Raw genomic sequence first — 288,358 nt, 5'->3', positions numbered from 1 at the left:
AATTCTACAGAAAACGAGGAGAAAAAAAATCTGCAAAATTTTATTTGCAGTATGTGCAAATCAAATAATTTACTCTATACGATACAATTAATTGCACATTTTAAAATGACCAACAACCAACCAAACCAAACCAATTTTTACAACACTCTGGACAACATGATATACTGTAGGTTGTCTGATTTAGAAAAAAAAAACTAATTAGAAACTATAAATGAAAACAAAAAGTGTTAATCAATGCAATTTGCATGTGTCATGGTACTTAAATGACTAAATACAATAAAACAAACATATTTTTGTATAAACTATTTCACAAAATGCCAAGCCAGATTCTTCCATGCTGGTTGTCAAGCAGCAAATATTATATTGCAGTTGCAACAGGTACAGCCACTTCTGACATTGTGGATGCCTGACTGTACAGATTTGCGCATGATAGATGATCATAGGGCTGGTAGTTGCAAACTATATCAGCAGTGGAATGAAATAATACAGATCGTGTCTAACTAACCTGCTTGACTTTTCTGAGGATGCAGCATCGACAATGGATAACTGTAAAGCATATGACATGGTTTATTTAGATTTCCAGAAAGCTTCTGGCAAAATCCCGCATAAAAGATTAATTCTCAAACTGAACGCAGTGGGGATTCAAGGAAATGCATGCACATGGATTAGAAGAGTGGTTAACATTTAGAAAACAGAAAGAACTGATTAGAGGAGAAATCTCAAAATGGAGTGAGGTAACCAGTGGAGTACCACAGGGATCAATATTAGGTCCTCTGCTTTTCCTAATCTACATTAATAACAGATTCTGGTATAGTTAGCAAACTTGTTAAATTTGCAGACGACACAAAAACAGGAGGAGTGGCAAACACTGTTGCAGCAACAAAGGTCATTCAAAATTATCTTGACAACATTCAGAACTGGGCAGTCACATAGCAATAGCAACATTTAATAGAGAGAAGTGTACGGTACTGCACACAGGTAATACAAATGTGCATTATAAATATCAGATGGAAGATACTGAAATTGAAGAAGGAATCTATGAAAAAGACCTAGGAGTTTGTGTTGACTCAGAAATGTCTTCATCTGGACAATGTGGGGAAGCTATAAAAAAGGCCAACAAAATGCTGGGATATATAGTGAAAAGTGTTGAATTTAAATCAAGGGAAGTAATGTTAAAACAATGCTAGCAAGACCTCATCTTGAATATTGTGTTCAGTTCTGGTCACCTCATTGTAAAAAGGATATTGCTGTTCTATAAAGAGTGCAAAGAAGAGCGACCAGAGTTATCCCGGGTTTAAAAGACATGTCATATGCAGAAAGGCTTAAAGAATCGAATCTATTCAGATTTGAACAACGAAGACTATGCGGCGATCTGATTCAATCATTCAGAATTCTAAAAGGTATTGACAATGTTGACCCAAGGGACTTTTTCGACCTGAAAAAGGAAACAAGGACCAGGGGTCACAAATGGAGAGTAGATAAAGGGGCATTCAGAACAGAAAATAGGAGGCGCTTTTTCACACAGAGAATTGTGATGGTCTGGAACCAGCTCCCTTGTAATGTTATTGAAGCTGACACCCTGGGATCCTTCAAGAAGCTGCTTGATGAGATTCTGGGATCAGTAAGCTACTAACAACCAAACGAGCAAGATGGGCCAAATGACCTCTCGTTTGTAAACTTTCTTATGTTCTTATGATAAATATACAGTCTGGTGCCCTATACAATATAAAAAAAAAAAAAAAAAAAAAGTGTGACATTGCAGCTGACAGCAGCAGCATGAATAGTGTTGAATTCCCTACTTGCAAAGCTTTTATGAGGGCAGATTTCATATAAATTCACATATATTTGATATACTGTATTTCCTTTAATTACAGATGTGTTTCGTTTCAAATGTACACACCATATGGTAAAAATTGTGAATACCTGACTATGAATCTTCAGGCATTCTTTGGAATTCTGTTTGGAACCGTGACTTTCATCTTTGTCGTGGTGGTATTGCTATCACTGCTGTTTTATTGCTATTGCGTAAAATGCGTTGCTCACCTAATTTAAATGAAAGGTATGTTTATTCTACTCATGAAAACATTACTGAAAACAATACTGGAACTACTTTACTGAAAACAATACTGGAACTACATTATTGAAAACAATACTTTTTAACTACAAGGAATACCAAACTGTATAATGTAAATATTTAATAACAAGCCCTTTATTTCTTAATGACCAGCTTGGTACAGATCTAATATACTACTGTTACCTTAACCATACTTGGAGAGTACCGGTATCCATGTTTGAAGATGCCTTGAATGACGACTTATACAAAGAATGATACAGTACAGTGAAAGAATACAAGAAGAATACATTAGTTAAGACAACTGTGCTATTTCAGACACATGCCGTCTTTAAATCACTGTTAATGTAATGCATTTAATAAAACAGTTGTCGCATTATTTCATAATTTAAAATTAATATTCCACATACTGTAGTATAGTTTAAAATATTGAATAATCATTCACATTACAATGGTAATTGATTGCAGGAAAATAGATTACAGCAGATTTTTTGGGGAAAATATTAGAAATGTACTAAATGTACAATTAGTACTTTTTTCTTTTTACAGTGAAGAGCCTGGTTTCTACTGGGGTTATGGGCCTTTTAATTGTAAGTAAAAACATTGATATTTAAAAAGCGATAAAGAAGGGTTATAGCTAATGAAATAATTAAAAATATCCTGTGGCCTTAAAGCATGGTTATAATGTACTTATTGTATTAATTGAACTTGTCATTTTACCTCCCTTTCTGCAGCATTGAGTCGAATGAAAGAGGATTCATTGAAATCTCCAGACAATCAACCACTTGTACAGTGGAAATCTAAACCTGAAAGGTAATACTGTATATAAAGGGAATTTGTTGTCAACCAATTATTACAAGGCAGAAGATGGTAACTTTCTCTGTGTCTTTAACACACCATGCCATAAAAATCACACTCCAGTCATATTTTCAGATTTACAGCAAGTAGCTAAATATGAAATTGCACATTCCTAAGAGGGATAAATAAATATGGAATGGTGCCAAACAGCTGATCTGATTTGTACAAGTTAATGTCTTGCAGGGTCTTATTGTACAGGATAAAAATGTAATCTGTTGCAGTTTAAGCAAGAGTTTCTGGCAGCTCAGATTGTGAGAAATGTTACATGGCATGTCGATGGTGTGGATACAATTTTTAAACTTCCCAGTGTTTCTCCATTTTTTTTTTTTTTTTTTTTTTTTTTTTTTTTTTTTTTTTAATTTCGAAATCCCATTTATGGAAAACTTGGTTGTATTTCTAGAAGGAAAATCCGTCCGCTAATCAACACGTCATATCGAAGCGTCTTAAAGCTTTCATTCATGTCACTTCTTTTTGTTTGGCCTCGGGGGGTGAGGGGCCTCCCCACCCCCACTCCCCCCTGCCCCCCCCCCCCTCCCCTGCCACCTGACTGCACTGACGTCGCAATGTTTTGACGGAACAAATTACTTTTGTATTCATGGAAACTGTTCTAGGAAAGTGTTGCCTTATTTAACCACAGTGTAAAATGTACACTTTCCATCAAAATAGGCTATACAATTGAAATAACTAGGCTCAAGTTTGTGAAGAGGGCCCTCTGCACTGTTTTTTTTCTATCAAACAAATGTGAAGAGTCTTATGTTTATATTTGTTCTTATTCAGTAATGTTATTTGGGGAAATGTGTTTCATATTTTAAAACAGAATCTATTATAGAAAGCATTATTTTTTTCATTATGTGTAAAAACATTAAATAAACTATACATTATCAATATTTGTTTCAAGTCTTTTTTCTACATACTCTTCAAAGATGTGAAGCCATTGAAAAAGACCAGTCAAAACATTTGTCATTGAACTTACACTGAACTTAATTTACACAAATACAATTTTCTGGTATTAGCTGTTTGTTTGCCCTTCATATGCTGGTAAGTTTGAATCTACTGGCTGAAGGTTCTGTGCATTTTTAGTTCAAGTTACGATGAACAAGCTATAGCTATTTGTGTTCATGAATTTTGTTTATGTTTTGTAAGCAACATTTAAAAAAAAAATGATTCAGATACAGTGCCTATATAAATTCTACACCCACTTGAACTTTTTACACATTTTGTTGTGTCAGTGCCTCAGCGTTTCATGCTTATCTACACACCATACTCCACACTGTTAAGGGGAAAAAAGTTATATATTAAAAATACAAAACTGAAAGATCATAATTGGATAAGTCTCCACCCACCATGAGTTAATACTTGGTGGAAGCACCTTTGGCAGAAATTACAGCTGTGAGTCTGTTGGGATAGGTCTCTACCAACTTTGCACACCTAGATTTGGCAATATTTGATCATTCTTCTTTACAAAACTGTTCAAGCTCTGTCAAGTTCCTTGGGGAGCATTGATGGACATCAATCTTCAAGTCGTGACATGAATTTTCGATTGGATTTAAGTCGGGGCTCTGACTGGGCCACTCAAGGATATTTACCTTTTTGTTCCTTAGCCACTCCATTGTAGCTTAGGAAGTGTGCTTTGGGTTGTCATGTTGAAAGGTGAACTTCCATCCCAGTTTGAGCTTTCTTGCAGACGGCAGCAGGTTTTCCTCAATGACTTCTCTGTACTTTGCTCCATTCATTTTCCCTTCTATCCTAATGGCTTCCTTCTTGCCACCATACCATACAGGCCAGATTTGTGGAGTGTTTGGGATATTGTTGCCACATGCACACTTTCATCAGTCTTGGCCATAAGAGCCTGTAGCTCTTGCAAAGTTACAATTGGCCTCTTGGTAGTCTCTCTGATCAGTCACCTTCTTGCTCGGTTATCCAGTTTGGAGGGATGGCATACACCTTCCACTTCTTAATAATCGTCTTGTAATGCTCCAAGGGACATTTAAGGTCTTTGATATTTTTTTTATATCCATCCCCTGATCTGTGCCTTTCAACAACTTTGTCCCGGAGTTCTTTTAAAAGTGCCTTGGTGCTAATGGTTGAGTCTTTGCTTTAAAATGCACTACCCAGCAGTGGGAACCTGGGCAGGAACTGCTGAATTTATTCTGAAATCATGTGAAGCACTACAATTTAACACAGGTGGAGGCCATTTAACTTGGTGTGTGATTTTGAAGGCGACTGGTTACACCTGAACTAATTTAGGATTGCTATTACAAGGGGGGTGGACACTTATCCAACCAAGCAATAAGTTTTTATTTTTAATTAATTTTCCACAAATTTCTAGAATATTTTTTTCACTTGGAAGTTGTGGGGAAAAAAAAAAATATTTCAATGTGTTTTAATTCCAGGCTATAAGGCAATAAAAGATGAACATTTTGAAAGGGGGTGTAGACTTTCTATAGGCATTGTATCTTAATAGTTTTTAAAATCTTTAGTTACCGTAAACATTATGGCTAACATCCCTAATGCCTCTTAATAAAACATGCGTTTAACAGTAAATAGTACATTAAATGTTTTGTCAGATGCTTTAAATTCCAAAGTACAGCTTAAAAAGTGTTATTTCAATATGTTTTATGTTCCTGTGTGTTTTTACCTATTTGTTTGGTGTATGTTCTGTGTACCCTCCCTTCCACTGCTCTCCAAGGAGAGTGAAATGTTTGTTCAGAGATATTAAATATTAAGACCCTGATTCAAAACAGATCAAGAACTACACTGATGTATCTTTCTTTATTATTTTTATTTTGTTTCTCTTGTAATGAGGTCTTCTCGCCACTTAGGGGAGCATCTCTCCTTCGTTACAGACTTGACAGCAACTTCATAAGTAAACAGAAAAACTCACAAGTTATTTTGTTTGTCTCGCAGGCCAATTTATTAGGTGTATGTCACCAGCACAGATTGCTAAACCCCCAAATTAAACTGCTGGATTAACTGGTGATAACTGACCTCCTTTTTTTGCCAAATGCTGACCATATTTTACCATGACTACCCACTGCATGTTACATTATACAGTATGCTTGCATGTGCTTTACGGTGATTTTTAACACTTTACTATGCTTTTACAATAGTATATGTGGATCTTGAGCATATGTAAGAATTGAGAGAGATTTTTATTCCTAACACAACATTACTTGTCAACCCTTCTGAAAATACTGGAAGTTTACTAATTGAAGATCAAAGTCTATCAAATATGTTTGGCCCATTGCAACTGAAGCCAACACACAACATGGAGATGCATATATACATCATAGTACATTACTATTATTATTCAAATAAAAAAAGTATTAAAAATTCAAGTTACTGTATTATCTACTGCAGCTACCCCAGTGGGTGTTTGTTCAGGGGATACTGTAAAGGTAAACTGTTAAAAACATGTTGGACAATACAGTAACACTGTTTAAGGTTTTAGTTTTAATACATTATTTGTGATTTGGATTTTTAAAGTTTTGGATTAACAGTATGCATTGTTAGTTTGATGCCAGGAGAAAATGTTCTATTGATGCTGAAAAATTGAGAACAGCACAACACATACAGTGCCATACAAAAGTATTTGCACCCTGTATGATTTTCTGCATTTTTGCATATTTGACACTGAATGTTATCAGATCTTCAACCAAAATCTAATATTAGATAAAAGGGACCCTGAGTGAACAAATAACACAAAATTGATACTTATTTCATTTATTTATCTGACAGAGCAGAATTCATGGTTCCTTCAATGATGGCAAGTTGTCCAGGTCCTGATGAAGCAAAGCATACCCAAATCATGACACTACCACCACCATGCTTGACCATTTGTATGAGGTTCTTACTGTGGAATGCAGTGTTTGGTTTTCGCCAGATACAATGGGGCCCATGTTGGCCAAAAATTTCCACTTTTGACTCATCTGTCCATAGAACATTGTTCCAGAACTCTTGAGGATCATCCAGGTGCTTTTTGGTAAACTTGAGACAAGCATTCATGTTCTTAGTGAGCAGTTGTTTCCACCTTGCTACTCTGCCATGAATTCCATTTTTGCCCAGTGTCTTTCTGATGGTGGAGTCACGAACACTGACCTTAGCCAAGGCGGGAGAGACCTGCAGATACCTGAATGTTGTTCTAGGGTTCTTTGTGACTTCCTGGACCATTTTACGCCTTCCTCTGGAGAGATTTTGGCAGGACGGCCACTCCTGGGAAGACTCACTACTGTCCCAAACTTTTTCTATTTGGACAATATGGCTCTGTAGGTTGGTCGAGCCCCAGATCCTTAGAAATGGCTTTGTAACCCTTTCCAGACTGATAGACATCAACAACTCTTGTCCGGAGGTCTTCAGGAATTTCTTTTGATCGTGGCATGATGTGCCTCTAGAACTTATGTGCTGACAACTTCAATCTGATGGTAAGGGCCAAAGTTAGTCAGATTTATATTGGGTAGGGCTGGCCCAAATCAGGCCTGGTTGTTAACCAAAGTATTCAAACAGCTGCAAATCTATTAATGAATCTGATTTTAAATTGTAAACTGAAGCAGAGAACTTTAACAGGTTGCGCAGATATAGTGGTGTTTTCCAAATCAGGGTTTTATAAACTAACCTAACCCAATGATCCAATTGCCTAGTATGCAATGAAGGCCATTTAACAAAAATATAAATATCCACTGATGTGTAAGATAAGAAGCACTAGTTATAAATCTTATAACAGAATGGTATAAAGCATCAAGCTTCCCCAAAGCCGCTTTCAAGGCCATTTTGTAGACAACATCACCATAATCCAGTATTGGAAGAACAGACATTTGGACTAGAGTATACCTAGCGGAATGTGTAAAACATGATTTATTGTGAAAGAGAAAACCAATTCAGGATTTAACTTTAGATAGAACTTCATCAATATGGGTTTTAAAAGGCAAAGCACTGTCCAGCCAAATACTTAAATATTTATAAACTGCTACTAGCTCTAAAAGTAAAAAAAAAAATGCAACATTAAGAGAACCTGTCGTATTTCTTTCTATTAAAATGCATAACTTTAGTTTTATCATTGTTCAGCAAGAGACACAAGTCACATGAGTTGGGCAGGAAATACTTACAGGTTAAAGGTCAAGACGTGCATTCGCTGCGGACGGTATTAGTCAGGTTGTCAATGATTTAAAACATAAATCCATCTAGATATTATTTTACATTTGTTTCATGCTGTACATATACCTCTGACAGCCAAGGTGACCATATGGCTTTGTGTTCAGAGGGACAGTTTGGAACATTTCGACCAGTCTACAATTAGTTTCTACTGTACATGTATTTTTGTACACCTGCCAATTTACTTTATAATCCCCCTTGCAGAATCCAAAAATCATTGAAAATAATAATAATAATAATAATAATAATAATAATAATAATAATAATAATAATAATATAATGACAATATTCGTTCACTAAACTGTGCATTTAAATTACTAAGACCAAGGTTATAAAACTCATTATTCAAAAGAATACTTTAATGGTATGATAAAATTATCAGGCGGCCCAGAGCTTTAGAGTCTAGACGATGCTTCTGGCATGGAATTACATTTGGTTCAGACAATTATGAAAGTCTGTAATCCTTTATCGGATTAGCAAAATGTCATCTTTATAGTTGTAATAATGTGTTCCCTGTCTTAAACTGATTATGTGGAGCAGGAATGCATTGTTGCTTAGAAAAGAAAATCAAGTTCATTCCATTCAAGTTCAACTGTGGATTACTACATCTGCCAGGTTATTGGTTCTTAAGCAATGTGGCTGTGAAAATTTAGTTTTTAAAAACTGGTCACCAACACACCCCATGTCTGGACAAGCAATGTTGAAACCTAGGTATTAATGTATCACAGTTAGCATTTGCTGTCTTGTTTGAAAACTGAGAAACACAGTGTCATAAATGCAGTGGGCTGTGTTATGGTGCTGCATATCCATTGATATAAATACAGTCATAGACAGGTTTTTGGTCTAGTGCTACCTTTATACTTGGCATCAGATTTCAGCACCCTGGACAGCGCTATGAGGAATCCCCTTAACCGAGATAGTCATAGGAAATTATCTGGATGATTAAGTAAGTGCTTTTTTTAAAAAAAAAAAAAAATAATAGATATTGTTAACTTTTGTGAAAGTTTGGGTGGGGGCATGAACCAGGTGTGACACCCTATTTAAACCCTCCTCATTTTTTTTTTTTATATGACGCATACTTCTGTGTCAGTCCCCTCTGGGGGGGATAGTGATTCTCACTTCCCCTGTCTTCCCATAACTCCACAGGTTCTTAATGTGGTCGGAAGCGACCACCGGCCACACTATTCTTTCACAGCTCACATGCTATATCTTGCCTCAAGAAAGCAGGCCCTTTCTTACTTCCTCTTTTATCCTCCTGGGACGTGGCCCTCATACTCTTAGTGCTAGAGTCCCATAACTAATGATTATTTGTGTTCTTTCAGATTCTCTTTCTTTCTTGGTCAAGGCCTCGTATGAGCCATACACTCCTCTGAGGGTCGAACCTGGAACGCTAACTGGGACCCAGTTGCGAGGCAACGCCTGTAACGACTCTCCAAGAAGTCAGAGGACTCTATATTTTCAACCCGGAGGCCGATAGGGCCAGCCTCGACTACATAGGGAAGGCTCTCTTGATTGGAGACCAACCCGTCCTTTTCTCTATCTCCACTGCTCTAGAGGCCAAGCTTCAAATCCTAAATTGCAAAACACCCCCTTCCTCTCGCAGCCCTATTTCCCACCCCTTGAATTTATTTAAAGCAACGCAATTACTACATTAAGTAAATTACAGCAGCAACGTTTTATATAATTAAAATAAAGATTTTAGTGTTCCAGTCTAAGTGACCTTGTCTGTGTGCCTACTTTTATTTATCATGTCGTCTGCCAGAGTATAAAAAAAGGAATTGGCATCACATTACACTACATCAACTTAACAACCATAAAACCAACAGCCATGATGGTTATGTTGCCAATGCAATGTTAGATCATCCATTACTAAAATTACACTAAAGGTAATTTAGGCAGTTAATGGTTATGTAGTTGCTATTTTTCAACCCTGCAGACCCATATTACGGGTCTAGAAAAGATTCCTTCACAAACCCAAAGATCGCGTTATAGAAAGGATAATTTCACTGAAACCAGCAGAAAATGAATCTAATACACCAAAACGTATTTCTATTTTTATTTATTTTCATTATGACACTGAAACTATGTTGGCTAAATAGCTGTACTAAAGTATTATTTCTGCAGCTTAGTGCTGAAGATTGAAGGGTGCTGAGGTATATGTCGCTCACAATATTTAGTTATTATTATTATTATTATTATTATTATTATTATTATTATTATTATTATTATTATTATTATTATTATGTGTGCTATACTTGCATACTTTGTTTTTTTTAGTAAGTCTGCTATCTCCTAAGTTGACTGTCTCTTTCCAGCGTTCATGTGGATAAAACATTCTAGTCTTTTTGTTCTTTTTTTCATCTCACTGCAATTGGCGAATGTGCTTCTATGTCATAGTACGCATGCGTCCCCGTTAGTTTAACTTTATGCAAACCACCGTGCTGTAGTGGTGAAGGCACTTGACAGAGTGGCAGTAAAACCAGGCACTTCACTATAAAAACGTTCGTTTTCTTTTTATTGAATTTGCTTATTAGTGGATTACATCAAGTCAGGAGTCAGACGAGTCATACAGTTTTTGTTCTCTTTGTTTTCAACTTCTTTCGATTTCTTGTCTTTTTTATGAATGAGAACAAAATGTAGAATTTACCGTGTTCAGTGTGCATTTACTTTTCTGGCTCAAACACATATAGTAGTGTTTTTTTTTTTTTTTTTTTTTTTCAGACTTTGCAAGTCAGCAGAGATTTTCTTGTTTTTTTTTTTTTTTTTTTTTTTTTTTTTTTTTTTTTTTTTTTTCTTTTTTTTTTTAAAGGAAAGTATGGAATACATTTTGTGTATTATGTTCCAAAATACTTATAACAACTCACCCACAATTAGCGAGAGACATTAGAACTTTTCAGTTAACATGCAGAATCGTTTAGCATTTTTAAGGAATTGTATTTATTGCCAACATGGTTAATCCAATCTTTTTATCCTAACCCTTCACCGTTCCAGAATATAAATTAATCATGTGTGTTAACTCTTAGTTTTAAAGCAAAGGTTCATGTTTTTTCCTCCCATTCCGGAATGCGAAGTCACCGACTCGGCTACTATCAGCACTCCATTGAAGTACTGTGCTGGGCTTAGGATCTGTATACCTCGAGTACAGAGTTTGAAACTCAGGATGTCAAACGAGACGGCAAATGTTAACTGCTCGCACAACTGCAGCTGGTCTGATATGGACAATTGGGACAACTTATCATACTGGGATACTGACTACCCAATCAATCTTTTTCCTATCCCAGTTTTGACAGGAATAACGGCTACCTGCATCTGTCTCTTCATTGTTGGAACTGCAGGGAATTTAATGACAATGTTGATCGTCTCCAAATTCAAGGACATGAGGACAACTACCAATCTCTACCTATCCAGCATGGCCTTTTCAGACCTCCTTATATTCCTCTGCATGCCTTTGGACCTTTACAGAATCTGGCGTTATAGACCTTGGAATTTTGGGGACGTGCTTTGCAAGGTATTCCAGTTCACCAGCGAAAGTTGCACGTACTCCACAATCCTCAATATAACAGCTCTTAGCGTGGAGAGATACTTTGCAATATGTTTCCCACTCCGGGCAAAAGTGTTTGTGACTAAGGGTCGAGTGAAAGGTGTAATATTGATTATCTGGATATTGGCATTTGTCAGCGCTGGTCCCATATTCGTTTTGGTTGGAGTCGAACACGAGAACGGTACTGATCCGTGGGAGACAAACGAGTGTAAGGCGACAGACTACGCTATCCGGTCTGGCCTCCTTACTATAATGGTGTGGGTTTCCAGCATCTTTTTCTTCTTGCCGGTTTTTTGCTTGACTGTACTCTATAGCCTTATTGGAAGAAAGTTGTGGAAGAGAAAAAGAGAGACCATAGGACCCAGCATGTCATCCAGAGATAAGAGCAGCAAGCAAACTGTGAAAATGCTGGGTAAGAAAACATTGCAGAAGCTTCAAACGTTTTTTTTTTTGTTTTCCTATAACGCTAAATGGGATAGCTTTTACGATTACAATTTACACATTTAGGAATATTAAAGTATCGGACGATTATTCATTTTAAATATAGCTATATAACGTGTATTCTGCAGTATATTAAACAACCATGTACATTATATGGGACGAATATACTTAGGTTATTCATGTATATATATAATATTATATATATAATATATATATAATATATATATAATATATGATATATATATATATACTATTATATATATACGTATTGCATTGCAGTACGCATATTTAGTAGTTGCACTTACCTATACATTAGCAATATATACGTCATTTCTCCGATCATATAATTATGTTGTAAGTAAATGTATGTAATGTAACAAAAGTACTTTGTTGCTACAGGCAGCACTGTTAATGCACCCGTGTTTTGTGTATCCAGAAATGCTGGTTTCATCTGCTGTACTGTCTGTGTAACAAAGGGAGGTGAATACATGTCAGATCCATGAATTGCATTAGAGATACAACACTATTTTAAAGTCTTACTAGCCAAATGTCATATTTGAGACAGGTTGATTAGTGGGCAGATTCTTTTTTCTAGAAATACAACCAAGTTTTCCATAAATGGGATTTGGGAATTTGTTTTGCTTTCTGAAAGAAATAAATAAAAAAAGAAACCCAGGGAAGTTTTAAATTGTATCCACCATGCCATGTAGCATTTCTCAAACTTTGAGCTGACAGAAACTCTTGCCTCAACTGCAACAAATTACATTTTTATCCTGTACAATAAGACCCTGCAAGACATATTAACTTGTATAAATCAGATCAGCTGTTTGGCACCATTCCATATTTATTTATCTCACTTAGGAATGTGCAATTTCATATTTAGCTACTTGCTGTAAATCTGAAAATATGATTCTGACTGGAGTGTGATTTTTATGGTATGGCGTGTTGAATACATAGAAACTGAACCATGGTAACTTTTTCTGTCTTGGAATAATGGGTTGACACATATTCCCTTTATACACAGTATTACCTTTCAGCTCTTTAAGGGTTAAATTTCCACTGTACAAGTTGTGGTTGATTGCCTGGAGATTTCAATGAATCATCTCTCATTCGACAAAAAGGGAGGTAAAATGACAAGTTCAATGAATATAAAAAGTACAGTATAACCCTGCTTTAAGGCCACAATATAAATAACACTAATGATAAAGGCCACATTTTTACAGTCCTGATATGGTCTTACTAGTCCTACATGTAATATTAAGGCAGTCATTTTCAGTCTCAAGCATACCTAATCATAAGGAGCATAATAATGTAAAAGAAAAAGGTAATGTAGGTACATATGCAAATTTGAATAATTGATTAAAAAATAAATAAATAAAAATAAAAAGTTTTTTATATCAGGATGTTTCAGACTGCAAGTCTTTCTTCAGCTGGATGGAAAAGGCAGTGCTGTCTGTTTAAAACAACAACCTGTTTACAACACTGTTTTTTCCATCTAGCTGAAGAAAGGCTTGTTGTCTTTTTCATATGTACCTACATTACCTTTTTCTTTTACATTATGCTCCTTTTGGTACACAGCAGTTTTCCTTTTTTCAAATTATATATATGCTCAGTTAACTATCTATTTAGTTGCTCTAAACTGTTGAATATTTGGTTGTCATAACATTGGTCTCTTCTATTTATTATTTTAAAAATGCCACTCTTTATATCAATTGCAAATACCCTCCAGATGTTATACCCTTTTCCCTGAATCATTACTTACGTCACTTTGTGAGTTTTATTGTAATTAATACATGTGTCTTAATAATAATAATAATAATAATAATAATAATAATAATAATAATAATAATAATAATAATAATAATATAAACTATATTCAACTAAATTCTGTTGACAGTATATGGTTCAGGACCTTCTTATGTTTAAGAATGGTCTAATTGTGCCAACATGTAGAATCAGTGGCTATGTTTACAATGACTTCTCGAATGGAGCATTATTTTTCTAGAATTTTCATGTCATCATACTGTCATCTTACAACACTTTTCTAGATTTTGGAAATGCAGGTTCCAAGTGTGGACTTGTTGGAGAGGGCAGGTCAGTCTAAGTCTCATGCCAAAAATTGAAAATATTACCACTATGGTAAAATAGGTAGCAATAGCTGACGTTGCGCTTTCATTGCCCATTAGTAAATAACCATTACCATAGTGGTGCTCCATTGTTACAAATAATTTATTGTTTTATTATATATGTATTTCTATATCATATTGCTGGGTAGTTATGAAAGAAAAAAGTGCAAGTGCATATAGTGTTGTATTCAATTTAGCTGGGCTTTGTTGTTGGTGAAAGTTGGGTTGACTCCAATGGTTTTGTGACTTCACCATTCCTTCAAATACCTCTCCTTTTGTACTCACAGTGTTTGATCACTGATCAGCCCACCAGCTCCCCTGGTGCCATTCCCAGCAAGTTAACTCAGGGGGAAGTGTGGTCTTGAGTTTGGCCACCTGTTCAGTCGACTGGTATGATCCAGTATGCACTTCATCCGCTAGCTTTAAAAGATGGTCCTGGAGCAATGAGTGTTTGAAATGTTTGATGAGAAAGTATTTACCTTTTTATGACATCTAAAATGAATCATACTGAAATTTATTAAAATACTGAGTTGTCTTTACCTGAGTTCAGGAATTGCTTTTGTAAATCGCTCCTGAATTGAAAAACACAGAAAATATCACACAAAATAATACTTGAGTAGTTTCAGTTTGAACCACTTGTATTTGCAAAGTAAAAAAAAAGAGAAAAATAAATGTTTAGCTGCTTACACATAAACTACATCAAGGCAAGTTGAATGTGAGGAGCAAATATATTTAAGCCATCATTGCTTGTAGTTGATAGTCAACAACATAACTTCCTTTTGAAACCAATAAAATACTATTTGAACTTCCTGCTAAGCTATGGTTGTACAGATACTTCTCACATGTGTCTTCTTTACACGTGGTCCTATGCTTACTGTTTTAAGCCACTTTTATATGATTTTTGTATACTGGAATCTAAATAAATGCCATTCTTTGCGATTGTTGGTGGGTTTTTCAATTCTGAAATATAATTTCATGCAATAAACAGAACAGATTGAGAATCAACTCTGATTTCTATTTCAACAACCAACCAAAATATTTCAGATTCATTCCTTTAAAAATTAGCATTAGTCTCGATTCAGCTCATTTCCCATTGTAATGTGGTATCTTTCTGTGCTTTCTTTGCAGCTGTGGTGGTGTTCGCCTTTGTACTCTGTTGGCTCCCTTTTCACGTTGGACGGTATCTCTTCTCTAAATCTTCAGAGGCTGGCTCTTTGTTAATGTCTCAGATCAGTCAGTATTGCAACTTAGTCTCCTTCGTCCTCTTCTACTTAAGCGCAGCCATCAACCCAATTCTTTACAATATCATGTCCAAGAAGTACCGGGTGGCTGCTTGCAAACTCTTTGGCCTTAAACAAGCACCAAGAGGGACAGCTTCTACCGTGAAGGATGAAAGCACTCCTGTTTGGACAGAGTCGAGTGTCAGCACATGACCACCTCGTAATGGAGCTCCTCCAAGCGACTCATGGGCTAATGATACTGACATCAGCTTAAGACACGTACTTGCCTCTCAAGTACAGAAATATTCATCTTTGAAACATATGACTGGATGTTCACGTCCAGCCCTTGCCTTTCCATTCAATTCAGTGGGCCAAGATACTAATTAATGACAACCTGATTGAACAGCTTTTTTGCAAGAAGATTTGATTTTGTGTGCAAGAAAAAGCCATATAAATTGGAGACCAATTAAGTTTTGACTCTTTAAAGTTACATTTTAGGCTTTAAGATATTGTGCTGTAAGTATGAGAGATGTCAGTGAAACATATTTTGAAAATGTCCATCAGTAAAACAAACAGTAACTTGTTGCACCACTACTGACAGTAGGTACATGTGCCAAGTGATTTTCATCCTCGCTTTGATGTGCCTGAAAATTGCCAAAATCATGCATCCTTTTGGAACTCTGGGGGAATGAAAATCATTTAGCAAGAATGTGCGAAACATTATTGATTTGCAAGTACAGATTTGTATTTTTTGTGTAGGAATTGTGATAGACCTTTTTTAAAAAAAATATAGATGACATACAAGACCTTGTTGAAGCAGGCAGTGCAAGTAATCGAGTAGTCTCACTATTTTGAAAACATAGACAAATCATTGGAAGCTTCTGATAGGCTTTAATTACATAATCCATCACTGAAAAATGCTCAGTAGAGGTAAATTTAGAAATACTGAAATAAACTTTGTAAGTATAGTAGTTAACAGATATTTGCCTTGACTTAGTACCACAGAATCCACCTACTTACAAGACTTGAACTGCATTTTCTTGCACTGATGGCTTCAAGCCGAAATGATGGTCAAGTCAGCAATATACTTCTGTCTTTATACACTGGGTTGGTACACTTTATATATTAAAACAAAGTCACAGTGTACTCTATGATGTGTACACATATCAATAAGCAGAGAACTATGTGTGTGTGTGCTCAAAAAGTGGTGCAAGTTGCTTCTTAAAATATGTGTGGGCTTTAATTACCACCCATGCCAATTTGACTATTATTAAGAATGAAAGCTGGTCATGCAAAACGTAAACTAGATGAATATACAATAACAGTCCACAATACAATACCTCCCTTACAACCCCCATCCTTCTGATCACTGTCTTAACAGCACCTGGGGGAGGGGGGTTCAACACAATGCAAAGCAAGTCATTGTTTACATTGTATAACCATATCTCAACAGATCGCTACTTGCATGGTGAGACTAGTCCTGAATACATCTTTCTCCTCACCGCAGTCCCCACACAGCACATACGTTTTGAGGACGTGTGAACATCCTCCGATCTCACAAGCGTAAAGCCAGAATCACTTTTGTGCCAAGCAGTCCTGAGAAGAAGTGGGTGGGCTACCGATCCTGGAGAACAGAGACCAGCCCCGCCTCTTATCCATTCTGAATTTGCTCTGTGTCTGGCCAGTAAGGTTCACTGTTGCGCAATGAAGAGACACAATCCCTATCGGTTTTCCGTCACCTAGAGCGTCAGAGTCAATGTCACGCCACCCTCTGTGTCCCCAGCAAAGTTCGTCCTCTTTGCACAGCCTGGACATGAACTGGCGCTGTCCATGCTGTGACTCATCCTGTATGTGTGTTTTTAAGATTTTATCCAAATATAAGCACATCTTGGCCAGTTTTTAAATGTATTTATTCATATATTTCAGATTTAACAACTCCTGTACTGAAGAGAATATGGAAACATCATGAACATAGAAAGGGGCAACCAGCAGTAAATTGCAGTGTAACCAGTGGTTTAGTCCACTCCAACCTGAGTAATTTCAGGACAAATAAATTAACAATGAACTGAACAAAATGAACTCCAATTGCAGTATCCTCATCAGAAGATTCGGTTAATTAGTTTCTAAAGGTGAAATAATATTACCTCCCCCCCCCCCCACACACACACACACACTCTACTGCGGGAAACACAAGGATCAAAAATATAAGTGCAAGTTTTAAAAAAAATGTAACAGTAGGGCCATATTTTAACACAGTTCATTACTTCTGTTAACGAGATACATTGAGTTTGACTTTAAATTAATTAAGAAAAACAGTAATGCTGTAATTATATTCTATTTTTGTAGTATTGAATCTTGGCGAAACTTGTGCACTTTGTGGTTTAAAATCATAATATATATATATATATATATATATATATATATATATATATATATATATATATATATATATATATATACTATATATATTTTAAGGAGCGTATCCTTTTTGTATCCTTTTGATAATGAATAATAATCATAATAGATTGTAATAGATATTATTAATAATATTTGCAACGGGGTTGCAAGGCTGTACTAGAAGTTTAAAACACTTATTGCAATATACACATTCAATGTGATAGAATAACTTGGTTTATGAAATACGGACATGAAGGACATACAGAACAAAGTCTTCATGTGTCTAACACACACTAAACAGATTTGTAAGCAACTATTAAGAAAAAGGCGACAAAGCTGAACAAACAGACTAGCTTAGTCTCTAACTTCACACGACTAACTTGGTTTCACAGACCCCAATTAGCACTAATCTTAGACTACCAAATATTACACATATTAGTCCAAGATTAATGCTAATGCTTATGCTAATGGTAACTGTTAAAGTGAAACCAGCTATTTATGTGGATCTTATTTGTGAGCTCAAATGTCTGGCTGTTTTTTTTTTTTTTTAATCCCAATGAGCTAATCAATTTTAGGTGCGATTCAGTCCATTGAGTTATCAATGGTAGCCTACTAACGTTAATCCCCATGTCTGGTGCATCAAGTAGACTACATCTGGTTTGCTGCAATTTACCCCACATGTTTTATATGATATTGCACAGATTTTATTCTATTTTTTCATATTTAAATATGGATTTATCTTTAACAAAATGTATATTCAAGAATTGGTTAGAAGTGATGAAAAATAAAAGTGTTAGAACGTTGTTAAAAGTGATTTTCAACATAGACTCTGTATGCACTTACATTCTATTGCTGAAAGATTTGTAATTTAGTTTTTACCAAGCTGCAAATTTCTTGTTCCACCAATATGGAGCCATTTTTTAGTTTACAAATTGTTTGTTTAACTACCCACACCAAATATGAATCTTTTATAATATAAATGCAAAATCTAAATAATCTTGAATCAATGTATTTGAAGTCTAAAAATATCTTTGATATTGGTAAAGGTAAGGAAACAAAAATGCTTCATTTGAACTTGTACTGTTAGGACATTTATGTGAATCTGTATTCCTGCAAATACAGTCCTGCATTGTATAGTACTTATAGCCTTACTAAACAGAAAGGACTGTGGTGTTGAAAATATGATGGCAATTGCCTACAAAAGATTGTGAAAATGTCTTGTTTGTTTCTGTTGTAGTACGAAGTTAAGAGGTTGATAAACCTGGCCTTTGCAAACAACAACGTAATCATGCAGTTTGATTACCTATTTTAAAGTGTGACCTACTGTTGACTTTTAATGCATGTAAAACTTGTATAGGCACATGGCATTGCTTAATTGCACAGAGACATCGGTCAGATGCTAGATAGTTAGAAAGTTTGACAAAACGTTATGCTCTAAACTACTATCAAAATCCAGCTACAAAAAAGGTATTATCATATTTAATATTAATATACTGCACGTTGGAAAGTCATATGGTCATAGGTCAGCTTAAATACAATAAATATAGTACTGTTTAAATACATGTTTACAGTTGCAGTATAATTGTCTTGTTGGGCATGCACATCTTGAAACACTTCTGCAAATGAGTTCCTTTTACAGGACTTGCGACATTGTACAGACAATACGAAAACACTGTGCACTATACCCTCTTCAATAAATGTAAAAAAAAAGTATTAATTGATGTAATTTATGTGTCTTTGTCTTTATCTGGTATAGGTATTTGTAATAAATGAGAGCTGAATGTATTATTTTATGAATCAAGTAATTTCTTGCTTAATCAAATTGTACCCCCTGTTTTTGGGCTGTTTGAAAAATGCCGCTCTGTGGGCCGTGGTGGTGGGCTTATTTTAGTTTATAAGCTAGAATTTAGCCTGAGCCCTATTCTTATTCCCAACTACACTTCATTCGAGTGCCTGGTTTTAAAAGTCTCTGCTCCCCAGCCCTTGGTTGTTATTACTGTCTACAGACCTCCTAAACACAATGCTGCCTTTCTAGATGAATTTTCTGATCTGTTATCTTTGTTGTGCTTTAAGTTTGACAAGATTGTAATTCTAGGTGATTTTAATATTCACACTGACTCTGATCACTGTAACCTAGCAGAGGACTTTCTAGCTCTCTTGGACTGTTTTGCAGACAGTCCACGCTCCAACTCACAACAAAGGCCACATACTGGATTTAATTATCACTAACTGTCCTTCGGCTACTTACAATTTAGGAATATCTGATCCTCTGGCCGTTTTATTTGAATTAGAATTCACTGTCGCTCTTTGTACGTTTTGGAGTAGAGTCCACTTTCGAAACTGGTGCTCTGTTGATCATGTTAAGTTCTCTGAATCTGTTCTTTCTTCACTCTTTGTCTTTCCTATTCCTAATACATTAGATGAGAAGGTGCAGTCTTTCAACAGCTCCTTAGTTAATACCTTAGACTCCCTGGCCCCAGTCAAGACTAGGTACGTCTCCTACACCCGCCGTGCGCCATGGTATACCATGGAGCTGCGCTCTCTTAAGGCTGGCTGTAATAAAATTGAGCATAGATGGTGGGATTCTGCTCTTACTGTCCATCTACACTCCTGGAAGGAATCTCTGGTTGAATACAGGGCTGCTTTGGCAGCTGCCAGATCAAGCTATTTTTTAAATATTATTTCTAATAATCAAGATAATCCTAGACACTTGTTCTCTACTATTCATAGATTGTTAAAGCCTAACTGTCCCTCCACATTACCGGCTTCACATCAGCTATGCATTAGTTTCTTAGAGTTTTTTAAGTCTAAGATTGACAATATCTGCCTACACATTAGTACCTCTTCTCAGACTCCTCCTGCACAGTCTCTCAGTCTGTCTGGCTTGGTAGGGTCCACTCTTTCCTGTTTTACTCCTCTCACTCTTAATTCTCTTACAAACCTGGCCCTTCGTATGAAAGCCATTTGTTGTCTGTTGGATCCTATCCCCTCTGTTTTTCAGTCCTGTTTTGAGATGCTCTGTCCCTTGGTGTTAATTATTATAAATGAGTCCCTGAGTTCTGGTGTGGTTCCAGTTGCTTTTAAAACTGCTGCAGTCACGCCTATGCCTAAAAAAACTCATATGGCCTTGGATAATCTTAATAATTTTCACCCCATTTCAAATTTGCCCTTTCTAGCTAAGCTTCTAGAGCGAGCTGTCTCTAGGCAATTATACCGGCATCTCATTGCTAACAATCTTTCTGAACCCTTTCAATCTGGCTTCCAGCATCGTCGTAGCACTGAGACTGCCCTGGTCAAAGTCACTAATGATCTGTTAATGGCTGCTGACTCAGGTGCTTTAACAATTTGAATCCTCTTCGATCTTAGTGCGGCATTTGAGACTGTAAATCACGAGATCCTACTTGATAGATTAGAGAGTTTATTTGGTCTCTCTGGCACTGCCCTTAACTGTTTTAGATCATATCTAACAGGATGTAAACAATTTATCTCCCTGGGTAAGTTTAGTTCTGAGGTTGGGCCAGTGATTTCTGGTGTCCCGCAAGGTTCTATTCTTGGCCCCTTGTTATTTAGTATTTATATGTTTCCCCTTGGCCACAATTTAAGGTCTCATGGCATACACTATCATTTCTACCAGACGATACTCAAATCTATATTAATTCTAAACCTGATATCAATGTTGTTGTCTCTGCACTAACTGCCTGTATCTCTGATATAAAAAGTTGGATGTCACAAATTCTTTTACACCTTAACTGTGACAAGACTGAGGCAATGCTGTTAGGTGCTCCCCGCCAGCTAAGTAAAACCAATGCTTTAAATCTGTCTGTTGATGGAACCATGCTTGAGGTCAGATCTAAGATGAAAAATTTGTGTGATTTTTGATCCTGGGTTAACTTTTGAATCGCATGTGCTGAATGCTGTCAAGGTTTCTTTTCTTCACCATAGACATTGCCAGATTGCATCCCATGCTTTCACTTCCTGCAGCTGAAAAACTGGTTCATGCTTTTGTTTTCTCCAGGATCGATTACTGTAACGCCCTGCTCGCTGGGGTGTCTAATAGCATCCTCTCTAAAATCCAATTTGTTTAAAATTCTGCAGCTAGAATTTTGTCTCTGTCCCGATCAAAAGATCACATCACTCCTGGCTTGGAGGCCTTGCACTGGCTGCCTATCAGATTTAGAATTGATTTTAAAATTTTATGGCTGACATATAAGGCTCTTCATGGGCTAGCTCTGACTTAACTGTCAGATCTATTACCTTTTTACACTCCCACTCGCAACCTCCGCTCTGCCGACCTCAGACTGCTGTGTCCCACCTGCTCGCCTGTACTCTATGGGCGACGGGGCCTTCTGTTGCTATGCCCCCAAATTATGGAACTCTATTCCACTAGAGATAAATGACTTCACGTCTTTGAGTGTTTTTAAAGTTCATTTAAAGACTTACATTTTTAGAAAGGCGTTTTTATGATTTTTATGATTGTTTTATCTCATTGTGTTTCTTTTATGCATAATCTGTTTATTTATTGCAATACTATTAATTGTGAAGTGCTCTGAGATGACTGCTTTTAAGGGCGCTATACATCATTTACAAAATAAAGTTTATTATTATTATTATTATTATTATTATTATTATTATTATTATTATTATTATAATAATAATAATAATAATAATAATAATAATAATAATAATAAAATAAATTATGCAAACAAATTTGTTGTTTTGTTAACAAAGTAATGAGTTGTCAATTAAAATGTCATTTCATGAGGTGTGAGCTGGAGGTGTAAGGATAGGGCAGAAGAAGCAGAAGGGAGTGGTTAGTAGGACAGTGCTGGCTAGAAAGGACTGGACCTAGGATAGAAGAGCGGGCGAGGCCCACTCTAGAAGCAGACCAGTGGAGCTGGACATGGAAGCTAGGATAGAAGGTGGTCACTGACTGAAGGTGGCGATGCCGACACGTCCCAGGGGCAGAGGACCCAGCAACCGAAACAGGATAGAAAGATGGTCACTGACTGAGGGCGGCGATGCAGACACAACTCAGGGGCAAATGAACCAGCAAACGATGACAGGATACAGAAAGTGGTCACTGACTGAGGGTGGCAATACCGACATAACCCAGGGGCAAAGGACCCAGCAACCGAAAACACGTACGAGGGTTATGACTTGGGGAGCCTCCCCTTGGGAGGCGCCCCCTGGGAGGAAGATGGTCCCGATAGACTGGGACACGAAAGGAGATAGAGACTTCGAAAGGAGATAGAGACCCAACACCTGAGACTTCTGTAAAGGGGCGCTGTTAGACCCCCAATTGGCCGAGACTTCATGCTGCCTGGGACCTGAAATAAGGATGAGGAATAGAGGTTAGTATGGGACTTAAGCACGGAGTAGCCACGTCCCGAATAGAAGTATAGAACAGAGCCTCGAGCGAGGTAAGATAAGCGCAGGAGCTGCGAAAGGACAGAGTGTGTCCGGGGGTCCGTTTTGACTCACATGGTGAGAACCACCCTGGAGGTAAGGGAGGTGGATGCCTAGCCCTGAGGTCGGGAAAGTGAGACTCACTTGCACCCCAAAAGGATGGACCCCCGGCTCCTCGTGAAATCTCCCACACCATGAGACCAACAAAAGACATCACATGCCAGCACATAACAAACAAAAGACCAGAAGAACAAACGAGACAAACAGGAGAATGATTAGTAATTTAGTAGTATGTGACTATGTGTATACCTGCTGCTCAACGAAGAGGAAAAAACCTCTTGAGGCTGATTAAGGGAAAACCTCTGGTGGCCCCGGCAGAGAGACCCCCCCCCCCCCCCCCCCCCCCCCCCCCCCCACTCCGGGCATACTAACAATTTTAAAAGGAGCAGCAACTATATCAGAGAAGGATGAATGAATGTAGGAATCCACTGCAGAGGAGGACCAGCTCCCCAACATTCATGATCAGGCTGGGGTAGGGAGGGTGGCCTGCTCTGGAGGCGGAGGCGGAGAGGAGGGTTGAGAACCAGTGACGAGTGATGATAGGAGTGAGAGGAATCAATGAACAGAGGGTCTGAGGGGGGGGTTTCCTGCTGGGGAGATGCCTTGAAAAAGGAAGATAAGGGACTTGATACTTGACGGATGAATGGACCGTCTGCACTGAAATTGATCTGTCTTGGAGGTATGCAGCCAAGTGATGGAGCAAGCATCGAAGGCGGCCGAGAGGCCGCTGATCTCCACAGGTAGATCCTTGTAGGGGGAAGCGGCTTTTCCGAAGAGTGGAAATTAGCAAAAAGAGAATGTACTTTGACAGAAAGACAGGAAGATGAGGCAGGGTGAAAGCTCTTAAGAATCCCACGGAGGGTCAGGCGAACTGCTGGTATAGAAAGACTGGAGGGAGATGGAGAGAATCCCTAGCATGGACGATGAGAGCCAGGATCCAATTTTAATTGAAGGAATATGATTATTCGATTCTGGGCACAGAAGGGTCAAGACACTGAGCAGGCTGTAGAATAGGAGCTTTTGAACAAGGGGCGAGGGCTGCAGACATGTAATGCTGAGCAGATTGAAGGAGGTTATTGAGAGTAGTATTTAGTCAAATAGCAGCTGGAGAAGCTGGGGATTCTGGATGGGGGTTATGGAAGCAGATGGGACCAGCTGACGGAACTTGGATACCGAAAGTAGAGGCAGAAGGAGAGCTGGAACTGAGGGCTGAGGTGGCAGCTGGACTGAACGAACATATGAATCAGCTGCTGGGGAAGCTTGGCGCCTTTGCGCCCCATATTCTAGAAACAAGGGCAGAGAGATGAGATGCCACAATTCTATATGTTAGCTATACTGCCATCTCGTGGTTATGATTGGAATTAACCATTGGCTTGAGTGAAGCAGGGTAGAATTTATTTGAAATCCTTGTCAATGTAGAACAACAATTGCTTATTCTTTTACATTTGAATATATTCCTCACATGTTTTAGGACAGTTAGTCATGTGTATGAATACGTTAACGCAGTATTTAGATGTCAGAATTCGACGAGTTTAACGAGACCTTGCAGGTTGTGAAAGCAAAGCAACAGGAATCCAGAAGATTGCAGTACGAGGCAAGGAGCTCGCAGCGCCGGAAGAAGATGACTGACCACTCCCCCACAGTCACTCATTGAGGGCGTTGCCATAGTAACCATGGTCTGAGAGACGCCGACGGAAGAGGTGCAGTACAGCAGTGTCGTTGAAGCATGTTGTGACCAGTCAAAAGCGCAAGCCACCACAGGTTGAAATAGAATATGAAATGAGCTGGATAGGTCTTTAAAACATTGAACTTAAAAATCCAGGGCAGGATCTTCTGAAGGAACGATAAATTGTGCTGGCTCTGGGAGTGGGGGAGGGGTGCTTGATTGCAAGTGAGGAGTAAAGAAAGACTCAGTTGACAGAGCCTTGTGGTGGATTAAAAAGAGGAATTATGGCAAGGCAATCACTAACGATGGGAAGGTCGATGTCTTATTGAAGGAGCTTTTAAAGTTTTAGTGGAGGGCCAGTCTATCTAATAAAGACGTAGGCAAGTTGAGTAATGAAGCTGCAGTTTGGACGGTGCTGTTGCTGGGCGCTATACTTAATAAAGTTGCTGGCAGCTGGATGGAGCAGGAAAGACGTTGGAGCTCCTGCAGCCGAATAGAGAATTGAATGATGAGAAGAATCACCGGAGCAGGTAGGAAAATAATTGATAATATCTTGGGAACACTGCGGAGAGAATTGACTTCCAGTGAAAGGCAACTAAGTGTAGATTAGAGATGAAACATGAAATGACGGCGTCTGAGCGTTTGTAACAAAAACGAAAGACTACAGCGAAGGTGCAAGTGTTAAGGGCTTAAATAGAGAATAGGTACTAACTGACAGGAAATTGGAAGCCCCCAGCTGCACGCCCCCCCTGAACTATGCTGGCTAACATTTAAAGGTACTGTATATGGATTGTATTGGGCGTCGACGGTCCCACTGTCGTGGAACTCACGCACGCCCCTACATTTGTGAAACTTGGTGAGTTAATTGACAGTGATATGCAGGTGTTGAACAACATGGGCTATTGTCATTGAACAGTACTACCAGCCGCCCCGAAGCTAGAAACAGAATTGAGCAGAGCATAGTACTATCTTAAAAGGTAAAGAGAATTGTGAGGGTCTGGAATCAACTCCCCAGTAATGTTGTTGAAGCTGACACCCTGGGATCCTTCAAGAAGCTGCTTGATGAGATTTTGGGATCAATAAGCTACTAACAACCAAACGAGCAAGATGGGCCGAATGGCCTCCTCTCGTTTGTAAACTTTCTTATGTTCTTATGTTCTTAAAGGGTTATATTTGTCCAGCTGTATTTGTTGAGGGTATGCTGACAGGTCTACAGGTTAGCTGTATAAAGCTACTTTGTAAAAAGGCGGTTTAAAGGTTCATGGAATAAAAAAAAAACTTGCATAAGGCTTTGTTTCTTTATATTAATTGCACACTGTTCTAAAACAGTTGTTATCCAAACAGACTAGTACTGGAACTCAGAAGTTACTCAAATATAGTCAATTATTCGGAAAGTTGGAGACTTTGCACCACCCATGACCAACAATTCTAATAATAGCCAGCACAATTGTTTGCCCTTGCTGTAGTCAGAGCTGATGTACTTGATTTAAACTCTTAGCAATGATTCAAGATATTCGAAATGCTGTTTGAAGAGCAAACAATGTATCTGGCTTTTCTGACAAAATCCAGTCAATGATGGAAGTTAAAGCTGCAAGAAGGCAATGCTTTAAAATTTTATGTTTACAGGTGTGTATAAATTCCTTTATTTCCTGTTGTACTGCAGGTTGTTGTAATGTGTGTCTAGGTCAAGGCTGAAACAAAATGTTTTATTCAGCCTAGAGGTACAGCAGTTCCTTAAAGACAATTATATTTATGTCATTCTTCAGTTGATAAGACTGCAGAGGTCAGGAAGAGAAAATTCTAAGATAAGAAAAACAATGTGGCAGATTGTTCTCTATGTGCTCTCAATTTGAATGTAATTAAGTGATACATGGTCTGCATTGAAGGTCGTTTTGCTTGAATGGTTGAATTACGGTACATGCCATCAGCGATCTTCATCAGAATATCACATGTGAAATCCTACAAATTTCCACTGGAAGCCCCTACCACATGTAACATACACAGCATGTTGTGTCAAGAAGTGTCCTTTCATTGGACTGTATTATTTTTTATTGTCATATTATGAAATGAAACCCAGTGTACTTGCTTTGTTAATTTACTTTTAAAGTAGACATACTAGTCAAGATAGTGGATGTTAATATGGAATATATTAAAGCCTGTATACAAAAAGGTAAAGAAAGCAACGAGAGTCAACCTGACATATGGAAGAAAGGGCAGGCCATGAAGAAGAAATGCTGGGGAAGCTTACAAATTTATTTCAGGTCAAGAAATGCTAAAAAAACAGTTGGTCCAGAATGTAACTATGCATTTTATAATGTGGTACAGTTCAACAAGGGCCCTCAACAATATTTTTCGCTAAGAATTTCAAGCTGTTTCAGGAAGGAGCTCCTCAGAACAATAATTTAACTAATCCTTCAACTATAAACAGTGTTGTTTCAGTGTTGTTTATATGGTTTATATATATATATTATCAATATATATATATATATATATATATATGTGTTTATTTATATAATATTATATATATATATAATTATAATATATAGAGTTTTGTTTTTTTATATTATTTTTATTATTTTCTCAAAACAAAACCCATGAGGGATATAGACCATGTGTTTAAATTGAAAGAGCCTTAAACCGGGTTTACACTGCATGATTATTGCAATCGGGAGATGCAGCGCCACTCACACTTACCAGCTGAAGTATGATTTCTCACTATAGATCGGGGATTGCAAGCTACACACACCTCACAAGATATCTTGTCGCGGACTGCGCCTATTTTCATTGCAGAATCGTAGACATCGTTCGGGAGAATCGTGAACTCAAGCGAGGAGGCGATCGCTGTTGTCTGTGTATTGTTTTGCACAGAAAAAAAAAAGAAAATGCGGAGAAGATCCATTTGGACGCGGAATTTGCTTAATAGAGTGACCAGTATGGACTGCAACTCGAGTCGAGGTGCATCCAAAATAATAAAATCTAATCTGTTCAAAAAGCGCAACACTCGCTCGTAGTACAAAATATTTATTAGATTAAAAGATTGCCGTGGGAGATTGGCCATCAGCGATCTTCATCAGAATATCAAATTCAGATGAATAATTTGAAGACGTTTAAACTAATAAATATTTTGTACTACGAGCGAGTGTTGCGCTTTTGAACACACTAGAATACAACTTTAATAGTAGGTTAGTACAAGTTTGTTATAGGTTTAAATATGCAACAACGTAATTTACATTCTCTCTATTTCTTACACACACAGACGCGCACCCCTCCTCCTTGTAATTTGAATAAATTAGCAATACAAGCATACAGTAGGGGTTTGAAAGGGATCTTGAATACCAGTGACTGTAGCGACTGATTGCCATGAGGGCACACATTACCGCACACTGCTTCGCCGTTAACAAATTATAAAAGTTATGTACTTGCCAGGTACCTTCAATGAGCGATCATGATAGGAAATGTCACTTATGTCAAAGAGGCCTACTGTACAGATTTATATGTTTACATAATGTAATGTGTAGCTTACCCAAAACACATTGTTGTTATACGAGCACAACGATTATGCCAGTGAGAAATCTGCAACTGATTATTTATTTATTTAAACCAAAACCTCTATGTGATAATTAATTATGTGCATAATTTCACCCTGACATTTCTGTAGGGTTTCATCTCCAAAATAGATATGTCTAGAGCATGTAACAGTCAGCCCATGTGCAAAAGGGCATTGCATTCAGTTATTAAAAGAGTTCAGTATCAGAGAGTATCAGAGTTATTAAAAATTGCATGCTTAATGGGGTATCGTGACAGGGTGACTGCCCTTCTTAGCTACTTTAAGAACAGGGATAAAAATACGACTCCCATTGCATAGCAGTCTGATGGTTTTACTATGAGTTTAATAGAACACAGATGTATGGGCTTGTTATACACTGTGGCTAATCAAGCTTGTAATAAAACCTGTGATATGTGAAACTGCTATGCACTAGGAAGGAGCCTTCTTTCTGTCCCTGAAGAATATGTATGCTCGTTCATTCATTCATATTCCATTGTTTACAGTTTCATTGCATGTAATTATCCACAAAAAACAATGACATTTATTTTACTTATGTATTCATTTTTATATGTGTTTGTAAACGCTGTGTGGAAAAAAAAAAATGTAATGTGTACTTGAAGTTGATTTAAACTCAAACAGTTGTTATATGTTCATTTTTAAAAGTGAAGGGGCATTATACAGTATAAATAAAATAAAATAACAAAAAAAAGCCTTGGTCATATATCACATGTTTTTACCACCTGTGCTATCAGGAAAATAAGCATTTAAATGCACTAAATAACAGAATCAGGATTATAGTTCTTGTTAATGACTTGATTTATGAAGTTGGGATTAGGTGACACATTTACCTTTCTGTGTTGTATTTTGATAGACATTCTACACATGCAGGAGTGATCTAGAAGCTGGCTTTACAGTGGATTGCACTTTTCAGTGCCCATGACTTCTGTCTTGCAATACACTAATTACAAAAGTTGTCAACGTGAAGGCTGTAGATTCAGGAATGAATAATTCATAGTACAAAATTTGGTTTTGATGCATGTCACAATATAGAGGTTGCTCTTAGCCACGGATATCTGCATGGCCCGACTAATTAAGGAATAGGGGGGTTAGATAAGGGGGGTTTAAACTGTTAGTCCAACTTCATGCTGCTTGGACAAGGATCTAGGTTCCTCTCCCAGAGGGAGAGTGGAGAGCTGACAGTTGGAGTTAATACAATTTGTGTTTTCTACTGGGAACGTATTGCAAGAGGTAGTAAAACATATTGGAGGGATAACTAAACCTTTAGCATGGTAAATTATATTTAAGAGTGTTAAAGTGTTTTAAAGCCCTGGTTAACCATGGTAAAGAAAGGAAGTTGTATAACAAGCATGGGATAAGTGTGGCAAACTGTAAAATTATTGTCCAAATTTACCTTTGTAAAGGTTTATACTGGGCGCAACATGTGGAAGGTGACAGAACTGGTAAACAGGTGATTTTACCATCAGTAAAAAGTTACACTGATTGAATCTTCATTATGTAATGCCTTTTTGGTAGTATCTGTCTGAGTCAAAAGTGTGTTTATTTGATTGCTTGAACATTTAAGCAAATAAAAAACTTCAAGAAAAACAAATAGAAGGTATAACGTAATCTATTTTTGCTTTATTCTGTCTTCTTTTCTCATCATCAGAAGGAATCAGTTGTTTTGATTTAGCATCTCCAGCAAGGCACACTAAAACTATTAATTCTGGATTGCTGTCACACTGCAGGAATGCATCCTCAATATCTAGTTTTACCACACAATAAATCTTTATCCATTGCAGAACTCACTTCTATTATTCAATTACAATCTGACATAATATCTGTCTTTGTGCCTGTAGCAGGATAGCTTTGCAGGGGTGACGTCAGACCAGAAACAGACTCCAAACAATGAATTGCGGATGATAATTGAGCCATGGTGCGCAGTGCCAGGCCGACTATACACAGGCCTTTTTCTCCGGCCAAGGTAATCCTGGTTGCCGCCCAGGCTGTCTGTGAGGGTGGTCTCGTGACCTTCTCCCCCTTCTCTGTAGCCAGCAGCTCCCCCTTGTGGGGCTCCAGCCACCAAATTCCCTGCATCGAAAGTGCTGCGGGGGGAGGTGGTCTCCTGACCATTGCCCCCGTCTTCATAGCCAGCAACTCCAACCCTTGTTGGGCTCCGGCCACAGTATTTCCTGCGGAAAAACAGGGCTGACAGCAACCCCAAGTGAAGCAGAGCCGGTGACCCCAGGTGACGGTAGCAGCAGTGTACCCTCAGGAGGCAACGGCAGCAGCAGCGGACCCTCGGTAGGTGAACATGGGAGGGGAGCCCCTGGCCATAGAGGCGGCAGCGGGAGCTCTACTTCTCCCTTGTACCCTGTAAACCGATAGCTCCCCAGGCGATGCGGAGCAGCAGGCAACCCTAGAAAATGCAGAGCAGCAGGTAACCCCAGGCAATGCATGGCAGGCATCCTTGGGAGGAGCGAGGCAGGCATCCTTGGGCGATAGAGAGGGAACCAGCAGGTACTCATCCTCTGCTGGTGGAGGTGGGAGCTGCAAGCAGTCCTCCCATGGAGATGGAGGCGGAACCAGCAGTAATTCATCCTCTGCTGGTGGAGGTGGGAAGAGCAGGCCCTTTTCCTCCAATGTTCTCATCCTGGGCTGTGGACCTGGGGGCTTCCCTTTCTTTGGCTGTGGACACTCAGCATCCTCCCTCTTGGGATGTGGATGTTCGTGCTCCTGCCCCTCAGGTTGTGGAGATGAAACCTGCAGGCATTCTCCCTCTGCTGCTGGAGATGGCAGTGATGGCTCCTCTCCCTTTGGCACTGGGGATAGCGGGGCTTCCACCTCTTGTACTGGAGATAGCGATGGCTCTTCTCCCTCTTGCACTGGAGTTAGCGGGGTTTCTCCCTCTAGTGCTGGAAACAGTAACAGGGCCCCTCCCATATCCGCAACCAGGTACTTGAGCACCATGTCGGCGATGTCTGGAAGGAATGCTGGGTGATGTTGCTGTTTCTAAGCCTCCCAGCATTCCCTATCTCGGGTCCACAGGAGGTTGATCACAGCAGGGAGGGCCTTCTCGATATCCCTCTCAGGCTCCATCAGCCAGTCCCAAATCCCCTCAGAGGAGAGTGGACCAGTCCACCTTGGAGGACGTAGAGGCAGCTCCTGCTCCTCTCCTTTGGCTGATGGTGTTGGAGGTGAAACCAGCAGGCATTCTCCCTCTGCCAGTGGAAATGGGAACAGCAAGGGCTCCTCCCACGGCAGTGGAGGCGGAACCAGCAGGCATTCTCCCTAGGCTGCTGGAGACTTGGGCTGCGGACGTGAGGACTTCCCCTTCTTGGGCTGTGGACGCTTGGTCTCCCTCTTGGGCTGTGGATGCACCGTCTCCTCACCCTTTCTCCGCACCTTTCTACCTCTCTGCCTCTGTCTGCTCACCTTCCTCTCCTGGGCCTCTAGGTGCTCTGGCTCCAATCAATGGCGTGGAGACTGCCCCTCTTCTGTATCCAGGAGAGGGCAGTCATCCACTCCATGCCTGTAGCGCTTGCACAGGAGGCACCATCCCCCCTGGCTCTCCCAAGAGCTCCACAAATGCATCCAGATCCTTGTCTCGAATTTCCCTGGATGCAGTCATCTCTTAATTATTAATACAATATATAATCTATTGCAAAAGCATTTCCATGGAACATGAACAAAGCTCAATGATCCTTGTGCTGTGCAGTAATTGTTTATTATTCATAAATCAACCTGTCTCAACATCAAGTATATTCATATACATCATCATTTGTTGCAAATGTTCTCTTTCCTTTTCTAGAAAAAATAACTTTTTTAAATTGTTTTTCACACATTGTGATTACAATCATTAAAAAGATGTCCAAATGATATGTATATGATCACAAAGTCCCCAGAGCCTTTGCGTGAAAATGTTTTTGACAAGCTAGAATAGTTAGACTCAGAACACTAGATGTGTTTACACTAGCATTCCGGAATATTTACGATAAGATTCCGGAACGATGTGTTTACACTTGCTTGAAACAGCGGGGAGTACTTCTCACAGACTCTGAGCATGTGTACTTTGAGGGGGAAAGAAAAAGTAGCTGACGCCCAGCTGTAGTGATGACATAAATGAGTGCCATTATTTGAAAATATCTCCAGTTTAAGCAGTGGACCTTGAAGACTGATTAAAGAACTTTGGAAAGGTGAGCGATAATTAATCTGATCAATACTTAAATATAAAAAATATAGAAATGCATTACACTTACTTTTTTAAATGCTACTAGTTGGAATTGTAGTTTAAATTTGCTTGTGTTCCCGCTGTCAGTTCCAGTACTTAAATGAAAAGGCAACACTATGATGACATTGGTGATTTGCGTGCAGTGCCCGCTGGGTATTTTCTGCAATCTTTCCAGAATACATCCTCGGCACATTTACACTGAAAAAAAGTGACTGGAATCCGTCCTCTTGTCTGTCCTCTTATCCTCTTGATCCAGAATATTTGTATGGAGCGCCATTTGAGCCAAAACTATCCAGCCATTAATTTGCCAATTAATTTGTAAATTCATGAATTGTTCCATTTATCCAGCAATTTGTCCATAAATTAATCAATTCATACATTAATTCAGAAACTATATGTTAATTCATCTAATAATTCATTAATTATTTGTCAATTCATTAACACGAAAGGAGCTTGACCTGCAAATTTCCAGTCAACCAGACAAACTTCCCTGCAAACTTCCCAACAAACAGCCAAACTTCCAACTGTCAATCTTGTACTGTGCCGAAAACACTGCAACCTTTCTAGCTAATGGGAGCACACACTAATATTTTAATCAAATAGTTTGCAGTGTTTTTGGCACAGTACGAGATTGACAGTTGGAAGTTTGTTTGTTGGTGTTTGCAGGGAAGTTCGTCTGGTTGATTGGAAATTTGCAGGTCAAGCGATGAGCAAGAGCTTCAAACTAAAGTCCGTACAGCTTTTCGTATTATTGAGTTGGCAAATTAATAAATGAATTATTAGATGAATTAACAAATACTTTTATTGATTACTGTATGAATTGACAAATTTTTGGACAAATGGACCAATTCATGAATTGACAAACAAATTGACAAATTAATTGACAAATTAATGGCTGAATAGTTTTGGCACAAATGGCATGCCATATATTGGTGCCAGTGTAAACGCTGTGGCAGAGCAAAGCTCTGCCCTTTAAATTGGCAGGGATGGGGTTAACTTCCCCTACCTGCCTGGGTTTATTATGTTCAGGTGGCTGGGGTTGATTAGTTGATTAGGTTGATTAACGATCAATCAGCGCCCAGCCACCTGATATAAAAGGAGGCCTCTGCTTCTCATTTGGGGGAGAGGGAGCTGAGGAAGCAGGTTGGTGTTTGTTTTGTGGTTTTTGAATTTTCTAAATCCAGTGAAGGCATTGCCCAGCCTGGAAACTTTATTTTTTGTGAGTTTTGTTTTTGCTTTATTTGTGTTTGAGTATCTGTTATTTTGCCCTTGTGCACTTTATTTTTGTTTATTTATAATAAAATAGTTATTTTTTTGAACTGCAGTCTGTCTCTGGGCCTCTATCCACTCGCCAGCCTGCCACAACGCACCTAATGTTTGCTTACTGATGCAAACGTCTTTTGGATTGTTTTAAGGGTAGGAGACACTTTTTACACAGAAATTGGTGGGTATATGGAATGGGTTACCAATCCACATTGTTCCTGCTGATGCTGATCCATTCACAATAATAAATATATTATTAAACGTTAAGTTTTTAACAGTGTAACCTTGTGACGGGGTATCTGTCACTTGCATAGATATGCCTATGAGTGAGTGAAGAGACACGCAGGATTGATGCATTTGTCCCGCTCCACAGATGCACAGGATTTATTAACATATAACAGAATGAAAATAAACAAACAGGTCATGTAACATTACCAGCGATGGTAATGCACAGAGGACACATACAGCAAGCTTCACAAAGGAAAAATAAAACACAGTGCAAAAAACTACACTGAACAAAAATATAAACGCAACATGTAAATGTCTCATGATCTGAAATAAAAGATCCCAAAAATGTTCCATATGCACAAAAAGCTTTCTCTCAAATTTTGTGCGCAAATTTGTTTGCATCCCTGTTAGTGAGCATTTCTCCTTTGTCAAGATAATCCATAATAATTAAACAGCATGATCATTACACAGGTGCACCTTGTGCTGGAGACAATAAAAAGCCACTCTAAAATGTGCAATTTTTGTCACACAACACAATGCCACAGATGTCTCAAGTTATGAGGGAGCATGCAATTGGCATGCTGACTGCAGGAATGTCCACCAGAGCTGTTGCCAGAGAATTTAATGTTTATTTCTCTACCATAAGCCTCCTCCAACGTCATTATAGAGAATTTGGCAGTACATCCAACCGGCCTCACAACCGCAGACCACGTGTAACCACGCCAGCCTAGGACCTCCACATCCAGCTTCTTCTCCTGCGGGATCGTCTGAGACCAGCCACCCGGACAGCTGATGAAACTATGGGTTTGCACAACCGAAGAATTTCTGCACAAACTGTCAGAAACCATCCCAGGGAAGCTCATCTGCATGCTCGTCATCCTCACCAGGATCTTGACCTGACTGCAGTTCGGCGTCATAACTGACTTCAGTGGGCAAATGCTCACCTTCGATGGCCACTGGAACGCTGGAGAAGTGTGCTCTTCACGGATGAATCCTGGTTTCAACTGTACCGGGCAGATGGCAGACAGCGTGTATGGCATCATGTGGGCGAGCGGTTTGCTGATGTCGACGTTGTGAACAGAGTGCCCCGTGGTGGCGGTGGGGTTATGTTATGGGCTGGCATAAGCTATGGAAAACAACGAACACAATTGTATTTTATTGATGGCAATTTGAATGCACAGAGATACCGTGACGAGATCCTGAGGCCCAATGTTGTGCCATTCATCCGCCGCCATCACCTCATGTTTCAGCATGATAATGCACGGCCCCATGTCGCAAGGATCTGTACACAATTCCTGGAAACTGAAAATGTCCCATTTCTTCCATGGCCTGCATACTCACCAGACATGTCACCCATTGAGCATGTTTGGGATGCTCTGGATCGACGTGTATGACAGCGTGTTGCAGTTCCCGCCAATATCCAGCAATTTCGCACAGCCATTAAAGAGTAGTGGGACATCATTCCACAGGCCACAATCAACAGCCTGATCAACTTTATGCGAATGAGATGTGTCATGCTGCATGAGGCAAATGGTGGTCACACCAGATACTGACTGGTTTTCTGATCCATGCCCCTACCTTTTTTTTAAGGTATCTCTGACCAACGGATGTATATCTGTATTCCCAGTCATGTGAAATCCATAGATTAGGGCCTATTTCAATTGACTGATTTTCTTATATGAACTGTAACTCAGTAAAATCTTTGAAATTGTTGCATGTTGTGTTTATATTTTTGTTCAGTGTAAAAATAAAAGGTGCCGTACAAACTGCTAGCACTACTCTGCTAAAAAGGAGGTCCCGCTGGAACACACTTCTCTCTATACTGCCTGCTTTTGTTGCCTGAAACTAAGCTCCATTCCTACCCACCCCAGTATACACATGACCACCGGCGGTTGCAGTTTCTTCTTGTGTGAATGCTTGAACCCTGTCTGGTTAACCCATGCAGTCATCAGCAGTCTCCAGTTTTCTCCAGTGGGATTCCAGACCTCCGTAGCGTAGTCTCATGGCCTTGCAGCAGTCTCGACCAATCTTAAGGAAGCGGACACTCAGTTGGGACACGCCCACCTACTGGTCAGGGATTAGCAGAACCAATCGCTTACCACCTTTCCCCTCACACAAACATAGCAGGCAGCAAGTCCCAACCAAGCGCACGCTAGCAAACAATTACTTAAATAATTAAACAATTACAAAAACATACAAAAAAACACACTTTCACATATAGGGGTCCCCTGCCCTGCTACAAACCTACACACAAATAAGTGTGGTCTCTTTAAAATACACGCTGCTTCTATTGGTCTAGTTTACTGCTGGGAAGTTTAAATCTCTTGAGAGGGTTTAATGAAGGGTTTAAAATGCTCAAGGTAACTGCAATGGCTCATTTGGGGGTTATTTTCCAGCGAACTACTTAAATGCATAAGTTTAAGTGATTGGAATGTTCATACTCCCAAGTTGCAATATGTTCAGATTATGTTAACAATTTGGTGTAAAAAGATTTAACCAAGATTTTAATAGAATGAATACAAATGGCAATTTTTACAGAGCAGTAACACAGCAGTTCTGTATTAAGGTATCTAATTCTATGCTTATTTTACTTTTTGGAACCCTTGTATAGGTCTCCAGAAACACAATATATATATATATATATAGATATATATATATATCAATATATATTATATATATATATATATATATATACAGAACATGGGAATAAATAAATAAACAAATAAATAAAAAGAAAATGTAACATAAATACACTTATTAACTGAATATATTTCAATAAGTTCGTAAAAATATAACCAAGACACCGTGCAATGCAGATTCCACGAGTCATTATCAGTTTGTTAAAATTAATAACCCCACTCCTTTTAACGTGCATGCCTTTTAAATTAAGATTAGAAGCTGCTTGTGATTCAGATTTTGTTAGCTTGCCAACGTTTGCCTTTGGAGTCTTTTTGTTTTTTTTGTCAGCTTTACAGAAAATCGAGGCTATCCCTCATCTAGAGATACTAAGAGGATGAACCTCACAATAAACCTAGTATAATGTCACCTCATAAAAATGTAAATTATGTTGTATGTGTTTAGAAAGCCCTTTTAAATGATTTTACTTAATTTCCTAACTTGCTCTGTAATGTCTTATTAAATAACTATACACACTCTATTAAGCATATGCTATATCACATCTGAAACAACATTTTATTTTATTTATTGTTTAAGCACTGCATTTTCCAAATGTGCCTTTGTTTAGCTATAAACAGCATTTTACTTAGAAGCATATGGTATTGACAGAAGCATATTGTATTGACAGCTGAAAATAATTGTAATTTCGGCATTGCAATGTAAAATTTAACCTAAGGAGTGCACGATTTAATCCACTGCCATTTCTTTATTCTTGAATGCTAAGAAACAAACAATGGTAAATGAAATGTTTTGCTGTATACACTATACTTTGTTTGGTATCCCTTGGTTACCATCATAAGACCCCAGTGGAATTGTCAATGCAACAATGAAAATTCTAAATGCCAGCAGCAATTAATGATACAAACCATATTTGTCCTATTGTAAACTATATGCATTTGTTTAAATGTAAAGAACTACTAAATTTACAATATTAAAATATTGCTCTTTAATGCACTGTTACTTTTTTCTCAAGCTCATAATGTGCTGTCTTAGGCAAACATGAAACTCAGTTTATATCATGACCAGCTTTATATCACAAATTATGCCTGTACAGCAATCATAATGTAAAGTGGGTTCATTTGTATTACACTGTGTATAGTGGCAATAAAAAGACATTTAGAAATGCACTTAGAAAAATCTTAGCGATGTCTTTATGTTACAATGCTCTGTCATTAGTTGGGAGAAAAGAGGAAAATGATCAAGCAAACTCTGAGTGTCTCATCACAGTGTTTAAAAAAGACCTAGTAGATATAACGTGTAAGGTGGCAGGGGGAGGGTCAGATTCGTCACTGCCTAAAAAAGATGTGAAAATGCACATTTTGTTTAATTTAATTGCTTTTGATTAATTTAATTGTATTTGTTATTTGGTAATTCCCTGCACCTGGAGGTAATTGTAAATTAGAACCAGGTGCAGGGTATTTAAAGAGTGCAGCCAGTTTGTTCAGGAGAGTGTGGCTGTAGAGTGGATAGCTTGTTTGCAATGGCATGCAAATACAAAGGTAAATCTACGTTTGGTTTAAAAGGGTGTTAAGTTTTGTTTCTGGCAGGTAAACAGCTTAGCTGCCCTGTGCGTTAGTCAGGGACCTACATACGTTTAGTTAGTGCTCTGAGAGAGCTAGGGTTTTGTTTGTTTGTTTGCTTGCTTTGTATTTTGAATTAAAGTGTGTGTACAGTAATTAAAGACAAGACTATGAAAATGTGATTTAGATTTATTTCTAAAAACTAGGCTAAATATCAATTTCCTATTCTATTTTCTTGAATTTTAATACAAATGATTTGGCTTTTTTCTATATTCAGCAGTCTGAAGCAAATGCTATGGTTAACTACTAGCTGTGTTCACTGTGGGAGACTAGACACCACATTCTCCTTGCTCCAAATTGAAACCCGTAATAATTCCTTAGCTATCTTTTTTTCACCTACAGAACCTAATTAATGAATGTTACCAACCTACCAAACCCAAGAGACAAGTCCTTGCCTGGAAAGCTTCACCTGAACTTGTCTGATGGCTGATCATTTTGCATATTTTTATTGAAGAGATGAGCTAAACTATTCCAAGCTGTTTTTCCCTAAGCCCTCTGGAGCTCAAAGGCCAATGCATTGCTTCCTATCAAGATTGGCTGAAATTTGAAACTCTAGCTGGGCTTACCCTGTATTGCATTACAATGCTTTTGAGAGCCAATGGGCACTGCATACGCTATAAACATCTAATGACACATTTGAAAGTTATGTTCAGCCCAGTGATTGTGTGAGTTTGTGCTTGCAAAATTGAAAAGTAGTTTCTTGACATCTTGATAAAAACTTTGAAATGGTAGATGAGCAGGTTAATGAAAATCTCCTCTGAAGGCTTGTTTAATCTTGGTTTTAATTCATTTAAGAGTTATTTATTTCATTAATCCTGTCAGGCAACACCCTCCAAATGTTTAGAAGAAATTAGTTTTGTATATCACACAGCTTGAACCAATGGCTTGGAAATTCCTTTTCTTCATGCTTCAGGGAATATCAGTTACCTAAACCTGGCATTTGTTAAGAAGGCACACCCTTGCATTGTTTTCTCTAATGCTGATAAATCAAAATACCCCTTTGCACAAGGTTATGTACTATTTTTAAATACCAGTTTTCTAAATAATAACAAATACATGCTTAAGATGTTCCCCTCGAGGATTAATTACTGTTTTAACATAAAAAAAGCATGCATTGTCTAAACCCTACAATGTGACCCCTCAATACATAAACTAATTACATGTATGCATGCAAACTCACAGTTTTATAACTTTTTACCACCCACAATTAGCTTGAGTACCTTATATACTACCCTTAATGTTGTTTAATGCAACAAATTGTTTTCTAGAAAACTCTATTCTCCATGTTTATTATGGGCATTAGAACGCATTTGGTACACTGTGCTGGGCAGTGACCCTTTCAAAATATAAAATTCTGTCCTTCAATTTCAGTAAAATAGAATGCCACAGCCTTCCAGTAAGAAAAATGATCTGTCTATGCAGAAAAGGAAGCATGGGGGGCCCTAATTGGTGCGGACCAACGTGACCGAGACAGATGTCCTATAATACCATCCTTTGAAAAGTCATTCTTTCAAAGTAGAAACACAAGCAGTGAAGATGGCAGCACTACTGCCATTATGTTTAGTACAGCAACTCTGCTAGTGATGTGGTTGTGTTTTGCAACTTCTCTGAAACCTTTCTGTTAACCCCACCTGCACTGGTGTAATTAATATTCATTTAAGAAAGGGGCATTGGATGTGATAATCTATTCCTTCCATTAATATTACTTGCAATCTGTTACCTCTTAATTATAGTTTAACCTTGGCGCCTTTGGCCCAGCTAGTGTTGTTTAATTTGGAAAGAAGTGTGTTTCGAGAAAGTGTTATAGCAGTAGTCATAGCTTCCTCTTTCCTTGAAACCTACTTTCCACTAAACATATGTGAACCTGACAGGTACTGTACGGTCCTATTGCCACGGTCATCGCATGAAAATGCAACAACTGTTAGATTGGAGAAGTCAGCAATGTCAGAATACAGGGCAGAGACATGTGCTTGTCATTAGACTGATATCAGTGATTTATCAGTGCAGTGTTGTCATGGAAATGGGCCTACTGCAGGTCAGAGTTGATCATAAAGACCACTACAGGGACTGTATAATAGGGTTCGTTTTTTACAGCACATTTAACATTGGAACTAGAAGGGATCAGTCACTACCTCAGGGCCACAGACAGTACCATCATTTCATGATTCTGTGTGCTTGCTTCAATAGTAGTTTATACTGTACAAGGTTAAAGCATTTTTTGGTGGAGGACACATTAGTTAGATTTCCTGAAGCAGATTAAAGCTTTTACAATGTTATACTTTTATACCCCTGAAAAAAGCAAATGTGAATAACACAAAGAGATGTTGTTATACAAGTTGAAGATCTGCTATTCATGTTAGTTTTTTATACAACTTTAAATGTAGAGACTGATACTATCTGATAATAGCAGCTGCAGATAATGGCCTGGTGCCATCGTGGAGATTCAGAAGTGATTGAAGACTTCCACTGGTCACTGGTTGATTTACAGGTTGATTACAGCACAGAGGGTTGAGAACTGATTGAAATTAGTTCTGCTGGTCTCAGCCCATTTTAGTGTTCTGTTTAATGAAAATGAGTGACTGTGTGGATTTCAAGCAGTTTCTATTGTGTGTGTGTGTGTGTGTATATATATATATATAGGCACACACACATACAGGATTTTACATTACAGTAGATTATAAATTGCGCAGAGAATACAATTACAGTAATCACATTTCAGAAATTGTATAAATTTTATGAAATTATATGTGGGAAAGATCAGGAAGAGTTTATTATTTGTATCAAAGTATGTAAAGGGGCGAATTTATATTACAAGTGACTATGAAAGTTTCAATCAGTTTCTTAGCTGAAAGGACAGCAGTCCCAGGTTATCTTTACTTGCAGAAATCTATTGATTAAAACCCCCAGCCGTAGTGTTGACATTGACAGACACTTGCACAGCTGCTTTAGATAGCATGGTGTGGACCCGGTTTTGCTTTCAGTTAAAACTAATCATTTTTAAATAGGCCTACTAAGTATAAGTCTGGTTAGTGTCAGTCTTTTGTTTATTGTTATAATGTTCAGCAGACTCAGATTGTGATCCATTATAAGGCAGTCTGACAGTGTGGCCCCATCACCTCTATACGTACTACACTTCTTGGAAATGTACCTGTTCAAGCAGAAGCCATTCAATTCTTGTCATTACTCCCACCACTAATGATTACAATCCCATTTATATCCTTGGGGGGTGCAGATATGGAAGGTTCCAGTGCTTTCAGTGTCTGAGCAGGGCTCTTCATTTTAAAGAAAATTAATCCATAGCACCCTATTGTCCCCTCTGGTTCTTTTCATTCAAGACAAACCCGGTGATTTATGTTTGTGTTTCAATTCCCTGACTGCCTTTACCAAACGATCTTCAATTGCAATGCATGAATCTTTACTCAAGGGCAATGGTAGCACAATGGCATAAAATAAAGCACTTCTAAAAGTCTTTGCTGCAGAATAACAAATGTGTGCAATATTTGTTCTAATTATGTGCCAAAGTTAAGAATGATGAAAATATGTTTCTACAACCACTTTAATCAAAATAATTATAACATAGGATGTTCATACAATTTTAAATATTTATTTAACCTAATCTTCTGAATTGCTAATATAACTACCTGTTTCCATTCTCTAAAGTGTCTCGATGGTCGAGTGGACTTCGACACTGTATATAAGATGCATTCTCCAATGAAGTTATATAATATAACATAACATATATTCCAGCGCATCTGACACATTTGTATGAAAATGATCAAGTTTAAGGGATCCATCTACTTAAAAGCGTGATATCAGATTAAGAAGGCCAACATTTAAAACACAGGATCGGTGATCATTATGAAATACTGGATAACAATTGACAATTAAACAAGTTCAGTGTATTCTTAAGAGGCTTTAGAAGACCTGTTTGAGAGGTTAAATCGATAGAAAACAGTGCTTGGCTAAGTGATTCATTGGCTGTTTCAATCAGCAAACTCGTCTGTTCATCTCCAAACCTAATTGAGGAAGAAACAGCAGGCCTACACTTTGGTGTTTGTTTTGTTTTTGGACAATGTAAGAATGTCTTGACATCCTCCTTTCTGAATCTGAGAGAAACTCACATGGGATTAAAGTATATTTGTTAGTATTAGAGCAGCCTATTTGGAAGTGAAGTACTGCCGTGGATTTGAGCAGGAGACTGACCAACAAATAAAGGTACTGTGAATGGCTCCTGAGAGCTGATAACTTATAAACTCATATCACAACAGATTGAAACTCCTTAAAGCTGACCATATTTAATGGCAAGAACAAGGACCTGGTTGCTTTGGTTTTTATTGTATGCATTTATTGGTGTCAGTTTATTTGAATTTAAGGTACTTGATTGAAACTTAAGGTATTTGACTGAAACTAAAAACTTTGCCAAGTTAATTTTGCTTCTACTAATGGTTGAGAACTCTGGAATTCATTGTGTTGGGCATTATTTAATTTTGGCATTGGAAATGCTGAACTGTGATAAACAACTTTTAGATTGTTGCATACTTTACATTTCTAATTACACCAGTCTCAATCATAATTGTCCTGGAACAGTGTTTGTTGATTTATTAGGGATTGTGTAAATAATAGCAATTTGCGTTCAGAGGACCATTCCACTGTAGGTTAAAATGTATAATTAACTAATGTGGTCATGGCTGGAAATTCTAAACTACACAGACAATGTACTTTTCATATTGTATAAAACTGTGGTGAATCCCAGTGCAAACATCACACATCTTTATTTATCCATTACCTAATGGTCTGTGGAGAACTGCATATTCTTTCGGACAGCCTTTTCTCAGCATTTGATTAGAAGGTGCATTTATTTATCACAATCCCATTAAAGCTAATGTACCAAACCTAATGAAAAAAATGTGATCAAATTCTGTGTCAGAACCTTAAGCCAAGGTCTTGTGATCTAGTGCATCTGCAGATGTCCTGAATAATGGTCTGTTTTTTTTTAATTATTTTAAAAACAGCTACAGTAAAATAGCATTCTTGGGGAAGGGGACAGGTTAAAAAATAAATTGAATTGACTTCAGAAAAAAATGAACATTTATTGGGCATAAATATATTACATATACGCTACAGATACAGTTTAGTCTTACATACATAGGGTAGTATTTGCAAAATCTATACATTTAAAATTGATATGGCAGTTTTTATATAATGCATATGAAATTCTCTAAAAATGTACACAACACAAATGTCTGATTTTTGTATTTTGAAAAAGCTTGGAATGTTTGTCTATCTGTGAGATAAAAAATAAAAATAAAAAAAAATCACTTTTATTTTTCAGTTTAAAGATAATATCGAAAGAGTTCTGCTAAACATTTCACTGGGAATACATACAAATCAGCACTGTACAGTAACCAGGCTTGTTGCTGTTATGGTTTTGTAACATAGCCTGGTCCAAAATAAAGAAACAAACATGATTTCAGCATTTTTGTGAACAGTGTTTTCAAAAGTAACTCAAGGGTACATGTTTTCACTTTAGTATAACATTTGTGTTTTTTTTTTAATATATAAAAAGAAATCTTTAGAACTATATATTAAATTAGAAAATTGACATATAATTCGTAATGTCTTTATACAGATACTTAATATATATATATATATATATATATATATATATATATATATATATATATATATATATATATATATATTGTATTATATTATTACACACCACACATATGAATGACTGTCACAAGACAATTCTTTTGTTAAAAAAAGTGCTTAATTTTGCTTAGTTTCAAAGTTACCATCACTAACTCTACACTGTGTGTGTGTGTGTGTGTGTGTGTGTGTGTATGTATATATATATATATATATATATATATATATATAAGTATATTATATAATTATATAACATATATAAATATCTGCACAGGGTTGTTGGTTGTCTCAGTATAATTATTTTGCTTTTTTTCATACCTATTTTTTAAACTCATCTCAGAGTTATTAATAATGGCACTTTATAAGAATTACTTAATCGCAGAAATAACATAGTGTCACAAAACATCTCATCATATGTAACGTTTTAAATTAAAGAAGAAATACAAAAAAGTAGCTAAATAAATTGGACAAGCCTTAGCTTTGGCAAAATGCATGAGTTTATAAGCTTAACATAATAATACTATCTTGCACTGCCAATTCAGCAAGTTATATCCCAAAAAAACCACTATATGTTGTCTAGCATTGGCTACATCTACACAGGCACAGAAAATGTGGTATGTTCAGCACTTTCTTTTTTTTTTTAAAAGAGATGACTAAGTGTTTGGAAAATATGTAAACCTTTCTGTTGCTGATATTGGCATTAAATGCATTGTGTTCCCAATTATTATACACAAATAATAAAACATAAAAAGGATAATTGAATATTAGGAATCGTGGCCTGTAATTATAAATCTAAAATACAACAATACAAAACAGAAAAACAAATATATAACATGCTACAAGGAAACAAAAAAATAGTACATAACTACACTTAATTTTTAAAATAAATAAATGAAGATTGCACTGTAATTGGCATTAAAGTACTGTATGCAATATATAGTATAAATAAACCTAAAATAAAAGAATTATACCTTGGTTTCCCGTTAACTTTGGTTAAGGTATTTGCTTTGAGCTAATAAATGACCTTGCTTATGGACAGAACAAGGCGCAGCTTAGGCAATGGAGAAAAAAAATAGATTAACAAAGTAAGATATTAAAAGTATACACACTGCTAGTGTTTGCAGCACCATCCTGGAAACCATTTAATACGTACTGCTTTACAGGTCATGTCCCTGAGGTACAATTTTACAGGCTTTCGTATTGGGGCTAGAATATGACCCCCCTGCTTACGTTCTTAATACTGCACAAGAGGCCTTCAGTTTAATGGAATGGAATTATTTGGATCAGTACATATTTTATTTTTAGAAAGACTACTACCATTGCCTTCAAATAAGTTTGGTTTATGCATTTTTTCTGGTATATAAAGATTGTAAATGAGAAGACTGTTTGGCCTGGTTAGCACACCATTACTGTACCTCTAGGGTAATTCTAGACAAACAGCATATACAGTAGGTAACTACATAGATCAGCAATGTCTTTATTCCAAAGTTAACATTGTCATGCCAGTCTTAAGGCCAGTTTAGGTAAGGCATGGTCCCACAGGGATTAGGAGCAAGAATAATTGATTACAAGGAATTATAATGGAACTTTAGCAGGATTTGGAGGGACTGGGTGGGCTGGGTATTCTTTAGGTTTCGATACAATGGGTTCAGCTCAAAGTTTCCATATGAAAATTACTAAAAATTACTAAATCACTGTAGTGTGACAAATTTGTATTGTAGCTGCTCTTCTTTTTAATGACAAAGTATTGCTTTAAAAATATACCGTATTACTTCAATTAGAAGCAAAAGCGTTTGTTTTAAATTGATCAAAATGATTGTGGTGCTTGAAGGGCAGCCAAAATGGAAGGTCAGGGGAGTACTGTACCATCGAATCAGGAGTGTGTATTGGTTGTTAAGGGGCGGGGCAATGCTGATGTGGCAGTTAAATCCAAGAGTGTGACACAGATGTTTTTCTGCACCAAAAATTACCTCAGAATAACAGAACAAAAATAAAACAGAATAAAAACTACAATATATCCTACTTGTTTTTTTTTTTCTCACTGTAACTTGCTTGTTTGTAATTTCTCTGCAAGAGAAACCAAAACTAAATCGTCTCATAGATAGTAAGCACATTTGTTTTTATTTGTATGGGAATTACAATTGAACTAAAAACAAAAGCACCTATAAGAACTTCAGGACTGCTGTTCTGTAAGTAGTTTATCTTGGATTTTCTTTCAGAACTGTACTACCAGAAAATAAAACATGCTTAGTATGTGTGTGTACATTAGTTTGTAATTTACTTGCTAGATTGAGGCTCCCGTCTCTTCGGGGGAGTTACATGTATAGTCAGTTTTGCTCATTTATTTGTTTGTGTGAGTGGTTTTTTTTTTTAGTAGGAGGAGAAAAAAACACCTTAATGTTTCTTTATTGATTGAAGCGTTTATTCGAGGGCGGCCTCTATTGTGAAGCTGATGTACGACTGTGCTGTCAATACGAGGGCGTCTTTAATTCAAGAGAAGTGCCAAATTGAAATAATACGTTACTTGCATACGGATATCTCAGAAATGTACCAGATTACACTGTGAAGGCTTTAGCCTCCTACATTTAGAGTTGCAGTGGATTATCGTAAATTCAGACGAAGTCAACTGACCTCTAAGCTTAAGCACCAATTAATTATAAAATGCACTGAATTCTGTTTAAATTGATGATTTTTTTGTGCTAACATATAACTTTTGTTGCTTTGTGTGTGTGTAATATATATAATTAGATAACAAATGAGAACATACAAATAGTGTGATTTGATTTTCCTCTTTTTAAATAGAGGATAGCAGCGTTCATTAAAACATGACCACTGCATGGATTGTAGTTGACTTTGATACTGTGATTTCAATTACCCTGATAGAAATCTTTATAACTGTATACATTTTGGATAACATTATTTGACAACTATCACAAGGTATTATGGTATAAGGTATAGGTATTGTTCCTACATGTACAGTATATATCGCTGAAAAAAAACACACACACACACACAAAAAGTTAATCCTTATAAACAGTGAACAAAGAATAAGGCCATAAAGTTTTGTTTTTTTTCTCATTGCTTTAAAAAATATCATGCACATGATTTTAATCTGTTGTGGTTTTAAAATAATTCTTTCCCAAACAAGGTGCAGCAAAACATAAGGCTGATAAAACTTCTTAGAAAAAAATAAAATAAATAAGTGAAGGACAAAAACTAGAGAGGGAGGAAATAAGAAGAAAAGTCTGAATACATATTGGGACTACAATGCGTAGCATTAGTTAAAATGTGTGTGGTTTTACTTCATAATGAAGTATTGTAAAATAAAGGCAATCAAAATGGACAGAGTTGCGAAGCCAACTACAATGATGGCTGCAAACTGTTCATCAGTGGGCATCATGCTCTTTGATTTGGTGTTGTCTGTTGCCCCCAGCTCTCCAGCCAGCGTCAGCTCGTTACGTCTCAGTGTGAAGAGGGTGGAGGGGCTGAATGCTCCAGTCAGTTCCTGCGTGGTGTCTGTACAGCGGCGGCACACGCACACACGAAAACGGTAATCCATGTGGAATTGAAGGCCTGAGATCTGGAATGCGGTGTCCTCCCCCTTAAAAACCTGACAAGGAGATGAAACAATAAACAAACACACACAACCCCCTTTCTCCTGTAAAAAAAAATTCTTAATTGAATATTACCATATTAAACCATTGTTTTAGTTTTTTCACTGATGACAAACTGCATAAACCAGGCCCTCTTTATTACCTATCAATTAAGCAAACACTGAATGTTTTACAATTGGTAAGACTCTGAGACTGTATTGAAACAAAATAAATGGTTCAAACTCTAAACTTTGTGTTTTTATATAAATGTACCAAAAACACCTGTATGCCTGGACTAGCACTTGCACTTGGAAAGCGTCTTTCATGCACACAAGATTGGAAAGCATTTTAAAAAGACTGTAAATCTGAATTGGTGTGCAAGCACTGAACTGCACACCTTCTGGGTTGTGGTCTAATACTGTTATTACTAAAGATGTTTTCCTCAACTAATGGCAGTAGAGTGAGACAGCTAGAAAATAGTCCACACAGCTGTCTTGAACCAGGGTGGTGTTGGTAAAATAATAACATTGCTTAAATATCCACTTTATTAAGAACCCCACGTCACATTTAAATAAACACATACATCGGCAGGTAAATTCGAAGTTTATGGAAATTCCTCTATCTGTTATTCAAATCCCAGATGCTTTTTTGTCTCTTGTGCTCTTCCCTGTTTATTTCAACAATGCTTGCTTTGTCAGAAGGGGTTGTACAAAGACCATCCTACCCACACAATGGCTAGATAAGTGCTCCACGTGATCAAGGCTTTTATTGCAGCACTCTGTTCTCAACTGTAAGCATGCATCATTTGGGAGGAAAGTACTTTTCATTTGAAACACGAGAGCAGAAGAAAATAAAGACAATGTTTTTTAATTTGTTGTTTTGTTTGCCTCTATAGTTTTCTAATGTTCAGGTTTGCAGGCTTTTTGAATTATTTAGACTGTAGGTTACCCACTGTCACTTTCTAATTCTACATGGTAAAAAGACAAGAGGTTATAGGATAGAGAAATGGCCTGTGAAAAATGTAATACTTTATGAATATTAAATAACTATTATTGCCATGATCAATGATTACTGCATAGAGCAGTGCACTACAGTACACTATGTAAACTTGCTAATGCTGTTCTAATTGGTATTAGGGCCAACTGTATTCTACAAATGTTTATATATATATATATATATATATATATATATATATATATATATATATATATACATATACAACACACACACACACACACACACACACACACACACAATATATAACATTTGTACAATGTGTGGTAGAATACAGTTTCATAGATAAACCATGTTATTTGTGCTTGGCACAAAATAACACATGCTATGGCTGTCAGTGGATTCGTCACAATAGAAAAATGTTTTGCTCCTAGGTTGGATCGAATTTTACTGTGTTTTTTTTTAAATTTTTAAATCACATGATACAAGTTACATATTCCATAGCAAAATGCTTAATATTTATCTTTCACCACAAACATTTTCAACCCAATCTGTATTTTAGTTTAACAAAAGTGAAACACTTATAACGATGTATCATTCACTTCAAAAACGTTAAGCCCGTCTGAGACCATTACAATAACAAAGTATAAATAGAAACCATCAGAATGAAAATAAGGGAGTAACTGTGTCAATTATTTTGAAAATGACACCAAACTAATTAACAAGGAACAGGAACCAGTGGAACTCTGAAAGCAGACAGCACATGTAACAATCATAGTGAGGCAGAGCAACTAGACTAGGCTTGGGAGAGCAAATCCCTCAATTTGACAAGACATGTTGCCTCCTCCGCCACTACCGCAGCTCAACTGAGCATCAAACAGATGCCATTGACACAATCTCCGCCCTCTGGAAACAAATAAGACACTGACGTACCAATAGATCACTGCAGACTCAGGAAGGACACCATAGTCCCAGTTTAAACTGAAGAAATAATGAAAAAATACATGAAGTAACTGTACAGGAGCATTGTAGAAATATTATATACCATGGCCATACTGAGAATATCACATGTATTAACCTCTTTGACCTCACTTGTGGCTCAACTAAGAGGCCAAACTAGATTCCATAAATTAGATTCAATATTTTCAGTTGGGCCATGGTGGGTGTGTGTGTGTGTGTGTGTGTGTGTGTGTGTGTCTATATATATATATATATATATATATATATATATATATATTATATATATATAAAGTGTCTTCACCTTTTTCTGCCTTATAGCCTGAATTAAAATGCATAATTTTTTTTTTCATTTATCTACACATCCTACCCCACAACTTCCTAGTGAAAAATATATTCTAGAAATTTGTAGAAAATTAATAAAAAATAAAAACTGTAATAGCTTGGTTGGGTAAGTATTCACCCCCCTTGTAATAGCAATCCTAAATTAGCTCAGGTGCAACCAATCGCCTTCAAAATCACACACCAAGTTAAGTGGCCTCCACCTGTGTTAAATTGTAGAGATTCACATGATTTCAAGATAGTGCATTTCAAAGCAAAGACTCAACCATGAGCACCAAGGTGTTTACAAAAGAACTCCGGGACAAAGTTGTTAAAGGCCCTTGGAGCACGGTCAAGACGATTATTAAGAAGTGGAAGGCGTATGGCACCACCAAGACCCTGCCTCGATCAGGCCGTCACTCCAAACTGGATGACCGAGCAAGAAGAACACTGATCAGAGGGGCTACCAAGAGGCCAATGGCAACTTTACAATACCCCACTACTCAAGAAAGCCCACCTTGAATCCGGTTTGAAGTATAAAAAAAACAATCAGGAGATTCAGTAGCCAAGTGGCAAAAAGTTTTGTGGTCTGACGAAACTAAAATGGAACTTTTTGGCCTAAATGCAAAGCGTTATGTTCGGCGCGAACCCAACACAGTGCATCACCCAAAGAACACCATCCCTACTGTGAAGCATGGTGGTGGCAGCATCATGTTTTGGGGATGTTTCTCATCGGTAGGGACTGGGGCACATGTCAGGATAGAAGGGAAAATGAATGGAGCAAAGTATGGAGAAGTCCTTGAGGAAAGACTTGGAGAATTATCCAATTATGATCTTTCAGTTTTGTATTTTTAATATATACTTTTTTTTCTCAATAAAGACTTTTTTTTCCCTTGACAGTGTGAAGTATGATGGGTAGATAAGTGGAAAAAATCCTCATTTAAATGCATGAAACTCTGAGGCATTGACACAACAAAATGTAGAAAAAGTTCAAGGGGGTGTAGACTTTATATAGGCACTGTATATAATATATAAATAATCAGGGCTGCTCCAGTTTAATTTAATGGTTTGAGACGAGTAAATGTATTTTACTAGTGTCACAAGCTGCCACTAAAACATTTTGTTTTATTGATTTTAGTACTGTTAATGTTACATTACTGTTCAAGTTGTTTATGTATCCCGATTTTTACTAGCTTATATTGTGGAACATGGGTAGAAAAGTTGTTTAACCAATGTTTACCTGTTTCATGGTCGAGATAATTTATTTTTTTAAATGCAGAAAAAAAAAATTGTTCATAAGAAGCTGTAAGTGTTATACTTAAGCTATAGAGCCTGTCGATGTGGGCTGTACCGTGAGAGGGCTCTATCGCTATTACATTGAGAGGGCTCTATCGCTATTAGAAAACAATTTCTTTGTTTTCTCTTTAAAAAAAAAGAAATAAAAATAATTATTTGAAATCCTCTATTTACCTTGAACTTCTGATATTTCAGAGGTAGCATTCCGCTGAGGAAAATAATCCCTAACATAATTCAAATAGAAAAACAGCATATGTATGAGAAAATTTTATATTATTATTATTATTATTATTATTATTCTAGTCTAACATGTTTATTTATTTGGGTCTTAATCTTTCTTATTGGAATTTATCTGAACATGTACAATTGGTGAGTCGGACTCGTAACTTCTTGTTGGAGGTGGGGCATCATTCAAGCAGGCAGGGAGTGGATTGGCTCGTGCGGAAAGAACTGAAACAGGGTTGGCATTTTGACTGGCTGGTTTTGAGGGAGGGTGTTGTTTGGATCCAGCCGATGACAGAATTGTGGACCAATCGTGTCTTCCCTGTTGATTTGCTGTCCAGTAGCTGTGAATTGAGCCTTCATTATGGTGTCCTGTCACAGACAGGACTGGTTGCTTCTAGACCGGCATCAGAAAGTATCAATGTTTAAGTGGCTTTTTATGTTGTCAGATTAATTGTAGATTAAAATGTTAAGGGAAAAAGCTGGTTTGTCTGCGAGGATTGATTGAAAATTTAATTCACAGTTAAGCACTTCAATGTTCCAGCGGGCATCTATGCAAAATAGAAGCTGTTCGCACTCAATCATTTTCTATTGTTTATGTTTGCATGAAAGACAAAAAAAAAAAGAAAATCCATTCCCAGTTAGATTTGGATATAGATAAGATAACTCTTTCAAGGATTGACTGTTCTGTGAATATGTGTTACATTTACTGAAATAAAAATGGTTTTAAAACAACCAAATTTCCATTGGGCTTATTTTTTATTTTTATTTTATATTCAATTGATTTTTTTTATGTATTACTTTGCAAGGCAGCCACTATAAGATTGTTACCGTTAAAATGTGCAGTGAAGAATCTACGGATTAAAACAACTAATGCCCATAAATGAACTGATCAAAAATTTTTCTTAAAAATATTTCCCAACATAAAACCAATGTCACCTTACAATAATTGATTTTGAGTTTCAGCGTTTAAAAAAAAAATATATATCGAACGAAATTTCAATGTACCATTTGTAATTCAGTAATATGAGAGAATTGGTCAGGGGTCTGACCTTTGCAAGGCACTGTGTGTGTGTGTGTGTGTGTGTATATATATATGAGAGAGCATAGTAGAGGGGCTTGAGTGAGTTACAGGAAAATAATCAGGGTTTATGACATCATAAACTACGAGACTGTTAGGTGCAGTAGTTTATAAACTGTCACAGAAACCTGAGATGGAATTATTTTTCTTTTACCCCATGAAACCCATTTATTTATTTATTTTTTATAATACATGGATATTATCTGTGATAAAAAAAGACAAATGGGTGTTAAGATTCAAATTGATAATGAATTTAATGAATAATGACAAATTACGTCAGTATTACATAATCTTAAATATAATTATTTTTTGATAATTCAGGAATGGCAAATTAAACTGGGTAGATAATGAACTGCAAAAAATAACTTCGTTTTAAGGAAAAGATGTTTTAATGGGGTATGCTTTTTGTTTTATTTTTTTAATCGCTGTCAGGGTCGAAGATTGTCTCGTTCGCTTGGGTGGTGTGCCGGTGGTGGAGGATGATTATCAGTCTTCAGAGACAGATTTGTTAAGTGCCTAAAAAACACAAATTGTGGGTGTTGAGTGATTTAAAATGAGACATTTTGTTTGAAGGTGGTTGGGGTGCACAGGAGTCAAATGGGTGTCTAATATATATACACACACACACACACACACACACACACAGTACCAGTCCAAAGTTTGAGTCCACCTGCTTAAAACTAGGTTTTTCATGATTATCCATGCTTTTAACTGTATAAACTTGTCTATAAGCACTTAATATTTCATTTTATGATATGTGTACTTATATAAGCTGATAATCATAAGTGAATTGCATTCAAAAATTTCATTTTTAAATGAAAATGTAAATCTTGTCAATTTCAATGAAATAGTCACCCAAAGCAAGGGATTTCAGTCTGAAGCCCAAGTCAATTAAAAGTCTGAAATGTGTATAACACGGTGTTAGAACACTGGCCTAAGTATAAAAGTTGTAACTAGCATGTTACCTAATTAACCTTTTGTCACCAATTATTGTTAACAGGTATTGGTCCATGATTACTATAAATATAGGTAACATAGGCACAGGTTTGTCATTACTGAATGTAAGGGAGCAGAAAATGACAAAATACGCTCAGTTAAGCAAAGAAAAAAGAATCGAAGGTGAATCTTTAAGACAAATCGCAAGAACTTTGCAAGTGTCTGTAACTGCTGTGGCTGAGACCATCAAACGATTTGAAGAAACTGGCACTCATGAGGACCAAACAAGGTCAGGCAGGCCAATGGTGACATCAGAATCAGAGAACAAGTTCACTTGAGTCACAAGTCTGCGAAACCAGCGATTAACTGCCCCTGAAATACAAGCTCAGCTAAATGCTACTAGAAGTACAGTTGTTTCAACATCAACTGTTCAGAGGAGATTGCATGAAGCTGGTCTAACTGGAAGAATTGCTGCAAAGAAACCATTATTAAGAGTGCAGAGTAAGAGGAAGAGACTTGCCTGGGCCAAAAAACACAAACTGGACGTTTGAGGAGTGGAAGTCAGTTTTATGGACCGATGAGTCAAAATTTGAAATATTTGGGTCCAACCGTAAGACGGTTGTAAGACGCAGAGAGGGTGAGCGCATGAGTTCTGCATGTGTGGTTCCCACTGTCAAGCATGGAGGAGGCAATACCATGGTCTGGGGTTCCTTTGCTGGTGACAGAATTGGTGATCTTTACCAAGTCCATGGCAAGCTCAACCAGCATGGCTATCATAGCATACTTAAGAGGCATACCATTCCATCAGGATTATGGCCAGTTGGGCAGTCCTTCATTCTTCAGTAAGATAATGACCTGAAACACATCTCAAAGTTTTGTGCAAGAACTACCTGGCAAAGGAGGAAAGTGAAGGACAACTCAATCTAATGACCTGGCCTGCCCAGCCTCCAGACCTCAATTCCATAGAACTTGTATGGGACGAACTGGACAGATGAGTCAAAGCAAAGCTACCCACAAGTGCCCTACATCTCTGGAAATTACTGCAGAAGAACTGGAAAGACATGTCGTGTGATTTCCTCCTGAAACTTGTTAACCGAATGCCTTGTGTTTGTGAGGCTGTTATTAAGGCAAAGGGTGGCTATTTTGAGGAATCCAAGATTTAGCGACAACTATCAACTTTCTTAAACATTGCTTTGATACTCCTTATGTTTTGTATATTGTAACATGTGTTTTCATTTTCAAGTATTTACAGAAATGTATACAATGTAAAACATTGTCAATTATGAAAAAAACCTAGTTTCCAGCAAGTGTACTCAAACTTTTGACTGGTACTGTATATAGGGACCAAAATGCACAGTGTAAAGATGTGGTGGGTGGTGGGGTGGGGTGGGGTGGGGGGTGGGGTGATGAGGGTTGGTTGTTGAAAATAAATTTAATGTAGTTCATGGTACAATATATGTAGTGTTCCGCATTTTCGGTTTTTATCTTCACACCTTCATGTGTTTTTAATTGAAACATCGGAAACAATCTGAAAAAAAAACAAATCTCAGTATAAACACTTTACATGTGGAATATGATACGTAGCAGTCCTGGTTTCTGATTAAGTTTAATGTCCCAGGCATGTACGATGAAGCAAAATCTGTGCAAGTCGAGGCCACATTTTCCCATGTTAGCTGGTACTTTGCAAACATTTGAGCTGACAGACATTTTGCTGACAGACCTAGTATCTGCAGAAGATACGAATGTGACATCAGCACAAAACAAACCACATTTATTTGCCTTGAAATCACACACAAAAAATGAATTGACAGAACTGGACAGTCCAAGGCATTTGGAGACATGTCAAAAATCACACCGGACATTTCCATCACTGCGTTCCATAAGTTTACCAACTAAAGCACTATCATTTTCTGTCAAATATTTACGATTAAGATTGTCGGTGTTAGGCAGCGCTTGGCTGACGGACAGTCCTGTCGCACAAACTCACCAATACATACCCCCTCTGTAATGAACAGTGGCTGCCCAGCAAAGCACAGTGCTCTGACAAACTCATTAACTCAGTCATTCTGCGCTCTCTTTTATTAAAGAGGGTGTAAAAGCTGAAATGGATTGCTTGTCTCTCAGTTCATTTTCTTATATTAGTTTAATGTGTTGCTTAGTTTCAGTATGCTCTTTTATTCTGTTGGGCACAAACATGTACCTCAATGCAACAGTATTTGCAATGGAAGGCATTCTCTGCTTTAGCTGGTCCACTTCTGCTTTTTGTACACTTCGAAACATTTGTTTTCTTTTTAATATTCATCAGCTGATTTACATCTACCCATTCCACATCCACTCAAAATATATTTGTGTATTTCAATTTAGTTTTTGATCAAGCTAGTTGCTCCACCCAGCACGTGCCACAATAATCAGTCAGCCAACAGAATCAGGTTGAAGCAACAGAGACCCTGTCACTTACTCAGTAAAAACAAAGGTTCAGTTAAAAAAATAAATAAATAAATAAATAAATAAATCCTGTATTTTTTTGGTAAAATTTGGAACAGCGGAACACTAAATATGTTAAAATTGGGTGTCCTTTTGTATCACTTCTATGGGAAAGCAGTAGCTTTAAGGAATACTAGATTTAACTTGCAGCGAGGCACAGATATGTATTCAACATGTATGTTGTGGGTTGTCAACACATGTAACATATTTTCAATAAACTGTCAAGTTTTACTTTCACAGATTAAAGAAAGACTTCATATACAGCCTTACTTTTAAAATTATACATGTTTCTGGAGAGATTTAATTTCCCAGCATTTCATTAGTATTGAAATGTCAAATGTCTCTCTTTCTGGCACAGTAGTTCTTTTGCAAATTGTTTCTGCTTGATTGCTGCACTTCACTTAATGTATGCTTTATGAAAATGCTATTTAGAGATTATTAACGGATATTAAACTTTTAACATTTCCAAAACTACTTCAGTTTAAAAGAGACCATGTTCTTTTCCATGAACTCTTGCCAGTGGAGAAGTAGAGTCTATAAAATGTATCTGTTTACCAGAATACTAAATCGGATTTCTGGAAGTGCCTACCATTCAATATAAATAAAAACTGAACACTGGATTTTCACTAAATAACTGCTTTACATTGGTACACCAACACACATCTGTTCTTTTTTTCTTACAACCTTAATAGAGTATTTCATTTCAGTGATTCATCTTGTTATGGCTTGTTTTCCTTTAGAGGTAGTAACAAAGATTATAGACATTCCATTTAGCTGGAACATTCTAGCCTAGGGGGAAGCCTACAAGCAACAGTTTTAATAGGAACACCAGATACCAGCATTTAATATGTTTACACACAAACCACAAAGTTTGAATTCTGCTAAAAAGATGACATATGTTGTACCTTGTAAAAGGTTAAACAGCTGGTAAAAGCATCAGCAATTAGAATCTATCAAAAACGATTCCATACATAAGAGAGGTGTTGCTGATTTCTCCTGTAGCAGGTGTAAACGAAATACCCTCTCCGCAGTTTGTTGCCCCTTTAAAACCAAACCCAGGACACGGAGAGTTGATGTTTCAAAGCGCTGACGTGCTAATTTTTAATAAACACAGAAAATAAACAAAACGAAGTAAACAAAAACAAACAAAAGCCTTCCACTTCGGAGCGCTAACTAAAACTTTGATGCAGGCCGGCTAAGTCATTTATCTGGCATAAAACAAAGTAAACAAAACCTCACAGATTAAACACAAAATACACAACAAAACAAAAGCTTCACACAGTACCCTTTGAGGACTACGATACACAGTCGGACTCTTCACACAGCAGCCCAGAGCAGACGGACTGCACCCTTTTTAAACTCTAATTTGCAATACTTACCAGGTAAGTAAGGCAAGTATTGTAAGGTAAACAAATAATCGGTTAATTGGGGGGTACAGGACTTGAAATTAGCATTTACATGCACCCTAAACAAACGGTGCCTACGTATGTTTTTTTAGGCAGGGAGGAATCTGACCCTCTCCCTATCTACCTGTGTGCTAAGTGCCACGCTAAATTCAGATTTTACCCTGCGATTTAACCTTTCCTAAATGGATATCTTGCAGTCATTCAAATGTATGGTCCGCCCATGTGGGCAAGTCTTACTGTATTTAATAAACTTTTACAGCCATTGTCCCAGCATTATACCAGTAGCTTGTGTATCAAGGTACACTTTCTTGGCTTTTGAATGTGTGCTCATCCTAATGTAGTCTGTCAAAGTAATCATATAGTACTGTACCTATACGAGGACTAGGCAATCTAGTTTCATACAGTCTACAGCAGGATTTACTTTCTTTGTTAATGGAAGCAAAATATCATGGCACTGTCGAGAAACGTAATGGCCTTCATACCCATATATATATGGTATATATATATATATATATATATATATATATATATATATATATATATATATATATATATTATATATATATATATATTATATTTTATTCTTAATACAAGGGCGGTAAAACACGACTGACTTGTATCTGAGTGTTGCATATCTGAAGGCTGACTGTAGGAGGTTTTCAATTAAAGACGACTTTCAATGCAAAAAGAGAATGAGGTGATTTGTTGTACAGCAGCATATATATTCCAAATGGAAACACTGGGGCAATTTTCAAGAAAAACTGAAAAGCGTGACAACAGATCACTCGCGCTTTTATGGTCATGACAGTTCTGCTTCCACTTTACATGAGAGTTTATTTTAGAGAGAGAATTTAGTCATCCAAATGCAAACAACCTCATTAATAATAAAACAATGGGAGGGTTTATTTAAATATCACCAAACGCACTGAAAAAAGAGATGCTGCGCGATAATGGATATCGTTCAAATAATGCATATGGGTTTACATGAGGGTTTACACGCTAGTCAGAGATGAAGAGAAGGTTACCCCCCCCCCCCGGTCTGGAATGCAAAGGGCTTTCAGTTATAACAGTTCATGCTGCCAAGAAGAAGAAAATAATAATATAGATTTCTGTGTTTTACAATTGCAGCATATGTTAGTTTAGAAAAGTAAATGATGGCTGGCGCAATTAATGGGGCTGGTATTTCACAGGAAGTCTGGGAGGATGAGGATTCCAGCAAATGGTCTGATGCCACTGGCCGGTCACCCATTAACCGGTGCATTTCCTCCCAGAACAGAAATTGGGACCTCGACCTTTGACCAGAGGGCTGCAGGCGTTCTCTCCTGCAGGTACAGATATTTCAGTTTCTTGAATTTAGCAAGTACGGTTTTGGAGCTTGTTCAAAATATGTAATTATTTATTCGAATTAATAAACGATAGGTGCATCGTTTTTAAATGTGAAATTTAATGTTAATGAGAAAAACTTTCCAATAAAAACTAACATCCCGGCAAGTCACGCACATCAGCAAACATCGTGGACACTAGCAAAAGACACGGAATCCGTGACACCCGCAACCACCGTGACTAAATCCCAGCGCTGTTCATAATACACTGAATGAATGTTATAAACTGCTGACATCGTTGTATTGGTATAAATCAGCACCTGTATATACAATTTATATATAATTTAGCAGCAACCCTCACCAGGAGAAGCGGACTGATAATAATGGATGGATGGATATTTAACTGATTTGTATTAGTAAGATTGGGCTAAGGAAAATCTTACGCTAGTCTAGAGGAGGACAACAGGGTGGAAAGAACATTCCCAGAGAAGAGCGTTCTTTTATATAGGGTCAGTGGAGGAGGTATCGTGGTATTTCATGAAAGTCTATCGAAGTATACACATCTGTCGAGTTTGTTGCTATGGGACTAATTAGGCCAATTAGCGTGCACTTTACAGTACTTTACTAAAGTGTAATGACACTTAAGTCGCGAGCTTTTTTTTGCTTGTTTACTTTTGGAATGAGCACAATCATTCCTCATTTGTGCGTGACACGTCATGAATGCACTTTAGTAGCACGATTAAAACTTGCATGTAAACCCCACCACTGTTATCAGTAATACAATCTATCAGATCTCATTGGGATTCTAGTCAGGCCCTTATACAGGAAATTACCATGTTCAGAAGAGGGGGAGTAATGTATTCAGTTCTGCAACAGTTACAGATGTTTCCAAGTACTGTAAGTACAAGTTAAACACTTGAAAACTGGTTGAAGAATCGCTTTACATCCAGAAATTCCCAGAGAAGTTTAAACTTGATGCTCAAAACATCGTTACATCGTTACGACTCCCCTGATGCTTCGCTCGAACCCCTCCAGACATATTTCTATCACTTTTCAAGCAGCTAAGCAAATACTTTCCCTATAAAGAAAATCTCTTAACAGCCTAGCTGATACACAGACCAAATACACTGCTTACTTAAGGATTTGATTAAAAAAAAAATGCATTTGGATTAATTGTCCTAATGCTACTATTATTTATCCATGGATGGACCCATTTATATCCCAGAACTTTACTATGTTTTACCGCCCTTGTATTAAGAATAAGATCAATCCCCATTATATATAACAAATTAATGCAGTTACCCGTCACACGCAATTTCCAACTCCGTCACCAGTTTTCTGACACAAAGCCCATGTCTTCAATGTTCCAATTTATCTGAATATCCGTCACAGCCTTGTTTTTGTGATGTGTGTGTGTGTGTGTGTGTATATATATATATATATATATATATATATATATATATATATATATATATATATATATATATATATATATATTTGTTATTGTGCATTTACAAGTGAACTGTGACATTAGGCCCTTATTGAGTACTATATTCTGCAATTTTTAATACTGACTTGGGATACTGTTAATTCTGGAAACTATTATATTTTTTTTTTTTTTTTTTATCTTTTGGTTTTGCTAAATTGCATTGCCTTTTACGTTTTACGCAGTTCTGTGCATGGATAACATTTAGATTAAATTCTTCTTTCGGGTCGTTAATGGGAAATTTTACATACCACTACCATACATACTGTGTTGTCTCTTTAGTTTTGGCAAGTGATATTTTCAGAATCATACCTTTCTGAATTAAAATACTACTTATGCTGAAAGTGTAGTACTGTACCAACAAAACCAATACAGCACCTCTAAATGGAAGCCTACTTATTTTAAAACACAAAATCGTATAGTGTCGGATATGTGAGTGCTGAATGTATTGTGTGTTGCAGTTTTTATTTTTCACTATTAGTGATGGCTGTAAACAACTCATCCATTTGGGCATTATTCAACCATTCTCATTTGTTCACAGTACTTCATGAAGTTTGGTAGAGTATCCTCTGTGTAATTTAAAATGAATGCACCATTTGAAACAAATAATATAAATATAACTCAAAGGCATAATTTAGTACTAAAGTCATGGCAATGGCTATTGACACAAAAGGATTAAAACACGTACAGCCTCAGTTTAAATAAGAGCATCTTTTTGTTTTAAATGAGTGATAACCAGAACTTCAAAATCCACTGCAGACATTGTATATCTGATCTCAGTAATGAGCATCCCCAGCTATACATTTAAAAAGTTACTGATCATGACATCAATATTATGTACAGAATAGTATAGAGTATAGAATAATAATAATTAGCAATGAACTGTTCATGCACAAAATAAGCATTTCTCTGGATTTGACACATGGTACAGAAGGGTTGTATGTGTTTCCATGCATTTTATTTTATTTTTTTTGCCAAATGCAAATAACCTAATTAATATTAAAATCTAGGAGGGTATATTTAAATGTTTGTGTCGGACTTCCAATACACATTATTATGTATTATTGTCAATGTCATTTAGTAGATGTGACAGAGACTAGGGGTGATCTGTGCAAGTCGCATGTCTCGTCCACGACTTTTTTGCCACCCATATTACATGGTACTTAAGCTAGTGCATAATGAATTGCACTTTATTGCTAAGGGGAACCAAACAATATAGTCCTACAATGTTTTAGATGCGCGTTTCCAATAGCACAATTTGATAACCAGTACATGTATTATTACTGGACCACTTTATTTGTCAGCTGTATTCAGTTTTTTTTTTTTTTATACTATGCATACATTTGAAATAAGGCTCTGTAGAATAAAGCTGTGGTTGAAACCTGGTACCTAATCACATTCTCTATTTCAAAAGGCAGCAGTGTGATTAGTTAGAATTTTTTATTTGATCTGCATTTTAATAAACAATATCCAATACAACAGCAAGACCAGGTTGCTTGCTCGAATAGGATTTTAAATCTTTGGTTAGCATTCATTTAAACCCTCCTAATCTACCCAAGTTATTTTCTTCCAAACCACATGGAAAGGTCTTGTCTGGAACATAATTTTACATAAATATCCCATCTCATTAACTTTAAGTATATGCTCTATTGCAGTATATTATCTAAAACGAAACACTTACAAGCCTAAATTAGTTCTCCAGTGGTCAATACTACAGACTGCACCTATCTTGAGTGTGCCCTTTCTATTATTGTCTCATTCAAGGTCAGACATCAAGTAAATCATTCCTGACCACTGTCTGCCACTGCAATTATTTATGAATTTAAAAGCAAGCTTGTCAGTCATGATTTCACTAATGTTTGAGAAATCCTTTGTCCTTTCTGGCAAAAATGTCTAACTTTATTCCCTTTATGATCCTAGGCATTACACTGATAAATGTATGCAATGTGTGCTTTAGCTTTGCACTAAATCTGCCAAAAAATTGTCCAACAAACATAACGCACAGACTGTCTGGTGTGCCAGTCTGTTCCACGGCTCTTTAGGCTGCTATAAGTGGAAAATAACAGCTGGTAATAACATATTTGGCAATGTTGGGAACATTTGCTTAAAGGCAAAGTGGTCTCCAGAGTTTTGAAATAACACTAAGAAGACTAGAATTAAAATAAAGGGTTATTTTGCATCAAATGACATTTGAAGGGGTCTCATTTGTGATTGTGCTTGTTGCCATGAATAAGTAATGCTTGCTTCCAGAATCCTGCAAAATGATAAACTGGTGTTCACATCTTAATAGATGCGCAATTCAAATTCAACAGAGGGGTGCTAAACTAGATGAAACTAGATTGAGTTTCGGTGCCCCCTGCATCTGTGAGATATAAAAATAAAGGTTCGTCCCATTGGGTATAATTTCTCTTAAACTCCTGACATATCTGCTACAAAAACATAAAAAATTCCAGGCTCAATTCATGAGAAGGTACTAAATTAGACTAAACAAGTTAGTACGGTAAGTTTAAGGGCCCACACAGGTTTCAGGAATGAAATAAAAAAAAAATCTTTGTGCTTGATTTCTTCTGCAGTCTTCCTGGTTTCTACTGCTCTATTACAGTACATCGTGAAGTGCTGAAAGGTACAACAGTAGGTTGGATACTTGCAGTAAAGCCGTCAGAACATGCAAATGCTGGCAAGCACACATTTTATGTATTCATAATTGAAACCGGATATGTTGTACAGTAATAATTGATTTTAATATCCATTCTTTAATATCCCTGTTTCTGTATCCCTGTTTTCTGTATCCGATACAGCTGACCAAAAAGTTGCATACAAACTAGAGTACACAACCTCGTTGGGTAGTACTAGATCCAAATGCCCTTGAAACTTCTGATGTTTAAAGTAGCCTACGTCATAGCACATTTTCTGGGTTGTCAGTGTGAAACATTTAATCTACTGATAAACAAATTGTTCGGTCCAAAAACTTTCTCTCTTTGAATTTAGAGGCTCGATTTAAAAATCAGTTCACTTCATTTTTGAAAGGCTTGGTGTCTTTTCTGTACAAGTTGGAAGCAATAAAACTGAAAAGCAATAAATGCCAACTGAATTTATGCTTTTGGAGCTGCTAATTTCTAGGAGCTATACCCAAGAAGGCTTGGCAGTTTTATTAATACATCATGACAAACTGCTGCAGCCATAATTTTTGCACTTGTTAAGTATTAATTAAAAGCCAAGGATACAATACAATGTAATTAAACCTTAAACTCCTTCTCAGATTACTTGCAATTAGATGTAACATTCAGAGTATCAAAGCAACAATTACAACTGACCATAAAGCTCCATTCAGATATTATCAGCAACAGATATTAATAACCAATACATCGTATAAGTGCAGAGGCACCCCTGAATATTCTCCATTTACTATCCATGCATATCCATTCTGAAGGGGTGACTGCCAAGACTGGTATCATATGCAATGCTGTATTAGTCTAGCTAGTCATGCTATACAAATAATGTGGTTTTATATGGTATTGTAAGGATACTGACAAAGAGTTTTAATTCAAATAGGTTCAGTGGCTTCATGACAACAGCTAAGATTATGATGCTAACAAACCTCTACTTAATGAAGATTAGTTTCCCTTTACATCATGGGACATATAGTTGTCTCCTGACCCACGCACCTGTTTGTACTCTGATTCTCTCCCGACCAAGACCTGTAGAGTATAGCTGACTGGGTCGCCTCTCATTGGTGGAATAGCCTCCCACGTGACTTCACATGTGTTTCCTTCTAACTGGGTCACCCGGGGAGCTGAAAGCAAGTAACGTCCAACTATTAGACTACAGCTATCTAAAAAGTGTAGATGAAAAATGATCAGTAACATCAGATCTGCCAGTAAGGAATCTGCATTGACAGGCACTTCTTGTGTAGTTGACTAGTAGAAACTTACTGCAAAAGAGAGTTCACGTTGTCGATGTGCTCCCATATTGACTCACTACCAGTTCTCAATAAAGTATGAGGGGAAAAAACTGACTCAAAGTTCATTAAACAAAAAAAGTGATCTAAGCCCATATACCACATTGACAACCATAGTTTAATGAACCAGTGTATACCAGCCTCTCAGCACTGCACAGTGGCCTATCACTACCAAGCCACCCTGTAATTGTATGCTATTTATAAACCGCTTGTTTTAAAAAATATTACTGAGGTTGTGTGGTTGACAAACCATTAAAAAAAGGAATAAAACAAAAAAAGTCCTGCAGTTAACTGTATGCTGTCTGTATCTTAAAGGAACTATCAAGAACAATCTCCTGAGACAATCATACATAATTATGAATGTATTGCAGGTAATGTGCTATATTTCCTGGGATTCATACAGTGTTTGTATTTACCTTTGACAGCCGGCGGGACTGATTTGGTTGTGCTGAAGGTGTACACTTCGGAGAACGGGCCCTCTCCTGCTTCGCTGATTGCTTGCATTCGGAAGCTGTAGCTGGTGGATTCTGTCAACCTCTGTACCTTGTAAGTACGACTTGGTCCTCTGTAGATGGTAATGAACCTAAAAAGGATAGTGTTTTAGTTTATTACATTGAAAGTTTTTAAACTTTACTTAAGATGGTTGTTGCTAACAAAAAAATTCCACAAATTGTGCCTGTTGTGCAGTTTTTCTACTTCTAGGTCTCAAATGTGCAGTTTTGAATGTATAATAACATGTACTTGCATTTCAAAACATAATTTCGCAGTGCTACACTAGGGCAAACATGTTTTTGCTTGCCTGTTACTGTTTCACTTCCTAGGTCAATTCACCTTGTCAGTGTCTTTGAGGTCAAAGCATGTCACTGCTTGCAAGCAAAGCAGACACTCAATAGGGAAGTGGGGGGGTGGGCTATATTAAAGTAAGGCTTGGGAACAGATTTCTTTATCCTAGTATAGCATCTGTTTCCTAAAAAGAAGCATTTATTAAAGTATTTACTGTTTAACAATGTAAATGTTTTAAAAATAGGAAACAAACCTATTTTTATTTTTAGCATTGCTGCTGTCTCCTAACAAGGAGAAGCGGTACAGATAGTCAACCTTGTGTCATTTTAAAAGAAAGAGAAAAACAAAACGCATCTACTGTATGGCAATTGAAAACACTGTGTAACAAAAACATTTTTTTTTTTTTTTGTTCCTGGGTAGTAAGTGTTATTTCCTAATTGCTTATGCCTCAAAAGTATAGAACATGGCTATTATTCCCCACAAACTTTGCTTTTGTGACCAGGACAGTGATATTTCAAAATATCACTATTTCCAATGGGAAAATGGGCAAATGTGCGTCTTTTCGTTCACATAAAGTCAGAAAAAAACAACATATGAATCCAAATTAACATGTATTTATACTAAAGTAATACAAAAATGACTACAAAAGATTTTACAGTATAATAGTAAATCTCGAAAAACTACTCACTTCTAAATCTTTTGTAGTCATCTTTGTATTACTTTAGTATAAATACATGTTAATTTGGATTCATATGTTGTTTTTTTCTGACTTTATGTGAACGAAAAGACACACATTTGCCCATTTTCCCATTGGAAATAGTGATATTTTGAAATATCACTGTCCTGGTCACAAAAGCAAAGTTTGTGGGGAATAATAGCCATTTTCTATACTTTTGAGGCATAAGCAATTAGGAAATAACACTTACTACTCAGGAACAAAAATTGTGTTACACAGTGAAATCTATGACATGCTTCACTTGGAAAGCTTGGGCAAAAAGGCCACAAGGTTAGAATTTGGTGCAAGGTGTTATATAACTAGTCTATGAAACAGCTCGAATTTAACATGCGTTTGGTTTTTGGTCACAAAAAATCCCCAGCCCATTCAGTACATGTTATAAACACTTTCATATTGAAAAAAGAGATTAATCTCTGTAAGAGATTCATTTCCAACTTAAGAATATATTCATCTCAGACCTTGACTGAACCTGCACTGCTCGCATTGCCTGATTGAACTGTTCCTTGAGCAATGTTCTATATTACTTATTTAAAAAAAAAAGACTAATGTATCTTTTGTTCAGAAGTACATTTTATAGTGATAAATGCAGCCTACTGTATGTACCATCCAAACACTTCAGCCTACAGTAACTACAGGAAGAGTTCAACACTTAAAAGCAGAATTTCAATTTAAAGTAGACTGCATAACAAAAAACACATTTTAGTTAAAGCACTAGCTGAATAGTGTTACTCGTTCCTTTTGTAATTTAAATGTCAGCACTTCACAAGCACTCTTTTTTTTTTTTTTTAATTAAAGTGAAAGGAAAATATTATTGACCCTCAATTAATTTGACTGGGCAAGTAACAAAGTCAGGTTGTTAAAGAGACAGTAATTTTAGACTGCGAAACTTTAAGAAAATCTAAATCTTTTTAAAACACTTTTTTTTTCTTTGTACTGTTGTTTGCATTAAAAGTGCCTAGTACTGAATCTTTTATTCCTTCATGTATTTCTCTTAACTGCAACCCCGTTTGTCACAATGGGCAAGACAGCAGATCAAACACTCTTTTATAGACGGCAGAGGGTTGGCTCTTGGTTGACAGTAAAGTTTGCAGGACTGCAAAAATGACAGATGTTTCCTTGGATATCTGCCTCATTAAAACATTTCCAGGTATAAATCTGCACTACTGAATGAGATTGGCACTTATGTGGTTCAAATAAAAAAATATTTAAACCACTTTATATCAATGTTCTGGATAACGTGCACCTCTAAATTTCACACATTAGCAGCCAGCTGAGCTTAGCAGTTTATGGTATGTTTTTATTTCCTCAACCTTCTCTGTGAAAAAAGTTGCATCCTTCCAAGCGCGAGATTGGAACCTAAAATCGAATTGCCCCTCTTGATTTGAATTTGAACCACAGCCTGATAGGTTATATAGGTTACTGCAGCCACTGAACATACTCCTGCTTGCTTATTTGTTATTAGTGCTACATTTACTTATCAAGTGTTTCTTTTTAAAGGAACAGAACTGTCGCTGACCTTTCAAACACCTTCTTGAGCATTTCAGATCCACCAGGCATTAATCTTTATTGAAGGCATAATCTATAGATTGGATATTGCATCAAATGCAGCATGGCTTATATTGCACCATTCTTTATAGTGGGCGTCTTTTCTACATCACACGGCACCTTCTGAAGAAAATTGGTTTACAAAAGCTGTTGCTGCTTGCCTCCATAACTTTAAGAACCAAGGTTGTCTTTGTCAAACGGAAAGCACTTTCCCGTCATGTTTTCAATTTCAAAGCTGAAGGGAAAAACAATCTTGTACCAGGTTATGATTGCTCCTTTATCTCAACTTACCAGAGGACCTTCTTATTTAGACTTTGTCAAGTGCTTTAATTGTAAACTGTAAAACTCTAAGGCAATTCGCCTGTGTCGCAAGAATAAGAGGACCAGAAAGTTAAACTTCACTGCTCTGTGAATAATGATGAAGTGCTTACAAGAATAGGAGATATAACTGAAGGAGACTAATACTGAACATACAAAATAAGAAATAAATACTGCGGTGTTGCACCTACAGTCGATGAGGAGGTGAAATATGGGTCAAGCAGATGTTTCTGGCTGTATGTTGAATGTCAGTGTCAAGGTGTATTAAAATATCAAGATTTATGGTATTCTTATTGAAGCAGGCTGGTTATATTCGATTTCCTTCAGATTGAAAAAAAATCACCTGGGAGCCAAATATCAAATCTTTGAATCTTCTACTTCCAGTTTTAATATCTATGTCTGCAACAAACCATATCCTCGAAAAAGTTAATTACCACAAGCTTCATCCACGGCATGTCCTGATGCAAACTTATCAAACCACTGGGTTTGAAATGATATATTACAAAGTCAATTCTCCATTAACAGCTTTTCTTGTTTTTTGGTAAACCGATCAATCGCATTCTGTGTCGCTAAATAGCAGTGCAAGGTTTGCTCTAATTTCAATCTAACTGTAATTTGATTGGCTGGTCAAATTAATTCCCTTCCCCTTAAACCGCAATGCTCTCACCTCGCCTTGTCCTTGTTATGTTTTACAAATTCTTATTGCTATGAAGAAAATGAATCTTAGAAAATCAAAGTACAATCCATATCTTTACCATGTAGGTCAGCACTGCATTGTATTTTCACACTGTAAGAAGTGAGCTGACAGAGGGTATGGAAAAACACCAAGTGAAAGCAGTACTGAGAGGCTATGAGCCTGCAATGCATCATTATCTATGTGTGCTGCACCATTAAGCTTTATCTTGCCTACTTATAGCCTATAACCTGGGCATGTCATATAAACATGTGTCTCTAAAAGCAGTTTTTACAACAACTTTAATACTTTATACTGTTTATATAGATGGGTAGTATGCTCAAAGTCTTTTAGTTTTAATGAGAGGTGGGTGGATGAGTAATGTGTTTGTATTACTATAAATGAGCCATACCACTGGCATTAGGATATATGAAACCTGTTCAAGCCTAGTTAATTAAGCACAAATCTATCTAAAGCTGAATCTACCCTTTAAGCCACATTCAAATTTACCCTAAACTATAATTCATGTGATTGTTTTCTATAGGGTGCCATAAACATTCTGTACTTTCTGCTTTTTCAGACCTTAGGAGTTTAAGCTGTTGGTACCCTAGATTTCTTCCCCACTGAAACTTGCTTGTCCCTGCAACACTTACTGTGTGTTATTCACTGCGACTCAAATAGGCATATACTGCGACTGTCCATTGTGGTTTATAAACTACACTTAGTTTGTCATAGCTCAGGAACCAAAACTGAAAAAAGAAATGATAGATGTGCTTAATGTATGGAGGAATATCGTCTGCAGCAAGTAACAGAAATCAAATGTCAGTCTGCTTTTTAAATTGCCATCAGTCGCTGGTGCAACCACTGGCTCCGTGGCAATTACGCTGCAGTATATGTTGACTTTTTTAAGAGTTTTTCTTTTTGACTTTAACTTGAGAGTGCACTGAAATGCAACGTGTTCCATTAAGCTTGATTTTATTGATTTGCGTTTCTCTTTTAGAATTAACTGGCACTCAGAATTTTTTTGAGAAAACTGAGTTAACAACTATTGTAAATTGTTTTAGGTCAGTTTACTTTCAGTAAAAAAAGATGTATGTTTTCCCACTGTGGGCAAATTGTCCATGCAATATAATATGAAGGGGGGCATTTGCCAGCAATTTGGTTGGGGAGGGGGGGGGGGCAACTGATCATGTACCAGTGAATGGGGAAACTTCCTTTACAATAAGTGGTTAATACAATGCCTAGCAACCCACTCCCTAGTATGCTTTATTGCTTAAATGCATTGTTTTCAATGCAAAGCATTGTTAAAAAGTCACCTGATGTACTAGACTTCCTAAGCACTGGTTGCCGGCTCACTTTAGCTCCCCAAGAGGGGACTTCAGTGTTGTTGTTTTTTTTTCTGTCACTTATTTACAACATGTGCCTCTGTAATGTATTAATATAATACACAGCATTAAATAAAACCACAAGCACACAACTCTGTTTGCCTCTCACCCTCTGTTTTTGTCCTCGATTTGAAGCGCGTACACCATGTCATCCGTGATAAGCACTTTGGTGGTGGTGTTGTCTCCCCACTTGAGTTTGAGGCTCTGGGGTCCGGCTGCAGCACACTCGAGCCGGGGGGGTGTGGGAGGCAGTGGTCTGGTCGTGCCATGCACTGTCTGGCTGAAGGGACCTGCTCCGATCCCATTCACAGCCTGGATCCTGAAGCTGCAAACACAAAAACTTTTAAAGACATTCAAAAAGACTTCTAGTTTCAATGTTAGTCATCAAACGTAATCATCTCTTTGCAATTCTTATTTCAGTACTGTGTAGTATTTTACTGATTATGGATGAAATATAAACTTTGAGTATATGTCTTTAAATGATATTCTGTATTCATCTTTTACATTTCCCTTGCTATTTTATGACAATCATTGCAATCATCTGAAAACAGCCCAAAACTGCTTAGAATAAAAAAAAAATCCATTAAATATTAAGGGTAACGTAACAATTGAATATTGTTTTTTAAATATATCTTTCCTACATTTCAAGCCCATGTCACAGTTTATGTCACAAGGCCATTTCTAACGAACTTCTAATAAAAATAATCCAATATGTCAGTTTGGCCATAACATATTCCTTATGTTATTAAACACTGAAAAACCATGAGCAGTACTGCTGTACAATTTAATATGAAATGGACCATACTGCTACATCCAGGATGTTATATGTTGTCCTTTTGATGCAATTAGTTTTATTTATTTATCTTTTCAAAGAAATTTAATTTATAATAGGCATAGGAAGGAGACTCCACAGGGCTGCTTTTAAAAACACTCGCTGTAGCAATCAAATATTCAATTTTAAACCTCAGGATCAAAAGGATGTTTTCTTCCTCTTAGCATTTTGAATATTGCTCTTAAAATTGGTATGTTAGGGGGTTCACGAGTGTCGCATCCAGTAAAGGTGCTCCGCGTGGACTGCAGGATGCGCCCTATAGACTGGAGACTGCAGGTTTGAATCCAGGCTATGTCATTGCCGACAGTGACCGAGGGTTCCTAGGGGGCGGCGTGCAATTGGCCCAGAGCCGCCCGAGTAGGGAGGGATTAGGTCGGCAGGGCAATCCGCGGTTCACCGCACACCAGTGACCCCTGTGACTGATCGGGTGCCTGCGGGTCTGCAGTGGAGCCATTCAGATCTGTGTTGTCCTCTGGCACTATAGGTCTCATGGCTTTGCTGTGGATCCGCAGTACGGAAAATGACAGATTGGCAGGAACACGTTTCGGAGGACGTGTCTTTCAGCCTCTGGGGGGTTGCAGCGGTGAACCGGGATAAAAATAATAATTGGGCATTCCAAATTCCTTTTTTTTTCCAAAAACAGGGGTAAAACCTATGGATACGACTACACACATATATATATATATTATATTATATATTATATATATATATATATATATATATATATTATATAGGCTATATATATATATATAGATATATATATATATATAGATATATATATATATATATATATATTAAGAGCTATGTTATACAATTTGCTTTACATTCACTGCTATTTTAATGACAAAGAATATGTAACTATGCCCTTTTTTATAAGCTCCTAAAGACTGAATTGATGTCACTTATTATAAATGTATTACCACACTCAATACTTATATGTTCACAATTCAACTAATCCTGTTTACATTTACTGACTGGGACACGTTGGATGATTTTTACCTCACTTGGGGTTTGTTAGGGGACCAAGACTTACTGCTTCCTAAATATCTTTGTATCCCTGTCTCCGTATTTCGAATAACTAATTTTAATGCACAGCTGAGTGGGGCATTTGTTTGCTGTTCATCTATATAAAACTGCTTTGAAGAATTAAAAAGATAATTGCACTGCTTTAAGTGATGTAGTGAAAGATGTGAAGCTGGAATCAAGCCATTTTGATACAAAGGGAATTTATAAAAATGGCATTACTATTATAGGTTTTGCTGTATTTGATAGTGATGTGTGTTTAGAATACGTACTTTAAAACGAAGGAACCAAGAGCGTGGCGCTCCCATGTGTTTATTTTAAACTGAGCATTTGATTAAGAGTCAGCTGGACCTATGAGGTATTGTATTTCCACAAAGGGCTGCCAGATTCAAGCACAAGCGCTTGTCAAATACTCATCTGTCTACTCGATTTGTGTCATGTAATTTTGTTTTGTGAATCTGGCTATTGTTTCATAGACTTGCTGTTTTAAGCATTCTGTAAAGTGCAACTCCCATATTCATTGCTTTCAATCTACATCTATGTGTTGTTGTGCATTCAGGAAGCCGAATTGTTTTGATCCTAAAATATGATTTTAAAGTTGTAAAGTTTAAGAACATAAGAACATAAGAAAGTTTACAAACGAGAGGAGGCCATTCGGCCCATCTTGCTCGTTTGGTTGTTAGTAGCTTATTGATCCCAAAATCTCATCAAGCAGCTTCTTGAAGGATCCCAGGGTGTCAGCTTCAACAACATTACTGGGGAGTTGATTCCAGACCCTCACAATTCTCTGTGTAAAAAAGTGTCTCCTATTTTCTGTTCTGAATGCCCCTTTTTCTAAACTCCATTTGTGACCCCTGGTCCTTGTTTCTTTTTTCAGGCTGAAAAAGTCCCTTGCGTCGACACTGTCAATACCTTTTAGAATTTTGAATGCTTGAATTAGGTCGCCACGTAGTCTTCTTTGTTCAAGACTGAACAGATTCAATTCTTTTAGCCTGTCTGCATATGACATGCCTTTTAAGCCCGGAATAATTCTGGTCGCTCTTCTTTGCACTCTTTCTAGAGCAGCAATATCTTTTTTATAGCGAGGTGACCAGAACTGAACACAATATTCAAGATGAGGTCTTACTAGTGCATTGTACAGTTTTAACATTACTTCCCTTGATTTAAATTCAACACTTTTCACAATGTATCCGAGCATCTTGTTAGCCTTTTTTATAGCTTCCCCACAAGGGTTGTTCTAAGAGAAAAGAAAGATGAAAGACCGTTACTTTACGATTATCTTTCGGATCACTTTAGCAAGCCCAAGTTACAGTAGTTTCTTTGCATTCTTTCTATAGCAGCAATATCTGTATAACGCTCCACTTAGGCTTAGAACATGTTCCTTATAAGAAAACACAAAAAACCATGACAGTAACTGCTGTCACAATTTTTTTATGAAGGGAAATGGGACCTACTGCACATCCAGATGTTTATAGCTGCCCATTGTTGGCCTTTTGAATGATCCCCCTACATGTGTTTAGATGAAGACAACAGCTGAGTTTGCCAAATAACTCCTGCGGGACTTTGTCATATTGTCTTTCTCCAAATCTAAACAATCAATATTCAATTTTTTTAAATACAGGTCCAAAACTCCTAATCCATTTGTCACTTTGATTTTCGCCTTTTATTCTTAAAACTGTATGGTAAGGAAGGGGATTCACGTTAGACGGTCACCCCACTCCCAGTAAAAAATGTAAATTTCTGGAGATTTAAATAAACCATGTTATCTGCTTCGCAATTACATTATCGATGTATACATCCTCCTAAAAATCAAGCAGGTTTGTTAGGCAGTGATCTCCCTTTCCTAAAGCCATGTACGACGGGGCGGAACGCACATCTAAAGCCCAGAGATCCGGTCGGAGGATTATCGGATAGGGTAACAAGTTATTCCCAACCGGCGACCTTGACTTGGTGTGAGGTGATGAAGCCTGCGGAAAAGGCGATAGTTCGCCTTAAAGACAAATACGTCTCAAACTTTGGCTGTGGTCCCAGGGGATTCGGGACATGTCACCCCTTTCGGACACAATACCCCGCGTAGGTGTTGCACCGGGTGGAACTGCATATCAAACGGATGGGCATTCAAATTTGGGGGAAAACCAGGTAAACGCTACTGCTACAGTTTTACGATTACGACCAATGTGCACAGCGTTTTTTACCAGATATATACGAAAGATCAATAATATTTGAAGCAAAAGTAGAGAACAAAACAAAAAAAAATTTCATTTTTTTAATTCATTCAAACATTTTCAATGACAAATCTAGTTGAAATGAACAGTTTAGCTCATCTGTCCACTTATAACGTATTACCTCATCTCATTTAGTTGTCACCAATCGCCCGGGTTGTGAACACCGGTTTGGGACTGACTGGGACACGTTTTAAAAGGTCGGACCAAGACTTGAAAGGTGTGTTAGGGACAAGGTCTAATGACCATTATAGACGGCTATCGTATTCGAATAACTAATTTTTATGTTCACAGCTGAGTGGGGCATTGTGTTTTGCAACATCCTATATAAGACAACTGCTGTGTTGAAGATTTTAAAAGACATAAAGAACATGGTGAACTTATTGATGTTATTTAAACTGGAATCAACCCTTTTTGATACAGGTAGGGAAGATTTATAAAAAATGGACGGTTTACGGGTATAGGTCGTCCTATTTGACAAAGAAGTGTGTTTTAAAACGTAGCTTTATACGAGAAACAAGGACTTTAGCCGGCGCGAACTCACCGGGGGGGGTGTGTTTTTATGTTCACTGAGCATTTTGAGCGCGGATTGAGGTCAGGTGGAACTATTAGTATTTGATTTCCAGAAATACCGGGCCCTAACCGTATTGAAGGCCGGACCTTGACCTGGCCACATTAAGTCCATGTATTTGTTGTTTTTGTGATTGGCAAATTGAATCACAGCTGGAACCAAGCATACTAACTCGGAATAATAAGAACAAAATATTCATTGACGTTGAAAAGTCTATATTACACACAGGAAGCCGCGAATTGGCTTGGGATACCTATAATATGAAATTATATAGTTTAGATATGTGAGAACATGCAACCACCCAAAAGGGACGACAACCGGCGCAATGTCTAGATGAAGACATTTCTGAGTCAACAAAAACTCCTAGGTCTTTTTCATAGATTCCTTCTCCAATTTCAATATCTCCCATATGATATTTATAATGTACATTTTTATTTCCTGCATGCAGTACCTTACACTTTTCTCTATTAAATGTCATTTGCCATGTGTCTGCCCAGTTCTGAATCTTGTCTAGATCATTTTGAATGACCTTTGCTGCTGCAACAGTGTTTGCCACTCCTCCTACTTTTGTGTCGTCTGCAAATTTAACAAGTTTGCTTACTATACCAGAATCTAAATCATTAATGTAGATTAGGAATAGCAGAGGACCTAATACTGATCCCTGTGGTACACCGCTGGTTACCACACTCCATTCTGAGGTTTTTCCTCTAATCAGTACTTTCTGTTTTCTACATGTTAACCACTCCCTAATCCATGTACATGTGTTTCCTTGAATCCCAACTGCGTTCAGTTTGAGAATTAATCTTTTGTGCGTGACTTTGTCAAAAGCTTTCTGGAAATCTAAATAAACCATGTCATATGCTTTGTAATTATCCATTATGGATGTTGCATCCTCAAAAAAATCAAGCAAGTTAGTAAGGCACGATCTCCCTTTCCTAAAACCATGTTGACTGTCTCCCAGTACCCTGTTACCATATAGGTAATTTTCCATTTTGGATCTTATTATAGTTTCCATAAGTTTGCATATAATAGAAGTCAGGCTTACTGGTCTGTAGTTACCTGGTTCAGTTTTGTTTCCCTTTTTGTGGATCGGTATTACGTTTGCAATTTTCCAGCCTGTCGGTACCACCCCTGTGTCAAGAGACTGCTGCATGATCTTGGTTAGCAGTTTGTAAATTACTTCTTTCATTTCTTTGTACCACAAATACAAAACTTTTCATGGGAAATACCCTGTTCCATAGTTCTCAATCTCAATCTCCTTTCCATAGGAATAAATTGTTCTGTTTTGGGGAATGATTTGAGGAATAGCAATGTTATTGTGGAAACAATGTCATAAATGAAAGTACATCTGTAATAAAAAATCCTATATGTAGTTGTATAATATTACTGAGAACTTTTTTTAATTGAAATGTGTTTTTATATTCATATATTAACAGATGACATTTTAGGGTTTTTTTTATTATTTTTTTATATATTCTACCATAAATTATGCAGCCGTATGTTCTACTGTTTTGTGGAACTTGCTCATTTCAGCAATGGACCCTAACGCACTAAACCTTGATATTTATTTGATGACAAAACATGAACACACATGGAACCATGCTGATGACCAATATATATATATATATATATATATATATATATATATATATATATATATATATATATATATAAAAATATATATAATAATTTAGAAAACGATTGAGTGTGAACAGCCAATGAGCTTCCAGATCTAGCGAGCTTCTTTTTTGCATAGATACCAGCTGGAACGTTGAAATGCTTAACTGTGTATTAAATTTGAAATCAATCCGCGCATACATAGCAGCTTTTTCCCTTAACATTGTAATCTACAACTAATCTGATAACATAAAAAGCTACTTAAACATACTTTCTGATGCTGGTCTAGAGACAAGGGAAATCATGTCTGTGACAGCACACCATAAAGAACGCTCAATTCGCAGCTACTGGACAGCAAATCAACAGGGAAGACACATTGGTTCACATTCTGTCCTTGGCTGGATCCAAACAACACCCTCCCTCAAATCCAGCCAGTCAAACTGCCAACCCTGTTTCAGTTCTTTCTGCAACAGCTAATCAACTCCCTGCCTGCTTGAATGACGCCCCGCCTCCAACAACAAGTTTCAAGTCCGACTCAGTACTACACAGACTATTCAACAATTGCACATGTCCAAATCAATTATAGTAAGCAAGAGTAAGACCCCCATAAATAAATAAATGTGTTAGCAATAATACTACTACTACTACTACTACTATATAATAATAATAATAATAATAATAATAATAATAATAATAATAATAATAATAATAATAATATTTCTCTACGTGTATGTCGATTTTCTGTTTTAATTATGTTAGGGACTATTTTCCTCAATGGAATGTTACCTGGCGAAATATCAGAAGTTCAAGGTAGTATATCCAAATTAAATAAAAAAACAGGTTTTTTTTTTTTTTTCTAAAGAGAAATAAAGATTAATTGTTATCTAATACGGGAAAGCCCTCTCGAGGTGGGCACCCCCCATGTGGTAACTGACCTTGACCACTTCCGTTGGTGCCGAGCCCTACGGCTCGGGATGCATCACTACCAGTAGTCATGGTCATCTACTAGGGTGTAGATCCCCGAGATACGGGCTCTATCACTTAAATATATATATATATATATATATATATATAATATATATATATATAGTATATATATATATATATATATATATATATATATATATTATTTTTTTAGCGATAGTGCCCATAGATGCTCAATATTTTTTTTTACTCTACATTTTAATGCTGTTTTAGATCCAGATATCTTTTCCAAAATAATGCATTGAGTATACATGCAAGGCACACCATATGGTCATGATGTCATCATATGCATATGACACACTCCCACATTTGTTAAAGCTGTGAAGAAACTATTTTGGTTTGCAGCAATTAACCATCCTTGGGAGCTTTTATGTAAGGCCAATGTCACATCAGAGCAAAATGAAGTGAAATGGATTTGTTTAACAGATATGCGTCAATGATATAGGCTAAAACAATGTGGAAGCAGAACTTAGCAGAAATGATTATAGAACGTAACTGCATACGAAATATGAAGATAATGGTGTGCACAACAGCAGTTGGTGGTCATCCTCTGTGCTAAAATTGTTTTCCTTTTTACAAAAATAAAAAGCTGCATTTAGTGGTCCTATTTTTCAATTCCAACTCCATTTCCAATTCCTTTTTAAAATCAATTCCCAATTTCAATTCCAATTCCTTTGAAGCGAGTGGAATGGGAATTGCTATTTTAGAGACCTATTAATTGTTGTGATCTGCTTAACTGCTTTCATTTAAAGACAATTTAATTGACTAACAGTGACTTCAATTTCTGTCATTTGATGCCACTGTGAGAAGTTCATTTTAACAGAATACTGCTTATTGCAATTCTGAGCAATGATGTGTTGGAATTGATTAAAAGAGAATCGTGGTTGCGGGGTTCATGTGTAACATTGGCTGCAGGGGGTACATAATTCATCAGGTCTAAGCTGCCTTTACTAGTCAGGTGTCCCGACACATTTCCCAGACTGGTGGTAGCCTGAAAACCAGTGTAGTGCTTGGGTAGAGCAGTTTAAACAATGTTATCAATTCAAAGGTTTTGGTATCTTAAAAAATAATTGTACATACTCTATGGTATTTAACCACTACATTTCTTTTGCACATACCGTATAAACCATAATGATCTACTCTGTTGAGACTCTTTTTTTCCCTCATTTTTAAAAATGAGCAATTATAACTAAAAAGCATCTGCTGCAGATCAAGACATGTGCCAATTCATTTCAGAACAATAAAAATCAAACCCCAGAGGTGTCATTAGTGTAACTCAGGCAGGCTCACATTAATCTATTTTCAGCAAGAGGGATAGTTACATTCTAATTAAGCAACTGATGCACTATGAAGTAAAAACAACAACAAAACGTTTTAATGTCTAAGTAAAGGGTGAAATCCGTATTGCCCCAAAAAAGGGTTTGAAACAGCTTTTACATATTCATCAAGGCAACACTAAGAGCTCTCATTGAAAATGTGATTTGTCATTATCAGTATAACGGACAGAACTTTGAAAGAATAGTGGTTTTCGGAGCAAACCAAGCTTTTGTCTAAAGCAGGATCATTCCAATTGGGATGACAGAAATTTAGTTTAGAAACAGCTGATGATTCATGAACATCAAGTCTTACTTCAACACATTTCATAAAGGATAATGTTTTGATAAAATGTAAACATAATTATAGTTGAAGGCTTGTTGCCATAACTAAAATGCACACATATGTTTACAAATGTGCTAGCGGATGGTACAATTATTTCATTAACTCTGTTCTGTATTCTTGCTTTATAACATAATCATTAAGAACTAATACAATATCCAACTGCTACGGAAGCAATATTTTATCAGCTGCATTTTACCAGTTACACATGTATTGTCATATTGCTTTGGTTTTTAATCAGAAATGCACTTTGATAAACAAACTTATTTCCTAACTGGGTATTGGTTTGGGAATTATCTTTTGAATAAATTCCAAATTCCAGTTCAGCCAAAATATCTTTAGGTAGTCATGTGTGCTGTAGCAGGATTCATTACAATTGAATAAGCAGTTATACTGCAGATAAATGTGTTAGTGTGATGTTCAAATGTCTCCAAGAAATTAATCTGCAATTTTGATTATTAATGATAATAAATAATACAAACAATATAGGCATTTCTTACTAGTTTTTATATTTGACCACTGAAGACACTAGAAAAAGTCTATTTATAACGTCCCTCAATAAATGTGTTTCTTTTCATATTATAATTAGACTAAATGATTAAAGGCTCACACAAATAATAAATGACAAATGCTGCAGAGTTGTGTAGTCTGGTGAGTACATTTCCAAACCCTCTACAGTATGAACCCAGTAGTGGATTTAAGACAAGTGACGAAAAATATATACAAATGATCTTGTCTGTTGTTTTTTACGTTACTCTGAAATATGTTTTTTTTTTTAGATCAGCAATCATCCATACCCTCAAAACACACAACCCTTAAGATTCTAAAGTAAAACTATATAAACATTTTGCTTCATGCCTTAATTGGTCTTATTCCTCTTGTATATTTTAAATGTTCAGTCAAATGTCTATATTGAAAAAATAAAAAGTTGACCAACCTTTCCAACAATGGAATGGTTTTAATTTCCAACAAGCACATACACCCTGAACATGCCACCACGCTTGCCTAAGATATTTAACCAGGTCAATATAAACAAAACCGTGAACTGTTTAAAACTTGCATCTCAATTTAAGTGTCCACTGGAGTCTCTGAGCACTCAGGGTTTAATGCTGAGACTCTCTAATCAATCATGTGGAGGCTGACGTGAGATGTGTTCAACAAGTAAGTTCCCATACTATATCACTGAAAGTCATGTCCCACAGTGGGAATGCTAAAGGAGATGTTTAATAGCTTAGGCAGACGGACTCCATATATTCCAACAGTCTGATACTTATTTTGTTTGTTTTGTTTTGCATATATATATATATATATATATATATATATATATATATATATATATATATATATATATATATATATATAAATAAATTTGCCTTGTACCAATTTCTTGAAATTAAAAGAAAATAAAGAACAAAATGGTTTGTTTGGCAAGTTGTCTTTGTGTCCCTGAAAAATAGTGGTGCGCAAAAGCAAATAAATAAATAGGGCCCAAATGGCATTATATAATGGCAACAATTTACGGTTGGCAATTAAGCAAAAATATTTTCTGATAAATGGGCACAAACATCTGGCAACACCTGATATGTGTAAATAAAGTGATCAAGTTACCATTTTTCACAATCTACAGTATGGGCATCTACCATCAACAGAAGTCTGCTAAACACTCAATCTGATTGACCTGCTGGATACATTTGCGGTAATTTTATAATATTTGATGAGAGGCAGTTACATGACTTGGCACGTTAATATGTAAGCTCAAACGTGCAGACACAAGATTTGACTTAAATGTGGATGACTTTAATAACGACATTAGAAAAAGAGAAACAATAAAATTAGTCTTTGCATAACTTCATCTATCAGCACGGGAAACTGCTTTTCTTGTAAATAGTCTAAAAGGATGGTTGAGAATACATTTAGAAAGAGTAGCGACTAGGTTCAGTGCAGAGTATGTGCAGTGCCAAAATGACCAGTATTGAACAATGCGGAATTTCTTTCCCGTAATTTCTGATAAGAACCGATGTATAATCTTGTGGCACGTACCCAAGATAAAAGGTGACCTTTATGTGCCTCAGAGAATGCTGCTTTTGTACTGCATTATTCAAAATGCTATGTCTTATTGTGTTGCAGGAACATATGCAGATTGAAATGTTACTCTTTTTGGAAAAAGAGTGAATCTTACTTTGAAAGTTGCTCTGTGAGTAAAAAGGTCTAAAATTTTATAAATTTTAAAAATAAATCTAGTCTTGTGTACTAGTTAGTAAATGGTATTATTGTGTATCCATCTATAAAGGGAAATGCAAACACCCTGGCAAAACTCATCCTCTTCTGTTGTTGTAAATACAAATTTAATCATTGCTAGAAAGGCTCTTGCCCAGAAGCTAAAACAATTTCTTTGACCTTCTGCACTGTTCTTTCACAGTAACTACCATCACTCAAAGTGCAAATGTACTCTCTGTGACAGCACTATATAGGGGTGTGTTTTTTATTGTTTGTAAGACCACAAGGCAGTCTCACATTGTTGTTTTTATAGATTTGCAACCTTCTTGGCCCTGGGCAAGGTCAATTCACTGCATAAAAGACTGAGTAGCGTTGCATCTGGTTCTTCCTTCGCCTATACTATACATGTGCAAACTGGGATAGAAATTCTCAGACACTGATGGTATTGCCTCACCATTAATGTAGAACCTTGTATCTACTACTTTACCTTTTAATTATAGAGATGCTCCTTTATTTTAGTGGGCTTGAATGCCCATTTGATGCTATTGGTTAATTTGTGCAAGCTACTGTTGTAGTCATGGTTATCATATCATCCATGTATGCTCAAATTGGTGGTAGCCGCATTCCAGAAGCCAAGTGCTCACTGGTGCCCATTTTGATGACCTAATAGTTACTTCCATTTCCATGGTAAAAGCCAATGGAGAAATGATGCATCCTGCCATTATTCTAACTTCTAGGCATTGCCACTGGTGCTGAATTCTTAAGTTGAAAAATAAAATTGCAAATCTCCAAAATAGGCTTTCACTAAATTTGTTATTGTCATCGGTACACTGAAAAAATCAAATGTTGCCCAAAGAAGTTCATGTGGCACTGAACCATATGCATTAGCCAAATCCAGGAATGTCACATGGAGCTCCTTCCTCTCCTTTTAAGCTGATTGAATTTGTTGCCAGATCACGCTGATGTGTTCTAAGCATCCTGGGAAACCTGGAATGCCCACTTTTTGTATTGAAGTGTCAATAAAACAGTTCTTTAACACTTTGCAGTCCTATGTCGGACCAGGTCCGACATCATCAAAAAGACGTAAAGCACAGGTCTCTAGTCATTTTTTTTTCTCCAGAAAAAGCTGAGAAAATCTTTCAATGGCCGAGTGAGACCGATAGGAGCCAAATGAAACCGAAAAAAGGGCGTATCACACAGCTCCATCCACTACAGAGATAACAAAGAGGTAGCTGCTTCTGCATCCAACACTCAAAGAATATCACAGACATTTGCAGAGCATTTTGGAGATGTCATAATAATAAAATAATGACTTGGATCACATTATTGAGGAGTTTGGTAATAAAATGAGTGATCAGGAGAGGATTTATCTGTATGCACGTCCATAAAGAGGTATGTGAAAAATACAGCGAATAAGGTGTGGGGCTTGGCTGTAGAAACAGTACTGAGTGTCATTTTGCGATTCAAAGCCTTTTAAACTGGTTTTACTCTGAAAAAAAAATTTTAAACAGCGCGTGTAAAATAAACAGCGCATGTGAAAATAAATTGGACCTGACACACCTGACAAGCGCTGAATAAATGGACTGCAAAGGGTTAATAGATAAGTTGACAATCTTTGAGCAAAATTATGCTTTCTACGTTTAATAGGGAAAAAGGGTGAAGCTGTCCTCCATTTGGGCTTTTTTAATTTGTATGTTTTCTCCAAGTATTTCTCCAGCTCAAACTTAGATTATTTTAGTGTGCCACTTTTCTCACTGGTGAATAACATCTTTACAAATTTGAACGGATCTTTATAAAAGTTAGTTCTTGCATGCTCCTTTTTGTAGCTTTTCCGTAGGTGCTCAGCACTGCACAATGTTGCAAGCTTATCTTTTATTTTCCATTGCTTCCTCAGCTGCCTCCTTTCTCTAACTGAGTGTTCAATTTCCTGCTGCATTCTAGACTTGCCAGGAATACTTTGTACCTTTTCCTTTTTTTTCAACTCCAAACCTCTTGCTTCCTTATGCATAGATGATGTCCTCAAATCTATCCAGCTTCTTTTCAACTGTTCTACTTAACCTTTCCAATGCAAAACAGAGATCCGTGTTTACTGTGCCCCACACAGTTTTCTCACAAACTCTTGGCCATTTAACTCCAGACTTGTGCCGGTTGAGGTTCTTTTCTCTTTTATGCTGGTTCGTCTGACCGGGTTCGCAAGAATCATTAGGTTCATCACTAGTTGTATCCATGCAAGTCATCCTCACGTCTATGACAGGGGTGTTGATATCCTGCGGACTGTGGTTTGCTTCCTGTCACTGGATCTCATTCAACTGACATGACTGACTTCATAAGAAGTACTGATCAGTGTGAGGCCCTTGTCACTTCTCCCTTAAGCATTTCATTCTCCCTTGATGAATCTTCAAACCCCTGACTACTGTCACCTTGATCCAGCAACAGACACAAACCTGGAGTTCCATGTCTTTGCTAACTGCAGATCTTGAACTAGTCTTTTGAGAAGTATTCTCCATTCTCATATCCGTTTCTATTCCTAAGTCGTTAACCATGTTGTCTAACGTTGAGTCATCTTCCACCCCTGCTCTCTCAGACTCTAGTGGTATTTTCCTCTTTAATTTCTTAGAAGCCTTGGGCAGGTCCTGTTTACTTTTGAAAACACAGAGCTGGATACTGCCAACAAGGGTAGCTAACCTTTGCCAGCCCCAATGGGGGTTCTTTCCTAATGTCAGCTGTCTCTCCATGCTGTCACAAGGTCTTTCTCTTGTTGCCAGCTGCACAATTCACAGCAGTCACTGGACGTATCCAGATCTTCATGATTTCCATTACTTGAGAGTAGATGTTAAAACTTCATGTTGATCTGAACTCGGCTCTCATTAAGATAAACACCAACTAAGATGTAGCCTTACAGCAAACTAATGTGATCTATCTGCATCTCCATCTATTTATGTTTCTTTCCATCTGATTATGTACAGTGCTGTGAAAAAGTATTTGCCCCGTCCTGATATTCTGCATTTTGCACGATGAATTTGGTCAGATCTTTCTGTGGGTTGTAGTAGTATATGGAGGGAAAAAATGACACCAAAGTTTGGTGCTTCTTTCATTTGTTTAGTGTGCAAGGTAATCAAAATGTAATGTTCAGGTGTGAAAAAGTCATTGCCTCCCCTCCAGTTAACTCAACCCAGTTAAAGGGATAATTAGGGTCAGTTGTTTCAATATTTTTGTTAACAATCAGGCCTGATTTGGGCCAGCCCTGCCTAATATAAATCTGACTAATTTTGGCCTTTACCATCAGAGTGAAGTTGTGAGCACAAAGGTTCTAGAGGCACCTTATGCCACGATCAAAAGAAGTTGCCGAAGACCTCCGTAAAAAAAGTTGTTGATGCCTATCAGTCTGGAAAGGCTTTCAAAGCCATTTCTAAGGCTCTGGGCCTCCACCAAACCACAGTCAGAGCCATACTGACCAAATGGAGAAAGTTTGGGACAGCAGTGACTCTTCCCCAGAGTGGCGGTCCTGCCAAAATCTCTCCAAGAGCTAGATTTAAAATCATCCTGGAAGTCACAAAGAACCCTAGAACAACATCCAGGGATCTGCAGGCCTCTCTCGCCTCAGCTAGGGTCAGTGTTCAAGACACTGGGCAAAAATGGGATTCATGGCAGAGTAGCAAGGTGGAAACCACTGCTCACTAAGAAGAACATAAACGCTCGTCTCAAGTTTGCCAAAAAGCACCTGGATGATCCTCAAGAGTTCTGGAAAAATGTTCTATGGACAGATGAGTCAAAAGTGGAACTTTTTGGCCAACATGGGCCCCGTTATGTCTGGTGAAAACCAAACACTGCATTCCACAGTAAGAACCTCATACCAACGGTCAAGTATGGTGGTGGTAGTATCATGATTTGGGGATGCTTTTCTGCATCAGGACCTGGACGACTTGCCAACATTGAAGGAACCATGAATTCTGCTCTGTATCAGAGAATTCTATAGGAGAATCATCAGGCCATCTGTCCGTGAGCTGAAGCTGAAGCGCAGCTGGGTCATGCAGCAAGACAAGAATCCGAAACACATAAGCAAGTCTACGACAGAATGGTTGAAGAACAAGACATTTAAAGTTTTGGAATGGCCTAGTCAAAGTCCAGACCTAAACCCCATTGAGATGTTGTGGCAGGTCCTGAAACGAGCAGTTTATGCTCCAAAACCCACAAATGTCACCGAGTTGAAGCAATTCTGCATGAAGGAGTGGGCCAAAATTCCTCCAGGGCGCTGAGAGAGACTGATCAATAACTAAAGGAAGCGTTTGGTTGCAGTTATTGCTGCTAAAGGTGGTGTAACCAGTTATTGAGTCTAAGGGGGCGATTGCTTTTTCACACAGGGGCATTGGGTGTTGCATAACTTTCTTTAACAAATATATATCAATTTTGCGTTATTTGTTCACTCAGGGTCCCTTTTATCTAATATTAGATTTTGGTTGAAGATCTGATAACATTCAGTGTCAACAATATGCAAAAATGCAGAAAATCAGACAGGGGGCAAATACTATTTCACGGTACTGTAGATATCCTTCATGTGTGACAGTATGAAAGGGAAGGGAGAATCGTAATCTGTTCCTTCGCTTTGGTTTTGTATTCAAACCTAGAAAACTGTGAGAGACCCCAGAGAACGTAACAGTATAGTGAGTGTTGTGTTTGTTTTTGTGTCTGTTAGTAATTGTCTAGCTTGTGAATTACCAGATGGATAACACGTTTCCAGAGCTGTCACCTTGGGCCAGCACAAAGCTGGAACAACACACCACCGCTGTCACAAATAACCTGTTATCACCCACCACAAGCACTACTAGATGCACCCAGGACTGGTGTTTGCATTATTGTGGGGTGAATATTATTTGTTTATTATTTGAGACTGCAATCCTATTGTTATTTACCCCATGCAGTACACATTGGTGTGTATTGCCGGGGGATTATTGTTTGGTCGCTGGATATAATTAATAAAATCCATTCCAAACCGGATTACAATCATCTGTCTATTTCATTTACGTACTGCATTACTCCTGCACCTGCATCCACTTAGCCACTTTGTCATAACGGTACATCTCTAGGGTCTTCAAGTGGGCATGTATTTGCCTACAGGTATGACTCATGGTGACAACTATCAAAGACAGCCACACTTGTTTAAAAGTTATACTTTAAATGTTGTTTCAGTGCTCAGCTATCTTTTAAATCATGAATAATAAAAGAAATGCACACAACACGTTGCATTGCTCAACAGGTTAATTTAGAGAGAGAACCCTAATGGTACTAATAATAGCAGTGATGTACATTTGGGCGAATTATTTAATAGGTGCTTACCTGTAGTCACTGTCTGGCTGCAGACCCTTAATCATAAAGCTTGTTACATTCTCCACTGTGATCTGACTGTTTTCCATTTCGATGACATATGCAATAATTTCTGACCCATTATTGCAAGGCTCTTCCCATTTTAATGCAAGGCACATGGAGGGGGAAACGAGGGGTGTGTCTGTGTGATCGTCATCTCGCACAAACAGCACAGGCACCACTCCTGGCTCCGTGGCTGGCGTGCTGCAGGTCACCACATCGCTGTAGGGTCCTGCTCCTGCCTGATTTGCTGCCTACCATAATAACAAAAACAAAATCAGGACATTAAAAGTTAGTTTCTAGATTGAACAAAACCATACATGCCAACAGTCCCTATATGGTCCGGACAGTCCTGATTTCCTAGCAAATATCCTGTGACCCGATACATAGAAAGAGAGTCCTGATGTTTACCCATAGAATTTTTTTTTTTATTCTGCACAGTAGAGTTAGTGAAAACCACACGCTGTGCTCTTTGTGCGGCTGACAAATCTGCTGATCACTAACTTATACAAAGGTAAGAACACTTCACTATGTCTTTTTATGTGTCATGTTGAGTTGGGGGGGGGGGAGATGCGTCTATTATATGATAATGAGTGTTCTCTTTCAATTCAAAAATAGCCATCAACTAATGGGTATCTCCGTCAGGTGATAAGGTTATGCTGAGCTTAATAAAAAAAGCTGCCTTTAGGCCTCCGTAGCTCTGATGTCAGCGCCCTGCCCCTCGGATACTGAATAATTATGCAGAGCATAGGAAGCTCAGCCTCTTTTGCTTTCAGCTTCTGATCGGGATTGAGCGTAAACTATTTGTTGTTATTACAACACTCTTATTTAATAAAATTCAGTGTTTGCACCCTCCGTTGCCTTAATTGGGCACGGGAAGCTGGTGGCTGCCCCTTCCCCGGGTTTATCTCACTGAAAAAAACTCTAGTTACGTTCGCTGAGCATGGGCCCCATCACCAGGCTCAGTTGCTTTAGCTCTCATATTTGGCGTGCCGACTGGCACTGACCCTTAAGCACTTGGCTGAGTCGCTTATTCGAGCGCTCTTTTCAGCTTGCTGACTCTTTGAGTCTGTCTCGGTAATTATTATTTGAGAGTTTTTATTGTTATTTACTTGTATTATTATTTATTACTTCTAACTAACATTTTGGTTTTTCTTTCTTTCAGAGAGAAACACGAGGTGTGTGTGTTGGCCCTGGACATGACGAAGCACTACAGCAGCGGTCTTTATAAACCCTAGCCTGCTCCAGACACCAGCTGCACACAGAGTTTTTACCCTGTGTGTTAGCTTAGATCTCCCGATCTAAATTTTAATCAGGTTTTCTGGGGGATTATTCCCCAAGTGTGTCACACCCGTGCCTTCGCTTCGCGTTTCAGGGCAGGTTCTATGAGTACTCCTTACTCCCTTTCGACATGTCCCTTGCTCCTCACACCTTTTCCAAGTGTATGGACGCCATTCTGGGCCCCCTACGGGTTCAGGGTGTTCGACTGATGAATTACCCAGATGACTGGCTCGTCTGCGCTCAGTCACAGCAGCAAGCCCTGGCACATATGGCATTGGTCACAGACCACCTCCAGCAGCTCAGTCTCAGGATGAACCTGCAGAAGTGCCACATCATGCCAAGCCAGCAATCGGATTTCCTTGGCCTCCACCTGGATTCTGTGTCTATGAAGGCCACATTAACAACTCAGAGATTTACCGCAATAGAGTCTTGCCTCTCCCTAGTCAGGTTGAGAGAAATAGTAAGTATGGTGCTGTGTCAGTGCATGCTGGGGTTGATGGCTGCTGCCTCGCAGGCCCTTCCTTTGGGCCTACTCCAACAAAGGCCTTTCCAGGCCTGGTTCAACTCGTTTGTGCTTCACCCGCAACGAGACAGACATCGCAGGCTGGTGATATCCCAGTCCTGCTGGAGAACCCTGCACTGGTGGAGGATCCCCTCCAACCTTTGTCAGGAGACAACCATGGGTCCCATCTTCCGGAGGGAAGTAATCACCACAGATGCCCCTAACCACGGCTGGGGTGCAGTCTGGAACGGGGGACTCGGGGAGTGTGGACGGGCAGTAGATCTCACCATATATCACTTTCTTCCAGTGACCTGGAACAAACACTTGCTGGTGCGGTCAGACAACAACAATATATCAACCGCCAGGGCGGCCTGAGCCTTCACCACATGGTGGTTCGGATGTTACTGTGGTCGCACCCCCAAATGGATTCTCTTCGAGCAGTCCACTTACTGGGCCGACTCTCCAGAGGAGGTCCCCTGGCCTCAGAATGGCGTCTCCACCCCAGGGTTGTAGAACACATCTGGGGGTGATTAGGCACAGCAGACCTCTTCGCCTCGCAGGAGTCTACACACTGCCCTCTTTGGTTCTCGATGAGAGACCTCGACAGTCCCTTAGGAGTCGACGCCCTGGCCCACAAGTGACCGGCTTGTCTCCTATATGCCTTCCCACCGATACTACTGCTCCCCGCCTTCCTAGAGAAGGTCAGGGTAGAGAAAGGGTAGAGCTTCTGGTAGCTCCTCGGTGGCCCCGAAGGACCTGGTTTTCGACCCTGGTGCAACTCCTGCACGGCCAGCACAGGCAGATCTCCCTGAAGGCGGATCTCCTCTCTCAGGCTCACGGCCATCTGTGGCACCCGAACCCCCAGCTGATACAGCTATGGGTCTGGCCCCTAGGGCTGTCATCGGCAGTTGTTGCCACTATTCAGAGTGCGAGAGCTCCCTCTGTCAGGTCACAATGCACGTATAAGTGGCAGTTATTTCAGGACTGGTGTCTGGCCCAGGGCCAGGACCCAGTTACCTGCTCCGTGGCAGTTATCTTACAGTTTCTCCAGAAACTATTAGTTGACGGTAGGTCCCTTTCCACACTGAAGGTGTACCTAGCAGCCATATCTGCTTGTCACACGGTCATAGATGGGTTATCGCCTGGAAACCATTTCCTGGCATCCCAATTTCTTAAGGGTGCGAGGAGGCTTCATCCTCCCAGGACATCTAGCCTCCCCTTGTGGTGCCTTGATGTGGTGCTGGGAGCCCTTACAAAAGCCCCAAGCAACCCCAGTTCTCTGAAAGAGAAAATAGCCATCAAGCAGTGAAGTTACTTTCAATAGTCCTTGCAGCCTGAAGCAAAAGAGGCTGAGCTTCTTACGCTCTGCATAGTCATTCAGCACCCGAGGGGCGGGGCGCTGACACCAGAGCTACGGAGGCCTAAAGGCGGCTTTTTTATTAAGCTCAACATAATCCTATCTTCTGATGGCAATACCCATTAGTTGATGGCTATTTTTTCTTTCACAGAACCAGGGTTGCATCCGCAACCTTACGTTTTTTGCTTATGACTCCTCCCATGTGTATGATGCGCATGACCCCCACGTGTCAGTAAACTTTGAGAAGAACCTTTGTGTAAATCAATTCAATTGCTTTAGTGTCCTACCTGGAGTCTACAGCAGTAATGTGTTGCTGCAGCGAGATCTGTGATTTCATACTGTGTTTCTGTACCGCAGTAAATAAGCTCCAAGGATTCATCTTCTCTGCTCCACTCCAGTCTGTACTCTGAAATATCTGCTCCAGTGTTCTCTGGGCTCTGAAAGAAAAATACACTGGGCTATGAATATGAGAGAGGGGTAGACATTTGTCTTCAAATACATTCAATGTGTTTTCTGATTACACCTTTTTATATGATAAGTGGTCTTTTCTCAAAAAAAATAAAAGGAATTTTTAGTAGGTGCCTTCTGACTTTAACTTAAGTCAAATATACCATTCTGCTCTGTGATAGACTGCTGTTGCTATGTCAAGCGTCAATGGACTCTTTATTATGATTGATTCTGTACTGTTTTATCGCAGTGAATGGCACAAAGAATTTGCTTGCCATGCAATAAGTATTAAGCATGAACAATAAACAGTACATTTACAAGTTATCAGTCTTGCATGTAAGTGCCTTTTGTCTCAGTAGAGCTGAAGTTGAATGTACGTCGTTCTGGTATCTGGTCAAAGCACAAACTTTATGTCCTGAAGAAACCCAACCCGCCAAACAAAACAATTTTCTCTCTTTTTTTTTTTTTTTTTAAATAAGTGAAACTCTGCTTGCTTCCATAATACTTTGACTTTTCTTACTGGTGTACTATAATGTGTTTTAAATGAACACTGTAAGATACTGATGGATGAAAAAATATTATAGCAGATTTATTTTAAAAAAATTAAATAAAAAGAAATGTCAGCCATGTTAAAGTAAACAGTAAATGACACTCCGAGCTGCAACTCTCTATGTGGCTGTCCAATTAAAGCACGTAAGACTACTGTGGATTAAATCGACTCAACAGTCAAATTAAAATACAGCATGTATCAATTCATTCTGAACACTCGTGACTCTTCTTTAATTAGCAGGAGGACAGTAAGGTTGCTTTTCAACTGAAGTTCATCTATTTGCTTCTGTTCTTTTGCAGTGAGGAAGTTCACAGTCTTTGGAGGAACTATTCTACATGCAAACTGTTCTAATTTATTGGCTTAGTTTATAATAAATTAATTAGATCAAGTTTCAGAGTTAAGAAAAAAAAACAAACAATCTAACAAAAAAAAAAACAACCTTGGTTGTATACATCATATTGGTGAGGTTGGATACATTTGGACTACTGGTGGTGGCCTAAATACTGAATACAGTGGTACATCCTTAAAACTGAAGATAACGTTAAACCACTTTTAATAGGAGCAAACTGAGTCTTTAAAATGTGGCCTTAAAGCAAGGTTTTGCTCTACTTGAGTGCATTTGTTCAGTAAACAACTCGTATTACTTCTTGCTCTCAGTATTTGTTCAAAATATGGTACTTTGGGGCCAGTATTCATTTTTTTCAGTAATAAATCCATCATCAACAGAGACAAAAATTATGATCACTGTAAAGTGCTCTTCGATACGCTTTGAAATAGAATTGGTACAGCATGTATCTTGCCTATAAAAATCTATTGCAATAAAGCTGGAAGCCACAATGCAAGACAGAAGCTCATAGTCATGATTGCTTTGCAAAGAAGAAAATCTATCTCTATTGAACGGTAAGCATACATATAAAGGGGGGCTGTTTACTGGTTAGGTCATCAGCTACTAGCATATTTTATTTATTTATTTAAAGTCGGTGTTACCATCAAACTTTTTATTATAACGTTGATGGATAAAATACAGCTTTTCCATGTACAGTACTGTATTGCTAACAAGACACCTCTATGTGCCTCAACAATAATTGATAGAGACACACAACCAACAATAATTTATTTCTGTTTTATTTATATATTCTGTATTAACAGGGACTTACCTCCCAGCTTACAAGAACACAGGAATTAGATGTTAAGGTGAGAAACGGCGCCCTACACTGGCCTGGAGGTCCTGCTGCAGTAGTTACTTCTGTTGTTCCAGAATACGGGCTGTACTGTATTGAACAAAATAATAAAAGCTAGCTAACAATGACAAGCCAAATAGGCATGGTTGTGCAATCAGTATATATTTTTTGTAACCTAATTCATGTTTTACTGCAGATACTGAGAAGCTAAGCACCTATTGAGGCTTAAATGAAAAAAATAAAATACAGAAAACAGTGAACCAAATGGAAAACTCAGTGACTCAAAGTGTGTGTTCTGTATGATTGATTCATACAGATGATAAAACAATGCAAAGCGGTTCATTTGAATTGGACAACACTGATAATGCAACTTAATTGAAAAAAAAGTACAGAACACAGCTGTGTGCCAAATATTAAGATAATAAGTCATGTGACCTCAATATAGCAGCCTCATATGGATCTTTCTGAAATAATACAAAAACAATCTATCTATCTATCTATCTATCTATCTACCCGTATGTATCTAAATATGAAAAAAATTACACTGTGGACCTACTTATGAGCTTAAATATGACTGACTCTTTCATATAACAGTTGCCTCTGTGAATTTCTCAGAAGCATCAAAATCAATTGGTTTTCATGTTTCTGAGGTGAGAGTAAGCCTTGATAAGGTTAGGGCTGGAAGGGCACTGACCAGTTTTATGATCTGCTTTTTTTCCCCATTCCTATATAGCTATAGAGCGACAAGCCGTTCAATGAAGACATTGAGAAAGAAAATACTACTAATAGTTTTTGCTATTGCTTTTGCTATAGTGTTACATGTTACATGGTTGAAGTGGACTTGAACCAAGCAGGCGTCTCAAATTCCATCTGAGAAACCCCAACCCCCTCCTATTTTATCTTTTTCCCCATTGATACAGTATATGATTGTAGATTTCACCAGCTGAACACCCCTACCCCAGCCTCGTTGGTGGATCGGACTCTGAAGCTGTAGGTGGTTCCAGGGAGGAGGCTGCTGACAGTACATTCCAGGTCAGGACCACGATAGACCTCGGTGGGGTCTGTTTCTGCTTCGCTCATTTCCAGGCTGTACTCTGTCACCTCACAGGCACTGTCTGAGGATGGACAATCTGCAAACAAAGAGAAATGCAAGCAATCAGTAAGGAGATGTGTCCTTATATGGTTCTGTTCAAAATAATCAATGAAACTTCATATAAAAATTCACCAACATTTAAGTCTTTGTCAATATATTTTGTGGTAGGACAGAAAAGACTGATATGTGTGAGAGTAGGTGTTTTGTGTCTTGACATCTAGAAGTATAATGAAGCTTGAATATATAATTTATAATTTCCTATTATTGAAAGTATCAGAACAAATATGCTTGTTTGTCTAACATGGTGACCCTGGGATTCGATTGTAAGGAAATTATAGCAGCTTAATGTACCAAATAAACAACAACTGTGATACCATGGGTTTTTTTTTTGTATTTTATGCAGTGTTAGCAATATGTTGTTATGGGTTTATTTGGTCTTTTATTACGGTACAATTGGTATGCAATGATTTTGTTGTCAAAATTAAGCCACTAGCTAAATCTCTGGTCCTAGCTTATTGTTTGTTTTATATTCTGCTACTGGCACTGTACAGTGTTGTTGTGCCTGATGTGTAATTATAGCAGTCTTCTGGGAGAATGCAATTCTTTATGAATAATACATAAAACAGGAAAACAAAGAAACAAATTGAAACGTGGTAGAAATAGTGGTTTAAAGATACAAAAAACTTTCACAAAGTGGATGAATAAACATGAATAATGTATGAATAATACATAAAACAAGAATTCATTAAAATGATAATTGAAACATGGTAGAAATTGGTAAATTGTTAATGGAATGTTGTTCAGTTTTATGCAACTCAGGAACAATGACCTTTTAATAAATTCACCCAACATCATATCTCTAGAAGTTCCACCTAGTTTTTATGCATCCCCTTGAGGAGTTTTAGCCAGGTTTATTTCCTGCTGCTGCTTAGAAATATGACATGTAATTTTAAAGTCAGATTCCAGGAAGGGTTTTTACAGTGAGTGCATTATTAGGGTTTGCTAATTAATAGTCAACCACGGAAAGAATACATCACCTTTCAATAACACATTACTCTCCTTCTGCATGAAGACCTTGGGAAAGATTTACTGTACAGTTGAAGTTTCAGTGGCACATGTTTATTTCTCAATGTCTTCATTTTCAAAGACCATGCAGTCTTCAGTGGATAAAATCACAAAATTAGCAAACAGTTTGGTAAATGTGGCTTAATTACATGATAGGGACTTGGGTCAGGATTCGTCGGTGAATCCCTGTGGGGAACACTTGTTCAGCACTTACCACCATATTGATCCCTTGCCTCTCACAAGCACTAAATCCATAAGCATATTTAAAAGGGAGTCAGCCTCTGCAATCAATTAGCAATGTACTGGGGAGTGGTGTTGGTGTTACAGAATCACTTCACTTTTTTGTATCATGTGAAATGTATTCTGAAAGCTATCCCGATTTTGTTTTGATATTTTTACGCATACATTATATGGCAAAAAAACATCTGGAAATATATTCCTCAACTTTTTGTCAAGAGCATTCAGCAGGAGAAAGGTAAATTCTCTTCTGAGCATCATTGTGTATCCAGTTCATGCTCCTTTACCTGCAGTAGTGATGATGCTCTTAATTTAAATTAATAATGCACTACAGTAAAAGTAAAACAGAAGCATTGCAGGAGGGATCAATATCTGGATACACTTCTATGCTTTTAAGGGAACATTTCTAATTTCTCATAAAAGTTAATAAATGTTATTTATAGCACATGTTTGATTAAAAATATCGACATAATCAGGATTGAGTTTTGAAATGTATTGCATGATATATAGCAACTCCTGTTGCAACATCCTTAAATAAAACCTGAGAATTTAATAAAAACATCACTTCTAGTACAACAGAGGGGATTTCAATAAAGATAAGACCTGAAAGGCAGCAGTAGTAATAATCTTTAATTATAGTGTCTTCTAATTGTGCCTAAACCATTCACGTTAAACCATGCATTCTCAGAAATCATGCATAAGCACGTCTCCATTTAAAATGTTATTAACTTCAAACACTGCTAATGATAGGTTTCAATTCAAATTCACAATTGTAGTAAACCAATTCAGTCCAGCTTTAACCAGTCCTTTGGCTTTCCCAGAAAAGAAAACAAACACAGCATACAGTAGTACCTAAAGATCAACAAAACCCAGAACATTTTTTGGTCTTCAGAGGTATAAAATTCAACATGTCAGGCAATGACATCTAAATGATCAGCTATCACATAATGACTTCAGCTCTCCCTGCAGTTATCCATCATTTTAATATCCATCCAGTTTCATTTACTACTGTGATAAATTCTGTTTTACAATATTTTTTCAGGGTTTGTCATTCACTGGCTTTTTTAATACACTACATGTATAATTGGCTACTGCATGATTTCAATCGCTATCTCTTATATCAAGTGATTATCTTAAAAAGAGATATTTCACTTAGCTAAGTATTAAAGTAGTTGTATTGATTATCTCCCAATTCATGCGATTGACTGTGAAAATAATGCTTCCTGCACTTTGCTATTTTCATGTAACTATTTTTTTTATAGCAATGCACTAACAAGGAACAAAGGGCAGTGTAATATGAAACACCACAGTGACACCCAGGTTGGTAAATTATAGGGAGAAGCAGGATATGCTGGAAACTAGATGCTGCATCTCAGAGAACCCTTTCCAAATTGTTTCTAAATATAGTGAGAGCAACAGGATGGGGATGACGTCTGCTTGATGGCTCAACCTGTTGGAGCATGACCCTCGGAGCTCTCGCGCTGCAGTGAGCCGAGCGTCTGAATCTCACTCGCTCAAACTCAGGTGTCATGCTTGACTGTCTGTACTGTAACTCCTCTGACGTATTAGCCCAATCAAGGCTATCTATTCCCAACTTTTTCGAGGCTTCCGAATCATAATCGGCAAAACAAGTCTGGCATCCATCAATTTGTATTCCACACCTGTAGGAACAGATGGTCACACAGACTGTGATTTGTTTTATTGGCATGGTGTTGTAATTCAAAGGGTTCTGGACCTTTAGCTGACTTTCTTCTATGTTGCAGATTATTTTGTGTAGATGTACTGGAATGTTTGCGGTATCTATGGATCATTGACAGTACAGTTTACTTTTGCAATAGATGGCTGTTTTTCTGTATTAAAATAAACTTAGAAGAGTAACATTATTATTAAGCCAAGTATAGACAGGTGTTAAAGGAAGTAGTTGAACTTGAATCAGAACCCCAACTTCCTATTCATACAGTCAGATCTGCTTAATGTCAATTCTGTTAATGTCACACTCCGCTTCTTACTCCTGATTATATCACTTCTGTTACTGTCACACTCCAGTTAATGTCAATCGAATTTAACAGACACACAATTAATTTCACTTCTACTTAATATCACTTTCAACAGCCAATCTATGACCAACCAATTTCGGCCTGTTCGTTCTAGCCGAGTCTCAAAACCTTGCGGTCACGTGATCAATGTGGCTACATTCTGTAACTATTATTGTAACAGTTAAGGCCTCATTAAGCGCATAGATACAAAACGTTACTAATCTTGAATGAATGTAACTTTGGCCACAAAAGCTGAAATAATTGCTCTACCAGAGAAAGGAGAAAAAAAACAAAACTCTGTCTGAAAAGTTTTCCATGCACCCATCAACAATTTCAAAGACTCTCCTGTTCAAGTGGTTGTTTAGAACACTTTAAAAACACGGCACCAAGTTCAAAGCGGCAGCTAGTGAGTCAGTTTCTGAAGATATTTTATCGGAATTTAAGACAAGGTTGCCATTACTGCTTGATGGACACTCTGCAGACAATGTGTGGATGAGACGGGCCTGTTTTACACAGCACTTCCTGACAAGACATTGTGCTTTGGAAATGAGCAGTGCCATGGAGGTATACGAGCAAAGGATCGGGTGCACAAACATTTCTGGAACTGACAAATGTAAACTCTTGGTGATCGGCAAATCCAAAAAACCACACTGCTTTCGTAATGTGAAAACCTTGCCTATTGAGTATAGGGCTAACAAGAAATCCTGGATGACCAGCAATCTTTTTCCGGAATGGCTTGTAGCCTTTGATCAGCGCATGAAAAGGAGCACCGCAAAGTGATCACGTTTGTAGACAACTATCCTGCCCATCCTGAGGTCAAGAACCTTCAGGCAACAAAATTGTTTTTTTTAAACAGCAGTACCGAAAACGGCTTGTAAGGCAGACTGTGCAGCTCATTGATGGTGGGGAAGATGCTCCAAGGATTGATGTTAAACAAGCAGTTGAAATGGCTCACGCAGTGTGGAACACTATTTCTCCTACTATGATACAACAGTGTTATCGCAAGACTGGTTTTGTCATTAACGGGGAAGATGACAACATTTTGGAGGATTCTGAGATGAGAGAGGAAAATCCTGATCTCCCAGTAGCACCTGAACAATGGGCATGTGTAACTGAAGGTGTCCTCTGACTTTTGATGACTACATTCACTTTGATGATGATGTGGAGGTAGTAGCAATGCCAACTGACACTGAAATCTTAGATAGGTCAGTGACAGAGAAGGATATGGAGCCTGTATCAGACGATGAAGACAACAACACAGCACAAAAATCTTTAGATCCACGAGTGTCGGTGATGAAATCCAAGCCTTCAATACATTGACTGAGTGTATGGAATCAAAATCAAATGTACCCGACAATGTTTTCAACTGCTTGTCATCCATTAAAGACTTTGTTATGGATCCTGAGCATCTGAAAAGTCTACAAGCCAAAATCACAAATTTCTTTGGGAAGTAAGACTCTGTCAGTTTGTTAAAAAAAATAAGTTATTTCAGTGGATTTGCTGGATTCTGTATGACAACTGTTTAAATAACTGTTTAAATTCTGAGCTTGCGCCACCAGAACCAGTTTGTTTCTGTAACTTCAAGGACACATACATACCGTTAAAAGTGTGCTTTTTTCATTTTTATTTAAATACTGTACGGCGAAGGTTGGAGTGTTTTGGATTGTGCATGCTGTTTGTAAGTAGGCCTACTGACACACCAACTTTTTTCTTTTTTTTTTTAATGTATTAAATGCATTGACAGTGTAGTGATAAAATAACTACTTTTACGCGTGCTTTCCTGTTTAAACATGTTATCGTTTATATCAATATGCCGACGCATTTATATGTTAACAGCATTTTCATGAGTTTAGTTTAATAAAAAAAAAAAAAAAAAAAAAAAAAGTTTACAATATATTAATGCCAAAAAGTGCATGTGGTAGTTTCTGGAGTTTTTCACATGGTAAACTGAAAGAAAGTATTATTAAAGCTGTTTGGGGTTTTCTTCTGCTTATGGAAGCATAATGCATTTATTTTTATTAGCTAAGTTATTAGCTAATTTCTGATAATGTCAACTCCACTTACTGTCAACGTTTTTGCTCAGTCTCTTCAATGTGACATTAAGCAGTTTTGATTGTATTTTGAATCTGTTGAAACGGAGATTTGAAACAGCCTTATTTTATTATTATATATATATATATATATATATATATATATATATATATATATATATATATATATATTGTGTGTGTGTGTTTTCACATTAAGGTTTTAACTACTGTACCTAGACTCTATCCAGCAACTGTTTTATATGTATTCTGTTTATATTGATATCTAAACTTTTATTTACAGAACTAAATAAAAATGAAGATGCTTCATGGTTGTATTTTTAATGATGGTGTATATGTGTTTGAATGGTGTTTTTCTTCAATTCCTTTTGTTCATGAGATACAGCAAGTGCAGATTTCCTGGGATTCATTCCCAGTATTATGGCAGTCTATTGCACTACCAGGACTACTGTGCAATATTTTGTTCGTTGTTGTCTTTTCTGTATAATAAAGTAGATTGTAGTCAACAATGTGGGACACAAGCTTAAAATCTACTGGTCACTGCAGCACTCCATTCGAGCAGAACACCCAACACAGACAACATGCTTTGTCTATCAGGGACAGTACTACATAAACCTATTCATCACACTGTGGCATCTAATCGCAGCTGCAGAAGTACATGGAAATGGTGGGTCAGTCAATAGTACCCTTTTAGTGCAAAAGCAAAGTCTGTTTCTACCTGTAAGGATACCAATAGAAGTAAATTACACTGGTTCAGATCACCCTCTATTCAATGAATTATATTATCCGTTGTTTTTGTGAGATTCATCCTTTGATTTGAAAGGGAGCGTTGCAATAAATGAATGGTTTCATTGTCTTACCAAATATATCCTACAGGAATAATCTGTAATGTGTATTCAGTCACAGATCTGTAATCTGTATTCAGACTCAGCGTTTATTACAGCAATGTTTGTTAGTAGGCATTAATCAATTGGCTACTTTTTATTTAAAACAAATAAAACAGAACGATGTTGGTTTTATTGTGTTATCTATCCCACGTGAAGTATATGCATTAAACATTCTGCTAGTGATGTAATTCATGTGGATGGTACTCTATGTTCAGTAACTTATTTAACAAAACGTTGATACAATTCAGACAAATGGTTCCCAAGATATATCCTGCGTTAGTGTAACGGATCACCAGAACCTTTGTACTATTATAATAATGTTGTTCCAAAAATGGCATTTAATAATCAACTTCAGGGTGTTGGTCACCTTTGATAATCTGATGAACAGTTGCTAATGATGGTCCACTCCAAGTTTCATCACAATTGTATCATTTACAGATACCTGCCAAGTGTGATATAGGATATACTATTCCAATTGGGAGGGAGGGATTGGAATACATTGTTAATATCTTACCCCATTGTAAGCAGACTTCCTTGTGTTTGGGTTTTCCTACAATTCTTGGGGGTTGACACGGCCCTGGTGCAACACTTAGTGTGCGAACAGGCAGGCTTTCAGAACACTAGGAAATAAAATAAAACAGATTTATCATTCTTTAATGTATGGTAAAACCAAGCACAGCAATGAATAGGCAGAAAGGAAAATGCATGTTCTGTGAAAGACAGCCGTGAAGATGCGGCATTAAGAGACATGCTACACATTTCGATTGGTACAAGCATCAAATTAGTTACGAACAGCTTTACCACAGAAGCACTGCGAAGTGAACATCTGACTTTATAACAGCCGTGTAGATATACAGTAATTTAAAGGCTATCAATGTTTATAAAATAAAAATTAATAAAACCATCTCTACATTAGTTGTACTTTATGTAGTAAACTCTTTTAAATTAATGATTTTAATTTTTTTAATTCTTATATCAGTAGCCGTATTATTTACACCATAATTGCTGGATGCTAAAACAGCCAATAAAAAGATGCATAGAAGGAACATGACACTTTTTAAAATGTACCGTAAAAAACAGTGTATAAGTGCCCCCCTCCTTCCCCCCTTTTGGAGACATCAATTTCAGGAAAAAGCCTGGTGTATAAGTCGCTCCCCCCTTTTTAGGTCCCCCTAAAATACCTTGAAAAGAGACTTATACAAAGGTTTTTACAGTAGTTTAAAGGTTGGCAATTGTAATTATGAGCGAAGGCTTATGAATACTGTAACTTAATACACACACACTTTTACACATTGTTTCTTCTACTGTTTATATACAAGTTGCACAGTAAACTCTGGTTATAGTACATTATTTTTATATTGTATGGTATCTTTGATAGAAAAGTGGACAATAAGACCATCCAGGTACTGTCATTCAAGCATGTCATTTTTAACAATTCAATTAAAATGCTCTCTATATATAATCAAGTTAGTCGCTAAATGGTTCATGTTCTTTTCTTTCATGTTTCCGATGCCCTGCACTAAGGCTTCTAGGACTTGCATGCTTTGCACTCGCTTGAACCAACAGTAAATAATTAAAATGATGTGTGGGACACCTGCACATAAAGCTGTCTACTTTTCTAATTAATATGGGGTCAGATTTCTAAATTTCCTTCTTGCAAAAATCAGTGAGTAAAAATACACCATATTCATATTGTGACTATATGAAATATTTCATATTGTGTTCTATATGAACTGTCGCGCACTGCATATAAACAGGTGCTTCCTCCATACCTGGCTGTGCCCTCCAGTGCTGATGCAGCAGGCCCGCAGTCTATACAAAGTGCCTGGTTTCAAGTGATCACACACATGCTCTGTGGCAGATCCACTGTATGCTATCTCCCATTGGTTTGCTGTGAAGGCAAAAAACATTAAAGCATGTAGCAGTTATGTTAACACCATTCAGAAATCTCTACTTATAATTAGTGACCAACAAAGGGGAGGGAGAGTTGGCTGTAATCAGGGGCATAACCTGATTTTCCCTCTTTAAATTCAGCCCTATGTCTGCACTGTACAGGATGAGATACAATTTGTTTAAATAATCCAGAGCTGTGTTTTGGATAATTGAGAGCAATATGTATGTACTGCACCTCTCGATGGGGTGTTGCCATAAAACTGTGAAATAGTGCAGGTACACAGATACTATCTGAATGATAGCAAGTACAGCAAATGAATCTGCATGATGACATGTGCTTACCATCTGAGTTTCCTTCCGATATTTCCAAGAGGTATTTCAGGATTTCCGAACCTCCATTGTCTTGTGGGGGATCTGTAAGGTAAACAAGAGCTCAAAGAGGTTTTGTTTTATATTAGCAGGTAAGAACTATTTCTCAACCCACACCACAAAGTGTACTGGCCAGACATAAACAGAGGATACGGCATGAACATTCACAGTCCTGTAGTTGTTCCACAATGAACATTCACTGATAACTCTGATAGATGGAAAATAAAGTTTTTACTTAAATTAAACAGCAGGAGCTTAACATTTGGAACTGTGCGATTCGCCCAGTCATTCTGTTGTTGGATTTGAATAAAAAAATACATACATAAAAATCAATATGATAGCATTAATCAATAATAACACTCAAAACTGTATAAGGTATACGGTTCATTATGGTCATTTGATCTTTTCATTCAATATCTCGATTACAAAAATAGAACTTCCAGTATGTCCCAATAGATTAGGCATATCAATCAACACCTATGTCTGGTGCACACAAATTCAAAAAGCCATTCTATTAAATACTGAAATCCCACGCTTGACAAAAAGAGACTAGGTATGTGTGATGCTGAGGAATCTATCTTCATACAGTTGACCAAGAACACGGTTATGAATAATGAGGACCAGGATTAGAGAGAATTCCTTTTTTTCAATTCCAGTTCTATTTCCAATTCATTTTTAATTTGAAGGAACTGCAATTTAATAATAGTTGTGATTGCTCAACTGCTTTTATTTCAAGCCCACTGAATTAAATGACAGGGACTTCAATTAAAGCAGTGTATTGCCATTGCCAATTGTTACCATTGATGTGTAGGAATTGTTTAAAAGGATACTGGAACTGGAAAACAGGAATTGACTCCAACCCTAATGAGTATTGGCAAAGACAATAGCCACAACATTGTTAGTTAAGTTTTTTTGAAATGTAGATCTTGAGTTGCCAACATACCCCATTTCACACAGAAGCCGTGAGGTGTAATGGCTCCTTTAATACAAGGCCTGGAAGGAGGTCCAGGCCTGTCTGGACTTGTGGTGCAAACAAGGATCTCACTGGGGCTGCTTTTCCCTTCCACATTGGAGGCAATGAGCTGGAAAGTATGTGACAAACACAGAACGTTTGATATCTAGGGTGTATATTAAATCACAAGATATGAGCAAATGAATATTGCTTTCTGCTGCCAATATAGGTGTTGTGCAATGTGTTGCAGGAATGGGTTGCTAAGTTGGCAAGCAAAGGGACATTACCTTTTCATTTTAAGCACTTCCCTGATTCGTAAACACTTTGCTTCTGTCCTTTCACCTTATTCACAACTTTATTAACTCAGATGTCAAATCCACTGGGTGTCAGTGGACCTCTTCAGGCTACCCCTAGATGTGCAAAGCTGTTGCACTCCTTTAAATCAAAAAGGGATTTTTTATTAAAATGGTAATGATATGGTGTAGCAAAGTGGCTGGTAAGGGGAACAGGTGTAGCGGTGATGCGGTGCAGGAGTGATGAACAGACAACGGTGATTCGGTGAATAAGTGTTTATTGTGCTGTTTCCAGGTCTGGTGACCGTCAAATAATAAATCCCTGGCAGTACACAACAATGTGTAAAGCGTGGGGATGGTGAATAACAAGTACAGTCCTGTACAGAAAAAACAAAGGCACGGTCACCAGTCCTGGGTGAATGCAAACGTGCAGGTGCTCTGTGCAGTGGTGCTCCGGATAGTGCTTTACGTGGCGACAGCTCCAGAGGTGTGCTTTAACTGTCTAGTAGTGCGACAAAGACAGACCATTTTAGACAGATATAACACACAACACGTATAACACTTTCTTTTTTTTTATTCTCTGATATGTACTCCCGCATGACATCTAGGTAAACGGTTGCAGCTGCCTTATTACTTGCAGCTGCCCCTCGTTTACCTTTCAGGTCAATACGGTCTTACAACAGAGTCTCGCTTCTTTCCAGGCTGACCGACTTCCTTGTCCCGGAAATAAACTGTCAGGCCAGCCTCCCGTTCTTTAGCGCCCTCACAGGTCGGGAGGGAGATTTATCACCAGAACTCATTGTATTTCTGTCACATATGGCAATTAATGTTTTTGTGTTGAGAGACTCCTTGCCTTTCCTAATCTTTCTCATTTAGTGTTTCAACCTAATTATGTACATATGCATTATATGCTTTATTTTAACTCTTATAAAGCATCTGAGTGAATGCTCTGAAGTTCTCACATGTTGATAGAGAAAGAGCCAACTGCATAATTCATGCAGATTTTAAGAGGATAAGGAAACACAACAAATTCTAAACTGTCAAACTCAAAATACTGTCATAAAATATCTAACAATTTAATCTTTTAAAAGACAACTTTTAAGAAACGTTTAAGCAGATTGATGAAACATAATTAAAAAACTAAAGGCAAGTGAAGAGTGAGACATTAAAACTACACAATCTTGTGGTAATCTCGTGGCTCACTAGACAGTGATGGCATTAACTAATATAAAGACACTTTGGCTGATACAACCTACATTACATTAGCCTATGGCAGACAACTAGAACTGAAGAGTACCTCACCGCTTGTCAAAGAAATATGTAAGGGGATTAAATAAATTGTTGCTATTTACTATATTTTGTTCTTTGCTGTGATTCTTAATCTAGACTATGACAAATGTTTGCCATTCATCATTGCAATATAATTTATAGGTCTCTCTGACCTGAGTATTAGAACTATCTCATGACAGACTGGTGTAGAAATGTAGCCGAGCATAACTAAATGTCATGTGAATGCTGCTCTGGTATTAATCATTACAAATATTCTGCTTAATACAATCTAATATATCTGTGTACATACAATTAGGAATTGCTAAACAAACACTGCATCACATTTCCAGAACCGTGAATAGTTATAACCTGCATAAATCCAGGTATTAAATACATGGTTATTCTAAATACTATCAATCTGTTTTTATTTATAACATCATAACACACCTATGTGCATAGCCAAATAGCAATTCTAAGACATATTAGGTATCAAGTTTTCAAAAAGGTGAATGGTTAATATTCAAAAACAGCTACACTGTTCTCTGCACAGGTGCCTTCATTTCCTTCAGTAAAACAGCCTGTACTTTTGTTTCAATCAATGTTCACTGGCTGCACTTTTGCTTTTAATCAATACTGTATCCATGCCAAAATTAACTAAGAAGGAAAAAAAAAAAAAAAAAAAAAACAGTGCAGCTCAGGTCTTGCAGGGGCACACAAAAGCTACAAAACAACGAGAAGGATAACAAAAATGTTTTTAAAAACATTTCCTGGTTATCTTCTTTCAAAAGAAATAATGTTTTTTTTTTTGTTATTTATAAAGTGAACAATACAATCTTGTGGTTCATGTTTATCATAGTTTTAAAATACTGTAGATTACAATGTATGGGGGGGGGGGGAGACTGAGGAATTCAGACAACAAAAACATTACATTTCTTTTAATGCTTGATACAAGTAGCATTACATCATACAAGTAGCATGCCTCTGTCTCCACAACCACTTGGCGGTGGTGGAGACAGAGGCAGCTCCTGCTGCTCTGCTCCAGGCGGCGAAGGTGGCAGGGGCTCCTCCCCTTCTGGCTTCAGTGGGGGAACCCTCTGCTGGTGGATGTGGGAGCAGCAAGTAGTCCTCCCACAGCGGTGGAGACAGAAACAGCAGGTATTCTCTCTCTGCTGGTGGATGTGGGAGTGGTAAGTAGTTCTACCACGACGGTGGAGGTGGAACCAGAGGGTATTCTCCCTCTGCTGGTGGAGGTAGGAGTGGCAAGCAGTCCTCCCACGGTAGTGGAGGTGGAACCAGCAAGTATTCTCCCTCTGCTCGTGTGTACTTGGGCTGTGGACGTTCGGTCTTCACCCTCTTGGGCTGTGGACGCACCAACTCCCCCTCTTGGGCTGTGGATGCACGACTCCCCCTCTTGGGCTGTGGACGCACTGACTCCCCCGTTTTGGGCTGTGGACGCACCGACTCCCTCCTCTTGGGCTGTGATAGAACTACTTGCCACTCCCACCTCCACCAGCAGAGGGAGCATGCCTGCTGGTTCCCCCACTGCAGCCAGAAGGGGAGGAGCCCCTGCTGCCTTCGCTGCCAGAAGGGGAGGAGCCACTGCCGCCTTCGCCGCCAGAAGGCAAGGAGCCACTGCCGCCTTCGTCGCCTGGAGCAGAGCAGCAGGAGCATCCTCTGTCTCTACCACCACCAGAGGGAGAGAAGCAGGAGCTGTCTCTGTTTCCACCACTGCCAGAGGGAGAGAAGCAGGCGCAGGATATTCGGGCTCCTCCCACTCAGACGCAGGATGTTCGGGGTCCTCCCACTCAGACGCAGGATGTTCGGGCTCCTCCCTCTTGGGATGTAGATGCACCGATTCTCTCACTCCAGTTCCGTGTCCCCTCTCTGCCTCCTTCTCATCTTCCTCTCTCTCTTGGCCTGTGGAAGTGATGGGGTCTGCTGCTCCAGCAACCAAAACAATCCGGACACAGAGGACACCGTCCCCATTGAGTAGACTTTCCAGAAGCAGGGGTCTATGTATGGGCAGTCCTCCTGGTCATGCCCAAACTCCCTGCACAGCCCACAACTACTCCTGCTCATCCTCCCAGTATGGGGGTCCCAGTTGGGTGGAATCCCGTGACCACCACCTCTTGCTCCGTTGTTCTGGCTGCTGCTGCTTCCAGCTCCTCCTTTTTCCTCCTCGTCCTCACTCCAAAAAGTTATATACAAAAAAAAAGAAAAAACTGCAGTACCCTTTTCTGATGTGAGTCCAGGAGGAGCTGGTGATCCCACTCTCGACATCACGTGTGACAGGAAATGGCTGAGTGGTGACATCAGGCCAGAATGCAGGAAGAAAACAAAGGCAAGATAACTGCAGTTCAAAGGTGCCGCTCACGCCATTTATTAAATAACAAAAATAAATAAGATATTTAAACAAAACACTGCTCATAGAGCAAAACAAAATCTTTGAAAAAAAAAAATCTCAAACACAATAATCAACTAAACTTAAGGTCAGGCTGGGAAAGTGCCTTCACTGTTCCTTAGTTTGTTTCGTTTTTAGATTTATTTCCTCTCGCTCTTCCGTTCGCCTCTGAACACACGCCACCCAAAGCAGGGAGAGCTGAAGACTTATATACCTTGGCCGAGGGGTTTAACTAGCTGGCAATTATTCTACTACCCCTTGGCCACAATCTGCACAAGTTTATTAATTATGTGTGACTGCTGGCTAGTTTAACAACGCATTAGCCGACAGCCAAACATTACCACAAGATTTTATAAACAACAAAACGCGGCTACGCCATCAAAACAATACAAAAATAAATACACTCGGCTTAGCCGTCATTTAAATATACCCAAACACAATAAATAGATCATTATATAAACACAAAATAACATGACACAGGGGTTGAGGGGGAGACCCCGTTCTAAAAATAAATAAACAAACCTGTACAGGGCTGCTCGCCCTGTTACAAACATATTAACATTCACCTTCCACCATTTGTTGCAAGGATATTTTAGCGTGAATCTAGTTTGAGAATGCGAAATAATTTGTTTACAAATTAAATATCAATAAGAAGAGAAGTGGTCTTTGGTATCCTTGGCATGGGGCATGTTATCTTGCGTCCCTTGACTACTCTGGAAAGCTGAACCAATGGCGTAGTTCACTTAAACATCTTTGCTGGTCAAGTTCACCCAACATTGCTGCACTTGTTCACTGCTGGTAATTTTTATTTTTAAAACAATAATGCACCCATCCATCGTGCATGAATGCTTTTAAGAACACGACAGGCATTTCAGGCATCTTCCACTGCCACCACAATCACTGGGCATCTCAATACAGTTGAACCTGTTTGAGATGATCTTGAACAAAGCATTTGGCATCACAATCCTCTGACCTGAATAGACTGACATCCCTTGAGACACTGTTCAGCATCTAGTGGTCTATGCCACATCGTGTCAAGGTTGTGATCAGGACAAACATACACAACCAGATGGATCTTAACAATGTGGCAAGGGAGAGTATATGCATCATTTGTGCAGTAATTTGAGCTTTAAAAATAACAAACAATTGCAGTGCTTTGCTGACTGAAAATCATTAACACATAGTTTTAATCAATACAGACAAGTATAGTAGTAATACTACTGCTAAACAGTAGTGTGAACAAAAAGATCCTGATTTGAATGCATTTGTCTGCCATGTAAAATTTCATCTTTCAGCTTGTTATAGAAAATAATGTAGTACACTTTGGCAACACTTGCAAAACTATGCCATTCCATGGAAATGTTCAAAAATGAGGGACATACCACTTGGATCTCCTCACATTTATCATAGACTCTCAGAATCCTAGACTTTTTGCATTTGGGTTTAATCTGATGTACTGTTTTTTATAATAAATAAATACATAAATAAATGGCCTATAGATTGATGTGGTGTGTGTTTGCGCACTGCTTGTACCTTTTCCTTCAAATGTGTTTTGGGTTTAACTGGTGACTGTATGTGTCCCTGTCTAGGGATATAATGGCATCAACAGACGGGTGTCTCCACATTTATGCAGACGTTAATGTATCTATCTCACACAAGCCCATCAATCCACCTCAACTGTAAAGCAGTTTCAATTCACGAACTCATTCTGCGCAAGTATCAGTGTACGTGTGATAACTGATTAACAAGACACTGTCTTAGCTTGACAAATGAGTCCTCCTAACACTACCAGTAAAGGCACCTTGCCTGCCTCTGCTAAGTGCAAATACTATTGCACTCTGATAAAAAAAAAAGAATTTGCTTTCAGCTCATTTGTAAATTAATTACTTTTTGCCCGATACAATTAAGAGGGAATCATAAACGGCTGTTATTGTGGGAAAAGTGTAAACAGTGTTTGTCTTGTTAGTATGGATCAATCAGTTAAACAGCTGTCCGCTAAATTTCGTGTTATAGGTCAACATAGGCGGAGGAGGAGGAGGAGGGGGGTGTTGCTGTGCCACTGACAATCGTTGACCTCATCCTGGTTCACCTTGTTTCTTTTGGAAGACAAATCAGATGTATAATTTGTTGGTGATCATAAAATAAGAGTATATTATAAGTCAAGATGGTTAATTCTTATTAGGATTTAGCCAGTGCTCTGGAAGTAACATCCCTGCTCTTTGAATTGCCTTGACTTCCATGTAATATCTCCCTAGTAGAAAAGTGACACCCAAACACTGTGATCGGGGCAATGAACACAATTACAATAAGAACAAAGCTTCCTGCAATATTCGGCTTTCCTTTGATGTCACCCATCAAACCGACTCAATTCAACCTTACCTAGCTTTTGAGAACTGCTAAAAGTGTCTGCAGGTATAGTGACCACATTGTGTACCAACTTATAACCAAGGTTCAAAGGGCACGACTCACCTTGAATTTATACTGAGTACTCCTCTTGAGGTTCTTCACAGTACATGTCAAGTCTTCACCCGTGTACTTCGGATGAAACCCATTTCCCTACAGGAACAAGTCATTCGGTCAATTGTCTGATAAAGTGCCAGCAGCTAACATGCATCAATATCATTTCTCTTTGCTTGCTTGTAAAGCTTCATTCATCTGAAACTTAAAACTTCAATTAAAGCCTCAAATTAAAGAGAGGGAGCCCTAATGTCACAACTGCACAACATCCAAACACCATGGGGGTGAGGATGGTTGCTTTAAATCGCTCCATGCTTTGAACTTCCCAGGCTTGATATTAATGTGTATGGGAGAAATGACAAACAAGCACCATCTCTGGAACTAAAACAGTAACATGTACACGCAAATCAATGTAAACACAAAACACACTATCAATGATTCATGATTCAAGCTATTCTGATAGAATATTAAAAACACCACCTACGTTGTTCTCCTCCTGTATTTCCAGAGTATATGTGATCACCTCCTCCGGCGTACAGCCATCTGGCCGATTCCACTGTAAGGTGATCCAAGTAATGCCAGCCCGCACCAGTCTGGGAGCCAGGGGCGACTGAGGGATGCTTCCACATGTGTAAAACAAGATTTCCTGGCTGTAACTGCTAAGAATATAATAAGCAAGCATGTAAGTGATATCCCTTGCAATGTCTGTACTTACCAAATTAGAACCATCCGTAATATTGAAAAATAGATTCACATGATCACATCTGCATGCACGTACAATTAAAGTTTGACATACAGAGATGCCTGTATATACCAAAAGAATGTCACACTAAGTTTTAATGCAATTGAATTAGATTCTCTGTAAATCTACTGTATGTACAAACATAACTGTCACAAGTAGACAACCTCCATGCATACAAAAAGTGTGACATAAGAATTGGAGCTACCATTAAAAAGTAGACAGGAAATGCATTCAGAGGTGCACTTTGTGTTTTTTTTTTGTTTTTTTTTGCAAAAAATAAAAATAAAAAATGCTCAAGTCAATAACTAGACATCTATTTCTTGTAACTTTTTATTTTTTTCCTCAATCACAAAAGCGAAAGTTTTGCTACAAAAGAGGGTATGCATCGGGGTATGCAAATTTTTGACTACAACTGTGTGTGAGTGTTTTATATATATATATATATATATATATATATATATATATATATATATATATATATATATATATAAATAAAAGCTTAGGGCACCCCACCTTTCAAAGAAGTGTCAGTATGTTATTTAAGACATGGTCCCTTAACTGTGAAGGCTGAATGTGAACTGAGTGTCCTCAGCTGAACCGACATGCTTTACTGTCAACAGTTGTGACAATTTCAGATGTATGACATGTACACTTCTAACTATCTATTAGAAGTGAATGCTCGAAATCAGGGCTGTTCGATATACAGTATAACTCATTGAGCGCCACAAGATGGATATTTTATTTTTAGGTGAAGGCTGTGAAAGCTGTAGTTTTGGGTAGTCCGGTTACACTTTCTATGGCTCTTTGAGAACTCCCTTGATAAATACATTAATACATAAAACACACAATCATTTCATACCTGGTGCCTATGTCGTTCAGTGCTGCTAGTCGGAAAGTGTATCCAATCGCCGGGCAGAGTTTGGTTAGCTTACAATGCCTTTGACTCCCAAAATAACAGTCTCTAAAGCCATTGTTCCTTTTTCCCTAAAAGGAAAGGCAAAACAACACACAGTTCAGTACCCTATCAGGAACCTGACACAGCCATTCTGCAATCTTTTCAAGTTGCAACCTACTAATACTTACTTATTAGAACCAGCTTGCCACTAAAACCAATATATTATTTCTAGTAAAATGCTGCAGGCTAATTTAAATGTTACCAAATAAACGCAATGACTGCCTTTTTGTCTAATATATAGCTAATGTGAGAAAAATGAGAATATCAGTTTGATGCTACATTAGGAACAGAAGGACACCTAGGCAATATAAAGCATTGAGAATACTGGCAGGAAATATATGTTCAATTATTGTTGCCTGCAATTCCAAATACAAGCAGATGACACATCAAGCTGCACTTTAACATTTAACAGATATTTAGCTTATTTTGAAAGCTAGCAGGTTCACACTGTTCCAGTTTACTGCATTGTGCCTGCTGAAAATGCACATCCTTTATGAAATGGATACAACACAAAAAGAGAAGGCTATTATGGCATGTAAAGTTCTCATTACCAGAAAAGTAGACCCCTCCCCCCAAAGAATGCAAGAATGCAATGAAATGCCTGCCAGCCACAAGTTAAATTGTCTAGGGAAGTTTCAGACTTAACTCTGTGGATGTCTTGCGGAGCAGGGAAGCAGTACCAGGACATTAGGGCATGATGGATGTTCAGTTCAATTTAACGTCTTTGGTTCAGGATTGCTGATAACACAAAGTAAGACTGCAAAACTTTTCTCTCATCTGGATAATGACTCGTGTGTAGGCTTATGCTCCTAGAATACCATTACAAGTACCCAGGTGCATCTGTTACACTAACCACGTTTTACATAGTATTTCACTTATGGGGCTTATATCTACTATGTCTTGCTGGACAAATGCTAACTTTTAAATTATTACGTAAAACCTGTTCTACAGTGACACATTTTCTGCACTGTATGCTGCAAAATTCCTTAAAAGTATAACACTGAACATGCCATTGTGTCTAGTATTTTATGGGGAAGTGTGACGGAAAGATGAGTTCTGGTGATGACTCTTCCTCCCGACCTGTGAGGGCACTAAAGAACGAGAGGAGAAGTATCTGGAAGGGCTGGCCTGACAGTTCGTTTCCAGGTCAGGGAAGTGGGTCAGCCTGGAAAGAAGCGCGACTCTGTTGTGAGACCGTATTGATTTGAAAGGTAAACGAGAGGCAGCTGCAAGTAATAAGGCAGCTGCAACCGTTTACCTAGATATCATGCAGGATTACATATAGGGGCCAGGGTAACGGTGATCTTTTCCTTCGTTTGGGTAGAACGTTTGGAGGAAGAAGGAGCGAGAGTGGAACTTGCAGTGTTTTTGTGATTACGTGTTGTGTTTGTTTATTAACTGTCTGTGTTTGTTTCACTGTAGACAGTTAGAGCACTGCTCCGGAGCTGTCGCAAAGGGTCAGCACTGTCCAGAGCACCCCTGCACACCACCGTATCTGTGTATTCACCACGCACTCTCACGTCTGCACTCACCCAGGACTGGTGACCGTGGGTTCATTTTTGTTCTGGACTGTGCCCTGTTTTTGTTATCTCCGTGCTTTACACACGGTTGTGTATCGCCAGGGATTTATTATTTTACGGTCACCAGACCTGGATTATAAATAAAGGCACCTTTTCACTGGAAACTGTTGTCTGCCTGTCACTCCTGCATCGCATCACCGCTATACCTGTTCCCCTCCACTAGCCACTTTGCCACAGGAAGATAGCACAGGTTGTTGATTCATTTCTTATTAAATGACGCAGGAACATGCACACTATTGGAATCTGCTGTGTAGTGAATAACAATTCAATCATCCTGTGGGGGACTGAAAAGCAATTTCGGTTAGATATAAGTTAAATGTTTGGGGTAAAAGTATTTTAAGGTTAGGGTAAGGGTTAGGTGCAGATGCCCCTAGGATGATCCTAGAGGATTTGTTTGCAAATCAAACAGATTTCTGGTGGGGATTCAAGACGTCAGTCGATTCTTATTGCGTAATGTGACTTCAGGAGCCGAAGGCTCATTAACAGGATCACTGCCGTTGGGTTCACTATATTTTCAAGCTCTAGACAAAAGCTTGGCTTATGACTTTGTCACAGAAGTGTGTCTCTTTAGAGAAAGACAAGGGCCTGCATATACCCCCAGATTCTCATTCTATTAACGCCTTGTGTTAAAGGTCCTTCCCAGGAATAGGCATCATCTGTTGGGGATGATAACTGCTAGTTTACAGTGAAGTCTGTATCTATATTTTTTTTTTTTTCCTGTGCAAAGTAGGTAAAACTTAATCTCTTTGCTGTCACATAAGAGCTCTCTCACGCTGGGCAACTGAATGTGCACATTTGTGGAAGATTATAAAATGTTCTCTAGGAAGCCATTTTATTTCATGCCTTCACTATGTACACTGAATATTCTCTCCAGTGACCTGACTCAATTTCAGATTCTCTCTTTGCTCCTAAGCAGTCACACTGAAAAAAAGAAGTAAATTACTGTTTTCTACCCAGTGTTTTCAATGCCCTCTCACAAGTCTTCATTTCTAGTGCTAAACAATGAAGCAGACAAATTATGCAGACATTATGGCTCCCCCTGTAAAGGCTGATAAATACGGAGTATAACGGAGTGAGGAGGATGCTGTCGAATGGCATGCATGCCTTTTCATTTACCAAGCTGTGGAAAACCCAGGGAGGCTGTAAAGTGCTGAAACTGAATTCAGCCTTTAGTGTCTTTTTATAAGGGTAGTTGAGAAATGTTTTGACAAAACGTTTTTGATCACGTTTTATAATAATATGGCACTTCCAAATGTATCACGTTTTTCGATTTAATCTCACCCTGTCATATTTTGTTAAACTTATCACACGTTATAATAACCCCATTGGGTATTACGTGTGAAATAAATACTATTCTATAGTAGTGTGTAAGCACTGTGTTTATTTTATTCCTGACAAATTGTGAGTTTAGACATGGAAGCTCTGTTGAGGCCTAGGGGTGCTTTAAACTTTTGATTTTTAAGAAGTCACCAGAATGTGATGAGTGAAAAAGAAAATGATACACAGTGAACAATAAGAAGAATATGTTAGTTAAATGTTCTGCTGAGTTGCCCTTAAGAGTAACATGTTGATATGTCAAAGTGACACATGAGCAAAGCCAGTTATAGGAAGCATATTGAAACACTCATGTCATTTAAGGGATAATGAGGGTTACTAAGGAAACCGCAATATCTCCAAGTGCAGTGTTTACTGGAAACCAGTCTATAATGAAAACAAATTAGAACGGTGGTTGAAAGGCACACCACTTTGGTTTGTTAAGGCTGAAAATTCTAAAACATCCATTTTTGTTTTGTTGAACTGTATTAGACATATTTGCTTGGTCTTTACATGTTCATTTATATCATTATGTTGCTTACAATACAAAAACACTGTGTCGTATTTTGTGGGTTGACATTTCATAGTTGCAACTTAACAATTGATATATGTGCAGCGTGTGCCGTATATGTAAGGTACTGTATAGTATTGTAATGAACCGGCGAGCTGGCAAGAAGCTTGTGTATGAAAAGTGTAGTGGAAATAACTGAGAAAGAGAATAACTGAAACAAATTAAGAGAAATACTAATTCAAGGGGTTTATTATTTTGCCATGGACCAAGGCTGACATCGGTTCTCTTTCAATTCAAAAATAGCCATCAACTAATGGGTATCGCTGTCAGGTGAGAGGATTATGCTGAGCTTAATATAAAAGCTGCCTTTAGGCCTCCGTAGCTCTGATGTCAGCGCCCCGCCCCTCGGGTGCTGAATGACTATGCAGAGCGGAGGAAGTTCAGCCTCTTTTGCTTTCAGCTGCTGATTGTGATTGTGCGTAACAATTCATTGCTCTTGCAATACTCTTACTTAATTAAAAGTGTTTGTACACTTCATTGCCTTAATTGTGCACGGGAAGCTGGCGGTTGCCCCTTCCCCAGGTTTATCTCACTAAAGAAAACTCTAGTTACGTTCGCTGAGCGTGGGCCGCATATCACTGAGCTCAGTTGATTTTTGCGCCCGCTTTAGCTCTTGTACTTGGCGTACCAGCTAGCATTGCCCCTTAAGCACTCGTCTGAGTCGCTTATTCGAGCGCTCTCGCTCTTTTCAGCTTGCTGACTCTTTGAGTCTGTCTCGGTAATTATTATTTGAGAGTTTTATTGTTATTTACTTGTATTATTGTTATCGCTTGTAACTAACACTTTTGTTTTTCTTTCTTTCAGAGAGAAACACGAGATGTGTGTGTTGGCCCTGGGCCTGACGAAACACTACAGCAGCAGTCTTTATTAGACCCTAGCCTGCTCCAGACACCAGCTGCACACAGAGTTCTTACCCTGTGTGTTAGCTTAGATCTCCCAATGTAAATTTTAATTGGATTTTCTGAGGGATTATTCCCCAAGTGTGTCCATGCACCATGCCCGTGCCTACCCGTGCCATGTGCACATCCGTGCCCGTGCACCCCCATGCCCATGCACATCTCCTCTCCTCTCCAGAGGAGGTCCCCTGGCCTCGGAATGGTGTCTCCACCCCAAGGCTGTAGAACACATCTGATAGTGGTTCGGCACAGCAGACGTAGATCTCTTCACCTCGCGGGAGTCTACGCACTGCCCTCTGGTTCTCTATGAGAGACCTCCATAGTCCCTTAGGAGTCGACGCCCTGGCCCACGAGTGGCCTGCTTATCTCCTATATGCCTTCTCACCAATACCACTGCTCCCCGCCTTCCTAGAGAAGGTCAGGGTAGAGAAAGCTACAGTGCTTCTGGTAGCTACTCGGTGGCCCCGAAGGACTTGGTTTTCGACCCTGGTGCAACTCCTGCACAGCCAGCCGAGGCACCATAAGATCTCCTCTCTCAGGCCCAGGGCAATCTGTGGCACCCGAACCCCCAGCTGATGCAGCTATGGGTCTGGCCCCTGAACGGAAACACCTGTCAGCTCTAGGGCTGTCATCGGCAGTTATTACCACTATTCAGAGCGCAAGAGTTCCCTCTATCAGGTCCCAATGCGCGTATAAGTGGCGGTTATTTCAGGACTGATGTCTGGCCCAGGGCCAGGACCCAGTTACCTGCCCCATGGCAGTTATCTGACAGTTTCTCCAGAAACTATTAGATGATGGTAGGTCCCCTTCCACATTGAAGGTGTACCTAACAGCCATATCTGCTTGTCACACGCGCATAGATGGGTTATTGCCTGGAAACCTGTCCTGGACATCTAGCCTTGATGTGGTGCTGAAAGCCCTTACAAAAGGCCCATTTGAGCCACTCCACACCGTGGATGTCTCTAAAGACTACATTTTTGCTGGCTATTGCTTCAGCAAAACATGTGGGCGAGCTGCATGCACTTTCAGTACACCCTTCTTGCACTCGTTTCGCTGGAGACGGGTCTAGAATCTCCATGCGACCAAACTCTGCATTTTTGCCTAAGGTAATATTCCCATTCCACGTGAACCAATTTATGGAGTTGATGGCATTCCATCATACTCCCTTCTCTTCTCTGGAGGAGCAACGGTTGCACATGCTCTGCACGGAGAGGGCACTGAGGTGCTATATTGACCGTACAAGGGGTGTCAGACACACTGAACAGTTGTTTGTGTGTTACGGTTCTAGAACACTGGGCCAGGCATTGTCTAAACAGCGTCTGTTCCAATTGGATAGTGCGCTAAAAGCATTTAGTTTCAACTGTACATTAATGTGAACAAAGCATCACAATGTATATTTTGTTACCGGTAGCCTATGCGTTAAAGTATAAACAAAGTGCTCTATAGCTGTTTTTTTTTTTTTTTTCAGGGCAACGACCTATTTATTTCAAATGTGTGTGCTTTTTAAACTAGACACCTCATTTTTTTTGGCTAACATATCTGTCTACTAACATGACTGGTTTAGCGAGGGATGGATTATGCCTTTTTTTAAATGTAATTAAAAAATGTATTTTCTCATATTAGAGATTGACCGGTAGGTCTGTCCGGCCTGGGCTTTTCATATCTAAATATCAAAACCTCACCTAACAGGTTAATCTCAGCGCCAATTTCTTCAATTACCTTGCTCCTTTGTATTATATAAACATGGATATTTTTCAAAGAGCTTAATCAATCTCTCAATGTACTCCCGTTGCTACGTAAATACAGATACCATTTCTCCAAGTTTGAATGACTTTTACCACGTGACATCAACAGCCTCGCTTATTGATTGATTCCGAGTGACTTGTCACCCCCAGAATAGAGGGGAGCTCTATTCTCTGATGACCTGTCGTTTCTCATAGACGAGAGACGATTTATCATCACAGACAGGGTGATTTTGTCGGACTGACATATCGCAGGGAACAAAATCGACCCGTGTATGGTGGCCTTTAGGATGTTGACCCATTTCAGTTGCTGTGACTACAGTAGATTTATAAAAAGCATATTTCATACTATGGTACCCTAGAAAAAGCACTATAGTTTTTTGTGAAGTAGGGTGCTGGTCACAGTAAGTCAAAATGACCATTTGTTTCCTATTCCTCCTTCTTGCACCTTATATGTAAAATGCAACTCATATACAGTATATAACAGACACAACATTTTCCTGAAAGTGGAGATTAAATTGAAGAAAATAGTACAGGAAAGCAGAAGGTCACTCTAAACCCAGGGGACATCTGGTGTAAATAAGAAAGTAGTCTGTGAAGCGAGGAGCATTTCTACATACCTTCAGTACACTCAGTCTACTTGAGATTCTTATTTGTTTTATCTTACAATCTGCGATCAAGTATTCTTGAAGTTATTGATGAACACATAGCATAATTAGATTGTGTTTCTCCAAATCCATGCCAAGGTTAACCCATATCAGTTCAAGATTATAAAAAAAATCTTTGGTAGATGTCTGTAATATGTCTACGCTCCTATGGCAAAATCTGTACAGAAAGATACAAATAAAACCTGTACTTGGTTCAATACTGACGCTGTTTTTGTAATTGTTCTTTTAGCTATAGATTGCAATAAAAAAAAATATATATATATATATATATATATATATATATAATATATATATATAATATATATATATATATATATAAATAACTCACCTCATCCCATTCTAATAGATAACTAGTGATTTTTGAACCATTGTCATTTGGGGCCTGAAAGTTAGAAAAAAAAAAAAATATGTAAAACAGCAAATATTAAGTCATTTTATGTTTATCGTTTTTTCTCTTGTAATGCATGTTTTACATAATGTTCCTGTTGCAAAACAAATTACCAATGAACACATATTGTCCTGCAATTTAAATGCAGATTGTTTCATTTAAAAGCCTTGTTAGATATGTCATAAACAGTTACTAATTTCAGAGTGAAAGCAAAGGGGTACTTGTGTGTTCTAAAACTCTCGGACAATAATAACTAGTAGAACCTAATAAATTCAATTTCAAGGTTATAAACATGAACCACTATATGTCAGGCTCAGTGCATACAGTTCAGTAACCTTTTCTCATAAAAATAATGAAAAATGTTTTCAATTTCCTTTTGTTCTTTTCAACTGCAGTTTGGCAATCATGAGCAATGATGTTCCCCAAGGTCTCATTTGATTTCAGTGTTATATATGGGCCATCCGTTTAACCTTTTTGAGATTTTTTGAAACACATATTTTAATTTTACACACAAAAATGTGTACTCCTGTAATGGTTTCATAATATAGCCTCTCTGGTATGATGATTCATTTAACTGGTAGTGCAGAGGAACAAGGGGTACAAAGTACCTGGCACCGTTAAAACACATACTGTAGATAATATAAGAGGTTTTGTGTGTGTGTGTGTGTAAGCCACTATTCTTTAAACTATTCAACATTGTTTATGTAACACATTTCCAGAAATACATTGTGAACCTCAAACTTTATTGAAAACAGCAACATAACTCCCTACCAAAAACAATTAACTTATTTATATTACATCCACAATATTCACCTTCTGCACCGTTGTATGTGTTCTAACACATCAATACAAGTGGTAAGAGTCAGAGACTCCTGCTTTCAGACTTACCTTCCACTGTAGGGTAAGGGAACTCTTGTTCCTGTGCGATAGTTTTGGAGGTAAGGGTCCCTCAGGGCTGCAACTGTGTGTGGCAAAGCTTACTGGCTCTGAACACGATCCCTTTAGAGAGTTGTACATTGCACACACTCTGCAAAGCGAACAAATAGCTACACATTAAATCAGCACTTTGCATGTAATCTTTAGCTGCCCTACTAATTTACCCACAAGTATAAAACACTCAGTGGTGTTATATGTAGCAAAACAACAAGAAACTCGGACAGCTTTATAGAAATAGAAGTATTTTTCAATACTTTTTCAATTCTCATTGTGCATACAGTACTGTAGGGATGCCAAGTTAAGGGATCAAATTAAGGGATCGTTTCCTGATTTCTTATTCCTATTACTATTTATTTGTACAGTACATTATATTGTTAATATGCTTTGCTTGCAGTGATGGAAATTGGGCTCCCCACATACAAAAAATACTAAGGCAGGTTGACTCATTTGCTGAACAGACAGACTCATCTTCACATTACTCAACTCAGTCAACCACTGGAGAGAGCTCATTACACCAGGATTCTAATCAACCAGGAATTGGACCTAAAAGCATATGATTAAAACACTACCTCATACAATTATTTCAAAATCAAATATAGCTTTAAAACTTTAGTAAAGCGTGACAAATTACCCCACGTTTCAAGGTGAGATTGATATATTGGCATTTTACATTTACTGTCGAGACAAAGTTGCCTGATGTATATAATGAATGGCTCATTTTTACAGATACAGTATGTATCTAATTGGCCACAACCTTTTAAAAATATGACACAGATGAACACATTAAAACAAGGTCAATTACCCAGAACAAAATGCAAATGGATTGTTGCTTAAACATACACAAGACAGCCAATCGTGCATTGTAATTTGAAACTGATGATGAAACAGAATAATTGCATCATTAATGCATCACGCCATCTGGACATTACAAAGATTGTTATCGTCTAAAACAAAATAAATAAAAATCTATATAGGCGCTAACTGCAGGCTTGTGAAACTAACCACCCCGACAGGTGTGAATGCTAATGCACACAGAATATTTGACACATGGTATCTGGACAAAGGCTGCAACTTAGAATAAAGGCAATTCATTTTGAAAAAAAAATCTTCTCTCGGATGAAGTGAGCACTGGCCACTGGGAGGTGGTTTGAGCTTCAGTGAATATCTACATATTAAGTGTGTTTAATATAAATGAAACTTTAGAACATTAATAAACAGTTTTTAAAAACGCAGTACTTTAAAAAAAAAAAAAGATAAATGTTTGGTAATTAATTTAGCCTGTTGTGGATAGTCCTTATACAGAGAATAAGATCATCATCATAATAATAATAATAATAATATAATAATAATAATAATAATAATAATAATAATAATAATAATAAACTATTATTTTACTAGATGTTTTTGGGGCATATTTTCAAAGCATGTACTGTAAAACACCTATTTCCAAATCTAGTATAAATCATCAAGATGTATCTTTAGCATTTTCAAGTTGTCTCTTAGTTTTGTACATTACAGTTGATTTTTCATCTTTAAAAAACTGGAGACTGGAGTAAATGCTTTGAGCATAAGGCACTTAGGGGTAGAGGTATAAAGTGTTGCAGCTGTTGCAATAGTGGCAAACCAGTTGCAAACTAGTTGGAAGTTAGGGTGAAATGTATTAAACATGCACAATGCTGTTAGTGACTTTTTAGGGAATGTTTTGCAGCAGCAGTTTTTCTTTGCAGTTCATCCTTAGATAAATACGCAATTATGGCCGTTCCTGCATAAATTCTCAAAAAGAGGGTGGAAATGAGGGTTCTCAAATACTATAATGAAATGTACTAAAGCTGCCGGCAATTGCGACTCTTACAATGCATCAATTTGTTAAGAGCTTTTGAAAGCATGTTTTAAACAGTCGCAATTGTTGCTGGCATTTCCCAGTCCGCTTTTTCTCATGCATTGACAGTTGTTCTCAATGCACTTTTGAGGTGAACACCCAAATACCTATTTTTCCTAAAAGCAGGGTGTACTTGCAAGCCTAAAGCACATTTCTATGAGATTTCTAGTTTTGGGAGCAATAGACTGCACACATATGCCGCTAACCGCTCCAGCTCATTCTGAACATCAATATAGGAATAGGAAATACACCTATTCTGTTAATGTGGAGGTGGTTTGTAATTGTGCACAATTTAGTACTGCACCCCTGACTAACTTAAATAAAAACTGACAGTACACATTTGGCTTATAGGCTACTCATGATAATATGAATTAGTGGTATAATGCAAAATTTGTTGCTGGTCCCTTGAAATTCTTATCAACAAGAACTGACGGTCCTCCTGTAAGTATCATAACTTGTCAATACGGCACCATGATTTATTTTGTGCTAATTGTCTAGACTACTAAGTAGGTCAAATTAATAATGATAAGTAAAACGTTAAAACCATTTAGTTTCAATTTAAAATAATCTTTTATTTGCATTGTACACCAATGTGTACAATGCAGCAGCATGATTTATTTTGTGTTACCAGTAGCCTTACATGCTAAACCACTAATATGATTTTACTTCTGTATTGTATATGCGTACTGTACAGATTTATATATTTTTCAGAATGTAATGTGTATTAGTGGTATTGTAGCGCAATGTTTTATACATTTGAAATAAGCTGAGCACTATAAATGTATGTGTGTGTGATTTTATTGTATTTTTTTTAAACCTGACACTTACTTATGTCGGACAAACATGTCAGGTTGAGAGAGTGGCTACTGTATGATTATGAAAAACTTTTTCATAGAAACACATTTATTTGTGGGTGAAGGTGGGGCCCCACTATAAAATCCAATGGGATTAAACTGCCTTTAATTATTTATTTGAAAAAATGTTGCACAGCCCTCACAATGCTAGAGATCTCACTAAGATGACGTAACAAATATTTATAAATTGTTTTAGTACATATGACAAAATGTATACTTTGTGATTGTTGCAACAGAAATGCAAACCGCAGTATGTTTGCACAGCAACTAGCCCATCTTAGTACATCTACCTTTAAGTGTCCAATTGCTCATTAAAAAATATACGACTTGATACCACTGTTGTAGAGTAGAGTATGTTTATGAGCTTCCTTAAAACAGTTCTTCACAAAAGACAGATTTCTATCCAGACATTTTATCTGAGCTTGATTTGTAAATTTTACATGTCTGGAGAAGGTGAAAAAAGAGCCAAAATCTGACAGGTTTTATTTTCTCTTTCCTAAAAATGTTATAACAACATTGTGGTAATCACTTATATTTTTTTACACAATATGTTTATTAACTGTAATCTAATCTAAAGGAAACTGCCAAAACTGGATAAGAAGTTCCAGAGATAAAGCCTTAATTACCCAATCAGGTTTCATAACATTGGCCAATGTGGTATATCTTTAGATTAAGATGTATCACTGCCTGTAGCAAATCATCCTGTAAAATGTAATCACATTTGGTAATGTATGCAAATCTGTGTATATCAAAATGCACTAAAGCGGTTCCTTATTATTTATGACATGTAGCCTTTTAAAAGCTTTTGAGCTTTTTATAGTACCCTGTTTACTTACTTTATATGATAGTCTGTTGCTGGCCTGAGATCCTTCAAATTGCATTCTAATTCTTCGCCACTGTGGGGAAAAAAACAAATGCAACATTATTAATAATTTTTATGTACGCAAAGGTTTTTTTTTTTTACTGCATACTGTATTGTTTTCACTCCACCCATTACTATGCAATTTAACTTTTATTTGGAAGTATATTTTTCAATTTCTAATTCTATTGCATGACTCTTAGAACTGGTGGAGCAACACTGAAGTGGTGACTCCTCTGTTGTGTTGTACCCAATTTAAGACAGCTTGGGCCCTTTTTGTTGTTGTTTTGATGGATTAAATAAAGTTTGCTATTCAACAACTGTGTTTCCGTATATTTAACAGCAATCTAAAAATGAATGAATGAACAATATTTAATTATGAAAAAAGGAAGGTATGGGGGGATGGGGGACAGACCAAGTGCTCAATACTGCCTTTCCATGAAGGAGAGATACAGTACAGTAGATAAAACTAGTTTTGTTTTCAAAGATAGTAGCTGGTAGAAGGACACTGTAGGCATAGCGTGAATACTACACATTACAGTCATGATACAATGTGTGTTATGAAACACACACCATTTTTTGTTGTTGACCCTAATCATTTAAAAGAGGTTATTCTTGCTAAAGGTGCCTCAACTAGCTATTAATTTAATTTTCCTTGTCAGGGTATGAATACTTTTGAATTAGCATTTTTTTTGAGATTTGCAAAGAAAATGCTGAAACAAATAATTGTACACATTTACTTCTTGTAACTTTTTTTTTTTTTTTACCTTATCCACTAAAGCTAAACTTTTGTTACAAAAGATTTTTCCTAAAATTCTGTTTTCGAGACATTTGTAGAAATTATAAATTTCCATTGGGGTATGTAAGCTTTTAGCTACAACTGTGTGCATATATATATATATATATATATATATATATATATATATATATATATATAAAACGTGAAAAATGTACGCATGCTCACCGTATCATTTATGATCGAAGGGATGGACGTGATGAAATGTGTTGTTATGTTTGCTTGTTCTTTTAAAAATTTGACACTAATAACTCTTTAGGGAAATAACAGTGGTCTTGTTCATCCCAAACTGACCCGACATGAAAAGTTCATTAAATCCCTGAGCTTTTTTTGTTGTTGTTTTTTTTTTCTTTAATTAACTTTGCTTTGCTGCATGGTTGCTGAACAAGCCAAAAATAAAGCTTTCTGACATCATCTAGATTCACGATAGAGATATGCCTGCATTACTACTTTTTTCAAATGATCTATGTAGTTTTCAGCTTTGCTGCAACATAACACTACTTTCGTTTCAGAGGCATATTTACACAGCACATTTTTATTAAGACAAAAGAGTTGACTTTAATGTGGAGGAAGCATCCGTTTTTTTTTTTTTTTTTTTTTTTTTTTTTTTTTTTTTTTTTTTTTTTTTTTGTTGTGTACAGACTGGGATGTTTGCAGTGTGTTTATATTATATTTATATATATATATATATTATATATATATATATATATATATATATATATATATATATATATATATATATTATTTGGGGTCCAGGGGCAAGTTTCATTATAATGAAGGGCATTACAGCGAGGGTGTATTGTGTGACAAAGTTTGCTTTTTGCTGTCTTTCGTGTAGACTTGTATAGACTTAATTGAGGACTCCAGTTTGTTTCTCACCAGGTATTTTAGTTAATTAATTTAATCAATGTCCTTATTTGCTATGATTTTATACACATTCCTATGTACACTGCCGAAAGGACTAAGCTATAACCCTTGCAGTAATACTTTTGTTCCAAAACCAAATAATTTTTAACAGAGATGTTCACATTCTACACATTGACATCTACAAAAGAAGATGCACAATTCAGACATACAGTGCAAACCTACACACCTCTTTCTTAAACCATGAATAATCAGAGAGCAACTTGAGAGTGCACTCTTTGCAATGTCTTTGCTTTAAGCAATTCCCAGCTGAGAAATGTAACCATAATAGACCCAAAGGTCAAAGACGTTAAACTGAAGTCTCCGACTCACCTGTAAATAACGTGGTACTTTCCATCCCTCCCCTTGTCTGACAATGTGACCTCATAGCTACAGGTGTAAGGCAGGCCATTGCTGTGTCTGTCCCCATTCAAGAGCCCTGACGGTGGGGCCCAAGTTAGGCGGGCGCTCCTGGCTTGGACATTAGACACCTAGGTAAAATTAAAAGAAAACAAAATTGGTATTTAAATATACTGTAAAGTGGTGATGGGTACACATTTTCACATGGAACATAATCAGATTTTTTTTTGGGGGGGGGGGGGGGGGGGGGGGAATAATATTAAATGAATTTATCATGTGTTTGTAATTTTCCAAACAGATTCGCTTTGGCGCATTTCTGTCATTAAAAAAATGAAAAAAAAAAAAACACCAGGGAGGTACTTGGAGCCACCAGGGTTTTACAAACAATCAACTGAACAGGCCCCTGGGTGTGACTGTGTGCTGCTGCTGCTGTCCTCCAGGTACCTACTTGTAAAAGAGATCTCAAGGGGTTTCCATTCTGGTTAAACAAGAAAGAGCTGGAATTGACTTAAATATGCAAGATAGCATAGTTTTTAGTTTCGTGCCAACAAACCGTCAGGCATTATTACAGGAGTAAGCAGCGCAGCTTGTGATTCATACCCCGTAGTATCTGGAGTTTTAATTTGGCTGCTGAAATGTGGATTTAAATGATACAATAAATAGTATTCAATATAGATAAGCAGATGGCTTGGAAAGGTATGATATGCGACTCTGCTGTGAGGTTGTTCTGATGAATGAGTTCAGTGACAACTAATTCAACTGTAAAATGTGAATCATGTGAACTCTTTCTCTGAACTAAGTGTTCAAGGTTGCCGGATACCTATCCAACAGCAGAACATTAGAGACAACCCATTAACCTCCATCAATCCACAGCCCACACATTCACAGCAGCAACTGTTGCTTTGTGTCACACCCAGCCTACATATTCAATAGTGAATCCATCCAGAACAGACTGTTAATAGGAAAACTGTTACATGCATGTAAACTACTGTTTACATTGAAAAAGTGGGCAGAATACTAAAGACGTCAACCAAAAGCCTCAGAATTTGTAATGATGAATTGCCAGGGTGCTAAAATAAATAAGGGGTGCGTTTGCTATGAAGGAAGTTTGAACACTGGGAAACGTTTAGTTGGGTATGTTTAGTAGTTGTTTATCATAAAATCAGGTTGAAAAATCACTGTTAAAAAAAAGATAATTGGTTAAAACTGAACATTGTGTTTTGATCTCAACACGAATTGCCACAGTTTACATGCTGAACTTAATCCGTTTTGGAGGAATCAATGTTTCTCAAAGTATAGTATGTACATGAATCTGATTTAAAACCCCAACACTATTCCAGATTGAAACTGGTTTACATGCAGGATAAATGTAGGTTTTTAGAATATATTGGTCATGCTTGAAATTGGCTTACATACAGACTAAATAAAGGTTTTCAGACTCGATTGGTAAACAGAACAGTTACTTTATGTTGTGAGAGCATACTTGACGTTACACAGACATACTGCTGATATCACATATACTGTATAAACATAAAACACATGACCCAAGGGAAATGGGAAATGGCACCCTTGTAAACAAGCAGAAACCTGTATGTTTCCAGCGGAGAACTTTTTGTTTTTAAAAAGGGTAAAACTTTGACTGTTGAACCCCATAAATAAGGTCTTTCTAAGTGTAAGAAAGACTTCATTTATATAAAATATGAACATAATCCAGCAAGCTAACCCAGCCTTTATGATCAGCAGAAAGATATTATAATTATGTAAAAAGGGAAACCAGATTACTGACACAGTGGTGACCCAGTTAAATGATTACAAAAATGATTATGTTGCAAAGTTACGAGAAAAAAAAAGTGTTATAGGAATGTATTGTGGTATATGGAATCATAACAGTAAAATAAAATAAAAAAGAGAAGGAAAAAACAGTTGGGATGCAGTTGGTAAAAATACCAAGCTGTGCAGAGCGTTTCAGACCATTTGTCACAACAGTATATGAGGGATCATGTTGCGCTTCTTAACATTCTGTGTTGAACTGTGGAAGATTAGATTGAATCAAAGCTTTTAGAGCTTCAGACTAAAAGTGAAGATGTTTGCATACCTCTAAAACCTTGAGTAATGAGTTGGATAATTGGAAACCACATCTTTTACAGCCTGATTGGCTTTGAAGTCCAGCACGTAAAACTTTAGGGCTCCTAGTTTACAGGCAGCATGATGTGAACTGATCACACTGAATTGTATTTTGTTAAAACAATGCATATGGAGCACAATCATGATTTTGACCTAAACCATTAGATGCTATATCCATTACATCCATTACACTTTCTATGAGATGTAACTTTGGGGTGATTCAGAGAAACACTGAAGGCACCCACGCCACTGCTGCAAATTCAAAATTAGAGCAGATTGTTTTGACAGAGCAAGTTGTTGACCGTAAATTATATATACAATATGTATAGAATAGGGTAGAAGAAGACATGGACACGAATAGTTTAACGGGAATTGGATAAGTAGTATTTACTAAACGAGGTGTTATCACAGTGAACAACAGCAAAATGACCATGTGGAATAACATGTAAGTGTGCCATACACATGAACAGAGATACAGACAGAAAGATATCTCCACAATGTAATACTCTCAATAACCTATGTGAAATAATGTTAATACCAAGTTTCATCGCAATTGGAGAAGCCGTTTTTCAGATACATGGAACAATGTAAGGTGTAACATACTGTACAGTACATACATTCATAGGCCTGCCTCCACTGCATCCCTGTCACTGGAGAAACAATAAAAAGTGTACCCTTTAAGAGCTCTCTTTGCATCACCCAGCTTGACAAACAGAGAATATCGAGAATGTGTACAGAATTAGAATATTGTTGTGTTAACCCTCCAGCAGCACTAGAATGTGTGGGAGGCACATAGCGTGTGTGTGGGGAGCAGGTGTGATCCTTATCTGTACATGCAACACAGGGAGCGGAAAACTCTCCTAACCCTAGTCCTGACTACAATTCAACACTGACCACTGCCTGTTAAATTCCCACAGTCCTCACACTACTGCCCTGTTCCTTTTCACTGCTCCTCAGGTTACAGTTCTTGTTCAGTTGATCCTTATGATTTAAAAAATAAATGAAATAATAATTTGTTTTTGGTGTCTTTCATAAATTAGATTGTTGGAAGGAGACAGAGAGAAGCACTTTACTTCTGAAGTGTATTTGTTTTGTTAAAAAAAAAAGAGAAAAAGTACTTTAATAATGTTGGTTTACCTTGTAAGATTCTTCCACAGAGTTTAATGCATTAAAGCAATTAAAGTGAGCTTTGCGTTTTGTGTAACATGCTAATAGCCACAACAGGTTTTCTTTACATCGTTTGGAAAGTTATTGCAGCGTTTAACTGCCACAAGGAGAACTGTATCACAGAAAATACAGCTATTTCCTTTTTTTTCTATGTGTTAGAGAAAATGGGCTTTAAAAACAATTCTAATAATGTTAATAATGACATCAAATTAAAAAAAGACATCCTAGTTGTGTTCAGAAAGGTCAGAAAACAATAAAGGAAGAGGGGCATACTGCCAGAGGCTCAATCTGAGTTTTTAACAAGTGATATACAAACGTCGTGGACCAACAAGAATAAGCTAAGGGATAAGAACATCTTACAAAAACCTCAACCATTAAAAAAATAAATAAATAAATAAATAAATAAATAAAAGATTGGGATAGAATTCCATCGAGTGAACGGCAGCACCCCTGGGCATGTTTCAATGATTTCAGTGTCTGGCCCTACATAGGAATCACATTCTTCTCAACATGGTCGATTTTATGGTTGTTATACACTATAAGCTTCATGAAAGTGTTGGTCCAGAATAGTGGTAACAATTGCTTTGAGGGGAAAAATAAAACTATACCATGTTAGTACCAATTAACCTCTATATGTAAAAAGTATAGACGCTGTTTCACTTGATAGTCACCTCCAGCATTGTACAATATTAAAATTATTCATGTTTTTCAGGAACTTGCTGATGAATTACTATAAACTGTTAAAGGAAAGCAGCTATTATCCCAGCACAGCTGCTTTTGTCTCAAAGCAGTAACAAAACATTGGTCACTTATTCTGGAAGGCTCTTTTTAATTGCCTTTAAAAGGTGTATTTCTGATTGAGTTTTTTCTTTTTTTTTTTTTTTTTTGTAAAAGCAAAAACAGCAAGAACACAGTTGTGATATTCAGGAGTTCAGCTACCCTTTTAGATTTAATATAAACCTAATGGGCTTTTTAAAATGGTGTTTGCTGAGAAGCAGTCATAAACTACTGCGTAGGACTATACATGGAAATATGATGTAGATTAAAAACACATAGCCAAGCCACTTCATTTCAACACATACTGGTAATTTAATATGTTCCACAGTTTAAAACCCCTTTTAAAAATAATATAAAATACATTGCAAGCACTATTTTAAAACAACTAAGACAAAGTAAAACAAAAATCCCTAGTATTTTACAAAATGTTAAACAAAAAAGGTCCTGTTATGAAAATAATCTTCACTCAAAATGGTTAATAACTTAATCTTGACGCATTGTAAATGTTAATTGAACAGTATGTGAAAATATATGAATATGGAAGTAAAATAGAGATTTAGCAATAACTACAAGTCTTTTATTGAACATCTATTTGACAGCTCATACAGCAGACAACTGTTTAGGCAAAAGGTTTAAATGTCTATTTCCTTTGCTATGTAGGTTTCACACAATAAATGATGCATCTTCAGAAGACAGATAAGGAGACTGGTGATAATGTTTCAATGGTGAATAATCAGTCGCTCATATATTAAAAAAAAAGAAAATCGCCAGGACCTCCAGTATATCCAGTGTATGCAGGGAGACAAGGGGTACTCTAAATGCAGCAAATGAAAAACACGTGAGACATTCTGAACATAGGATGCACCGAACAGAAAACTGACTTTGAATCCGAAACCCGAATCTCTGTTAATGTTGGCGGAAAAGGTGGTGCTGATGCTGAGAGGCAAGAAAAGAAAATGGTTTGAGGAGAAAGCAGGATTTTTTATATCGATCATACAGTAGCCCTTTGAAAAATGCACTTCAGACACTTGTGAATCTCTTGAAATAATAAGACATGTGAGAAAGGGGCATATTGAGGATAACAACAAAAACAGTCCAGTTACAACACAGTGAATCAATATTGTTTAATGAAAGTGGAGTGTGCCTGGAATCTGATTTAGACAGCGGCAGTGCAAAGTCTTTGAAACCCATTTAAAGGTGTTGTCTCATACAATATTCACATATTAGGCAAGGCTGCACGTTCAGCTGTTGTGAGCTAAAACAGAACTAAAAGAGGTGCAATAAGAAACCGTTTTTCAAATTCAGAACACTTTAGTATTAAGAAGCAAAAAGGAGAACAAGTGCAGGCTCTTCGAAATATAAGAATTACATGCAAATTGTTATCCGTGTTAATATAATGCATCAGATTTTTTCATTAGATCCTGTCATTGCTCATCACAAAACAAATACAGTTTTAGTCTAGCAGCATGCAAGAACCTCACACGTTTTGGTAGCTAGCTACATAACAAAATAAGGCTATTAAAGAATGTTTAACTTAGAATTGTGAAATAAAAGCCAGGGGGATCAATAATCTATTGTTGCATCTCTACCTAAAAGATGCAATTTACTGTATAATTTCCCACTGCAGCAAAGGATTGATGCAGCAGCAGCTTGTCTTATTGACTCATGTCTGTTATTATATGTGAATCTTCAATTCTGGAAAATGCTAATGCATTAAAAAAAATAATACTGGAAGACTACACGATGGAAGAGTGTAGCAAAATTGTATTCAAATTTTTCACAGAACTACGGGACTGTGCATCTTTAAACCTATGCTTTAAAACAATATATTTAATTTTATCAGAAATAAATGTAGTTCTTAAGTGTGATGCTGTATTCTTAATATCACAATACCATTTGAGAGAATCCGAGAGATACCGTATTGTACAGTAACTGTGTTTTTTATTACCACTATGAATTGTGGGGACCTACAAAATGTTTCACACTGGTCTGATACACAGTACCGGGATACTGAATACAATTTGGGGTACCATTGCACTTGTGGGACGGATTCCTCATTAAATAAAATCTATGGGTGTATTTGAAGGGGGGATTTTCAATGCAAGGAGTGGGGTGAAACTGGCAAGACAACGGTTATTTTTTACATAAGGCTAGTGAGACAACTTTTTAACATTTTTTTAACGTGATTTAAGCATGTACAGTTGATGAAACACTGCTCTCTGGCGGGCAATGTTTGCATTTCACAATTGACACATTCATAAATTACATTTTTAGGTGGACTGCTATATGTCTTTCTTTACTCTTGATGTAAGCCACTGTCACCTAACATAAAGAACTAGAGAAAGTAAGCAGAACAGAAATCAGGAATCCCTTTTCAGTCACAGACAAGTATTGTAAACTTGTAAAATGGTCTATCAGGGGAGGTACTGATGTATAGTGCAGACAAGTGAACTTTGATGGAGTGAATTACTTTTTCTTTATTACAACAGGGGATCACAATAATGAAGGGTGACCGAAGTTGTAACCTTTTGGTAGTGTCACCTTCCTGCTTGCAGGGAAACGAGCCTGTATAATCACTGCTGAATTGAATCGCTGCATATTGTATAACCCATGATTTCCTTTACTGTTACACAAGCTTGAAACCCCTAAGATACTGCTGATCTCTTTCTAAGCACTGTGTACACATACCAGTTTATCTGAATTGTCGAAAGAAAGAAATTCTACAAACCCAGTAATGTTTAACCCTGCTGTGGGTTAGATGCCAGACCTTGTAAATCATACAGATGGCTGTATTAGACAGATTACAAAGATGGCCATATTAGACAGATTACAAAGGTTACATTAATAGGTAATTAGTCTGTGGTTAAGTTTATATGCTTAGCCATAAATAAAGTAATTAGACCTTTTTTTTTTTTTTAATCCCACTCTCCACCTAGTAAATCCAAGTATGCTCTGGCATTTCTGTGATGTTTAATATGTATGTGTCTGTCTCTTTAAAGGAGACATGATTTGTGGAGACATACCTGTGGTTTCTCTATTCCTGTAAGCATGTCTTGAACTCTCTTGGTTTCTGAATCATGATCTGTGAAGAAAACAAATGAACAATTTCATAAGAATCCACTAGATGGTACCAATGATACTCAGAACAGCAGAAGCTGTACTTTTGACTCTTGATCGTTCCTGATGCTGAAACAAAATGTAAAAGTCAGAAAGGAAGTAGATCAGTACTAACCTTTAGTCCTATAGAGGCATTCTGTGTCAAATCAACCAAATTCAAAAGGTCTCCACACTTGTTTTGCATCTTATTTACATACTAATTGCATAATAGCTAGCTACCCAATTTTAAGGGTTGTTGTCCCCTAAACTATATCCTTAATTGGCGGCTGTTGTTTTACCTAATGAGATATTACATTAGAAGCAGGAAGCCTTTGTTAATTAATTCATGGGGGAATAAGCCCCATATTACCACATGTTACAGAACTGGGGAATCACCCTGGATTGCATAAAACAGCATGTGGTTATCCCAGGATTAGCCCTAAACAGTGGTTAATGCATTCCAGGGTGATTCGTCAGTGCTGTAAAATGCTCTAAAAAATAAAAATTAAAACTGTGGCTTATGCTATGGATCAAATCAACCCATTTGACCACATCATTGACTGAGTAATGTATTTCTCTTTTCTCATATGGAATCTCTTCTAAAAATGGGACCTGTTTAGTCATTTATAGTGACTCCTAATTTTCGATTGAGGCGAGATAGAGGGGTTTGTCAAATATCTACAACCAGGAGATCACAAAAACACAGAAAACAAAGTAATACATTTGACATATGGTTGATAAACTTGTAAAATATTTTGTATGCTGTGGTTTTCTGCTATCACATCTCTTAACAGTCTAGATCACAGATGTACATTTACTTGTATTGCTGAAAAATACTTTCTGTGGTTTACTGGCATGTAAGAACATTTTTAGTAGCTATTGTACTTGTCCTATTTTAGTCTAAATCTGGCAAACGTGTGCTGCTAGTAAAGTCTGTCGTTTTTTTGTTTTGTTTTGTTTTGTTTTAAATCCCAGAATAAGGAACCACAAGGAAACAAGTGGGCTCCCCTATCTTGAACCTTATTGTCAACACTGAAAATCCAAATACAGTCTAGAGATCCCTACTAGGTGCTTCTGATGGGGCATCTTGAATATCTTAGGACTCATTGTCTGACCACTTAGAGTCATCTTCCTTTTATTACACTGCCTCACACAACAAGAGACTGTTGTTTTAGTCCTTCCCTTGACCTCTCTGTACTTCCACGACTGAGTTATGGAAACAAAAGTATTCAAATGGAAGTAGAAAAAAAATAAATACATTCAAGGGAACCCATCAACACCAACTAGCAAACACATCTTTCCACACAAAAGTGCTAGTACTTCATCAGTTGGAGCATTCAGACAAAGAACAATACATGCATTCCAAGCATTTTGGAGATTCTTTTGTTATTATGTTTTCATTTTAAGTTATTCATTTCCATTACGCAAAATCTGATGTTGTCTGTAGTGTGGTAGCGGTCCAGAGAAAGTAGCTTTCTGAGAAGCAGATTTATAGCTTTACAAAAATCTCACTTCCAATATTGAAAATAATATATTTTTAACAGTCTTTATCTCATAAATAAAACCTTTTTTTTTTTTTTTTTACCCATGTTCCGTTCCCCACAAGTCCACAACATAGCGAAACACGGTACAAAATGCAGACTAAATTATTGTTTGTGTTTGTGGGTCACTGCACCTTTAAGAAAGGGATTTGATACATTTTAAGTGCCCTACAACTCCATGCATGTTGCTGTGATGCACTTGAAAGCTGTTATTTTAACAAACAAAGTTTATACTGGAGATAGGGATAAAGCATGCAAAAAAATGCAATGTAGGTAGACGATGTTATGATACTGGTTAAATACACAGACATCGGTGCCAAAAGAGACAACGACCCTGCTGTACTATTCCACAACGCACTCTGTTCAGCCTCCATGAGCAAAATATAAACAGGAAATTAAGGGAAAAAAAGCTCGGATTAACTGATCCCAAAGCATATTTCCAAGGTCATTTAAAATGCCCCCCCCCAACTCGTCAATTTTAATCACTGTTGCTAAATTGCCTAATTGTTTGTTTGTTTTTCTCAGGAGCTTTTATCTGGTTGCTTGATATATATTTGTCTCAATGACAGATTGAAATAAAGGTTTGGTTACTGGATTTGATATGGAGAACATATGTACGTCTTATTGGACATATGACACTGATTAGGAATGACCGGTGTGATGTCACAGCAACGTGACACTGAATTGACCTCCAAATTGACAACCATTTAATTAGTCACTTATTTAATGCCATTGGTACTTTTCATCTTCTCATGTGGTATGTCATCCATCATTTTTATTGAGAACGTTTATCCAACTAACATGGACTTTATTGAAAAACAGTTTCCTTTCTAAGAATGTATTATTATTATTATTATTATTATTATTATTATTATTATTATTATTATTATTATTATTATTATTATTACGTCTCTTAAGAAGCTTCCACTGAGTTCTGGGGCTGCTGTTCGGTTCCCAATATATCTTTATAGAAGAGCCATTCCACTTTGGACCATGTTGTCATGGTTACCGGCAATACACCGCTGTGCAATAGATGGGGTTGGCACTTATAAAAACATATTGTCTAATATAGCTCACATTATATAGACTGTCTAAAAGAAAAGTAATGTGAAGCTTTGATTTTACTCTTTAAATTAACCTAAGGTACACAAACATTGCAAATGAGTTGCACCTAATCTCTTGTTTGCACCAGAAAATGGCAGATAAGTCACTTCTCGGACACAGCATGACAGCTCTGCTTTGTTACTTTGGCTATTTAAGCTGCAATTTACTGTTGCTGAGGGAAATCATTCGGTTGATTTGCCACTTTATTGCCACACACACTCAAATGATATTCATGTAGCAGCTTGGATAAATTAAATATAGTATTCATGAAGTTGCAGTAACAACATTGCTGAAAAGCAGAACATTACAATTTGCGCTGCTATATATAAGAGTTAGCCATGAAAAAATGACCTACCGTGCCTACAGAAAGTCTACAGCCCCTTTAAATGTTCACCTTTTGTTGCCTTATAGCCTGAAATTAAAATGCATTAAAATAGTTTTTTTTTTTTTTCATTTATCTACACATCCTACCCCACAACTTCCAAGTGACAAAAAATATTTTAGAAATTTGTAGAAAATTAATTAAAAATAAAAACTGAAATAGCTTGGTTGGATAAGTGTCCACCCCCCTTTGTAATAGCAATCCTAAATTAGCTCAGGTGTAACCAATCACCTTCAAAATCACACACCAAGTTAAGTGGCCTCCACCTGAGTTAAATTGTAGTGATTCACATGATTTCAGGATAAATTCAGCAGTTCCTGTAGGTTCCCTCTGCTGGGTAGTGCATTTCACAGCAAAGACTTAACCATCAGCACCAAGGCGCTTTAAAAAGAACTCTGTAACAAAGTTGTTGAAAGGCACAGATCAGGGGATGGATATAAAAAAATATCAAAGGCCTTGAATATCCCTTTGAGCATGGTCAAGACGATTATTAAGAAGTGGAAAGTGGATGGCACCACCAAGACCATGCCTAGATCAGGCCATCCCTCCAAGCTAGATAACCAAACGAGAAGGAGACTGATCAGAGATGCTACCAAGAGGCCAAGAGCTACAGGCTTTTATGGCCAAGACTGGTCAGTGTACATGTGACAACAATATCCCAAGCGTTCCATAAAACTGGCCTGTATGGTAGGGTAGCAAGAAGGAAGTCTTTACTCAAGAAAGCCCATCTTGAATCCCATTTGAAGTATGCAAAAAACACTTGGGGCTAGAGATTCTCTAGCCATGTGGCAAAAAGTTTTGTGGTCTGACGAAACTAAAATGGAATACCTAATTCAAGCATTCAAAATTCTAAAAGGTATTGACAGTGTCGACCCAAGGGACTTTTTCAGCCTGAAAAAAGAAACAAGGACCAGGGGTCACAAATGGAGATTAGACAAAGGGGTATTCAGAACAGAAAATAGGAGGCACTTTTTTACACAGAGAATTGTGAGGGTCTGGAATCAACTCCCCAGTAATGTTGTTGAAGCTGACACCCTGGGATCCTTCAAGAAGCTGCTTGATGAGATTCTGGGATCAATAAGCTACTAACAACCAAACGAGCAAGATGGGTCGAATGGCCTCCTCTCGTTTGTAAACTTTCTTATGTTCTTATGTTCTTAAGGAACTTTCTGGCCTAAATGCAAAGGGTTATGTTTGGCGCAAACCCACCACAGTGTGCAGTATGGTGTGTAGATAAGTGGAAAAAAAATCCTAATTTAAATGCATGAAACTCTGAGGCACTGACACAACAAAATGTAAAAAAAGTTCCGGGAGGTGTTGACTTTCTATAGGCACTGGATATGTGTGTAAACTAACAAAGGCCTCAACTCTCTAGGGCAATGGTTTTCAATCCTGGTCCTCGCATGCCCCCACCAGTCCACGTTTTTGTTTTAAACAAAAACCATATATGTTTTAAAAAATGCACTTTAAAAAAACACGACAGTTGGGGGTACTTGAGTACCAGCTTGCCCTATTAAATGAACTGAATCTCCAATAAAAAAATAAAAAAAACTCAAAACAAACAACAGGTTAACACAGTGTGCGCTCCAATAGAATTCCATTTAAAACAAACTACTTTGGTACAAAACATTAAACACACACACACACAAAAAAAAAAAAAAAAAAAACTAAAAGGGAGGATAAAAATGTTTTGTGCCGTGCTACATAATTGCTTAGCAACTCCTTTTTTTTTGTTGGTATTATTATTTTTTGTTTTTAATTGTCCCTGTACTGTTGTAAAAGGGTTTTACAATGACACGCTCACCTTTGTTTACAGAAGCTGCATTCAAACAATGGAGGTGGCCTGCAAGCTGGTGTAAAGTGTTGTTCAAACAAATATCCAAATCTATGCATGAAAAAAAAAAAATATATATATATATATATATATGTATATATATAATATATATATATATATATATATATATATATATATATATATATATATATAATGACAAATAAACACTTGTCTCTGAGCTATCTGTATTGCATTCATTTTGATTAAGTCAAGCTTCCCTGCTGTTTATTATTTTAGTAAACACATACACACACGCACACACACATACAAACACACTTAGACACCTTGGCCTCTACGCAGGTTCATGGAGTGATAGCCAAGGCTTTCAAATCCATTTTCTCCCTCAGCTATGTAATAATCTTGTTTTTACAAGCCTGTGCAGAGAATCTTTAAAATCAGCTTGGTCTGTATTCAAATATCATCCTTTACTTCATGGATGTTGCTGATCTGTAGAGTGCATTGGTTACTTGTTGTGTGTAAAAACTATAATATATCTCCTACCAGGCTACTTTGGTTCTCTGTCACAGGTATGCAATTGTGTGTCCAACATCCTGTGTTGGCTGCTCAGTACAATAAGTATTTACATTGCCGCTATGACATGGAACCTGTTTCTCCTCAGCAGTGTGACAGCAGGTGCTTTATGAAATAACTTAATGTCCTAATAATTATAAATTCTCATTGCTCCATAGGTCCCAACAATGGACTCTGATGACACATTTTAGTTTATTTGTTTTCAAACGCCTGAAGACAGCTTGTGCCACTTGATAGGAACTAATTTTTTTTTTTTTTGTTGCAGCAGGGAAAGAGTGAAATACTGTAACAGAATGATTGTTATTATGTACTTGCCTTCACCACTTATTCAACTGTTCAGCTAAGAGTGCACTACTGCAGCTCAGACTATCCATATCCAAAAGAAAACAGTCAAGGTCTAACATGTTTGTGATGATGATGTTAAAGAAAATGTGATGTACCACAAAGGCAGATACCTTTTAAGCATTTGAAGGACAACAGTTAAATATGTTGGAGTTGAATTACTGTTCGGCATGGCAAAGTTATTGACAGATTTTTACACATGTAACATTGTTTCAAGAGCATTTTGAACTAAAACATAGTCAGAAACAAATGTATATTATAACTGGCAAGTACTTACAGGCTGGCACAGAAATGAACACCCTTTTTCCCAGGAAAGTTGCCTTGCGCATGTGGTAAGCAAATGTGATGAAAGAGAGATAATGGGAAAAGACAGAGATGGTGGAATGAGGCAAGAGAGACAAGAAGAGCTTTGACAGACAAGAGAGAGACTGACTTGGCTAGACAGTAGGCTGTAGGATGCAGGAAACCCTGTGATATTTACTGTTTAAACAAATCCTCCGTTCCAGGGCAGTAACATCATGGTGATGGCTCTGCATCTGGTTCTCAATCTGTGCTGTCCACTTGCACTACAGCCAGCCATAACACATTGCACTCTTTCAGCCCCCCTCTTTCTCGCTCAAAGATGAGCCCCAGGGCCTGATTCACTTCGCTTTACCCCACACTGTATTCAAAGACAAATCCAGAACTCTAAAACGTCAATGTAAAACCTTAAAAACACAAAGGGTTTGATGTGATCAACCATTATCCCTTAGTGACAACAGAGAGCTTTTATTACAGTCTTTTACATGACCGGGAATTATCCTGGGTTGCATTAAGCACCTACCCCTGGCTATCCCACGACTGACCCTCAACAGGATGTTAATGAAGTCCAGGGTGAATCCCCAGGGCTGTATTATACATAAATAAGTTAATCAAATCAACCCGATTAGTCAAGTGGACAAGCGATTTAAGACACGATGAAACTTCCTCTAAGTTGTACATTTTTACATATTTTAAGAGTAAACATTTTCAGACTATTCCCATGGATAAAAAGTATCACTTTTGTTAGCCTAGAACAAAGAAGGATTAGGGGCTGTAAAAGTAAAAGTTAGCTGTAGTGCTGTGAAGAGACCAGGACCTGCAGATATTGAAACTGAGTGGAGAGAGACTTGGGTCAAAAGATATGATGCATTTTATTTCCACAGAGAATGGGGAGTGTTTGGAATGGGTTACAAGGCCAAGTTGTTGCTGGTGAGTTAGTGAGATCCTTTAAAAGTGAAACAGACAAAGTTCTTGACTGGATCAGCTACAGTCGATGCTACCGAAGCGGGTTAATGACAATTGGGATTTCTGTTTAAATGGGATACAACTCTGGGAGACGGTTCTTCCCAGTGCTATTTATGTTGTTTAATTAGGATACAGTATTTTCAAATTATGAACAGAGATAGCTTTTCAGAGCAAGACAGGTTTGTGTAGCACAGTGCAGTGATTACCATGTGACCTGCGTAAACCGCTTGGAACTCCTGAAGGAGCTAGAGTCTCGGGCTGCTGTGGCAAAGAAAGTTGGCCTATCAACATCGCAGGTGCCTCGCCTTGTGATAAGATGGGATTTAATTATTTTTAATTTCATGTAGAAATAAAAAAACAGTGATTCATTTTGTTTAGGGAAATAAAAAAAACAATTTACTTGTATTTTAAATGATGTCTTTAACATGTATTAATAATGTGCTGTAATTCCTTTTTCTCAAATGCCTTTAATTGGGACATCCACTTATTCGGGATAGTTTTACTTCTCCTGAATCATCCCCATAAAGCGGCACCGACTGTAACAGGAACCGGACAAAAATAGATTTGTCAGATTACATCCTGTCATTTGAAGCCTTTCTTATGTTCTAATGTGCATAACTGTGCATTATGAATGTGTAATGTCCGACCATTTCATTGACCATTCTGAATTTTTCTGACGTACCTTTAAGTACAATGGTTTTGAAACTGGACAAGATATAAATGACAAGTTATACGTATACAGTTTACTGGGCTTCATTGCATTGTTGTGTTAAACTCTGTATATCTGGTTCAGGCAGCTCCCGATTGGTGCACTCTGCATGGAGTGCAGGATGTACCCTATAGCCTGAAGGTTGTCGGTTCGAATCCGTGGACAGCAGTTCCCAGGGGGCAGTGCACAATTGGCCTAGTGCTGCTCGAAGTGGGGAGGGCTTAGGTCGGCCAGGGTGTCCTCAACTCACCACACACCAGCAACCCCTGTAGACTGGCTGGGCCCCGGCAAGCCGTCCTCCAAGCAGCCCAGAGCTGCGTGGTACTCAGATGCTGTAGCTCTGAGGTAGCTGCATGGCAGGGCTGCAGAGCAAAAAGAAGTGGACGGCTGATGGCACACGTTTCGGAGGGCTTGTGTGTCATCTTCATATCTCCTGAGTCAGTGTGAGGGTTGCAGTGGTGAGTCAAGCTTACGAATTGGGCATTTCAAATTGGGGAGGAAATGGGGTAAAATACAATTGGTGATTCCAAATTATATATATATATATATATATATATATATATATATATATATATATATATATATATATATATATATATATATATATATATATATATAGCCTCACCTGCTGTTTTCTTTGCCCTGTGTTTCTTAATAAACTAAACCATGTTTCCAGTGCACTGGGAGTTTTGGTCCCCTTAAGGTTATTCCTACAGTATGTGGATTATAAAATCCCATGCAGATCAAAGCTACCACAAAGACGTACTTTTGATTAATTAGTCCGGCCAGCTTCCTGGCTCTGGGAATCTGTTGTTCCGATCTCAAGAGACACTGGATTCGGATGTCTTTACTACTCACAGTCCTGCAAATAGTTAGAAGTGATTCTGAGCTGGACATGACAATTTCTAGTACTGACTAAATGAGCCATCTGGACTCTTTCTGATTTAAAAACATGAATATACAGACACCAAACACTTTTAGAAGAGATGAGTTTAAACCCATTGAGACTAAAGTATGTCCAACCTAAGTTCTAGAGAGACCAATAAAAACTGTAAACATATACATATATGTGTGTTTTAGGATATTCCCTTCATCAGTCTTATTACACTGGGACATTAGCCGACAGTTCCTTGAATGGACTAACGGGTAAATTTAATCAACCTACAGTATATCTGCCTGGAAAAGCCACAGCTGGATTTCATTCTACAGGCTGATCAAATCAACTGCTTAGTTTCCTATAGTTTTACTTCAAAGGTCACATTTTCCAAACTATCATTTCTTTGTCCAAAGTGATTTATAATCTGATTGTAATATTATCTAATTGTATCTGTAATATATAGTAACATTTCATTGTCCAAAGTGATTTATAATCTAATTGTAATATTATCTAATTGTATCTGTAATATATATATATATATATATATATATATATATATATATATATATATATATATGTGTGTGTGTATGTATATGTGTGTGTGTGTGTGTGTGTGTGTATATATATATATATATATATATATATATATATATATATATATATATATATATATATACACACACACACACACACACACACACACACACACTCACACAGAATTTGAAGATCCCAACAATCAGTGTATTTAGGAAAACTTAATGCAGCACGCTCCAGATAACTCAATAGGAGGACTAGGCACAGCCCAAGTCTGGTCCAGGTTAGCAGCCAAAACCAACAAAGCGCTTGGCATCAGTCACCTTTCTAACACATTCAGCATGTCAGAACAACAGCCTCAAACTGCCCTCTTTTTTAGATAACTGTAGGCCTGCCTTAGACCTGTAGCTGTTTAACAAATAACAACTGTTCTGTGTGTTTTTACTCTTGACAAGCCGGGTTATGGGGTTTAAGACTTGTTTTAGAGCTATCTACTATTTCAATTAGATCACAAAGGAACACATCAGACAATGTTAATGATACCCAGTGTCATTAAACTACCCTCCTCCAAACATATTGCACACCCAGCACCAGACTGACACCTACATGTATACCGCCTGGGGAAGTGTGCTGGGTTTGTGTTGTCTGTTTTATTCACTCAAACCAGATGTTTACTAAATACATTCCTATTTGAATAGATAATCATCTGCTCACTGAAATACATGCAAGTCAGCCATCTCTCAAGAGCAGTGGTACCCCCAAATCAGTTTTCGAGGAATGATGTAGATTGGTGGTTGGACATTTGTTTCCTGTTAAGCCCACTTGAACCCCATGCTATATCGCTTATACAAAACTGTAAAAAAAAACAAAAAAAAAACACACACATTTGAAGTGTTCAGGGTGAGGGGGTGACTGGTAATAGATAACATTAAATGCTGATATGAAGATTCTTCTGTGACCAAAAGGTTGGCTATTGCCTCATGTCTCGATCCCTCTACAAAAGCAAGGTTTCCTTTACGGAATATGGTAAAAACGGTAGCGTCTGAGGTTTGAGAGTCTGAAAGAAAAAAAAGAAGGTGCCAAATACTTGAATAATATAGCAAGGCTGTTTTTACATTTCTATTACTCCTTTTAGTCAGTATTCCAGACAGACGGTAAATAAGAGGCTGTACCTCCTGGTAAAAAGAGACTGAGGTCTGGAAGCCAGATATGCATTCCAGCTGAGCAAGTTTAGAGCAATAATTAGTTACATTATCATGACTTGATGGATAATCTGTTTTGTCTTGATTATTTATCGTACAGAAAAAAAGTATAATCATGTTTCTAACAGTCATCTAAACTTAAAAAGCATCAGTGCCAATGCAACAAATGCTAATACTTCTTTCTTCCTGTAGACAACATATTTGTCATAAAAGGGTGGTGTAAAGTGCCATGTAATTAAACTGGACATTGGGAAATTACATTCATTTGGTCTACTGTGAGAGAGATCTGTGGTATGGCTTTATTTTAGAAAGCCAACTAACAAAAGGCTGGCAGAGAAAGGGGGAAAAAGTTGTTTAAGACTAAATGAACTACAAACTAGTAGTGAGAAAGTCAGAATTAAGTTAAAGCATAAAGTCAGGATTATTGTGGTAAACTGAACATTTTATTACCATCCAACCCTACCCCATTTCCACTACAAAATCAGACGAGACCGAGTAGCTCAACAAGTAACCTGGGGCTGTATGCAAGAGGTTGTTTGAATTCATTAAAAGGGCTAAGATGCTCTACTTTCTATCAGTCTTATGCTACTTTCTGTGTTCTAGGTCCCAGGACAGTGCAGCGGTCATTAAAAGTATAAATAAAACACTTGTGTATCTATTTTTTGCCTTTGTTTAAATAAGTATGCAGTTGTTTGTATGTCTTGATTAGACAGCCCATTCAGGGGTCAAAATATGTGCTTCTCAAATGAAGCAGAAATTAAAAAATCAACCTTAGTGTGTTAAAAATAAATTCTACAATGGCTTTGGTAATCAGTTGCATATTGTTAGTCCACACAAGTCAATCTGGATATGCGTAATGCCTGTCTTCATATGCTACTCAAATCGGGAGACTTTGTTTTTCAGCTTATTATTGCAGGAAAAAGAATCTATTTTAATTAAAAATCTTTAAACAGACAGCACCCACTTGTGAACGTTAAGAAGTGGCAATACCATAAAGCTCTAATAGATTCAACTATCATAAATTATCGTAAACTATCAAACATGCTTTTCAGTGAAAAAAGTAGCTATATATATATATATATATATATATATATATATATATATACGGAATATGATATATATATATATATATCATTAGAATTTACTTGAAAACGTTACTTTTGCATTTGTTTGCACTTAGTGTTCAAATACAGTGGTTTACAATGCATTATGACCAATCGATGCAATATATTTACAAAATGGCATGTGTTTTTGGTTAAACGCTAAGTAAAATATTATGTTTTGGATATTTATTGTTATCTACTGTTTAAACTTGTAAAGCTTTAAAGCCTGGCTCAAATGAAATGTGTTTTGTGGTCTAAGATAAGCCCCTAATGCACAACACAAAAACAGTACACACAAATCATTCATAACTGGCAGTCCGGCCTTGAGGGAGGACCAGGCCTGAATGGTCGAGAGTGGACTGTTCCGTTCAGGACTGAAGTGCTAGCATATTTGACATTTTCCTAATAAGTTAATAAGCCATTTAACAAATCAAGCAAGGGACAATTGGCTGTTGATTCGGTTGGGTTTTGTTCACAATCTATTCTTTGCAAGGAGTTGCTGCATCTTCCCTGTACAGAGACCAACTGGAAGGAAGGAATATTCAAGAATAACAGAGTGACCTAACAAGAAGATAAAAAAAGAAAGACACTCTGTACTGAGTTCCAGAGAGGTTTTTCTTTTTCAACTCTGAATAGCACAGATTTCATGTGCTCACCAGCTGTGGACCCTAACCCTCCTTAACAATTAAGCCTTGCTCCACTCCACGAGAATTTAGAAACTCTTTTCTTCACTATGCTGTTTGAGTTGACTCTGAAAGGCACATCTTTACTGCAGGGACACAAGATTTCTTCCCCTTGAGACCTGCTTCCCACTACATCACCAAGTGAGCCAGATACACATGCATGATTGAAGACATTGTCGGAACATTTGTCATAGTTTCTATTAGCTTTACTAAATGCTTGGGCTCCTCTTGCAACCTTCTCAAAAACTATATATTTATAGCTACAGCGAGTGGGGCAGTACAACAAGGATCATTAAACTTTTGATAAGCTACCTCTGCTAGATAGCAATCAAACAAATGTATTTGACAGAACAATTATGATAAAAATCATGTTCTGTACAACAACATGCAGGATAGCATGTCAAAGATAAAGCTGTTAATCTTGCTGGTGGTAAAGTAAGGGTGCATTGGAAGATGGCAGGGGTACAGCATTGGTTTATAATGGTGAACATCTCCACACCTGGACTTCATTTATATCTACCTATAATTCCTTTGTGTATATGTGAAGGGGTACTCCCCGCCCCTGTGCATATTATTATTATTATTAATAATATTATTATTATTATTATTATTATTATTATTATTATTATTATTATTATTATTATTATTAATGTATATATGATGGCGAAAAGCACATATTGTTTGTCGGGACGAGCTAGGTGGTGTCCGCCATTATTTGTTTTGGTTTTTTAAATGTGACCAAGGGATAATAAGATAATTATTTGCTAGTTAATCACCTGGTCACCACTATAAAGACCTGCAGCTTTGGCTGCAATGGGTGGTGTTCGGTGAGTGGAGAATGGGAGTAAAGAGGAGGTAAAGAAAGAAAAACTAAAAAGTAAACAATTGCTACTCATGCTGGCTTTACACCAGCACAGTAAGTGCTTGTATTAGCGTTTTGTTTGTCTGTTTATTTTGGCCCACGTGCCCTTTTGTTTTGTATCAGTGTTTTGTTTTGTTTAAACCTTTTGTTTTGTAAATAAGCGCACCACAGCGCAATTGTACCCCAGTTTGCTATTGTTGTATTGCATTCATTTCCTGGCTGACATCACCACACATGCTATGAAAACACTTCAACAGTAGATGTTGTGCTTATTTAGTGGTTATAATGCAGACATGTATTGTATGCTGAAGCAGGCTCTCTGATCAAGTGTTGCTGCTTTTCTGTCAGACTATGTTTTAAGAAATAAGATCTCTAAATGTGTAAGAAAGCAACAGGGTTAATCCGAGAGAGTGCTACAGACGGATTGTTAGAAATTCTCTAAATACATTAAAATCTAAAGTGAGAAGTATATTAAATAAATAGGTACTCTTTCCTTCCTTCTTCATTACTGCTACCTTCTGAATGGTCTGCATAGAGGCAACATGCTGAGGCAGCTGACACAGTTTAGTTATTCATTGGTCACAGTTTATGACTCAAGGTGGCAGGCTTCATATACTCTTACACAGCCACTGAAAGACCTATTTTATAAAGATGAGTGGCAACACAGTTTACATTTGAATTCTGTATAAAGGGCTTTCATAAAATGAAACCTTTGGTCGACACTTCAGTAGTTTCTGGATATATGGGCAACACAAAGTCATAACACACTAACAATCAACATAAATGATACTAAACAAATTTCTGGCATTTAAAAGCTTCAGATTTACAACTATGATTATTAATTATATAATATAGAGCAAACAAATGTCACTGGAGCAATTTCCAAATACATTAACTCAAATATAGATATTTCTTTTTTCTTTCTTTTTTTTTTTTTTTTACAAACTTTGTTAAACATGTTTGTTTTTGTTACTGAGCAACCATGGTTTTTGTAATCACTGAGTTTTCGGAATGTCATGGAAAGGGGTTGAGACAATTTCATTTTTTTCAAAATAAACCCATCAGATTACAAATGTAAAATATGAAAAAAGAGTCTTTGCCACAAGTCAGTAGATATGATTGAGGCTTCTGGTAATTTCCACTGAGGGGGTACAGTATAAGAAGCACAGGTGTCAATGTTATGTGTATTGTTCTGTGTTGCAGTGAATAGAGACAACACTGGAAGATGCAATTTATTCTATGAAACACAAAGCCAGGGTGATTAGCCAGAACAGGACAGCAGGGTAGGGAACCAGGATAAAAAAAGAGCACAAGACCTCTGTAAAGACAAGGATTATGAAAAGTTTGGGAATGAGAAGAGGTTGTTTGGTCCATCAACAACCATCTCTTCATAGCACAGCATTGGTCGCTACTAAGCGGAGCTAGTTTTGTAGCACAGAATGTAAATGTTTTGTTAACGTTTGTAATTCTTTAGATGATACTACTTGACCTGGTAGGCTATTCCATGCATTTATTAAAGAAAGTGTTTCCTACCTGTACTCTGCCTCTGTTTACCATCTTGTCCTACTCTGTGCTAAACTCTCTGTGCTGAGCAGGAACTTGGGTTAACTTTTATCTGCAGTATAACATTTAGGATTGTACAAACTTCAATTAAGTCCTCCTTTCCATACTAAAGGCTGAAGAAATGTAATTATTTTAACTTGTCTAAATTTCCTTCTCTGTGCCTTCTTAAATGCAACAATATGAAGTAACCAAAACTGGACACAGTATTTAAAAGGATGCAAGCTTTCTTTGTATTTTGAAAAATAAAAGTTACTTGTTTTTATTTGACACATGTGATAGATTATTGGAACAAAATTCAGTTTCCCAGAATTGTCCGTAATAACCATGAGCTGTACTGACAAAAGAATACATTTTTATGTGACATGTCTGTTAAGGCTATCCCAGTTTTTCTTGCTCTTTTTGAGAAACCATACATGTGATGACCTTTGTTTGTTTTTTATAGTTGTTTGAGCCACACTAGAAGATGTATTACATTAAAACAGTTACTGAAATGTCTTGCTGCCATGTGAGTAACATTTCATCAGCAGTAGACTTGGTTTGAATCATTAAATAGATATATTTTCTTTGATTTAATTTTTACCACTTTAAAATGAGAGGGGACCCATTACTCTACTTTTGAGACCCTTCAATTTAATATGGAAATAAATTCTCTGAGCACTATTTTAAGTGCTTAACTTTAGCTATGTGCCAAGTTTCCATATATCACTGGTGCCCCTGCCCTCCTCATGACTATTACCGGAGTATAGCATTCAAGACCAGTTTTCAAGTACCTCTTCATAGATTCACCTAGTCAAAAACAGCAATGGTCAAAACTCGACTGTCCTATGAGCCTACAAATCAAGCTGGTCTTTTCTTCCCAGTGGCGATTTTCAGCTCAGTACAATACAATACAAAATGTCACTGGCTGAGGAGCTTAACAATTCAGCACATTTCTGAGGCTCGTTATAGTAAAGCTAGTCATGGTAATGGCACAATCCTTAAGGTCTGCTCATAATTCAAATATATCGTGATAGCAATGTATTGTTAAAAACATTTGTCTAATTGCTCACAAAGTTAAATACAACACTTTGGCAACCTTTTTTTTTTAAATTTTTTTTTAAACCTACTAATACAGTGGGATCACAGCATCACCAATACAGGCAACACAATGGATAAGGAACCAGAGACTCTAGTACAGTAGCACATATAGTACTGATAAGGCATCACGGAACTGCAATGGATTAACAGGGTATTCACTGCGATATCATTGGTATGTTTCCACTTTTCACTGTAAAGACAATTTGGTAACAGGAAGTGACAGATATAGATATCTCCCAGTGCTTCAACATGTGGTTCTCAAGGGGCTTGTATTTGGATTTTAAGGTATTTCAATAAATCTGATGATATAGCCCAGTATAAGAGTAATACGCTCCCTGACCACTTGAGTGTCAGATTCCATTGGAATCCATGGTGCTGTGCTCTAACAAGGTTAAGACAGGTTTCCGTGGTTACAGTCTTACAGAATGCCCTAAAGCTGAGCACAGGAAGCAGTAGCTACATAAAAATAGTATTTATGTGAGTGCGTACAAGTGTTTTAATACCAAAGGCACCCAGACATGGATAGAAAATTCTGCCCTCCCATTGTCCTGTGCTGTACAGCATGTCCTGGCTAGTTGTTGTGGACAGACAGTGTTTCACATTTATTTGACATTGTTATAATACAAACAAAAAGCAACAAGATTAAACTCATGCCAAGACCTTGAATGCCTCCAATATCCAGTTAGGTCAGAATTTAAAAAAAAAAAAAGAACACTTGCTCTGCTCTGAAAGGATCTCTTTTTAATTATATTGCTTTTTAATTACAGTCCTCCTGAACACACATGCTCAAGTGAAGCTATCACAGTCATGTAACCAAAAGTATTTCTGCTACGAACACCAGCCAAAACTATGGTTGGTTGTTTTCCCAATTCAGGCTTTGTTTTGTACTAAAAACTTTTAAAAGCTAACAAAATGACCAACCGTGTGGCAGCTACATATTGAAGGGATACATTTTTATATTCAAATGCCTCTTTTTCTAGCTCTTTTTGTGCTTGTCATTTTTAGTCTTCTGTGACACAGTGCCATCAGGCTCCATGAAAGCTTTTCATAATCCTTCATAATCCTGACCTTAACATCGCCAGTCTGGGGCTTTTCTCTAATCCATACTGTGATACTGAACTGCGTGTCATGTTGACAAACACACAAACCTAGGTCTCCAGAGGTGAAAGGTAGGGGGGTCTAGTGAAAGCCAACTGTGCCACATAGCCCCTCTTTTCAGCTACTTTCTAAGGGAGAAATTGTTACCTGTGTGTTTCTACACCAGTCATTTATAGGGATCCCACAGCACCATCCCTTGGCAGGCACAGCTACAGTGTTAAGAGACAGCTAGGGGTCTGACAGAATCACATCACTGGATGCTGGCTTTATTTCCATGCCAGCTCTTATTACACACATATATTTAACATAATATGTTGCTAGAAACCTCACATAAAATATATAAGTTCTAACAGCAGTAGCCAGGTTCATTGTGTGTGAGGGCATGTGCACACAAGAAGTGTACATGGCAGTGTCTTTCTGATTGTGCCGTATTTGTGAGTGTGTTACACAAATAATGTTACAAAGCAGCTCAAAGACCATCTGTTATTCCTTTTTAACATTACTAGTATGTCTAGGCTTCTAGCTAAAGTGTATAGAGACAAATCTTTGTTTGCAATATGATATATTATCTGTTCATACTGTTGGCAAAACTCACTGTGTAGACATGAATCATATCCCCCAGTGAAATCATTTTATTTGAGTAAGCATGAACGACAAGGATATAAATGAAGTGTACGGTCTACTGCCATGGACACACTGAACTTTAGAAGACAGCTAATAAAAGTGCTTTGAAACACGCTTCCGTATGTCAATAAAACACGAAAGAAAAGATTATTCTTATTTTAAAAGGTCTATTAAAATACAAGTCACTTGAGTAAAAAAAAAAACAAAGACAATAATTCTATTCCTTTTTTTTCTTCTTCCAAGCAAAGTGAAATCAAATTAAAATGGTTCCCAAGATAAACAGCTGCCTTACCTAGAGTAACTGCTCACACACCAGAAACCATGCAAAAGTAGAGTAGGTCACCATCACATTTGATGATGCATGATACAGTAAAAAAAAAGACATACAGAAGGACGGACCATGAAATTCACAGTATGTGGAAATAATTTCCTGATTGAAACTGAAAAAAACAATTTTGTGACAACTGATTCATTGTTTTAGTTAAAATATACCTTTATTACAACGGCCAAAAGGACAGAGTAAAAATGATCTTAATACTGTAGAGTTGCCTTACATACATTATGGAAAATGGTGATCTGGGACAAAACCTCTCCTTTGCTGGTAAGAGAGCCAACATAGAACAATAATAACTAATCATTTTACCAGCTTAATTTTGATGGAATTTCTGGAATGAATACCCTCTTTAAGAATGTCAGTGTAAGGTATGTCTCATGTCATTGTTTTAGGGTTACCATCAGCAGTCAGTACCTCACGATGTGTTGCTTTTAATTGTTCTGGATGCATGCGCACCCGTTTCTCAAAGTTGGGAGTAGAACTTCATCAGTCACTTTTAAGAAAACAGCGTGAAACATCTACAATTTGTGCCATTTAGGATACGGTGGATTGCTCATCATGGGTTTTGCATATTACAGAGTACAACTCTATTTCAATTACAAATGAATCAGTGTTGGTGAATCAGAATTTTTAATTTTTTATTTTTTTATATGCTTAACAACGGGAAATAGGACAGTTACAGACCACTAACTCCAAGGCAATTTTGTTAACAAAAAAGAAAGAGCTGCCTTTTGGCTAGAAGCATGGATAAATGTTCAGCCCAAACTAAAGAAAACAAATAACTCAGATTTTGGCACTTTTCAAAACAGTCTCACGCACAAATGGGTTTTATGAAGCAGTGACACAAGTAAAAACCTTACCCCTGTTGCACACATCCAGGCTGCTTGGCTCACAGTTTGGTTCATTTAAGGTAGAAATGAAACTCTGGGTAAAGACATGCACACTGGTATGCACTGTATAAATGTACCATGGTTTCATCTGTAGCGCCTTTGTATGCAATCCCAGCAATATTTTGCTATTAAAAATAGAAGGGGACAAAGAATACTATGTGCTATTTAGAACAATTTAAAAGTGTAATGACAGCATTATTGTCAATCACCTATTAGTTTATGTTGATATTTTTGTTTTCCAGGCTTAATTTTATCTTTGTGTAACCCATTTTTCTTTGCCACTAAATTATACTTTAACTTCCTGCGTTGCAGACAATAGGACTTTACCTCATAATCGATGCACAATCTGAGACAAACACATGGAATGGAAGTGCACTATATTTTAGGTAAGATTTATGGAAATAATTTCATAGCTTTGTAAACTTTAACTTTCTTAAAAGTCAGTTACCATGGAATGACGCCTCCTAAAAATAATTTTAAAAAAATGGCCTGGCTTTATATGATTCATTTACATGCTTTATATAGAAACTGTCCCCTTTTTTGCAGTTTGAAGTTAACATTTTATAGATACATTTCTTGTATTGTGAGGCTGGAACTTTCAAAAGTCGAGCCTCATTTCTGGAAAAGAAGATATAGCTTCACCTCACAGTGCAGGTGTTCCCGTTTTAATAATGCATTAGCTTGCTGACAGATTGTGTCAAATATCCTGTATTAAATATCTCTGTCCTTTCAAAGGTCTGAAGTCAAATAAGACTTAAAAAAAAACTAAAACTAAAAAAAAAGGTTTTAAATGCCATGACATATGGCACTTTAAAAGTTTCCATCTTAATTGAATTGCATCTAAATTAGGTTTTTCATCAAAAAAAAAGTATGTAGACAACTATTGAACATAACCTTACCTGAGCATAAATGGTGCATTGTGGATTTGGAAAATGATAGTATGTCTGCTGTGTGGAAATACGCACATAGTTTTTTCTAAAGAAACGGATTGCCGACAATGAAAACTGCCACACTGGGACAACAGAAAAGGGTGTGTGTGCTGTAAAATCCTCTGCAGACAGCCAAATAATGTACCTTCTATGATTTGAAATATCATTTCCAGGAATCCTGAATTTAATTACTTACCCAATAGTGAAGAGAAAACTGTTTAGCGTTTTAGACTTCCCTTGTGTTGTGCAATTGTTGTCCCATTGTGCAAAATGCAGTCAATATAAAAAAAAAAGCTAATAACCTGCAGTGTAGTGTACACTACAGTCAGCCAGCCAGCAAGCCCCTAATTCACAGCTTACCTGGCACATCTTGCTCGTTGGACCTTGGGCTGCTCCTCGCTCTGCGCTCTGTTTTCTTGATGCCTGGACTGCCTCCTCCGCTGCCCCCAGCCCCACCATGGCTCTTGCCGTAGTCGTTGTACACTGTACAGGAGGTTATGTGGGATTTGTAGATGGACGACGGCGGGCTGTTGAGTCGGTTCTGCCGGTCCAGCTGTCTCTCTTTAATCTTCTTGTGCTGTGGTTTGCTGTACTGCTCCTCCCGGGTAATGTAGCTGGACATTCCATAGAATGGTAAGATTTCTTAAAAAAAAAAAAAAAAAAATCATTAAAAAAACAAATGGTCAAAGAATCTGTAGGCTATAAATTGTCAAACTCTGCTATGGTTTAGAAAGCAAAATGGAAATTAAAAAGCAGAAATCGCCCCAAGATTATTATTATTATTTTGCCCCCAAAACCCCTTTAACACTAGAACGGCCATGGCAGTCATTTTGACGGTTTGAGGTTTTCAAATTTAAATTACTCTGTGTGTCTAAAAAAGTTAAGGTTGACCGTTTATGACTTTTTCTAAATACAAGTATTAAATACCCTGATGGCATTTGAAAGGCAGCATCACAAAAATAAGGAAGTTATAATCCTGCCCACCTAGAACCACCAGAGCAGTCATTTTGTCTGCGTTTTAAAATACTGTTTTTATTTTGAATATAACCCACAATATTCTATTTTATTTTTATATCCAAGTCTGTTTTTTATCTATATTGGACATGGCAGCCATCAATTCATTGGTTTTGAACAAGGAATGCATTGGGGATAATATCAGTAGGAGAGATTTCATCCTGAAGCTAGCCACAGCGCTTTCAAACATTTTGATCAGAAAACTGCAAAACAGCAGGCTGAAGCAGCTCAAACTGGATTCGTTTTAAGTTAAAAACTACTTGTTGTATGTACATATACCTGTCTACACCCTAGTTACTTCTGAAATGTTTATTTTTTGAAGTAGTGCTTTATATGTAGTAAGTTAGAAAATGAACCCTTTTATGTTTAATTGTTCATTTAAATACAGCGTTTCGACTGTGCAGATGTTTGATATGATGAGCTTGAATAAAACTTTTGAGTTGTACAATCCAACAGTTTTTCTTACATTTTAATGTTGATGTTGTTTAAAATGTAACTGTGATAATTACTGCCGGCAGCAGTTTTAGGTATGAGTATAACCGCGGGGGTTCTAGTGTTAAGGTTGATATTTCAGCATGGTTTTATAAGTTGTTTGTTTTGGGGATTTCTTTTTTCAAGAAGTGCAATGACACAAACTGTCCCCAGTCAATTTTCATTCCTAACCCTATTGGTCTCCAGCCAAGACTGACAACCATGTACGAGCAGGGTACAAATCACACTCACATGACTTGACATAGCAGAAGGACTTATACCAGGTTATCCCTTAGGAAACAACCTTCTGAATCCAAAATATTTTTAAACCTGCAGGATACGCCACACCTTCAAATAAATGTTCATGAAACTAAAGCGTCTCATTGAAAGGTACTATTTGCTACACTGGTAAGATAATAAAGCTGCATCATGCTAAGTCACAAGCTCAGTTACGTGTAGAACATCTCGCAATTACGAAGTCCAAGCATAGCGCAAATGGTGCTATCAGCTACCGAAAGCCAGTGCTCTCTTATTTGGCCACATATCTCACATCATTAAGGTCATTGGCCAGGAGTAACTGTCCAGGTCAATAATTTAGGATGCATAGAAATTTCATTTCTTTGCTCTTGCTATAAAAATACCACTAGGCATGACTCACTGGATTATTGTCTCAAGTTGATCCAATCTTTCAGCTGAAGCATAACAGACCAAACGGATCAGCAGGTTTAAATAAAGCTGGAGTTATATTTACATGAATACAGGACAGACAAAAAAAAGAATGTACTATGCCCTGTATTTCACTGTATTTAATGTATTATGCATTGTTCCTCACTATCTTGTAAAGCACTTTGTGATGGTGGTCCACTATGAAAGGTGTTATATATTGCTAGATTGATTGATTGACAAGTCCTCTTTAATTAAGCTTGCTGAAGCTGCATCAATATAGAAAAAAAATGGTTTTGCTAATTTCTGCCTAAAAACAACAACAAAAAAATGTTTACTCTATATTAAAGTTAGCTTTACCTCGCTTTATTTTATTGACGGGTCAAACTTTGAATGCAACATTGGCATATTTGTACAGAAGACACAGAAAATTCTTATGGGGAATTAAACATAGAAGCTAGTTCTAGTGGTCTAGTTTAGTAGAGAATGCCTTGTTTGAACCTTGCTGGGCTCAAACGATGTGATGAAAAATAAAATCAAATATCCAGAATGATATGAAAAACCCTTGCATGATACTTTCTTTGCTAATGCTTCAAACTTACATTTTATGGTATTGCTTCTTTTTTAATTTAGTCGTCGCCAATTATTATTTTATTATTTTCTCCCCAATTTAGTCATGTCCAATTATTTTTAGGTTCAGCTCACTGCTCCACCCCTGTGCTGACTCGGGAGGGGCAAAGACGGAACACACGCTGTCCTCTGAAGCATGTGCTGTTAGCTGCCCACATCTTTACACACAGCAGACTCACCATGCAGCCACCCAGGAGGACAGCACAGCTCTGGGCAGCTTACAGGCAAGCCCGCAGGCGCCCGGCCAGACCACAGGGATCGCTGGTGCGCGGTGAGCCGAGGACACCCTGGCCAACCTAGCCCTCTTTCCCCCCAGGCGGCGCTCGGCCAATTGAGCAACACCTCCTAGGAACTCCCGGCCACGGTTAGCAATGACATAGCCTGGATTTGAACTTGCGATCTCCAGGCTATAGGGCGCATCCCCGTGGAGCTCCTTTACTGGATGCACCACTCGGGAGCCTTTATGATCTTGCTTGACCTTTTGGGATCATGTAAATGTAATTGAACCCACAGTTGTTCTTGGTATTCTCTTACCTTGCTCCCCATATATTGTAGGAGGGAGGTGATGCTGTTGAAAGAACTGGGGGGGCATGTCTCCTGGTCCAGTGACCGGTGGGTAGAAAGCAGTGTGGGAGTTGGGGATGAAGTGGGGATGGTGGGGAAGGTATGGAGATATGTGGTGTGTGGGGGAGATTGCTGAAGGGTAGCTGGGAGGGTAGCACTCTGGAGACTGTGGTGTCACTACGACTCTTCGCACCCCTGTGTTATCTTCTAGCACCTGCAGAAAGAAAGACGGTCTTTGTTAGCTCTGACATTTTCAATACGATGCAATGCAAGCTGGTGTAATCTTTTTTTTTTTTTTTTGTATTTCATATGCAGTGTTCATGGATGTTGAACTTACACAAAAATTGCTCCATTGTTTAGTCTGTTTAGGGACTTAAAAATGGTCTTACGTTATTTCTTCTCCGTTTTGAAATTGTACTTGGTGTTTGGAGCAAACAGCTTTGAGAATATGAGCCTTTTATAAGTCTGTAAACAGCTAATATATTGTATATCTTTTGAAATTCAACAATATACTTTAGAGCTATAGCTAGAGTTTCAGGAAAACAAAGGTCAGTCTGTGCCATCTGTTTGAACTCAATAGCCCCTGTTTCTTTAACACAAACATCAATCTGCATAAGACTGTGTTATGAGAACGTCAACTTTGCTTATCTTGGACATGGCTCATGTTCTGACTTGGTTGGCATTCTCCACCTGACTAGAAAAACTCAAGAGCAGTTTCATGACTCTGCTTTAATTAAGCTAGGCTGAAAGAAGGCCTGGAATGTACCAGAGGAGAGACAGCTCCTCCGTGCCAGGCACAGATGTCTCATTATTATTGATACACACTGCCTATGGTTTATTGACATAGCAGTTATGCTGAGATGTCTCGACAGAGCTCTGCCCTGTATAAATTAGCAGGGATGGGGTTAAAATCCCCTACCTGCCTGGGTTTATTGTGCTCAGGTGGCTGGGGATTGAATGGAGTAATTAACAATCAATCAGCACCCAGCCACCTGACATAAAAGGCCTCAGCTGCTCATTAGGGAGAGGAGGAAGCAAGCTGATGTTTGTGCTTGCTGGTTTTTGGTTTGTGTTTTGTTTTTTGTATTTTCTGGTCCAGTGAAGGCATCGCCCAGCCGGGAAACCTTTATTTTGTAAGCTTTGTTTTGTGTTTTGTTATTTGTGTTTAAATACCTTTGTTTTGGCCCGTGTGCCCTTTTATTTTGTGTTTATTTGTCAATAAAAGTATTATTTTTGAACTGCAGTCTGCCTCTGGGCCTCTATCCACTCGCCTGCCTGTCACAGCCTCCTATAGCTTTAATCATAGTATGTTATGGCTTGCTGCTGAGTACAGCTGCATGTACAGTACAGTATGTACTAAGAAGAACATATGGGACATTTTAACTTATGGTAAATATTTAGAAAAATTGAGATTAGACCGATATATTGAACTTGCAATATGCAGAACTTCATAATATTAGCAGCCAAGAAGCAATGTTCGGTATGTTAGTAACATGCATCTAGAGCCTCGTGAAATTATTTGTATCTGTTGTAATTTTTCATTTTATTTTTCACAAATTTTGTTTTATTATTATGTATATTAATAAAAACTATAGTATACATCATGTTTTAACTACATACATATTTTTTTATTAAACACATTTTTTTTTACATTTTGACAAACAGACCTTTTGCACAGAAAAATAATTTAGTTGCCATAATTACTCATTAGCGGCAGTAATGATAACGTATAGTCCCCTCCCTTGTTTAATTAATTGTTAAATACTGCCCATGCCCTCTATAAAAATACAATGATCAAATAAAAAAATATATATTTACACTGCCCTACTATTGTGGGGCTGTCATAATATTTGCACATTCAGCAATCTACCCATTAAAAAAACGATAGTGCTATTCAGTGCTGTTTCCCTTCAGACCGTGTCTATGGTAACGGCTGAGCCTTGACAACTACGCTTTCTTTATACAAAACGTTATTTTGCATAAACCTCCCAATTTAAAAGATGTCATTCCATGTTTGCTTTATAATGATTTTTTGTTTAATATTTGAATTTAGTTTTATTTTGTGCTATTTTGTATTTGCAAAAAACATGGGGCTCTACATATATCCAATGTAATATAAAATATAGCAGTATCTTACAGTTGTAGATCACTATATCCACATGCACGTACAGATATGAGCTTCCATTTACCGCCAGAGTAAATGAGCTGAAGGATTATCAAATTTCAACACGATGATGAGCAATTCTCTAGTTACACGTACGAATATAGTGCATACAAATGGGCGGACAATGAGATGCGTCCACATTCTGGACGCCCAGATTCTGATGCCCTCAAGAACTATAAAAATAAAAATATGTAACGTACGTACGTGTAAATTACTGGAGGCTGGCTGCCAAATTTAGTCGACATTTTTTTACACATGTCTGGAGGCTTCCCTTCATTGGTCCTTCAAAATGTATTTTCTTTCAATAAAGGCAGCGGCATTGTTAGGACTAAAAGATTTCTAAAATTGTATTCATGGCGAAAGTATCCCCATCATGGAACCTCAATATCTGCTGGCTTGTAACTGACTGACTATCATTTTCCATTTAAATCTGGCAAATGGTTCTCCCAAACTCTGTTTCTTTCTCTCTGGGACTTGTCAGTGGAAATCACATCTCAGAGATGTATACATTCTGAGTATCTTGACCAAACCTTTCAGTCAGTTCTGGAACTGCCATGAGTCAAGCCTGTATTAAAAGATCTGCCCGAGGACACAGTTTAAGACAACAAACAATTCTGCTCAAGCATGGCAGGAAAAAAAACACAGCACTGGCTTTCCAACGGTTACAGAAACCCTACTGGGAGAAGTAATTATTTTTGTTTTTAGAGGTGAAAGCTTGTTATTGGCCACATAATGGAATTTTAAGGTTGTGGCATACCAGACTTTTCTGATCTGTGGTAAGAAGCTAATTATTTGTGAGTGCCTTTTTTCTTTGTTTAGATTAATGTGCAGTTATTCAGAACAGTATCAGGAAGGGAAGAACAAAATTTAGTCGACATTTTTTTCAGATTCAAATCTGAGTCGTGTGTAAATCTGGAAGTAGAAACACAGGCACTGTTAGCAAATCTGTGCTTTCAAAATACCAGATTTAAGAAACCATTGGAAATACAGACTTCATATTTGCAGTAATATAGACACTCCCTCCCTGTGACATTGACCTCTGACCTCACATGGCTGCCAAATTACAGTGACACAACATTGTTTTTTGTATTGTAGAGACCACACGCTTTTAGATACTGGCTTCAGATTTGGAACACAGCTGAATTCGATTGAGTTTACATGCTTGGTTTACAAATCAAGTCAGTATCCTTAAAGTACTTCAAGCTAACAAAATAAATTGTACCTACAGTATTGCCATGACTATGAAAGATGTACACGTTATGTTTTATTTGATTTCAATTGTTTTGTTTAGTTTTTGGGGGGGGGTGTTTTTTTTTTTAAGAAAACCGGCCAACTCCTCTCTGGGAATTCTTATAGCAAACCCTACAAATACATTGAATTACAAATAGAATATTTCATAAGCGTCACACACAAAGAAGCAGAAACGATCCCCATTCTACAGTGTACATTACTACATACACAACTACAGCCCTCTTTATGAATGGAAAAAATAATTTGATTGTAAGAGAATGTGTTGCCATAACAACCTGGCCTGCAGCAGTGCTTCGGTCCAGCACTCTGGTTTGAGAGAAATGTTTTGTTTTGATCTTGAGCAAATACAAAACTCAAACTCTCCTTATGCACTTTAATGTGTGATTCTACAATATGCAATGGAAAATAGTCACCAAACTGCACAAGAACAGCAGTTGTGCTCTTTTTACATATCACTGGAAAGCAGGTAGAAGCTTCTAAAAATAATGATTAATGTTTTATTCTCAATGACAATGACTTTTATTCTCCTATAGAGTACAATGACTGTGTGGATTTCCCAGGCTCTTCGAGTACAATATGAAGTGCGTCAATTAAATGTGCTGACCCCAAATGTCATCACTTTCCATTTGAAGCAGCACACACCTGCACAGGAACAGGACAATAGTTAAATGTTGTGTTGCCCTGGAATTGTTTCAGGTTCCTGCATATGGTATAATTTACAAGCCATATTCTTTAAATGTAATAACACATTCTGCTCAGGCCACATCAATTACACTGTCTCTCACTCCTCAGTGTTGAGAGTTTAGGTACAAATTATTCCCAGACATACAAACATACACTGGGCTCATTCTCATGGAATTTGCTGCAATCACATTTGAGAATGGTATCTAATCTTCACTTCTCAATATTGTATCTTGATCTGAGTTGAATGATACTGTGTGGTTATATTTACAGTGTATTTTAAAGTAAATCGTTACTAAAAGTTTATACTGCCCCTAGTCATATCACAATCCAATATGTTTAACACGTTTTAGTGTACCAATTTAATTGCAGACTGCACATTTTAAAACATTGTATGTCTACTATGATCTGCTTAATAATTACTTGACATAGTCATTTATTTCAAAAAGCACATTCGCTGGACCCTTTTTTGTGTAAAACGTTCTACATATTTTATAGGCCTTTAGAAAGGGGAATGAGTATTTAATATTAACAAACACAAGGTTTTTATTTGTGTTACTTAAATATGCTTTAGATCAGTTTAACTGGTGTCAAAATATAGGCAACTTGAGGTAAAGGGCTGAACTGCAGGTTAGTCAGTTCTGGCATTCATTTTTACAGGCCACTACTGAAGTACAAGCCAGTGTTTACTGAAGACCTACGGCTGAATCATGGGCACCTCTCTGCCCTCCTCGCTCACCTGTGAGATGTAACCTGGGGGCACATGGATTGGTGGAATAGAGCCATTGGGTGACATCATGGGAACTTCAGCAGGCCCTGTCAAATAAAGAAATCCATCCATCAAATATGTAGTGAGGCAGTAACAATCCACAGCTTTGAACAAAAAGAACCACATGTTATCCAAGGTGCCAAGGCTTACCTTTTGAAAATGAAGTATATTTTTGTAACCTATCTACTTTTGCTCTCTCTCTCTCTCTCTCTCTCTCTCTCTCTCTCTCTCTCTCTCTCTCTCTCTCTCTCTCTCTCTCTCTCTCTCTCTCTCTATATATATATCTATATATATATATATATATATATATATATATATATATATATATATATATATATATATATATATATATATTGCCTATAGAAAGTCTACATCCCTTTCAAAATTTTCAGCTTGTGTTGCCTTATAGCCTGGAATTAAAATGCATTATTTATTTTTTTTTTTTCATGTATCTACACATCCTACCCCACAACTTCCAAGTGAAATAAATATTCTAGAAATCTGTAGAAAAGTAATGAATAAAAACTGAAATAGCTCAGTTGGATAAGTCTCCACCCCCTTGTAATAGCAATCCTAAATTAGCTCAGGTGTAACCAATCGCTTTCAAAATCACACACCAAGTTAAGTGGCCTCCACCTGTGTTAAATTGCAGTGATTTACATGAATTCAGGATAAATTCAGCAGTTCCTGTAGGCTCCCTCTATTGGGTATTGCATTTCAAACCAAAGACTCAACCATGCGCACCAACGCACTTTCAATAGAACTCGGGGACAAAGTTTTTGAAAGGCACAGATCAGGGGATGGTTATAAAAAAATACCAAAGGCCTTAAATATCCTTTGGAGCACAGTCAAGACTATTATTGAGAAGGGGAAGGTGCACGGCACCACCAAGACCCTGCCTACATCAGGTCATCCCTCCAAACTGGATGACCGAGCAAGAAGGAGACTGATCAGAGAGGCTACCAAGAGGCCAATGGCAACTTTGCAAGAGGTACAGGCTTTTATGGCCAAGACTGGTCAAAGTGTGCATGTGACAACAATATTCCGAGCACTCCACAAATCCGGCCTGTATGGTAGGGTGGCAAGAAGGAAGCCATTACTCAAGAAAGCCAACCTTGAATCCCATTTGAAGTAAGCAAAACACTCAGGAGATTCTGTAGCCATGTGGCAAAGGTCTCATGGTCTGATCAAACTAAAATAGAACTTCTTGGCCTAGATGCAAAGCGTTATGTTTGGTGCAAACCCAACACAGTGCATCATGCAAAGAACTCGAAAGAAAGCATCATCCCTACTGTAAAGAATGGTGGTGGCAGCATCATGTTATGGGGATGTTTCTCATCGGCAGGGACTGGGGCACTTGTCAGGATGGAAGAAAAAATGCATAGAACAAGGTACAGAGAAGACCTTGAGGAAAACCTGCTTCCCTTTGCAAGAAAGCTGAAACTGGGAAGGAAGTTCACCTTTCAGCATGACAACGACCCAAAGCACACAGCCAAAGCTACACTGGAGTGGCTAAGGAACAAAAATGTAAATGTCCTTGAGTGGCTCAGTTAGAGCCCCGACCTAAATCCAATCGAAAATTTGTGGCATGACTTGAAGATTGCTGTCCATCGACACTCCCCAAGTAACTTGACAGAGCTTGAACAGTTTTATAAAAAATGGTCATATATTGCCAAATCTAGGTGTGCAAAGTTGGTAGAGACCTATCCCAACAGACTCACAGCTATAATTGCTGCCAAAGGTGCTGCCACCAAGTATTAACTCAGGGGGGTGGAGACTTATCCAGTTATGATGTTTCAGTTTTGTATTTTTTTATTTATTAATATTTTTAAGTTTTAGAACACCCCCATTTCTCCAGTTTTTATTGAAATTTAAGCAGTTCAAGTCCAGTGAATAACCTGAAATGGTACAAAGGTAAGCGGTAAACTGCCAGAGGTTAAAAAAAAAGTTTAGGTTACCAAAAACTGAAAAATAATGTATATCTCAGAGTTATACAAAAGGCCCTTTTCAGGGAACAAGTAATGGGTTAACAACTTACAGCTGTTCTGCAGCAATGGAAGTAAATTAAGCCTTCAGAGTTGATGCTAGCAATTCCTACAGGTGCCCCACCTTTTGTTGATTACTTACAAACCCTCTGTCTGTATAAAAGCAGTGTTGGGACAGACTGTGTTACTACACCCTCTTAAGCATTATTTGGACAGTACTGTACTGCAGGAAGTAGTATATTGCTATCATAATGGCAAGAAAAAGGCAATTAACAAAGGAAGACAGACAGACCATTATAACCCTTAAAAGTGTAGGTCTTTCCTTTAGAGAAATTGCAAAGAAAGTCAAGGTGTCAGTGAGTACAGTTTTCTACACCATCAAAAGGCACTTGGAAACTGGAGGAAACTCTGACAGGAAGAGGTCTGGCAGACCCAAAGCCACAACAGAATCAGAAGACAAGTTTCTGAGAGTCAACAGCTTGCATGATAGGTGGCTCACAGGACAACAGCTTAAAGCACAGCTGTGAAGAGAAGACTTTGAGTTGCAGGTTTGACAGGTCGAGTGGCAGTAAGAAAGCCATTGCTAAGATGGCAAAATAAGAAAAAGAGGCTTGCCTGGGCCATGAAGCACAGCCAGTGGACTACTGAAGACTGGAAGAAGGTCTTATGGACCGATGAATCAAGACTTGCACAGAGTGAGTGGCACCCTGAACCAAAACGGCTACCACAGCATTTTGCAGCGCCATGCAATACCCTCTGGTATACGCCTAGTTGGTCAGGGGTTCATCCTACAGCAAGATAATGACCCAAAACATACCTCCAGGCTATGTCAGAACTACCTTAGAAGAAAAGAACAAGACGGTAGGCTTCAAATCATGGAATGGCCAGCACACTCTCCAGACTTAAACCCCAGCGAGCTGGTTTGGGTTGAACTGGACAGAAGGGTGAAAGCAAAGCAACCTATAAGTGCAACACATTTGTGGGAACTTCTGCAGCAGTGTTGGAAACAATATTTTATTTCCATTGTAGAAAGAATGCCGAGTGTGTTCGGCTGTTATATCTGCAAAAGGTGGCTACTTTGAGTCAAAAATTTAGATTAAATTGTGTTAAACAAAATTATTCTATGATTTATTTTTTATCTCCAATTGTTTATTTGTTTTATGCTTTAATTTCAGAGTACATTGAGACATTAAACTGCGTAAATTTCAATAAAAACTGGAAAAATGGAGGTGTTCCAAAACTTTTGACCGGTAGTGTGTGTGTGTGTGTGTGTGTGTGTGTATATATATATATAAAGAGAGAGAGAGAGAGAGAGAGAGAGAGAGAGAGAGAGAGGAGAGAGAGAGAGAGAGAGATATTATATAGATAGTGTGGGGCTACGGGAGGCTATGTTTTAAACTAAAAAAGAAAAGAATTTCAGCTTTGTTCAGGAGATAAGCAGAATATAATAACCTGTATTGTAGCTTTCTCCATTTTATCTGCAAATTAAACACTTGATGTTTTATATGTTGATAAGTTCACAGGTTCAAAACACTTCACACATTCCAAAGGGCATTGGCGATTATCTGTTAAGTTTAACTTTGAAGAACTTGTATCAGTGCATGAATTAAGGCATGTTTTCCTTGGCTAGAAGTGAACACCACTTAAGAGTTTTCTCCAAGCTGTTGGTAAAAATATACCCATAATCAGTGGTGATGTTTAGCAGAAGAGTCCCAGACAGGTAGAAAGAATGCATGCTGCTTAATATATTGCTGTGCTTTACAGATCACTACATTGTGATTTTAACCCACCTCTTCTACAATGATTTATATTCCAAAGATGTTTATCAGATAATGCAATACACTGCCTGTTATCCCACACTCAGTCCAACTATAGGGAGTGAGTGGATTTACTCAACAATAATGTGGAAAGTATTATGTCAGTAGGATTTAAAGACTCGATAGTTAGGTACTTGATCACCACCAAGAAAAACAAAAAAGCTGAAGGCCTTCAGGAGATGGACAGCAATATTGGTCCCTTCACATTCATAAAATATAAAAAGAATATTATTCTCTGGCACTGAACCAACACAAACTGCTCCATGTTTTTAATGTATTTTTTTTTTGTTTGTTTTTCCTTGATCGGATTTTAAACTTTTAAAAACAATGACTCACTATTTGACTGAAGAGATTTTATTTTTTTTTTTTTGGTTCAATGCGTTAGGTACCTGATATATGCAGGGAACTGTCAAGTAGTAACCATAGAAACCACCAGACATGCCTCATAGACAATGTTTTGAATGTACACTGAACAAAAATATAAACGCAACATGTAAAGTGTTGGCCCATGTTTTATGAGCTGAAATAAAAAATCCCAGACATTTTCCATATGCACAAAAAGCTTATTTCTCTCAAATTTTGTGCGCAAATTTGTTTACATCCCTTAGTCAGCATTTCTCCTTTGCCAAGATAATCCATCCACCTGACAGTGGTGGCATATCAAGAAGCTGATTAAATAGCATGATCATTACACAGGTGCACCTTGTGCTGGGGACAATAAAAGGCCACTCTAAAATGTGCAGTTTTGTCACACAACACAATGCCACAGATCTCAAGTTTTGAGGGAGCATGTAATTGGCATGCTGACTGCAGGAATGTCCACCAGAGCTGTTGCCAGAGAACTGAATGTTCATTTCTCTACCATAAGTCACCTCCAACGTCGTTTTAGAGAATTTGGCAGTACGTCCAACTGGCCTCACAACAACAGACCACGTGTAACCACGCCAGCCCAGGACCTCCACATCCGGCCTCTTCACCTGCGGGATCGGTCAGCCACCCGGACAGCTGATGAAACTGTGGGTTTGCACAACCGAAGAATTTCTGCACAAACTGTCAGAAACCATCCCAGGGAAGCTCATTTGCATGCTCGTCGTCCTCACCAGGGTCTTGACCTGACTGCAGTTCGGCGTGGTAACCGACTTCAGTGGGCAAATGCTCACGTTCAATGGCCACTGGCACGCTGGAGACTGTACCGGGCAGATGGCAGACAGCGATGTGTTTGCTGATGTCAACGTTGTGAACACAGTACCTTATGGTGGCGGTGGGGTTATGGTATGGGCAGGCATAAGCTACGGACAACGAACACAATTGCATTTTATCGATGGCAATTTGAATGCACAGAGATATCGTGACGAGATCCTGAGGCCCACTGTCGTGCCATTCATCCACTGCCATCACCTCATGTTGCAGCATGATAACACTATGTAACACAATTTTTGTTCCTGGGTAGTAAGTGTTATTTCTTAATTGCTTATGCCTCAAAAGTATAGAAAATGGCTATTATTCCCCACAAACTTTGCTTTTGTGACCAGGACAGTGATAATTCAAAATATCACTATTTCCAATGGGAAAACAGGCAAATGTGTGTCTTTTTGTTCACATAAAGTCAGAAAAAAACAACATATGAATCCAAATTAACATGTATTTATACTAAAGTAATACAAAAATGACTACAAAAGATTTAGAAGTGAGTAGTTTTTTGAGATTTACAATTATACTGTAAACTTACAGTATAATCGTAAATCTCGAAAAACTACTCACTTTACATTTTAAATAGCTGCACACTGTATAAAACACTGAGAAGGATCAAAAGATTATCAGCACAACAGAAGTATAAGTAATGTATTAATAATGCTAAAAAGAGTTTTAAGAAATAGATTTGAATAGATGTTGTATACTTCAAAACCAAATAAATAAATAAATAATAGTTTTTTTTTAAAGTCCCATAACATGATTAGCACGAAAAGTATACAAGCACGGTGACCATGCTTTGATGCTATTGAAAACAAGTACAATCCTGCAGTAGTTCTACAGCTGTGCCTCTCTGTGAGCATGAGCTTGCCTCAACAAATAAAAGAAAGGTTAGACTTCCCGACCCCATACAAATCTTAAGTGATGTCAAGGTGACTGAATCAAGAAAAACGAAACTACAGGCTTACCAAAGTTCTGTAAAGCATGCAGGAAGTATGTTTTTTTTCTGTATGTTTGTTTTTTTTTTTTGGGGGGGGGGGGGTCTTCATCTGGGAATGTCAATTCTGATCCATTGCAGGTTACCCTCCCCATATGAGGTTAAGTAATGTAATACTACTGATCTGTAAGCTACACACATTCAAATGTGGCATCTTATTAGGACTGTAAGGGTTTAAACAGTAAACGTGGATTAAAAATATCTGTTTAAAATTTGTGTTATACATTTAAATGCAACTTATCAGTAAATTATATTATCAAATTATTTTGGCATATTTTCTGCATAGATATGTTTCCCTTTCTATATGTATGGTTTCCCCCTTTAAGGAAACCTGATCTGTTCTCCCACTTGATCACTCTAAAGCCGTCTTGCGTACATTAAGAAGGGACCAACTTCCTGCGTTGTTGTGTATCTCCAAAGATATTATATTCTCTTTGGTATATCGTCACTCAGGCCAAGCAAACAGTCACCGTAGCGGTGTCGAATAGAATAGATTCCGGAATACAAATCTTCCCACTCTGGCTTCTGGTTCCATCGCATTGCTTTTTTTCAGGTCTTGTAGGGCCCAATGGAATCCGTGTTAACAAGAATGTGGACAGAATCATAGAATCAAAAGGCGGAATTAAGGTCTGTACGAAAAAAATGCATTTGGAAATAGAGCATTAAGCTTTAGATTTACATATTTGAAGGGAAAATGTGAAAGTTTCTGTAGCTGGGTTATAAATGAGGTAGGGTATTCTGTAAAGGATAAACAATGAGAAGGGTTGAATCAGTGAAAATAATTCACTGTTCGAGTGCGTTAAATAATGCAGTCATGGAGAATAAATAGAAACAATTTAAAGACTTAAACAATAAGACAGTATTGTAGACTATTTTTAACGTCTGTATTAAAACACAAAAAGTACTGTTCACACAGACTACTATTACAGTACATTCACTTTTGAACAATAAGATCCCAATATCCACACAAAGAAGTTTTATGGTAATGTTTTTTTTTTTTTTTTTTTTTTAAACCACTCAGCTCCCTGTCTATCTCTTTGCTTTGGAGCGCCACATGCTGCACCCATTTTTTTTTTTTTTTTTTTTTTTAAATACAACCTATTTTTAAAGTTAACAATATTATTTTACAAGTCAGTTAAATAAAAAATACTCTATCCAATGAACACGAACGCAAACCAAATGTAAAAAGTAGATGCCTGTAGATTTATGGTTTTGATATTCATCTTGCCTGTGGTGCGCATAAGTTCATTTAAATAAACCTAATTACATTTTTTAAATGGTAAAAACAGAAATCAGAAAAAAATATGGAATAAATAACACGGATTCCATAGGGTTTTAGTCTTAGTACTGTACATTATTTCAGTAAAGTGAATAGCCAGCGCGATTAAGGCACTTCACGGCTCCATTCACGCCACAAAGTAAAACACTAACAAATTAGAAAACAAAACATGTAGCTACTATTTATTTATTTTAAAAAAGAATGGTGAATAAGATGTCTGTTAGAAAGTGCTTGCACGGTTTTATTTGTCCATATTTTATTGTGCATGTTCAACAGGACATCTGTAATTACAGAATAACTGAATAATTATTCAAGCAAGCAGAACCGAGTAGGCGTGAAAAGGAGGGACGCTGGGAAATGAAGTCTTTATGTTTTCATGTTAATGCACAAGCGCTGTTGTAAAGGGTAGGGACGCTGGAAACTAGTATCTGTATCAGATTTTTAATGAAAAAAAAAAGTTTGGGGCTCTGGACTGTGGCGGAGTGTCCTGTCCCTTTGTGTTTATTAGTGCTTTATGTTATATGTAGATTGTTAATGTTGGTGTTTATGTATAAAATACATGGGATATAAATATGGGTTATGAGCACTAGTGTTATAAAGTGTAGACACGAGGATGGCACAACTCATGCCACGTGCATATTTAAGTGGGTATTGGTGAGCACGGGAGCACACAGATTAGTTCACGTGCTGGGATTCAAGTGAATAATTAATTGTTAATTGAATCCCAGCACAATTGTGTATATAGATGCTCAAAGCACTCACTCGGGGTTGTGTGTTCGTTAGTGAAGAATGGGTGGAGTTAGGAGAGAATTATAAACAATTGCTACGACACGCTGGAAGTGCCAGCTCGGTACTTGTTTGTTGGGTTCGTCCACGTCTGTTTTGTCTGTTTGTTTGGCCAACGCGCCCTTTATTTTCAGTGTTGTGTGTTTTGTTTAAATCTTCTGTTTATTTTATAATTTAATAAAATACTGAGCACCACGGCTCAGTTTCACCTGCCAGTCACTATTTGGAGCCTGTGTTCTTCTTTTGTTTCCTGACAACAATATGAGTGAATGAAACTAAAAATGTAATCTTGCACACTGTGTTTAAGTTTAATTTAAATTTTGAGTTCTTTTTTTATGTTTTTTCAGATACACACCCTTTTTTATAGAGCTTATGGAGAAATGGTACGTCATAAAATCGACTATGAATGTTTTTTTTTTTTTAATGCTACTAAAATAGATTACATTTTAGTGCTAACTTACTGTCCTTTATGCTTTTATGTTTACCATTGCTTTTCTTCAAGTGGATCTATATGGTACGCACTTTGAACAACAGAGGTTAAAATATGACTTAAAATATTGGAAGTAAAATATAAAAATGCAAAATGAGTGAAACATTAAATTTATCTCTGTTTAAATGGTTAAACGACCAGATTAACAATGGGTTTAAACATGTAGTCAATTAAACTTAGATTTACAGCCCTACGTATAATACCCTTCTAGTATCATTTTCAATGTTGTTTCTGCTTATATCATTATTTGCCATGCCTACGAACCATTCCAGCAATTACAGCTTCTGAAGGGACTCCTCACGGCAGATTTTGCGAAATGATGTGGGGAAGCATAGCTGGTGTTCCAAAGACTTCAGTATACAATACTTCATATGTGGGCTTCAAAACAAAGTGCAGTTCTTTATATAAACAGCTCTGAGATGTCTTTTCAGAAGCATTTATTTTGTGTATATTGAGCTGCCTTGGGTTCTGTAGTATACCATATAGAATTAAATTACTCTTGTGAACCATATATAACATGTACCCATTTCAAATCGGGTATTACGGAAACGCGCATTTAAGTAGGTAATAAAACAAAAAGAGTGCAGTTATATATATATATATATATATATATATATATATATATATATATCAATATATAGATATATATATATATCATAATTACGCATGCAAAATAAACCAGTTTTCAGTTTTTCTTTTCCAATACATATCAAACACTGCCTTTATATTAAGCTACAGTAGTTTATCTATGGCTAAAAAAAGGCAGTGTGGTGCTTACAAGATCATTGATCTACCACATGCAGAATTTCCACCTTATCTACAAGATAAACTGAAGTATGTAAAAAGTAAAGCACAAAGCAATGGTGAACTGTTGGTTATCTGAAACTATTGGTTATCTGGTATTGTATGTGTTTAGGGAGGGTGTACATATAAGCATAAAACAGCATTTTGTTTCTTAGACTAGAAGTATGAGGTTAGGTATTTGAAATGAAGCTATTTAAGGATCAGTAAAAAAACAGACATCTTTCCCTTTAGCAAAAATCCACAAGCAATTTACTGTTTGGTTTTCCACAACTACAGCTCCGGTAATAGAGTTCCAAGCTGTAAAAGACATTTCATTTATCTTGAGGCTGAAACAGTCAGCTTCTATTAAAGAGGCCTGCTGTATGATAAATCATTCACGTGCACAAATGAATCATTCAGCTCATCCTTAATTCCTTTTCAGCTTCTGAAAGTCTGTTAGAATTCAGAAAGAGGGAACTTCTAATGAGGTACTTCTACTGGATTTGTGAAAAAGCTTTCAACACAGTGGTAATTTCATTATGGTGGCCGGAAGCAATGAAAGAGTGTCTCATAAGATCTATACAAACTTTAAGCTGATTTATGGCCAGTTAGACTAGCAAAGCAAATGCCGGAAGCCGTTGTCTGTGTGAGGTGTTAGGGCAAATAATTGAAAACACTTGCAATAACACTGCCAATCGGATGTGTACTATACTGTGTACGGGTTCTTCACTTGGCTACTGTTCAATATTTCAGAATATTTTGATGTGTTGTTTGGAGCATGGTCCATTTTAAAATGCATAGCATTATTTACACAGTTAAATAAGGGTTGTGTTATATATATATATATATATATATATATATATATATATATATATATATATATATATATATATATATATACACACACATGCACACACACAGCCAGAATTATCATTAAATGGAGCTTTCTAGATAAACTGTGTAAACACATTATTTCTTTTGTTCCATATCACTTACACAACACATGCACATTTAATTAAAGTAGTCAGTAGACATACCAGAAAGGAGACTCAAACTTGATAAACCTTTGTAGGTTTATATAATTAAGAAGAAAGAAAAAAACAATCCTGATGTGTCTGGTTTCAGGGAGTGTTTCTTCATACAATTAGGAAATCTGATGAGAGCTGTTGAATAACAGCCAAAACACTCAGCACATTTTCCACTTTTTTTTTTTTTAGCTTGTGCAGAGCTAGGGGGATAACAGGATTCAGATCAGGTTTGCACAGATACATTAATGCATGCAGACTGCCTACAGATGCAACACCCTTTTCTGGTCCTAGAAGGCATATGCAGTGCCTTCACAGTTACGATGTATCTGAACATCAGCTATGTATGTAAAACATACCTGTAACTTACCAAGGGAAGTAGTAGGATATAAAACACTGGGAACATAAAAAAGACTACATTCTGTGCTTTTAAATGAGTCCTGCCCCCCCCCCAGTAGGGGAAAATGGTATGCTAACGGGACGAGCCTTGATGGATCAAATGGTCTTTTCTCTCGTTCTCAAACTTTTCTTATTGTCTTAAGCTGCTGTAAATTACATTCATATTGTACCGTTGTCATTTTACAAGGGAGCACCTTGCTGTTTGGGGATTTTCTTCACACGCAGACCTCTACCAGAATCATAAAATACACTATACACACTGGTACTTTTAGAAGGCATTCCACATTGTAATTGCCTCCATCTCTGGAATTACAAAACAAGTATGTCAGTAACATAGATCCCCTGCAAAATGTATCAGTGTCTTGGAAAACTAAATCACCAAGACACACCCACTGTTTTGCACATGTAAAAAAAGAGACAGTTGCCCCCCCCCCCCCCCCCCCCCCCCCCCCCCCCCCATTTCCTTCATCTTAATTGGAGATGTAATTTTCTTGATACATGTGTTATACGATATATGTGGCTTATCTACAGTATGGGCACCTATACTTTATCTCAGTTGCTAGGTAATAAAGCTATCATTATGATGACATTTTTTTTTAAAATTTTGATTATCATGACCATCGCACTCAACCGCATTCAGTATTTCTGTTTCAGAGTTGGTTTTAAGCGACATCTTCATTTACACCCCATTGTACACAATATGACCTTCAGATGGTTAAACAGAGGAATGTAAGCACTCCTAAACACAAGTGGTCCCCAAGGAACATGTATACTGTAAGACTATCCTTCTGTAGTGCAATTTCTGTAAAAACTAATTGCCAGCATTAGCCAGTCAGTTTTCAATTGAATCAAATGGGAGAATACAATAGAAATAATTAAATGATGTATTAATTATGGTTGTGTGCGGTACACCAGGGAGGCACAGTCACAACTGCAGCTTCACCAGCACAGTCTCAGACTGAAAAATACTTAAAATAGAACACTGGCCAAACATTCCTTGGCTGGCACCCCAGCAGTTTGCCCCTTGGTAGAGGTCATTAGTCGCCTCACTCATCAAATTCATTACCCCAAAAACATTTCTGTTTAATGTCTGGTTAAGTCAATAAAATAAAATCATTCCAAACTGAACATCTCACCTCAAGCACTAATGGGGTTAACAACAACACTAGGTTAATGTATTAATTGCACATGCATGCATATCCTACAACAAACTGCATTATGAAAACAACCTGCAGAACAGTGAAACATAAACAAGCCCCTTTGGAGCCAGAATAACAATACTTGGATTAACTACTAGTAACAAATGGCCAACAGTCTAACCGTGTCAGGACCTTTTGGGTGTCCAATACAACTCTGTGCAGGGGCGCTGGAATTAGGCGTGCTGAGGGAGCGGCAGCTTCCATCATATACAGGGGTCACAGTTTTGTTCAGTGGCTTTCAGCACCCCCACTATAAAATTTGTTCCATTGCCTCTGTCTCTGTGCCAACTTTTCAAAGCAGAATACGTTTGAAATATCAGAAATGTGATCTTATCCAACTTATATGCATATGTCACAGAGACGGCCGAAGTGGGCGGCGTCAGAACCAGGAAAGGTAAGGCAATACACAAACCACAGGACAGATGAAATGAAGTGATGAAGACGCCTGTTGGCGCCGGTTTAATGCAAAATAAAAGGTTTAACAAACACGAAACACACAGGACACGGCACTCTACGCCAAAATAAATAGACAAACGAAAACAGACTAAAACTTAACACAACGGTGCACGGACAGACACTGACAAACACGGTGAGCGGATACTTTGTTGTTGTTGTTGTTATTATTATTACTACTACTACTTTCCTTATTTCCTCCGTCTCCAATCCCGTTCTCCGCTCACCGAACACCCAACCGCCAGTATGTGACAACGTGCATCTATATATACTATTGTGCTGGGATTCAATTACCAATTAATTATTCACTTGAATCCCAGCACGTGAATTAATAAAGTGCAATTCCCCGTGCTCACATATTACTACATTTTACTTGCACGTGAAGTGCTGTGCAATCCTCGTGCCTAAATACAAATATACATTTTAAACACTCGTGTTACACAGACCCGTTTATATCCCGTGTACCAATGTCTATACACCAACATTTAAACACACCACACGCAACACATAACAGATAATATACACAGGGGCGGGCACTTTGTTACATATACCCCCTCCTGTGCAAAGCACACATGGCCTCAATGGCCACCTCCCCCCTTAAAAGCCCAAAAGTCCCGCCCAAAGTCCTTGGCCAGGACCAGAGGCTTCCAGGGGCCCACAGGTCGTAATGCTGTCAGCAGGGTAGCATTCTCCTGCCAGGGTAGTCCTAGCAGCGGAAAGGCTGCTTGGGGTGTGGTCTCCTGACCTTCCCCCTCCTTCGGCGCCGGCAGCTCCCCTTGGTGGGGCTTCAACCACCGTTCTTCCTGCAGGGAAGAAACTGCAGAGGGAGCAGGTCTCCGGACCTCCCCCACGATCTCCGGCGGAGAAACTGCTGCTGGGGTTGGCGGTCTCCAGACCTCCTCCCCCTCCTCCGGCAGCGAAACTGCTGCTGGGGTTGGCGGTCTCCAGACCTCCTCCCCCTCCTCCGGCAGCGAAACTGCTGCTGGGGTTGGCGGTCTCCAGACCTCCTCCCCCTCCTCCGGCAGCGAAACTGCTGCTGGGGTTGGCGGTCTCCAGACCTCCTCCCCCTTCTCCGGCAGCGAAACTGCTGCTGGGGTTGGCGGTCTCCAGACCTCCTCCCCCTTCTTCGTGGCCGGCAGCTCCCCTTCGTGGGGTTCCGGCCACAGTACTTCCGGCTGTGATGCGGAGCGGCGGGCAACCCCAGGCGATGCAGAGCGGCGGGCAACCCCAGGCGATGCAGAGCGGCGGGCAACCCCAGGCGATGCAGAGCGGCGGGCAACCCCAGGCGATGCAGAGCGGCGGGCAACCCCAGGCGATGCAGAGCGGCGGGCAACCCCAGGCGATGCAGAGCGGCGGGCAACCCCAGGCGATGCAGAGGCATCCTTGGGCGAAGCGAGGCTGGCATCCTTGGGCGAAGCGAGGCTGGCATCCCTGGGCGAAGCGAGGCTGGCATCCCTGGGCGAAGCGAGGCTGGCATCCCTGGGCGAAGCGAGGCTGGCATCCTTGGGCGAAGCGAGGCTGGCATCCTTGGGCGAAGCGAGGCTGGCATCCTTGGGCGAAGCGAGGCTGGCATCCTTGGGCGAAGCGAGGCTGGCATCCTTGGGCGAAGCGAGGCTGGCATCCTTGGGCGAAGCGAGGCTGGCATCCTTGGGCGAAGCGAGGCTGGCAGTCAGGACAAGCTGGGGTGCGGGTGTTGGCCCTCTTTTCGGCCACTGCAGCCGGGAGGTTCTTCCCCGTGCTTCCCTCAGCAGCCTATGCAAGGGCTGCTGAGGACCGCCAGCATCTAGTCCTGGTCCTTGTGGTGAAGGGAGAGGCAGCTCCTGCTCCTCTCCCCCTGATGGAGGTGGAGGCAGAGGAAGCTCCAGCTCCTCTCCTCGTGATGGTGGGGGAAGTGATACCAGCAGGCATTCACCCTCTGCTGGTGGGGGAAGTGATACCAGCAGGCATTCACCCTCTGCTGGTGGGGGAAGTGATACCAGCAGGCATTCACCCTCTGCTGGTGGGAAGGATACCAGCAGGCATTCACCCTCTGCTGGTGGGGGATACCAGCAGGCATTCACCCTCTGCTGGTGGAAGTGATACCAGCAGGCATTCACCCTCTGCTGGTGGGGGAAGTGATACCAGCAGGCATTCACCCTCTGCTGGGGGGAAGTGATACCAGCAGGCATTCACCCTCTGCTGGTGGAAGTGATACCAGCAGGCATTCACCCTCTGCTGGTGGGGGAAGGGACCCAGCAGGCATTCACCCTCTGCTGGTGGAGGAGGCACCAGGCAGCTCCTGCTGCTCCCTCCTGCCGGTGGAGGTGGCGGAGGCAGAGGCAGCTCCTGCTGCTCTGCTCCTGCCGGTGGAGGTGGCGGAGGCAGAGGCAGCTCCTGCTGCTCTGCCCCTGCCGGTGGAGGTGGCGGAGGCAGAGGCAGCTCCTGCTGCTCTGCTCCTGCCGGTGGAAGAGGCAGCTCCTGCTGCTCTCCCCCTGCCGGTGGAGGTGGCGGAGGCAGAGGCAGCTCCTGCTGCTCTCCCCCTGCCGGTGGAGGTGGCGGAGGCAGAGGCAGCTCCTGCTGCTCTCCCCCTGCCGGTGGAGGTGGCGGAGGCAGAGGCAGCTCCTGCTGCTCTCCCCCTGCCGGTGGAGGTGGCGGAGGCAGAGGCAGCTCCTGCTGCTCTGCTCCTGCCGGTGGAGGTGGCGGAGGCAGAGGCAGCTCCTGCTGCTCTGCTCCTGCCCATGGAGGTAGGAGCGGCGTGTAGTCTCCTGGTGGTGGAGGTGGGAGCGGTGTGTAGTCTCCCCTTGCTACAGGGGACTGGTGCGGCTCTCCCTCACTTACAGGGGACTGGTGCGGCTCTCCCTCCCTTGCAGGAGACTGGTGCGGCTGTGGAGACAGCGGTGGGACCTCTGCCTTCCTCTTCCCCTTTCCCCTTCTCTGCCACCTCCTCACCTTCCTCTCCTGCGGCAGTTCCTCCTCTCCCTCCTGGTAGGGGCAGCGGAAGGGACAATTGGCAAAGAGATGGTCCTGGTTGCAGAGGAGGCACCCCGGCAAGGACTGGTTACATCGCCGGGGATGTCTGGCCCTTAGGCGGCACTCCTCCTCCCTGTCCCTCACCTCTTTATCCTCTTTCCTGCTTCTCCCCATTTCTTTTTTTTTTTTTTTTTGTAATCCAAAGACGCCCCTTTTTTTTTTTTTTTTTTCCCCCAAAAAAAAAAAACCTCTCCTGGTCTGACGCTTGGAGGCGCTGTTAAATCCCACGCAGGACACCACGTGTCACAGAGACGGCCGAAGTGGGCGGCGTCAGAACCAGGAAAAGGAATGAAATACACAAAACACAGGACAGATGAAATGAAGTGATGAAGACGCCTGTTGGCGCCGGTTTAATGCAAAATAAAAGGTTTAACAAACACGAAACACACAGGACACGGCACTCTACGCCAAAATAAATAGACAAACGAAAACAGACTAAAACTTAACACAACGGTGCACGGACAGACACTGACAAACACGGTGAGCGGATACTTTGTTGTTGTTATTATTATTATTATTACTACTACTACTTTCCTTATTTCCTCCGTCTCCAATCCCGTTCTCCGCTCACCGAACACCCAACCGCCAGTATGTGACAACGTGCATCTATATATACTATTGTGCTGGGATTCAATTACCAATTAATTATTCACTTGAATCCCAGCACGTGAATTAATAAAGTGCAATTCCCCGTGCTCACATATTACTACATTTTACTTGCACGTGAAGTGCTGTGCAATCCTCGTGCCTAAATACACATATACATTTTTAAACACTCGTGTTACACAGACCCGTTTATATCCCGTGTACCAATGTCTATACACCAACATTTAAACACACCACACGCAACACATAACAGATAATATACACAGGGGCGGGCACTTTGTTACAGCATAAAAAAGCTTTAAGCTAAATTATTGATATGAGTAAATATAATATTGTGCAGAAGCTGACAATAACTTGCCCAATCATTTCACTGCAGCTGCAACTCCCCTTCTGCGGAGTTAAAATCATTTTCAAGGTAAAATGTTTACCGGAACCATTGCTTACACATCATACCTGCACAAATATCAAAGAACACCAAACAAACACGTTTTGTTTTTAGCTCAACTTGACTGATTAAATACATGCATTAGGCTACAGAATAACTACAAATGCAATGTATTGAGCAATGCTGACTGTGTGTGGGTGCATGTTGGTGGATTTTCTGTGTGTATTTAGACAATTTTTAACAGAATGAGGCAACATAGGAGCCTAGTTGTTAAGAATAAACATACATGGTAATAAGAGCATCTGATTCCTTTTTATTGTGCAAAGAATTAAATCACTAACTGGTTACAAAAACAAATTGTGTCTCCTCGTTGACTCAGACCATTTTGGTTTTAAGTTGTTGAACAATATTGTATATGTATTACAACACATTTAATCCAAATGTTAAATGTGTGTACACTGTAAAAATAATAATTATGCAATTTCCTAAAAAACATTTTTAAAACCTTTTGGGCAAAAAATGTGGAAAGAATTCTTTCCCAGACAATACTGCAATCCATAGTAACACACAATGTAAAAACAGATGTAGATTCAAGTGCCATTTTAATTTCTTTTTTTTACAGTTCCTTCACTGTGTATCAAGTAAAACATGTCTCATTTTTTGCTACCCTTTTCTTTGTGTCAGACTCACAAAAATGTTCAGTGCAATTTTTCTGAACTGCTGTCAAGCTTTTACTAGTTGTGCAAGGGGTCAGGGGTATTAGCACTGACCTTCAACTGCCTGAAATGCCTCAACAACTATACAACTTTGGGGTTAGATGGTGTGGCCACAATCCCTGCAGACGGCATCTTCACCAGGCAGGATCACCTCACACATCCTGTGAGCCTGGAGCTTTCCTCCAGGCTTTTCTGAAAGCCTGAGTTTTACTTCGAGATAAAAGGGATTTGAAAAACTCAGTAAATCAACTAATGTACTGCCTGTTTAAATATATTCACTGCATTTTAAAAGGTCCCCTCCCTTTTTATTTAAGAAACTACCCTCTCTATAGTGTAACAAACACCATCTGGAAAAACAGCATAGCTACCTTGGTCAAATGTAGTTTTTAACAAGTTTTCTTATGATTTAGTGAGCAGAGAAAAGCAAAAATAATAGTAGTTAATGGAAATTTATAGGATATGTGTTACAAATAAAGCAGGACAAAAAAAAATCCTTATATACTCTCTTGTGGAATGGTGTAGGCCCTCGATAATAAAGCTAAGATGTAAAAAGTAATTACACTTGCAAAATATATATTTCATATTGGAATTACTGCAAGATTTTTTGCGTTGCTATAAGAGACATACACCACAATATTATCCCACCTTATACAGGATAATCCTTTTTTTTTGTAAGGGTAAGTCAGGAGTTGAGGGAAGACAAATTGCCATCAAATTCCTTAGGGTTAAAAGCAAAGGAAGTCTAATCTTCAAAGGAATGTCCCTTGATGGCATTTGTATGGCTGATAAATCCATTAGCAACTCCTTCCCTTTTATCTTGAAGATTTAACGTAGGTATTCTCATTCCAACTCATCACAGCAAAACAACAACAACAAAAAAAGATTATATCCTGTAGAAATCCTAGAGGGCACTATGGAGGCCCGGGCCTTAAGAAATGTTGTCTTTTCAGCCCCAGCACCAGAGTACAAGAACCCCCATTCAGAACTTGATCAAGTGCCTCACCGAAACAGCAATATGTTCACAGTTGGCAAACAGAGGTCTGTTTGGACAGTTTAAGCAGCCTTCTGCTCGGCAAACATCAGCATTCCAGTGACTCCACACCGGGGAGGAGCAGACACTGCATTCCCAGGCTTGGTCTCCAAGACCCAACAGGACTGGCCATGATAACAAGCTGCTCTTTGTGTTTCACAGCCACAAATATACAGGCTCTCTGTGGATGTGTGTGTGTGTGTCTGTGTGTGTGCGTATACATACACACACACATACTGCTGTAAACTGGTAGATTCATAAGAAGCAATATCTTCTATTAATATAACACCACCAGTATTCTTGCATGATTATGAATTGAAAGCAAATAAATAAATAAATAAACAAAGGCTGATTATTGTCTGCATTCTTTTGGACATAGAAGGAAAATAAAACTTAAAAAAAAACTCAAATGTATATAAGAATGGAGTACAGGGTAAGTGATACCAGCATGGTTCAAAATTGGACTTGCACCAGGCTTAGGGAGGAAAACAGGTTGTGTGTCTAGTTCCCCTTATTGTGCTTCAGCTAATCGTCCTGGTCAGGTACCTATGTTCCCAGGGTGGGTTCTTGCATCCAGCGTCCAGTAGCTTGGTAACATGTTCAGTGTAAGCGCCCTCACACAACCCTTGAAAACGTTTCTTGCTGCCCCTGGTACTGACAGGTTTTGTCTATGTACTGTACATGCGTAAACAATACAGTGTCATGTCTGTGTGAGAAACATCAACCTCTCTTAGAAATCAACTGGAAAACAACTCATTAAAAACAAAATCCAAAATAATATATACAAACCTCATGGTGAACCCCTTGAGTTCCCATACTTATGAGGAACAAACAAATTACAAGTACTCAGCCTGGCATGTTTTCAGCATGAATATTTATGACATATGTTTTTGCCGTAGTGCCCTGTCAAAATTTGGAGTGAACTACAAAGAAATGACTGCCAAAAGGATAAACAGGTTATGCAATTATCACTAATATTTTGTTTGAAGGAATTCCTGTGCGCTTCTCTCGGAATGTACTGGCACTTTGATTCCTTTCATGTACTTCACTCAAGCATGCAATACAGCATGGAAAGGATACAGCTATTACAAAAGAAACCAGTGGTTCTCACTACGAAAGTGCTTAACTTCAGATTACCCTGCAGACTAGAGAATACAATAAATGTAAATGTCCCTTTGCATTTGACATATTTAAATGCGAAGCTTTGCCAATGCATCTAGTCTTTTTTTTCCTCTTCCAAAAGTGTTTCCAATAATGCCACTGTAAGTTATCTTAAAGAAAAAAAAGACATTCCCATAGTAGCAGTGAGCCAAATGTCTGCATATTAGTAATCCGCTGATTTCAAAATGGTTGTCTCCATGCAAAGCAAATTACTGATCTGTGCTCCTGTCCTATTCACACTCACTGCTGCAACATAATTCTGTGATTCAGCCAAGACATCCCATACTTTAGCTTTAAATTGTCTTGCATAAATCAGTTTGTCCTATGTCTCAATTAATAACATGACTATATAAAAAATACATTGAAACAAAAAAATGGCAGATTGAATACACATTGTATATGTAACTAGAATCTTACCTGTTTTAACCACAAATTATGTCACAGATACATATGTAAATTATGAACAAGGCTGGACTGATTCAAATGCTACCCGTTTCAAGTTGTGTGTTTAATTGACTGGTTAGCTCCTAACTTTGAGAGGTTTACTACTTTGAGATTCTATAATCCATCATTAAAAGAGGTTTGCATCTTCAGTTTTCAAAATTATGCCTGTGGCAATTGTGTATCCCATTGCCTTACAACAGCCATGACAGTATAACACAGATCAACATAGAGAGAGCATGATCACAGAAAAGGTGTACTCTGTTCTGGCATATGACCCCACAACCCATTCCCAACGAATAAAATCCTTTAAGAAATAGTATACTCTTCAATAAGGTTGTGTAGTACTTGGATGTAGAACTCCATATGGATATTTTAGTATAAACGTCAGTGCTGCTGAAGCCTATAGAGCAAAGTTGGTTCATTTGAGGAAATCTTTGTGAATACAATTCTGTAATAAAACTGACAATAAAATGACTAATTGTAAATACCTCTTTCCCTGGATGAGGCTGTCTGGTAAACGTTCGCCAAATGTGGGCTGTTCCACGTAATGTTTTCTCACCCAGGCTGATTTCAAAGGCGTTTGCATATACAACTCCCTCGCATTCGAGATTGGTGAGCATGAAATGTTCTGATGCCCAATTGGACTGTTTTAAATAATATTACAGTATGTGGGGATCTGAAAATCAACCCGAGGCCTTGATAATATACCCGGAGAAATGGTGATGAGCCTTAAATGCATTTTAAATTAATGTCTTACAATGTATTTTTTAATTGCTGCAGTTCATCTTTCCAAAGCATGCCAGAAATTTGTTTAGTTTCTTAATTATGTACATCATTTTGTTTAGAACTGAAACTGTTGTGTATAAGCCTAATGGCTGCAATCAATACAAATGATCTTAGCAAATATCATATAACCTCGACATGTGCCAGTAGGTGCTGTCAAAACTGAGGCAGTTCCCTGTAACATGCAGTGACATATGGCAGCTTTAAAAATCCTTCCCGACAATATACATTCTATTCTTACTCAGAATATTAAACAAAATCAAAGCATTGGGGATTTTAGTTATGCAGACAAGCAAAACAATAACATAAAAACTCATAACAAAATATGAAAATGTTCCCTTTGTTACATCAGTCTGCCAAGGCTCAAAATACTCTGTCTATTCAATTTAAATCACACAATGCATATTTTGAGACTAGAAGGCACTAAAAAGACTCAAGTGTATTGTTAGGCATATATTTTAATGATCTCAGTAGCGGCATTTAGATCAAATGAATAGACCCCCATAGCAGTGGGAACTTGGTGCGAAACAACATCTTGGAACAGACCTCAGACCTTTCAGATACACCTCACTGTCTCATAGTCATGTTCTTTTTTTTTTTTTTTTGGGTTTTGTTTTAAACGTTTTTATTTTATTTTATTGAAAAATGTCCAATTAGGTTCACCCACTGCAGCAGTTCCCCACACCACACAGGAGAACAGAAGGTGTCCGATCAGCAAGCTCTTAGCCTCTGGAGGACCAAGTCCAGCCTTGCAGGTGTCCACCTCAGCTCACTAAGCCTCTCACCAGTAAGATCTGCTGTAGTGCACTAAGGAGAAACAATCCTTGCTGTTTTTTCCTCCCTAACCGATGAGAGTGCTAGAACCAATACAACGCTCCCTCTGAAATTCTCAGCAAAATCCTGCAACTTCGCAAAGCCAGGAGGCAAACTTGTCCCTCTTGATTGTACAAATCCCCTTGCATTTCCCGTGGCCATGCTTTTACCAGCTGGGATGACAAGATATTTTTAGTATGGTGCAGATTAGGATCAATGCTCTAACACGGTCCAGTATATATACTGTATAGTGATTTAGCTGCTACAATCTAATTTTATATTGCATGTTTTCTGTGATATGATACAGAATATTCTTGTCTCTCTATCTATCCACAACAAATGGCATTGAAAAAATGGAAACTATTGATATCGCATGCCGCTTTAAAAAAAAAAAAAGAACAGGTTTTTCAAAAATCCATAAGGACTAAGAAGTCCCTGTATGTAGTTGTAAATGTGGGCAATTTCAGTGTAGTGTTACAGTCCTTGTTATCTGCACCACAAGGGAGTAGAAAAATTACCACCCATCTAAAAGTCAAAGAAAACTCAATTGCTTTATGTAGGTGGGAAGTCTCTGCCTTTATCAACTGCTTCCAATGCTTTTTTTGTGCTGAACCAGAGATACCACTAGTCCTTTCATTCTCTGTATATCTCTTCTCACATCTCCCGCCTGTTTAATCCTTTCTGACTGGGAGTTCTGTTCTCTCATAGCGGGTCTGCTCTCACCTTGCTGTGAAAGTTCTCAATCCCTTGCTGACATTCTTATAAAAGAAATGCACCCCTGGCATGCAGTAACAATTCATGTATTCAGTGATTTCACATAAGAATTGAACTTCTATGCTAAACTAGGTTAGAAAACCTGGTGTAGTTATTAATCTTTTTATTACTGTTATTTGTAATAAAAGGTCAATTTTGCAGTACAAGTACATAACGTGAAGCCCCAATAGTCATACACAAGACTACAGCCCTGACCACACTATGCCTTTAAACCACATTAGTTGCCTTTAAACCAGCTTAAAAGTGGTAAATACAGTTAGTGTCTACACTACACAGAGTTTAATACCGTACTCGAGAGCCGTCTCAGGGGGTAGTCTCGAGTTTAGTTCTAAATTAGATTGCATCATGTAGTGCTGTTTGTCAGAAGTGTGGACGCTGTAGTACCAAACTACACTTTTTTTCCCAAAATGCTTTCCGATCTTATAAATGCATTACTTAGAACAGGCATCTGAAGGAGTTGAGAACAACTATCAATACTGCTGTACCGTATACAATTTCTGAGGCTAAACTGGTGGATCATGGAGTGACGTGATCAGATGCTGAGATCAAGGCACTTCGATATCTGTGGCGATGAAATCGGTCAAGGAGAACTTCCGAGTTCAAAACTAAACACACACATTATGATAAAATATACCTTGTGTTTAAGAAACAAAGCCATAACGTTCATAACGCTATGTCTTCCATGGGTACAGGCTCCATATTTGCCAGGTTGTAAACATAAAATACAGTGCATGATAGGATAATGTCATATTAAGTCCTTCAGCCCCTTGTGCTGCTTGAAACTGTAACCAGACTATTTTAATATTTTTTATACGCATTAAGCATGATTAAACGGTACTTTAGTGTGGACGCTTTGAGCTGGATGAATTAAAAGATTTTTGAGTAAGGTTCTTGAGATCGGTTATGTAGTGCGGAAAGGGCTTATGTGTAAGCCAGTGTAAGATTCAGACTTGACTGTTATATAACCCTTTTACATGATATATGTGCTATTTATTAAAAGGGAAGGGGGTTGAAGTGCCTGATGCTGCACAGTAAACAACAAGAACAATCCTCTTCAGTTATTTCCTACAGCTGTGGCCAAAAGTTTAGCATCACCTAGACTTTTAAGATTGAGACATAATTAAAAAAAAAAAAAAAAGCCATAAAACGCGTGTTAACACAATCCCGTAACATGCTTGTTAAAACTATAAATAAGTTGGTATTTCCTAATGTGAATGCCGCTAATTAAGACGTGTGCTATAGAAATCATTAGCATATTGAATATATCACAGAATATTAGACCCGTCTTAACGAAATGACGACATAGGGATCACTGACTATAAAGGAATGAACAGAGATTGAGATACGCAGTTGTCAGCGTTTGAATGGCAGGGTCACAAAACTAAATAAATAAAAAGTTATAAATAATCCTACCTAGACACCGTCATGTACTGTACAGTATATATATATATATATATATATATATATATATATATATATATATATATATATATATATATATATAAGCATTTTGCTTATACAGTATAGTAGCCTTTTTTTTTTTTTTTTTTTTTTTTTTTTTTTTTTTTAAATCAATAATTGATTAGATCAGTCTGCAGCCCTTAGGCTACATTAATGAAACTGTGAATACAACAACCATTTAAACCAGGTGGCATATTTCAGCGATCAACACATTTCTGTGCTTTGAAATGCCATTCACGTGTTTTACAACGTGGATCTCGCAGACACCAATTGCAAGAAATGCACAGTTAATAATAACTAGGCGTAACTATACTGTACATACCCTACTGTATAATCTATTGTAGCTAGACAAAGAATAATTTTGTACAGAAAAGTGCAAATCAGTTACGCTGTGAAGGCATAGAATTAATTATTTGTATAGAAGTAAAAGCAGGTATGCAGAAAGGAATTGAACCCAATGCCAGCCGACACATGCAATGGTATAGCTGAGCCCAAAACTTGTGGATAAAAAAAAGGGCACTGTATGCAGGTATGTGATTTAGGAGAACACTTCGTTATTTGATAGTGTGTGCTGTTGTGATTGTAAACCCAGTTTCCTTTATTTATTTATATTACCGTGTTTTAATTGTGTCTGTATGAAGGCAGTTATGTTTTTTTTTTCAAAAATGCGTCAGGCAGCCATTTCGTTTAACGCGAGTTTCTTAAAAGTCAATTGTGTTGCTACAATGACAGGGATGATGCTTGTGAATTTTCGAGTTAGTCAAGTAAATCGTTTGTAAACTGACGCAGGTTTAAATTTCAAACGTAAACGATTAACTGGCGGTCATCTTGTTTAATAAAACATCACCATTTTGACAGACTTGTATCCCATTGTTACTGGGACAATAACTACCAAGTTTGGAGTTTGCTGGTCAAACAGTTTTCAAACAGCAGCAGTTTGTTGTTAGGGGTGCGTTTCGATAAGATTTGTGGCAGCCATTTTTACATGAAAATTTATCACAGCAACTTCTGCTTCGCAAACTTGATGCGGGTTTGGATGCTGATGATATATGCAAAGTTTTAGATCAATCACTTCACCGGTTCCCAAGAAGAAGATTTCGAAAGGTTTTATCGAAAAATGCCTAATAATCTTGCTACTACTAATACCAGTAATAACAAGTCTGTTTAAGCTTTCAAGCAACCTTTTTGTATTCTTTTTTTTTTAATTTTGTTATAACCAATTTCAAATTTAAACCGAATCATTTGGGATATAATTCGAACAAAACCCATGAAGTATCATACAAGTTATTTACTTTGAATCATATCTGAAAAACCCTGCCCGTTTAAAATGCTGTGTACAGAATGTACTGAGTTGATATTTGCCGTGGCAATATGTGGCATGATATGTATTCTGTAATATACAAAGCTTCAACTTTATGTTACATTCAGTTTAAGTCACTATTGCAAAGTGTTCCCTACATTGTTTAATTAACTCCTATTTTTTTTTTTAAAAAAAGGAGCATAAATCATGTTTATGTTACAAAATTAAAAGGAAAACGCCTTGAGGAGATCTTAATAGAACTTGAAATATATAACTTAATTGCTTGTTTCTGGTCTTGTAAAATTACAGGCGTTTTACTTCTTTAAAAAAAAAAAAAAAAGTTAATTAAAGAAGGGAGTAAACGCTTTGAAAATACGGCCCTAGGTCTCCTCTGCCTTAGTGGTTCTGACAAGAGAAGTTTATTTCAGAATATAAAAATGTTATCTGATCGCAGTGAGTCTTCCCAGACTGAATGTCACATTGCATTCACACTGCAGACTCCAAATCCACAAAGTAAACTCGCATTGCATCAGAATTGCCAAGCAAAATGCAGATTCCCTCTCAATCATTTTGAGTGATTCACATTTTTAATTTTCTATCATTGTTTCCTGTGAGGCTTGTTACTTTCAATCCTGTTTGACTATTTTTATGATATCACGACCACATAGCCTTAAAGAGTTAAGTAGCTGGGTTCTGAAATAAAATTATAATTATTATATTAATTATAAATTAATAAAAAAATAATAGTTACATGCCCCACGTGTCGCTACAGCTGTTTAAATAACATGCCTGTCATTTTTCTTTTCATTGTTAACATCCTGACAACTTTTTACATAGAACTTTATAGTCTGTTTAAAAGCTTTTTTCAAAATGTCCGCTCTAGTGCGCTGAGGGTTTGAGATCTGTCCTCTAAATCACAGAGTGAGAAAAAAACCATAACAACAAGTGCTCTGTAACTATATATTTTTGGAACCCAGCTACTTGCTCTTTAAGGAAGACAAACAACAGTGACAAAATTCAAATAAGGCCTATGTCATGTGTAATCAAACGGTTTGGAAATGTGACCTAAAAGGAATATATGAAAAAGTGTGTGATCCATACCATTGGCTTTAGTGTGTAAGAGAATGTGTCAGTGAAATGGTTTATATTTACTGGACAAGACCTGTAATGAAATGAACTGAATCACAGAATACAGTTGTGTACAATCTCTAAATACAGTATCTCAAAATATGTGGTCTGTATCATTGCTATGACCAAAGGTACAACAAGGTGGCAGTGAAATTGTACTTTTACATGTAATGGATTAACTGAGAAAGCAATAGAATACAGCTATGTATAAAGTACATTTTCTTTATACTACAGGCTTTTTAAATGAAATATAATTGTCATGTACTGATCACAGACAACCTGAACTTTATAGCATGTACCTCTGTTGTCAGTGCATTACACATATGTTTAATCCAATATAAGTTTAAGTGGTTTTCCCATGTAGACTATATAGACATATAGCACCAGGTACACAACATAATGTTTTTTTCCTCTTTATTGGATACAGAGGGAATATAATACTAATATAAGTATTTTAACTTCTAAAATAAATGTGATTTTGATCAAGATTTTTCTCCGGCAATGATGGAACATTGCTGAATAACATGCCACTATATCTGACTGTGCAGCTGTTTGTTAGTCACATGGTCGTTTGATGTTGTTGCATAAGCACAGTATCAGCTGGGTAATGTTATCTCTTAATCACTTAGTTATGTGCTACTCTTAAACCAGATTCCCCCTATTTGCTGTGGATACAACCTGGTCAGTTTATTTCAAACATTTGCTTTCGGTAAGGTACTGGGGCTGCACTGGGACATGCCTTTTAATGGCATCTTTTTAGTAACCCAATATTAATTATTTGGTGGCACCATAGTAGCTGTAGGAGATATCCTTAGAGAGTGCATGGCAGGCAGGTGACATTGTGTGCTGTTGTTTTAGGGAGAATGTGTTTCTAGACAGGATGTAATCTTGGGAAAAGAATTTAATGAAAATAGCCTGGAATCGAAACTGGTTTGCATGACTATGAGTTCAGTTCTCTGAAAAGCTCTTTCTAGTTCACCTTTACACAGGTTACTACAGTCTGGTTAGATGATTTTCCAAATAATTGACCCACACCCACTAATAATGTCAAGAACAAACTACTGCAAGTGCCTAGCTTTATCTGCTTTAAAAGCACAAAGCTGCCAGTGATGAACTTTAAAATGTAAAGTCTAATACATAAGCATTTAAAAGGTTGTCTTCTACTGGGAACAGGTAGTTGTTCGGTAAATCCGGTCATATACTTGTGCCTAGTCTACTCTTGTGCAGTATCACCCCTTTTTGCAATTGTTTTTCAAGTGCGTTTTCTATTTGTGCATTCCTTTTCCTATGCCAAATACTCCCACAAGGTTGTTGATAGCAAGTGTATTCTGACGGCAGTCTTCGAAATGGAAATGTAAAATACATACTCTAGCCTTTCTACATCGAACACCTCAGAACATAATTGCTGATTTTTTCATGGTTCCAAGTATTCAGCAGACCACGTATTGGCACTCGGCCCTCCTAGAATTCATGTCGGCACGTTCAGAGTTTGTCACTATCATGTGAAAGAAAGTATGCTTGTGGGTACTTGCAAACACACTCGAAACCGTCTGCTCAGGAACTCCTTTAGACTGTATCGCAAATAACTGCTGTGCAGACAGCTCTATGTTTGTTTTCCAGATAATATCCACACAGATTAAACTGTTTTCTGCAATGAAGAGGGTTTCATCTCTTTAGGGTTTCTCAAACTCGGTCCTGGGGACCCCCTGTGGCTGTCCGTTTTCATTCCAACTGAGCTCTCAATTACTTAACTAGACCCTTAGTTGAACTGATAATTTGCTTAATTAGACCTTTTTACTTGTAGCAGAGTTCAAGTTACTTATCAAATGTTATTGCTGAATTGAAATATGCAATTGTTCAAGAGCTGAAAACAAGAAAAAATGTCTAATTAAGCAAATTAATCTACCGAGGTCAAACTTAGGTTTCAAGCTATAGCTGGAAGTATTTATATGACTGCTTGGTATTTACTATTCAACCTGCAAATCTTACACCGCAAGCCAACAGAGAAAATTAAGGAGTATTTTGTACTTTACCAGAATTTTTCATTAACATCAGCATAGATGATGCAAAAAAACAACGAGGGCACAACCTTCGTGTCCTCATAGCTAGTTACGGCCATGGATGCATTTGTGCTGAAATTATAAACTTGGTTGCTTTTCTGTAGGAAAATCCACTTCTAACCAACACGTCTTCAGCAAGCGCATAAAGGCTGTGTTATTCTCTCATGTCGCTTCTTTTGTTTCGGCCTCTCTGTCAAGCGCTGGGAAGCCGAAAGCTGGCTGGCCAAAACGGGTGTTGACCGCTTAGAGTCTGGAGGAATGGCTAACCCTGAGGTTTCCCATAAAAAATTAAAAGCCACTTCCTAGCTGCGGCACTGGGATACATGTAACTGGTCATGTTTTTCCAGCCTTATGCATTTAGCCTTAGGCCAAATTTGTTATTCACTCGGGCCCTGAGAGCCCATCAGATTTCATCAAACTATCTACAATTGCAATCAATAAATCTCATCCATGGTTGTGCTGAAAAAGGTTTGTTTTTTCATAAATGTGGCCTTTCATGTTTATTTTTAAACGACAGAACATTGATGACAGGCCTAAAACAGGTTCTTTTTAGAGGTCAAAATATAAACTAAAGACTTCATGAAGCAGCTGCCCAAGTTCATTGACATGATTTCAAAATTAGAAGGGAGAGCCCCCTGACTAAAATTAAAAGCTTTTTTTTTTTTTCCAGAAACAGAGCCTTGGTGCTGTTTCTGTTGCCTAGCAACCATTTTAACAGTGAGAGCCTCCTCTGCCTCTTATCAGTTCTGAAGAGAAGATACAGTATCTTTACCCTGCATCAGACAAGCACAAGAGCGGTCATTCTTACATCATAAAATAGATACATCTGCTTTGCTTTACCTCACCTCATTGCTAAGTGTGAGAGGTTAACCCCTTTCCTCCACTACTGAATCAGGCATGGCTACTGCTTGTATTCATTGCATGGTAGCATTTTTTAAATTAATTTAGTGTGCCTAATTATTCTACCCCTGATTTTTGTCCCCAAGTTTGAAATGTCCGATCATTTTTTCCCCCTCACCGCAGCAATTCCCTACAGCTCGGAAGAACTGAAGGTTCAGTGGGAATCTTTTCCTCTTTTTACACCCAGTAACTCAAGAGCAGATGTCAGCGAGTTACTGACCTCTGGAGGACAAAGTCCAGCCCTGCAGGTGTCCGCTTTCGAGCATGCTGGGTACCTGGCTAGCAGGGTTCACAGGAGCGCCAGAACCAATGCAACACTCCCTTCAGAATCCCCAGCAAAGACCGGTGACTTTGCACAGCCAGGACTCTTTTTACTTTTGACTCTTACTGTTTTCTGATTAGCTTGTTGGATTGAATTGGAAATGTGCAGACAGTTGCCCCAAAACACCAAAAGAATCGTAACAGATCTATGAACTTGTGTTGCTGTGATTTGCCATGTATTTGATAATGGGGATATATTGAATACCTTACAGCCCCATTACAGTCAGTGGTAATACTGTACATGCTGCCATTGCCTGTGCCTGTTTTTCTCTCTAGCTTTTAGTACTTGGTTAGCTATTATTTAGTTGCATTCAAATGCCTTGGCACAACATTGTACAATGCTAATTAAGGTTTATTGTATTGTACTTTGCAACAAAAATTGGTCTGAGAACATTAGTACTTGATGCCTAATGCCTAGACCTTCTACTATGGAAGTGGCTAGTCAGACCTATTTTTGTTTTGGACTAAATACAGAAATTCTATGTTAACGTAATGTCTGGATGGGTGGGGAGTTCACTCTTTAACCACAGACAGATCAGCACTCCTGTTAATAATTAAATCTAGCATGGCCAGGTCTACGGCTGTCGTGTTTATAGTGTTTCTGTAAACATGTACACAAACTTTTCAACACTGATTGATTGTGCACAAATCACACAAAAGGACAAGAACCCACTCACTCAGCCAAAGCAAAAACCTAGCATTTAGAAATTGTGTGAATAAATTCTACATTAGTAAAGCAGTATTTAATTAAGCGTTCTTAATTAAATAACTGTCTAAAATGTTTAGGGATAGGTAACAGCTTAGTAGTAGTAGAAGTTGTAGCAAAAAGTATTTTATAAAATGTGTTCATTTTATTTCGCTTCCTTAGTAATGCATTTAAATGCCCAAAACAATTTGGGAATTTGTTTTTAAATCCAGTATGTGTTACTGTGAAAGGACAGCATCACTGGCAAGCTGTTTCCACCAGGAAGAAGACTTAGACACAAGGAAGCTGCAGGTTTAATAACAAAATAAATAAGAAATTACACTAGACAAAACACATTAACAAAATAAAATGGCACAAGGGCCAAAACAAAACATCTACATAAAACACTCACGAAAACGTAAACAAAAAGGACGGGACAGCACAGAACACAAAAACACAAAACACATACCTTCCCAAACATTTATTTATTTATTTATTTTTAAATTTAGTAGTCGCCAATTGCTTTTGTTATAATTTTCTCCCAATTTAGAATAGCCAGTTATTTTTAGGCTTAGCTCACCGATACCACCCCCGCGCTGCAGGCGGTGCTCGGCCAATTGTGCGCCGCCCCTTGGGAGCTCCTGTCCACGGTCAGCAGTGGAATAGCCTGGACTCCCACTTGGGAGCCCATACCTTCACCAACATTAACTCTAATCATTAACAACTAACACCCGTGATCACCCTATTTACACATCACTTATTCAATTCATGGACACATGTTTTGAAAGGGAGAAATTTAACCCCCTCCTTGCAAACCCATTGTGCCTCATACCAACACATACACGTGTGCAACTAAAGAATTCTGACTTATATGAAGGGAGCAATAGCAGCTGGGTAGCCATCATGTTGTCAAAATATGTAAATATGTTATTTGTAGTTAAGCAAATGCCTTTCACACTCACTCCCAAGCGCAAGACTGTTGGTTGCAACACAATAAACTATGAGTGTATTTATTTACTAAGATGTTAGTCGTGAAGACAACAATGTCTCATTTTATGAGGACCTGGAACATTGAACCTTGGTTAATAAAAAAATTAATATGTAGAATAATTTAGAAGCTCAAAATGTCTGGGAAAGTCTTGCCTTGGAAGGCTAGGAAGGCTGCATCAGACATATTAATCTGTGCTTATTAGGCAGGGAAATAAGTGTGGACTGAGCTTGTTGGTATCCCCCTGGCTGGCTTCCACCTACGCACTTCAGGCATCCATACTGTGTTATTAAATAGCTCTCTTCAGGGATATAGACATCATACTTGAGAGGGCAGTGCCATGAAAAAGTAGGCCACCGTGACCTAAAACCACTGTATATAGAATAGTACGTATCACACAATGTGTATGGCAGAGTAACTCAGAGAATAACTTTAGTGATTCATATGCAGTAGTCAGAATGCCTGGCCATTGGAAACTAGCTGTATAACACAATCGCAATATGCGAATCGTAAAAATGGGGAGCACTGTTGAACAAGATACGAAAAACACACAACCCTCTTTACTTGCTAAGCAATGTCTTAATTGAACCCATTTGGAGAAAAAAAAAGCAGGCCAGCTGCTGTCTTTGAGAGAGAAGCAATACTTGTTCTGTGAAAGTTTAAAATGGAAACAGTCAAATATTTTCTCAAAGGAAAAATGAAAGAAAAAGAAAGTCAACTAAGCACCTAATATCACATCTTGACAGTGACTGAAACAAACTTGTAACAGGGAGATGCAGTGTTTTAATATATTCCAGAAAGTCAGGGATGCCACAACCAATCAATATCCCAAGTAAGGGTTAGATTATTTACATTAACATGTGTGTAAATATCTTCTTTTTTTTTTTGTCTGACACCCTGATGTCAGCATATGCTTATCAAAAACTCCTCATAAAGGCACTGATTACAAGATCAATTATGGGAACAAATCTATCTGATCTAAGCAATATGGCAACACTTAAGGCTTCACTTCATTGAACTCAACTATAACAGAAAAGCACCTCAAGTTTATATCCACATCACAGCCACCAGGACAGCAGTGTTCCACATCTGGTCTGTTTTCTTGAATGAGTGGGTGGTATCACTGCTTCTTCCCAGGCAAGCTAGTCACCTTGAATTAGCTTCTTCATGAGATTGTTTTTAATTATTTAGTCTTGGTGAAATATCCAAGATAGCAGTGACTCATCCTTCCCACTCTTCTCAGATGACCCAATGCCCAAGATGCACATCTCTTGGACTGTAAACAAATGTGATTTACTAATAATTGCTGTTGCACTCTGCCTCCTACAAAGTAATTTTCAGCTGTGTGTTTTCAGCAAAGGCTTGACATTTTTGTTGTGGAAAAACAAATTATAATCTTGCAACTATTGTTCTTGAGAGGTTATGTCTTGGTATCATATTATTTAAATTTCTGTACTTTAGTTTCTTCTTTTTTCCCAATGCTAATATTTTGTTTTAAAACTCTTAACAACTAAGCGTACAAACACATGCCTTGTGTCAATGTTTACTAAATATACAGCAGTTTCTTAGTGATAAAGTTTAAAAAATACTGTTGTCTTTAAAAAAAATTAGACCCATTTAACCTTGGGTCAGATAGAGCCCCAGCTAACTCTTGTGAATCAAGTTTCCTTGTGTATTGCTACCAATATGAAGCACCTGAACACAACACATCGTACAACTATGCAGATTGCTGATCCAGTTTGCGTTACAGAGGTCTAAGGGAACCAGTCTGGCAACTGGAGATGGCAAAGCTGCTCCTGAAATCCGAACAAAGTATCACAACACGTGTTTACCAAAAATGCAATATGTGAGTGTTGGCCATAACAACCACTCAAACGATTGTATTTTTATGTAGTCCTTTTTATGCAGCTACATTTTGCACAGAGGAATATATTTTCTTCTTTTGTGGCTGTGGAATAAAAGGTCAATACAGCTGCACTTTGGAATAAGTGGTGTGTTTTGGAGATGGCATAATTGTTTCTTCTTCACTCAATTCCCTAAAGAACACTTCACTTAAAACATCAGATGTTAACACCACTTCCTAACTCCATACCCTCCAGCCTTTTGTAATGATTTTCTTTTCCTTTTTTATGTTTAAAAAAAATAAACTGCTGTTCAACAGAATCTGACTCAGAAAGAAGGAATTCCCTAGTGAAAGAGATTTCTTTTGAGTGTGGTTAAGAGTATTGTAGAACACACGATGTGCCTTGGGTCTCTGCAGTTGGCAAACAAACATCAATTTTCTGTGTGAATCTGGTGCAAATCCCTTCACTTTTGGGTTTTCTCAACTATAAAACCTCATAGTTGGCCACTCTTTGGTAAATAATTACTATATATGATATTATAACGGTCCTTCATTAGTTACTTCATTCTGTAAGCTGCACATCGTTTTACAGACAATCATAAAACAACCTCTTCAAAGGATTTATTGCATTAGCCTCAATAATTTTAAAAACACTGTCACACAGTTAAAGCCTATATTTATGTGACAGGACCATAAACCCGAGGATCATTCCTCCAAAACCTTTCTGTGATATGCAAACTCAAGACAACAACATAGAGGGCTGAACACATTACATTTAGATTAATGTGTGCTTACCATACCAATTAATGTAATTGTATAACTCAAAACTGCAATATGTTCACAATGCTTCACAGAGCTCATGTTCTAGACAGTGAACTAGACGGGGAGTGGAACAGTAGGAAAAGCTGAGTCTAGTGCAGAACAACGGTACTATCTCGGGTAATGGGAACTGAATTCTGAATAACCTGGGTCACACCGTCTGCTTCTTGTGCATTGATCATCAGCATCCTAAAGCTCCATTATGGAGAGCAGACAAAGTGGGAGTGATGTAACCGAATGTACTTCATTTGGAACAACAGCAGCGGGAATGACTAGCCCCACACCAGAATCCTCGGATGGAAAACTTTGAGGAAAAAAGAAGCATTCTATCACAGTGTGAGCAGATCTCCCTTACTGCCTCCTTATTTAAAGAAACAGAAGTCCACCAAGTGCAGAAACCTCACCCATCTCTTTGATCAAGACAGAGAGACAGAACAAAGTTTAACACACTTCATTATTTTCTACACTATGTGCCAATTTTTCAAAGCACTTAACCAGCTTCTGAAATGTTATGGAAATCAAACCAAGTTACGGTATTATCTAGAAACAGCTTTGGTGTATGTAGGAAGTCTAAATTAGCACTTTGCTGTTGCAAACTGGAGCAAGTGCTTAGTGAAATATGCACAATGTAGTCTTTGCTTGACTCTTTTCAAACTGTTGCCGTCTTCAAGTTTCCAATCTGCAACTATATTTTGTTGATATTTATACATGATGAACCTACCAATATTTCCCTGATAATATATTCCACAGCCCTTCATTCTGCCTACATATGTTCTTTTTCAGCATTCCTTTGAAACCCTCATCTAGCATCCTTTGAATTGCTCAATTGCTCTTATCAGATTCTTAGTTCATAATGCGTTTACATTGCTTTGCAACCAGTGAAACTAATTCAAATCATATTCAACACAATCCCATTGACTGATGAAATCAAGGCATTACAGTAAAACGAGAATAAAGTTGTCAACAACCTCTCAAGAACGAACGAATGCTGGTTATTTATCAGGGCACCATTCACAGCATAGGTCGCACATAAACAGCTGGGTCATTTCTTGTTGCAGTACTACACTGAGCACCACTGTAACATTGATACAAATAAGAAATCCATCAGCTTGCATTCTTGTAGACCAAACAAAACATCAGAACAAAATGTTCACTTGTTATAAAACAGATACCTTCCGATGGTAGTGATTAAAGACCTGCGAAGTTAAAGCCTTCAGGTAGAGAATGGCCAGCATTAGTGTTACTATATGGTTGAGAATGGAAAGGGCATTGCATTGAAGCTCCCTTCGAAAACTATTATGGCGAGACAGTTATTCAAAGTACTGAGAGCAGAGATAAAAGAAGCAGCGCTCAGATCATTACCAGATCCATTCTCCTGCATCGGATACAGTCTAACAGCAGCAATAATGCCCTAGCTGAGCTACAATCCCACAGCATTGAGTTTGAGTTGAATTGGTTTATCTATTGTCAGCTTACAATAGAATTGCATTTTCTAAGGTATATTGTTCAATTCTGTACATATCTAGATACGAATGAGAGAGCATAACTCCAACACTTCAGAGCCCAGCATTTCAGAAAAAGGTGACTTGGCTTATGGTCCTTACATAGCATGGGGTGGAGGGGCAGTCTTTTAGCACTATTGATTTACTAAATGTTCCTTTCTCAGATGTATTTTGCAATTACTCATTTTTTATGTTTTTGTTTTATTTTTTTACATAGTTACATCTGCGTTAAGGTACTTTCACCTGAGTTCAGAAGCTAATCTTCAGTTGTAGTTGCCTGAACAGTACAAAATGAAAAATGAAGAAAATGTTACTTTCAGCACGGAGAATCAGCTTAAATGAATGGCAGTGAATGAATGATGAAGATAATGAATTGCAATTGCAGATGATTTATGACTGTGAAGGGCGCTCAGGGCCCGAGTGAAATATAAATTTGAAATATAAATACCTGCATGACGCCGGGTGGAAATACATGAACAGATGCATGCATACCAGTGTCGCAGATAGGACGTGACTATGAGCCACCTCCCCCCAAAAGATGAGACCGCCAAACCATGAATGGAGAATAATAAATAATTAACGCATCCCACAATTGCCAGATAAAATTGTCTGACGGCTACCTGCATGAGGCAGGCTAGAAAAACATGAACAGATACACGCATCTCAGAGCCGCAGATAAGAAGTGGCTGTAGCCACCTCTCCCCGAAATGACGAGGCCACCAAACCATGAATGAATAATGAAAAATATTTAACGCTCTTCACAGTGGCACTCTGCCACCTAACCCCCAAATATTGAATTTAATGAGAATCAGCAGCTGAGACACGACCCGTCCCCCAGAGCATGACTGCACCGAGGCAGAGAGCCCAGCCTCTCCAACCTGACCACGCACCCACAGAACTACTAAATAGAAACCGCTCAGCACTCAGGTAAGCAAAAAAAACAGCACTTCAGCACTTCCTCCAGGCTCTAGCGGTTAACTCCCGTTTCGGCTTCCCAGCGCTTGACTGAGCAGCCGAAACTAAAAGAAGCGATGAGAATTAATAGTACACAGAGCTTTTATGCGCTTGCTGATGACGTATTGGTTATGGGCGAATTCTCTCTCCAGAAAAGCAACCAAGTTTACAAAGCTCGTAATCTTAGCAGTGAGTGTCACTACATATGTGTTTGTGTATTAATTTTTGAACTACAGAATTATATCTAGAATGTAGTGATGCTTCTAGCAATACTATAGACAGAAAGCTAACATATGGCTGGAGTACTGAATAATTCAAGATAACACTTTCGGGGGGGGGGGGGGGGTATTATAACAATAGAAAAATAAAACAAACCAAGGCAGCTACTCAAATCAAAAACAAGAAGGCAAAGACACATTTTAGTGTTGTGCTGCAGAGCTTCAAATAATTGAATAGCAGTAAAGAACACTACATTATCATGTAGAATATTTTAGTATATTATAGAAAAAAGCATGTCTCTCTGTCCTTAATTCTGCCATACACATCATATTTTATTGTACAAGAGTTTTGTAGAAAGCTGTATATAATGCAACATATCAGCACTGGAAAAACATGAGTATCCAGAGATTCACACTGAAGCCAGCATCTGGCGCTCTCAGTCTGAGAAGCATCTGCTTTGTCTGCCGGCCAGGTGTACCATTGGGCAAGGTCAAGACAGGAGGGGGGTTGAGGTTAGACATCGAGCTGCAGGAGGAGGTGAAAACATTCCCAGGCTCATCTGCCAGACAGCTGAGCGCTCCAACTGAACACAATGTACAGTAGGATATGTGATTTAACACAGGCCAGCAAATTACCACAGAGACATTAGAGATTAACCCAGGGAAGAGCCCGCCAGACTGGGGAACTACTGAGAACTGCTCGTTGTCTTGTTATGTGGAGAGGATAACGAATCAAAGGGCTGTTTTTTTTTATTATTTTTTTATATACTGTTATCCGGTAGCTAATGTTACTATTTACTGTAATCGTATATTGTTGAGGAGATAAACTTTACAGCTGTGGGGAAAAAAAAGTGCGCATTCATTATTTCTAATCAAGCCAACATTTCTTGAAAACAGGCAGCCCCACACTATACAAGTCTTTGGTCCTTCATACATAAAATGACTGTAAAATAGATAACACAAAAATATATATCCAGTCTATTACCTGGCTGCCCTTATGTAGATGCCAGTCATTATGACCCTTATCCACGGGATGGCCTGTTCAGCCCCATTTGTGTGCTTTAAAATGTGTAAGCCTCATCATTACATCCCGCAGATGCACTACGGCACATTACATTTGTAAAGAGTCCTGTGGTAATAGTGGACTCATCTTTAAACATTTCATGCCAATGTGGTGAGGCAATTAAAAAGACAAATAGAATGTTAGGTTACACTGCTAAAAGTGTGGAATACTGGTTGAGGGAAGTTATACCAAGACTCTAAAATGCTGTAGTTAGACCACACTTAGAATACTGTGTCCAGTTCTGGCTCACGAACAATAAAAAACACATCATTGCACTACAGAAGGTTTAGCAAATTGCAACTAGGCTGCTGCCAGGACTTAAAAATGCTACCAAAGGGAAAAATGCTACCAAACACCAATGCAAATAGTTTCGCATTTTCTTGTATACTAAAACAGTACAACACCTCACCTCAGGAAAAAAAAAAAACATCATCTGCTGAGGGACTATGGGCTTCTTGATAACGAAGCAAAACAGAACTGCTGTACAAAAGCAAGGTTATTAAAGCAAATAACACCGAAAACAAATTCACCCACAATCTATGGGTATCACATATGACCAAGGTTTAATGGCCACCACAGACAAACCCAAGAAACCAGCATGAGGTAGCAACAAAGCAGCACTGAACATGAGAACAAAAGTTTATTGTTTGCATAGTTTTAAGATATTTACAGTTTCTGTACAATACTGCAGCATAATCTGTGTTCCAATCGTGCAACAAGCACAAGATTTTCAGGCTTTATTTTATAAATCCAAGAAAGCATTTAAATGCTATGATCCCTTACTGCTGCAATAATAAATATTGATTTAAAAAAAGAAGAAATAAAAACAGCAAATTGATTTGTTTGCACACAAAAACTAAATGCTTTCCCCTAGGAGGATAAATTGCTGCTAGTTACTAAAAATGCACAGTCAAGTCTGTAAGTAAATCAATGCCATGTGCCCATACGCCCTCCAGCTTCTCCAACATATGCAAGTTATTTTATAAGGAAATCTGTAACTCCGGTCCAAGACATTTTGGGACATCAGGTTCCCCTATTCTCCACTGTAATTGTATTCTGAAAATGGGCTTTAACCTTTTACCAACCAGTGTTCACATATGATGTAACAATTTTAGTGTTACCATGCAGATGCGAAAACCTGGCAGCTCAAACTGTTTGCAGGACATTTCTGTATCAGTTTGACCAGCTGGTACAAAAAACGTACTTTAATTCTTTTGACTGGACAAATCTCTGGGCCCCAGCTCTGAGGAAAGTCAACAAAATAGCCTGGGAAAGTCAAATATAATTGACCAGTTTAAGGGTTGAAACAAGCATGTCAGTCGCATACATCCCCTGCCATGCTGTAAACACAAAATTAGAGCAATTAGTACCATGAAAAAGCTGATCCCTGTGACCGACAGTACATCCACTGCTACCAGGAACCGGACGTGCATAAATGGGCAATAAGGCCTCTTCATGTTTGTAAATGTTCTTATGTTCTTACAAGCACATACAAATGAACAAGGCTGTTGCAGTATGGTTAATCCAGTTTATCTTGGTTAAGTGGGTCTGGAGATGGTCTTTACAAAACCAAACTAGTGCACTTTGTTTATTCTGGTTCAATGGGAAGAAACTATTTAATTTCAATTACCATAATGGGCCATATAAGTGCTTAGTGGAGAACCAGGTACAACACAGAACTACACCTCCAGCCATCCCAAAACTCACTATGACAACAGTCAACTGAGACCAAGTGAAGTTGCTAACATATAATGCAGGAGCCAAATGTTTTTAACATTAAAACCCAGCAACACAAAACTATAGGGGTTCTTGAATTATATACAGCTAAGATTCATAAGTGTCCCTATTAAGAAGCAACACTGTATCACAATGTAGCAGTTCAGAAACATGACCATTTGGTAATCCACAGACTCGGCACGTGAAGTGTGCTTGGCTGACCTACAGTAACACCAGCTGGAGAGGATGTCTTCATGTCAGCAGCATAGAGCACACCACAGTGCACATGCAGGCAAAAGCACAAAAAAAAAAAAAAAAAAAAAAAAAAAAAAAGCACTGGTCAGCTCTGCCTTGACAACGCTGTCGACGGACCTCAAGAAGCAGCTGGATTTAATCTTTATGCTTGTAACATTTTATGTGTTTCATTTTTTTGTTTGGTACACAGAACAGGGTCTGGTTGCAAAACTATAGAAGCATTTCACCCTGTAATAATATGCAGTAAATAACTGAGTTAAACAACAGGAGCCTGCTCTCTTTAATCCTGACCTCAGCACTCTCTGCCATTCAGTGGTTTGATGCTAATCTGAGCCCACCAAACTCATGCCCCTAAAATAAAAGCCCTAAATACAAATGCGTAGGGACATTTTTTTTTTTTTTTTTTTTATCAAAAATGCCACACATTTGCTATTTTCACTTCCTCTTGCAATTCTAAAACTGCTTACCACTACTAATATTTTGCATACAAAAATGCTGAATGAGAACCACTTATCAAAACAGGACTGAGGAGTTCAAGGGAACCCTTTGAAAGTCAAGAGGTTTTTCTTCGAAAGGTTAGTAGTTTGAAAATGAACAAGCACAGAACTGCAAACTGCAGTATGGAAGAATGCAGTAGAGCCCCATAACTAATATATTGAAGCACAGCTGAACTCTGCTTGTATTATGACCCAGGATGCACAGTCATAGAGGGGAAGCTGCCCTCAGACCACCAAGCTGGCCTGACCTTGTCACACAAGTCACATTCAGCTCCTCTGCTGAACACACGGGCTTGAAGACCAGTCACTGTAGAAGGAGTAACACGAAGGGAAAGAATTCACACCAAAGTGGTCAGTAAGCTTCATGATAAGCTGCAGGGAGGACAACCAGCAACAAACAAGTGATATCCGAATGCATCAGGATGTTGTGAAGCAGGGCCTAAACTGGCAACAGGCTGCAAGGTTACAGGCATCTTAAGATTATTATTGTTCAGGACATTTATTAAAGGAGAAGCATCACTGAGTATTTTTCATACAGTACTTTAACCACAATGTCATATTTACATTTCCCCACAAGAATATAAAACAAATATGTCTGTAAAATACATCCCCCACCATAGCTGCATATTCCAAATCAGAGCTATCAGCATGCATTCTCTAGATACATGCAAAAATGTAAAATACAAGCAGACAGATAAATGGACAGCCAGACACCTCAAAATCATATCTTCTCAATAGCTTAAGCTAAATAATGTTAATACCAAGTTTCACAATTGGATAAGTGGTTCTCCAGATAGATGCAAAAGTGTACAGTGTAGTGTAACAAACAGATGGCAAATATACGGACAGACACCCCCCACTATATGAAGTATACATACATATAGACGTACAACACCCCTATATCCCCATCAGGGAATAATTAGTAAGAAGCAAACTTCTAACCCTACTACAATAAAAAAATAAATCCTTTCCTCTAACAGCCTTTGCACTTTGAAATAGGGGTTGGGAAGAACTGGCCTATTGTCCTATTCAAGTAAAATTAAATAAATACCGGTAAGTAGAGTTTTAGGATTTTTTTTTTTATTATTATTATTTTAAGGAGTGCATGGATATACTCAACTATTTTGCTACAATAAAAAAAAAAAAATTTTTGCAGCTAATATAATAAAGTTACATTTTATTTAACAGGGTGGTGAGTGTATACTCTGCTTCCATTTGATGTGGCTGATAAACACAACTTCAACAGGCTAGTCATAAATAGTAATATAATCTTTCCCGGTTAACGCTTTTAATTGGCTTTGCATGCTCCGATGCTGCTGCCTACCAGACAGATCCTCGCTGCTTTCTTACACATGTCGCAAACAGATCCAGCCCTATGTTTATAGCCCCTACTTTTCCACGATTCCATGCCTCAATACATCATGTGCATAGGTTCCCCAGTTATTATTACAATTAGGGCTGATGGCTGAAAGCACAACAGTAAGCTCTGAACCCTGCTTGTTACTGCTTTGATATAGCTTACTTTAAAAAGCTGAATGGAAAGGATATAAAGCATGCTTTATGACCGAAAAAGCATCCAATTTGAATATCTGTAGGAAAACTAAAAAAAAAAACCTCAAACTTACTGTCCGCCAAATCAAACAGGCAAGATGGAGGACAGCTTTGAACTAGTTCTTGGTGGTTAAGTGCTTCAAGAGGGCAGCTAAAGGGACCACTTATGGACAGCCGGTGTGCATTGTTGAAAAAACAGTACTTTCCATGAGGGGATGAACTTTCTGCCTTTATAAGATGCATCAGTGTGCTGTTGCTCGGATGTTATACACAAGTTTAAACTTCATGGTCTCTATGATCGGCTTTGTGGTATATGTGGAAAGATTTTTACCCCATAAGACACATTCAATGAGACTACCTTATTACTTTATTGTGGACCTGTCCTAATTTCCTAAATTGTCCAGTAAGACAATAATATATACTGCAGTTTTTTATATACTTGGCCATATAAAGGGTGCAAAGAATCTCTGAAAATGACAGACTTTATCTCAGTATCGGGTTTAAATATTAAGCAGAAGTGGAAAAAGGGCTGCTTTGGAAATCTTGTGGAAGTCACTGGGGACTGACAATCCGAGGAAGCTATCTCCTCTGTGCTTGTCATCCAGCAGAAGAACCAGCAAGGAGTATCCTGAAACATGATTTATAAACCCAAACATACAGGCTACTTGACAGCTGCTTTCGGTGCTGTGCGATTCAGGATACAAGATGACACGTCAGGGAAAGGAGTGCTATGGAGACAATGTAAAGTAGATTCAGCGCTAGCAAACACTAGAAGAAAAAAAAAGAAGAAAAAAAAAAGAATCACAGTTTGACTTAATAGATTAAGTATGGGCGGACCACAATGGTCAACCTCAGTGAAAACAGATCCTGAGTCGGAGTGGTTTTGACAGTCATTCTATATTTTATAAATCAAAATCCCATTTATAGCCCCTGGGAAGGCTATGAAACTCAATAATAATACCTGCTGTTGTCAACAATATAGGCAGATCCAACCATATACTGTAAAAAACAAATAACGCTAAATGTGGGCTAAATCACACAGTTTAAAAAATTACTTGGGTGGGGGGCATTGCAAATGATATTATTTTAATCTTGAATATGTATGTGCCCCCCCCCCCCCCCCGCTTTACTTTCCAAAGAGAATCTCACACAGTATATGCTCCAGCAGCACTGATAGGAAAGGGCCACGTCAGCAGGAAACTGTGCTGGCTGCCAGGTCACATTCTGTCTGGAGCAGCTCTCATGCAGAGTCCTGTGCTCTGATGTACAGAGTCAGACGGAAAGCTTCTATTGGAGGACTAGACATAGGAAAAGAAATGCGGACAACATGCTTACCACCATGCTGGGGTTCTGTTAGTGCTGGGACTAGGTTCCGTGTTCAAACACTCTTTCAAAATTGAAATATGTGAATATTCTTAAATTTAAAAACAGAAGCACTATGTGTAACATGTTACAGGAAAAAAAAAAGTGAATAAATAAACTTGGTAAACCATCAGTTTATTAAAGAAAGCAACAATGTTCTGTACGGTAGAATGTGTTACTTATTTCAGATGCCATGTATGCATTGGCATGCTATCTTTGATTTACTTCATAATTCTGTTATTCAAACAAATATGTCACTAACTACATGTCCAGCACTAGTTTCCAAAGACCAAACTTAGCCAAGAACAAAAAGGCAATTCTATACTGCTAAACAGAAGCCTATTTGAGCAAAACTAAATCAGTAATGCAGCTCTACTAAAAAAAACTTCTGTTAAAAAGACAAAAAAAAAATGCTACATTTGGTTAAAATAGGAATCTTTAAAGTGGCACATTGCAGGTTAAGTCCTGGACGAAACAGTCCAGACAGTGCCTATAATGAATAGTCTTGTGCAGGCTGTGTGTGTGTCCAGGGGGAGGAAAAGGAAGCAGTGTAGCCTGGTGTTTAAGTGTGCAGGACAGGACTAGACGTGCTATGACTGAGACCCTGCCAGCTGTCTGAATTGCAGGACACCATCCACCAAGACCTGCTATGTGAAATTTATCTTACCAAAGAAACCCTTTGTCAAGGGGAAAGGTAGCCTTTCTATGCAGAAAACACAATAACACATGCCTAAGGTTTCAAAGACCCCAGTAAGTACTAACCATGGAATACCCAATGTTATCTTACGTAAGGTACTCCAGGTCCTAATCAGGGCCTGTAAAATCACTCTATAAACATTTACTTCCAGGCTGTGGTAATCTAGAATCTAGTTTGTTGCGTTCACCTTCCAAATTCCAGTGCTCAGCAGTTTTAAGTTGTTTACAAATACAGTAAACTAATCTATGCCGTTTTAACTTGACATTAAAAAATTATATCAGATTCACAAAAAAAGTGAAGATAATGTAATACATTGCTAAAACAGTGATACCTATTTTGTAGAGAATGCTAAATTGTATTTAAACAAATTAACATAACAAGTGTCCGGTAAAACTTTGAAGAGGTGAATGGCTTTATTGATGTATTAGTAAACCTGACTGTGAGGGTGAGACTCTCACTGTAATATTTAAATGCATGTTATTGTGTTTATTATAGCCATGGTTTATTATGTACTGTACATGCTGTTGAGCAGGTGTATTTGATATATGATGGTGCATTGCTGTATTTAGATTAGGGCTACCCTTAATGAAGTTACCATAGCTATAGATGTGGGACAGGGGTTTGGAATTAGCCATATGTTCGGTAATCTTCCAAGTTAAGGGGTATTCAGTTTTTACTGGTAATAGTTAGGGACTACAGAATAATAATGACAATGATAATAATAATGAGTAAACAACAATATGTATAAAGCAAAATATGTCCATATATATATATATATATATATATATATATATATATATATATATATACACACACACACACACACACACACACACATACAGTGCCTTGCAAAAGTATTCAGACCCCTGACCAATTCTCTCATATTACTGAATGTTTAGTGTAACTTGCATGAATGTTAAAAAATGTGGTCAGTCATGAGCTTGTCTTGTGAATATCAGACATTGTATGTACATCCTGTTAGTTATAGCTGTAATTTGTGTGAAGTATCCAGTGCCACAATAAATATGTATGCCTGTGAACACTGCCACGTGACTGGTTCATGTGTTCTAAAAACCTCTGTGTTCTTGAAGATAATGTGATTATGGTTGAGGGTAAGCTCGAACCATCACTCCATTACACTGACATTTAAACGTTTACACAAAAGCTTGAATTGTTTAAAAATGTTATGTTAGGTTTAACAGTGCTTTGAATATGGTGCTTTTAGTGCAAAATGAACATGAATTAAAGCAGAGACAATAACAGACACTCAGGGGATGTCTCATTTATGGAATTTCTTAGACAAAGAAGAAGCACACACTTGCAGCTGGTGTTTGAGCACATCTGGAATAACCACTAGCAAAAAAACCCAAAAACAACAACAAAAAAAAAACAACACACATTTACTTTTGCATTTGCTCCAAATGCACTCCTTAACCATCTGGTCTTTTCATTTCTTGTACTACATCCAGCAGACAATAAAATAATTATGTGCAGAGACCAAGTAAAATAACAGTGGCATATCTAGTAGTTCTAGAACTTTCAGAAACGGGTGGAATAATTGGATTAATCGTCCCTAAATTCTTGCAAGATATATTGAGCCCTTTCTCAGATCATAACCATGTACAAAAAAAAAAAAAAAAAAAAAAAATGTGTTGATACACTTTTAAAAGTACAAGGTGTAATAAACAAGGCTTTAAAAAAAACATTGCATTACCTCTCAAGCCTCTCACAAGTTTTATTATTATTATTATTATTATTATTTATTATTATTATTATTATTATTATTATTATTATTATTATTAGCTTATTTAGCAGGTGCCTTTGTCCATGGTGATTTAATGGAAGTACAGTATTTCCTTTGTCACAGGTATTACTGTAGGGTGCTGAATTGGAACTGTTTAGTGAGCAACCCATTCACTGTCCCTGAAGCTCTTGATTAAACCATTTTAAGTAAATGACTGCACCATTTTTAAGAAGTAGTCAAGTTTTGGTTTAGTTTTGTCGTTTTTGTGTCCAGTTACTTTTTTATTATTTTGCTTGGTCAAAGCAGAATACCCTTTTGTTTTAAAACCGGATATCAGTAGTGCTGTTATGCTCAAGTAAAGCATGGATAAGCTGAAACCCCACTGGTTGAAATAACACATTATAAAGTGACCTTGACACTTCTCTCCTGTTCTTTGTTATATGTATGTACTGACACACAATGACCTGCAGTACAGACAGAGACTGAACAGTATAAAAAAAAGCCCAAAATGAAAACTAAACTGTATATGCTGTGTTTTGCATCAAATTACTGTTAATATTCCTGCTAATAGGACAGCAGTCAATGGCATTAATTATAATTGCTGCCTCTAATTAACATCAGTACAATGTAATCACATAGTTCTTGATTAGAAATAAAACTAAATAACATCTGAATTAAACATGTACAGCACTGTATGTGATATTTACCACATGCTGTTTATTTAACTTATCCCAAATGAAACCAATCATTTAAAACAGACAATCCATGTCTGTTAAAGGTGTGGCACATATGTTTATATGTAATCTATACAACAATTAAAAAATGGCTCATGACCAAACTTTCAAGATTTTGTCAGTGTATCTAAACATACATTTTACATATTGTTACATTTAGAAATACACTAAAGGGACCTCTGGCGCCGCTAAAGTAGATTTAAATCTGCCACAGTTTAATATCATATGAACATCAGGACATTTAGTTTTTATTAAAGGCAGCAACGTGCCAACCAACTTATATAGTTCATAAAACAATTCCACAAATCATACCTGCCGTGCACTTCTATTCACTGTTCAGGTGTCACATGCAGTTTTGAAAGAAGCTCAAACATGTGTTTCTATTTTACAAAGTGGTTCCATAATAGTTTAAAAGAAGCAAGCCTTTAGTTTCAGGTAGTCTATTATTGTTTCACTTCCTAGGTCATTTCACCTCAGCATAGTTTTCGGGGTCAACCCAGGCTATACGTTACACAGCAGTCATTAGGGGAAGACTACCTGAAAGGAAAACACATTTAACTTCCAAATATCATTTAATAAAAAATACTTGTAAGGAATTTTGTAATAGTTTTGCATTAGAACTAATTAGTCTTTTCTAATATGTTATTTTCTATAACTCATTGAACAAAGAATCTGGGTGTGGTAATTTGAGCTCTGTTCTGCTGTGTCTGTTGCATGGGGGATGGGAGAATCTCAGAGATAACAGACTCAGAGGAATGTGAGGAGCCTTGCCTGCCTGTGGTGTTGGTGAAGCAAATAAATGTCTTTGAGAGTTTTGAAACTTGCCACGTACAATATTAATAACTGCCAGTGCACAACATACTTGCATTTATTTTTATTAACTATAACCCCTTTAATACAAATTATTTACATGCAATTGACTATAATACCAGCACAAAGCAGATTAGTTGAGAACAATATTTATGTTGCTATGGAAACAAACACAAATAAAACACAGTTCAGAGAGGCAAAATAACTATCTACATATACTCTTCTTGGACATCTTAAGCAAATGCACATAATACTTGACATATACTATGATAGATACTCATTCTCATCCAACTTGTTTGTCGTGTTGTCAACTCGACCTAAAAAAAAACCGGTCAGTCTTTATTAATATAGATATTATAATATAGATCGTAATATAATATATATATATATATATATATATATATATGTGTGTATATAACTATCGAAGATTCATGTATTAAAGCAGTGCCAAGTGCTGCTGATAATTATTAAGTGTACTATTTTTTTTTTTTTTTTAAACGTATTTTCTACACAATTGCAGTACTGTACAAAAATATGTTTGTAGTGGTTGCCCTTCTTTTTTTTTGTTTTAATGTTGCAGTTTCTAAATGTCTTACTATAGTTATCATCTAGGGTCCTGCATCTTTTCAGCAACCAATCTGAGCTCTGTAGGTCTAGAGACGACCTGGTAAGACAGGCAAAAGTGGGGCATTCCCAGCTATAACTCAGTTAAAGCCTGGAGGTGTTTTATTAAGATTTATTCTGAAGCACTATTTCTTGCATCAATAATGGTATTTTAAAAAGACAAGAGAAAGCAAATACATTTATCCCATACTTAGAATGAAAAAATAAAAAATGCAACCAAAATGTTTGGCTTCTAGGCAGCCTTGACATAATCTTGGACCTTTCAGTATCCTGAATGTTTAGGAAAAAATCATTTCACATCCATAGTGATGCACCCCAACTATATACCATGTACCCTTGTAGTAGATATTCCAGATGTCTGTTGAAAATGGAAGCAACATATCACAGGCTGTAGGTCCCCGGGCTCCAATGGAGCTCTGGTAACTATTTCAAACTAAAATCAGTGTGTACAGCTAACAGATGTGAACTGAGATCCTAAATAGACAGGAGTATCACTAAAAAGGATTTACCAATACATGAAGGTAAAAAGTAAATGGTGAGTATTGGTAAATCTGTTTAGGAGATGTTACAAAGAATTATAAAAGGCCAGTGGTCTTTTTTTTGTTTTTTATACTAGATCTTGATTTCTTGAAACCTGGGTTCATGAACAGCTCAGGTCACACGTCTGGTGGCCTCAGGTGGACTTTAGTCCATGTCACAAAACCACCATATAACTCACCGCAAGTGGCAGTCTGAAGCCTGGGTCAGAATGCCAGGGTGTGTTCATGTCAGGGTGGGGGTGATCAAATGACACCTACGTACCTGCACTGTTCCTGTAGGTAATGCTGTTACCTTTTTCGTCAAGCTCTCTTTCCTGCTTTCACCTGAAGAAGAGACCTTTGAGGTCTTGAAAGCTTGTGATTAATTATTGTTTAGTTAGTCCAATAAAAGGTATCACATGTCCTTCTCTTTGTCTATCTTCTCTGACTAATACAGCTAACATTTCATCTTTCCACAAGCTCCAAATTCTCAGGCACCACTGAGATGAATGTTTTAAGATTAACCAAGTGTCAAAGTAACTGACAGTTATCTCTTTGGATTTGGAGGTTTGATCTCCAGCCAGCATTTATTCAGCCTAAACACTGGTCTAAAATGAGTTCACACACAGGGACAGGAAGGCTGACTGCCTGGCCACCTGGATCTCCAAACCAATCCTGCTTTGTATGAAAACTAAAACTAAAAGAAAAGCTAGCAAGGAGATGGTTGCCGACAGCTCAGACTGCTGCCACAGCAGACTTTCTGAGAATACAAAATTACTGTAAGGTTGAAACTAGTCTGAACTCATTCATGCTAGTTTTACTGATCCCTTTCAGTAAACTTTACTTTGCACTTGTTCAAAATAAGACCCTGTATCTTCATACAAATCCATAATACTGGGGTCAAAGATATTTTTTTAATGACCTAAATAAAACTCCTCGGGTTTAAAAGAAGGGATTTAACTGATATAAAATCCTAAATAGTATAGATTAAGTTAATCCAAATTACTCAAGTCACTTCTTAAAACGTGCTCGAAATTAGGCTGAAAGGGCATACATGGAAGTAGAGTAAAAGTAAGTTCAAAACAGGTGAAGTACTAACATCTAAATCACTAAGAACACAACAAAAAGAGATTCTGTCCTACTAAAGATACCAGGAGTAGGGGTAAATGGTGTGTTATGGTGGGAGGTGCATTGATGGTCTCTTATGATTCCCAAACATTTCTTATTGTCCTTTACATACCAGTTATACTCTAGCACAGGTTTGGCGATGCAACAATGTACCCTCCCTACTAAAACGTGCTCAAGATGCTTCAATGGACAATGGAAATGTGTGGGAAGTGGGGAACACCTAATACGCATGACATGATTTCCGGGAATTCCCTTCCTTGCTTGAGCTACAGTGACGCTATTCTAACTGTTATTCCGCAAGTAATTTCCTCATCTAAATGAGTGGGCTATATACAAATACACAACCAGTAGCCTGTCCTCGATAACATAGTATTCCCACAAGTGCTAATGTCATTGAGAAGATGGGAAAGATTACCTTGCTTGCTTTTTTTGTTTTGTTTTTTCTCAGTGGACATTGTGCTTGCTTTTGTTTCCATTAAGGATTTATTATAGGATTTGTTACCAATTGTGCAGCTCTGCTGAGTATTAGCAACAACTATGACTTATAGATATTTAGCTTAAAGATCAACTTGATAGGAGTATGAAATACCACAATTATCTTAAAGTGTATTGTGCTAGTTTAGATTACCTTTGCATTTAATTTTACAGTCATCACATCCTGTTGACATCAGTATGTCCAGGACCCCTGTACAGCAACTTAAAAGCTGAATTACCCCCTATGGCTTTATAAATAGTTGTTGCATATACAGTATAAAAAGATACTGTATACTGTAAATCCCAGTAAAATCAGAACCATTTGGGAAAATCCCTTCCCTTAGTTTCTGTTTTGCTGCCTAAACTGTGACAAGAGATTGACATTTATAACAACTTACTGCTGCAGTAGAAAAAGCAAGTCAATTTTGCTCACGAAATTGAAAAGCTGTTAGAAGAAAAGAGACAGTTTTAGTGTCCTTACAGCTAAAACTACCTACTGAGAAATGTAAACAAACACTAAACAATGTGGTCGCCATTATGATAAAAGCAGGCGGTTAATTTATTTAGACAAAAAAATACTACCAGTTTACAAAGATGAAATTTCATAGTCTATCAAAGAGCAAACTAAACTAAGGGGACCAAAATCCCTAAAAATCCTACATAATGATAAATATATGAAGAAGTATAATGCAACAATATGAAGTATGATGTGACAAGACTGGTGATCAATAAAAAGCTGCCTCTGGTTCAATTGAATACTGTAAGTGATTAAAATACAGTGTATCTTGAGCACCTAGAGCTTCCCCCATAGCAGCGATATACAATATACTCCTAGCAGGGAGGAATATTGTATATCTAGCAAGACGGAAATTTTGGGAAAAATTGTCTTTGAAGTTTGCAGTTTTAAAAATATACTGCAACAAGAAACAGCAGTAAAGAGCCAATTTCCCTCACAACAGATGAAAACAATTATGTGCTTAAACTTGTTATAATCTTTCAGTGAAATCAGTGAAAGTGTTTTTTTTTTATATACATTTTAGGAACAAGGTATGCATCCTTCAGTTCTCAATGACTGTATGTAACTAGACTCGACTCATTCCCAGGGTCATACTGTGAAGGCCGTGGTATTGCTGGTACAAAATGAACAGTGATTAAGTTATACTAAGTATGTACTGTTAACAGTTTCTGAAATATGGCAGTAGGTTCAAACAAATGTGGCCGCTTTTTATTTTTATTATTGGGTGATACCAATAAAATAACTCACATTTAATCATATAAGACAGCTTTGCACTGAATATGAAGCCAGCATCTCAAAGGGTTTGGTCTTTATCATCCTGACACCAAGAGCACAATATGGTAGTCATATTAGGTCACAGGTCAAAGTGAAGGGTGTTGTTACATTACATTAAGCGAACTGTGATGAAAGAAGTTGCATTAGTCAAATAAGGTTTAAATAAGCTTTCTATGGCTTAGGGGGACAGGGAGTGACTTAGATTGACAGCAGTACGTCAAGTCCATGTTCTTGAAGTTTTATTTCTAGTCTTAGTCTTTTTTTTTTTTTTTTAATAAGTCACAAAAGAACCTCTCTGTGACCCCTGTGCAAGAGAAATGTCTGCAGGGATTGTTCCTGACCAACTAAAGTTATCGTATAAAAATCTGCTGCAATCATTCAGATGTTACTTTGATGAATTTCTATAATAATTCATGTTAATCACTTTAACAAGTAGGAAGGCAATGTTTAAACATTGGAATCTAGGGTAAGGTCAACTGTCACAAGTCAAAATAATAAGTCATTTAGGGTATAAGTGGAACAAAGACTAGGGGAGATCCGGGCCTAGAGGGCAATACTTGTGCACCCTTGCTATAAACACCTAGACTTCTAGGCTCAGTCAGCGAATGGTTCAGTTTCCAAGGGATATTTTTTAATTAGATAACGTATCATTGGGATACACTAGAAGCAACAAATACTGTAGAGAATGTTATGATTCAATATAATACAATACAGTATATTCTTTATTTCTGTGCCAAAGTTCCTTTTCATGGCTCCCATCGTTATGTGAGCTATTCATTACTAGAAAGCACTGGTAGACAGATAAGTCTGGAGTTTGGAATTTGTTTTGGTCCAACTGAACTGCATGCTGAGTCACCAAGATACAATACAAACATCAGAAAAAATATGGAAGTAAAGTGAAAGCGTTTCATATTTCAGTCAAAACATATTTTACACTGCTTACGTCTAGTCATGGCTAGGCTTCTTAATGATTAAACTGGGATGTACCTAAATTCATGGAAAGCTTTCCTAAAAGATATATATAAGTGCCTACACCTACTTTTAAAATTTTCACCTTCTGTTGCCTTATAACCTGGAATTAAAAAGACACTTTCAAAAGAACTCCAGGACAAAGCTGTTGAAAGGCACAGATCAGGGGACTGGTATAAAAAAATATCAAAGGCCTTGAATGTCCCTTAGAAGATGTATGGAACCATCAAGACCCTGCCTAGATGAGGCCGTCCCTCCAAACTGGATGACCGAGCAAGAAAGAGACTGATCAGAGATGCTACCAAGAGGCCAATGGCAACTTCGCAAAAGCTACAGGCTTTTATGGCCAAGACTGGTCAAAGTGTGCATGTGACAACAATATCCCAAGCACTACACAAATCTGGCCTGTACGGTAGGGTGGCAAGAGGGAAGCCATTATTTAAGAAAGCCCACTTTGAATCACGTTTGAAGTATGCAAAAAAACACTCGGGAGATTCTGTAGCCATGTGGCAAAAAGTTTTGTGGTCTGACTAAACAAAAATGGAACTTTTTGGCCTAAATGTAAAGCGTTATGTTTGGCGCAAACCCAACACAGCGCATCACCCAAAGAACATCATCCCTACTGTGGCATCATATTATGGGGATGTTTCTCATCAGCAGGGACTGTGGCACTTGTCAGGATAGAAGGGAAAATGAACAGTATAAAATCATGCCTCAAGTGCTATATATCATTGGAACTGCACAGCCCGAAGTGGTTTATATCGCTTATAGCTACCTGTCATTTGGGGGAATTAAATTAAAAACTAAAAATTAAAAACACATTTTAAATTAAGACAAAATCAAAAGCTTATATTGTGTTGTGACGGAAAGATGAGTTCTGGTGATGAATCTTCCTCCCAACCTGTGAGGGCGCTAAAGAACGAGAGGAGAAGTATCTGGAAGGGCTGGCCTGACAGTTCGTTTCCGGGTCAGGGAAGTGGCTCAGCCTGGAGGGAAGCGCGACTCTGTTGTAAGACCGTATTGATTTGAAAGGTAAACGAGAGGCAGCTGCAAGTAATAAGGCAGCTGCAACCGTTTATCTCGATATCATGCGGGATTACATATAGGGGCCAGGGTAACGCTGATCTTCTCCTTCGTTTGGGTTAAACGAGTGGAGAGAGAGAAGGACTGAGAAAGGAGCTCTCAGAGTGGATTGTGTTAGTGTTTTGTATTGTTGTGTCTGTCCGTGTAACTGTCTGTTTTTGTATTCAACACTAGACAGTTAACGCACATCTCCGGAGCTGTCGAAAGGAGAGCACTATCCGGAGCACCACTGCACTGAGCACCTGCACGTTTTCGATCACCCAGGACTTGTGACCGTACCGTTGTTTTTGTTCAGGACTGTGCCCTTGGTTTCATTATCCCCGTGCTTTACACATTGTTGTGTATTGCCGGGGATTTATTATTTTTGACGGTCGCCAGACCTGGAAAAGAGCAATAAAGCACTTATTCACTGAATCACTGTTGTCTGTTCATCACTCCTGCACCGCATCACCGCGACATCTGTTCCCCTTACCAACCACTTTGCCACACGTGGTGTCAGATCCGGGATGGACCGCAACGCACTGGTGGAGCTGCTGCAGGCACTGGAGATCAGACGGGATGCAGAGGAGAGACGGAGGGAGGAGCGCTATACGGCACTCATTGAACGGGTAGGGCTGATCGTTGCTGCAGGAGCGACCCCTACCGGAACATCATTGATGTCGGCCCCGAAGGCACGGGCCATGAAAATGACGGCGGAGGATGATCCGGAGGCATTTTTGGTGGCGTTCGAGCGGCTGGCAACCGCGGCGGGATGGCCTCGGGAGTTCTGGGCAAGTCAGCTAGGACCTTGCCTGGTCGGGGAAGCGCAGGCAGCTTACCAAGCCCTAAGCGACCAGTACGCCACTGACTATGACCTAGTCAAGCAGGCTATCCTCCACCCGGACGCCCCAGGGTGGTGGCACAGCGGTTGTGCGACCACATGGTCCATTGGCTGACCCCAGAGAAGAAGACCGCTCAACAAATGGGGGAAGCCATTGTGGTGGAACAATTCTGCCACGTGGTCGGCGCCGAAACTCAGGCGTGGGTACGGCGCCACAACCCTGACACCCTGGAGGAGGCGGTCAAATTGGCCGAAGATTTTGAAGACTCTTTGACGTCAGCCCGGGGTCGGGATCCTGTCAGCCCCTGCCCTGCTCAGGAACCAACCTCTCCCTCCCTCTCCTCCAACACCACCACCATCACCCTCGGTCCCGGCACCCAGACCTCCCAGACCGCCGACCCCGTTGGGCCCCCTTGCCTCCCCCCCATGGAGACCGAGGATGGCCCCCAGCTGGGGTAGAGGTGTTGCCCCTGCCCCGTTGCCCTACCAGCAGCGGGACAGATATTTAACCTATGCCCCCTCTGTCCCTCCACTCTGTTTTAGGTGTAACCAGCCAGGACATAGGGCCAGGTCATGCCCCGCTGCTATGGAGTGTGACGTGGCTGCATGCAACTGGACACCTGGAACGGGTAAGCAGGGGGAAAACGGTTGGGAGGGGCCCTGTCTGATTGACGTGGTTTTAGGGAATGTGAAAACCCACGCGTTAGTGGACACAGGGTGTGAGCAAACCTTGATCAGGACAGCTCTCTTGGGCGGTATGTCGTGGCGGCCACAAGGTCAGGTGGCCATCTCCTGTATCCATGGAGACACGGCGGCATACCCCACCCTAAAAGTATATTTATCGGTAGGACCGATAAAACGTCACCTTGTAGTCGGGGTGGCGGAAAGGTTGCCGCACCCAGTTATTCTGGGCCGAGACTGGCCAAAATTCAAAGAATTGGTGCAAATAATGGCAGTCTCAGCCACACACGTAAACGTGGCAGAAAAAGGGAAAAAGGAACGGATTGGTGATGTGTTTCCTTTTCATACTGAAATGTTTTCCCCTCTGTTCCGTCCTAGAAAAACAAATAAGGAGAGACGGACGGCGAAATGGGAGGGAGCGTCTTTGAGACAAGGCTGGGGTCTGGTGGGAGAGTGCTGTAATGGTAACAAACGCCAGTCGAAGGGAGTGGGAACGCAGTGTGACCGAGAGAGCGAGGTTACTGGGCCGACTAGGGCAGAGGTTATTCCAGCCCCTCTCAATATACCGGACCCGTGGTACTCAAGCGCGGACCTAGTGTGGGGCCAAAAGAACGACCCGTCACTGGTGCACGCTTGGGGGCAGGTCCGGTCCATTGAAGGTAAGGATGTTGATGGCGCTGGGCCGCTAGTATATCCACATTTCAGTATAAAGGGGCAATTACTATATAGGGTAAACCTAGCCGCGGGCACAGGACAGCCTGTAACACAATTATTGGTTCCCCCGTCTTGTCGGACCGAGGTCATGAGGCTGGCGCATGATATCCCTTTTGCGGGGCACCTCGGAGCCGAGAAGACGAGGGAGCGAATATTGGCTCGATTCTATTGGCTCGGTCTTCATACTGATGTGTCGAAATATGTAGCCACATGCCCAGACTGCCAGCGAGTAGCGCCAGGTCGAGTGCGCCCCGCTCCTTTGGTCCCACTGCCGATTATTTCCACTCCGTTCGAGCGCATTGCAATGGACATAATGGGCCCGTTGCTACCTTCTGACTCTGGGTATACGCATATATTAGTAGTGGTGGATTATGCAACGCGATACCCAGAGGCAGTTCCATTGAGGTCCACTAGTGCAGCTGCAATAGCCACCGAGTTAGCGCAGATTATGGCTAGAGTAGGGATCCCCAAGGAGATTTTGACTGATCACGGAACCAATTTTTTGTCCAATACGTTACAGCAGGTGTACAAAATATTAAAAATACGTCCCATCAGGACGTCCGTTTATCATCCACAATCGGACGGTTTGGTTGAACGTTTTAATCAGACCTTAAAGTCGATGCTGAGGCGATTTGTAACACAGGAGCAGAAACATTGGGCATCGCTTCTTCCCTACCTCCTTTTTGCGGTGAGAGAAGTGCCGCAGAGTTCAACGGGGTTCTCCCCCTTTGAGCTCCTGTACGGCCGGCAGCCTCGCGGCATTCTCGACCTGCTGAGGGAGGGGTGGGAGGAGCACAAAGGCTCGTCTAAAAATGTAGTGAAGTATGTGCTCCTACTACGAGATCGGCTGGATTTGGTCGGTCGTTTGGCCCAAGACAACCTCAGATCGGCTCAGCACCGACAACAGCAGCATTACAACAAAAATGCACGGATTCGAACCTTTCGACCAGGGGACAAGGTAATGCTGCTACTTCCCTCATCTGAATCGAAACTGTGTGCTAAATGGCAGGGGCCGTATGAGGTGATTCGGGCTATAGGGAAAGTAAATTATGAAATTAGACAGCCCGATCGCCGAAATGAACGTGAAATTTATCATGTCAATTTGTTAAAGCCCTGGCAGGCAAGGGAGGTCTTATTTATAGCCCCAGGCAATATGGAGGATGATTTAGGTCCCTGTCCAGAGACCCCGAGCACAAGAGCGATTTCTATGGGGGAACAATTGGTTCCGGATCAGCAAAGAGAGCTGCGTAAGCTTATTGAGGAGTTCAGCGATGTTTTTTCTGACGTGCCCGGCAGAACAAACTTAGTTGAATATGACATTATCTCTCCACCAGGTGTCACAGTGCGAGAGAGACCGTACCGGATCCCGGAAAGTCGACGAAGTGGCGTTCGCAAAGAGGTATGGGATATGCTCGAGCTTGGGGTGATTGAGCCTTCCAGGAGCGAGTGGTGCAGTCCGATCGTCATAGTGGCTAAGAAAGACGGCACCAACCGCTTCTGTGTGGATTTCAGAAAGGTGAACGCTATTGCTAAGTTCGATGCATATCCCATGCCTCGGGTCGACGAACTTTTAGACAGACTGGGAAAAGCGAGGTTTATTTCCACTCTGGACCTGACGAAGGGATACTGGCAAATCCCTTTAACCCGCAGCTCCAGAGAGAAAACCGCATTTTCAACACCAGAAGGGCTGTTCCACTTTAAAACCATGCCGTTTGGGCTACATGGTGCGCCCGCTGCCTTTCAGAGACTGATGGACCAGGTTTTACGCCCACATCATGAATATGCAGCAGCGTATATTGATGACGTGGTGATATACAGCTCCACCTGGCGAGAGCATTTGGCTAGGGTTGCAGCCGTTCTTCAGTCTCTAAGGGCAGCCCGGCTGACAGCTAACTTGAGGAAATGTGCGTTTGCCAAAACAGAGACTCAATATTTGGGATTTTTAATGGGGAATGGAAGGGTGAGACCTGTAGTCACCAAAATCCAGGCTTTGGTTGATGCAGCGATCCCCAAAACCAAGACTCAGGTGAGGTCACTACTGGGCTTAGCCGGTTATTACCGCCGCTTCATCCCCGAGTACGCCACAGTGGTTAACCCGTTAGTCGACCTCACCAAAAAGAGTGCTCCAAATTTAATTAAATGGTCAGCTGAGTGTCAGGGAGCGTTTGATACTATTAAGCGTACACTTTGCCAGGCCCCCACTCTTATCACACTGGATTTCACCAAGAGATTCATCCTCCACACCGACGCATCGGATGTAGGTTTGGGTGCAGTCTTGTCCCAAAAAGTAGCTGGAGTAGAACACCCGATATTATACCTCAGTAAAAAAATGTTACCTCGGGAACGCAACTACTCCGTAGTCGAAAAAGAGTGTTTGGCCATTAAATGGGCTACTCACTCTTTACGATACTACCTGCTGGGACACTCATTTGATCTGGTCACAGACCACGCCCCACTCAAGTGGTTAAGCACAATGAAGGACAGCAATGCCCGAATAACTCGGTGGTATCTGGCATTGCAGCCCTTCATGTACCACATGGTACACCGTGCGGGAAAAGACCACCAAAATGCGGATTATTTTTCCCGGGAGGGGGGAGTAATGGGGAAGGTAGATTTAGCCGAGTGTTCCTTCGGCTCCACTCTGAGCGGTGGGATATGTGACGGAAAGATGAGTTCTGGTGATGAATCTTCCTCCCAACCTGTGAGGGCGCTAAAGAACGAGAGGAGAAGCATCTGGAAGGGCTGGCCTGACAGTTCGTTTCCGGGTCAGGGAAGTGGCTCAGCCTGGAGGGAAGCGCGACTCTGTTGTAAGACCGTATTGATTTGAAAGGTAAACGAGAGGCAGCTGCAAGTAATAAGGCAGCTGCAACCGTTTACCTCGATATCATGCGGGATTACATATAGGGGCCAGGGTAACGCTGATCTTCTCCTTCGTTTGGGTTAAACGAGTGGAGAGAGAGAAGGACTGAGAGAGGAGCTCTCAGAGTGGATTGTGTTAGTGTTTTGTATTGTTGTGTCTGTCCGTGTAACTGTCTGTTTTTGTATTCAGCACTAGACAGTTAACGCACATCTCCGGAGCTGTCGAAAGGAGAGCACTATCCGAAGCACCACTGCACTGAGCACCTGCACGTTTTCGATCACCCAGGACTGGTGACCGTACCGTTGTTTTTGTTCAGGACTGTGCCCTTGGTTTCATTATCCCCGTGCTTTACACATTGTTGTGTATTGCTGGGGATTTATTATTTTTGACGGTCGCCAGACCTGGAAAAGAGCAATAAAGCACTTATTCACTGAATCACTGTTGTCTGTTCATCACTCCTGCACCGCATCACCGCGACATCTGTTCCCCTTACCAACCACTTTGCCACATGTGTATACATCCGCAGTGTAATATAGCCCCACATTTAATTTAATGAAATTTAACTTAGTTTTCACTTATTAAAAATAAATTGCACATCTCTGTTTATTGTAAATTTATGCATCAAAAGTGGCATCTTGAAACTAGAGTGCTGAGCACAAGCTAATGATGTTGATGGTCTGGGCGGAGCTTCAAATAATAACACAGAGGAAGGCAGGGGAGCAGCTGCGATGGATGCTGAAGCCAGATCTTGAGGTGAGTTTGTGACCTTGTTATATGCGAGGCACACATATTCAAGTCTGTTTTCATCCTTTTGGATCGCAAAAGATGTTTTTTTTTAGTTGTCAAACACCCTCATTTCCACGTCATAACAGATTAATTTTAAGACAGAAACAGACTTTACGAACCAATCCAAGGCGGTGTCAGGGTACAGTGCCTCGGTTTCCCGCAGGTGCTTCAAACCCAGGCCTCAATTCAGAGGGTGGTGTCTGGACTTGTCTACATGCTTTTCTAAAAGTTATCATGACTCACACAAGTACATTATTGCTGGTTGTAAACTCGCTGTCAGCAGAGATGTTAACACTTCTACTGTTAAATTATCTATTTAGTCCTGCTCTCTTAACACTGGTCACCAGTTGAACTAAAACTCAATTTAATGTTGTTGAGATTTTTTGGACTTATTTCCTTAAAATGAATGTCCATATTTTTTTTCTTTAAGACAGTCTTTAAGTACATTAACAGCTCATGCTGTCTTTTTTTTTTATTATTTTTTACTGTTTCTTTTTAAATTTTTTTCAATCTTTGTTTTCTTCTATTTCATTTAGCTGTTTCTCATCTACTGTTATGTATCTGTCTACCCTTGACAGTTGCTGGTGCACTTGTTTATTCCTAGGTTTTTTTTTTAGTTTTTTTGTTTCTTTTTTTCAGATGGACTGTTGTCTTCACTCAGAAAGCTGGTGTTGTACCACTTATCTGGAGTTTCATCCCCAAATATATTAAAGGAAATAGGTGGTATACATTATAAATATGCATGGTCATGTGATGCTGATTAACCAATCAGAGGTTGTTATTTTTCCAAGCTGTGTTTTTATATATATATATATATATATATATATATATATATATATATATATATATATATATATATATATATATACTATCTATTCTATTAATATATAATATATATATTCTATTAAGATTAATTTACCATGACAGTTGAAAATGTCATTATGTCCATCCTAATTATATTGGAATTATATATTTATATATATATTATTATATATTTATATATATATATTTACCTATATAACCTATATTTATATATATATATATATATACACTTATATAATAGGATATATAGATATACTATATATATATATATATATATATATATATGAATATATATATATAGCATATCAAAAGTTTACATTCCTATCAAATAACTTTCCCCACATTGATTATGAGGAAAATAAACAATATATCAGCTCACTATCAATTAGGAATGTTTATACTAATATTTCTTCCATTGATAGATTTACAGTATGCAGGAGAAGTAAAGAATAAGGATGGTTAAATAGTACAACTGATCATGTCTGGTGTATGTTCTTTTTGTATTACATTCATCCATAACTTCATATGCTCACAGAATCTGAGTAAACTTCTCATTACAAATAGCTTGTCTTTTTTTTTTAGTGTAGGAGAAAGCACATTCAGTATTTGACAAATGACATTTAAATTATTATGAATTACTAAAAATAAGTCATTCTGCATGCAGTCTTGAACCAAATGCTGGGGATTTTTTGTTTCATGTCCTGCCATATGATTGAGAATTATTTCTTGACATTCTGATATCAGAGGATTTAGACCTTGGTGCTGGAGATGACAAAAAGTAAGCACTGTAAATAAACACAGCGTCTTAATTAACACCACCGCCAACATCGGCCCACTCTATTGTTAACATTTATCAAATAGCAAAACCTTTGATAGGTTGAGAAAATGGCAGGGCAGAAACCATTGCTTTGATAGCCGCCTGTTTTAATCAGCATTAAAAGGTTACTGTCACGTCAGTAGAAAATAAAATAGGACGCTGCATCACCCTATACATTTACTGGATTGTTTGTTGTGATTAAAATGCCTTGATCGCATCTGTCTGCCTGTCATCCTTTACAAGGTGAATGAGATAACTGCCTTGAATTTTCACATATCTGCACAAAGCTTATTATGCAAGCCTCTCATTATATTCACTGTTGATTTTATACACATTTCTATCTGATGGGTCTGCACCAAAACTTCTCCCCCTATAAAGGGACTTATTCAGATATTTTTCAACTGTTGTTTCCTTTGTATACTGGTTTCAGAAATCCCACCTCGCTCAGAGACTTCCCCTAAGGTAAAATAGGTTGGTCAAAAAATAGAGCGATATTAAACAGATATTAAACAGATTCAGATAACTATTGTACTACATTCTGAATATCCAGGAACAAATGAACAGTAGGAAAACTACACAGCTGACTGGCAAACCACATCAATGAGAGCTTCCAATTACCACATCTGCCTTAATACCTTCACAGTCTTACTTGACCCATTAATAAATCGCAGACTTCACTTTTTTTTCTGTTTTGTTTTTTCATTATCTTTTTAATCCCCATGTAACTTTGCCAGAAATCCTGTTTCATGTTCGAGGCTTAGTGATGAACAATAACAACTATTCCTTTAAAGTTAACAGTACCTGAGGGATGATGTGACCCACCCATGTTCTGGCTCAGTGTTTTTCTATTTTTCTTTTTTTTGTACAGGCTTCAAGACAAATTTAGACCTAGTTTCAAATGCTATTTAAGTTTTAGTTCTATTTGTTAGCTAGGGGTTCTGTTGCTCCACATAATGATATTTATATACTCGAATAGATTGGAAAACTTGGTTGTATTTCTAGAAGGAGAATCTGCCCACTAATCAACACATCATATGCAAGCGGCACAAAAATTGTGTGTGGCTTTCATTCATGGCGCTTTCTTTTGTTTGGCCTCTCAGTCAACCGCGGCGAGGCCAAACAGGGAGATGGCCGTCTTTAGGGCCTGGAGGAAGGGCTACCCTCAGCCACGGATTTCCTAAGGCTTCCTCCTACCAGGGATTAATGCCGAGCGGTTCGTATTTAGTTTCTGCAGGGTGCATGGCAGGCTGGAGAGGTCAGGTTCTCCCTCACTGTGTTTCATGGTCTGGGGGTGGGCCCGTGTCTCAGCTGTTTACTTTTCATTCATCCTTTTCCTATTTTTGAGGGTGTTAGGCATTACTCCCCTGCAGTTGTTGCATTAACCACTCATCATTTTCATTTTTCCAGTCACGGTTTGGCGACCTTATCTTTTGGGAGAGGTGGCCATACGAGTCACTTACTATCTGCGGCACTGGACTACATGCTGTCATCGTGTATTCGTTAGTCGTCCAGCACTGCGGATAAATGCATCATCTGTCATTAATTCGTCTGTTCAATTGCAATTCAAATCGTCCACATTGTGGATTCTCCATCCTGAAAGAAACAGGCTTGGTTGATGTGTTGATGCTGTATGTTCATTTTTTAAATTTTTTTATGGACTGCCGGGTTAGAGCTGTTGTTCTATTTATACAGCAGATGGAGGCCAGCCCAAAATTACAGCAGACCTCCGACATAACATTGTGAAATGACTTTATTTAAACACATTTGATAAACTGCGGCTAGGTAACATGGTTTTAAATCAACATGGCAAATTAAACTGTATATATATTTTTTTAAAAGGTAAAAGAGTGTACTCCTGGAATCCCAATGTAAATTTTTAGACAGAAAAAAGGGATAGTTACAACAAGGTTAACAGCGTGAGTGTCATGCCTGAGTGTGGGAAACTTGAGAGCATTCCTTATTGAAAGGGAGTATTTTGGTACAAGGCTGATAAACCCAGAATTTAAGCATAAAGGCCACCCTATGTTTAAATAAAACACAGATTACAGTTAGCTGCTTCCCATCTAATTCACAACCAAATTACTGGACCAAAATAACTGGCTTAAGCAAATGTAAACAAACCAGGGATCTGTCTCTGCTAATAAGATGCCACTCAATTCAAAACAGTCCAGCACAGGGCAGCAGGCTTCAGTGGGATTATATGTGAAGTTATTTTCTATTTTTGGTTTGTGGTATTTCCTTCAAATTAGCATTCTGAATACAAACATTAGACAACTAATAAATACACTTAAATACATAATTAGGAAACGCATTTATCAACATAAATCATGCACGATAACTCAATCAATCACAATTAAGGCTTTTTTCAAAATTCCAATAAATCTTATACATGTTTATAAGTATTTCGTGGCTACCTTGAGCTGAGAGAATTTTTTGTGCACTCTTTTTTTTTTTGTCAGGCTGTGTGTGATACAGAGTGCAAGAGAAAGTGATTAGGGGTAGCCACCTAATACTTATAAACATAAGGGGTAGATGTAAGGATATGCACAAAGTGATTTGTGGGTGCAAAAGCCCTATAATGTTTAGACTGATTTTAGCGGCCGCTAAAAATACGGCACACGTAAAGAATGGTGTTCACCTGGCGTTCTACATCTGCTATCAAATTAGCATTTTGCCATCATTAATCCATTCAAACTGTATTGAAATGCATTCAAATTATGGATAAAGTGGGGAACTGGGCAGGAGCTGGATACTAGCGTGCACAAACATTACAATGTGATCTAAGGTTTTTGCTTTGCGCTTAGGCAGTTGCTTTTTACAAGGTGAAAATCACTGAGGAAGCGAGTAATTAAGAGCTGTATAAAAGCACAGAACCTGCAGAGACCTGTCACTGGCTTCAGGGTGGTTGCTGTGGTACACTTCCTGATGCGGCGACACTTGGCTCTTGTTGAAGAGAGGCAGGAACACGTTCAGAGAAGAAGAGCAAGATGAAGAAGACCCAGCATATTCAATCCTAGGGTCACTTTTTTTGGGATGCCAGAGAATGCAGTGATAAATTGTTATCGTCTCACTCTGCAGGTCATCCTAGACCTAATAGCTGAATTGAGGGATGAGCTAGACTGCAGCTTCCATAGGGGCCACTATCCCTGCACATCTGAAAGTGCTGTGTTCTCTGCACTACCTAGCCTCTGGTTCCTTTCAGACGACAGTTAGAACGTCTGAAGGAATAGTCCAATCAGCTTTTCTAGAGCACTAGGCAAATTTCTGGAATGTCATACTGAAAAGGGCAGGCCAATACATATCCTAAGGATACTAGCATAACTGATGTTACCTGAGGCTTGAGCACGCTGAGTGACCTATAAATGGTTTATATTTTCGTGCTCCACAAATGTCATACAGCAATTACTCATTGTTGTGGATCATTATTTGTGCGTGTTGAATAATTGCATATGTGATTATTTGCAGTGTGTCTATACCTATTTTCATCTACCCCTAAGAGTCATAAAGCCTAAACAAAACAAAAAAAAAAACAGACGAAAATTAACATACTTAATCTGTTTATATAGAACTTGTTGTGGTTTAAACATTTAGAATGCTTTGTCATTGACATTCTGAGTTTGAGATTTACACTCTAAGTGAAATTCTAATTGTAGTTGCTGCTAACAGGCTCCAATGGGGATGTGACTTATAATGCATATACTAACTATTAATTCTAAAATTGAATACAGCGTAAATACAGGTCCAGTCCAGTTAAATTTCTGTTTCAGTAATGTAGGCTCATAAAACTGTGCAATCCAATAATTACATATGTATTTCCAATTCAAACTCTCCCATAGTGTATATATGAATTTGTTGTCTGATCAATGGAGGCACCTTGATTCAGCCACAGGTAAAAAGCCATGTGGCTAACGCAACTAAATATCATGTTTTTTTTTTTTGTTTGTTTTTTTCAAAAGCATCCAATCTGATTGGCAAACATCTTTAAGATAACCCTGCTGTGTATTTTGCTAACCCAAGAGTCCACAAACTAAACAGCAGTTACTTTATATAAAAACTTAAATCTAGGGTGCTGCCTTGTGGTTTTGGATAATGACAAAGAAGCGTCTTTCCTAAAAGTGGTTCATCTCCAGCTATAGGACAATTGCTAGTAGACACTATTTTAATCAAGTCTGCAAAACAAAACGACATGGTGTTTGATAAGAACACTGTTTTCATCCATCACAATAGTTTTGTAGTAAACGTCCCATCATCGGTCCCGGTCAGTTGAAGGAATGCAGGAAGGAGAGTTTGGGGCTCTAGATACAGTACCTATTGATTTGGGGGTGAAAGGGTCTGGTCAGGGCTTAGCGTTTTTTGTAATTTATCATCAATGCTACAGATACATTTTCACTCACTACGGTACAGCAGCAAAATGGGAACTAACATTCACAGTGGTCCATTGTAAAGTAGAAATCTAGTGGTTTTCTGGCACAAACATACTTTTCCACAACTGAATGCAGTGGGCTTTTAGTTTATTTCTCCACAGTACTTCATTAGAGTTCTGACAGCAGCAGGAAAACCATGGTTACTGGTTGTTTTGTCGCCCATTTTGGCTTTCATTAGTATTGAATCTGTTCTAAAAGTTAAAATATTCGGAGTTTGAGTACTGCCATTTATTATGCCTAGTGTATACCAACTGTAAACAAACAAGCTGCCAAAATTTTACAAATCATTTCAACCAGTCAGCCCCTAATCCCAACAATGTGCCTTTAGCCAAATCAAAACAAACATGCCCAATTGCATTTCATTAGGAAGCAGCCAATCACAACACTCATTCTTCAACAGGGTTGAGCACTCGTCAATACAGTACAACATGCCCCACATGTCAACCTGTTCCTACCCAATTTTAAATAACCTTAGCATAACCGAGGCAGAAGTTTTAAAGGGACTAGGAGCTCTTAAAATAAACAAATCCCCTGGACCGGATGAGATCCTCCCAATAGTACTCAAAGAAATGAAAGAAGTTATTTACAACGCTAACCAAGATCATGCAACAGTCTCTTGACACAGGGTTTGTACCGACAGACTGGAGAATTGCAAACGTAATACTGATCCACAAAAAGAGAAACAAAACCGAACCAGGTAACTATAGACCAATAAGCCTGACTTCTATTATATGTAAACTTATGGAAACTATAATAAGATCCAAAATGGAAAATTATTTATATGCTAACAGTATCCTGGGAGACAGTCAGCATGGTTTTAGGAAAGGGAGAACATATCTAACTAACCTGCTAGATTTTTTTGAGGATGCAACATCGACAGTGGATAATTGCAAAGCATATGACATGGTTCATTTAGATTTCCAGAAAGTCCAGCATAAAATGACACATGGCAAATTACATTTAATAGAGAAAAGTGTAAGGTACTGCACACAAGCAATAAAAAACTGCATGATAAATATCATATGTGAGATACTGAAATTGAAGAAGGAATCTATAAAAAAGACCTAGGAGTTTATGTTGACTCAGAAATGTCTTCATCTAGACAATGTGGGGAAGCTATAAAAAAGGCCAACAAGATGCTCGGATATATTGTGAAAAGTGGTGAACTTAAATCAGGGGAAGTAATTTTAAAACTGCACAATGCATTTGTAAGACCTCATCTAGAATACTGTGTTCAGTTCTGGTCACCTCGCTACAAAATGGATATTGCTGCTCTAGAAAGAGTGCAAAGAAGAGCGACCAGAATTTTTCCAGGTTCAAAAGGCATGTCATATGCAGACAGGCTAAATTAATTGAACCTATTCAGTCTTGAACAAAGAAGAATACGCAGTGACCTGATTCAAGCATTCAAAATTCTAAAAGGTATTGACAATGTCGAACCAAGGGACTTTTTCGAACTGAAAAAAGGACCAGGGGTCACAAATGGAGATTAGACAAAGGGGCACATTCAGAACAGAAAATAGGAGGCACTTCATGAGATTCTGGGATCAATAAGCTACTAACAACCAAACGAGCAAGATGGGCCAAATGGCCTCATCTCATTTGTAAACTTTCTTATGTTCTTATGTTCTAATAGAATAACATGAGAGCATGAGATTAAGGTAATGTAAAGACAATATAGGTCCAGAACACCTGTGGTAATTGTTAGTGCATATGATCTGGAAAAAGAAAGGGCATCGTCATTTTTTTAAGTTCAGTTTCACAAGAATTTGAAGTTAGACAGGGAATGCAAAACCAACTGTAACATTTTGGAAAATAAAATAGCAAGTATAATGACTGGTATGTTATTTTAAATAACCATTTGTCCACAGGAAAATAAATCCAACATAATTATACAAATTTGTATTGTTTTGTCCCGTATCAGACTTTAAAAGACAAACACTAGTACTTCTAAGGGTTACAAGGAAGCAGTGCGTGCAAAGTTGCAGGACTCCCAGCAAGCCAGCCAGCCAGCGAGATCCATAGCAAACTTTAATCAAATATGTGCCAGAACTGTACCTGTGCCTAGCTAAGTCATCCTTGTCTTTTGCTTTATTCTGTTGCCATGAGTTATAAAAAATACAATTCACCCTATTCCTGTATAAGAGTGTAATTTCATCTATAGTTCTAGCGACATCACTAAAGCGTCAATCTCTTGGTTCATCAAGTCATCAGAATGCCTTGATGGAATTGCAGCCTTACTGTCTTGTTTATATGATTGCTTTAGCTACAGTGAACACAGCTATCTATTGAAAAACAATTTAAAAAAATAGTGACAACTCAATACTGTCAGTAAGTTTAGTTTCATCTCTAAATACAAACTGTTTGATGTCTGGCCAGGCTAACCCACCTCAGGTGCATCAAACTCCCTCTGTATTTCATAAAGCTACTGTACCTCAAACTCTTGCCAAACTTTCTAATAATGCTTTCAGGCTCAAGTTGTTTTGCCTCACCTACCTACTTGATTGTGATCATATTGATTTTTCTTTCACTACAGCCCCTAGGTTGACAGGTATAATCACAGATGTGTACAGCTTTTCAATCAAGACACTCAACATGTGGACAAAGATTTGATTCAGCTGCTGGGAATGTGGCTGGCAGACCGTCTCAAGAAGAGAACAGATGAGTCGGCTTGAAAAACATGTGATTACTGCCATGAAAACATTCTGAATTCCAGGCTCAGTTGCCAGAACAGCACATTAAGCTTGCCTTTAGGAGGCCAGGCCTGACTGACTTTTTTGAAATACTGTGATTAAAACCACTGGCAAACTCTAATTAAAAGCTATGATATGTCTTCTCCAACCCTAACGAGATTATACAATTGAAGCTGAGATTATTTTAATGAGACACCATATTTTAAATACTTTCTTTGGTGAACTGGTACTTGTTATAGGCTTTTGAGTGCCTTTACTGCAGGTTGCAATCACCTACTCTCAACTTCCAGTCAGGCAGAATTTAGCAATCCCCAAGAGTTCAGGTAAATTAATAGCAAATTCTATTAGATAGGGCAAAAGGGGTTCAAGAAAGAAACTGTCTTATTTTGTGTGCATTCCTTAGTAGTGGATTTGACTGGTTCACATTTCGCAAGTTTTCATCTGCCACTGTGACCATGTTGAAGAGCATTTAAAATCAGTCCTGTTTGTTTCCATCAGCAGCAGACACAGCAGTGGCAGAGCAATAGCAGGTGCAGCTACACACAGGCCCGCGCACTCAGAGGGCCCCGGAGGGGTTCGAAAGTTCTTTTTTTTGAACAATAATAATGTCCTTTTTTTTGAACAATGATAATGTCCTTTGCATTTATATTTGCAGATGTTACACATTTGTATCACTGTAGCTGCCGGTGTGCTGTGCCAGTAATTCAGATTGTATCCTCCCTCATTTCAACAGGTATCTCTATTGTCTTAATTATCCTAACTTTTTTCCCCCGGAGGTTGTTACGAGGCACGTCTTCATGGAAGGTTTTGGGGTACTATTCAGCACAGACATTTGCAGTTATATTCTGTGTGCACAATTCATCCTGTAGCTTAGACGGAAGCTGTTGGGTGGTGCTGTGGGCACCAAAATAAACTACAGCTAATCCACATGCCTGTATTTCTGATTTAATAATATTATTAATAATAATAATAATAATAATAATAATAATAATAATAATAATAATAATAATAATAATAATAATAATAATAATAATAATGTTCCCTATGTGAGACCATTTCTGCAAAATGTCAGAGCAGAACTTTGAATTCTGTAATCATTTCTGTGATCGTAGAATTGGGGAATCCTGGTAGGGTTAGTGATTTAACCTGTTTGTTTATGATTTAAAATAGTGTAGTGTTGGATGAAAGATGAACGCAGAATAAAATTAAGTAGGTGAGTGAAAAACGTTCTAATTACATACTATTTCATACATGCTAACGTTCTGACAATTAAATATAGTTCAATATTGAACACTTGATTTGGTATGTTTGATGTTTATAAATAAGGGTTAAATTAACGTTTGGGGAGGGGGGACCACAATAAGGTCTTGCAGTGGGGCCCCTTTTCCTCTTCCTCCGCCGCTGAAACACAGATCAAACAATTTGATAAGGACTCAATTGGCCACAATTAGGATTCTGGTGTGACAGAAGTCTAAACGTATTGTGCATTAGTAAATGATGATGCTGATACTATACAGGGCTGAGAGGCTGAGTAACCAGGACCTAAGCTTGTTCAACTGCTCAGTGTGTTTTCCAGCAACATGTTAACTGATGATTCCTAGCTAGTTTTTCGTAATGCAGATTTTTACTGCAATTCAATTTCAGTTGCTCTGTGGTTCATTATTGCGAGCGGCTCCTGAATAACACTGTACAGTAGAGGTTACGCAGTTCACAAAGTAGTTTTAAATAATATGAAATAGAAAGTATTCCTAGTTGCTCAGAAGTATGTTCCACTGCACATATTTGTAAGTTTTGCCTTCAGAATATTTCACCCAATTCAGGACCATTAACTGTGACCCGAGTGTCGTGTTTGATTGTAATCAGATCATTTCTAGATATGGGTTGTGTTAAGCCAAGTTCTTGCAAAGGAAAATGAGAGAGTTCTAAAAGACTGCACACAGAACTGCAATCTGTAGATTTAAGGACCTCCAGACAACCACTAATACGACCGGTAGACTGCTATTCAGTTCACACTTAAAAAAAAAAAAAGTTTGTTAGCCTCTTCCTGTGAGTTCAACCAAGTCAAGTAATGTTGGATACATGCCAATGGCGGCTGGTGGCCAAAACTTACAGGTGTTCACACCTCAGATGCAGGTGAGGGGGTGGGGTCAGTGGTAAAAGCACGGTCCAGTGGATCTGTTTCTTGCTGGAAGCAATACAAAAAGTTTGCCCTGCGATGTCTTATCGTGGAAAATTTTTCGATTACGTTATTACTGTTACAAGCCACAATTAAGGCCAAAAAAAAAAAAAAAAAAAAAAAAAAAAAAAAAAAAAAAACACTAATTAACAATGAAGTAGGTTTTTATTTTTATTTTCAGGAACGAGCAGATAATTAATAATAAAAGACTGATCAGCTACAGAAAAAAAAAAATGTAAAGAAAAATAGTAACACCTAGAAAAAAAAAAACAAATGCCTCACTCAGCTATCAACAACATTTATATAGACCTAATAAAATAGGCATCAGCTACAATCAGTGAAAAAATAGTAATTTAAAAACCATACACTTTCACATACCTCTTTATAGATATGCATACTGATAAATCCTCTCCTGATCACTTGTTTTATCATCAAACTCCTCAATAATGCAATACAAGTAATTATTTTATTACTATAACATCTCAAAAAGCTCTGCAAATGTCTGTGATATTCTTTGAGCACTGGTTGCAGAAGCAGCTGTCTCCTTTGTTTATTTCCCTGTTATCTCTGTTGTGCTTGGGGCTATCAGATACGCTTTTTTTTTCGGCTTCATGCGGTTCCTATCGGTCTCACTCAGCCATTGAAAGGTTTTCTCTGCTTTTTCCTGAGAAAAAAACGGCTAGAAAGCTGTGCTTTACGTCTTTTTTGACTGGAAAGGGAACATTTTAATGTCAGACCTGGTCCGACACAGGACCACAAATGGTTAACAAAAAAAAAAGCAAAGGAAAATGGCTGAACATAGCAAGATATTACTTAGCTTAAGTTAAAGTACTGCTGAAGTTGAACAGATAAAACATTAAACAGATGGGATGAACAGCACTGTTGATGAGGCAGTGTCACATGAGAGGAGGGAAATGAAACGCACATCACACAGAAGGAGGGAAGTGCAATTCATTAATAAGAGAATGGGGGTTCAGTGAGCAAGTGGACGCTGTTAACGGACCACCCCTGATACAGACAGAGGTGATTAATATATAAATTTCCTCATTAAAAATCTGTCAAAACATGTGAGGTAGAGTTGTGGTAAAATGATCTACCTTGGATGCATTGCAGGGATCCATCTTCCGCCCTTATTGTGAAGGTTTCTCCTGGGTTGACTTGAACAAAAATGACCTGCCAAGAGAAAAGAAAACTGTTAAAAATATATATTTCAAACTCACTTTTCAAAAATGTCTTAAATGCCTTGCATGTCTCACGTAACTTAACATAGGACTTTTACAGTAAAGATCAACTTATTATAAACACTAAACTGTAAAGCTTTAGCCTCCACAACTGCGCATTGGAGCCACACACATTCTGAAATGTTTCAAACAGAAGAACAGAACAACAGAAGCACTCAACATGACAGAGGCTAATTTTACCACTTGAGCTAATGGCTGTAGTTTTCCACCTATGGTTGATAATCAGGTCTTAATCAGCATTTTGAAGTCTCATTTTAAATCCTGTGATTAAGCATTCTAATATATACACTAAAGTGTTTTTGAAGTTTCTGCTCAGGGGAGTGACTGGTGCACAGAGTAATACCTTTGACTGGTTCACTTAGTCAGTGCCATGCTAGTGAATATCTGAGATTGTGTTCAACTTTGCTTATTGATACAAGTATTTCAGAATACGGCGCTGGCTTGCAGTAAACTGACTTGTGTTGGTAGGTAATACTGTTCTATTGGATTTTGTACTGCTTATCTTTAATAAATGTTTGGTGGAATTTCAATATGCAGAGAAATCAAGAGTGAAAACCACAAATGGTCTGACCACAGGTTCCGGGCCCAGGTGGGGACAATATTATTATACGACAACTGTATAGATAATGAAAATATAATTCCATGTGTAAGAAGTAGTATTTCAAATGAAATGAAATGAAAGACACACACATACATTTTAAATGCTTTTTTCTTTTTTTTTTTTTTTTTTTTTTTTTTTTTTTTACAGTAAACAAGCCTTTACTGGTTTTCAATCCTGTTTCTCTCCCACTGGTACAGGATTTGTTTCAACAAAATATCTGATTTAAAATGCTTTTTTTTTTTTTCCAGTGTACATAAAACAGCTTCATCTGAGACTTTAAAATATGTGGAAACAGTGATTTAATCAGAATGGGACTATATCCATCCACAGACTGCACTACAACTGGTTGAAACAAAAACCTGGTCAGTACTTACGGTCCAGATGAGCAAGTCATCAATTGAGCGTATTATTGATTTACATCTAGCCCTGCAGTTCATTCATACACACATAATTGTTTCACAATTGGCTTTGTGCATTACCTGTACAGTAACTTAATACATAACAGTAATCATAGCTGACAATAAAGCTGATTACAGCTGCATACATTTCAACAAACAAACATCACAACTGAAAACATTATAAGTAAAAAAAAAAAAAATCATTCAATAATAGTAAATACTTTTTTATGTGGCTTGCAAAACATCTGCTTTACCCTCAAGTATATCAAGTTACAGAACAGATTCTTACCATCATATTGTCGGAATACGTGTTCCAAACAGTACATTTCTGGTTGTTCGTCTGAAAAAGTTGTGTTTGTGGCCTTCCCAGACTCTACAGGTATAAAACAGCTTTTTTTACCATCATTCTCCAGCATGCAATATCATTGGCAGTTCTGCATGCTTAATTCCGTGCTCCTATTTCCAGCTGCTCTGGTTGCTGTGGTAACCAGAATGTAATCTACAAAATCAGCTCAGGACAGACTCCTACAGCAGTACCATCAACATAACCCCAAAGGAAACACAGGGGACTAGAAAAGAGCGATTAGACACAATACACACAAAAAACATGTTGCTTCCTAGGTGTTATCTGACAGCTTAAGTCAGTTCTGAAAACACATGGTGGTACGAATTCAAATAATAAGAAATACACAACTGGTAAGTACAGCTGCCCAAAGCAGTATCGACACCTTGGTGCTTGGTTTTTAATTCAAACAGAAACCAAAAAAAAATAAGGAACATGATGACTCTTCCTTGACAACCGACACGCAGTAGACGGCAACAGGCCTTGCCTTACGCACACTGGTAGGAGGGTGAGTCAGACATTGGCACAACTCTGTGGCACTTAACCTTTTACTTTTCCCTTTCTTAACAAAGCAATTTGTGAACGCTACAAGTCTCTTCTGATGAAATATTAGATTGCCTAGCTAGGCCGAATGCAAACAGCAGATCCATCTCTCATTTAGCTCCCTGTGGAAAGACTGGCCTAATTAGAGAGGAATTAATGGACCTGCAGACTTGCTTTGACAGGAAAAGGAAACAGAGACACCAGGCTTTTTTCCTGATACAGTGCATACACAACAACAACAAATCAGAGTACTTCAAATTGAATTCATTGTACATATGAATTCTAATATTTGAGCACTATGACTACTTAATAGAATTCTGCTATCAATAACATGGAGTGTGATTTTTAAAAGTTTGGCAACTATTTGGAACTAAAAAGAGCAAATCATATTTTTGTATAAGGGTGAGGGGAAGATGTTGGAATAATGAAAAGCAAAGCAGAAGTATACTTCAGAAATGGATTAAAAGTAAGGAAATGCACTGAAAATTCCCTTACCAATTTTTGAAAACCAGGCCTCGTGGCTCCAAATTTTGTGCCTTTTTGGACAGTTAGCCACCAGATGGTGATCTCAATTGTATTGCCGACTAACCTGGACCCTCCTTATTCCCTCTATCTGTTCAAACTGGGGGGTTCATTTTAAATATATACATTATAGGCTTCTTGTAGAGATCCCACAATTAGTTGGTTTATTGATCAATAAAACACTCACCGATTGATCAATCACCACAGTGCCTTATCTGGAGCCTCATATACTTATCATATTACTAGCATGTTTTCGGTTGTATTTGGTAGCTTTCCAGAACAGTCTAAATTTTTTATTGCTTTAAAATAAGAATAGGGTTCTCAACGCAATAATGTTTACCTGCCTGATATTCAATTCGAACAGTGCCAGATATGCTCCTACTAAATAATGCTGACACAGTTCTCGGATGGTTGACTGTCAGGTTTAGACCTCACAAATTAATTCCAGTACTAGGAGGAAACAATTGAAGTTTGAATACAGGTTTATGTTTGTGTGCCACTGAAATTATGTGGATGCAACATATACTGTATGGAGACTCGAGAATGTTGCCACACAGAAAGTAACCACAAAATATAATCAAGTTCCAATTATATTTTGCAAAACAATAAGCTTAGTTCCTGAACTGCACTGTTGAGCACCAGTGTCCTGAATACAGTACTGTAGATTACAGAAAGACCTCACGCACAACATCTTAGTCATGCAAACAGCAGCATGACCTCATGTGGGGAGACATCTCTCTGAATACCAACTCACTTGGAAATGAGTTTCTACAATATTCAGAGATATTTCTATAAACCGCGGTCTAGGGACAACACAGGAGATATACGGTCTCTGTAACTAAGTACAGCAACACTGAAAACCCTCAGCTTTACAATGAATATTTGTTAGAAAAAAATATTTATTCAGCTTTACAATATTTGTGTTTGTGTGTTCGGTCGATTACAACTCTCCATATATAATAGAAAATTCAGTATAGGTGAGTGTGTAATCAAGCCTGTAAAGGGCTTCTCGGGGTTCTGGGTTAGGGACTCAACCTACAGCCTCATAGCCTATGATGTCCCGTAACCCCTCAAAGCCCTTAACCAGCTTGTTACACACACATACCTGTAGTTAATACTCTATATAATAAACTGTTAGTTAATTAAAAACCATTTTACTAGTTTAACCTACTGCATAGCTCCCCTAAACTGAACATCCAACTTTACTATTTGAGAATGGCTTTGAACCTTTGTTACACTGTTTCTCCAGCCATATAAAAAAATATCCATACATTGTATGAATTCAATGCTTTAAAAAATGACCTATTGTAAATATAGTACATTCTGGATTTTTAAAAAGCTATTCAGACTCCATCTATTGATATTAATATTATTATGATTGATATTATTAACAGTTGTAGTAGCATCAGTTAATGAACGTACATATTTTCGTTTATACTATCTATAAGAATAATAATGGGGAATGACAAACACGGAAACTATGTGGGTTTTACCTTCAGAAGGCACAGTTCCACAATATTCCGACTGCTAGACTGCAATCATTAGGGAATGTTAAACAATTCTTAAAGCAACAAACGTCTTTAATTTGGTTTCACTGCATTGCTTCAGGAGGGTATGCAGTCTACCCAGCCGATATTATTAATGTTTTGTCTGCTTTCTATCAACCGACTCTTCAGATGGAATTTGCATACTACTTTAGACAGCCTTGCTGGCACATGAATACTAATAGACAATGTGCTGTTTTTATTCAATTTTAGAACCATTATACAAAAGGGAAAGACATATAAGGTTTGAGATAAGGCCAGTCTGTCAGTCAAGTAGAAAGTCAAAAGTGTCTCTGGCAAACTTGAAAGTTATCAGTCAAAGTCCCTGACAGCTTCACTCCCCTTGTGAATTGTGAGGGAGAGGCTAAGTCAACACAACCCTGGCTGACAGTAGAAAAATCAAGGATTACATTGAGAAGTACTCATGCAAATAGGTTTAACTGATTCAATCAGTGTCCTAAAATTAAGCTCTGAGGGCAGAGCACCTCAACAATGTTAAAAATCTAATTACAAGTCTCCCACTTTTCTCTAAGATACAGCTAACAGAATCAAATGATCTCTGCAGGGCACTGTCTGACTTGACTCAACATTGTCTGATGGAAATTTTAGTAACACTTCAGTTTCTATTATAAACCATCTATAATGTATCAATAAATGTGTTAAAACAGTATTAGGACAGTAATTTTTGATAATAACAAGACATAAGAACGTGCAAATAAGGTATTTATAAGATGCCCTATAATTTCTTGATAACAGACAAATGTATTCACACTTTACAAACAATAATACAGAAGACAGTGATGTTCAGGGTGCCAAATAATTTTATTGCAATAGACTGCAGAACGAACTGCACGCAGAACAAATTCTTCCCAATAACTGTAACACCTTGTCATAAAGACAGCTGGAGTGGGGGATGTCAGACCAGAAACAGGAACCAGGAAATAAACGACACAGAGGTGGAGTTTGGTGGAGCTGAGCGAATGGTCTCGCTCAGCATCTAATAGTGCACAGACAGACAGAAAATAAAAGGTTGCAAGACAAACAAACACAGGACACGGCACTTTCGCCAAAACAAAGAGATGAAACAAAATGGACTAACACTAAACAAAACACGGTGAGCAGATATTTTAACTATTACAATTATTATTATTACCTCCGTCTCCAATCCCGTTCTCCACTCACCAAACACACAACCCCGAGTAAATGAAAAGATGTTGCTTTTATGCAGCTGTACCGAGACTCGATTGCTAATCAATCATTCAATTAGAGTCGCGGTACAGCTGCAAGTGAATTAATAAAGTGCAATTCCCTGTGCTCACATATTACATTTTACTTGCACGTGAAGTGCTGTGCAATCCTCGTGCCTAAATATACATTTTAAACACTCCTGTTACACAGACCCATTTATATCCTGTGTACCAATGACTATACACCAACATTAACACACAACATACAACACAAAAAACACAAAGGGGCGGGCACTTTGCCACACACCTTCACCAAGATATCTCAAAATGACTACAGGGGTTTTTACCAGGGCTTCCTGCTTTAACAGAAAAAGTGGAACAAATTAGTCATGGCTGAATCAAAACAAAGCCTGTTATTTTTTGCAAAGACCACTTGTGTTTAAAAGTGCCTCTTAAAAAAAAAAAAAAAAACTTTGTGAAATGAATTGCCAGCCTCTTCAGAATATAAAGTCCAAAACATATATGTAGCAACATGGTGACTCACCTGTTGAGATCCATCCCCATTAACCATGTGAGGCATCATGGGTAATTCGCCGTTGAGTAAGGGAGGCAGGTCCAGCGGGATCTGGTCTGTCATCATCATTGTGACGTACATTCATGGGGAACTTTCCTCTACAGACTTTCTGCAAGAGCCAGACCACACAGTTACACTTACATATCAGCTGTGCTGTATGTGAAACAAGTTATGCAATTTAATTTAATCTCCATTATTATGTAATGTGGTATGTATGTTTATATGTGAAATATTAGAAAGTAATAAACTCTGTGCTATACAGTATTTAATTCGATCATAAAGTTATATGTCAATTTTATAACACAAAAACAAGTTGGTGGATAGCGCAGAATTTTAAGTATAACTATATCAGAGAGGCTGTTACTTGCAGAGAAAAGTAGTCTCTACTAAACGAAGCCTAGTACAGATTTGTATATGCCCTTTTCAAAAACATACTTCAGAAGTACCAAATTCAGACTTTATGTATTTTCCTTGAAAAACATAAACTTTTTCTATATATTATTATATATATTATATATATATATATATATATATATATATATATAATATTATATATATATTATGTATTATCCTTGACTTGATTTAAATTAGCCAACCCTGTTTTTAAAACCACAGGACACATACTGGTATGAACCATTTCCCACCAGCAATTGTGTGCCAAATAGGAGAAAAGAAAAATCAGGTGTGTCATCGTAACCACATTATCAATACTCCAGCTATTTATATTAGTACTATCGTTTATTTGTGATGTTACCTATATCTAATCCCCAGACAATGTTCTAGTACCTTTGTTTGGTTTATCTCTTTGGAACTAGCTACTGTACTATGCAATTACAGTAAAATACTTTGGTAATTCAGTACTTTATGTAGCATGTGAAAAGTTGAAACAATCAGCTTTTTAAATAGCAATGTTGCTGTATTCCGCAATCAAGCTTAACGTAACTTATTGGTGTCTGTTTATAACATACCTCCATATTTATGCCTTGTGAGGTCTTGTTAATAGCCTACTTTGTTTACATTCCCTAAAAGCAGTAGTGACCCAATAGGCCTTATATTCCACTGTAAATTTGTAAATTTAGTGAAGTCAAAATATGATGCTATTATCACACTTTATGTAATAACATCTGTTGTATATTTTCCTATGTTCTTGGGATATTAAACTTAAATTAAGATGAATTTTCGACACAACATAATAAGGTAATGTGGAAAATCTAGGTTGCCATCACAACAGAATGAGTTTTCTGGCAACTGAGCTGATATTTTCATTGCGATATTTATATAAACAACCTTCTTAAATTGTAAAACTTGTTTTTGAAAATTCACCTTTGTTTTCCATTTGAGAAAACACAGCCTTCATACTAAATGGATCTCATTGCCCTTTAACACAGATATGTACTTCAATTAACTCGAGTTAATAGGCTAACTCAGGTTGCATGCTAAGACGGTGGCGGTCAACAAGGTTAACAGCTTGTCTAGGGCTTGAAATTAGTGGGTTTGTTGTGACCCTTTGCCAGGACACTGTAGACATTTAGACATGCTTACATGGTAATTACTGTCCTCCAAAAAATGAAATAATTCTGAAGAAGGTTGAAGGAAGGCATAAGCTTGTATACCAACACAGTTCAAACTACTAGGGAATGTAAGCAGAGGACCACCAACCACCAACAACAGTCTCGAGCCAAAGAAGAGTACACAGGAAGATAAAACATTGACGGGTTGTAGTACATCATTTATATACACATATATATAATATAATATGTATATATATATATATATATATATATATATATATATATATATATATATATATATATATATATATATATATATATATATATATATAATATAAAACAACTGTGGGACAGTGCAGCATGAGAGTTTCAAGCCACCTAATTGTGGTTTAGTAAACCCCTTACTGTTTACATCAACAAGGATCATATGGTGGTGTCTGAATCATGACCCTCTGCTCTCAAAAGCAAGTCATGTATAAACTTCATAATTATGGTTAATTAACAGAGAAGTGCTAGTTAACAGATAAATCAATTGCCGCAGCTGTTGCCCAGTGACACTCTCTGCCAGTGCATCAAGCAAACAGGATGAACGTTTCCAAAACACTAAACCGTCAATGTTTCCCCGAGTAATCCAGGCTTAGACACACATCTTCTCAATAGAATCCTGGCTCAAACAGCACATTGTTGAAGGGATTCTGCAGATTGGCTGGAATGACAACAGCCATCATAAACACCCCAGAGTTTAAAATGAAGATACAGGCAGAGCAGCTTCCACCAGTAAGGACTGTTTTCTGTTGTGGCTGAAAGCTTTTTACCTGGTGGTTGCAGTCTTAAAGCTGTACTGTAAAAATACAGCTGGCAGGACAAAGGTCTATAAGATGGTAATTATGCCTGTGGTGGCCAAAAAAGTTTATTAAAATTGTTTTACTGCCATTGGGTGTATTTTCAGAAATGTACTTCCAGGTGTATCAGTTTTGCAATTTTGCTATTTTTCCCTACTTTACATACATTTTTTAATGTGAGCAAAAAATATTAGAATTTAATATATATCACGTCTCAGAATGATTCAAGGACAAATGGTGGCCCAACCTGTTTTTATGGCAAAGGTCCAATGAAAGCGTCCAGGTAGTGCATCATTTAGTGTTGGACAGCTTCAGGCTGCTGTTTTGAAAACTTTTAAGGGTTTCCCTTATGAATACACAAGCTTCCAGGTAGCTAGGCATCCATGTGCCAATGCCTATGGCATTCGAAGGTGCTACTCCAATTACAGTCTATTACCGTATTGTAAAAAGAAAAAAAAATGGCTTGCTGCCCTACTGTTTCGAAGCAGGCAGAAAATAAGTTACACTGCTTGTGCTTCTACATGCTTCCTGTAAGACAAGACCTGTTGTCGCAGCCAATGACATGCATTGAATGCAATATGTTACGAGAACTATATGAAGAAATAGAGGGCATTTTCTTCCTGGTAGTTGACCATTCAGTTATCCAAGGGAATACCTGAACTGCAGGCTTTCATTGCAATTAGAAATAGGAAAACTGTGACTTGTTAAACATTTCAAATATTTAAAATTCCAGATACCTTATCTATTTTCAAGGTTTTGTTTTGCTTTGCTTTTCTGCTTGATATTCTTTCTGAATGTTCGCCGATCATCTACTGTGCATTGGTGCCCTGAAATAGACCTTCGTTATTGATGATGGGCCGCTTGTAAAAGTGGCTGTCGCCGCATGGCTGAAAAAAACAGATCTGCCAGTCTTACAGATGCTACTGTGCCTTTAACAATAAAGATTGATTGTGCTTCTAGCAGACTAGATCAGTTGCGCGTTGCTGGGTGAAAAAACTCTTGGAACCACTTGAGAGCTGTGTTACGTCTTGACACAACATTTAACCAATCAGAGAGTTGAAGGTGCAGGTTTTCTGTGTTAAGCACAAATGTCCGAGAAAAAATAACCAATTATTTTCAAAGCAAAGATAGTGACAATGAATTCTGGGGGCCAAAATAAGCCAGCGATCAGCACAATCCACCGCCTAATGCTATACTTGCACCGGCTACTTTATTAAATAAATATTATGATTATTTTCGGGTATTATCATTCAGTCCATTTTCTGTTGTATTATTGTACTGTAAGCTGATATATAGTACATAATAGCTGTACATATACACCAAAAAAACCCAAAAAACTATTCGTCTTGTTGTGATATTGGAACAATATGTACTCAAGTGCTTGTGAGAGATATTGTGGGTTCATAGAGGCTGTATGCCTTTAAGAAGAAAGGCATGATGGGATATCAGATGAACACATGTCAGCTGGCATACAAATGCTTAAGTGCAGAGGTGCTGGATTATTACACTGCGGTTTCATGCAACAGTTATGATGGTGACCAAACATGTGAGAACTGTTAAGTTGAAAAAATGGTTAAATTGCATTCAAAAAATGTAGCACAGCGAAAAACAAAAATGGACGTGCGTTAACAAAAAGCCCTGAAAACTTAAGATAAAGAAAACAATTTAATGAAGCAATAAGCTCAATAATGAAGCTTAAAAGGAAGTGAAAAGGTTACAGTTTTGTTTGTTTTTTTGTGAACTGCAATAACTCTACGTTATCTTTCCCCAGTCAAATCATAATGCAGGGTAATTTACCATAATAAAACAGCAATGAAAAGAAAATGTAGAACATAAAAAACCGCAACCAGATATAGCCAACGAAAAAAAAAAAATCTTTGTTGTATTATATATTTATGGTAAGGCAAGTTTATTTTTCCGTTAAAAGTGCTTCCGGCTATAAAGTTCTGCTGGTCGGCTGTACAGAATTCCTGGGGAGACCCCTGTAATATATAATAGCTATTTATTCCTGTTATTTGTCATGTAACTTCTTGAGACAGCTAATGGTGTGATATCCATGGTTTAAGAAGCAATACAATATTGAGTCTAGTCACAACCAAGCCAGGGCTAAGCCAATGCCCAGGTTGAGATTTTAAACAGTCTACTGTGAATATTAAAGATCTGACTGCCACTCTTTCAAGAAAAGCATGGGGGTCATACAACGTGGTTGTCCTGTCTAAATACAGGTAAATACCACTCTGGATTACTTTTGCATTATAAAGTTTTCACAAATCCATTCCAACTAATGTGTATTTTGCCTCTCTGGCATACATTTTAGATATCAAAGAATTCAACCAAAAAAAAAAACTTAGCAACACTGACTCATAAATTATTTTTTAATTAAAAGAATTTTGACTTGGGAGAACAGAAACTGCAGCTTTGGGGTAGTGGCTTGACTGTACCAAAAAATGTTGATATAACAGTAATAGAACACTCAACACTACAGAAATTTCTGAAATTCTGAGTCATGTACCCACAGCAGAGCGAGATTCATCACATGAAGCAGCAGGAAATGCAAAGTTCACTAACTCATAGCAAACAGCAAGTAGCTGACCAGCAACATAGGGTTGGAAGGAACAGTAATTAATGACGTTTTTAAAAGAGCAAAGTGTTCTAAAACTGTTAAAGACTTAGATTCAGACTGGGGGATGAAGTCAGCATGAGATCATTTTTATTTAAAAGAAGTTATCACAATTTACACACTGTCTTAGTATTGTGGGGGACTGTACAGGTCCTAAGCACTTCAGTATGTTTGGTTATTAATGAATCACAGACTCTCCTTTTTCAAGAGTAAATGTGAATTATCCCCTTTATTAATACCTATACAAAAAAAGGTCTAATAGGTTCAACAATCAATGAATCAATCATTGGTTGTCATGGCAAGCCTGAATTAAACATTTGTTGATGGATTAATTGCCCTGGTACCTTATTATATTACCAGCATGTGCATGTTTTCAGTGGTATCTGAAGGCTTTCGTGACAAGTCTGTGTTATTTTGCTTTTGAATAATTAAGTGAGGGTGGCACGGTGGCATGGTGGTTAGCGCTGCTTCCTCACAGCTCCAGGGTCCTGGGTTCTATTCCGGCCTCAGGGGTCTGTCTGTGTGGAGTTTGCATGTACTCCCTGTGTTCGTGTGGGGTTTTCACCAGCCACTCCAGTTTCCTTCCACAGTCCAAAGACATGCTAGCTATGTACACTGACCTCTCTAAATTGCCCCTTAGTTGCAATTGTCTGGCAATGGTCCAGAGTATAGTCCCGCCCTTGGCCTGCCAGGTTAGGCTCCAGCTCACCGCAACCCTCTACAGGATTAAGTGGTTACAGATAATGGATGGATGGATGGATAATTAAGTGATCTCAATGCATTTTCCATCTGTGGTTATTGCTGTGTACATTAAAATAAATGTTGTGGCAAAGTGCCCACCCCAGTGTGTATGTTGTGTGTTAATGTTGGTGTATAGTCACTGGTACACGGGATATAAATGGGTCTGTGTAACACAAGTGTTTAAAATGTATATTTGTATTTAGGAACGAGGTTTGCACAGCACTTCACGTGCAAGTAAAAGGTAACAATATGTGAGCATGGGGAATTGCACTTTATTAATTCACGTGCAGTTATACCGCGACTCCAATTGAATGACTGATTTGCAATCGAGTCTCGGTACAGCTGCATAAAAGCTGCATGTTTTCACTCACTCGGGGTTGTGTGTTCGGTGAGTGGAGAATGGGATTGGAAACGGAGGTAATAATAATAATTGTAATAGTTAAAATATCTGCTCACCGTGAGTGGAGAACGGGTGTGGAGAGGAGAGAAATATATATAACCATTGTTTTCACTCACCGTGTTTGTTTGTTAGTCCACTGTTTGTTTAAGTGTTAGTCCATTTTGTTTGTCTGTTTATTTTGGCCTCACGTGCCTTGTGCTGTTTTTGTTACGACCTTTTTATTTACTGTCTGTTCATTTATTAAACGCTGAGCGCAAGGAAGTGCTCAGCTTCCCCAAAACTCCATCTCTTTGTTTATTTCCTGGTTCCTGTTTCTGGTCTGATGTCCCCCACTCCAGCCATCTTTGTGACAATGTACAACAATAGTAACTAATAAGTACTTTAAAAAAAGTCTAGGGATGTTCAATGTTTTACACTACCTCTGTACAAAGCACTAGAGGAATAGGTTCCAGTGAAACCCAGTAAGAGTCCTTGATTCAGCAACACTCATTTTTTAGTGCAGCCTGCTGTTGATTTTCTATACAGTGATGCACTTCTGTCATGATTAAGCACCTTTATGCAACACCACAGGCTATATGTAAGAGCAGCTGAAGCCTGGTGTTCCTGCTTGTCAAACTGATGACATGGGAAATTACTTTTTGTAAATTCTGTAACAGCAGGCATGTAACTTGTTAATGAATATTACATCAATACAGGAAAAACCTGGCATAAATCTGCTGAATATCAGAATACAACATTTCTGTTAAAATATAAAATGTTCACTGATAAAATACAGTAAAATCCTTAAATTCAAGACCTTCCTTCTCATAGACATCTATTGGAAATAAAAGGCCACAGTTATACAAAAACAGAAACACACCAGAAACACACCAAATAGGAGCAGTGCTACAATGGGTATCCGAGGTGTAGACATTTCTTCAGGGCATTTGGTAGTGGAACAGCCCACTTTTGAGACTGGACACAAAACAAGCACCTTACAAGAGCTGTCAATGTCTGTCAAATCTGTCATGTGAAGCACAGCTCAAATTACACAGTGTGTTAAATCGCCAGTGAACCCATTTAAATGTGTCATATAGGATACCCAATACCGGAAAGAGATTTCTTATAAAAAAATTCTGCTATATTTTTGATTCTGTCATAAAGCATACAGTACCATCCACTTATCTTGTGCTTACTCCATGATAATCACCTAGCCATGACTTTCCCCAGTATCCACACAATTAACTGTGATCGCTTTCACACATCTGTGAATGTCTCTTTTATCCAGTTCAAGTTATGACTCAGATCCCTGATCCAAGGCCAAAAAGCTATCTTTCCAGCAATGAGAGGCACATCTTCTGTCAATAGCAATATTGTAAGCCCTCAAAATAACTTGGTTGAAAAGAAGCCATAGAACAGGCCCATCAGTGTTTTTTCTACTCATTATCCAATTTTCACAGCAATTTCACTAATTCTGCAAAAAAACAAGAGGTTTCTGTCTGTGTGCGATTTCATTTATTTAATTCAGTTTCATGTGAGAGAACTCTATTGAAGATTCAATTGCCTTTACAGTTTCTAATCCAAAGTCAACATTTACTGCACAGTGTAGCAGTTCTGAAACAGAAATAAACGGCTGTGCTTTAAAAACATGTATTTATTTTTTATTTTTTAAGATTCTGCTCTTGTGTACAGGTAAAAAACAGATAATCTAACCATAATATATTTGAGTTAAACTATGTAGTTAATGCTATTAGCATCAGTTAGAGCAGTTTGCAGTTCAGGTAATCTCCATAATAAACCTGAAACATTAGTCTCTCAATGTCTTCAATCATTGATTGTTAAATCATTTTACTAAGTCTCTTGATAGTATCACTACATGTTCAACCAGTGAGTATTTTATAGCTAGTGTTTTGAATTTTTGATTTTTATTTTGTAAGAAGTACAACATTCTCAAGGCCAATACTGGGTACTACATTCACAAAACTTTGTAGTACAGGTATTAAGCAGGCCTGTCATGTATTGCTTACTGCCAGCTACTACATGTTGGGTACGTCTTTCATGCAGTATGGTATAGGAAGGGCTTCTATTCTCATGATTCCTATCATCATATATTGCATTACGGTAGCATGATTTGAATTACAGTTCAGTCTGGGCTACCAGGGAAAACTAAATGAAATACTAACAGTATTTCAGACATATAAAAAGTAGAGCTGGCTGCACAAAGCATGTCACAGTGTACATAATGCTAGAGAAATGGTCGTGACATACTAATTCAAGCCTACTGGGTGCATCAGGACATTTGTGTCTTTATTTATTTTTAATACTTATAGTTACTATATATATATATATATATATATATATATATATATATATATATATATATATATATATATATATATATATAATTTTTATTTCTCTTAGGGTTTTTCTTTTTTTTTTTTTTTTAACCAGTATGCATTTCCATAGTAACCCCGGAGCACTTCCTTCAGCTGTATGAATGAAGTGTTTTTTCACCTACTTAAAATGTTCAAACAGCCAATGATTTTCATTTTTATGAGTTTACTTGTATGCCTGGAAATTACACCAGGACAACATGTCATTATTCTGAGTTGTATGTGTGCTGCCAGAAAAAAAATAATGTCCATCCTGCTAATGGTAACGTCATTTTGCTCCTACAAATATATTCATTACAAGAAACACCAGTTATATCTTTATTTTTATTTTTAACTGCAGCCTAAAGTTGTCCTAGCCTATAAAAATGAATAGGTTTGAATTAGTACATCACTACCATTTTTAAAGCACTACATATGGGCTGCTTCACTATTTGCAGAGGTGTGAAGCTAATATTCCTTCAGTTCCTTCAGTTAGTTCTCTCTACATGGTAGCAGTGAAGCTTTGCACCTATTCTCAGACGGTTATAATATCGCTTTTCTATGTAACACAAATTGTACTCAGTGACTGCAGCTGAAAAAGTTAATTACATAAGACAACAACAAAAAGAAAAAGAAAACTTAAATAGGATAGACCCTCGCTAATATGAATCCCTGGTATCACGCTGATAGCAGTGTAGAAACGTCAATATCCTAATTATGTCTCTCTTTTATTTCAAGAGTTATTACTGATTTTCTGATTAAATATAAATCAAAGTATGGTCCAGATTACAAACCGTATTTCGCACAAACTACTAATGTGAATACAGTCTGATCCCAACTGGTTTGGTTTGCTGTCTACATGGTACTTTGTTGTCCAAATTTGAAAGATTTAAAATAAGAATATGCCTTAACTTCAAGGTAATGTAGTTTCAATAGTCAAAAAGAACAGAAAAAAGCAAAAAAAACACATTAAAACATACAAGATACTCATAAGCGGTGGCGGGTGGGGAGGGGGGTGGCAGCTAAGAAAATCGTTAAGGAGGGGGCCCTCACTAGCTATATAGAACAAGGGATCAAGGGGAGCTGAAACAATATTATTGGATACATGAAAGATACTTGGAGGAACTACAACAAGGAGCATAAGATTATAACTGAAACCTGTACAGTTAAATTGTAATTTTGTGTGATAATCTCAACAACTTATTTAAATAAAACAGGGTGGAAGTAACCACCATCAGGTATTGCATTCTCTCTACCTTATATCAAACATACAAAAGGATACATTTGTAGATCACTCCGCAAATACAAAAACTTTCAGAAAGACTACAAAAATTCCTAGTTTTTGCCAGGTATCGTATATGTGAGGGGGGACGCACTAAATTATATATATATATATATATTATATATATATATATATATATATATATATATATATATATATATATATATATATATATATATATATATATATATATGTGTGTGTGTGTTTGTAATTATAACTTCCTTCTCCTGAAAGTTCTCCACACCCATTCTCCACTCACCGAACACACAACCCCGAGTGAGTGAAAACATGCTGCTTTTATGCAGCTGTACCGAGACTCGATAAATAATCAATCATTCAATTGGAGTCTCGGTACAACTGCACGTGAATTAATAAAAGTTCAATTCCCTGTACTCACATATTATTACATTTTACCTGCATGTGAAGTGCTGTGCAATCCTCGTGCCTAAATACAAACATATATTTTAAACACTCGTGTTACACAGACCCGTTTATATCCTGTGTACCAATGACTATACACCAACATTAACACACTACACGTAACATACAACACAAATAAATAGCCCAGGGGCGGGGCACTTTGCCACACACCCCCAAAGACGGTTTCAGCTGCGGAGGAACGAGTCCCTCCTGGAAACCTGCTTGCCACTATGTCACTCACTCCAAGAGCCAAATAGGTATGGTATGCTTCTTTATAGGTTGCAGCCAGTCACAGGATATAAATTACTTCTATAACATCTGATAATCTTTGTACCAAATCCTGTTTGTTCTCTGCTAATAATAGCATTTTAAAGGAAACACTGATAGAAATGCATCAGTGGATGACAACCTTCTAAAATATGTATTAAAGCATTTGATAGAAAACACAAAATAACATAAGCTTGCAATACATGTAGCTGTGTGAGGTCCAGTGGCTCAACAAAGCAGCAAAGACACCATCAAAGTACAGCTTAGCTCTCTAATTGCATGTCATTTAGTAAGAAGGATTTTTCACTCTTGCCGTTCCATGGGGGCACAGGGTTCATTTTAATTGATTAGGCTCTTAAACTGGCTGATCCAGTACTAGACACCTCAAGTCTCACACTTGGCTTGTGAGACTCATGCATCAGGACCTCATCTCACTCTCACTTCATAAAATGTCACACACAGCACTCATTTATGTGGTTCTCTTTTGTTGCATTATTAAAAACACTGACGTTTAGGGAGAAATAACTGTTTGGACAATGATTCTATTCATCACATCGCTTGCAATTGTCACAGATCTATGTAAGCATATGCAAGTGTAAAGGTTTTTCAGTTATGATCCTGCTTAACTCCTAAATGTTTGACCTTGAATACAATATGAAACTGCTATAATATTGTTACAGCAGTAATTTATGTATTTGTTTATTTTGGAATACTAATGCACTGCCTGTCAAGGATAAAGACTGCCCTATCCTTAGCTATATCCCACCTCCACCAAAAGAGGTCCACATCTGCCTTCCACATTAGAAACACAAAGGCATTTATTTAAACACTGGCAGATCTAATTACTTGTTAACTGTGTTAGCCCTGCTGCTGTTTCCTCACAGGGATGATTTACTGACCCACTTATTAACCTTATGACAGACAGTACATAAAATGAAATGAGGTCCACAAAAAAAGGGGACTGGCGTTATTAAGATCCGCCCCGGTTTAGATTATTAAAATAGACCCCAGGATCCTTGTACTGTACATTCAGTGTTGGAATCACAGCAAACTTGATGCACTGTACATCAGCTGCAGATAAAAACCATAGACAACATAAACAATAAGAGACAGCGCACAACGTGAGGCAGTAATTTAATCATTTGTGTTTAAAAGAAGAAAAAAAAACTGTAGACATGAGTACTGCCTGCAAGTATGCATACATACAAGCTGGCTGCTCCAAGCACAGACTGTGTGGAGTTATTTCATCCTGTCTGACATCTGCTTATTAGTTCAGCTTAATCATACCTTGTCTGCAGGTCTCTGTTACCCAACAGCATTCTGCAGTTTCAATTTCCTAGTGCCAAAACAGTCGGAGTAATCCTAAACCAACGGCTCCTACATGTATCTTGCGACTTGCGGTCAAAGTCAAAGTGACTGATTTTGTAAGACTTGGCCATTGATGCTGCTTGTATGAGGAACAGTTAATAGTACAGTATAGGGGAGGTCCCTGAGTGGCTCACCTGTACGGCGTGCAGGGTGAGTCATACTACCAGAGATCGCAAGTTCAAATCCTGGTTCTGAGAGGCAGACGGTCTTCGCTGGGGACTCCAGGAGGGGGGGTGGGCGATGAGATCCGACTTTTGCCCTTACAGGCCAGGAGCCGTGTGAGCTTGGGGGCAGCGATTTGTTGGGCTGGTCTTTGTCCTCCAGAGGCCGGTAGCCTGCACACATCTGCTCTCGAGTTTCTGGGTGTAAAAAGACGCAGATTGGCTCATGGGATCAGAGGACACCCACTGAGCCTCGGGTCCCTGAGTTGTGTGGGGAATCGCAGCGGTTAAAGCTGCTTGCACACTGGACAGAGCAACGCGAGCGACACAAGCGATACGAGTGAAGTTGCCGAATGTCAACCCACACCAGACTCGACTTGGAAATGATCCAAAAGACTGGAAATAAATACATGACCCTGCCCGTGCTTTCCTATTGGACACACTGGAGATGGGCTCTCAAAACAGGTCTTATTTGGTTACCACCCTGACCTCCAGCAACTCCATTGTAAAATAAAGGTTGGAGGTTATTGAACATCCCTACATACAGCTTTATTGTTATCATTATTAGTCGTAGTAATTGTACAGTTGTAGTCGTAGTATTATTTTTTTCGTGGTACCAGTAGTGGTAGTAGTCTGATTTGAAGCCCGATAAATCTCCAAATGTTATACATTTATTTATATATATACAACTTAATGCAATCTCAACTGTGTTTCTTTACAAATTCCTTCTTTGATCCTTTTTTTTATTAACTTTTTAAAGTATTTTAAAGTGTATTATTATTATTATTATTATTATTATTATTATTATTATTATTATTATTATTATTATTAAAATCTGTGTTATTATGCTCATGTCACCACTTACCTTGTATTATTACTTACTTTTTCCTTTTAAAACAGTCCGTGAACTTGACAGAAATACAGCTAAATGATATAAAAATAGCTCATAATCTTCAAAACTTTGTATGAGCTTGGTAATGTTGGGATGTTTCACATAGAATACAAACATGTTGCTGGCTTTGTTTTACAACATACAGTGTAGTAGGACCTTGATAATATTTTTGTTTGTTTGGTGAATCTCCATGTAAAAAGCTACTGCATATCAAAAATGTGCAGACAGGAATGTGTTTTAAATGTAGGAGGCACATGCCAAAAAATAAGGCGACGTTTGCTCACAAATTAGAAATGCTGTGTTTCAATCCGAGATGTTTTAAACCTCTCAAAGCAGCCTCTCTCCCTCAGCTCGACAAATTGGTCCTGCCTGTGTCTCCCGGCTCCTTGACACCTTACTCGGACACTTCCTGACAGAGACGCACCCTCTCCACCACGACACTTATGTTAGGTCTGCAGGAATGTAAACATGACCAGTCTGTACATTATAGCTTCAATCATGTTGGTATTGCTCTCTTTTATGTTCATAATTAAAACTTGACACTCAGTATTGGAAAAAGGAAGAGTAAGCAGACAAACAATTCCTCCCACAGCAACCCCCCATAGCAATGACTCTTCAAAAATAAATGCACCTTTCCACCCATTCACAAACCACTGATTTCTCTCATATTTCGTAAACAACCATGGCATCACACTTGCAGGTGACAAACGAATACCTTAAAACACAGCTTCAGTCAAACTGAAACAAAGGTCCAACAAACGTTAATATTGGACAAAGCATTCTGATCACTTTTTTTTCCCTCCTTTTTAAGCAAAGTGAAGGTTGTAATAATGTTTGATGTTGGTTGTAAATGTGTATAAATATATATATATATATATATATATATATATATATAATATATATATATATAGTACAGAAGGTGATATAAGATTTAGGGCACACTTTGCTGGACTTCACTGCAATCTAAAGCAAGATTAGCTGATTTTAAAGCATGAATAAAGAAGTGTACTGTTTGATTGGGTATTATGCTTATTGAATAGATTTTCCAGACAGCAGTACTTGCTCATACACCCCTGATAACAGTGGAGGAATCTCTCCACTTCCATATTCTAGTACCAGTACCTGCCTTCTATTATTGAAGCCTGCTGGAAACCAGCCAGACGAATCCATCGTGAAGCTGGTCTATACAATTACAGAACATGTTTAACTTGGCAATTTCTTTAACTTTTCGTCTCATTAATATATCTTTAATGTTACATAACATGAGAGGCTAGTTATCAAAAAACGAATCCTGTCAAAATCTGTCAATATGGATTATAATTTAGGGAGGGGGGGTAATGTTATTTGACAACCTTCACAATGTTTTACAAAACCCATTTAAACAAATTAGTTGGAAACTAAATTTCAACAGGACTACAACACTTTAAAAAATGTGTCTGATTGATGAATAATGTTATTCTTCAAGGCCACTGCAAATTGAGTCTGCCATTTTTACTGTTAGAACTATTAGATCAACAGTCTTGGGTTTCATTCGGCAGCCAGTTTTTATATCACTGTAAATCATGGGCTTCACTACCAGATCAGACAGTGGGACTAGAGCAATCTCCAAACCAGGAGCATGCTGATCATATTCCCAGTAATAAAGATTGTGTTTCAGAGTTCACACCAGTTTTTACTATGTCTGAAAAGCAAATTAAGAAAAGTCTAACTAGGTCATCCAAGGAATATATGCAGTAATAGTGACAATCTCGGTTGCCATTTGCAGAAACAGTGTATCTATTTATAAACAAAGCAAAATGGCTATGTGAAAAATATCTGTATAAGATCTTCTCATTATACCTACTCTATAAGCTACTCTTTCAACAAGCGCAAAGACTGGTTTATGAGGCAGCCAGCATAAAAACCACAAACTAAAGCCAGGAGGCTGTCAAACAGGAAGTGCAATGTAACAATCTATTGACCACAGGAAGACCACAGGCATCTTAACAGACTAAAATGGCATGTACCTCCACTGCATCCACATGCCTAGCGACCTAGACAACATCCATCTTTCAGCACCCACCCTGTCTTCTGATGTACGCTAAGACTTTTCATAGTTACCTCTATTCCTCTGAACTTTGTTTAGTAAATATAAGACAACTTTTGACAAAGAAACCTACACCTCGAAGAACATATTTGAATTCGACTCTGTAATCGCATTGACAGTACTGTATTCTATGAACTGCATTTCAGATAACCATCAAATCAAATGGCAAAGCTGGTACACCAAATACTTCTTTACAAAAAGCTGAATATGTATTATAATAATAGTCATCGGCTGTACTGCTCCCTTAGTAATATACCTGCTGCATTTTTCAAAGTCATTTTATTCTAGCCTGGCCCCATGCTAAAGTTTTATTGGCATCGAGAAGGGTACTTTAATATTGTGGGAAACTGCCTCACAGACATCTCCCATTCACCCCCCTGGTCTCAACAATAGGTATTCGCACAGGGAGGAACTAAAGAGGTTGCATAATGGAGCACCTTTGTCAATTAGGGAGGAATGCAGAACTGCTGTAAACTTTGCATTGGCCAAACACTGAGGCCTATCGTCTGTATTTCAAAGGAAAAAAAAAAACAATACCTGGCAGGCTAATGCAATATCTGCTCAATCCACAGTAAATATACAGTGCTTGTGGCCCAAAACACAGCTGTTGGAGGTTTTACCCCAGATTAAAATACAGCAGACACTGTATTCCACACAGAACAGCTATAAAAGTTAACATAATGGCTAACAGCTGTTTTGGTTTCTTCATACTTTTTTTTTTTTTAACAAATAGAATTATAGAATTGATTCAACTTAGAAGTACACTTAAATGTAAAGAATCCATTTAATTGAATTTAGTGCATGTATTACTAAAAGAACAAAAGCGTAAGAGGCTGTGTGGTCCAGTAGTTCAAATCCCATCTCAGCCATTGACTCACTGTGTGACCCTGAACAAGTTACTGAACCTCCTCGTGCTCCGTCTTTCAGGTGAGACGTTGTTGTAAGCGATTCTGTAACTGATGCATAGTTCACACACCCTACTCCCGAATCTTGCAAAGTGCTTTGGTCCACTATGAAAGGCACTATATAAAGATTATTATTATTATAATAAGTATCTGCTAATTGCAAGAGACCAGTATATACTGCAAAGACTATAACATATTTATTTGAACATAGCCATACAACAAGAAGACCTAGAAACTGAAGTTTTAAGCAGTTTCGTGGTGTTTTTATTATATACAGAAATAAAAGAAAAAATCTAAACAAAAACCTAACTCCGCTTTAGAGCGCTAACTAAACTTTCTCTGTCCTAACTGTCCTAACACTGGACGGCTAAGCCATTTACCAGTAAAACATAAAACACTTATTTTTACATGTTAAATAAACACAAAGGATCACGCAGTATCTTTCACTCAGGCTTCACACACACACACACACACACACACACACCGTTCTTTTAGACAGTTTTCTTCTTTGTACCAATATATTACAAACTATTCAAGTGAAAACTTAGAAACAGGTTGGAAACAGGAGTATAAATAAAGACATTCAGGTCCTGTCTTGATAACATTTAGGAATTGTTTGCCACTGTAGCTAATTTTAAAGCCATTTAAATTAGCGCTTAATAGGGATTTAAAGAATTCACATTTTATGGCCCCATAAAGTACTGTGGTAAAAATTTACATAAGGAATATATGTTTTTAAAATACAGTTTCTGCCATTATATCATTACTTCAATCAAAATGAAGACTTGCCATTTCTGTAGACCTCATAATTTATTGTTAGGGACTGTGATTAACTGTTTAAACAAGTAATTCATTTCCACTTCCATAATATCTATAACCAATACATTTACTCACATAAATACAATGTATGACTTATATTGGTAGCTTGGGTTACACCAGTCATATGGGCTGACACAGAGGACTCATTTTTTGGGATACAAATCAACCACCTACCCTAAAGCAATGTGGTATGGGAGAGATAAAATGCCAATTACTTCTGACGCTGTGCAGTGCCTCATCAGCCATTAAAACGCCATTGACTTTGGAGCCAAGAATGTGAGCTTCAAATGTAATAAAAATGGTAGTCTTGTTTTCTTTTTTCAGTCTTGTGCTTATGAATTTCATGGCTCATGAAGAGTCACTGGCTCTAGCTATAGGCTTGCACTGTCCACTGGCATATAGCTTCTCCTCACAGCTCTGGAAGCAAACCTCATTCTTGACTGAAACCTTTACCCATTTAGTCCTGGGCCTCACTCAAGAAACTGTGCTGATATGTGATTTTCTTATGTGTACCAGGGTTGTCCAGCATATATGCCTAATTGAGCATTATATATATATATAGACACACACACACACACACACTACGTATATGCATACATTGTGCACATATACGTTTTGGTGTTACAATAACTCCCTGATAATCTGTTTGACTAATATAACCAAAAGGATTGAACAGTTTTGATGTGGACTAATGTCCAGTTAAGTCCAACAAACACATTTCACTTTGACCTGATACCCATTTGTACCCATGTCTCCAAAAGGACCATTCCACATTACATATGTGTTACAGTTTGGAGCACACCCTCCTGCATTGTAATGTAGGCTGAAAACTTGATGTAACACTTATTTTTAAAGTTATACAGTAATGTTGCTGTAACACATGTAATGCCCTTTTCCTCACTATTTACACTTAAAAACACCAATACAGCCTGTGTGTGTTACTGTTTCAAGTAAAATAAAATGTTGAACCACAATAGTTAAAGGCGAAACCACCTACATGTATTCCTGAACATTACAAGAGACCCCTTTGCAACACGACTCCACCTGCTGTATTAAATATCTTAACAAAGTTTAGCTATCAAGCAGTATTTACTGGATTAACCTGCGGATCATCCCTACTCGCAATCTCTCCAACCTGGAACAAAAAAAAAACGTGCAGTGTTGAGAAGAGAAATGGTTAAGCAGAGCAGTGAATTGTAACCCTGTTTATTCAAAGCACTCTCTGAAATCCAACACCATGACAAGTCAACTTTCCCACAAGTTCCTCTGTGTGCTACAAGAGGACAAATCAGATTTGAAAGCCAGAGTGAATGATCAGAGTGAATGATATTTTATAACAACACGAAACTAAATTATTTCACTAAGCAGCTGAAACCCCTTAAACATATAGACCTTTTCTGATTCGTTAGAACTGGCTCATGTTTTGTATAAATGATGCAGCAGAGATAGACTGCAAGACAGGTCAGGTATAGCACATAAAAAGAAATACACCAACCAAACAACTCGCAAGTCAGTCAAGGGGTGTCTTTCTTTCCTGAACAAAACTAAGGAAACTGTCCAATAGAGTGTTTAGACAAGGCATCTTGATTGATGTCTCAATCAGAAATTGAAAAAAAACTTTTTACGGTTTCTTTAGTTCTTAGGAATTTTTTTTTTTTTTTTTAGTGAATTTGAACAGTGAAGGACATAAACAACCCTTGACATCCACACTGATAAGTGCCAATCTGAGTGGTACTTTTGTAATGTGGCCTAATAGCTAGATAGAGACCACGAATGTGGAACCGGATTTAAACACATGCCTCTGACTCTGTATTTAGGTGTCCAAAGTTATTGATAATTTTTTTTCTGTATGTGCCTTTACAAGAGAACTGAAAGCAGATAAACTGTATAGGTGGTTGTTACAGGAGATATTCTAGTAATAGTGAAGTCTTATTTAAAGTATTTTAACATCTGCCATGCTTAGTGAAACACAGTACAGATGAGAGTTCTTGTTCTGTCCAGTCCTGCACTTAGGTATGAAGCCAGTCTCTCTCTCTCTCTCTCTCTCTCTCTCTCTCTCTCTCTCTCTCTCTCTCTCTCTCTCTCTCTCGTTTGTTTTCCTATACTTGTGGGGACTTCTCATTGACTCTCACTATATTTTTATTTACTATTTCTAACTCCAGTCAGACAAAAGGGTGAAAGTCGACAACAGACAAAATATTTTGGCGCTTTTGTTTTTTTTTTTTTTTTTTTTTCCTAAGGCATATTTAGTTTTTTCAGGAGTTACTGTCTTTGTGGGGACATTTTCTCAAATTTTGTCCCCACATTGATAGTAATACCTGCCCACACACACACACACACACACACTATTTGACATACTGTAAATAACTGGTCACAGAATTGACAGATGTAAATTCCACCACTCAATCAAATCAAAGAAAATCAAATCTAACAGACGGAACATTTTAAAGTCAATGGTTAGTGTATTGATTTGTTTATTTTAGATGATAATACAGTCAGCAGTCTTAACACCATCACATTTATTACTGTTTTTACAGAACACAGGAACCCCTAGTGCCTTCAGAGACACTAAAATATGACTGTTTTCCCTGAACAAAAATGCTCGGTTGAGCACTAGTGCTTTTATTCTTTTTTCAGGGGGAGGTCGTATTACAGACCTGTGAGCCCTGTGTATCTAGGTAACTGGGTTGCTATGTGATGAATTATAATATAATTCATAGTTCATTCTCCACACTAGAATATGGGTTTGCATATTGAGTGCAGAATCTGTGTATTGGATATAAAAGAAAGTCAATTAGACAAACAATATACCATTTCTTTTGTAGGGTCTTAAAACCAGAGACCCTGATCACTGATTGTGTCCAATCATCTCTCTGCAATGGCTCGCTTTACTTGGTAAACTTGTATCCCGCATTCCTGGCCATAATCTGATAATTAAGAGATTATGAGACATTTCTGTATGCTTACCAGCACGGTGCTATGCATGTGCAGGTCACTGTTTGCAGTAATATTTAAGTACACTTGTATGCAAATTAAGTTTCTACAGCTGATATCAGCATGCATTTCATAATGAAAGCGTTGTTCGGATTCTAGGTCCATTTTGATTACTGGGGTTAGGATTTGAAAGAGTTTACTGCATCATCAATCTGTGAGTCAGATTGGTGTGCACATTCTACTACTTGCGAGAGTAGGAACCTATAAATTGCATCTTCAGACTGTGTTAGCTCTCTAAACAGAAAAAGAGGGGATTGCCTTTTTAGCTAACCTTGTTCAGAGACTGTAGGATATTTTCAGCAAGCATTACCAAGGCAACAACAGTCGTAATCCTTTCATGCAAAAAAACAGGTTTGAACTTTTTTTTTTCTCCATTACTTTATATGGGGGAGAAATGGCATCCTCATAAGATACTATCATGCATTTGTGTCTTCCATATGTTCCCATATAAAGACAACAGAGAGGGGTTTTTTTTGGTATCCGTCCCCATAGGAGGTTGCCATGCAGGAAAGAGCTAAATAAGGGTTTTAAAAATAAATAAATAAATAAAAAAATACAGTATACCTCTTAACAGACCTCTTTATAAAACAGGACTCAAAAGCCAGAATGGAGACTTTACCTTAATGTAGCTCCAAGCAAATAGCTATCATTCCCCTTTATATTTCTAGAACAGTGGTCATTATGTCCGCCATTATGAATTTCTGCTCTGACATGTTGCAGCTGAAAGCCAAAACAGCAAAATCAGTACTTTTCAATATGGAAACTTGCTCTCTCCAAGCTGGTGTTTTAACACAGATTGACAGAGATGGGAAGATACATTTTGTTTCCAGTGCCATGCCATGTTAGTATAAAGAGAATGGTTTAAAAAAGTGCTAGTAGCAGGAGCATTCCTGTTAAATGTGATGAAAACCAAAACACGATGGACTGGGTGGTATATTACAGAAGAACAGAGGAAAGAACGACCCAGGAATCTTGTTGTGTAAATGAATTGAATATAATTGTGGGAGGTTGCATTTTTAAGCAGGAGGTGAGCTTGGGAGCGCAAGTGCTTTGACTACAGTCATAGATGTATCTCAGAATGCGCTTCGGTACAGAGTTGGTGTACCTGAAGATTAGGTTGACCTAGGTCACACCTAAATTGTCCTTGGATGAAATACAAACCAAAACAGCACCTGCCTAGTACTCCATAGCAACATCATGTATGCTGTAAAGTGCATATACTGTATAACAGATTAAATATTTGCATTTTAATATAGGTATATGAGCAGCTGTAAAGAAGTCATGTAGTAGATGATAAGCACCTGTAGACTCTATACCTTTTAGTCAAATTGTCATTTTTATTGGTATATCATTTGAATATTCCCTGAAGTGCTAAGCTAACAAATGAATTCCATAAATATGACCTGTTGGGCACTTATAACACAATATATAGTAGATCTCAAATATTATAGCAAACATGTATTTCCATTCCATAAAGTGTACCTGCCACTGTTCTAAGTTAAAAGAAAGCTGTGTTTGCAAGACTTTCAGGTAGTCCTTCACTTCCCTGATCATTTCATTTGAAGAGTGAAACTGATCTTATTTCTTCTCACCAACACACTAGCTACTGTATTGAGATTGCTTTGCAGCCACTGACCCAGGTGGTGCATGCGTTCTCAAACAAAACTAATCTTTCAAAATTAACTTGAAGACTTTTTTTATTATTGTTTGGCCTTTGCAACTGCTTAGGCTTGTGTATTTCAATGTTACAGTGTATGTTTTTAGGTTGGGGCTGTGTTTTATAATAGTAGGTTTGTGTCATATATGTACTGCTCTTAGAGGTGTCTCAACACAAAAAGGGCTTTAAAAGTAGAAATCTGTTGTTGTTGTTGTTGATGATGATTGATATTGTTGTTCAAAGTATTTTTTGATTTGATTAGGTTGCCTGGCTCCATTACTTCAGAATGCAAATGTTCAAGGAAGTGGGACACATTCACCAAGAGAAAAAGAAGCCAGAGTCTACTAGAAATTAGAGTCTCTAGAAATTATAACTGGCAAAATCTGTTTGATCGTTCAAAAACGAGGAAAATTGCCAAAGCAATTCATTATGAATGCAACAAGATACATTAAAAAAAAAAAAAAAAAAAAAAAAAAAAAACAATTCTGGATCTCAGCAGAAATCCCTCTCCCTTTGCTCCCCACCTTTTATCATAATAGCAGGTGTGTTTTGCACATATCTTACTGATATAACAATACCATCACATACAATTGTTAATCCTTACAATGTAGAAGGCACCAGACAAACGTTCATCTGGCTGACTTAGTTTCTCATTAATCTGACCTCAAAATAAAGCTGAACGTGTAAGTACTACTTATGGATGCAGTTGCCAGGGATAGAGTTTGCATCCCCCTTGCTTGGGAGTACCCCTAAGACCACCAGGTGTGGATGGAGGGTGACGTTGTTGGTTCCGTGTTCCCCAATCAACTAGTAGGGACACCTTGTTATTGAAGGTTCTGTGATTTGTGTCATATAGGTCCGGTCAACTTTGTGCAGTAATCATTAAAAAAAAAAATTATACTTTTTTTTTTTTTTTTTTTAATTGTATGGTGTTGGTATTTAAAATATTCTTTTTGCAATATTGAGTTTTATTAATTGGCCCTCTATAGCTGACTTACAGCTTTGTTTGCCTTTATTAAGGGGTTAGTTTGATCAACCTATACCCCTTAATTCTTTGAACTCAACAGGTGAGGTAATGAAGTTGAATGCCAGTTTTAGGTGCAATTCTACAGCAAACAAGAAAAAACTGGCATTGAAAAGGCTGGACACTATTAAAATGGTATTTAGAAGTGAATTACTCTGCCCATATGACAGAAAACTGATAATAACCCTACTGTACATATTAAACCTGTATTGGAGGCAAAAAAAATACCAGTGTGTGTGCATATACAGAGAGTGCTCATAATCGCGTAATAATCACACAGTTTATAGGATTACAGCCAAATGAAATCTGAAATGTCTGTAAGAGACGAGGAGCGTATGTTAAATGTTTGCTGCAAAATCAAGGCAGTTATAATGTAGAGTGTGACAGACTAGATCAGTGGATTGGGGACCCTAACTTGGGTATGAGGATCCTAAAAAGTAACCATGATGAAATCCAATAAGGTTTGGCCAGTTCAATTCCAGAATAAGTGCATCATGACTGTATTTCTTTTTTAAAAAAAAATGCAGCACTGTCCATAATATGTGCAGACACTGCATTGCATAGGGACAGTTCAAAGTGTGAAAGTGAGTCAATGAGGATTAAGTATAGCAACTACCCCTTGAACTTGCTTGACTTGCATTCACTGTTAATGGTTTTTATAAAGGCATGTGTGTTTTGAGAGGCCCTGGTACACAAAGGGGTCATAAGGCAAATGCCATATGGTGCATCAAACATCTGGGTGTGTACAATGAAATAAGCTATACACTATACACATTTTATATATATATATATATATATATATATATATATATATATATATATATAGTATATATTAATATATATATATGGGTATATAACGTCATTGTAGTAATCCAGAGGAGTTTTTTTATTTTATAATATATTTTGGAAGACAGTACAATTAAGGATATGTTTCGATAGAAGAAATAGTTCAGTAAAACAGTAAAACATTCGGCATTTCATGTTTCCAGCTGGAGAGGATTGACACAAGAGGGTTAGATGAAGAAATAAATAAGTACATTCATAAAAGATGCAACAGATATTCTTTTAGTATGGTTGTGTTTATCCATAGTGAGTATAGTTAATAAAATCTAAGTAAAGACATAATGCCATAGATACAAGTGTTCCACCTTACAAAGAGTAGAAAGGTGTTAATCTAATCTAATGGCATTACAGGGCTAATAGGAGCCATGGCCATGATGCCTTTTGACCGATTCCACAGTATAAAGGCCTGCCTTCCTGTACTTTGCATAGCATTTCAAGTTTCACATTTCAGCAGTCTTGGCTGACATGTCAAATACATATTTGAGGCAGTATGAAATTCTTTCATCCATATTATACTTTCCAATGGGGATACTGCAATGTAACACAGAGTAGACCCCAATATTAATGTAATATAATTGATATAATCTTTAGCAGCTAGGTAGTGTGTCAGATGGAAAAGGTGTCACTTATAATTATAATGATTGTAAATTACAAAAAATATAGAATACGGGTACTGTAAGATGCTTTTTACCTCACTCAAGTGCACAAGGATATCAGCTTGCATCATACAGTACCATATACAATATTCTGCACAAAAACCCAAGGTATGTTTATGACTGGAGTGGGGAACTCATAAGCTAGTATGATACCTCTGCTAGCAGTATCTCAGAAGACTAGTTCACTTATCCATTTCACTCTCCCAAGACTCTCACAAGGACAGAGAGGAACTACAGGGTCCCCCCAGCAAATGAATGCTACTGAGAATCAGCCAGTTTGTAGAAGAATCTGAGATACGACTGCTGTTTTGGCTACCTATAAAAGACACTGTAAAATGCTGTGCCTTTCTAATTAACAATTGAAGCCAGATGGTTTTTTCCACCAATAAGGGTATCTTCCAATAAACTGAAACAACAAAAACTCTCTTGCATGTTGTTTTTTCAATGAAATTACTCAATACTGAAGTCGCTACTGTGATGCAATTTTGCTGTCTGTGTTAAGACCTCAATTGGATGGGGTCCAACTTAGCAAGCAATCTTATCTCATCTTATTTTTATTATTATTCACAACCTTAGGGTTTGTATACTACTACAGTACCTCATTCTTTCTGACCATCTGCTTTGCAAAGCAACAGAGATGAGAGAATGGTGATAACACTGTTCAGATTGCTTCCTCTCATTAAACAGAGAAACTTCCTGATTGGAAAATAACGTCAGCTGTCCCAAATGCACCAGGATGAGATCCCTGAACAGCTGTAATAAACGCCCTCAATCTTACACAGATAATCGAGATGTAGGACAATGAAATTAGAAACATCTGGGATGTGTACAGTTGCACACACTTCTGTGTGAAAGGGATGTCCCATACAGCTGATTTATTTGTTACGCGAATGGCATTCCTGATGCATATTCTGATACAAACAGCTGCATCTCCAAGTTGCAAATCACTTTTAGTCCCAATAGACAAGCAATTGTTCTCAGAGATTTAACAAGGTAATCCATAACCCATACATTCCTGCTTTTTGGAGGTAAACTAAAATAATTACAAAAGAGGTAGGAGAAGTGGACATTCACATCCGGTTCATTAAGAATTTATGTATCTGTCACTGGTTAGAATAAAGGCATGCTATACTGGGTTGAACAGCATAGATTTTGTATGTTTAAAACAAGGATTTCATTAGCTTTTTCCCAAAGGAAAAAATTAACTTTTAAAAGAAAATATGAAATAAGATCTGATTTTATTTAGCATTGCACTGGAATTCCCTGAGACGTTCTCTGTATTTTCTATTCCAAGTAATAGGAAATATAAAAACATATACTTAGGAGATGCTACACTGCCAATCCAATAGGAATACTTTACATCATTACACATTAGCATGGTTCCCTGCAATCAGCCTTGAAGGGTCTTTCCAGAGGCAATCTTTACTGGAACAGTTAGTTACTAAGCATGGTAAATAATAAGCTAAGCAGATATTATATACACAATATTAGGAACATGTAGATAATACAAATTATTTATCAGTTGAATGGAAAATTAAATCCAAAAAGGCTGGAATCAACACAAGTTCAAATAGACAATGCTATATTTCAATACCAGCACAGTAGCTACTGTAGGTGATCCCCTGTGAATATATAAGCACAAGGGCTAAGGGAAAATAGAACTCTGGTCATAAGTAAACAAACTGTTTTAGAGGCAATATTTTACAGTACATTGTCACAATAGCTTGATCATAAAAAATCACTGTCATGCAAACTGGAAAAAGAAAGGGTTTGAAAACAGACAGCACACCTATCAGTTGCTATAGAAATTATGCTCTGACAACATTGATATACAAATATGCTGATGGAATCATTTTAATAAAATAACTGCAACCAAACTATGAATTAGTGACATAATTAATCTGGCACCTTCTGGCACCCCCTTTGAAAAACTCTGGGTTACATAGTTTTTATGTAATCTTTTTCCCTTAGGTCATGCATAGACATCTTTATTTATGCTAGAAACAAGCTCTCCGCAAAGAACCCCCCCACCGCCTCAGCAAATTGCTGCTGGAGTGACTGCCTGAAAGGTCTCTGCGCACTGTAGTGACTCATTCTTTCCCCTAACTAGGCCTAACCTTCACTGAACATCTGGCACGTCAACAAACCAAGGATAATCACCCATAGGAAACAAACCTTTATAGACAGATTATTATTTTTTCTATGACCAGTTCAATTTCTATAAGAAATAACCATGGGTCGGGGATTACCTTAGGCCATTAGGCCACAGGACATTAGGGTTTCCTCTACAGCAGTAGCAAATTCAAAACATTAAATCACTCTCACTTTTTGCAGAGCTTTCGTGAAGTCCAATGGAGATTATGTTGATTTTGAATGCTCGGTTTGCCTTCAAACAATAAGATATCGGTTTCAAGTCTTTCCTGAAAACTAATTGCAAAGTCACCAAGGCAACACAAGGCTGGCTCATGGAGCGGTTGCACAGTGGGTGCACACAGTGCACTTAGAGGACACAGCAGAGCCCTGTAAATTATTTTGGTCCAGGAGGGAGGTTAACCCACTGCCCAGTGATTTGGGGAAGCTAATCATATTATATCAGGTGCTAATGTGTAGAAGGTTCTGGTATTTGCTTTAATAATTCAACCCAAGACAAACACAGTAATATGGGAACTTAACTGTTGAAAATGTTGAATTATTCTTAACAGCCACTCATGCATGTGGCTCAGGTAACAAGTGAAAATCAGTCTGAGGCAACCGGTTCCGTTTTATGCTGAAAATGTAACTACACTGTTCTTACTTCAAAACTTTATAGGGATATCTTATAACTAGGGCTTCTGTTTTTCATGTTTTATTAATTGTATTTTTCTGGGCTTATTTTTAGCTATTTTTTAGTTGTTTAAATTGTTTTTTTCGGGGCTTTCGTTTTTGATATACTGCATGAAATTAGTGTTTTTGGTTACTTTCCAAAATACTTGAGCGTTTTTTTGTTTTGTTTTTTTCTGCCAAAATATGTATAGTAGTAACTCTACAGTACCTGCACACTTAAGCTGTACCTTCTTTCCTTTGCTGTCTTCCACAACGAAATCCCTATGGTCACGGGCACATTCTTCTGGGGTTTTTGTGTGTAGGCCTTTTTGTACATTTCACTGCAATTTTGTTTTAAATCCTTTGTATCTTAACTGTAATACAGCATTAAATCCCGCTAACAAGCCTCCATCCTGATTGCAATCTCATTTTAAATCGCACAAGGGGTGTCTCCAAAACAAATATAGGAATGTGCTGTCACTCAGTAGTTGGGGCGGGTTTAAAGTATTCAGAACAAATCAATGATAGATGCAAGTCAGGAAGGCGGGACATTGCCCAGCAGCACTGGGAAATCTATTTATTATTATTTTTTTGGCTATCCACTAATTTCATTTTTTTTTGTATCTGGGTTGTTTTATAAGTTAAAGCTGAAAATCAGAAGCCCTACTTATAACAAATGAACAAAGTCAAACAGCCAAAAATGTACATTGCTGGGTGACTTAGAGTTATGAATACTTTATATCACAACATGGAGGAAAGTATGAGCTAAACCTACAGTACTTCATTTCTTATAGTTTTAGTGTCACTGTGTTTTTTAAGATTAAATGAACACACATCAAAATTGGATGAGCAGACCTCTAAACAGAAGTCCAGGCACCTCCACTTTATCCCCAGGCTCAGGGGGGATAGAAAGGAATTACATTAGATCTGGCAGCCCTGGTACGCACAAGAAAGCCTTTGTAATCAAGACCTGAATCTGAGCAATGCATTGAAGAGGCATACAAAAGACAACTCTCATTGGAAAACCCATTTCAGCTATTCTCACATCTGTTGGAAAAGTATTTTAGACTTTGACGAGTCTGGGCCGGCTTTACACAGCGGTTACTTAATAAGGAAGGTAAACAACATTATAAGTAAATGAAAATGTAAATGTGCTGCCTAAAATTATAATAAGACACTCTAAGCTGTTCCTCTTCTAATTATCCTGATGAATCACAGAATGCATTAATCAGTTCAAAGTGGCAGACTATAATATAAAGTAATTTTCTATTATTTAGGTAAAAGTAGTGTATCCTTTTTTCCCCCACAGTAAGTCTTCTCCAGTCGTGCACACTGTATGTCTCTCCAGATTAATGATAAACATGGGTCCCAGGAATCCGTTTGCTGCAGAATAATGCAGATTATCTATGATGTCGAGAATTTTTATTTTTAAACTTGGGGCGGGGCAAAAAACATGCAAGGCTTTTTTTGTTTGTTTGATAACCAAACCAATACACTTATCATATATAATCATAAACACAGGAAATGTTGCTTTAAATATAGTAAACTTACTTATTTAATAAAACTGCTTCCGGTGTACAGAGGTCAAGGTTGAATGAGGCACATTCATGTTGATACGTGACTTGCAGTTTACTTCGGTCATCCAGACGTGTGTTGTTCTTACTGAGCAACTTGTTAAAGATGCCAATAATCATCGTATCAATGACTTTGGCAATAGCCATCCAGATGACAAAGATTAACCAGGAGATAAACTAATATGAATACTATTATTTTGTTTTTATTATTACTACACAGATGTACACATACACAAGTCTTAGATTAAACATTATCAACAATTTACTCAAAGCTTCCACTAGTGTTTTCTACTATTATAACAGTCTTGACTTGCATAAAGAAGGAAACACATTGAGTGAAATAACTCGGATAACTTGATTTTCAAGGTATCCGACGCTTAATCAACAAGTACAAGAAACATCATACGTAATTGACAAACCCAGGACTGGAAAACCCAAAATGCTATATAACAAAGATGAGCAATACTTGAAGATAATATCCTTAAGTTATAGAAAGAAGACAAGCGTTGAATTGACAACTTAACTGGCAGAAGGCACAGGTGTCGTTGTCCATCAGTCCAAAGCACCTTTGACCATTGTTCCATAGTCCAGCTTGTGCATATTTTAGCATTTTAGTCTTGTTCCCCTTTCTTAACAGAGGAATTCTTATTGCAACGCATCCTTTTAGTCCTGATTTCAAGAGTGACCTTCGTACGACACCTGAGCCTCCTGCCAGGTTGAGGCTGGTGGATCACTTGAGCCCATTGCAGCTCTGTGCTGCAATGGGCTGTGCCGATTGGGAGGCTGCACTAAGCATGGTATCAGCATGGCACTTCCGGCATTTACTTCAGGCTTTTATTGATAAGGTTTCATTGCTGAATGATCCACAGCTGCAATTGGGTCAGAAGAGGAAAACGTTGAGACAATTTAAGCATTCAGTATGTTACAATGTATCACAGGATACAAGTGGTGAATAGAGAAAGAGATTTGTAACTGTATAGGCTGGCATGAATTGAGCCACATAAGATGGTTGCATATAAAGCCTGGTCTTCGGTACTGTTCATTTCAAAGCAGTCAATGGGGGGGGGGGGGGGGGGGGGGGGGGGGGGTTTAGAATGTAATTTAAGATTTTTTCATGTGAATGTAAAACATGAACGCAGGTTTTTCATGTTTGAAAACGATTTAAACTAATATTTCAATGTTCTTTAAATTTTGAATTAGCTGATAAATAAAAGTTTAAGTCATACTGTGTTAAAGTAAAACTGTTACCCAAGTGTGACAAAGAGAGAAGGAATCTGAGTTGCAAGTCTACCAACCAGAAAGGGCACTATGTAAGCTTGGTGGTACGCTTTCCCTGAGATTGCCCGACTTGATGGTGGGTTGGAACCGGAAGTCGGCCATTTTGGAGAAAGAGCATAGTTGCAAGACCACTAAACAAATCCATTGTGATCAGCTGTGGTGCACGCATCAATTGGATAGAGCATGGCGCTGGGCTGATCACAGGGAGGAGTTTGGCAATACAAAGGGGACGCAGTTATGCAAGTACAGCCACTTACGCTGAAAGTACTAACACGTAGGATTGCTGTGGTTTGCTTGTTTTGTTTTGTGTTGCAGTGTATGAGCCAGGGAACTGCAGCCACAAACCCCAGAGCACCACTATCACAACAGCACAGCACCAACCTCACCGATCCTGGAAGACACTGCCATGACCCATTGGATTAGATTGTTTGTTGCCATTTTGTTTCGGGACTGTAAACCCGCCATATACCCCCCGATACCATTGCTGGTAGACGGAAGGAATTATAATTTACATTTAATAAATACAGACGTTTTGATCATTAGAACTATTGTTTGGACATTCAATCCTTACCCACATCACTCACATCGTGATACCCATCAAAATACCTGTCAAAGAAAGGAGAAAAACACTCTTCTGTGCAGCAGTACGTGTGTTATTTATTTTTTTAATTGTCAGATTTCATTGATGCATTAGTTTCCTTTGCAGGATATACTTTTGATACATTCACACATTCTGTTACATGAACAAATACAAATACGTTTATTTTCTGTAATCAATAAATGGAACAAGACAGACAGTACACAATGAAGCAAGAGATGTGATGTGAAATGTTTTTACATTTTTATGATAAGACTGACGGTCAACTATTTTAGTAATTTTGACCTGACAGGAGCCATGTTTTGACTCACTTCTGGTTCCCCAAACCAAACACAAAGAGCAACTTGGCAAACCGCTAATTTTAATTAACTTTAGGCGGCATTCCAAATTGTTGAATTCCGAAATAAGTGCCCAATTAGTGTTCCACAGTGTTATCAGACTGCTGTACAACTCTGACAATGTCAAGTGCAAGGCTTGGCTATTTTGCATGAAGGCCAAAACTCTGCTTCAGTGAAGTCTTTATTAAGACGCTCATAATAGAAGAATGTGTGACTCAACTTTCCTTCCAAATGCTCTATGAATGCCTCAGGACATATGGCACACTGCTATTAGATGATAATTAAGCAAGAGCAGCCTCCAACAATGCAATTCTTTCAAAAGTAAAAACAGAACAAATTTCATTTTCGAGAGTTAGGTCCTGCAGTTGGCAAGGAAGGCGATTATGAGCCAATCCATTGTGCTATTTGGGTGGCTCAGATTCAACAACGATCGCCAGTTGGACTAGTGCCTGGTTTTTATGTTAACTGGCTTTCTAGTACAGATGGGTCAAACCAATTTACCATTTATAATGAATGGGTGTTAAAATAGACAGAGAAAGGGTACAAAATTCTGTTGTTTCAAATCAAGTTAATTCAGCAGCAATTACTCACAAGACACTTGGCTTTCTGCTGGATGGGTTTCTGCTAATTAAACACCACAAAGTCAAGGGTGCATCTGATTCATGGACTAATTAGCAGAGGCGGTAATAATTATGTGGCATTATGCAAAACAATCAACATCAATCAATTCTTGATGTGACAACAGGCTGAAAATCACAGCCCCACCAACGTCTGTCAAAACGGGACCAAATTAAATTTCTCTATAACAATGATGTACAAATCTATTCCTGTATTAAAACACTTCTGTGATATCACCCTTTGATCTTTTGATTAATTAATTATATTAATCTTTTAACTAAAAGTGGCTGTGTGGTTTCCTGCAATGTGAGAGACAAACATTTGAACTGTCTGAACTAACAAAGGCGTGAAAACCAAATCCAGTTACCAAATTAACAATAAATTGAATCTCGTTATTGAACAAGTATGAAATTGGGAAGAAATGTTAAGTGGCATAAACAACTCAAATTGGCAAGAAAACAATTCACAGTTTCTCATGCCTAACAGCACTCAAAACAGTGAATTAATTTTACCGATTCATATTATGCTTACCATAGATATTCTATTAAATTTGGTGGCAACACCCCATTGACTATCTGCACCTATTAAAATGATATGAATTGGTTCCTCTTAGACACTTTAAAAAAAAAATAGAGAAACAACCAATATCAACAATTATGCCTCTGATGTCTTGTGACGCCCAGCATATATATATATTATTACTTTGATTAATCAGACCTGTAATTGTTTATTCATTGCAACCGAATAAATATGTTTGTTTAAATTTGTAATCCCTTTTCATGTTACCACTGTAGTGGCTCTTACTTGCCTCTTATTCTTGTGATTTCCGATTCCCCTAAATGTAATTATCTGGCATATGTACATCTATCTATCTTTATTATTGTCCTTAGTTTGACCAGAAATTTAAGTTGCAATTCAATTTCCTGTTTCAAGCGTCAACAAAGATGGTAACTGATCCTTTTCAAAATTGGCACAAAGTCTCTGATGTAATTAAGACAGTAATCTGAATCTTGCCAGTCTGTTAACAGCTTAACTAATTGCTGCTAACTCAGGCATTTAACTTCCTGTAATTTTATCCTGATTCTGTTGTTTCACAACAGAGGTTTTTGACAACAATGAAACCTTAAAGTGAGTTGCACAACGCATCAGTGGCGTAGCTAAGGGTCAATACTCAATGACGTGGGAGAAAAAAAAACCCTTTCCCAACCAATGTAAGGTCTGAGCCATCACCTATTTGCTTTGCTGCCGCCTAAGCTAAAAATTATGGCCTCAGTTAAAACTAGCATTACAGTGGATTTCAACCTTTTTATCTCAAGTACCAGTGCTTCCAGCAGGGACCACCAGGTGTACCAGTAACTAAGTGCAATGATTCGCACTAAACTAAAAATCACCACATATTATATACAGGTGGTTTGGGAATTTTTTCCTGTGCAAACCGTCCATTTCTTTTTATCCCAGATGATTCTTAGACATCCTCTGATCATCTTACAAGACCCTGTAACCATGAAGGACTCAGACATCCTGTGTCTTTTTTACTCCCCTGCGAACTGACCATGACAGTGTTATATTATAATTGATATAGCATTTCCGGGGTATTCGCCTCAAAGCAATACCAGCCATCTCATAAACCATAATATAATGTTAAAATTGGTAAGATCTGTCCTGGAATGCTACAGTTCAGTAAAACACAATGATTAGGCACAACCAAACAGGGAACGGGCAAAAATATAAAACATAATTGGCGACTCTTAAAAAAATGAATGCTTTTAAACAGTGCACTTGAAGATATGTATGGAAATACACACCACTCAAAGGACAAAATGGTTATTGTAGCCTTTGGAAAAGAAGGTACAACAAAATTAAGTTATTTAAACCCGGTTCATTGTTTACAAATCATGCACAGAAGTGCAACAAAAGCGCACAACATCGCATTTAATTTTGAATTTACCGGCTTTTGTTGAGAAAAATTAATCCACGTCTGGGAGGTTTCTAGACATCTTCTGTTTTTGATCAACTCTGAAACACCTGTGTTTTACTCCCATATAAATCCTGCTTTAAATGGCTGTTGTACAACAGAGACCTATAAGTAGTCGACAAGTTTGCAATGAAAAACAGGAGGATGGACTTGGGGATCTAACATCAGGTAAGGTAGGTTATTGTTTCTGTTATTTAATTTGTATGTTTGATAACAGCATAGTAATGTTTCTAAACGTGATTGTGTGGTGAAACATCACGGTTCTCAATAGGGTGATTTTTAATTAATTGCAAGTTTGGAGTGTAGTTAATTTTTACTTACAGAAACGTTTTTACAAATTATTACTCATCTGCAAAAATCCCCATCCTCAATCCTAGCTACAGTACTGCTCCCAATGCATCAAAACGATTCGAAATGACATTATACTTTATACTTTATAGATAAGAACAAAAAGAAAGGTGGCACTTGATAAAAATCTACATTTGCAGACTGACTGACACAGAATTAATCCAGCTCCAAACAAACAAAAAAAAAACATTCTTTACATACCAGGAATTATGAAAATGTAATAATAAAACAACACTATAAAAATTAACATATGTAATAAATAATATATGTATGTGCAGCTGGAAATCACCAGGAATGAGCTAGCTGCAGTGTCCCAATCCATTTCTCTACCATCTAGTTAAAGCTGCAGGGCTGTTTTCTGTACACTCTCCTTTATTAGAATTAACCCTTGTTGACCGACAGTTTGTTTACTATCCCCGTAGGAAGTTTTAGCTGCAGAGAAATAAACTAGCAAAAAAATTACTTGCCACAAATACATACCCCTGCTACTCTAAGATAATTATTCTAAAATAAAAAAAATAAAATAAAAAACTCTGTGCAAAATGCACATTAACATCTTAAGACAAATGTCTGACACAGTATGTTTCAGTCCAACTCAAAACGCCATTATAAACTTGATTTTCTATATCCTTTTCCAAATAGTTTATGAAAAAAAAACTGGTGAAAGCTTTAAAAAAAAAAACAACCAGTGTAGTATACAGCAGTCCCCATAACAAAATAATCCTTTCACCTCAGCTCCCTATGGAATTGGCTGTCTGAGGAGCTGGAAGCACAGAAACAGTGAGATTAAATGACTTAATGAGAAACTGGATCAGACAGACAGAGATCATGATACAATGGGTACTGTCCAACATACCCAGTTCCACCAGCCTTACAGCAGCAGCAGCAGCAGCAATAATGGCATTGCCAAAAATCCACTCCAACCATCTGGAGCGAGACAAGGCAAGAGGCCAAGTAAATCCACTGAAAGTCACTGACAGATCAGTAACTGCCACGTAGCTAATCCACAGCTAGAGGAGTGAACCCTGCAACCTAAACAAAATGCATATGAACCTCAGGGATGAACAAGGCAATAAATTCCATTCGCTTACCTTAGCATTAACAACAACAACAACAAAATGATACTCCCAAGTACATGCGTTGACTTTTTGCTATCGAGTGTTCTTATTTTTTAACTTTAGTTTAAGATATGCTGATTTGTCATGTGTCGAACAGCAAAGGAAGTTTAAAACTGCTGCCTTGCAGGAAGTTGTGACATGCAGAAGGAAGTGACAAGGTATCATGAAGTTACAGTATTAAAACATTCTAAATCTAATAGTTATGTACTTCACATCCTAAACTACTTGTAAAATCATGTTATGCTTCACATGAAGTATATATATATAATATATATATATATATATATATATATATATATATATATATATATATATATATATATATATAATATATATATATATATATATATATATATATATATATATACACACACACACCCTGTATTACTTAAATTTGGCAGTGCAGCATTTATGTTAAATTGAACAAAATGACTGCGGTGCTTAAATGAGGGCGTCGATTATACGAGGGCGGCCTTTATTAATAATACAACGATTTTCAAACACTGCAATATTTTGTTACATGATTTAACAGAATTTAGAAGTATCACGGTTGCTTATTTTCTGTAATACGGTAGCCTGCCTGTATGCAGGAGCGTGTGGCTAACCTACTTTGACTACAGTACATTTATCGGTGACAGTTACCGAGAGCCTATTAGGTGGGAGTTGGAAGGTCAGGGGAGTACTGTACTAGCGAATCAGGAGTGTGTATTCGTTGTTAAGGGGCAGGACAATGCTGACGTGGCAGTTAAGTCCAAGAGTGTAAGAAAAAATTAATTACAAAATAAATAATAATTGTACTTCCAGGAAGTGCCTAACATTATTTGACAATTGCACAGACCCCTCCATTTCAGAAAAAAAATACTGTCTTTAAAGCCAGGTTTCTAATCCTTGCATTTTCCACAGTAATTTGGAAAATATACAGAGGGTGACTAGCCTTTTCACACTGAGAACAGTGGAGGCAATTGAAAAGGAAATGCCAAAAGTGGATATTAATATCAAATTGAGATACAAAGTTAAGAAGTGAGCAAGTATAGTAAAAACCCATACTAAAACACTCATGAAATCTCTTAACAGTAGCTATATTAAAGGTGTAGTTTTAGTGTGGTTAAGTGTTTGTTTTAGAGGTTCATGCATTGTGTATAGGATGTATATTATTGTATAAAATATGCCTGGACACAACATATTATACTCACTATAAACTTTAAATAAAAAGATCTCAGGAACTGCTTTTAAGCCTAAAAAGTTCAATTGTGCCATATGTTCTATGCACTGGGTGAGTTGTGCTGTAACATTGGCAAATAAGTCACTGTGATTGTTTATTTCTTGCATGTGATGTTTAATTTAAAACCCTGAGTATTAACAGAGTTTCTAGGTCAACAATCATAACCTCCAACTGCTGATTACAGGACCATGTCAAGGCTAAAATGCTTTCTGTTAAGCTAGACTATCAATAAAGTTTGTTTTCTAGTAGTAGAGCCCACAGAATATAGTAAAGTTAGCCAGGAATCACCTTTTGTATTAAACTGAAGAACACTGTTGGGCACTGCCACTTTAAATAATTTGCTTTTATCCAGTGCTAAATTATACATTGGTAAGCAATTTTGCAGCGCATTTGGGGCTGCTTGAGGAAACTCAAAAACCAGTAGGAGGGCTGCTGTAAATTCTGGAAACCACAGAGAGCTGTAGACAATAGAAACATTCAGAAAATGTTGGTACAAGCTGTGGTACTGCGTGAGGAACCAACTGCCTGAAAAACATTTTCCTAAGGCAACAGGAGATGATTCTATATAACAAGTACACAATAAACATGCACAAAAAACATGGGTCATTTGGAAATGTTGCATCTATACTTGTCTGTGTGGGTCATTTGATGTTTTGTACAATCCGTCCATTTTGCCATTGTAACAGTGACCTTGCAATTAATTTCTCTTGGATTTGTTTTGACCTGGTGTATTTGTGTTTTGCTTCTGGCTGACAGGAAACAGCCTCACTCCCACTTGGAAAAAGTCTATGAGTCACTCAGAACTAAGGGCTTCGTTTCCAGCATTCTGCAGAAATGAAACATTCCTTCTTCCTCAAGCTGACTGCATTGGAACTCTAGAGGGAGAAGCATTGGAAACGTTTATCTTGGGAAAACCTGCCATGGACATTTTGTTTTAAATGATTAAGTCCTTTAATTAGAGCTTGTCAAAAAAAAATAATAATACACAGTTGCAGATGGGGAACAAAGTTTTTATTTATTTATTCTTCTGGTACATTTGACCATTTTATAATTTAAAATATACATGAAAAGGTATTAACATATGTACCTATATGTATTCATACAACACTGTATTTGATAATATATGATACAGTATATGTTTTAAATGATTACATATAAAAAAAGGTTTCATAGCTATTATTTTTACTATTGATGAATACTAGCTGTATGTACGCATGTCAGGTAGCTGTGGCAACCAGAGTTTGCCACTTGGGCCCATATATCCTAGAGCAGGGGTCGGCAATTGGCAGGTACTGTCTGTCAGCTACAATATATTTCTTGCCACTAAGCAGAAAATGAAGTGTTTTGCAATACTGATTCCAAAGTGCAAAGTTTTGCATACAACGGCACTGTATTACATTTAAGTCTCGCTACAGTACTGGAACCTTCGTACACAGGAATTCACAAAAACAAATACATTCAAAAGTAGCACATTTTTATTTTACATGCTTCATTGCATTACATCTTGGAACCAATACGTAGGAACACAGTAGCCTTTAGGTTAAAAAAAAAAGTCAAAATTAAAAGTACACATTTGTACTTTAAACCTTAATTGTTTTGTCCAATGCGTTTCATTTATGCTTGGCTACAACTGAACCCCTCACACACATACGCAGTATAAGTAAAAAAAAAAAAAAAATTCCTGTATTATAATAAAAATAATAATAATAATAATAATAATAATATTAATAATAATAATAATAATAATAATAAAGCACTGCATTATGGCACATTCAATGAGCAAAATGACACTTTCCTTCTGCAATCAGCTTTGAAACATCAGGTGTGATGGCGATACGTAGGTAGTCCTCCAAAGACTCTTGTGTCAGCCTGTTTCGTGCATCTGTTTTTATTGCATTCATTATGGAAAAAGACGCTTCACATGTGTATGTAGATCCAAACATGAAGAGCACAAACATAGCCAGCTTCTTCATGTTCAGGTAGTTCTCTGCACGTAAGTAGGCGGTCCAGAATGATTCCAGATTTGCTGTGCTGAATTCAGTTTTCACCAAGGAACTCTACTAGCTCTAATTGCAGAGCTGCTTCGTCGATTACGAGAAGCACCTGCTTCACATAGGAGCATCACGTTTGACTGAAAACGGATCATGGACAAAAGCGATTACCTTTTGCGGAATGCAATGCAGAATGCGGAAGTTATCAAAGCGATCACTGAAGTTGTCTTTCATCTGTACAATCAGGTCTGTCATAAGGTTAGTAACGACATCGTTAGTACCAGCTTCCTCTTGTTGTTTGCGTAGCCAGTTGAAATGCTGCAGCCTACGTGATGTTAAGTCCGACAGAAATATATCCAGTTTCTTCCTAAAAGCATCCAGGTTTTCGTCTAGGTCGATGATGGTTTTGTTTCGTCCTTGTAGTTGTAAACTGAGAGCACTGAGGTGGCAAAAGATGTCGGTTAAGAATGCAACCTTCACAATGAACTGTGGGTTTCCAAGGAGGGCGAGATACTCAGGTGCTTTCTTGTGACTGCTTCTTCGCAGAAAGTCACACGCTTGGTTCTGAAGCCCACAGAACTGCTCAAGTGATTTGCCCTTGCTCAACTATCGTATATCGTTGTGAAGGAGCAGATCCTCATTGTTCTTTGAGGATTCTGCAACCAGCTCTCAGAAGAGGCAGTGTTGTAAGCCTGATGTTCCTCTGATGAAATTAATTATTTTCATTACTGTCTCTGTTACGACTTTAAGTTCACCGCTTAGATGAGCACACAGCACACTTTGGTGAGTGAGACAGTGCAGAGCGTTCAACTGCGGAGCTACTGCAGAAAGGCGGCCTATCAAACCTTTATGTCTGCCAACTATAGAAGGAGAGTCATCAGTAACAATAAAACACACATTTTCGAGTGATAGTCCATGCTGTTTGAATGATGCGTTCAGCCTTTCAAAAATGATGTCACCAGTGGTGTAGTTTTCCAGAGGTATCAGATCTAACAGCTCCTCTCGGAAATTTGTGCCATCAAAGTACCTGACGTACACGCACAGCTGGGCTACATCAGTATTGTCAGTTGAATCGTCGAGCACAACAGATATGTACTCCGCATGCTTCACCCTATCCAAGGCGCTGGACACCCTCTGCTAAAACTTGTGCACGACGTGTAGTTGTTCTTGCTCACAAAGATATTTGCTTCACCATGGTCAGAATACTAGCTTTTACTTTGTTGTCTGAAACCACCACTTCAAGAGCTGCCACCATACATTCTTTGAAGGTTTCTGCATCAGTTTATGGCTTGTTTTTCCATGCCAAGATCCATGCAACCTTAAGTGAGGCGGCAGTAGCTTTCTGTTGCTGGGTAGTACAACTAACAAGGATCTTATTACTATGATTGTAGCTTGCGACTAAAGCCTCAATTTTCTTTTGCCGATCACCCTACTGTAGGGGAAATGATGCATTGAACGTTGTGTGCCTGGATTTGAAGTGGTGCCTCCAGTTATATTCCTTAATTACTGAGATACTCTTGTTGCACAACAGACACACAGGTTTAGCATTTGCAAATGAGAAATGCACAAGTACTTGTCCTTTCAATCATCCTTAAAGACGCGGTTTTCTACATCATCTTTTCGTTTAAGGGTAGAGAGAGAAATTTTGTAACACAATCAGCTAATAAGGTCGCTACCAACTGAGCATGCGCGACTTTGCTACCATAATCATATGGTAATAATCAAATGATTTCTGAACAGTGAACTTTCAGTGTCAGTTTGTTTTTAAATTTTATAGGTATATAAAAAAGTGACAAGTTAAAATATTTTTTTTTTTTTTTTTTAGTTAAGAAACATTTCCCTGTGGGAGGGGGAATGCAATTGGCCCGCTCTGCAGCAACCAAGGAATCAACTGGCCCGCCATTTAAAAAAATTGCCAAACACTGTCCTAGAGGCTCTCTCGCTAGTATTAGGCTATTCCCTTTGAAGCTGCATGAGAAGAACAGATATGAAAGTCATATAAAACTGCTATACGATATCTGTATTGCAACCTGCACTTCCCAAAACAACAACAATGAGACAAGTTTAAGTAATTGGGTGGGGGTGAGTGGAGGGCATCTGTTTAACATTGCAAGGTAGTTTGGCCCTATGTTTTCGATCCCCTTTGAAAAGGGTACCTTTTAAAAAATTTCCACATGTCTAAACACACCCTAAGAGTCATGCTTTGCGCCTCTGACCAGTATGGAACAAAAGGGCAACCCAAACACAGAAAAGGTAACACGCTTTTATCCCATCAGTAACAAGTCCCTGGGATGTGCATTCATCAGATGTAAGCAATCCTGTGTGAGTTCCACTTCTTAATCCCTTTTGTTTGCACACAACACACCACAGCAGGAAGGTCAAGACGGTCTTTACTGCTTAGAGCTTGCAGGCTACACTTTTAGTTGATATTTATACTGAAAAAGAAATGTTGTTGAAAATGTCTAAATTACTCTTTTCCCAGGCTCTGTTTAAGAGACCTCTGGGATATACAATTGTGAGTGAGTAAGCTTGTCTGCTGACAGGCTGGAAAGGTGGAGTGTATATATAGTTTGCACTGATGTACATCGCTGATAAATTTAGTGACAGTAAAGACATAGCCTTGTGCCATGACCTTAGCAAGCTTCACACATTTCAATTCCCAGTCCCAACGTGCAATGGCAGGAGAGATGTCCCACGTAATCTTGAAATCAAGTTGGCATTCATTCTCTCAGAATACTGTATGATGATGTCATCTTCTAATCATCTGGGTCTGTTGAAATGCTTTTTTTATTTTACTTTAGATACACTTTTAAGCTTGTGTTCATTGTATCTGTCGAATGCAGGGAAGAACAAACACTTGGTATCCGTTCCGGCGGATATCAAAATCCTGGCAAAGTCGAATAAAGTTGCACAACAAAATATTCGGTTTTGCTAATCCGCCAACATCCATAGATTTATACAGTATATTATAGTTTCAGTTGTGGAAAATGTGTCCTCTCCCAAACACTGTATTAAGTATTCTCTACTACGTCATGTCTCCATTCTGAAGTATATTTATCTTTGCTAATACTGACATTTAAAACTTGCCAAATAGCTTACACAGATTATTCAACTGTCTCTAATTAGTACAATGTATCTATAAACATGGGTTTAAGTATTCCATCTAAACTGTCAGAATCATTTTTAGTTCAAAAAATGATTTGTTTATTAAAGCCTTCTGTTAATAGTTTCACACTACAGTTTTGGATATATCTCAATCAGTGGTTCCCAACCCCGGTCCTTAGAACCCACTGTTTCTGCTGGTTTTCATTCCAGCTGATTTATCAATTACTTAATTGAACCCATAATTGAACTACTCATTGGCTTTATAAGACATTTTTAATTGTTTTCTGCTTTTATACCGTGGGACATTTCAAGTTAACTATAACATTTTAAAGTAACTTGAAATCAGCAACTTTTTTTAGGAGCTGAGAGCAACTAAAAAGGTCTAATTAAGCACAGTTCAATTAAGGGTTTAATTGAGAAAGCAATTGGAATGAAAACCAGAAGACGCAACGGGTCCCCCAGGACCAGGATTGGGAAACCCTGATCTAGAGAACTGCCTGCGTAAGAGTCTCAAAGCGTTATATAATGCATCATACTCTCTGGGTATATGGAGGCCAGCTGTCTTTCTGCATGTCAGCTCATTTTACAGTTTACATAGCTACAGAAGCGTGTGTCGGATGTGATGAAACTTGCTAAGGACCTTCTTTGGACCGTCTATTTATGGGATACAAGGGGGCTGTCTGTCTGTTGGCCTGTTTGCTTGCATATATATATATATATATATATATATATATATATATATATATATATATATATATATATATATATATATATATATATATATATATATATATATATATATACATACATACATACATACATACATACATACATACATACATACATATATATATATATATATATATATATATATATATATATATATATATATATAAGGTATAAACCACGATGGGCCGTGCAGTTCCCATGATATATGCCACGCCTGGGGTGATGATAACCACCCTAGAAGTGGTATATATTATCGGAACTGCACGGCCCGAAGTGTTTACACCGCTTATAACACAGATACCTGTCATTTGTGGGAAGAAAAACAATAACAAATAATTAAAACACATTTAAATTAAGACAAAACCAGAAACTTGTATTGCGTATATATCCACAGTGTAATACAGTCCCAAATTTTATTGAATTTAATTCATTGTTCGCTTATTAAAAATAAATTGCACATATCAATTTATTGTGAATTTCTGCATCAAAAGTGTCATCTCACTAGAAACTAGAGGGCTGAGCACAACTGGATGATGGGCGGAGTTTCAAATTACACTAAGGAAGTAAAGAGAGCAGCTGAGAGAGACTGAAGCCGGATTTTGAAGTGAGTTTGTTAACTCGTTATATGCAAGCATTTAATATAAAGTTAACGCATATTCTAGTACGATTTCATTCTTTTAGATCTCAAAATATGTTTTGGTTATTTGTCGGACACCCTCGTGTCCAAGTCGTGCCAGATTAAGTTGACGATCGAACCAGACTTTACGCACCAATCCGACCGCGGTGTCAGGGGACAGTACCTCAGTTTCCCGCAGATGTTTAAAATCTAGGCCGGTAATTCGGCGGGTCGTGCCTGGCCTTGTTGTTAACTGCTTTTCTAAGAGTTTTCCTGACTGACATGAATACATTATTGCTGGTTTTAAACTCGCTGTCAACAGAGGTATTAAAACTTCTACTGTTAAAATATGTTTAGTCCTGCTCAGCGTTATAAAACTGGAGACAGAATACTGGTCCTTAGTTTAACTTCTTGCACTGGCATACAAGTTGAGATTTTTTTGGATTTATTTCCATAAAATGAATATCCATATTTTTGTTTTCTTTAAGTATATTAACCAACCCATGCTGTATTTATTTATTTATTTATTTAATTTTGTGTGTGTGTTTTAAATTTTTGTTTTCTTCTATTTCGTTTAGCTGTTCCTCATCAATTCTTGTGTCTGTTCTTGCTGGTGCACTTATTTTTTTTTTTTTCAGATGGACTGCTGTCATCACTTAGAAAGTTGGTGTTGTACCAGTTATGTGGATTTTCATCCCCAAATATATTAAAGGAAATAAGTGAAATGCCACTCATTTTTGGCAGTGGTTTGTAACTAATGACAAATAAAATGGCAGTTTGCCATGGAATTTAGAATGCAGTGGTGAGTAGTGATTTATTCAGTGTGAAGTGGCTCATTAGTATGCAAGCCATGATATATATACACAGTCATGTGATGCTGTTTAACCAATCAAAGGTGGTTATTTTTCCAAGCTGTGTTTATATATATATATATATATATATATATATATATATATATATATATATATATATATATATATATATATATATATATATATATATACACACACACACACACACACACACGCATATATATAACCTTTCCTGTTATATAATGGAATAGAGAATAAAATAACTATTTTCAAGTTGTTTTATTTGGGGAAAGGTCAATAAAAAACACTTTTCCCTTGGCTACTGGTTTTTGGAAATACTGTACGTCCAGTCCTGAAACACATTTTTCATACCAGCGCAAGTCATCTGCAATGCAACAACATCAGCAAAGGGTCCAGTCAGCCAGGTAACTGGCTCCTGTTAAAATGTCCCACGTGGCTGAATACCCTCAAAGAGGGCAGCTCAGTTTAAACAAACATAACAACTTCCTCCCCACTGCACAGAAACCAATTAAACAGTGTCCCTTCTACCAGGGTCATTCAGGGAAAGTTATGGAACTGGCAACACTACCAATAGTACTCCAACTATGTGGATCCCATGCACAAAAAAACTTTTTTTGTACCCGTGGGTGCTATGGCTATAACAACATTTAAGCACATTGTGCAGTAAATGTTTTGCATTGCAATGTAAAATAACATTTTAATAGATGATAATATACACATGCTTCGATTTCCTCAATTACATTCTGTATTAAACAGAAGGGTTAGCATACACTTATGTACCGGTACATTGCATAATGTGTTCTTCAACTTATTTACAGTTACTGTGGTCCTAGTGGCAGAACAATACACACAAAAGAAGGATTTTAATTTTGCATCCCTTGGCTCCACTGTGCACAGCTGCAGTTTTAAGTGCCGCTATACTTCCTGCCAGCAGCAACCTACAAATCCTGCGTGCCCCAGATATATTGTTATTTGTAGGGCATTGGGTCTCTGTATTGAGCCAAGGAGAGAAAAAGGCAAATGTTCAGAATACTCTGTTTACATGAGCTAATATTCCACTAACAGTCTGTAAGATAGTTATCCCACGTATCTTATTTGGAATACTCTTCTAGCCTTAATCTGAATATGTGGCCTTGATATGAGGGTTGGAGTTAGGCGGTAGAAATGAATACAATTCAAATGTGTTCACCACCACAATTCATGTTAATAATGTTCGTGTTCATGCATTCAGGGATGTTTGTTTGTTTTGCCACTAAAGAGAGTTTTGACAGGCTGCTAATAAAGCAGTTGTTGGTCAGAGCATGATACAGAAGTCAGGCTACATGGTGCACATTTGTTTTTGACAATTACTTGGGGAACAAATAATGCAGTTTTGTAACAATGTATAAAAACACAGTTTATCTGTAGCTGACCTGGATGCAGAATGTACAGTGGCCAAACCCCAGTCAAATCCAATAGGGCAGTAGAGCGTGCTGTGGAGCTTAGAAGTTCTAAAAAGGAAGAAATTTAAGCGTCTGCACCATGCTGTAAAGGAAACATCCCCACCTCCATGGTGGATATTTTTACTTATCGTTTGAAAACAAGCTATGTAAAATTCCAAAGCAATTAAATAGCTTTTGAGGTCATTTTTTATGGGAATTTGCCTTTAGATTGGAGTAAGCATGGAGTCTGGCTCTTATTCCACTGAGGTTTGTCATATACTATATATGCATCTCCCTCAACACTTTTCAGGATGTCCCACTGAGTAATGAAAAACACACAAAGGCCACACGAGGAAGTGGTTTAAAAAGCAATTAAAAGAAGGTCAAAAGAAAGGCAGTGTGATCCAGGGAGCAACTCTCTGTCACAAAATCCACAGACAGGTTAACATTCAAACTAGTGCTGTTACTATAGTGAGTTTTCACAAGGATAGTGCCAATAATGCCAGATGTATCCCCTCCACAATCACCGACTAATAAAGAGGCCTACAGGTAAGCTGCTTAGCAACCCTTGCTATCTTTGAGTAGATTTCAGTTTCAATTGAACAATGACCATCAGAAAGTTAGACACATTAATGGGGCCAGCTACTTAAAAAAAAAAAAAAAGCAGTGGTCCTATTTAAAGGCAGCCATTGTGCTATTCAAGATACACAGTATTGAAAGCAGTTTAATAATGTCCGAGGCAGCAACACCAGATCCTCTCTAACTGTGATGTTCAAAGTTCAGAAAAGTAATTAAAACCAGCAGAAGTCACTCGGCCTGTGCTGACTCCCACGCTGTTATCAAATGCTCAGCAAATGCACACTGAACGTATGCTTTTGTCCGTACAAAAGTCACCGTGCTTTAGCTAAAGGCAATTCAGCTAGAAGAATTAATTACTGCTGAATGAATGTTCAGTAGAATTTATTATTACAGTATTTTATACTGCACAAAACTAATGACTTACATTTGTATCCAACTGCAAATTGATGTTTGACAGTATGTCCTTCAATACAATGACTGTGCAATGTACCGTTAACAGTAATGATTAACCTGAAATTATTGTTTTATGAGGATCGTGTGTTGATTTTTATTTAACAAGAGCAAAATGTATAATATAATTAAAGGCAAAGTGTAATGTTTCATTGAAAATGTACATTTTAGTTTAAATGTAAATTTCCAGCCTTACAACAGGCTGTGACAGTGCATTCAGCACCACTTGCCAGCTTCAAAAAAGCTGCCTGTTGTATAGAAACTACTGTTTGAAATTAATTTTAATTGTTTCAGTTGTCAAGAAGAGAACTGAGCTGTCCTGCTGGTGAGGTCACATTTCCATGAATATTTCTATGACTCAGTGACAGTGGTGACACTAATAATACATATGGCATGGTGTCATTTTGGCAAAATCAGATCATGGATCATGGAAAATATAAATATTCCTTAAAATGCAATCATGCTGTTTTATGTATTACAAATGAACAGTGGGCAAAGTGTCAAAAGGCTCATCGTGAGCATCTTATGCAGGGAAATGATTAACAAGCAAAATCTTCTTTCAAGCTCAATGTCCTCAGAGTAACATCACTATCTGCAGAAGGGTCTCCGGGCTTTCAAAGTTTAACTCCAGTTTTGTATTAACTGCTGTTTTTTTTTTTTTTTTAAAGGAGAACAAATCTGGCTAATTTCTCTTAAGTGCTTGCAGGTTCTTTTTTTCTCATTTGGTTACTTTTAACTTTTGTAAAGTGCCACTTCTCCATTCAAAAAATAAGAGTTAGTATACGACGCTAATAGAACACTTAGAAAATATTACTCTCTCTTTCCAATGAGTGATATAGAAGCTCAGGTTATCATGCCATTGCTAGCTTTTTTACCCAGAGAGAAAGGATGTGGTTTACAGAACCATTGTGCAAGCTTCTGCCAGCAGGAGTTGCTTTAACTAATGTTGTGATTTCAAAAGTAATGCTGTAGAATTTCCAGAGGAAAAAAAGGTTGAAACAATATGGCAGTAACATGTTTAATACATACTGGGCACCACCTGTTATGGAGCTTTGAGAGAATAACAGAATACAGCAGTGTACCAACTGTAGAGATACTATTAGCGTTTTCACACTTGCACACCCAAGCCGAGCCGAGCCAAACCGGAACCAAACCGATTCCACCCAGCACGGCTTGGGTGTGTTCGCACTACTGTTCAAAGCAGATGCTGCACTGTGGAACATGATGTCAAATTCGGTGGACAAAGGCGCACAGAGGAGTGGTGTGGATTTGTTTTGAAAATGGATCCTGAGGTCGTACTGTCCGAAACGATAAAGTCTACAAAAAGATTTCACAAGAATTGAGAAATATGGGACTAAACTGCAGCATGAAACAGTGTTGTGAAAACATAAAAAAAACTTCTTGTTTGCATCTTCTTGTTTGTTTTTCACATGTTGCTGAATGCAAATACAAACTGAATAATTTATTTTCATATTATTAAAGTTAGATTAACTACTACTAATAATAATATCTTTAAAGTTACAGACAGTATTTGAAAAATGTCAGTAAACACTTCAGAAAAATACATTTAAAGTAGGCCTATTAAAAACAAAATCCAAATTTACCATAGTTCTTTACAACTTTTTTTTATACATGCAATTTTAATATATGGTATTTTTTTTAATTACCATATTGAATGTGATTTTTAGATACTTTGTACATTTCCAATATATGTATCTTCATTTTTTTTCCTCTGTTAAGCACTGGATTATAAAAGTTTATATTTATAAATAATATGCACATTTACTGATCAATTTATTCATTAGAAAAAATATATGGAATACAATTAATGAAACAGCAGTAGATCTTGCAGTTAGCATACTGTATTTTATTTTTATTTATTTTTTTGGTTTCAGTTTTAAATGATACCTGTCAGTGTTAAACAATTTAAAGGAGAAATATCTTAAAATAAACAGTGTCAAAGCATAAAGAATGTTGTAATATGTAAACTCAGCTTCATTCTGTGTGGGACTGCACATCGATTCGATTCAACATATCAGCGCCGGTCGCTGCAGGTCTGTGACCAAGAACTGCGTCCATTAAATCATAATATTTACATAATATTTTTTGCACTCTGACCCACATTTATTGTTATGATCTTTTGTTTTTTTGTAATCCTGTTTTAGTTTTTTAATTTTTTCACAACACTGTTTCGCGCTGTGGTTTAGTCCCATATTTCTCAAATCCTGTGAAATCTTTTGGTAGACTTTATCGTTTCGGACAGTACAAGTTAACCCTGCACCCAGCCTGTCTCAACACCGAACCAGTACCAGAGATCTTGCAAGGCCAGAATTTCACGGTTCCGGCTCTGCTCGGCTCTGCTCGGTTCGACAAAATGGCCAGTGTGAAACTAGCCATACCATGAGGGCTCGGCTTGGCTCGGGTGTGCAAGTGTGAAAAGGCATATGTCAATGCATGTGGTCTGTATCATTGATATGGTTAAAGCAATGGGGCCATGAAAGGGTTAATTCCTATTGTACAACCCAAATATCTTGAGCCCCTTTCACACTGGCACTCCTAACCCAGTCTTGACACAGGTTCTGGCTACCCGGGTCACAATCTCGCGTAGCGTGAAACCACGTAACTGGTTCATACCCGGGTTGACCTGGGTCCCAGCAATCCACCTCAGGATGTGGGTCGACACACTTTGACCCGGGTTGAGCAAGACGAAATGCATGCAGGCTTTCTTAAGCTGACACAATAACAAACAGCTACGCCTGTGTGAAGGTTTTCACTTCCGCAAGGAACGTTTCTGTTTTTTCTGTTTAAACATATTCCTGTTAATTAACAATGAGCCAGATTGCTGCAGGGATGAAGAAACGTTTGCTCCAATCAAAATGTGGGCCGATGGTTCAATGCAAAGATGAATGTATGATTTTTATGCTTAATCTTTTTTTTTTTTTTTTTTTTTATTGAGGCATCATAAAAGCATCTGAAGGGCTATATTTGCACAATTAACAGTTGCATTTGACTTTTGCGGTTAACAAAATTAGCGGACATTATCATAACAATATAGTTAGAAAAAATTAAAATAGGTAGAGAGACGTCAGTTGAAAAGTCTCCAAAATAGTCTGTCCTCAAATGAGGACTCTGGCACTTAATGGGTTAATGCACTATATTACCGCAGATGAAGGCACTAGCAGAAACATTTGTCAACTTGACTTGAAATGAAGCACTCCCATGAGGGGAGCTTGACTGAATGCTTGAAGTTATGGATGAGGAGTGACTGGACACTACTACAGCTTTAGCTGTTATGACCATGTTGGTGTGCCATCAAATCTCACACCTTTGTATTGCATTTTGCAAACAGCCAGTAGTTTAACAAATCCATCAGTGACATAGCAATTCCAGACACAGTTCCAGGAAACCTGTAATACAGATTGTCTCAATAACTCATCTGTAATCATGTCAGACACTTCAAGCATGTAGCTACAGGTTCCAACAAAGGGACAGATTCCTGTTATACTGTGCATTTAAAGCAGATTTAAAAGTCAGAAGAATGCAAACGAAAACTATTTTTCTCTCAATTTCAGAAATAATCCATAATTACAAAACATACATTTGCAAAACTAGAAGTAACAAAGACTAGTTTGCAAACGTTTCACAATAAAAGTACACTTGTGTGAATTGCAATAAATACTATAGATGTCCTGAACTATACATATATATATATAGAGAGAGAGAGAGAGAGAGAGAGAGAAATTAAACAAAGTCAGTACAAATATTAAGAACTGATGTTCAAAACAGGTCAAATTTCCCTTAAATGACAAATAAAGTTTATTAATAAATCAAATCACTACACCACACCGAGTTACTAGGAAGGTACACCGTACTATTCATCTGCATCAACACAAGTAGGCTTCGGTAAAAAGTTTGGGTTACAAACAGCTCTTTTATTGCACGGTGTTGCTTTTCAACTTGTTTTCAAGTTGTTTTTTAATTGACTTAGTCAGTGATTTATGATTCCGGCTTGCAAGCATCAGGTATTGGTAACACATTCCGACTGAGCTTAAAAACAAACAAAAAATAAATAAATAGAATATTAATTTTAAAAAGTCTCTGATGCCCTGTATCCTTCTCGCATATGTGTGTTTGTGTGTTCCCGTTTGATAAATTAGACTAATGACAAGAGACCATTGTAAAGGACAAAACTGAAATAGGGCAGCGTGTCAAAGCGCGTTTTATCAATTTGTATAAACCGTAATGGTTGATAATGCAGGTTAGATTTCTTAAAGACCATCTCCAATATAAATAGCACTCGCCCCATGCGTCAGATAACACATATTTAACCTTGATCCTAGCCTAAGCAATCATGCTGGGAATAATTTTTATCAATTGGTTATGTCAAACTATAATCATACACTATACGGTTTGACATATTTGTTTAACGTACATTTACTGACCTATACGTATAGTGCAGAACTGTGTTTTATTTACGCCCGCGAGAAAACATGACATATTTTATCAAAATTAGTTTTCAGATGATAAATCTGGAAACCTGCAGCAAAAGGATTGGGAAAACTAACTTTTAACGAGTATATTTCTCTCCCTGAAGTGGAACTTCAAATGACGTCACTGGGATCATATTTCGACCGAGTAACGATTCTCTGCGTCTGTTTCTCCAATGAGCCCCCTGGATCCAGACATTTTGTGTGCCTTATTATAACTAGCCAGGGGATATGGATTCCGGGAGAAACCGCCTTACCTGAGCGCATCTGGCAAGACCAAATTCCAGACAAGACGCGCCCAAAATAAAACTGAAATTGTACATTATTACACTTTAAACAAGTTATCCTACCTGGCAATAGCTGTTGAGCTTTCCACGTTACACACTTTAGGAATACTTGCAGGGTCCGCTCTAGGCGACAGAAAGTAAGCATTCAGCAAAAATCAGGCAAACCTGATACAATTCCATCAACGCAATATGCATCGCCGAGCCTGGACAGCAAAATGCATCCTTTGTTATTCATTTATAAGCTGAAAACTCAGACACGAATCCCAGACTTAAGAAACGTGGTTATTTTCTACTGTAACCTGACCTAGGCTCTCTGGAATACTAGGATATGATGGAGTGAGACACTATTCTAGGTGGCAACCTGAACGTTCAGTAATTAAACATTTTGATTGGTATCCCCTAAAATACTATCGCAAACAATTTAGTTGGTAAAAAAAAAAAAAAAAGTTGCTTCTCGTTCTTCTTCCTTAGAAAAAATGTAACTGTACTTAACTAGTATAATTAGCTTCCACGTTCATTATTAACACACCTAAAGTAATGCACAGACATTTTCCAACATTGTTCTTATAATGGGTATAACTTTGTTAAAACGCATGTCGCAATCCTGCAGACCACTTTTTTTTTTTTTTAATTAAAAAAATAATAAAAAAACACAAACACGTTCAAACCAACAACAAACAAATAAAAAAAGAATAAACGAAACAATGCAACAAAACTCTTGCCCACATTACATTTGTAGCCGTTTTCGTGAATAAAATATTTTGACTTGCAGCCAGATTCTCAGCGCACATCATATTAACCATCAATGTCGTTCTGCAGACACAAAATCTTTTTTTTTTTTTTTTTTTTCCCAAAACAAACACTTTAAAAACAGAGAAAAAATACAACGCGCAAACTAAGTTTCGTTTTCCACATCAGCAAAATTACTGCTGTTTATGTCTTTCGTTTCTGCCAGGCTACCGGCGTCTTGTATTTTCCAGACAGCGAAAATTCCAACTTTGTAACTTTAAAAAATATATACATATAAATATTTTTCTATTGCAATAGCAGTAAAAATGATGTTGACTTTGACGTGTGCTAAATAACGACGTCATTTTTCTTACCTTGCTGCAATAAAATGGTCTTCAAGACAGCAGATCTCCACTTTTTTCCTGCAGATTTAAGATTTGGGCAAATCCCAGTCAAGTTGGCTGCAGTGTCAGGGGGGTTTGGGGAATTCCGCCATGTCAATGATGTCTCAACGCACATGTGAGTGGAGACCCGCCCACAAATACCGTAATACATGAAGTGAAAACTCAATCATAATGCTTTGTACAGTATAACAGAATATTGGCTTCAAACAAAATCTCAATTGTGTTTTTCTAATAATATTAATATTAACACAGACAGTAACTGTGTTTACAAATTGAGGTCCAGAGACCGAGTAGGGCTCATAAAAAATATCGCCCACATAAAATGTCAGGTTTGTAAGTAAACCGACATAGGCTAAGGTGTTGTTGTATTTAATGTTGTATTTCAGTTTACAGTTTGCCCATTTGCCAATGTGCCTTCAAATACACAAATACACACAAATGGAAATGTAAAATAAATACATACATAAGAACATGTTTTAAAAATCTATATTATACAATGGTATTCCCGTTTGTCAAAAAGTTGTGTCTCTTAAATAGCTATTTTTCATATCACATTGTTTTGTGCACAGGCACAGGTGGAAAGCTGGGGTCAGTATATTGGACCCATTAAATGGATTCAGAGGAAGCTTTGTGTGTTTTGTTTTGTTTTTTAAGTGTTAACCTCAACAGGTATGCAGATTGTTATATCTTAGTACAAAATAAACTTGCTTAATTTATTTTAGACGGCTTCTATGTTTGTTTTCTTCTGAAGGGGTTGCTTCTAAATTGCAACTATATATATATATATATATATATATATATATATATATATATATATATATATATATATATATATATATATATAGACCGGCACACACACACACACACACACATATATATATATATATATATATATATATATATATATATATATATATATATATATATATATATACTGTCATTTGCAACATTTCGATACTATTTTTATAAAGTGGAGATTTCACCCAATTTGTTTTACTGTATGGGCACATCTAACAAAAAGGCATGTTTAGTTGCAGGGCTACAAGCTTCTGCACCTATTGAAACATGCATTCTACTATATCAAACAATAGTCATGCAACTCATTTTAATCCCATTATTACTCTTATTATGACTTGAAAAAAACATATTAGAAGCTTTACATGCAAGCAAGTTGCTGTACAGTAAATATTGTGACATTTACAATGATGGTAGGACAGAACACTGCACTATGTATAGTATAGCTTTATTGAAATGTTGCATTGAAAACTATTACATTTTCACCTCTATCAGATAATATACAGAGACTTTATTGATGAAGTAAATATAGAAATATGTTATATGTATAACTAATTTCCAATAATTTTGCACAGCACATGTGTAAACCATATAGTATATGTGTATTATAGTATTTATGTTGTTTCTATATTTGAATTTCCAGATGTACTAATCAGAATAATGCTGAGATAATTTGGAGTATCTCCCCAAAAAGTAAACTGTGGACCAATAGAAGCAGGTGCACTGCTGTATAAACATTACACATGTAATCCAAGAAAGTTAAAGGATTACCCAATACCCTTTCAAACATAACCTGCTGACAAGATCACAGACAACTAGATAGGCACAAATTGTACAAAAATGAATAAATAAATAAATACCTTCAACTATAGTAACATTCCATCAGTGCATTAGACCCTTCACAGGAGCTGGAAGATGGTGAACCAATAGGATGCTTCAAACTGGTGCTTCACAGGGTCACAGTGGTAGGACACAGATACAGTTAACTAAGC

The 288,358-nt window shown here is 37.8% G+C and overlaps 3 protein-coding genes across 7 annotated transcripts in view; 2 read left to right on the top strand and 1 right to left on the bottom strand.

Moving 5' to 3' along the window:
• Positions 1-3,255, top strand: part of LOC121323482 (mucin-4-like) — a 20,158-nt gene extending 16,903 nt beyond the window's left edge. The window contains 1 exon segment of the mRNA XM_041264567.1: positions 1,875-3,255. Coding sequence (XP_041120501.1) covers positions 1,875-2,052 — 178 coding nt within the window. The 3' untranslated portion in view covers positions 2,053-3,255.
• Positions 3,256-11,113: 7,858 nt separating this feature from the next.
• On the top strand, positions 11,114-15,765 carry LOC121323528 (growth hormone secretagogue receptor type 1-like). The gene is made up of 2 exons (XM_041264637.1): positions 11,114-12,030; positions 15,314-15,765. Exons 1-2 carry the CDS (start codon positions 11,118-11,120, stop codon positions 15,616-15,618), a joined length of 1,218 nt encoding a protein of 405 aa, XP_041120571.1. The 5' UTR covers positions 11,114-11,117; the 3' UTR covers positions 15,619-15,765.
• A 30,580-nt stretch (positions 15,766-46,345) lies between these two features.
• LOC121322915 (fibronectin type III domain-containing protein 3B-like) lies at positions 46,346-286,627 on the bottom strand. 5 transcript variants are annotated; one of them, XM_041263510.1, is made up of 28 exons: positions 286,542-286,627; positions 285,502-285,561; positions 235,201-235,339; positions 230,807-230,890; positions 229,375-229,450; positions 158,635-158,711; positions 153,770-154,013; positions 150,818-151,099; positions 130,900-130,958; positions 123,782-123,939; positions 121,727-121,786; positions 118,110-118,248; positions 117,162-117,215; positions 109,967-110,091; positions 108,850-109,024; positions 108,378-108,464; positions 101,937-102,075; positions 100,967-101,038; positions 100,504-100,622; positions 99,246-99,351; positions 92,323-92,495; positions 91,342-91,455; positions 89,475-89,624; positions 86,021-86,301; positions 69,674-69,889; positions 64,541-64,707; positions 63,832-63,959; positions 46,346-47,718 (listed from the first exon to the last, which is right to left on the bottom strand). In XM_041263510.1, exons 3-28 carry the CDS (start codon positions 235,309-235,311, stop codon positions 47,407-47,409), a joined length of 3,708 nt encoding a protein of 1,235 aa, XP_041119444.1. In that variant the 5' UTR covers positions 235,312-235,339; positions 285,502-285,561; positions 286,542-286,627; the 3' UTR covers positions 46,346-47,406. The 5 variants fall into 5 exon arrangements, with proteins under 5 accessions (XP_041119444.1, XP_041119443.1, XP_041119447.1 ...); XM_041263509.1 differs by lacking the exon at positions 285,502-285,561; XM_041263513.1 differs by lacking the exon at positions 285,502-285,561 and having other exon boundaries at positions 108,850-109,021.
• Between the last annotated feature and the right edge of the window lie 1,731 nt (positions 286,628-288,358).

The sequence above is a fragment of the Polyodon spathula genome, chromosome 11 (genome assembly GCF_017654505.1).
Source record: "Polyodon spathula isolate WHYD16114869_AA chromosome 11, ASM1765450v1, whole genome shotgun sequence".
Lineage (NCBI taxonomy): Eukaryota > Metazoa > Chordata > Actinopteri > Acipenseriformes > Polyodontidae > Polyodon > Polyodon spathula.
This window is presented reverse-complemented; position numbering and strand designations above follow the sequence as displayed.

Bases quoted from the DNA above. Each gene is read 5' to 3' on its own strand.
- LOC121323528 (XM_041264637.1), top strand. From the start codon at position 11,118: ATGTTTTTTCCTCCCATTCCGGAATGCGAAGTCACCGACTCGGCTACT. The intron at 12,031-15,313 runs GTAAGAAAACAT...CTTTCTTTGCAG, and splicing joins GCAAACTGTGAAAATGCTGG to CTGTGGTGGTGTTCGCCTTT.
- LOC121322915 (XM_041263510.1), bottom strand. From the start codon at position 235,311: ATGTACGTCACAATGATGATGACAGACCAGATCCCGCTGGACCTGCCT. The intron at 229,451-230,806 runs GTAAGAATCTGT...TTCTCTTGGCAG, and splicing joins CGTATTCCGACAATATGATG to GTCATTTTTGTTCAAGTCAA. The intron at 89,625-91,341 runs GTAAGTCCCTGT...TTTTTCTTTCAG, and splicing joins GTGTTCTTGTAAGCTGGGAG to AGCCCAGAGAACACTGGAGC.